Here is a 288,358-nt window from a genome sequence, read left to right as displayed (position 1 = left end):
TATTCTAGCAAATATTACTTACGAAGGTTTGAAATCTAATATCAATTTATCAATCATTTGATGCATATTCTCTACAATTTCTAAATTTTCAATAGGATCAGCCATAAATAGTATTCTCCATTCACGCAACCATATCTTTTCTAATCCATTTATAGCTACCTGTAAGTAAACAATCATTTCAGGATTTTCTTATTAAGAAGCATAATATAATTTAAATTCAAATCTATACCTTCATTGTTTTGTTTTGACTTTCCCGCATCTTCCAATACTGTTTAGTATTTGCATAAGTGGCTTTTAATTCAGAGCTGTAGTTACCCAATAAATTTGTAATCTCTTGACAGATATCATAAGATACCTGGGTTTCTGGTTTCGGTAAAGTTATGCATAAAGGTTCTATGTCAGATGGCCCTGTGGGCAATATTGTAATATGCATGGGATGCATCACAGTAGAGGTGTGTTTTCCCTTATACCTTAATGAACTTGGAGATTCATACTGGGCAGTCACTTGAATCATATACCATTCTGTGGACAGAGAATCAAAAAGATGTAACAAATTTTATATAGAAACAAATTGAAATAACAAAAAAAAAATATATATATATATATATATATTGTATACCTTTTGGTAGTTCCGAGAGCTTTGATTTTAAAGATTCATTATTGTCTGTAAATTTTGTTTCAAACTTTACATGTGTTGGATTCAATCCATATATTTGAGGCTTATCCCGTATAGGCTCGTAAAATTGACTCTTTTGATATCTGTGCAAAATGTGTTGTCGAAGTATCGCTGCATGAGATTCAACTAAATGATGAATGGCTGTGAGTTCATCTCCAATCTAGAAAAAAAGGATGCAAAGCTGATATTAATATTAACGCAAGATACTTCATCATTACATAGTTGTTTATATTTTTTTATTAATCACAATTAATTATATAATATATTTTAAAGGGATTATTTCAAATATATATTTCAAAACACAAAATTTATATCTACTTCTTTATATATATAAATACTAATTAAAGATATAATTACCGCTAAATTACAAAGTGCCTGCATTTTATTCAAACTGGCATATTCAATACTTCCTACATAGTTGCATGGTACATTTGCAAGCAATTTTTCTGTATTATTTTTTATCTCCTTCAACCTCTCCTCTTCACTTTTTTCTTGTGATTCCTTCGTTTCTCTTACTTTTGATTCATTACCGAAATCATCAGGATGACATTTGCGCAACATTTGCATAATTTTATCAATTTTCGAGTTCATGTCGTTCGACATTGCTCAGAAAAGACACGCTGTAGCAATAAATTAAAAATTATACGAAAGTTGCATGTTTTATTGACAACCTTTCCACAAACTTTTTTACTTAATTTTATCACATCATTATAATTCACCTTCAGTGATAGCAGTAATATTAGATTGCGTTCTATTACGCATGCAATTTTGTTAATTATTGTTACTTAAATATTATATCAAGACGAAGAACTTTAAATATACATATGATTCAGATTATTTGCTCCACTTTGCAAGTTTTCAAGTTAAATGACAGTTAACTAGTACCACACGCGCGCAGTGAAAGTTACTAGTGATATCTAGGGATATCATTTAACGTTTCACGTCAATTTGACGTTTGATGTTATTTGACGTTTAGACGTCGATTTGACGTTTGATGTTATTTGACGTTTAGACGTCAATTTGACGTTTATGACGTCATTTGACGTTTAAACGTCAGTTTGCTACTTGGGACAGTGTCAAGTGTCACACGAATATAAAAATAGAATAATTTTCGGAGCTTAAAAAATTCTCTATTCAATAGCCAATCACGTGACATTTGTGTCTACACGTGTTTTGCATCGCGCGCATGAGCGTACAACTTTGCGCCAAATATCAAACCAATAAATATTCTTTCTTTGGGTTTGTTTTTATTGCTGCATTGATGAACTAATGCACACTGCACACTGCAATAAATTGGAGTGGGACAAAATATACTTGTCTCATTCTAACTTGTTGCACCAGTGTGCACTAGTTCATTAGTGCAGGGACAGAAAACAAGCCTATTGTTTCAAACGGACAATCAATCATGGCGTACTTTTACATCGTGCAATATAGCTCACCGGCAAGACGAGACCAGACGAGACATTTCAAGATCGACAAGGGCTGATTAATTACAGAAGAGGAAGGAGAAGACAATTAATTACGACACGTGTGAGTAATATAATTGAAACAAGATAATTATACAATAATTAGTTGAATTAAATTTATTATATTTTCTTTTAATTTATAATAACTGGATACACAATCTTTATATTATCTTTATGACATTAAATTGAAGAATGTCATAAAATACAGAAATCGACTAAAAGACTTGTTTAATTTTATATTTTTAAACAATTAATTAATGATAGAGAAATCGTTTTTTTATCATAATATTTCAGTAAAGTGCACGAACATGCTGTTTTATACAGGGTGTCTGACATAAAGTGTCACCGAAAATATACAAGTAGATCTCGTTATTTGGAAATGATTTTTCCTCAGCAAAAAGTCGAGGAAAGCCATCATTTTTTGGATGTTCCCAATTTTTACCATCATGTATCTTTATAACTGAACCTTAAATTAAAATTTTATTAAAGTAAACTCTACTTGAATTAATTGGAGAATGTGGTTTTGTTAATATTTTATTTTCACAAGGCTTAGTTTGCGAAAAACCCTTTATTTTCAATCATTTATAACTCGAAAATTATTAATGCTTCTATATTTTTGCTGAGGAAAAATTGTTTCTAAATAACAAGATTTACTTGTATATTTTCAGTGTGACACCTTATGTCAGACATCCTGTATATATGTATATGCACATAAATTCCTCATAACATTAAAGCTTATGCTATATATACTATTACAATTATTAACAAGCAGCTATCATATACTGTATTACAGAAATACCTGAATATATTTTACTTAATTGTGTGTCACTAATTATATCATATTCAAAATCAGCGTTCTCCATTGACAAGAGATTTATAACACCTGGAGGTATGCCACACATTTTAAACACATTGCAAAATTGTGCCAGAAAATATAAATCTGGATTACATATCACAATGACAGAATTGCCAAAAGCCAAATTTAATGTTAATTCTTTAAGCAAAGAAAGCTCATCTTTTTCTTGAAGAATAGCAGTACCTTGTGGTTTATAAATTAATGTTACTTCAACATTATTATTTATAATGCTAAAATTCATTTGATTTTCACAAATATATGAAAAATATATCATATCTCTTATTGTATGTACAAATTGAGGTTTACTGAAAAAAGAAAAAAATCTCAAAAGATATGAAGAGAGAATAAACATATACAAATATATAAGAAAGAAGATATTATAGGATGATTCAACATACCTTTCACTTTCTAATGTGAATGCAAAATTACATAATATTTGCCTCCTGGATTGATTAGACATAGTACTCCAAATTTTGAATCCATCTCTAGCTGAAGTAGTGCATTCTACAATATCTTCACTATAAACATAAATTAAAAATGATAACAAATTCAATATATTCAATTTCTCATTAAACTATTTAAATTTTTAAAAATTAATGTAGAATAACTAGACGTATATATACATATATGCATATGTATGTATTTTGCATACCGAGTTGCATTTGCAAATAAAATATTATTGTGCATCCAATATTGTTTTCTAACAGGTGTTTGCCATTTGCCATCATAAAACAGATCATACTTTACACTTTGATGCGTTATTAGATTTCTTGGATTTGCACATGTATATTCTCTCACTTCATATAAATGCAAAGAATGATCTAATGATTTCTTGTTTAACTCTAAGTATGGAAGTATGAGACCAGGCTCAAAATCCATGCATGTGTTTATACATAAAACATTATGCTGTTGAAAAGAAACATATCCTTTTAATAGGCTATATATATGTACATATATATGAATGTATATGTTATATATAATTGCATATTATGTAATATAATTTTAATTATAATGTAATAACTTAATTTTAATGATGTACTACCTTCAAAGATTCTGCTAAATTTTTTGCAGCTATAATATCTTCTGACCATATGGATACTATATTCACAGTATCGCTTTTGCATATAGATATATCGTTAAGTGTAAGTAAGTCTTTCAATGATTGAAATGTTTTCAATTCAACAAAATCATATTTAAAATATTTCTTACAATACCACATAAAAGTTTGCATTATTGATTCTTGGATCAAAATTTTACTTACAACATTCATAACGCTTTTAAATTTCAAACAGTTTATTACTGCATACAAATCTGAATCTTCTAGAAGTATCATGTCAACGTTCATCACTACATAAAAATATTTAAGCGATTAATTATAGATTAAGATATGATTCTAAATTATATCTTATAAATATATGGTTTTCTTACTTATATTTTGTTTAAAACTATTATATATTTCTATTTGTGATTCTTTTCTAAAATATAAATAAAATATTAATATATATTGATAAAATATTGATATTTTAATGTCAATTTTAATATAATATTAATTAATTATTAATATAAAATATACAATACAATATAACATTTTTTACACTGAGAATAATTACATTATGGCAGTTTCCAAAAATAGCTGCATTTTATCGTCTTGAAACATATTGCAAATTGTAAGTATCATTGATATATTAATTATCATATTATCAGCTATTAGAGAACAAAAGAATTTTATATATAATATATGTTGTTATATATACAGTACATTTATTGTTCTACTTAAAACTAGTAAAATAAAATCATAAATTATATATATATATATATATATAATCATTAATAAATTTATGATGCACACACATAACATATGCAATATCAATATATTCTTAAAATTGCAAAAATAACGCTTACTATACCATATATATCATTAAGTTCAATAGTTGTAGCAGTAAAATTGAGGTAACCAATAATATTGGTAATAACATCTATATGTTCACAAACTGATATAAAACAATTTAAATTATCTTGCATTAGTGATGCTGTGTGAAAGAATCTACAAACATAAAAACAAGCATCTCATGTATATATATTGTAAATATATGACAACGATAAAAACAATTTATACATTATTTGTAATTTAAATTTAAGCATTTCTTTACCTATGTGAAAGCTTATCAGTCTCTTTAAATTGCAATGTTTTACATAAATTTGACATTTGTTCTTGTGCTTCCTAAAAATATACATATATATATATATATATATATATATATATATATATATATATAAAAGATGGTAATAAATGTTATACAAGAAATATATATATATATATATATATATATATATATATGTATAATGTGTGTGTGTGTGTGTATCAAGTTTTCGCTCTTTATTGTTCAGAATGTTAATTATTAAATTTCATTAATTTGATATATTTCTTTTAATTAATTAATATATACATATATTATTCATGCTCACCATTTTATTGTTGTGATAGTCTAGATTAGTATAATATTTGTCAATAGTTTTTACACACTCCTGCATGATTATTAGTCTGGTTTCAACAATATTTTATAAAACGAGATTCAAGATCGAATTACATATGTGTCTACGACTCAAATCGGTCATATTATATCTTTGCACAGCAATTATTAACACAAAGTAAACACAAATAAAAACTTCATGCTTGTGCAAAAAATACATATATTTTGACAAAACATCAACAAACTGATAATAATTATCCTTTACATAATCATGCTTATACATAAGGCATTTTAAAGCTAATAACAATTTCAGAATACTACTAAACTAAAACATCGAACAGAGATTGAAAAGAGGAATATATAACCGCAATTATATTATATAACCAATAATTTTAATTATAGGAATATTCATATATTTTTAATTATTCTATATATAAAATTTCTTAAAGAATTTAATAATCATAAACAAACACAGATATGTCATTTTGTTATCTCTATTTATAAATTTTAAATTATTTTCTTTTGTGTTTTTTAAATATTTATAAAATATTTTCTTTCTATTTAAGACACACAAATCTTATTAATTATCTTTTATTTATTTATTTAATTATAATTTTAAAGTAAAACTTCAAAGTAATGCACAATTAAATATATGATACGTTTTTAAAATTTGAATTTCTTTCTACATATGTTTAGAAATTTATTCATCATGATTATTAATTACACATGTTTTTATTTTGTTACATTGTCTTTTATTTATTAATTGTGTGAGCCACGTGAAAAAGAAGAACACATTTAAACATAAAAAAATTGTATGTATAATATATATTAAATCTAACTAATACACATTTTTAATCAACAATTATAACACAATCTTTTAAATTGAATTTTATTTAATAAAAATATTTGAGAAACTTAATAACAATAAGCGAAATCTTTTTTTAACATTATAATCTTAATTTTAATGAGTTATTTATACTTATATATAACAGTACAGAATTATACTAAACATACCATATCTATATCTTATGTCTTATTTTATTAAAATTAATTATGACAAATTAAGATATGCTGCACTACAGTAAACGCTGCAATTGCTTGAGATAGCGTTGAAATTAATAAATTAGGAGAATTATTAATATACTCTGTATTTTTAATTGACAAGAGATTTATAGTACCCGAAGGTATGCCACACATTTTAAACATGTTGCAATATGGTGCTAGAATACATAAATCTGGATTACATATTACAATGACAGAATTGCCAATAATTAAATTTTGCGTTAATTCTTGAAACAAAGTAATGCCATCTTTCTCCTTAAGAATAACAATTTTGGATCTGAAAACTCTCAATGTTTCAAATTTTTCAGTTTTATTATAAAATGACATTTTTCCATACACATATGACATATTTAGCCATTTAGATACTGCTTTGGACAATTCAAATTCACTGAAAAAAGAGAAAATTATAAAAAAATATCATAGAAAAATAAACAGATGCAAATATATATAAGATTCATGGATGATTCATCATACTCATTGCATTCTAATATGGTTGCAAACTTAGATAACATTTGCCTTTTAGAATTATCAGACATAGTACTTAAATTTTTGAATCCTCTTGTAGCTGATTTAACACACTCTATAATATCTTCCCTACAATAAATTAAATAATTATTAAATTTAATATATTATTCTAAACCATATATATATATATATATATATATATATATATATATGTATATATAATGAAAAATCAAATTACATAAAAAAGATCAGACAACAATAAGTATGTCTATTTCTACCTAGTTGCATTTGCAAATAAAATGTTCTCATGTATCCAATATGTATTTTGTTTAGGTTTCTGCCACATGTCATTATAAAACAAATTATATGTTAAACCTTCATGCGCAGTTGGATTAATTGGAGCCTTTGTACATTTGTCCATCTTTCTGTGTAAAAATAAAGACCCAAATGTGAATTGCGCACGAAATATATCTTCAAACGGAATCACGACGTTACGACAAACATCCATGTAAGTATTTATAAATGCAATATGTTGCTATAAGAAAAAAACATTTTAATACATTTCAACATAATTTATGTTATGTTGTATAACTTTAATAATGTACATTTAAAGATCTTGCTAAATTTTTTGCGGCTGTAATATTTTCTGACCATATAGATACAACATTTAGTTTACAAGTTTCATTAAATATATATTCATTATTAGGTGTAATTAATTCTTGCTTCAATTGAAATATTTTAATGGGAACGTTCAAATATCCAACATTTTTATTTAAATGCCACATAAAAGTGTCTTTTATTGATTTTTGGACCCAAATTTTTTTTAAACAAGATACAGCACTATTAAGTTTCAAATAGGTAATAACTGCATGTAAATCTGAATCTTCACAAACTATTATTTCAACCTGCAGATCTGTAAAAATATTAAAGTATTTATGTATGAAGTACATATAAAAATTATATTTTTTATAAATGTTTTCCTTACATGTATGTAGGACATTTTTATAGTCATAATACAACTTCAATTCTTGCCCTGTACTAAAATATAAAATAACTTATAAAATATTATTTATGATGATATCAATTTTAATATAATAATGATAAATTGATATAATACAATTGTAAGATTTTTATATTGAATAATTACATAAAACTTTCCAAAAATGTGCTGATAACATTATCTTGATACATATAGTAGATTGTAAGTAATATACACCTGATTAAATAAAGGTCTAAAGAGAACAAAATAATTTTGTTTATAATATGTTGTTATAATAATGGAGTGGAGTGTTATTAATACATTATAAATAAAATAAAACTAATGATAAAATAAATTGTGACTACTTGTGGGACGCATACAAAGTAATATATAACATCTATATATTTTTCAAAATGTAATTTGCAAGGATTTTATTATGCGTACTGTTATTTTCAGTTTCACTTTCAAGCATAAAAATCGCACCATAATAATAGAGATAATCAAGAATATTGAGAACTATATCTACATGTTCGCAAACTGACATAAAATAATTCAAATTCTTTTCCATTAGTGATGCTATATTTAGGAATCTAAATAAAAAATTGAATTGAACACATTATACATATATACTATCACTAAGTAAAAACAACTTCTACATTTTATCACATTATTTGTATCTTAAGTTTAAATGTAATTTATTTACCTATGTGCGAGATCGTCAATTTCCTCAAATGAATTTAAAGATAAAAAATAGTCCACAGATAAATAATGTATGTGTACTAATGATTCCTAAAAATTAATATATGAAATAGTGTTACATATATTGTACAAAAAACATCTATAGAGAGGTCTCTTTTGTTTTTAATGTTAATACTAAATTTCATAATACTTTATTAATAGTTCGTTTTATTATTATCTTTTTCACATTTATACTCACCAGTATCTTATCTTCATTTTCATATTGTATATTGGTATAATATTTCTTTATACTCATCACATGTTTATTCATTATTAATAATTTAGTTTTCAACAATAGTTTAGAAAATGAGATTATACAATTGCATATATACATACGTTTATGAGAAATTAATCGCGCGCGTTATCAGCTTTGCACAACAGTGATAATTTTAAATACAGAAAGCGACCTTATGTTTGACAATGAGCAATAAATATATAGATAATATTTTGATACAAAGCAGTAAAACAGAGATTATGCTAAATATTTAAAAGCTAATAATAGCATCATAAAAATATTATTCTAGTCAAATAAAAAATTCGCTAAAAAATTATAATGTGAAACAGTAATGCTTAGACGATCGATTTTTATTAGGGAATATGTATATACAATATACATATTTATTTATCATTATTTTATTAATTACATGTGTTTTTAATTTGTATAAACATATTTTATTTTCTAATTGTGCGATATACATGAAATAAAAAATTAAAATTGTACAATATTAATTAAAGCAACATGTTTATAATTCTAATATTTTTAATTGACAATTTTGTGACTAACACTATATATAACAATTAAAATCTTTTAAAACACTAAATTACGAGATACGTTAATACAATATAAGGCAAAGAAAAGTTATTTGATTTTTTTCTTACTGCTATAAATATACAGTACATATGTTTTATTTCATTACAATTATTTACGAGAAATTATAATATTTTGCGTTATTGTAAAATTTAACAGTGTTGTCACAAAATTTTCTGTACTCAAATCAATATTAGTATTTTCATGATTAATTGCATTTTCGATTGACAAGAGATTTACAACCCCTGGAGGTATGCCACACATTTTAAATATGTTGCAATATGGTACTAGATTATATAAATCAGGATTACATATTACGATGACAGAATTGCCAATAATTAAATTTTGTGTTAATTTTTTAAAGAAAATAAATTCAAAGTTCTCGTGAAGAATAACAACGCCTTTTGGTTTATAAATGGTTATTTCTTCAAATCTTTCAGTGTTAGAATTAATTGTCCTTTTTCCATAAATATATGACATATTGATCCATTTAGATACTATTTCGGATGATAAAAATTTCCTGAAAAAAGGAAAAATCGTAAAAGAGAAACAAGAGACAATGTACAGATGCAACATAGAACAAATAAAATATAGGATATAATTCAACATACCCATTGCATTCTAATATGGTTGCAAATTTAGATAACATTTGCGCTCTAGAATCATTAGACATAGTACTCAAATTTTTAAATCCTCTTTTAGCTGATTCAATACAGTCTATAATATCTTGACTACAATAAATTTAATAATTATAAATTCAATATAATTTTGTCAAACCTTATATTTAAAAATTCAATAAATCACAGAATAAGAAAGAATACGTCTATTTTTACCTAGTTGCAGTTGCATATAAAATGTCATTATGTATCCAATAAGTATTTTTTTTAGGTTTTTGCCACATGCCATCATAAAATAAATCGTATTTTAAACCTTTATGCGCAGTTGGATCAATTGAACTATTTGTACATTTGTCTATCAAAGTTAAATCAAAATACGTACTTATTGTTTGAAATATTTCTCTAAGAAAAAGCATGTTGCCAGGAAAATCTATGTACGCATTTATAAATACAAGATTTTGCTGTAAAAAAAACATTTTAATATATTGTATTTTAATACAATTTATAAATGTCATATAATTTTAATGATGTACATTTAAAGATCTTGCTAAATTTTTTGCAGCTGTAATATCTTCTGACCATATAGATACAACATTTAGTGTAATATTTTCATTAAATATATTTTCATTGTTAGATGTACTAGATGTAATTAATTCTTGCTTTGATTGAAATATTTGAATAGAAATATTTGGATTTAAATGTCCAATATTTTTCTTAAAATGACACATGAAAGTGTCTTTTATTGATTTTTGAAGCCAAATTTTTTTTAAACAAGATATAGCGTTACTAAGTTTGAAATAGGTAATAACTGCATGTAAATCTGAATCTTCATAAATTATTATTTCAATCTGCAGCTCTACAAAAATATTGAAGTATTCATTTATAAGATACATATATAATTACATTTTTTATAAATGTTTTTCTTACTTGTAAATAAGACTCTTTTATATTCAAAATACCACTCTAATCTCGTTTCCCCGTTTCTAAATTATAAAAATAACATTTATAATATCAATGTTAATATAATAATGATCAATTAATATAATATAATTTAATATTTTTTACTCTGAATAATTACATAATATTTTCCAAAAAATTCTGTATATCATATTCTTGATATATATAATAAAATATAATTAATACATTCCCAACTACTTCAAGTGTGCCTAGAGAACAAAAGATTTATTTATAATATTGTTTCTATAATACAAAAGAGTGCCATTACTATTTATGAAGTAAAATAAAATTATGATAGGGACGTATATAAAAATAATATGATATCAATATATGTTATTTTCAATAAAAAATGTAATTGCAAAGATTTTATGCGTACCGTCATCTTCACCATAAACTTGCATCTTAAAAGTCGAACCAAAATTATATAGGTAATCAAGAATAGTGAGAACTGAATCTACATTTTTGCTAACAGACATAAAATAATCTAAATTTTCTTCCATTATTGATGCTGTCGTTAGGAATCTGTAAACAAAAAATCGAATATTTGAACACAATAAATATTACTAAATGTAAGTAAAAGCAACTTTTACATTGTATCATTTTATTTAATCTTAAGTTTAAATATTTATTTACCTGTGTGCGAAAGTGTCAGTTTCTAGAAATGATAATTCTGAAGTTAAATTTTGTATTTGTTCCATTGATTTCTAAAAGTATACATATATGTAATAGTGTTGCACATTTTACAAAAAACATAGAGAATGGTCTCTTTTTGTTTCCGAAGTTAATATTAAATCTTATAATCCTTTATTAATAGTTCATTTTATTATTATTTTTTTTATATTTATACTCACCTTTATCTTATCTTCATTTTCATACTCTAGATTGGTATAATATTTCTGTATACTTCTCACACGTTTATTCATTATTATTAATTTGATTTTCAACAATAGTTTAGAATTTTAGAAAATGAGATTACAATTGCATATATACATATATACGTTTATGAGAAATTAATCGCGCGCGTTATCAGCTTACTTGCACAACAGTGATAATTTTAAATACAGAAAGCGACCTTATGTTTGACAATGAGCAATCAATATATAGATAATATTTTGATACAAAGCAGCAAATCAATGATTATGCTAAGTAAAGCTAATATGATCATAACATTTTAGTTAAATAAAAAATGCGCTCATAATGCGAAACTGTAATGCTTAAACGACCTTTTTTATTAGGGAAACACGTTTATTCTATTTATTTATACACATATATAAAATTTCTACAAATAAAATTATATAAAAAAGTAACACAGATATTAACTTTTACATTTTGTCAGATATTTATTACTGCGTTCTTACAATTTATAAAGTATTTTATTGTTTTGTTAATAGAAAATAATCTACATATTATTTATGATTTTTTATATTTTAATATGATTTAATTAGTACAATTTAAAACTTTTATATGCATAAGTGTTTCTCGATACTGGTTTAGACTTTCAAAAGTTGCATTGTGTTCTGAGACAGATATTAATCATAATTAGAAATTAAATATTTTTATTTTGTCAACTTATATTTGAGCTTTTGTTTTAGTTATGTGACGGATGTAAAGAGAAAAGTTAAAACAGATCAACATCAGTTTTATAATATTAATCTTATCTATATGTATATAATATACATAAATATATATATATATATATATATATATATATATATATACACATATATAATATATTGATACATATATAGATATTTATTATCATGATTATTAATTACACATGTTTTTAATATGTATAAACTTATTATATTTTATTCTCTAATTGTGCGATATACATGATTAAAAAATTAAAAATACCATATTAATTATTTAATTGTACAATAATATTAATTGTACAATATTAATTAAAAGCAACATATTCATAATCTGACATCTTTAACTGACAATTGTAATACATAATTTAAAAAAATAATGAATTAGAGAATATGTCATCAATGTAAGGCGGGGAAAAGTTTTTTATTTTTTCTTATTACTATAAATATATCTTCAAAAAAATTAATTTAAAAACTTATTAATAAAGATATCGTTTTCCGAATATTATAATCTTATAATATCACTGAGCTTATACTTGTGCATAAAGCCGCACAATTAAGTCGAACATTACAGTCTAACATTACACATTTATTTTATTACAATTATTTATGAGGAACTAAAATATATTGCATCATTGTTAATTTTAGCACTGCGTCTATTACATTCTTTATATCTTCTAAATTGTCGCATTTAATATTATTTGCATTTTTAATTGACAAGAGATTTATAACACCTGGAGGTATTCCACATATTTCAAACATATTGCAATATGGTGCTAGAATATTTAAATCAGGATTACATATTACAATGACAGAATTGCCAATAATTAAATTTTGTGTTAATTCTTGAAACAAACTAATTTCATCTTCTTCCTTAAGAATGACAGTGTTTTTTGGCTTATTAATACTTGCCACTTCAAATCTTTCAGTATTAGTATTATATATCATTTTTCCATAAATATATGACAAATTGATCCATTTAGATATTACTTTGGAAGATGAAAATTTTCTGGAAAAAAAAGAAAAATCGTAAAACAAAAGATAATATACAGATGCAATAGGAGAAATAAGATATAAAATAATTCGACATACCCATGGTATTCTAATATGATTGCAAACTTAGATAACATTTCTCTTCTAGAATCATTAGACATAGTACTCAAATTTTTAAATCCTCTTGTAGCTGATTTAATACAGTCTATAATATCTTGACTACAATAAATTAAATAATTATAAATTCAGTATAATTTCGTTACACCATATATTTAAAAATTCAATAAATCATAGAATAAAAAAGAATACGTTTATTTCTACCTAGTTGCATTTGCAAATAAAATGTCATTATGTATCCAATAAGTATTTTTTTTAGGTTTTTGCCACATGTCATCATAAAATAAATCGTATGTTAAACCTTTATGCGCAGTTGAATCAATTGAACTATTTGTACATTTGTCTATCAAAGTTAAATCAAAACACGTAATTGCTGGTTGAAATATATGTCTCATTGGAAAGACGACGTCTGGACAAATATCCATGTGCATATTTATAAATACAATATTTTGCTGTAAAGGAAAAGAACATTTTAATACATTTCAACACAATTTGTCAATATTATATTGTATAATTTTAATGATGTACATTTAAAGATCTTGCAAAATTTTTTGCAGCTGTAACATTTTCTGACCATATAGATACAATGTTTATTGTAATATTTTTCTCTAACATATTCTCAGATGTACTAGATATAAATAATTCTTGCTTTGATTTAAATGTTTGTATTGGAACGTTCAAATTTCCAACATTTTCTATTAAATGCCACATAAAATTGTGTATTATTGATTTTTCGACCCAAATTTTCTTTAAACAATGCACGGCTGTTTGAAGCTTCAAACAATTAATAACTGCATACAAGTCTGAATCTTCAAAAAGTACTATTTCAATCTGCAGATCTGCAAAAATAATGAAGTATTTTATTTAAAAGATACATAATTATATTTTTTACAAATATTTTCTTCTTACATGTAAATAAGCCATTTTTATATTCAAAATACCACTGTAATCTTGTTTCCCCGTTTCTAAAATATAAAAATAACGTTTATAATATCAATGTTAATATAATAATGATCAATATATATATAATACAATTTAATAGTTTTTTACACTCAATGATTACATAATATTTTCCAAAAATGCCTGTATATCATATTCTTGATATATATAGTAGATGGTAATTAATACATTTCCAATTATGTCAAGCATTTCTAAAAAACAAAAGAATTTCATTTATAATATGTTTTGCTATAATATAGAGGACTGCCATTACTATTTATTAAGTAAAATAAAATTATGATAGGCACGCATACAAATAATATATATAATATATATTATTTTTAATAATGTAATTGCAAAAATTTTATTATGCGTACGGCAAGTTTCACCATTAAAAAGCTGAAAATGTGCACCATTATAAAAGAGATAATTAAGAATACTGTGAACTGAATCTACATGTTTGCACACTGTCATAAAAAGGTTTAAGTTCTCTTCCATTACTGATGCTGTCTTTAGGAATCTATAAACAAAAAATCGAATATACAGGGTGTCTCAGACCTACCGTATTACATGTTAATGGGAGATTTCTGAGACGATTTGGAGAAGATTTTTCCTCAGCGAAAATGTCGAGAAAGGTCATCATTTTTTTAATGTTTCCAATTTTTAAAATCATGTATCTTTGTAACTAAGCCTTAAATTAAAATTCTATTAAAGTAAACTTTACCTGAAATTAACTAAAAATGTAGTTTTATTAATTTATTTTTACAAGGCTTAGTTTACAAAAAAGCTTTTATTTTCAATCGTTTATAACTCGAAAATTATTGACGCCTGGACATTTTCGCTGAGGAAAAATCGTCCCCAAATCGCCTCAGGAATCTTCCATTAACGTGTGATACAGTAGATCTGGGACACCCTATGTGTGTGTGTATGAACACATAAATATCACTATAAATAAGAACAACTTTTAAAAATCTTATCACTTTATTTGCATCTTAAATTTAAATATTTACCTATATGCAAAATTATCAGTTTCTATAAATGATAATTTTGAAGTTAAATTATGTATTTGTTCTGCTGATTCCTAAAAGTATATAATTCTAAAGTTAAATTATGCATTTGTTTTGCTAATTCCTAAAAGTATATATACGAAATAGTGGTATACATTTTAAAATAATGTTAATACTAAATTTCATAATTGGTTATTAATAGTTTATTATTATCTTTTTCATATTTATACTCACCACTATCTTATCTTTATTTTTATATTCGAGGTTGATATAATATTCCTCTATATTTATCACACGTTTATTCATTATTATTAATTAGGTTTTAACAATAGTTTATAAAATAAGATTGCAGAATTACATATGTTTATAAGAAACTAATCGCGCACGATTTGCCTGCTTTGCAAAACAGTAGAGATTATTATAAATACTGACGAAGGCAACCTTGCGCGTTTGTGCAAAAAATAGATATTTTGATATAAAACAGCAAATCAGTGATTTTGCCAAATATTTTAAATCTAATAATATTACGAATAGAGGATATTTATTTATTTTGTAAACTTATATATGTGTTTGATCTTTTGTTTTAATAGTGATGATAAAAATTAAAATATATAAGGAAGTTAAAATATATATAAATTATATATAATATTTAATTTTATATGTATAATCTTGACATATTAACAGATAATAATTATTTAATCTTTTATAATTAATTGCGTTATAAGATAATATACAAGGATTTGCGAAAAAATTTATTTGATTTTCTATACAAAAAATTTTATTGAAAAAAATTAATTTGCTAACAAAAGAAATCGAAAATTATAATCACTGATATGTAAACATGTTAATACAATTTGTTTATACAATATATATATATTTTTAACTCGGTAACTCTTGAATTATTGTAATTCATATATATGCTACGTTATCAATTTTACTTAACGCAAAGTACAATATGCTTGGTTGTAGTAAGTTGTTCATATATTGAGTTTGGCTTTGATTTTTCGAGAATTTTCTCATAGTTCATGTAGGCTATAATTTTACTTGAAATGAGATTTATAACACCCGATGGTATTGTTGCTGTTGAAAATATGTCACAATATTTTACTAAAGTGCATACATCTGGATTACATATCACAATGACAGCATTGCCAGTAATTAAACATTGTGTTAACTCGCGAAATAGAGTAACTGCATCTTTCTCTTCAAGAAAAATAACACCTTTTGGTATACGAATTTTTGTTACTTCAAATTTGTCATTCTGATGACAATTCACGTGATTCTTATAGTAATATGCCAATTTTATCCAATGAGATATTTCATTCGCTAATAAAGGTTCACTATAAGAGAAATAAAAGAAGGAAATATTTATAAAATTATCAAATATAATAGTATTAAATAAAAATTAAGATATATAAAAACTTCAATAATTTACACATACTTAGTTTGTAATATTGACGTAAGCTTGGATAATATACATATTTTAGAATCAATAGACTTTTCTGTCCAGATTCTAAATCCTTCTGTAGCTAACTCAACACATTTCTCAAAATCTCCTCTACAATATTATATATGTATATATATATTAATCGATTAAGTTATAAATGTTTAATGTAATGTTATTAAATTTTTTTAATTTTAAAAGTTATAAAATAATGTCAGAGAAATATGTGTATATCTGTACCTTGTTGCATTTGCCAGTAAAATACCATTGTGTTCCCAATACATATCATCGATAGGTTTTTGCCACATACCACCATAAAACAGATTATAAATTGTACCTGATTTTGGATTTAGTATCCACGTATTATTAGATTTTTCACTCATATATTCAACTTGAGATAAGAGTTTATATTTGCATAGTTTTGTGTAAGGTATCAAGATACCAGCACAAAAATTCATATGTGTATTTATGAATACAATATTTCCCTGAAAAGAATAAGAATTAGTTTTATAATTAATTTGGTAATAACTACAATATAATTTAAAATTTAAATAATATACCTGTAAAGACCCTGCTAAATTTCTTGCACCTACGATATCTTCTGTCCATATGGAAAGTATCTTCTTTTCAGAGAGATGCAAGTTTTGCGATGTAAGTAATTCTTGTTGTGATTGAAATATATCAATGGGAACGTTTAAACTATGTCCAAAATATTTTTTTACATGCCATTGAAAATCCTTATTTATTGATTTTTGGACCCAAATTCTATCTAACGAAGACACAATCTTTTTCATTTTTAAACAGTTCATAATTGCATACAAATCTGATCCTTCGAGAAGTATCATTTCAATATCCTGGTCTATAAATAAAATTTAAAAAAATTTTTTATATTAAAAAGTTTTTATAAAATTAAAAGTAATAATTTTGATATACCTTTTATTTTCTCACATGTAAACATTATTTTAGATTCTTGCATAATATCTGGCAGCGTCGAATTTTTGCTAAAATATAATAATATACATATATATATTCGATATTTTATATATACAAATATATATATATGTATATATAAAATATCAAAGAGAATATCTATTTTAATATGATAAAAGAAATTATTGATTTATATTAATTATAGTTGAGTATAATATATTTTGCATTAGATAATTACATGAGAGCATTTTCCAAAAATAATTGCACTGTTTTTTCTTTACTTATATTATGAATTGTATTCATTAACGATACGATCAAGTGATTTTTATCATGGAATTCACCTAGGGGACAAAAAATTTTATGTATAGTTTTTTATATATAGTGCCTTTGTTACTTATAAGTAAAAAAATTTGATAAAATAAAGTTGATAATAAAAATGTGAAAATTGTGATGCAATATATTTTTACAATTGTAATTTCAAGTGTATTATTATACGTACTCATTGTGTCACACATCAATTTCGCTTCAAAAAAGTTTAAATAATCAATAATAGTTTTAACTACATCTTCATGTTCATAAATCGCTGCAAAATGAAAAAAATTATCTTGCATTATTGATGCCGTTTGGATCAATCTGTAAATGCAAAAAAAATATAGATACACATGCATATTATAAACATGAAAAATGTTATCATATTATTTACATCTTAAATTTAAGCATTTACCTATTGATGAAGTTATTGGGTTCTGAAATTCTTAATTCCAAAGATAAATTGGATATTTTCTTTAATGCTTCCTAAAAAAATAGATACAGTATTTATCTTTATATTTTACAATGTTTTATATTTTACTATATAAATCAAATTTTTTTGTTATTATATTAGTGTTAAATCTCAATTAATAATAATTCCTTTAAGTGTCTTATTAAATATATATATATATATTATATGATTCATATATTTATACTCACCTTTTTGTTTATATTATATTTTAGATTATTATATTTGTTCATGATATTCACAGACATTAGTTTATTACTGCTATCCATGATTCTAACAACGCTTATTGAAACGAAAGTTAAAAATTATATGTCTACGAGAGATTGATCATCATCTTTGTAATGATACGAAACTTGTGAACATACGAAAACGACCTTGTGTTTGTGAAAAGGTACGTATATGTTATTTTGATAAAAAATAACGTTTAAATTATGAAAACGCGCGTTTTTAATTCCTCTGTACAAAAAAATTCTTAAAAACGATACAGGATACTTCTTCGCTATTGTATAATTATATTTTCGAACGCATTTTACATTTTTACAATTTATAAAATATTTCTTTTCCGAAACATAGAAATTTCTTTGCTATTTAAAATATGATTATTGGAAACTATATGATTTTCAAATCACATTGCGCTTAGATATTCTACATTTTTTCATTTATTATGACGACTTCTATTATTTAATCTGAATATTTTTATTTATTAAATAATGGTTCCACCCAGTTCTTTGGATGAAAAGACATAGTTTTTTATATTTTCAAAATATTTGTTATTTATTTATATATTTGCTAATAATTAAAAACTTTTGTATATTTATTTTTATTTAACATAACAGCATATAAAAATGATTATATATATATATATGTATATATATATATATATTTTTTTTTTTTTAACACTTACAATATTGTGAGATTATCACCAAATTATATATATTATATTTCAATTTATATTAGCCGAAAAAATTCGATGCACAGTTAATATCATGTTTATAAACTTTACATGTCTTCTTCTTTTATCTCTCTGAATAATCAATTTTGAAAGCTTCTAAATAGTATATAGATCTCGAAGTCATCGTTACAAAATACAATTATTATAAAAATCGATATTACTTACATTTTTATAATCTTACTTCATCACAGGAATGTAAATGTCAATATTGTGTTTTCCGAGATTTAATTCATTAAGGCTTCTGGCTCCTCGCCGATCATGTTGAAATTATGACGTCAGAGGCGAGAAAATACACACTAAAAATGTTTTACTGTCAAGGGAAAAGAATAATTCTCAAAAAATATTTTAAAAGTGCGCCAAAGCCATCTGAAATAGAGTTTCATCGAAATATCTTTTCATTTAAACATGACATCTAAGAATTTTCAGCGTGTGCTTTCTCTGACACAATCTAACAATTTAAACAAGGACCCAGGAGCTTCAGCATAGGCCGTAGGCTCATCATCGAATCTTCTTCATTTCGTACTTTGATCATTCAACAACGTTCGGCCCTGCGAAAGACTGATCGTTCGCGACGTGACGCAGATTCTCCCCCGCGTACGAGAGCAGAGGAGAGACCTCGACGTCGTCGCCGACGTCCTTCGCGCCTGCATCCAGCAGCCACTTCCTATGCAAACTGAGCAGATCGGTGCGAGCGGTGCTCGAGCAATCCTGACCGGCGGAATCGCAGTTCTTCAACGGGCTGAACTCCTCCTCACGAGTCCCCTGCCAGACCGCGAAGTTCCTCGCGTAGGGAAACACGTCGAACACGAATTTCTCTATCTTAATACCGTTCGGGACCTTCGGCGTGATCCTCTCCCCATCGTCGTTGACATAAGGAATCTTCTTCTTCGCCGCGTGGAGAATCAGGTCCTTTTCGTGAGAGTACGCGATGTCCTTCAGAAAGTCAACCGTGAAGTAGTGATTGCATATGTTGGCGGCGTTGTACACCAGTTGTCCGTTCTCGTGACGGAGTTCCGCGGTCCCCTTTGTTATCTCGCTGTACTCCACCACCTGATAATGATCCTCCACCTACATTGATCGAGAGAAGTTTTATATTTTCTTTTTTAGATTTCATTTCCGGATCCTGCATCAAGTACATAGGATTTTTAGGCTTTTTTTCATATGTTGTAGTTTATGTCCTGCTGAACAAAAGATGTAATAACTTTGAGCCCATTATATTTTTTGTTCAGCAGATCGTAAGCTACAACATAGATAAAATCCTAGATAAAATCAACTGATTTTCTCACATGTTGTAATTTATGACTTGTTGAACAAAAAATGTAATAGGTTCAAAACTAAATAATAGATGGTTACAGATTTACAGCCAGTCAAACACGAAAAAGGACTTTGCAAGTTGTTGCGTAAGCTACAACATATGAAAAGACCAGCCAGTTCCACCGAAAGTCCAAATTCTACGTATTTGGTACAGGTCCTTTTAGATTCTAGACATAAGTCATTTATATGTACAGGGTGTCCTATAGAAAATTGCTAAAACTAATGTGTCATTTTTAATGCATGCAGTTATTGAGAAAACAAAAATTATGTTGAAAAGAGGAAAGTCTACAGTTTTAAATATAAATAAAATGTTTGTATATATACTAGTTTATTTTATTAAAAAAAAAGTAATGAAAAAAGTGCTAATAATCACATATGTAAATTAATGATAAATATTTTCAAAGTGCACACCATTTGAATTTGTGAAAAATTCTGTTCTTTTACGAAAACGTTTTCTAACATGTCATTTTTAATGTTATTGACGATTATTTTAATAGCTGCTATTAAATCTGGCAATGGTGAAAATATTTATCATTAGTTTATGTAATTTTATGTGGTTATTAGCATTTTTTTCATTACTTTTTATCAATAAAATAAACAGATATACTAGCATTTGATTTATATCTATTAAAAACTGCAGATTTTCCTCTTTCCAACAGATTTTTTATTTTCTCAATAACTGCATTAAAAAATGATTAGTTTCAGCAATTTTCTGGGACTCCTTGATATAGTCTACTTAATCTATAACAAAAAAAGTGTGCATGCCTTGCAAACTACGCCAACAGCTTCGGAGGGTGAGGATTTTTCAATAACTTTAACTCCGCAATCCGTTTCGAAGAGCAAGCAGTATCCTATAAATATAGGATCCGCTACTTTCACCAAGATGTTGTCCACAGAGTGCGCGTGAATGCTCCGGATACCACGCTTAACCATGTCGTCCAGTATCCTGTGGTTCTTCAACGCGCGATACAATCCTCCGTTGCCGTCCGGTGCTTTGGAGACCCGATGCTTGGCGTCCAAAATGATCTTCCCATCCAGGGTGAAACACGGTAGCATACCTTGCTTGAAGGCTCGGACGTTTCTTTCTTTCAAACCAAAATATTCGTGCTGGCTCAGATACGCCACGGTAGCTTCATGAGTAGCGTCACTGGTAAGGATGTACCTGAAGAGAAAGAGAAAGAGGATAAAACTTAGACATTCAGCTTCTTTTTCTTACAATATACTATTATATATTATACTACATACTATACAATATACTATTATATATATATTATTAATATATTATTTTTTTGACTACGCACCAAGTTATCTCTCCACGTACTCCACAACGTTGCTCTGCCATGTTCTGCAAGCGAAGTATCCTCTCCGCTTGCAGCTGGAAGAGAGTCTTATGGGATGGCAGGTCAACGTCGAACATCCCCTTGGGATAGGTCACCCCTAGACGCGTGCCCTGGCCACCTGCCATCAGTAACACAGCGACACGACCCTCAGCAACCTCCGTCAGACCAAGGTCCTCGTACCTCCCCAGTTCCTCCTTGGTCGAGGTCCTGACAGAGGCAATTTTTCCCTCATCGATGGGCTGCACCTTGTCATCCAGCTTACCCTGAGCGACACACTGGGAGGATTCCACAGCTCTTTTGAAGTACGCAGTGGTCTCTTGCAGATCCAATTCCTGCACATCGTTCTCCAGCTGGTTCCTATCCTCATCGGTGAGCTCCTCCCAAAATCTCAGGAGATGTCCCTGCTCGTGCTCGTCCAGTTTCCTCTTTAGAGCCTCCATACTCGTCGTCCGGCCCCTTTTGACACTTGTCAGCTGTTTTTGACAGCTTGTCGAATAATACAGTATCCGCTTATCGCGCGTCGCGTTTACCGTTCTCTCCGCAATTTCGCAGTTGTCGAGGGACAGAAATCGCGTTGAGGAGACCAGGTAAGCGGAGCAACAGGTATGCGAGCATCGGCCCACCTGTCTGACAGGTAAAGCGGCAGCCGGGCGGCGTCGACGTTCACCTTCACTTTCACGAGTCCACGTAGCCGGATTCGATTTCTCTTATCGACCCCTCCCGTTCGGCCGGGGCCTCTCTACACCCGTAATTCTCCTTTTCTTCGTCGCCGATGCCGTCCATGGCTGTCGGGAGGAAAGTCATCTCTCTTTCTCTCTCCCTCTCTCTTCTTCGATGCAACGATGAACTGGCGGATAACCTGTTATTGTTTCTCTCGTCTTCCTCCCGATTGTCGAAGCTGAACAAAAGAGATGAATATATATTTGTATGCTCGTGATCCTGATAAGAGGCGCTTTTGTGAAATTATTGCCCGGATAAGCCGCTGTCATAAATTGCTTATACTTAATAAACACGTGTAAAATTTCCGGCCGCGCCGGCAAGCGCGAAAGGTGAAAGGTGAACGAGAGAGAGAGGGAATGATGAATGACCTTGATTATATGGGAGCAACTCTGGAATGCGCTTTTCTATATCGCGATTTTGTCATTTACATATTTGATAAAGATTTGTAAATAAAATATAATTATTGACATATATAAAAAGATTTATATATATATATATATATATATATATATATATATATATATATAGAATATTTTCTACATATATTTTTAATTATATAAAAAAATAAAAATGCCTAAATTTCGTATTTTGTTCTGAATAATATATTTAAATACGTTTGCTGATAATAAAAAACAACAGAATGGATGAGTGTATATTGAATGTATAAATAATTATAATGCAATTAATAATGATAAAAGAGTTTATTTTTTCTGTTTATCTTTCTCTCTTTTCTCTCTCTTTACACTCTTTCTATATTTAAAATAATTAAAGAATATTTTCAATTTTTAAGAGAAAAACTGAATGTCACTTTTTATGTAAAAATTAATTTATTTTATTATATAAAATAAGCAATAAAAGTTGAAATATAATTTTTTATACGTTATTTTTATATATTTTATTATTGTTATATTTTTAAATAATTTTTCAATATATATATATATATATCTTCATCATCATGTTCTTATATATGTTCGCAGTTATACATCGATTTTAATCTTTGGAAAAGGAAACTCTGATAAGCGAGTGATATACTGTCACCATGATACAATGTTGTAAGATAATACGAGTATTATTAATTGTTGTGCCAATAAAATCATAATATTTGCTCAAACATATAATTTGTATGCTTTTTTAAAACACACTTAAAGTATGGAAAGAATAATTAAAGATACATTTGTGCAGTATAATTATATAATTAATTGTCTTTTAATTATATATATATATATACATATATATTTTTTTTTTACTTTTTTAGTTTATTTGATTTTTACTTTTATGTAATGTATAAATCTTGCTGCATTTTACATTTTTTTACTTTTTTACATTTTCCCCTCTTTTTGTTAAAAATTAAAAGCAAATCGAATATTTTATTTTAAATTTTATGCAGTAAAATAATTACATTACTTCTTTATAAAAGTAAAACTCTTCTCTCGACCATACTGGCAAATATTATTTATTAAATCACAACGTTTCGACCCTTCTTTGAGTCCTTATCAAATAATTTGTGAAAATAAAAATAAAATTATAATTTTATTTTTATTTTCACAAATCACTTGATAAAGACTCAAAGAAGGGTCTAAACGTTGTGATTTAATAAATAATATATTCTCAAATATCTACGTTTTTATTTATTACTCTTTATATTTTAATAAATAAATTTTTCTGAATATATAAAAAGCGACTCTTACATTTTATCTCGGGACGGAGAAAAGTTTCGACACAGTTTTGACATTTAAATAAATTTCTCGGATACTCGCAGATACTCGTTTATTATTGCCGAACGCGAGAAAAAAATTGCGATTGAACTGCAGAGACCCGCGATACCTACCGCCAGTTTCGGCGCGTCCAGTGATTCCCGGCGGCGCCGCTAGATGGCGCGAGCGCTCGCCCGCGCTCCCACGATACTTCCGCGAGTCTGTGACGATGACGATCGTCGTCGCGGCGGCGAGGAAATAAGCGGCCTCCACGTGCGCGCGATGCCAGGACGAGACCTCTTCTACGACGACGACGTCCGGCTACGCGCATCGATGTTGTGATGTGTCAGCAGCGAAGTACTCGCTCTGCTCCGTAGATGTTTCTCGGTGAGTTGTCAGTTGTCATCCGCGCGCGCGCACTCTGCCCTCTTCCGTCAGCGGACAACGACATCGTCTTGGAGAATTCCTTCTCTTTTTTCCGCGAAAATCCATTTCGACGGATTTTTCGCTGATATCAGCGGATTTTGCGATCAGAACTTTGGTTTGACATTGTCGCCTACACGCGAACACGCCTTATTTTCGCGCACAGGAATTTATCTGCCCGTTTCTCTCGCGTCTTCTGCACTTTTTTGCCCTCTCTCTCATTTCTTTCTAATCGCGTTCTGTTGGAGAGTTCTCGTATACTTCCCGTATTTAAAATCACCCAACTATTCAGCGAGCATATCTCATTTTGACGTTTAATGACGTCATTTGACAGTTAATGACGTTATTTGACATTTAACGACGTTATTTATGTCAGTTTGCTACTTCGGTATATATTTTCTCAAACACAGAATTTGTTTTAGTAGCACTTTTTAGTGAAAAGTTGCACCTATTTAAAAAACCGTCGAACAGAATTTCTTCGATTTAAATATTTTTGAAAAAAAGTAAGAGAAAAATTCTTCTTGAAAAATTTTAACATCTCTACTTTATTATTATTTTTAGTCAGTTTGCTACTTCGGTATACATTTTCTCAAACACAGGATTTGTTTTAGTTGCACTTTTTAGTGAAAAGTTGCACTTTTTATCAAAAAGTTGCACCTATTTAAAAAACCGTCGAAGAGAATTATTCCTTCGATTTAAATATTTTTGAAAAAAATGTAAGAGAAAAATTCTTGAAAAATTTCAACATTTCTACTTTATTATTTTTTCCGTTGCTTCTTTAATTCTCCAACGAGAGAGCGTATAAATATATATATATATATATATTTGTCCGTTTCTCTTGCACCATCTGCCCTTTTTTTACTTCCCACATTTTCTCCCCAAAAATATATCTTCAATTTAATTTTAAATTGTCAAAAAGTGCAAAGAATTGACCGAATTAATTAAATCAATTTTTTTCTCCTTTTTTTTCGATTCTCTGAAATTTGACAGGAGGAATTTGACAGGAGGAATTTGACAGGAGAGAGGGAGAAAGAATGAAAGAGGGGGAGAGTGCAACTGAAACGGTTCGCGGAGATCTATTTTGAACGCGGAGAGTGCAGCTAAAAACGAACGACCGCAGGACTACACCCTGTATACATTTTATATATATATATATATATATATACATATACACATATATATATTATATATAATATATACATGTATATATTCGGCGGCCGATAAATGTTCGCGCGCGCAAAGAGAGATAGGTTATAAAAGGGAAGTGATTGACCGCCTGACACGATCTCGTCTGTCTCTCTCTCTCCCTCTTTCCCTCTCTCTCACTCTCCGTGTTTATCCGCGTTTAACCGCAAGTCGTTCCCCGCTTCCGATATCGCGATGAGGGATTCGTAGCGGAGGCTTAAAGATATTCTAATCTGCGAGAGGTAAATCTGTCAATCGGTGCCATCTCTCTTAAAACGCTGATAAGGATATGGCGATAAGGCGTGGGATTTAAACGTAGGCTTTAAAAGGATGGGTATACACGTTGCGTGCGTTTGCCTGTATGTGTGTGCGTGTCTATTTCATTTCCGTCAAGCTTCGTTGACACGATTACGCGAGGAGGCGGCTTTTTTTGTTCCCGCTAACCGGTTCGCGCCGGCTTCTGGAATCTCGAGATCTGCAGCACTTGATAATTCATTGACATTATTGTTGCATTCGATGCGTTAGAAACGTGTATATACTTGTCTATATATGTGCACGTACACACACACACACACAGGCACACACAACTTTATTGGCATCATCCTGATTTAAGGAAAATTGCGTTGCACGAGATGCATTTGTTTGTAATAATTTAACTGGCTGAACGAATTTTATCATGTTAACTTTTGTGCCTGAGATTTGACAGATCGTCAGCCAGGTTTGATAGGGTCTTGAGATTTTCATCGGAACGGATGTGAGCCTTTGCATTTTGTGAAACACAGGTGCCGGGTGCCTAGAACGCAGCTGGCAAAATGGGCAAGTTGTTGTCAAAGATCTTTGGCAACAAGGAGATGCGTATTCTCATGTTAGGACTGGACGCTGCAGGAAAAACTAGTATCCTTTTACGTAAACGCAATTGTATTCTTTAATGTGACATGCTATTTTTGCTTTGTTTCATCTCTTTTCTACCTTTGCGCTATTCAAAACTCTTATGTAATTTAAACCATTGTAAGCAAAATGGTTTGTCATGTATCGTGTATTATATAATAATGCATATGATGTCTTTTCTGTACAAATCTGTTTTCCTTAACAAAATTATATCAGCAATATTGTATAAACTTAAACTAGGACAGTCTGTGACAACTATACCAACTGTAGGATTCAATGTAGAAACAGTTACCTATAAGAATGTTAAATTTAATGTATGGGTAAGTCTGAAATTTTCCTGTTTAGTCATCTACAAAAATTAGGAAATTATTTATAAAGTTACTTTTAATCTCTTAATTAAAAATCACTAAAATTATCTATTCCTTTGTGTTTAGGATGTGGGTGGCCAAGATAAAATACGTCCGTTATGGCGTCATTATTACACTGGGACGCAAGGACTTATTTTTGTAGTAGATTGTGCAGATCGGGATAGAATCGACGAAGCCCGCCAGGAACTTCATCGAATCATAAACGATAGAGAAATGCGTGATGCGATTATCTTAATTTTCGCTAATAAACAAGATCTTCCTGATGGTGAGTGACATTGCAGAGCAATTATATAAACATATCTATTTATTTTTTGATAGTGATATGTATCCAAGCCCAGGTAGCAAGCATATGTCATTTTGACGTCAGTTTGCTACTTTTAAGATGTTTGATAAGACACTTATATGGTTTCTACATATAACTTTTGTCTTTGTACTTGTTTATCTAGCAATGAAACCGCATGAAATACAAGAAAAATTGGGATTAACTAGGATACGAGATAGAAATTGGTACGTTCAGCCATCTTGTGCCACAACAGGAGATGGGCTTTATGAAGGCCTTACGTGGTTAACCAGTAATCATAAATTATGAGCAAATATTTATTTTTCACAAATTAGCATATATATATATATATATATATATATATATATATATATATGTATATATATATATATATATATATATATATATATGGAGAATACACGTTTGCTTTGTATTTTTATTTTAATTTGTCATGTGGAGGCTTCTGTCAAGACAAACAACTGACAATGATAGGTTTGACGAGATCTTTTTCACGAGCAAAGTTATTGCAGGTGCAAAAGCGAAAGAGAAAAACAATATAAAGACAACTATTAATGGTGTGTTCCAATAATATCGATACTAGGTGAATAGTAATTTATTGAGGTACCAAGGGACGTGACCTTTTATTACTAGCTATTTATCCCAGTCCATGGAGATAATGATATACTGAATAGGGTTTGACATCGCTCTGTAACATATTCACACAAGTGTTTCGTATAAGTTGTACAAGTTACAAAAAAGTTACATGAAAAAAAGATCTAGTTATGATATTAAAGGGTTCACGGATTCACAAGGATTAGTATACTGTATAACTTACCTTTGTGCGGAGGATTTTATCTAATATCTATATAATTGTTATTCGAGGGGAAATTTGAGTTTTCTCGAAAAACTGAGAGCACCTCGAGTTTTTGACAGATTACAAGTAGATTTTTGACTTTGCAATATCTTGTTGTCAAAATGCTATCGTCTAATATGTATTATATAATATTCGTACACACATAGTCCGTGAATATAATACGTGAGTAAATTTGCAGCACCTAATGTCGAGACTTTTATATAGCGCAGCGAAATTTATTTCATTAGAGTGAACATCTGTCGCTTATTTATATCTTTTGTGCCGAAAAAATGCTCGTAATTCATTGATTTTTGGTGACATATGTCTTCCAACTTGATAAAAATGACATTTTAATTCTCACTTTTTTCCTTTACGTTTGTCTCGATAACGCTGGATATAGATGATTTTTTAAAAATGATATTTTATTTGAAAAATGCAAAGAAATGTGTCTAATGTATCACCGGCGTTCTTATTAATAACGCACAAGTATAATATATTGAAAAAAAATGTAGTGCAACATGGAGTTATCGGTTTACTGATATTGTGAGCTCAAAAACCAAAAACAAAGAAATAGGAAAAATAATAATGTTACAAAAAGAGCGTAACAACACATTGAATCTGCCAATATTTTTTACCGTTTAAGTGAGTATCAGATAATAAAGCATAATATAGTATTAGGTCGCAACAATCAGACCATTAAACGGCATTTTACGAATGAGATAAGTGTTTCTGTGACTGTTTCATTTCTCATAGTATAATCTGTAGCGTTAAGATTAGTAAGAAATAACATATTTCAGATTCATAAATGAATTCATACAAGTTTACAAGTGTTCAAAGTGTTTATATAATTAATTATTGAATCAAATTTGAGTTTTCGAGTAAATTATAGCGATTAATTATTATCGTCAAAAAATTTTGACATTTACATCTTGTTTACACATTCCACGGTACGTTAGCGACTTAGACTGTTTATAGAGAAACATTTTAGTTATACGAAATAATTGTATCTCTCTTTTTTTTTTTTGTTGACTGGAGACGTTTTTTCAAACGTAAGTTTGCATAAAACTTTCTCAGCATCCGTACCATTAATATTAAGTATCTCGTTTGAGAAGGAAGTTGGACGCGAAGTTGAGAGCTTCATTCTCTGTGTAAAAAATCATATAAATCAGGCGAAAGGACTGTTTTTTCCAGAATGTATTAGCTATATTAATTAACACTTTATGGCCATGTATTTGTACAATCGCATCCCTCATCTCTGCATTTTTTAACAATGTTTCAAATAGCAAATGTCATTACGTATTGTGTACTAACTATATAAAAAAAATATATATATCTATATTCTTTTAAATACAAGTATGATAAATTGTTACGTTTTACCATTTGGCTTTAACAGGAGCCACTTTCTCATTATTAAAGAAATGTAATGTTGCGATATTAATTGACGAAATTTTTTGTACATAAATATGTTTGATATATTCCAAGTTTATGTCGAATGGTTTTTTTCCACACGTTCGCATTAACATTCTAAAAAAAGAAAAAAAACGAGAAAAGATTTTTGAGAACTAAAATAAAAAATGTTGACAGAGAGCAAGGAAACAATACACAGATAAGATTTCATTTTTCAAAAAGAAAAAGTTTCAGAAGAAAAATAGAAAAGGAAGAAGAAATAAACGAACAATTTCACTTCCAAGTAACAATTATAGAGAATATTTTGCTTCATTAATGTCAGTCTAAAGACTGAAGATAGCAAGAATCTTGCAGCATTAGAGAAAAGTTTATGTAAGACTATTTTTCACATATAGAAATAATTACTATATATAATCTCTTGTTACATGACGAGTTTATATCCGGTAGTAACTTTATTTAAATTTATATCTCTTGATTTCTCGGAGATAAAAATAGCGAAAAGAACGATAAAAATAAGATTACAACACCGGATTCTATAAAAGTATACATATAGTCCTCAATCTCAGTTCAGCAAGTAGTTTTGTTACGATATTATACTCTTTATACATAGAAAAAAATTCATAAGCATTTAAATATAGGTGTGTGTGCGTATGTGTGTGTGTATGTGTGTATGTGTGTGTGGGGCTTGCTACAAAATTTTTAGACAATTTAATATTATCAGTGTTATATAGAGATCCTAAAATATATTGCCATTTTGGAGGAAGATGCGCTGAAGATTTTTAAAGAAACATACAGTAACATATTCTTTATATATATATATATATATATATATATATATATATATATATATATATATATATTCGTTTAGTTAAAATATATTCAGAGATTTGCCATTTATATTAAAATTAATAACATTTCATAAATACATATATCCTATCAGGGGCCACGAAAAAATTAGGCTTGTTAAAAAGGTAAAAAAAAAAAAACGCTTTGGAATATAAGAAATAATATTATACGACATGAAACGACGCTATATTACACATCAACCAGAGAATTCCTAATGCAACAATCGTATTGAATATTTCTAAAAAACAAAATACCTGTTTTTTAGAAAAAAAATAAGGACTCAGGAATAAGAAAAGTAATACAGTTCCGTTAATTTACAGTTATTTATATCTGTCGTTTAAATAAAGTTTATAGTTTGTTACATTGTGAATTACATATGCCTCTAAATATTATATTACAAAATATCGTTTATAAAACAAAATTCAATACTTTAGAAACTTTCATTAAATTATTCATAAATGTATAAAAATATAAAAAAGAACAAAAGAGTTTGTTGGTGCATCAGGAGCTTTTTGGTTTATGGTGTGTGTATATGAAATATATAATGTAATATAAATATAATAGCAATTTTTACGAAATCGAGGATCGACGAAGCTAGAAAGTATATATGTACTTGTATATTACTATCATTTGTATAATAAAATTTTTTTTAAATTGTGCATTTTCTGGTGTGTGTATATATATATATAATATATACACACACATACAATGCATTTAAACACACGTTCGTTACTTATGATAATAATAATTCGTAGATATATACAAAGAGAAGATAAAAATATTTTACTGTTTCTTTTTTATATATGCTTTATAGTATCCTCAAAGTTTACATAAAAAGAAAACGAATCGTAAAGTAAAATAAATTATAAAAATTATTCAGTGGAAAGTCATGGTTTTATTATTTCAACAGCCAGTATGATTATTTGTGAGTAGAATGAGACATCAGTCACATTATCTTCCGAATTTTACACTTTGGCTTTGACAATATTATTAATAAAAAAAATTAATATACGAAATGTATGGTATATACAAGATATGCAAAAAAAAGGAAATGTTATACATCATACTTTTAATTTATGTACTTTGGCTCTTTATAAAAATATAGGACAAAACTATGTAAAATCGAAAATTCTTAAAATAGATGAATAGAAGAAAACATCACTGATGCAATATTTTTACATAAGAAAAACTGAATTTTTTTTTCTCTAAAATTAATATAATCATGACACAGATACAGATCATAAGTAAAAACATTTTTAGTGTAAAATCAGTAGCAATATTGAGTTTCTTAGTTAATACTCTATGTTAATATTCTAATTATAAACTTATAGATCCACATGAGATTCATATAATCTTTGCGCGTTTTCACATTCGAGAGATTTAATGTATTAAAAATAAGCTTAAATTTCATTCAAACACGCGCGTTTTAATACAGATTCCCACATGGTTTAATTATATAGACTCTAAAATATCATGTATGTGTTAAAATATTTGTAATATATACATTAGAGCTAATAGTTAGTATATCGTAAAAGCCTTTCTTGTCGAACTGTGTGAGAGATTCACATATATACATAATATTCTGTTCATAAATATATTAAAATATGGCTCGCTCGATTCTTCATCGCGGACTCGAAGATCTCAAATTTGATGCAATAATTTCAAACACACGAATATCTCATCAGATCATTTTCTCTCAATAACATACTTAAAAAATTCGTTCTACTGTACAACTAACAACGCGCGATTTCTCTCCCATTTGATAAATATATCTCAAATACTTCCTATCTCGATATAACCCTGGACAGATCTGTAATAAATAGTTGGATGCTATCTACTGGATCGTTGCTCTTCCGCAAGCGCTATCAATCGTTGCCGAGTTTTTTTATTGTTTTGACATGTTGCCGAAATCAATCCGACTAAATGTTTCACTGAGTATTCCTAGAAAACAATTATTATACATCAGTATTTTTTATAATTTATTATTTATACTAATTTATATTATATTTAATATTATATAATAATATATTATAATCTAATTTATCTTATTTATTAATATTTTTAATATTATAATAAATTTATTATATATATATATATATATATATATTTATATAATATATATTATACATATAATTTATATTATATAATATATATTATATATATAATTTATCATATGTGGAGAAAAAAATTCACCTTAGCATCGCGCATTTATAATAATTACGAATTTTCAATACCTTGTGCTCCTTAATCCATTCTTCAAAGCTATTCTCAGGAAGGTAATACGCTTTAATATACAATTCGACATATTCCCTGTGCGGCATAGGTCTTAACGATGTCACATTTTCAAATTTGGACTTTAGCTGCGTGAAATCGAGCTGCATCAGAGCTCTGCCGCCATTCGAACACTTCTTAGCATTGGAGAACCTGGAATAGGACATTTCCCATCAATATGGATCTTTCATTTACAATATTATATTTGGTAACAAAAATTCTGCTACCCTTCCACTAAGGTGTGTGTAATCAAGTGAGCAACGTTTTCCCATACCGCATTGCATACATCTACATTTAAAGGAATGTACGTTCCAATAACGTTGAGTCTTTCATTCAAGGTGCATATTTCCTAGAAAAATAAATAAATATATATATATATATAAAATAAACAATTAAATTATAATATATATATAATACATTGTATATAATGTATATATATAAAATATATATGTACAATATGTAGTCGACTTGTTGCTCAACAGGTATACATACTTGGATGAGTGCATCGATATAATTGCTATGTTGAGACATGACGTCCGTCACTTCCCAGTTGACCTTGTTCATCAAGTTTAAGATGTTCGCGACGTCGAACGCCTGCGAAGCCACCGCCATGTAAACCGGTTTCCTCAGATCCGCGGTGGATGCTATCGTTTGCATGTAAAACTGATGTAAAAATCCTCTTTGGGGACTGTTGGCGATGAGATGCTCCAAGTAAGGTCTCAGGCCTTCGTACTGCTGTCCCAAGAAGATCAGAGACTCGACGGCAACGATACGTTCTGTTAATCCGTGAAGCTTCTCGGGCTGCGACAGATTCACGATGGACGAAAGCTGAGGTTGTCTCACTTTATCGCAATTCCCATTACCATTTTCCTCCATCGCGTCGTTCTCAGAGATGATCAGACTCTCTCTGATTCGTGTTAAGGATAACTTCAACTTTGGACTGTACAAGGAATCGCTGTTGATTTGCTGCAAACAAGAGAGATTCAGAGTATTTCAAACTACATTGTCCAGTCATACAATTGTATGAAAAATCATAATCAATGTAAACTTACAAGATCCGATGTGAAGAACAAGTGAACCGTGTAGAAGCACAATTCGAAGAACTGTATCATACTTTGGATGACGGTGACTGCGATTGATCGTAGAAGTCTTGACATTTGTAGGTACTTGCCGCAGACTCTCAGTATGCTTAACGTTGTATTTGTAACCATCGGTCCAGACTGTTTGAGTTTGCACTTCTTTTTGCTAACTCTAGCATGATCTGATTCATCAACATATTCATGCTTCAATTCATCCGGAATATCATCGTCGGACTCGTCCGAAAAATACGCAGGTAGATTAACCTAAGTGAGAAAAAAAAAGGTACATCAATACATTATTTTGAAAAGCATCCCAAGTAGCAAAGTGACGTCAAAATAACGTATACTTGCGCTATCTGGGGTATTAAGACATGTGTTACGTACAGGATGTCTCATAGGAAAATGCGGAAACTAATCAGCTGTCATTTCTTAATGCATACAGTATGCAGTTATTAAGAATTATTTTATTGAAAAAAGTAATGAAAAAAGTGCTAATAATTACATATGTAAACTAATGATAAATATTTTCAAAGTGCGCACTATTTGAATTTGTACAAAATTCTGTTCTTTTACGAAAACTCGTAAAAACTTTTTCTAACATATTATTTTTAATGTTATTGACGATCTTTTTAATAGCTATTAAATCTGGCACTGTTGAAAATATTTATCGTCAGTTTACATATGTGATTATTAGCACTTTTTTCATTACTTTTTTTCAATAAAATAAACTGGTATACAAACATTTTATTTATATCCATTAAAAACTGCAGACTTTCTTCTTTCCAACACAATTTTTGTTTTCTCAATAACTGTATGCATTAAAAAATGACAGCTGATTAGTTTCAGCAATTTCCTATGGGACACCCTATATATAATGACATCGTACATCATCGTTCACTAAAATATCTTCGTCCATGGTATCATCCAACCCTATTGTGAATGGCGACGAGCCGCCCTCCAGGTATTTCTGCAAGTCGATCCCCGTAGAAGTGTCGCTGTCGCTTAAATTCGAGCTGTCTAAACTGTTCCAGGTCTTGCAGTTGTTGAGCGAGGGCTTCAAGCTTCGAAACTCCAGCAACTGGGTGGCCACGAAGTTCGATTTCACAGGACACAATTCCCAGCCGTCGTTCTCCAAAAATATCCTCAACTCGTCCAAACGAGACGCATGATAATGAGAAAAGTAAGACAAGGATTGCTTTCTTATGGACTCCTGCAAGTTCTCCGATTTGAAGCAGAGTTCCTCCCCGATCTCCATCAATCTGCAATCGACAGGTATCTCAAAAATTATTTGTACTTACTGCGAATGATAAGAAATGGTCATTTATTCAGCTCTTACCTACCTGTTTACTATACTCAGTACTTGAACAAACTGTTCAAATTTGATGTCTGTTAAATCAGCATTTGTCAGGTAGACTGATATCTTCATTTCCACATCGTGCCACACTCTGGCCATACTGTTCTCCAATTTCTGCTTGACGTACTGTTTGCTGAAGGTTTCCTCTAAATTCTTAACGTCAGATTTACACTCCGGTTTATCCTCCTGCGCGTTGTGCCAATTTACAACTAGATAATACGAACTCAGTATCGTCCACAGCGATTTGCACAGCTCCGTGAGGCAAATTATATATTTCTCGCGAGGCACATCCTGACACAATTGTTTGTATTGTCTCTTCACGTCGCCTCCCGCGTGAGAGTGAATAACAGCGAACGCGGTGTTGTGAATGACGACACTGAAATGCATGTGCAACTGATCTATGGCAGCCTGGGTCTTTCCTAATAACGTGTACGCTTCTTGAATGGAGGAATACACGGCGACGTCGAATTTAGTGCACATCTCAAAAAGCGTACTGTCTGAGGCCCTTTCCGCTTGCTCCAAGATATCTTGCAGCTTTCCGCTCAACGCGTTGATACAGTGGAAGTGTTTGTACGTCTGAGCAGCGCTCTGGCATTCCAGAAGAAGCGATATAGCTCCGGGAAAATTACCTTCGTTCAGAAGTTCCTGTAGACGATCCCCCGTACGTTGCTAATAACATAATAAATAGAATTAGTAAGCAAAAAGATTCTCTTCTCATTTCATTTATAATGCAATGTTAAAATTTTATAATTTTATAGAGATCACATATATTTAAAAAATATAAATCAACTTACCAGGGTCTTTATAGTATTCAAACTATTTAACAGTTCTTCGACCACCTGTCGTCTCTGATAATTAGCTAATATACCTAAACTTGCTGTCGTAAATTGCTTTTTGGTCAATTGCAGATCTGCCCTTCCCATTCTACAGATTTCCAAGACATCTTGCAGCTGTTCCTGCAGCTGCAGAATCTTGTCGAATTCTGTATTACAAGAACTTTGTTTTTGTAAAATAAGCTGTAACACTTTCTTTGAGACAACTTGTTGTTGCTGCTTGAGCTTCTTGTGACGTCTCTCAATATCCTTGGAATGTAATATCGTTGGCAATTTTTCTAATTCGTAGCGAGACGGATCAAAAGTACCATCAGTGTTGAAGTAAATATCTTCGATGGACTCTAATATATCCTGATCTGGTACAGGCTCGCTTTCTGTCGACTGCTCGGCCTCGGAACGAAGATCCTCACATTTCTGCGAGTCAGGGGGGTTAAGCAAATCAGGATTCAAACCCATAAGCGGCACTTTAGTTGTGTTCTAAAAAAAAAAATTATGAATTATTATTTAAAGAAGTAATTTTTACATTGAATTTTATTTTCCTTAATCTTTTATCTTCTAATAATATTAAAAATGCATAATATGAAACTAAATGAATAATAGTTTCTTAAAATATACAAAACAATCAAGTAATATGTATATGTATGTACGTTGCATATATATTATGACATAAATTTCGAAATATGACGTAAATCATCACTCTATTCCTTTAAAATAAATAGGAAATCGCGCGAAGAGCGAGAAAAGCGACAAGTGACATTATTTGGCAGCGAAATGTCAAATTACAGTCGCATCAGCATAACCTGATCCAACTGCTGAATACATTTGACGAGGAAAGGAAGACTTGCCTGCTTATTGATGAGGCCGAGAAATTTAAACTTCAAATCCTCCATGATCTCGGATTGCATCGCGAAACGTCAAACGTCAAACGTCAAGCACAGACGCATCATCAGCTGTTCGCTCGCGCCGCTGCGCCTCCCAAATGTCAAAGTGACATTTCGCAGATGCATGCGGGAGCGTGGCAAAGTACGGGAAGATCATCGACCGGTCATCTCGATGATCTCGATCTCTCCTCGATTATTACTTCAAAATCGCGCGATTTGCTTTTTTCACCTCGAACACAAAAAAATCGTGGAAACTCGCTCCAGACGTGCGAAACGGCGCGGATTCTTTGTGGAAGATGTTATCGGCAATGATCCCTCTCGAAGTCGGCCGCGACAGGTTTTTGGTGAAGGGATAATAATTTCGGGTTTTCAAGGTTTCCGATAATGAATTCCCGAGCGAAACACGCCGCCACGTTCGGACATGCAGATGACACGAAAGACTGCGGCGCCTCTTTCGGCCGTTTCGCGCACTATTTCATCCTTTCATCAGTTTTGAAAGGAAGAAGCGTTGCTCCAAAAACCGACGTCTGAATCCCAAAATCTGGGTAAGAGCAACTTTATACAGCTTATACGCAACAAATAATTGAGTAAACAAATGGTAGAAAGAAAATGGCTAACGAAATCGCGTTTACGTATGAAAAAGAGATAGTGCTCTATCTTTATATGGTTAAGCGAAGAATATCGAATCAGGAAAATTTCATTTTTCAAGCGATATTTTATTTGAGACGACGAATGCATATATGAAACTTGTGGTATTTATAGTAATCGATTTTTTGCTGCACTCGAAATTATCTTTTTTTTTCGACCATATAGATGAATAAATGAAGAAGGAAAGAAATAGAAAGAGAAACGAAGGAGAGAAACATCTAGAAAGAGAAATGATAAGAAAGGAAAGGAAGGAAAAGGAGAGTAAGGTTATTAGGTAATAGAGATTATATTTATAATTAATATGTATTTAACATAACCACAACGAGACAATATAAATCAAGATTTTTATATTTCACAAAATCCTATTATATATATATATATAAATTCAAATTAAAAAAGAAATTACTTTCTAACAATTAAAAAATATGTTGCATCATACGTTTGAAAATTTATTTCATCACATTTAAATGCAAATTTATATATAAATTTTAATATATATATCCCAGCAAACACAATATATAAATGTTATATACTTAAGCATGTTACATGTAACGTATATGTTAGTTGTAATTTCCCACACTCATAGATGTAACATTTTTAATATTACATATATTACATTGTAGTTATATTGTCATTATCCCAAGATAGCACTGACTTATCAATACATCAATGTGCTATTTGGTATATAATTACAATATAACTACAATGTAATATATGTTATATTAAAATGCTACATCTATGAGTGGGAAATTACAACTAACATGGATGTTACATGTAACGTACACGTTATATTACCTGTTATATTCCGTTTTATTATAGCAATGTAACAATTATATATCGTATACAATTATATATATTAACAATTATACAATTATATATATTAAATGTGATATATCGGTGTTTGCTGGGATTTATTATAATTTATTATTATTTTATTATTATAATGCTATTATTTATATACATTTATATCACTCGTCTTATTTATTTGATAAACGAAAGTCTGACATTATATTACATATCTGCGTGAGATCATTGATTTTTTTGTACGTCAAGTTGAGTTTACGCATATATATAAACCACCAAATTATTTTTGACAGTTGTATATTACCTTAATGTATAATACAATAACTAATTATATATCCTCTCCTGTTAGAAGTTTGTTCTTTGTGTTAAAGTAATCGATATCGCCAGTGATGTATCATGATGTAAGTATACATACATGTATCATCTACAAGCGAACTATTAAATTCTATCGTGTTTCCGATAGAATCATCAAGACGAGAGATCATTAATTAAGAGTTTCGCGTTATTTGAAACCGTAACACATATCCTTGTATTATTTCAGGACATAATTACGGAATAATGGTATAATAATCCGGCTTTAAACAATTCAGGATGACTCGCCATGAAGTTACATATATATCATCATCCCCAAGCGCCGACATGTGTACGCTAATCGCCGGCATAAAAAGCGCACCTTGGGACAAAATGGGAAAGTTATCCGAAGAGACAGGAACGTAGCAACGAATTGCGGAGCATCGGATCAAGTAGCACATCAGAAATATACGCAATTTTCAGCAAACACAGTATATAAATGTTATATACTCAAGCATGTTACATGTAACGTATATGTTAGTTCTAATTTCCCACTCATAGATGTAACATTTTTAATATTACATATATTACATTGTAGTTATATATTGTCATCATATCCCAAGATAGCACTGACTTATCAATACATCAATGTGCTATTTGGTATATAATTACAATATAACTACAATGTAATATATGTTATATTAAAATGTTACATCTATGTGTGGGAAATTACAACTAACATGGATGTTACATATAACGTACACGTTATATTACCTGTTACATTCCGTTTTATTATAGCAATGTAACAATTATATATCGGTGTTTGCTGGGTTCCCTCGCGAGGCTAAGAGGTGGTGGAAATATCGGCGAGCCGACTGTGTATAAAAATTTCACGAACGAAAGGGAAGGAGAGAGGACGACGTACGGAGCCGCAGGAGAAAGAGGTAGAAATATATATGCTCGACTTACACTACTTAAGATAGCCTTCGCCATTGAGCGACGAAGGGGTTGAAATCGATGAGAGCGACTGAACGAGAGCGTGGGTGTTCCAGGGTGAAGTCGCGATCTCGCGCCCTCCGATTGGTCGCATCCGGCGTAACCTAGCGGCCGATTGGCTTCCCACATGGTCACCCTGGAGGAGGGTGACCCTCGCCCTCAGGTGAGATCCGCGGCTCGACACGCGTACACACGGCAGGTGCGTTCGCAGTGTGGCTGCGCACCCATGCACTGTCACACGCGCCAACGGGGGTAGAGAGGACTCCCCATATCTTCTCCTACGGGCGTAAGAAGAAAAAGGAAGTGGCGAGAACTTGAACGAGCGGAAGAAAGAGGGAAAAGAAGAGGAAAGAAGAGACTCTCTCGAGTGTGGAGAGAAAGGGCGAAGGGAGAGACCAAAGTGGTGGGAGCGACATTCATCCCCGCACGCGTATAGGGATATCACACGTATACACTAGCACTAGCTGGAGTCCTCTCTCGGGGCGAGGAACCTTGCGCGGGAGCTCCATCCTCCCCGAGGAGTCGCTCGAACACCTTGGTGGTGCACGCAAGTGACCAGCAGTGACACACACACACTCTCTCTCTCTCTCTCTCGTAGGGTGACAGGATATACGATACAATCACCCTCGCTTCGTTCGTCCAGGAGAGAGTTCTTCGGGGGAGAGAGAAATCCTGGTGAGAAAAAAAGGAAGTCAAGGACGCCGAGAGAAAGCGGAAGTCGCGTCAAGAGGAAACACCTGTCAGGAGCGCTCGCGAAGAAAGTGAGAGGATGGTACGGAGATTCTGCAACGGCGCGGTTGCACTTGGCATCGCCCTGACGGCCTGCGCCGCCTTTCCGCGCGCCGTCATGGCGATCGACCTCAGCCGCTTCTACGGCCACATCAACACGAAACGCTCGGGTAAGTGATTGTCAATGAGGGATGCTCTCGAAAATGGGGGGCGATCATCGTGCGGACGGAGAGATAGAAAGAGGGATTGGGAGAACAGCTGAGAACGCGAGGCGTGAAAACGTCTGCAAATAATTAATGTAATATATATAATAATTGTATTAAAAAATGTTATAAATAAAAACATGTAATATATAATATATAAAAATATGTATTTTTATGTATTATATTTTTTATACAATTATATATATATTATATATTATAATTTATTTATTATAACAAATATAAAAATTTTAATATAACAAATATAAAAAAAATATATAATATAGAAAAATATATAAAATAAATTAAAAAAAAAATATATATATATATATATATATATATATATATAATATACAATAAATATTTTGATAATATATGATCGCTTCTTTGGTGACATTATGCATACATTTTGTTATTAACATATAATGATAAAAATACGAAGAAAAAGTTGCAGAGAAAACATGCGTACAATATATCGATTATATTATGTAAAATAAATGTTGCAGAGGTGGACAGAAGCATCTGTACAAGATGTAAATTTCTTGACGGACTTCGAGAAAGCGTTTAATGAACCTTTAATTGTGAACAATATTTAATTGCAAAGTGTTTAAGTAAAAATAAATTGCACACGCAGCTTTTTCAAACTTATAACGATACTGTAAATCTTTTTTATCATGTAAATTTATAATGCAATTTTAATTTACATTTTGTATTTTCTACAGATATTTCTCTCTATCTCTGTCACATTTATTTTACATAATATAATCGATATGTTATATACATGTTTTGCATGCAAATTTTTCTCCATGTTTTTATTATTACGTTATAATAAAGTATAGAATTATAAAGAAAATAAACGAATATTACCAACATTTATTAATTATTTTCAGACGTTTTGCCTCAACATTCTCAGCTATTTTTTTCAAAATTTTAATATTTTTTTAATAATATTTATCTTTACTCTAAAATGCAAAATAGAGATTTCAAAGAAAAAATCTTGAACAAACTATCCGACTGTTTATGATATTCTTTTATATATTTTTTATAGAAAATGTATCAGTATCTGACAAAACGTTCCAGTTTTTTAGCGACGATGAATTTTAATTATCAATGATGCACATTAAAATAAATAATATAATAGTAGCGTAACTCATAGATGTAACTAACTCGTATCTGTCTGCGCAAATATGACATTTACTACTGCAACCGCAAAAGTGCTCTACCACGGGAAAATTAATTTGCATCTCACGTAATTATGAAATTTTCTAATTGAAGAAACAAAGACGGTTATTAAATGTGTAAATCAGATAAGTTGATCCAGCAAGAAAACTAATTAACGAGTCCGCTCTTAATTCCTTCGCTTCTCCTGTCGGGCTATAATTAGAATGTTTCACTTGTTAGATATACTTTGGCGGTATAATTTAATGACATATTTTTTTGGGCGCGAAAATTTTATAACAAAATTTAATTTACTTATCAATGCAACTGTAAATCAATGTTTGTATATAGTTATATAAAATTTATATAATTATTTAAATAATTCAAATAATTATTAAAACAATTGTGTAAATAATTTATATAATTATATAAAATTTATATAATTATTTAAATAATTCAAAGAATTATTCAAATAATTGTGTAAATAATTTATATAATATATAATAAATAATAATTATATATTTATTTCAGAAAATAATCATATAAAATTCTCTCTCTATCTCTTCCTCTCGCTTGAAATTAATTGAAGATCACGTCAGAGATTATGAAGAAAAAAAAAGAAACAATATAAAGGACTCCTACGTGACGTATGAAACGTATGTCATGTAGAAGCTTAAGCTTACGTACCTTGTTAGTGAATAAATATTTTACATCTCATGCCTACGCGCGGGCTGCTTAGGAGGGATGGAGGCTTCCAGGAAACAATACTCGGCCCCCTTTGCTTATCACGCTCCTTTTCTAACATCCATTAAAGTTAACGGGTGCGGAGGACGCGATATTATGACAGGGCTGTATTTCGCTGGAAACTCCACATAGCATATGGGAGTGTGCTCTCTGGCGGATATAGTTATAAGGTCGGTCAATAACGCGCGTACTTGGCGTACCGAGTCGTATATAAGTCGCGTTTATACGCCGCTGATGACATTTAGAAAAATGCGTTTTTTCTTTTTTTTTTTTTTTTACTTGACTTGTCATCCAGGGTCGCGAAGAGGATCAAACGCGTCAGCGATTCTCCGTTTTAATATAAAGTCGCTGTCTAGCTTCCCTTTAACCTGCGCATGTTTATCGTTTTATCGACGATTCATTTTGCGAAATGAAATGTGTCTTTCAAATCTTACCGAGAAATATATTTTTCATCGAGTCGAGTTTCTCTCTCTCTGTGTGGAAAATTTATATTTTAATTGAAATGAAAGAGAGAAAGAGAAAATAGGGCAAAAGAGAGTTTTTTTGGGCAAAAAAATTGATGATAAAAGCTAGACAATTTTTCAATATTTTATCTTTCTTTATCAATAAATTTGAGTAAATAAGGAAAAATATATAAATTATTTCTGATAAATAATTCCAGGCATACTTTTGTCGAACAAGAAGCTATTTATAATCTTTATCGAATGTGAAAAAGCAAGAAAAACAGATACAAAGTATCAATATATTTTTATTCAAATAAAGTCCAGGAAATGGGAGTTCTAAATTATGATTGTCGATAAAATGAAACATTTATTTAAAATTTCTTGCATTTGACGTCCATATATACATATTTTTTTACCGTAAAAAAATACATACGAGTACAATCTTTTTTTTATAAATACTCATATCCTTGTTTAAATATTCATATATATATATATATATATATATATATAAATGAGAAAGCAAAAAAATATAGATCATCTCTTCAAAATTTATAATATTATTTTGTATTTTATTAAAAATTTAAGAATATTTTAATTATTATTTTTAATATTTTTAAATTTGCAATTTAATATTTTTTATAAAATAAAACCTTTTTACAAAAATTATTCCTCTATAATATTTTTTTATAAATAGTTCATATGATATTCTCTGAAAAATAGATCCACACACAGACATACTTTTTTCGAATGAGAAGTCATTAATAATTCTTATTGAATGTAAAAGAGCAAAAAAACCCGGAAATAAAGTATCAATTTATTTATCTATTCAAATAAAATTCCAGGAAATAGGAATTCTAAATTATGTCACGAGGAGGGATGATCGTCCATAAAATGAAATACATTTATATTTAAAACGTCGTATATATATATTTCTTATCGTAACAAAAAATATATACGCGTGACAATCCTTTTTAAATATTCCCCAGCCGATCATTTCATTCGGAATACATTAAGGTCTTTTGGTCTCTCGGGAGCATAAATTCTGTTTTCTCTGGGGAATCAACGCTTCTCGTTGATCGCTCAAATATTTATTTGTAATATTGCTAAACGAACTTGTTATATTAAATGCGCCAAGGTCTCACACATTTGAAAAAATTTCTGTTAAATTTAACATGTCTCAAAAGACAGAATTCCACAGAAATTTTTGTGTTAATTTAACATAATATGCAGACACGAATACTCTGTGTGTTAATATTTTAACGCAAAATAAATGCAAAACTTCAAGTAATTTCAAATAAATTTCGTGTGAAATTAAACATAGTTTTAATGTAAAAATGTTAATTTTAGATTTTACATTCCCACTTATAATTATAAAATAAAAAATCAACATTTTCTTCTGTAAATTTTAGCAGATAAATCTTGTCTCTTATAAAACAGAACATTTATTTTGTAAAATTAAAAATAGATGCATATTTACTTTGCATAGTTACTTTTTCATCCTTTTTTAGCTGTTTTAATAATTAAAAATTTAATTAACACAATATGTTAAATTAACACATGAATGTGTTAAATATTTAACACAAATTTTAACAGGGTCCATTTTTAACAAGAAAACACAAATTTTCCAATCAACACAAATGCAGAAAAAATCACGAAATTTAACAATCACACGTCTTTTAATATCAATCAGGTCTTCAATTCCGCAAAAATCCTTGACGATTTAATTGCGGTAAATTTTGCGATTAATTTCGCCAACAAAGGTCTTCTCTCATTGATTAAACGTGGGCGTTTTGTGTAAACATTTGAGGAAGAGAAATATTCTCGCGGAGTAATTTAATAAAGTTGATGGAATATCTCGTTTCTCTTTTTTTTATACGCCGAAGAGAAAATCGAATTAGTCGAACATACGCGGTCAGAATTGACCGCAGGGGCTTTGCGAATATGACGTCACATCGTGCTCGTATTTGTAAATTGTGTATAATTGAAGTGCGTGAAACAAACGCGTAGGCGATTATGTGTATATATATATATATATACATATATATATATATATATATATATATCGCGGATGTGTGGCACAATATTACACAATCGATCGATCGAAACGACCGCTGGCGACGGGGTGACGCAAATTATGTTTATGCTTTCATTATTTTATTAGTGCCGCAAATCCGGAGAGAGATGGCGAAATATTTTCTTTTGTCCGACATACAATAATAGAGACAGCCGCTCGAAATAAAAATAAAGGATCAATTGAAAGAAATGTACGGCTGCCAAAGGTTAAATGGTACGATATTTTGCATCTTTGAATAGAATATATTTATAGAGAGAGAGAGAGAGAGAGAGAGAGAGAGAGAGAGAGAGAGAGAGAGAGAGAGAGAGAGAGAGAGAGAGAGAGAGAGATCTCACGTAAAACATTATACAGAATATTTCCTCCTGAGACTATTAGAGATGAAAGCTCTCTTTTCAGGACTTTCGCTGGATCTTTTATATATTACATCCGCATTTATGTTGACCTCCGCACGGAGAGATAGAAGAATTCTTCGGGGCAAAAACTTTGAGAGACACTTTATTTTTGAAATGCCGGAAGACACTCGACAGTTTACATTTTTCAAAAGTTTCCGTAAAATTCGAAACTCCACATTTTCTTCAACCATTTTCTCTTTTCGAATAAACAGAGAGAAATATGTCGGAATTAACCTTTCTGTTTTGCTACGAACTCTTTGTATTTCTTGTATTTTTGCTTTTTTTGTATTTAATTATGTTAGTAATAATTTAATTATTCGGTTTTTGTTTTTTAGTATTTTTCTATTATATATATTATATTAATTTTTTCCTTTATTTTGTTAATTTTTTATGTACGTAAAAATAGAACTAATTTTTCATTGTACATCTCACTGCAAACTCCTTGGGGATACAATAATATTTATTCTATATAATGTAAATCCTTTTTGTCAGTACGCAATTTTTTATATATTATTCAATAATATGAATATTAACCATACATTTTTGCTCTGTAATGTTTTATAAAAAAACAGCTGCTGGGCATCGAATATTCTTTCTTATACCATAATGTAACATTTCAGGAATATTTTCACCGAATATTCAATAACAAAATTTCGTTGTGTCTTATTTCCTAGAAAAGTTCCGACATATTTTTAAAAAATTGCTTCGCTCATTAACAGAAAAGGGTTAAATGATTCTTTTTTAAAATATCATTAAATATTGTGCACCGGTAATGGAGCACAACAGCTGTCGCGTGAGTCGAAAATGCGGTTGCGTGCGTTTCTTCAATTAATGCAAAAGCTTCTCGTGCTGGCGCATAATTCGCGTTTAATTCCGCTTTAGAGATCCCTGGCTTTATCGTCATAATTTAATCATCCCGCGAATCACCGAAATGAACACATGTCGCGCCCCTTTTGAACTTTCACTTCCGGAAGGTAATTAAACCACCGCGTGTGTATAATATATATATGCACTTTAAACTTCCTGTCAGTGCATAATGTTTCACCTTGCTATCAATCTATAAATACATAGTAATTTTATGGGCATCAAACATTTTGAGTAGCAAACTGACGTCATTAAACGTCAAATTGTCATTTTGACATTAGATGTCATTTAATGACATTTAATGACAGGAAAAAGAATCCCAAATAAAAAATTGACGCCATTAAACGTCAAAATGTGATTTTGACATCTAATGACGTCAGAATGATGATGCTTGCTATTTGGGACTTTAAGCTAGGGGATTTTCCGAATGCAAAGATTCTTTGTAATTTGTTTCGAGCAAAGAAAAGTTCTGTTTTTGATATTTAAAGGGTATTTGTTCACTTACAGAAGATTTAGGGTAATAATAAAATTTTATTAAATATATGTATAATTGCGAATAATCTCCGAGAAGCTTAGTTTTGCGAAAAATTCTGTTTTTAATCGAGAAAGATTATTATTATTTGAAACAAAAAATATAAATCAAGGTTGTAAGTTTTAATTGATCACATTGGCTAATAATAAAAGATTGTTTACTAAAAAATATAAACTAATAAATAAATTTACAAAGAAAAAGAAATAAATTCCAAATAAAAGATAGCTTTATGGGCATTTAACATTTTTTTTGTTATATATTTTCTAAATGTTTTTTGTAATTTTTATTTCGAGTCGAAAAAAGCTCCCTTTTTGATATTTGAAGGATATCCGTTCACTGACAGAAGATTTAGGATAACAATAAAATTTTATTAAATAATTGCGAATAATCTTTGAGAAGTTTAGCTTTGCGAAAAATCCTGTTTTTAATTGAGAGAAACTATTTGAAACAAAAAAAATATAAATCAATAAATTTTACAAAAGACAAAAAATAAATTCCAAAAAATAGCTTAATGGGCATTCAACATTTTTTTTGTTATATTTTAGGGGATTTTTTTGAATGCTCTTTTTTATTTCGAGCAAAGAAAAGCTCCCTTTTTGATATTTAAAGGATATCTGTTCACTGACAGAAGAGTTAAGGTAACAATAAAATTTTATTAAATGATCGTGAAAAATTTCCGAGAAGTTTAGCTTTGCGAAAAATCCTGTTTTTAATCTAGAGAAACTATTATATATATTTGAAACAAAAAAAATATAATTTAATAAATAAATTTAATAAATAAATTAATTAATAAATAAATTTACAAAGGAAAAATAATAAATTCCAAATAAAAGAGATAAATTTTTATCACACATTTTTGACATTTAAAGTTGCTGCTGACACCCCCAGCTATCTGTTCATTGATAAAAGAGCTAATTTCGTTTCGCATTTTCTCTCTCGGGAAAAATGCGCATATTTACACAGAAAAAACAGTATCTTTGAAAGAATGCAAATATGCCTTGATTCAAGTATATTTTATCCTTATAATAGCGCCAAATATAAATAATTTTGGATAAAGGATAATTTATCCTTAAAACAAAGTGCAAAATATTCTTGTTTGAAGCTGAAATTTACTTATAAATATTGCAAGGACAAGTGAGCATCGGATATAAGCGGTATTTTCAAGTATATATAATAATTCTTAGTTCAAATGTGACTAAGTTTGTTTTTATCATATGCGATTTTTAAAACAAGAATATATCTTAAGGATAAAATGTACTTTACACAAACTTATTTATTATTAAGACAAATGAAAATTTGTGATTACAAAGAGCATTCTATGCTTAAATCAATCAAATAGCGGTCAAGAATAAAAATATACTTGAATCAAGGATTCCTTTTTTTCTGTATACGTCACATTTTTCATCCTTTATTCAGGTCAACTCAGACATCTTTATACATCTTTTCAGATGCTTGCCACCCGTATGAACCGTTCAAGTGCCCGGGCGACGGTATCTGCATCTCGATACAATATCTGTGCGACGGGGCACCCGACTGTCAGGACGGATACGATGAGGACTCGAGATTGTGTACCGCAGGTGAGCGAGACAATTAATTTAATGGAAGCAGCGCGCAATTAAGAGGGTAATGAGAGATTCATAATCTAATTGAATTACACTTACAATTAGCGGAGTTGAATCTCTTCGATTTAACTCTGCGTTTTATTATTAGACACAGTCAATGAATTCATTTGTACTCACAATATGTGAGATCGATTTTTCTTTTCTTATTTTATATTTTTATGTATTTTTTGATATATTTTTATATATGTGTATTTTATATCCTTTTTTCAGTATTTTTATATTTTATATGTATTTTTGATATACAATATTATATATATATATATATATATATATTATATCCTTTTTTTATATTATATTTAATATGTATTTTTGATATATTTTTTATATTTGTATTTTATATCCTTTCTCTATATTTTTATATTTTATACATATTTTGGATAAATTTTGTATATATGTGTATTTTACATCCCTTTTATATTTTATATGTATTTTTAATATAAATTTCTCTCTCATTCACGTGTATCGAGTAATTAGTACGCAATTTAATCTGGATGTATTACATCATGTTGTAAACAACATTAACGTTTTGCAAAAACAATATCGGATGTACCCGATGACGTACTGTGCAACTGCACCGAAGATCATAACCAGAGTGAGGGAGAGGGAGGTATTCTCTGTTACGGTTGCGTCTGGTTTTATCTCTCTTTTATGGATTGTTCTAAAATATCGATTAATCGAGATATAGTTGCTTCCTTATCTCTCTCTCTTTTTTTTCAGAGAAATATGGGAAGAGAAAATTATATTAATTAAAAAATTGTATTTTATTATATAAATATTAAATTTATATTATACATTTTATTTTATTTTTTATTAATTATTTAATATTATACACATAATCATATTTATGTGAGAAAGGGAGAGAAAAACGACGCTGTGTAATGACTCTCTATGCACTATTTTATTTTATTTTACGACTCGCTTTTTCTCCTCCTGTTTTGCAGCCAAACGACCACCCGTAGAGGAAACTGCGAGTTTTCTGCAGTCTTTGCTGGCGAGCCATGGACCCAATTATTTGGAAAAGCTGTTCGGTACCAAAGCGCGGGATACGCTGAAACCTCTCGGTGGCGTGGAAAAAGTGGCCATTGCGCTGTCCGGTAAGTTTCTGTTAAATTAAATTAAGATGAAATGCGAAATAAGGATACTAGGAATTTTGCAATGCAAGGAGAGCCCGTGCGCAAAATGCAAATAAGATAATCAATGATCCCTTCAGTTTATTATAAAGAGGGTAGCAATAAAATCTTATATAATATACTTTATATAAGATATATAATATATTATAATATATTATATATATATATGTATATATATTTTATTATATTATATATATATATATATACTATATTATAACATATATATTATATATATATATATATATATATATATATATTATAGATATATAATATATTATAATATATATTATATTTTATTATAATATTATATATTTTCTATTATATATTATATTTATCCGGACATCAAGCAGTTTTCCCGGTATATTTTAGGTTTTTTACGAGTACAAAGATTCTTTATATTTTGTTTCCTGCGTAGAAAAACTCCGATACACATTTTGAACACTTAAAATTGCTTCGGGTATCCAAGTACTTTTACTGTTATATAAACCTGTCTTCCATTTTTTAAAGACGAATTAAAATATAAAGACACATATTAAGAGCATATTTATTTATTAAAATATACGTATATTAATAATTAAAATAAACTTTAAGAAGATATTAAAATTACTTAAAGAAGACATTGTTGATGCAATAAGAAACATTAAAGAAATTGTGCAATTTTTTACTAACTCAGGATTACACAAGAACATTCCCAGGTAGCAAATTAACGTCATGAAACGTCAAAATGACGTCAGTTTGCTACCTAGGTTCTCGTCCAGCAAAAGGTTTCTTCTTATCTCACCATTATATTTTACCTTTGAATTTTTGATCCGATCCTCTCGCGACTTTGGCATTTTTGTTTACATCCTGGTGTCTGGTTCCATTCAGAATCGCAGACGATCGAGGACTTCGGCGCGGCGTTGCACCTGATGCGCTCAGATCTGGAGCACCTGCGCTCGGTCTTCATGGCGGTGGAGAACGGCGACCTGGGTATGTTGAAGTCGATCGGTATCAAGGACTCCGAGCTGGGCGACGTCAAGTTCTTCCTCGAGAAGCTCGTTAAAACGGGCTTCCTGGATTGAACGGCACCCGTCAACGTCGCAGTCACCGACGACAGGTCGCCGTCGTCGTGTCGCATCAGCAGACCCTTTGTTTGACAAAGCCTAAGTCTCATTCTTCTTTTCGCGGACTCTCTCTTTCTAAGTTTCGCGGACTCTCCCTCTTTCTTTCGTCGCGACTTCTTTCTCGCGCCCGGGACACGTAGATCTTCGCTTTCCTCTTCTTTCCTCCTTTTCTCTCGCGAATCCTCTTCCGTTCTCGCTTTAACGCAATCATCGAGCACCGAGATGATCATGGAGATTTCTAGCCAGTCTGTTTAGGGAAAATGCAGTTATTATCGGGAGATGCGGCTAATGACTTAGTTAGCTTCCAAGGTAGCAAGCATGCGTCATTGAACGTCAAATGACGTCACTAGACGTCAAAGGACGTCGGTTTGACATTTAATGACGTCAGTTTGTTATTACTTGGGTTATAATCTCTCTCTAATAATTATATTAGATTATTATATTATATAATATAATAATTATATAAAATATAATATAATTATTATATTATTTATTATTATATTAATGTATATTATTAGATATTTTTTTTAATTTTAAATTGAAAACATCTAAAATTGCTAAATTGATATATGCAGTCCATTTTTATTATTTTATTTTGTAGCTTTTTTTTACATTATTAATTCTAAATAATATTACGCAATAAAATCGCGAATGTTTCGGCAAAAATCCTCTTCTAATGTTCCTTAGTTGCGTGTCAAAACGCAATCTCTCTTCATGTGAACAAATAATATGAGCTTTCAGTCGACCTATTTCTAAAATATTGAGCTTCCTCTCGTGTATCTTGCAACTACTACACTATAAACAGGACACTCTCACCCCGATGCGCATACGTGTGTCCCGATTTTATTCGACCTTTATCTTATTCAGTACTGCTACATACGTCGTCTTACAGAAGTGATGAACGACAATCGTTCGCGGTCGATGCAATCGTTCGACAGTTGTGCATTTCAATTATTTAAAGTAGCACACGAATCAACGGGTGTAAATTTTCTTTCAATTAACGGTTTCAAATATCGGTGCATTAGAGGAAGGAGTTTATATATTCGTCTAAACTTAATACTATTTATTATCCAATCTTCTGAAACTTAATAAGCCGTCACCAGGAGATTGCTACCTCCAAGTTTCAGGAAGAAGAAACTTTGTAAGCGGAAACTCGTGATCGGGAAAAGTAATCGCGCTCGAGCACGGCAAAGTGCTTTTTAATGAAAATTTCATTACTTCTCCGGGAATTGAATTTTTAACGGAATATAATCCTTATCAGTGTTGTGCTTAGATCATTTAAAAATTAACTAGATAAAAGATGAGATGAAAATATGTAAATTCATAGCTTAGATAAGACAAAGATGATTTTGTTTTAAATATATATATATATATATATATATATATATATATACAATATATAGATGAAAGATAAAATTATATGGCGATTCATCAATATAGATAATTTCCAGATGATATTATTTTTAAGACCGCTTATGTAAACACAGTTATAAAAAAAATGTAAATTATAAAAGGGATATAAAAATATATTTACATTTTTAGTTATAAGTTTTTATAAATACTATAAATATTTATAAAATTTATAATTAAAATATTTATTTAAGTATTTTTATGTGCTGTGACTCTAAACCAAATTATCTGAACATTATTCTAGATAATTTATTAAAGATAACACTTATTCATCCAAGATACAGATAATACATATTTTTATTATCTATATAAAGATAAGATGACGCCAAAATTTCATCTATATCATTTTATTTAGAGAGCACTAAACACTGATCCTTATAGAATGCAATTGTATGATAGCTTGCTCCAAAAATAACTTTGTTTTTCTGAAAGTTGCACAACTATCGAACTGATATGGCGGATTTAGAGGCGAGGGCGGGTGAGAAGTCGCATTTATATATTCTTACAATTGCTTCTGCGTGAAAAAAAAAAGAAAAACCGCAATAACATTCTTGTTATTTTCTCGTTATATCTTTCTAACGCAACCGAACGAACCAATGCTGTGAATTTTTTGTTACATTTATTTATAGAGTATATATATTTACGTTATATATATATATATATATATATATATATTTATAGAGTAGTAGCGTGTATTGAGAGACGATATATATATATATATATATATATATATATATATATATATATATATGTATATAGCTTTTATTCGAATTTAGACGATTTACTGCTGGAACAGTATACTGATTTGAAATTGATGTTCTCTCCTTCACGTGTATATTTTTTAAGCTTGCAGCTTTATGTATATTACCGCAAAAAATCGCTCCTATTCGCGAATATAAGTTTCGCGACACAACTCTCTGCAAACGTATTTGAGCATACATACATTTAAAAAGAAAAAAGAAATAAAAATGTAGCAATAGATATACACACATATATAAATGTCCGTACCGAGATACTCTTTGTATTTTTCGCTGCGCATTTGATGGGTGAAGTCTTCAATGCCTTGATCAATATATATGGCACAGATTCGAGTGTAAGACGAGAAATGGAGACGCGAGTGAAAATATATATCGTCTTTTGGGTGCTCTTGATTTTTCTCGGTGCGTATTAAAGGTATAACGCAAAGTATAACACCCAGGTAGCAAGCTGACGTCAAAATGACGTCAGCGACGTCAAAAACGACGTCAGCGACGTCAAAATGACGTCATTTTGACGTTTAATGACGTCAGCTTGCTACCTGGGACACATACACACGCACTTATACAATAAAGAAAAAAATACACACACACACACACACACGGTAATGTCGAATGTGTGTATGTGCGCGTTTCGAGAAAATATGGGTACAAAAGGATAAATAATATGGAGCATCGCGTCGCGTATTCTTTCAGGGTATGACGCGTATTTTACTCACTATATAGGAGAAAAGATTATATATATATATATATATATATATATATATATATATATATAATTATTATTATTGATATTTTCATTACGGCAACACGATACATATCAGTACACATACATATCAATGAAAATGATATTATATTAAAAAAAATATATTATATAATAAAAAGTATAAGGAGAAATGCGGATTCTCTCGAGGTAGCGCTTTTCTTTCACTTCGAAGAGAGAGTAAATTAACATCGTACTTATATACGAGTTATAAATTTATATATATATACACATGTAAAAATTGTAATATTCGTGACAATCGAGAAATGGCGGACGTATATGCGAGTCTGACGAGGCTTTTATCTTTGTACCTCGAGAGAAGAACCGTCGAGAGATGAAGTAATATGATGACATATCTACTTATCATTAAGCGTATCTTCTAATAGAAAATAATTGAGACATATCTTCTAATTAATAAGCGAATTTAAAGATATATATACATATATGTATATAATATACTGCATATATATATTATATATATACATATATATAGCGAATCATATATATATACATATCAACAGAGAAAATCACTTTTATCAGATGGTAGATAATATTTTGGTATATAAAGAAGAAAAAAGTGTAATATTCCCTCCAGATGTCAATTACGGTCCAAAGTAGGGCCTGGACCGAGGGCAAAATCCGAGGGAACTTGTGTGTGTTAGCGAACAACCCGAAAAGGGGATATCAGATCGAGGGGTCATGGCGCGACACTTCACTCTCTCTCTCTTTCTCTCTCTCTCTCTCTCTCTCTCTCTCCGCCTTTCCGCTTCGTGCCTTGACCCTTTGGCCCCAATTTCGAATCGTAAGTTATAAGGTCAAATCTATTTCTCCCTCCCGAGAAAGGCAGACCGGAATTCCGACACAGTGCAACCTCTGATATACATATATATATATACGTAAATGTACCATGTGTTTATCCATCGTCTTGGAATGATAAGAGATCGTATACCCTTTTGTTCTTTATATTGTATTTTTTTTTTGGTTTTTTATAAGAAGAATAGATATGAAAAGATTTGTAATATATTGAGCGAGAAAAATTAATCGAAATTTCTATGTTGTAGATGTGTTTCGGGGAAACGATTTTTTCATTTTTTTTCTTTAATTTTTATATTTATAGAAACATCAATCTTTATATTAAACAATAGCTTGTTTTCTGTCATTTAATTATTTTTGCCAATATAATTTAAAAAATGTATACTATATGATATACATCTCTTTTTCAAGAAATTGATCTTTTTTATCCAAATGATGTATTGTGCTATTATTATTATGTAAACCACAATTAGATTTTAATTTTTTAATGAAGAATAAATTATGTATTAAAGAGTGACGATTTTTAAATTAGCATTTAGTCGAGAAATTATTAATATTTATTGAAACTTCTTTCTATAAATATATCGCCTATTTAATTAATTATCTTAATTTAAAAACGCAACAATAAAATTATAATTATAATAATAATTTGATCGTTCCAAAAAAATTGTCGATCCGTCCACATCGTTTCGCTTAATAAATAATATGGTTGTTCATTATTTTATTGTGTATCCTTTTAGCATTACTATTCTAACAAGAGGCTCGCAATGCGAATGAAAATAACTAAATTATAAAATAAAATTTGCAGAAAGATTATAACATATGTTATATTTCCTGATGCCTCGTGCAAGAGTTAATCAGTTCTGCATAATAGAACGATTGTAATCTACCAAATGGAATATATCATAATAAAATACTTTCATGGATATTTATTTATTAATTGCGCCAAATTGAACAAAATCCTTCGTTATATATATTTAATCAAATTTCCAATTTAACAATGTTTTATGTATTTTAATATTTAATAATTGAAAATTAATAATAAGATCTGGAAATTGTAATATCAATATTGGAAAGGAAAATAATTACATTCTCTCCTACAAATTTGTGGAAGATCCGGAAGATGTCTGCTATTATATGCGTGCGCGTTATTAATTAAACTTGATTGAAAAATAATGTAGTATTTTTTGCAGGTATATGCGCGATTATATATATATATATATATATATATTATATATAAAATATGTATACACACGTGTTATTTAATTCGTTATTGTTTTATTACTTTTATGGCTCTTTTATAATTGGTGCGTGTGTTGCGTTATATATATATATATAATTATTATAATATACATATATATATATATATATATATATATATACACACACATTGTGCTCTCTTAAACGTTAAGTTAATCAATAAACTAAAATGATATTATATAAGGAACATGTGTAATCTTCAACCTTTTGTCATTTCAAATTGATGGAATAATATATACGGCGCATGTCTGCGAATATTTTATATACATATATATATATATATATATATATATATAAAATATGTGCAGATACATATATGTATAAAAACGACCACCTTAATTGTCGAGATTTAATCATGTGATAATGTACTAAAATGTGTCTCACGCACCCTGGTATTATATATATATACATACACTGAAAACAAATTTATTGAATTGGAATAAATATTTATTTCAATACTGCATAATAAATCATTTATTTGGAATTAATAAAAATAATAATAAATAAGAAAATATATCTCCCTTTCAAAACGGATAAATATTTATTTATTTCAAATGAATGATTTATTAGGCAGTATTGAAATACATATTTATTAATTTAATATTTTTTTTCAGTGTATATATGTTACTTTTCGCAAATTTTTAATTGTTCTACTGCCAAAGCGTTTTCTTATTATACGGCAAACTGCGACATTTTACTATACGTACACTGTAATCAATCCTCCTTCCTTTCTGCTTCTTCAAATTTTTGTGTATATCCACTCCTTTTCTATTCTACTGAATACAGCGTTCTTGGAAATAATTTTGTCGCGCGATAGCATAATCATTAATAAATAAAGCGAAACGTTTCCTCAGTTTTAATTGTTAGACTTCAAATTATATATACAAACCACGCCATATCATCGATTTTATATATAATAATACGTGAAAACGTTTTATTTTTATTAAAATAGAAGACTTATTTTTTTTATAATTGTTTTCTCACATATTATTGGAAAAATAGTTTAATAAAAATTCTCAGATATATATGATATTAGTTGAGAATTATTATTCTTTTATATGAATATTTTGTTAAATGTAACAGTTATAAATAATATCAATGATAATTACAAAACTGTTAAAAGTAATTATTTTATTTTATTCGATACACTTCACGAAACAATTAGAAAATTACAATTCTAAATTATATCTTCTAATATTATATATTTGCTTTATTTAATGTAATTTAATTTATTATAATATATATTATTCTAGTTTTCTAGTTCTAACATCGTTTTCAAAATAAAATCTACATAAAAATTCATTTTAGTAAACAAATTTTTAGGGTTTTTTTTTTATTTTGTACGGTGACGTCCACGAAACTGTATAATAAAAATGTTTTTTAATAAAATAATACGTTAATAAATATATATAATATTTCAATATAAATCTATCAAAATTTTAAGAGACTATCGTGACTTATTAAAAAATAATAAAAATTGCACATAATTAGAAAAGAATCTGCAAATGAAATATACAATATATCAGATTGACAGAAGATAGAATAAGATAATATACAACATCGAGATTTTTAATAATTAAATTATTATTTTGTTAATAAAATTCAGAATTATAATAAATAAAAGTAATATGGAAAAAATAAAATCGTAGAATTTTTAAAAAGAAATTATTAAATGATAGAAATATAAAATGTAAAATACCTATTTTATATTTTGGATTTGAAATACATCCAAATTTTCAAAACTACATTTTACATTTGTATTTAAATGATTTTTATTACCTGTTTTTTTTTTTTATTTCAAATACTCTTTAAAGAAGTCATTAAGTAAATGTCTGCAAATAATCAACATTTTTTATAATTCCATTTTTTATATTCCATCAACATTTTTTATAATTTTTAAAACAAATAAATTTATATATAATTTTTTATTTCTTATTTATATTAAAAAAAGATTTACATTTACAAAATTTTGATAAATTTTTTTTCCTACAAACTTAAAATTTCTCTCAAAAAATTCTCAGTACGTTTCAAAATTTTAAAACTGCGAAACGCGCGCGCCGCGCGTGACGTCACGCATTCGTCCTCGCACACGTGACGCTTGACAGCCGCGCAGGCGCGCGCTCGCACAACATATCTGTCCCTCTCTCTACGCCAACGCGTAGTGCGCCTCCTCGTCGTCGATTTTCGTCGCTTCGCGCGTTCGCGTCTCCCGAGCCGTGGAGAGGGTCCCGTATTTTCCCGAGCGCCTCCCGGAGGGACAACCCACTTCTCTCTCTCTCTCTCTCTCGCGAGAAAAAAAATTATACAAATCTATGCATTAGCGCGCGACCGGGCGACCCGGAACGGAGGAGCGTCAGGACGCGACGTCGACCCATATATTTTTCTACACCTCCGCGAGAAGGGCCATGTAACCCTAATGTCGTAAGTATGCCGAGAGAATCCGGCGCGGCAACAGGTTCCCCAGGGTAACCCCCTTCCACGAGGGGGAACGCGCTTGGCTCGGGATGCCGAGGCCGCCGTTCCCCGGAGCCTCGAGAAAACTCGCCCTGGTCGCGTCGCGGGGTTACCCGGACCTTTTATCGCGATGGAGATTTTGGAGGTTATCAGAGGATTTTTTTTATCCTTTTTTTTATTATTATTATTATTATTATTATGTATAAACAGTTTTTCTGGCTGCACCCATCGTGTACAACGCTTTTTCCTTGTCTCTCTCCTTTTTTTCCGCGATTTAGTTTTTCCCTTTTTTTGGAAAATTACATATATATATATATATATATATATATATATATATATATATATATATATCTTGGTCTTTATCTTTCTCTGGCATTTATGCATAAATCTCGTGGTAATGATGACGATTGAATGGTTAATTAAGCGAAATAAAATGAAATTTCACTTTCAGAGTGAAGTGTAACAAATGGAAGGTTTTAAGGTGAAAGATGAACCGATGGATGCATTAGCCATAGACAGTCAGGTTATGGTAAACCATTTGTATGAAAACGGCAGCAGGTATATGATGTACCGCTGGCGTTGTCCAGAGAGTCTAACGTAACGATTACTTTAAGGATGAGAACATTGTGAGCGTCGTGCTTAAGGAGGAACCAGGTGACAGATTTGATCCAGACTACATGGAGGATATTTGCTCCAGCACTTTCGACAAGGGCACTTTATTTTTGCCTATCGAAAACAATGAGGTGGACTTCTCCAACGAAATGGTGAGCGTAGCACATTCATAATTATTCAGTTGTACAGTCTACTTCTCTTATATCTGATCCCACATAGCAAGCGTACTATTATTTTCATGTCAAATTATGTCATTTTCACATCTAATTACATCAATTTGCTGTCATTTTGATGTTAAAAGCGTCATTACATGTCAAAGTGATATCATTTGACGTCTAATGACATTAGTTTGCTACTTGGAACATTATTTATATCCTCTATTTCTACCATATCTAACCCCAGATAGCAAGTGTACATCATTTTGATGTTAATAATGTCATTAGATGTCAGTTTGCTGTCATTGTCATGTCAAATGTCATTAGATGTCAAAGTAATATTATTTGATGTCTGTTTGCTACTTGGGATATTATATACATTGTCTACTTTTACCATATCTAACACCAGATAGCAAGCGTACATTATTTTGATGTTAATAACGTCATTAGACGTTAGTTTGCTGTCATTTTCATGTCAAATGTCATTAGATGTAAAAGTGATATCAATTGATATCTGTTTGTTACTTGAGATATTATATACATTGTCTATTTCTATCGTACCTCATCTCCAGATAGCAAGCATACATCATTTGATGTCAAATAACGTCATTTTGATATTAAACGTCATAAGATGTCAAAGTAACGTCATTTGACACCTAATGACGTCAGTTTGCTACTTGGCATATTATATACATTGTCTACTTCTATCGTATCTCATCCCCAGATAGCAAGCATACATCATTTTGATGTTAAACGTCATAAGACGTCAAAGTGACGTCATTTGACACCTAATGACGTCAGTTTGCTACTTGGGATATTTATATACATTGTTGTATCTTCTTTTAACAGTTTTTTATAAATTTTTGCAGGTAAAGTTAGAGCTGGAAGGGGAATCTACCAGCCATCAGAACTGGGCGGCTCAGATAGCGAGCGCGAATTTGTGCGACAAGGAGGATGGTGTAATGCAACGATGTTTGGCGAACGCGCAGAATTTTATACAGGCGCAGGACCCGGACAAGCAGCAACAGCAACAGCAGCAGCAGCAGCAGCAGCACGGGTTCTGTCAGAACGGTCAGCAGCCCAAGTTTTACAAAATACAATGCTCAATTTGCAAGAAATGGTTTCTGAACAATGACTCTATGGTGACGCATCTGAAGATGCACTGCAGCGGCAGCCAGTGCGAGGTCTGCCAGCAGAGCTTTTCCGACAACGGCAGCCTGCACGCCCACATGTTGACTCACGTCGGCATGAGCCCTTTAGAGTGTCACATCTGTCAGAAGAGATTCGCCTACAAGTTAAACCTGCGAAATCACGTGCAGCTTCACATGCTGGACAAATCGTACGACTGTGACGCGCTGCAGCAGGCCTTCATGAAGCGGGCGGGCCTGAACACCGAGCAGATGTTGGACGACCGATTCTACGAGTGCGACGTCTGTCACGTGACGTTCAAGGAGAAGCTGAATCTGAACCGGCACATGTCCACGCACAACACGACGGACAGGCCGCATAAGTGCGCGGTCTGCTTCGAGGCGTTCAAGGAGAAGGCGAAGCTGAACATGCATCTGCCGCTGCACGCGGTCAGCAACAAACATTTCAAGTGCACCCTCTGTCACAGATCCTTCGCCCAGAAGACGGCGCTGAGCAATCACATGCTCGCCCACAGCGGCGAGAAGCCGCACGCCTGCAACATCTGCGAGAAGACGTACAAGAGGAAGTCGGAGCTGATCAGGCACACGATGGTGCACACGGGCGAGAGACCGTACGAGTGCAAGGAGTGCCTGATGACCTTCCGGGAGAAGGCGAAGCTGAACTCGCACATGCTCGTGCACACGGGCGAAAAACCGCACGAGTGCCACATCTGTCACAAGGCCTGCGCGCGCAAATCCGACCTGAACTCGCACATGCTGCTGCACACGGGCGGCCAGTACGACTGCAAGGTCTGCGACAAGATCTTCACGAGGAAGTCTGATCTGAACAGGCACACCCTGATACACACCGGCGAGAAGCCGTTCGCCTGCAACATGTGCGACATGGCGTTCCGGGAGAAGACGAGACTGAACTCGCACATGCTCATACACACTGGGGACAAGCGGCACGCCTGCCACATCTGCCAGAAGACGTTCAAGGAGAAGTCTTCGTTGCGGAAACACATGTTAAGTCACACCGGGGACCGGCCGTACGAGTGCTACGTGTGTCACAAGGCCTTCACCCAGAAGACGACGTTGAACAGTCACATTATGGTACACGCGGGCGAGAGACCCTTCGAGTGCACCACCTGTCAGAAGATATTCAAGGACAAGGCGGCGCTGAAGAAGCACCTCGCGATGCACGTTAACGAGAAGACCCACGAATGTCTTATATGTATGAAGAAGTTCGCTCACAAAGCGGCGCTAAATAGTCACCTGTCCACGAGCCACATATCCTAACTACACGGATCTAGTCTATTACGGATCTTTCTGTTTCCTTTAACATTGAGCACCGTATGTTTGTAGTTGTATAGCGTATTTCCATGATTACACCCCTCGCCCCATCCCTGTTTTATATGCTGATAAAGTCGTATTTTTTCCTGTGTATGGAGAAGTAATAAATTAATTTTTAAATAATATTATCTCCCCCCTGGAGTCGCACACGCAGTTTTACCATTTTTCCTCTTTTACCTGAAGGATGAAATGAAGTCTTCTAGAGCGTCTTTTATATAAATCGCGCATTACATGTGTTAAATGTAATCCGAAAACTGATATTGTAAAAGTAAATATTCAAATTTAACAAAAAGCAGATTTTAATTATTTTTCTAGAAAAAGGAAAAAATAAGATATCGAACGTCCAGGTGGAAATACGATGGAAAAAAAATGTTTATACGAATCGTAAAAGAAAAATCATAACTCTTTTCAGATCCCGTTCAATCTGAAAAATATACAAAAATTGTGGCTATTAATAATAGAATAAAATGATTACCGGATTGAAAGTTTAGAGTATCTTAGAAACGAATAGAATATTTAATGTATTAAATGTGGAATAATAGTATAACGAATTATAAATTTTTTGTAAAATAAATTGTATTATACAATATATTATATATATTAAAGAATAATAATTATTGTTTTATTAAACTAAAAAAAAAAGATAGGGGCACGAAAAATATCAGAAATAAATAGGAATAAATTGCATATCATTTATTTGATCCATATTTTAAGAGAAAAGATATATATAATACATATCATTTGTTAAGATATCTTGCTTGGATCGCTCTTCAGTTTCTTTCTTGGTAGAGAATCGAGAACTAGAAGATGTCTGAAATCATCGTATACAATGAAATTTTTATCATTTATATGAAATAATGTTTTTTCTCTTGCACATATACATTTATTAAATTAAAAGTGACAAAGGAACAATTAAAATTATTGAACATGGAATTATCAGATAATTAGATAGTTGTTAATAATTAACAATTGTAAAAAAATTTGTAATATTTTTAATGTATATTTTTTTTTACAAAAATTTTTTTATTTAAATATGAATTCCGAATTGCTATAAATGAACAATTATTGTCGACGAGTAAAATATTTTTCCGAGCAAACATCTTGGTGGAAACAATTTAAAATTAGAAGTTTAAATATCAAGAATTTTTTTTGTTGAAAAGCTTGATTATTATATGTAGAGCAAAAGTTGCTCGAAGGAATCTTTTCTCAAATATTTTAATACATACCTATGTTGAATTCTGGTCTTCCTTGTCCTCTATCATTTCCTGTATATCCATTATTGTACATTTCCCGACTTCCTCTGCCATTATAATATCGGCCTCTGTTCATAGAGCCTCCACCCATTAAACCCGGAAACAGCGAATAATCTATAAATTACAATAATTATACAATTAAAAAATTAAAATTAAATTTAAAATTCGTTATATTGGACCATCCAACTTATGGGATTCACAATTCTGAACATAAGCGATATATAACACATAAATTTTATATTTGATGTTAGAAGAAAGAAATTGGATCGACAGTCCATCTAGTATCTTTAAAACAATGCGGAAAAAATTCACAAAGCCAATCCCCTCATATATATATATATAGTATTAACAGAGGGTTTCTCTCTGTTATAAGCAATATAATAAATAATATATAACAAGACTCACCAGATTGCGCGCTACATAGTTGAATCAGTAACATTAGTAATGCTGAAATTAGTAATATAATCTTCATGATTAAGCTGAAGTTCTTCCACCAGATAGGATTCCTGAGGCCTCAACAAAAACGACTGATCCCATGCGCATCTGACATCTTTTTATATATTTCTTAACGACACCTGTAATTACTTCTGCATCATAAAAATTATTTCGAATAATAGCTCGTTCTTTTTATATACAAGACTATTATCTATAAATCTTCGATCTTCTTTAATTGCAGATGTGAAATTTCAGATTTTCTTTTTATCTTATATATTAATAGAATTATATATATATATATATATATATATATATATATATATATATATAATTCAATTGATATCGCAAAAGATAATGCAAAATAATATATTAATATTACTTTTATTTTCCGTCCTAGAAAAGTTATCGCGGAATATTCCAAATCGACGTATATATACAGTCAATTATCGATCATATAACAAGTAATTAGCGTGTACAACGTAGACAATTATTCGCATAATTCTGCGAAGAGTTTCGTTTATTCTTCGCCACTCAAACAAAATATGCGTATTTTACAAATAGAGACAAAATAAGTAGATATAACGGAAAAATCCTATTCACATCATCGCGACGAATAAAAAGATGTATAATAAATATATAACGTTTTTACATAAAAGAAAAAAATAAGAGTATTTTATAATTATTAATAAGTAGCGCGAAACGTCAACTAAATTATATATTTTAAATTATTTAATTATATATTTTATATTTTGGAATTATGCCGTCTCATAATTAATATTAGTCATATCTGCATCTATTCCGTTTTCTGTATCTTCCAACTGAGATTAACCCTTTATATAAACAGAGGGCGGTTCGGTGGGATGTTGATCTGCCCAGTAATGATGATGACCTGTAATGACATAAATATGTATATATTCTTTGTTTTAATATTTTAATATAGATACATGCTTGAAAGAATAATTCTAAAACTTACTTCCGGAACTGCTACTCGAAGAGGCACTGCTGGAAGACCAGGAATTAGAATTATGTTGATCATGATTAAAATGATTTTCACCATACTCTGAAAACACAAAATTACATACATTGTATATTTATCAATTTATTCGATTTTTACATATAAATCGCTTGTGGACGGATTTTTTTTTAATCGCACATATTATTTAATTAAATAAGCAAGTTAATTATACATTATAAAATATTACAAACTTTTTCTTAAAGTATGACATGTTGATGACGTTTCCGATTATTTGGTAAAAGATAAGAAATATGTGAAATAAAAAGCAGGTCTCATATTGCTGTCACAGATAAGTGTGATAAGTTAATTACTGGTGATATGAATGAATGTATAATTAGCTTTCGTAGTTGAAGACCGGAAACGGAAATCTGGGCGGTGCCGGCGCTTACTATTAATTCAAACGTTACTACCTTGTTTGATTTATGCATCATTGTACGATAGAGATTGCATCAGTCACATGTGTGTATTTCCAATCTCTTTCACATATGCAACTGCGATTGCAACCTTGATGCATTTCCGACTGTGAGAAAGACACTCTGTTGTCTCTCTCTCTCTCTCACACTCATTTCACAAAAATGTGCACAACAATAAATGTTTTGTTAAACGGAGAAGTTAAATTAGCCGTGCAACACCCATCTAATCTGTTTGACGAAGATGCCAAGTTATGAGCGCGTCCTTGATGTATAATTATAGACTATTCGCAGGAAACGAACCTGGCACATCCGGAAAGTGTAAGGGTTTAACGTGGGCGAAGCTAGAAGCTTGAGCGTGAACTCCAAGAGATCCTGGCAGGTGACTTCCGGTGAATGCGGGATGATGAGCTACGTTGAACTGGCCTATTCCAGTTCCAGGATAATCGCCGAAGCCACCAGGATTCTGTCCCTGAGGTTTGGAATCTCCTCTTCTCTTGCTGCCATCCAGGAAAGGATTCCCTTGACCGATAGGTTTTGTACTTCCTTCACCGTGAGGAATCACATTTTGATCGTTTGCATTATTATTATTATTATAGTCAGGTTTGGGTCTGTTCCAGCTAGGATCGAGGAATGGATTCCCTCCTCCGATCGGTTTGGCTGTAGTTCCGCTGTTCCAAGGACTTGAAGTGTGACTTGGAGTACTACCTGAATAATGAGGAAAATGTATATTTAATATATTTTTGTATATTTTTGTATATTTTTTATTTTTATGTTTTATGTTAAAATTATTTTATAATTAATTTATATACACATTTTTTATATTTAAATTATTTATTTATATACTTTGAAGAACTATTTTCATATTATTTTAAAGCGTTTTATCTTATTTGCTTTATTAAATTAAAAAATAACAATCTTTAAACTGTGTATAGCGAAATCCAACTTTTCATATTGAAAATTAAAAACTAAATATTTTTATGAAATGGATTGTTCATCACAAAAGCAATTTTATATTTAATGAAATATAATTTATAAATAGATAAGATTTAAAACAAGTTAGAAGTAATATTATTAATATATATATATACCTCCAAACAAGAATGGATTTGAGGGATTCCAATGTACAGAACCTTCGGGAGTTACACCTTAAATCAAAATTAAAATTTATTTTTATTTAATTTCATTTAAAACCTATTATTATATTAAAAACTTGTGCATATAAACAGAGGACATACTAAAGATATATCTGATCGCCTAAACATATCTTCAGGTAACTTCAGGATACCTTCTAAAGATCTTTTAGATATGTGGGTAAACATTTAAGTAATATATATCTATATGACTGCACTCTAAAATAATTCTTGTATTGCATATATTACTAAAATATTTACCCACGTATATATCTGAAGGATTTTCAAAGGATATCTCGAAGATGTCCTCTGTCTTTAGTATGTAAATTGTTGTGTGGATACACAACAATTTTTAATAGCCATGAAATACTTAAAAATAATTTTTTCACCTTGATTACACGAGGGGTCACCACTTGGACATCCTGCATGAGTTCCAGGATAAACTCTAGTGGTATGAAAAAGTGAACCGGATCCATGTGCACTCCCGACATGTGAAACGTGGCCGTCGCCGCTTCCAATAGGATAAAGCGTTTTAATAACGCCGCTGGGATGACCGCTTAACGTTCCATTGCACGGTTTTCCGGTACAATTGCCCTTGCCGTTTTCTTCGTGCGGATCAGCGGCGTCTCCGAATATACCTGGTCGCGTCCCACTTCCGTCTTCCGGTTTCTTGCTAGGCCAAGTTCCACTTCCACTACCTGGATGCACGGTAGAAAAAACTCCAAAGCCAGGGTGTCTTCCAGGCCAGGTACTACTTCCGGGTTGTTTGTCGGGCCAAGTCTTACTTCCGGTTCCAGCATCAGAGTGTGTGAATGGAGGAACACTTCCGTAAGCAGGTCCGGTAGTTCCTTTTGAGGCGCCCTTGACTCCAGGATAACTCGAAGTTCCTTGATATATCGGCGTTGTTCCAATTACATGAATGCCGTGCGTATTGTGATGTCCATGTGCGCTTGAACTAGCGCTTGCGCTACTGCTCGTCGAATGAAAATCGTGTTTCAGCTCTGTTCCGCCGTGTGAACTACCGAGTGAAGGATCGGGAATGTTCGTGTAACCAAACGGCGATTTGGTTGTGCCAAATCTGGTAGTTGAGGCGGGAAGCCCTGCATGAGCACCTGCATAAGTACCTGTATGAGCGCCTGTGTGAGTTCCCAAACCGTGCCAGGTACTACTTCCGCTTGCAGGGTGACCGGTGTGCAACCAGGAGCTGGTAGTAGTGATTCCGCTTCCGTAACTCGGCTTGGTGACACTCGGATGATGATAAATGCCGCTTCCAGTCGGGAATTCCGGGAACTTTCCAGGACTCAATGTATTCCCTTGAATTCCGGGGACAATACTGGATGGACTATTTCCACCGTACAGTCTTAGATCATAAGCATTAGGATGTAATGGGTATGTTCCACTATATGGCGTTTGAAGGCTCGTTTTCTTCCCAAAATTATGTGTCCCTACGTGATGTGAAGCGCTCGATGTTGCACTTGATCCAGCGTGAGAAGTAGCACCTGTACACACAATATTGAATTTAGATCCTCTCAAAAATTCTAAACTGATGGAAATTTCAATTATAATATCATACAAAAACGGATTGCACGCACTTTGTGTTGCATGGTGACCGGGTGAACTGATTCCTCCGTAAGGTGCTACAGTGGTCCCGAAAGTGTTTGCTACAGTCGACGGTCTTTCGCGTTCAGGTGTGTTAAAATCAGAGAATGGCGTTTCAGTGCTCCCTGGTTTGTTGAAAAATGGATTATCTTTCTTGCCATAATTATGTACTCCTACGTGATGATGTGAAGTGCTGGACGTTGCGCTTGTTCCAGCACTATGAGCATTATGAGTACTAGAACCTGAGCACATACAATATTAAGTTTAAATTCTCCAAAATATTCTAAACGCGTAAGGTAATATAATAATTTAAAAAAAGGGATTACATCATTTAAAATTGTTTTATTCTTTTTATATGTAAAAACTAAATACTATATTATTATTAGTCATAACGAGGGATTATTCTCATAAACACGTACTACTTTGGGTTGCATGATGACCAAATGAACTAATTCCTCCGTAGGGTCCTACAGTGGTTCCAAAAGTGTGCGTTGCAATCGGCTTTTCGTATCTAGGTGTGTTATAACCAGAAGAACTTGGATCATAACTGTTAGAATCCAGTGCGTGATGCATTCCAATATATGGTGTTTGAGTGCTCGCTGGTTTATTGAGAAATGGATTGTCTTTCCCAAATTTATGTACTCCTACGTGATGATGTGCAGCGCTGGACGTTGCGCTTGTTCCAGTGTGAGCACTAGAACCTGAGCACACAAAATATTAAGAGTTTAGTTTCTTCACGATATATTCTAAACTAATAGAAATTTTAATATCTCTAATATAATTGTAGAAAAAAATTATTTAATTTTATTTAAAATTGTGTTTCTGTGAAAACAATGTTATATTATTATTAATAACGAAGTGTTATTCTCATAAACACGTACTTTGGGTTGCATGATGACCAGATGAACTAATTCCTCCGTAGGGTCCTACAGTGGTTCCAAAAGTGTGCGTTCCAATCGGCTTTTCGTATCTAGGTGTGTTATAACCAGAAGAATTTGGATCGTAACTGTTAGGATCCAGTGCTTGATGTATTCCAATATATGGTGTTTGAGTGCTCGCTGGTTTATTGAGAAATGGATTGTCTTTCCCAAATTTATGTACTCCTACGTGATGATGTGCAGCGCTGGACGTTGCGCTTGTTCCAGTGTGAGCACTAGAACCTGAGCACACAAAATATTAAGAGTTTAGTTTCTTCACAATATATTCTAAACTAATAGAAATTTTAATATCTCTAATATAATTGTAGAAAAAAATTATTTAATTTTATTTAAAATTGTGTTTCTGTGAAAACAATGTTATATTATTATTAATAACGAAGTGTTATTCTCATAAACACGTACTTTGGGTTGCATGATGACCAGATGAACTAATTCCTCCGTAGGGTCCTACAGTGGTTCCAAAAGTGTGCGTTGCAATCGGCTTTTCGTATCTAGGTGTGTTATAACCAGAAGAATTTGGATCGTAACTGTTAGGATCCAGTGCTTGATGTATTCCAATATATGGTGTTTGAGTGCTCGCTGGTTTATTGAGAAATGGATTGTCTTTCCCAAATTTATGTACTCCTACGTGATGATGTGCAGCGCTGGACGTTGCGCTTGTTCCAGTGTGAGCACTAGAACCTGAGCACACAAAATATTAAGAGTTTAGTTTCTTCACAATATATTCTAAACTAATAGAAATTTTAATATCTCTAATATAATTGTAGAAAAAAATTATTTAATTTTATTTAAAATTGTGTTTCTGTGAAAACAATGTTATATTATTATTAATAACAAAGTATTATTCTCATAAACACGTACTTTGGGTTGCATGATGACCAGATGAACTAATTCCTCCGTAGGGTCCTACAGTGGTTCCAAAAGTGTGCGTTGCAATCGGCTTTTCGTATCTAGGTGTGTTATAATTAGAAGAATTTGGATCGTAACTGTTAGGATCCAGTGCTTGATGTATTCCAAAATATGGTGTTTGAGTGCTCGTGGGTTTGTTGAAAAATGGATTGTCTTTTCCAAATTTATGTACTCCTACGTGATGATGTGCAGCGCTGGACGTTGCGCTTGTTCCAGAGTGAGCACTAGAACCTTAGCACAATATTAAGTTTAAATTCTCCAAAATACTCTAAACTAATAAAAATTCCAATATCTCTAAATATAATCACATAAAAAATTAATTATATATTTAAAATTATATTATTTTATTTTTTTTAATATAAAAATACTATATTATTATTAACAAGAACTAAGTGTTATGTTCATAAACACGCACTTTGCGTTGCATGGTGACCAGATGAACTGATTCCTCCATAGGGTCCTATAGTGGTTCCAAAAGTGTGTGTTAAAGTTGACGGTCTTTCGCGTTCAGGTGTGTTAAAATCAGAGAAATTTGGCGTTGCAGTGCTCGCTGGTTGATTGAAAAATGGATTATCTTTCTTCCCAAAGTTTTGTACTCCTATATGATGATGTGAAGCGCTGGACGTTGTGCTTGATCCAGCACTGTGAGCACTATGAGCATTAGAACCTGACCACACAAAATATTAAGAGTTTTAATTCTCCAAAATACTCTAAACTAATAAAAATTCTAATATCTCTAAATATAATCGTACAAAAAAACTGATTATATTTAAAACTGTATTTTAATTTTTTTAAATATAAAAATACTATATTATTGTTAATAATAACGAGGTGTTATTCTCATAAACGCGTACTTTGAGTTGCATGGTGACCAGATGAACTGATTCCTCCGTAGGGTCCTACAGTGGTTCCAAAAGTGTGTGTTACAGTCGAAGGCCTCGTACTTACGCGTCCAGGTGGGTTGTAATCAGAAAAACTTCTTGGATCATATCCTTGATCTATTCCACTGTATGGAGTGCTCGCTGGTTTGTTAAGAAATGGATTATCCTTCTTCCCAAAGTTATATGTTCCTGCGTGATGATGTGAAGCGCTGGATGTTGCGCTTGCTCCAGAGTGAGCACTAGAACCTGAACACACAAAATATTAAGTTTAAATTCTCCAAAATACTCTAAACTAGTGGAAATTCGAATATCTCTAAATATAATCGTACAAAAAATCGATTATATTTAAAATCGTATTTTAATTTTTTTTTAATATGAAAATGCTATATTATTATTAATAATAACGAGGTGTTAGATCCATAAACACGTACTTTGGGTTGCATGGTGACTAGATGAACCGATTCCTCCGTAAGATCCTGCAGCAGTGGTTCCAAAAGTGTGTGCTACAGTCAACGGCCTATCGCGTCCAGGTATGTTAGAATCAGGAAAATTTCTTGGATTATATGCTTGATCCAGTCCACTGTATGGAGTGCTTGCTGGTTTGTTAAGAAACGGATTATCTTTCCCAAAATTATATGTTCCTACGTGATGATGAGAAGCGCTGGACGTTGCGCTTGCTCCAGAGTGAGCACTAGAACCTGAGCAGATACAATATTAAGTTTAAATTTTCAAAAATGATCTAAACAAATAGAAATTCTAATATGTAATAATATAATAATACAAAAAAGGAATTATTTTAAAAGTGTTATATTCTTTTTCATATAAAAACAATTTACTATATTATTTTTTATTAATATATTATTAACTATATTAATACTACAATTATTATATTATTAACTTATTAATAATAACGAGATGTTATTATTCTCATAAACACACACTTTGTGTTGCATGATGATTATAATGCCAATTATGATTTTTATTCGGGCTTCCATAATTGATGTGGGGAGAAGCACTGGATACAGCACTTCCTGTTTGTGGTATGGAAGATACATCATCTGGATATTCATCATCTTTCGTTTTTTCAATATAGCCAGGTGTTGCAGCCAATTTGAAAAGATGTTGTTTACCTAGTTATATAACATTAACACGTTATAAAAATATATAAATTTCTATTATTATTATTATATTTGTGTGTATGTATATGAATTTTTTGTAATTTTATTTTAATTTTCCCAAATTTATACATTAGAATGATATGTATAATGAAAAATTTCGTGAAAATTAAAATATAAAATAAGATTACTGTATATAGAAACTCTATAAAATGTATACGTATGGCACAAGCGAGAATAAAAACATACGTCACTTTGATATTTAATGACGTCAGTTTGCTACTTGGGATTAAAATATATATCGTGTCGCACTTTTTCATAAAGAGATTATATTGCACCAACCTTGAATGCAAGTTGGATCAAATGGAGAACAACCGGATGTCTCGACAGGCTTGGCTCCAGAATTCCAGGATTTCCGCGAATGCTGGAGTCCTGAAGTGCTGTTGAGTTCAGTGTTCCATTCGGGTTTCGTGACTGTGAAGGTTCCGGCGGTAAATCCCGGGTGGGTCGTGCTCCACCCTTGTCCAGGTCTCGTTGTGCTCGCAGCAGGCGCATTAATATCGTATCCATTATTCCAAGGTTTCCGCGAAGCCGGATGCACGCCGATGCTCCAACTTGTCGTTCCAGGTCTCCGCGTCGTTACAAAATTTCTGGAGCCGTCCCAAGGCTTCGTCGTAGACTCAAACTCGGTCGGCGTCGTTCTCTCGTTCCAGTCTGGCAGAGAGTTGGACGACACTCCGTGCTCCGGGTGCACGTAGACAGTCGCACCTGCGAGTCCACCCGCGGTTGCGTCCAGGTGTTCGGGTTTTAACGCCGTGTAAGCTTTGGCAGCGAAGTTAGTCGGGGTTGTGTAGGCTGCGGTGGGCTGCGCCAGATCAGCGGGTTCGTCGTTCGCGTACACGTTTGTAGGTCCGATCTTGTGTGCACCGGATAGACCAGGTTCACGTTCGCGGTGACGTAAGCCGTAAGGCCTGTATTGGCCGTCGTCGCATTCGCGACCGTCGTTTTCGTCCCCTTCTTCCTCGGGCTCGTCGTGTTCCCAGTAATCATCATTTTCCCATTTGCATTTGGAACAAGAGGGCTTATTATAGCCGTGATTCGAGCCTTTTATGCCGTCACGGCTGGCGCCGGGCTCCGGAACGACGCCGTAGGACTTCGCGTCGCTATCGATGTCCTTGTCTTGGATGATGCGGCCTGATGGAGAGTAGCTGCGAATCCCTATGTGTCTGTCGTAGGCTCCCGAAGACTCCGCCGCTCCTTTCGATGCACCGACATTACTTGATGACGCTGATGCACCGGTTCCAGCGTAGGCGGCTGCTGAAGAACGAATGTTATTTTTAGCACAGTATCCCATTGGAAATTGATGAAACCAATCAGTTGTATTTTTTAATACATGCAGTTATTGAAAAACCAAAAAACGGGAGTTTATGAGCTTAAAAAAAACTAATAAATAAAGGAATCTATGCATATTTCATTATACAGGGTATCTCATAGGAAATAAAGAAAGAAATATAATAAATAAGAAATATAATAAAAGGAATTTAACAAATAAATACTTCATGTATATTTTATTATACAAGGTGTCCCATAGGAAATTGCTGAAACTAATCAGCTGTCATTTTTTAATGCATAAGTTATTGAGAAAACAAAAATTGTGTTGGAAAGAGAAAAATGCAGTTTTTAATGGATATATAAATTTGTATAGGTTTTATTTTATTGATAAAAAGTTAGCACCTTTTTCATTACTTTCTTTCAATAAAATAAACTGGTATACAAGCATTTTATTTATATCCATTAAAAACTGCAGACTTTCCTCCTTTCAACACAAATTTTGTTTTCTCAATAACTGCGTATGCATTAAAAAATGACAGCTAATTAGTTTCAGCAACTTCCTGTATAATAAAATACGCATGGATGTATATTTTTTTATTTATTAGTTTTGGAAGCTCACAAACACTCGTTTAAAATTAAAAAAAAAAACATTATTCTTTGCTCATCCATCTATCATAGAATCCTAGGGCTGATGTGTATGTACCTCCCCCATGAATAATGATAGACTTCGAATGCGTTGAGAAATTTGCATATTGATAGGCGAGAAAACATGTTTGGCATTCAAGATATTGACTGAAGATATTCCACGATAAATTCAATTTCGAAAGTTTCTGAACAAGCTGCAAATTTGCAGCAACAATTCTCGTGTCTAACAAAGTTTACGTGAATAAAAAAATGCTATTCTTGTTTTCCATGACATGTAACAATAATCTTATATATAAAATACAAATTGTGATGCTGTGGCGTGACAAGAATGGCCTTTAACATTATTTATAAAGATGATTTCACTAACGTGCACATATATAGAAATAAGGATTAAAATGTATATATACAATACATACCGAAGGCGCCGTTACCGGCTCCAAGTGCATGTGAACCTGAAATTAAAAACATAAGATTTGTCATAGAGATTACAATCCACAAATTACAAATTAAAATCCTTATATATTATATTAGATATTTATATAATTATTTTATTAAATTATTATATATCATTATTATATATAATAAAATATTATAAAAATAATAAAATTATAAATCATAATAAAATTATTATAATTATTATATGTATACATAAGATTATAATTATATTAACATTCACAATATTATCCTTAAATACAATCCTCCAAAAAATGTGCCTCCAGATACATTTGATTACACATAAATCATGTGTTTTAAATAATACCGATTTCTTTGAAACAATATTTGGCCAATTTAGAAACAAATAAACTAATATATCACTCGATCAAAGACAGACTCTTCAATTTTGAAACCCTATCTCCAATTCTATTTAATTACATTAAAAAAAAATATATATATAAATCCTTGACGTTAAATGAAAGACGTGTAAATAAGATCGATATTTCTCACATCACGCTTATGTAAAACACAATTGAATTTGAGCTCGTTTACCTGACTCAACGAAGAGTGAGCAAACGACGAGGGTCACCGTCAGGGACCTCAAACACCTCAAACAGCCGGTCCGCATTTCGGTCATCTCGACGGAGGCCGGTTCGTGGATGCTGCTTCACCGGTCGCCTCGGGTATACTGCAGCTTCGGTGGCCGACAGCATCCTGAGAAAAATCGAAAAGCCTCGTACACCTATATATAAGGATACCCCGGCTTGGCTGTGTGTGTGTGTGTGCTTGTGAAAGGGAATTGTTTAGGCGAATCCCGATCGCCGCGAGGCAGCATCCTCTCGCGCAACAAGATGGATATACATTGTCGGACAATGAGTAATTATATATTGTTACCAAGATGAGGCTTCTATAATGTCATAGAAGCGGCTATCGTTTGACGAGACGGTCCTGCGCGACTGCGTCATCCTTCTTTAGGAGTTTCCCCGAGAGGAGAGAAAGAGACTTCGATGCTCGTCACGTCGCATTTGCACATCCTGGACGGCTGTGCCACGAGAAAATGCAGATTCGATTCCGAGTTACGGCGGGATCGCGTGGCTGGAGTCATCGCGTGATTCTTATCCGGTTGCGGCAAAATATCAATAATGATGTTGAGATAATAAGAAGATAATAATTAACTAAATTGTGTGGCTGGCATTAGAGAAAAATGATTTTTCAGAGGAAAAGAATTTTGTATTGTGAGAATTATTTTGTAAAATTTATTTTGTAAAATATATTTTCATTTCTTAATAATAGATGCAGATCTTGCTTGGTTTAAACAAAATTTTATACCAATCTCCATATTTGTTCCATTATTGAATAATTTTGTATATACTCATTAAAATGCCTAGTAAAGAAAAAAAGACTATTTGTACTTTAATTATTTCTTTTTGCTTTGATGAAAAATACAAATATAAATAATGAGATTGAGATAATAATTAGCTTAAATTGTCTGTTAGCAAAAAAATTTGTTTTAAGAAAGAAGAATTTTGTAAAATATTTATATCTTAACAATGTAGATCTTGTTGAATTAAAAAAAATTGTATATCAAAAACTCATGATGTTTCTATTATTCTAATAATTTTGTACTTATTAATGTCTCGATAGTAGAAAAAGATGACTATTTTTATTTAATTATTTTCTTTTTGCTTGGAAAAAAAACACAAATAATAATGTTGAGATAATAATTTACTGAATTGTCTCTGTTGCCAATAAAAAAAAGATTTTGAAGAGAAAAAAATTTTTTAATGTAAAATCTCTATTTTGTAAAATCTTAATATCTTAATAACAATATGCAGAATTTGATTAAAAAAAATTATGTACCAAAATCTTGCGTTTTCATTATACATTTCTTCGATGGTAAAGAAAAATATGACTATTTGTAATTTGATTATTTTTTTGCTTGGATGAGAAACGCAAATATAAATAATAATGTTGAGATAATAATTAACAAAATTTTCTGTTAACAATAAAAAAAAAAATTTTTTTAAGAGAAAAAGTATTTGTAACGAGATCTCGATTTTATAAAATCTTGATATCTTAACAAAAATACAAATTTTGATTAAAGTTTTTATACTAATTTCTTCAATACAAATTTCTATATTAAAATCTCATGATGTTTCTATCATTAAACAACTTTGTATTTATTAATAAATGCTTCGACAGTAGAAAAAAGATAACTATTTATAATTTGATTATTATTTTGTTTTGCTCGGATGAAAAACGTAAAGCTAAATAAAAATGAAATAATGATAATAATGAGATAATAATTAACTAAATTGTCTTGGTTACTAATAAAAGAAAAAGATTTTTAAGAGAAAAATAATTTTAAGAAGACTTCTATTTTGTAAAATCTTAACAAAAATGCAGATATCGCTCAAAAGTTTTCATGATATTTTCATTACCATTAAACAACTGTGCATTCATTAATGAATGCTTCGATGATGAAGAAAACAATGACTATTTGTAATTTGATTATATATTTTCTTTTGCTCGAACGAGAAATACGCAATTTAATGAGGGACATTGTGTACAATTTTAATCTTTTTATTACTACTCGTGTATGTGCACTGAAATTATCAAATTAACCTGAAGAGCTGTCATTATATCCAATCGATTAATGATATCGTCTGTTTACGCACGTAATAAATTGCAATCACAATTCTCGTTGCCAATAATAGAAAGAAAAAATCGATAGACCGATTTCGATTGTCTTTCTTAACTTATTTAATTCTGTTTTCAAACGCAATTATTTTTCTTTTAATAAGAGTGATATTTGTTGAATCATTTATCTATTTAAAAAGATCCGATCAGAAAAATTTATATCATAGCCATATCTTATAAAAATTTATTTGATAAAAAAAAGTTTTCTTTTATCTTGATAAATTCTTTCACGAAAAATAATATTTTATATGTGTAAAAAAACGAGAAGAGAAAATATATGAAATTTGTTAGAAAAAAATTATTTACGCAAGTATTTTGCATTTAAAACAAAATATAATTATATTTAAAATAAATGTATTATTTTTGTATTTAAAATAACTATATATTTAAATAAAAAATATTATAGTATAATTTAAATATATATAATTACATTTAATAAAATAATCCTATTTAAAATAATAATTTTTATAATAACTTTTACCCTCGTATAAAAATCTTTTATAATTATTGGACACGATAAGCAAAAACTTTTACAAAAAGAAGTCGATAGAAATCTATATCCTAGAATGTATATATGATAATACATGTGGTCCCATATAAAATATCGCGGAACAACAAAAGAGCAGACTGGTTCTTTCGACAACAGATGAGAGAAGACTGGTTCTTTTTTTTCGACGAATCATTTACATCGAAATGTGCTCATTGGAATTTCTCTCGCATTGTGTACATTTATATTTATAAATGTAGCAGAACTATGCGATCGCGTTACATCATCCTTGCGTAATTTAAATATGTATATGTACTTATGTAAAAAAATAAGAAGAGTAAAATGCATGAAATTTGTTAGAGAAAAATTATTTACGCAAGTATGTCCCACCCCAAATAAGTTTTTTATTTTTGATTGTAGAAAAAAATGTTTCAAACAAAAGTTGTATGGTTTCGAAGAGGACATAAGGTGGTGCCATTAGTTTGACCTTGAATACTTGCTTGAGAGTCATGTAAAGGTTACCTTTAATTTCTTAAATGGAACCACCTATTTTCCATTACATATTCTTGTAACTGACTTCGAGAGCTTTCCAAAACACTATAATGAAACATTTTTATCTCAAGTACTTGTTGAGTTATAAGACAAGATCTCGCCTCAAAATGACCTTTACGTGACCTTCAAGCAACTATTCAAGGTCAAATTAATGGTACTATCTTATGTCCTCCTCGAAATCATACAATTTTTGTCTGAAACATTTTTTTCTACAATCAAAAATAAAAAACTTATTTGGGGTGGGACATTAAAATGGGACATCCTGTATATGTCATTCTTGAGCATTATAATACAATACAAGGCTAATATACCTGTCATTCATTATTGTGTCATAACAATACACCCGTGAATCGCGCCGTATTTTTAGAAATGTGTTTGCGTGTTGCGATATATCGCGCGGCCTCCTCCTAAATGACGATATCCTGGATGTAAAGTGCAAACAATCATAATCGCGAGCGCACGGGATATATAATGAGGAAAAAAAAAGGAAAAAAAAGGAAAATATGCGCGCGGCCGCGAAACTCCTTATCGATCGACAGAAACACACGCGAAAGATGTTATCACGCAAACATGAAGATTTCAATTTTCTTCATCATCGCGTGCCGCATCCGCGTTAAAAAAAATTAGATAATCATACGATCCGCGAAATTCGCGATACCGGATGCGAAAAAAATCTTAATACAATGTGAAATAATGTATATATTATATATGGAATAAATATTTAAAACGTAGTAATTTATCTGTCAAATGAAGATATGAGATTATTTTGATTCCATTGTAAAAGTTCTTCTTCGTGCATATCGTGTCCGATAATTATGTGACGTGTATGTTAAAAAATTTTAATAGGCATAAAATGTATATAATTATTATTTTAAACATATACAAAGTACGCATGAATAATATTTTATTTATTTATCACATAAAATATTATTTTCTGTAGAAGAATATATCTGAGACAAAGAAAACTTTTTTTAACAAAAATGCGTATAAAAAGTAAAAAAAGAAAAATATATTAGATATGAGAGATAAAGATAAATTTAGATTGTTCACATATAATATCCATCATATTTGCAAATATTTACTTTTTTACGTCACGCAGATTTTTATGTAAACATAAAAATATGTACATAGGTACTTATAAATAAGAGAAGAAGAAAGTAAAAATTTGTTACAAACACTTATTGTTATTTATATTATATATATTAAAGGTTGTTTAAAGTCTGCAACAAATGCTTATTTATATTAGTTGTTTTCTGTGAATATCTGTACGTTGTGGATGTTTGTGACATATTTAATAAATATATATTATTGTCTATAGTTGCTCTCAACTGTTTAATTTTTTTTACAATATTACACAACTCGGCACCCGTAAATTTTTTTTAAACTGTAAAATATTATAATAAATTAATATATATACATGTGAGTATTGCCATATAACTATTTGTGAAAACATTAGAAAATTCTTGTCAACTCTTCATTATAAAAACTTTAATAATGTTATATGAATTTACTCCTTACATTAATTATCGTTCTTCTTATAAAAAGAAAAATTAACTATGACATGAAAAGTCATCAAAACTTTATTAAAAAAATCATTGAATCTTCTTAGTGTTACACTCTATCATCTGCATCGAGGATATCTTCTATTACATATATTACATCCGACAAAATTTGTTAACATTTTGTACAAAATCTTGAGATTTTTTCAAATAAACTCCATTAGTGAGAGAACAGCCTTTAGAATGATCCGCGAGTAGTCGTGTGCAAGAAAATATGAATGGAAAAAATATATGTTTCGTTTTTTATATTTTGTAATAAAAATATTACAGAATTTTCAAAATGTATACATTTGAATGATTAATCATTTATTTTAAAAAAATATTTCAGTTTAAAAAAAATTCCTAAAAATACATGTTATTTTCAACTTCACACAGGTAGGTATAACCCCTTAAATAATTTAACGTATTATCTGTTTTTGAGCATTTCGTCAGATAAATCTCTTTACAAGATAAATCTCTGAACTTCTTATCCGCACTATTTTAGAAGGATCTTCTCTTTTTTGCAAGATGTTTACAATAATTTCGTCCAGACTAAAAAAGAACAGACACACACATTTCTGCACCATTCAAAATATTATAATTTTCGATTATTCAATAACATGTAGCGAACGACTGCGGCATCGTCTGGATAATGCTGTCCTAGCATGTTATTTGGCACATAATGAGTATCTTCAAATTTACAGAAATATTTTCCGATTTCTGGATTATTTATCCATTCTTTGCATACCGATGTTATAGCGCCTAAAATAAAAACGTAAAAATAAAAAATATAGTATCAAATGTATTATGCCATGTAACATAAACAATATGAACAAAAATATCACAGAATATACAGTATATAAAGTATAATAAAGTATTACATATAATACACATACATTGTGGAACGTAACACAGATCACTCTCGATTAACAAAACGTAGTGCGGTTGCGATTTCAAATTATCGATGTTGTTTTTTTGTATACATTTCTCTTCAATATCATTCAGAATATAATATGTTTTTTGCAAATAAAAGTGATTAATGTTGCATTCGTTGTGCCACCCAATAATGACTCCAGCAACATCTTTTCGTGTATTATCTTCCATTTTATGCTTATGTGTAACTATCAATCCAATCGCATATTTTAGATTAAGCGATCTTTTTTTCCGAAACGTTTCATCTGGAGTACATAGTAATTCCTGAAAAATTAGAATTCTTGACGCCTTTATATGTATTAAGTAATTTATATTAATGTAACAATTTAAATTAAAAATAATTATAATTAGATTTTTATACGTATAATTAATATGTATGCTACTTTGTTACATATTTTTAATTTCTACTATGTACAATGAGTGAATTCAATTGTCTTACAGCATAGTAACACCTTAATGATGATGATAGATGTGTGTATGCGTACTCATCAAAGAAATAGTTGCCACGACTCCACAAATAAAATATATCGTTAATGGTTTTAATCGATGTTGACGACATAAGCTGAAAAAAAATTGTTATTAAATTTTGCTTTTTTAATTTATTAGAATCATGCTTATTGATTTCAATGTTCTTAAAACATTTTACAGAGGAAGCATCGCTGATTATGTCTTTTATATCAAACATCGCTGCATTAAACGTCCGTCCAGTTATAACCATCATAAAATGAAAGTCTAAAACTACCAATATTTTATAAAAATAATTACTTACCATACGTGCATCTCTGTCTCTATCTTGAGGCAACACTTGTTGGCATTTTCTTATGTTAGAAATTTTTGCATTATTTGAATTATCTGTCCATTCAAACGTGAAACATTCAATATTTTCTGTACAATTTCTGTATAAACAATAAAGAAATAACATGTTTATGTACATCAGTGCGTAATGTAGATATTTAAAAATAATATTCATTCAATGATAAATTTTTTAGTCTTTTTTGAACTAATTTTTCCTTAGCAAAAGGGAAAACTTATTATTATTATTATTTGACTTGTTTAATGTATTATAGTAGATTCGATTATATATATATCATTTTTTGTCAATATACTAATCAAAAGTGTCCTCCTACTTTAGAAATCAATTTTCAATCTAATATTCTCATTAATACTTTCCAAAATCAGATCATTTTTTTTTTTAAATAATTTTCTTTTCATCTATGGTTTTGTTCAAAAGTCTCTCTTTTTAAATCTCCAAGTAAAATCCTGTTCATGAGACTTATTGAAAGTACAAAATAATCTTATTTTTAATTGTATAAAACAAATTTATGAAATTTTTTAAAATTTATAAAGAATTTAACTTTTATATTAAAAATAAGAGAAAATTTATAAAGCTAATAAACAAACCTTATTAAATCCTACAATTTTTGTCTCAATAATTGTATAAAATGATTTATTTTCAAGACGTTTGACTAATGCAAGACTATTGGGATACGCTGCATATAAAATCAAATCTTAACTTTGAACATGGATTCAGTTAATTAATTATTGATGCAGTTTTGTAAAAGAAGAAATTAATTTAAAATTTTATAAATAACATTGTACAATTCTCTTGTCGAGTTATCAATTTTAAATTATTTTGCACATAAATGTATGTATTGAAATCAACATATCAATGAAAAAAATAATCCACGGAACATATATAAGCTTAAATATATAGTATAAAATTGTTGTTTTATATAAAAATAATGTTTTATATTGCTTAAATATATAGTCTACAGTTCCTCCCGACTGTTTAATTTGTTGTAATATTACATATATTAATATATATATATATATATATATATATATATATATATATATAAATACATTAATATATATATACATGTGAGTTTTGCCGTATAACTATTTGTGCGTATAGTACGAATACTCGACAAAATAAATAAAAATAATTTCAAAGATAAAATTATATATACCTGGATTGCCAAACCAAATGTGTATTTCCAGTATACATATTGTCTCTATAGTGTTTTATTGTCACAACATGTAAACCTAATCTATTTGCAACGTAGATATATATTGCCAACCACAAAGTTTGTTTATAATATAACATGTCTTTTTTAGTCTGTCAAAGAATAATAAGTTTAAAAGTATAGTAAAAAGAATTACAAAGAGAATTAATATTATATTTATTATTAAAAAAAAAAATATATATATATATATATATATATATAATTCATAATAGATAATAAAAAACATACATAAAAAACTTAACATACCAGCAAATTATAAATAAAATTCATATTTATTTGATTCGGTTTCATCCATAATTTATAAGAATCAAAACTTATGATAATTTTGTCAAGTACATCCTTAATCGACATGGCGTCTTTTTCGCACCAAAAATTCTTATCAATACGATTATTTCTCCAAATTGTAAATTGTTCAGGTGGTATGGACAATATTGGATGCTGGAGATATTTATCTTTCAACAACTTTAATACTTCTTGCACGATATTGTCTATGAATTTATCTACATACAACATAGTAATACACTTATTGGGATGACAATATTGTAATATTACGACAATTAAATCCCCCAAACGCTGCATATGATTAGGTTTTTCTACAATTTTTTTCCAATGTAAAGAATAAATATCAGGATACAGATATTTAAATATTTTTATGCTGTAGTATTTTTCTGGTAAATTGCATTGGCTGAAAAATGTACATATTGTAAAATTATTACAGAATAATCAGGTAAACATAACAATGATTTTTTATATTTTAAAATACATTTAGTTACACACATACCGTGGATCTTGTTGATATATGTTTCTAGTAAGTTCATCATATACAATCAACATATTTAATGGATGCTCTTTTATAAGCAGATCGAGAAAGTTTGCTGTAATATCGTGTCCGTGTAGATTACGGTCAAAATACATCTGAGACATACGAGACACATCAAGCCAAAAGTTTTCCGCGGATTTCATACCCTTTTTTAAATCTTTAATATTAATGTCATTAAATTCAATGCCCATTTTGTCTTTACAAAATAGCTGTGCAGTAGGCCATCTAAAATTAAAAAAACAAAATATTTTTTAAAATTTTCAAAAATTATACTGAAGAAATTAAACTCATTATCCCATATTATATATCCAAATCAAATTGAAAAAACTGATAATGTTCAATGATTCTTATATGCCGGAAATTCTATAATGTTAATAGGGTTTGCAATAAACGTTTGCGCAAAATACTATTTTAAAGTACATACATATTTACGCATAATATATATTTTGATTTGTTTTATATGCAGTGTTTTATTGCGACAAACTGATATTTTATGTTTAATGGCGATGTTGTAATAAAATGTTAAATAATAAGAAAATTTGTCTTCTATTTTATTATTACAATATAGCGCGATAAAATATGTAATTTATATTACTCACATATGTATAAATTATATTTTATATTTATATATACATTACAAATGTTAGGTCACCGGTAATTTACATAATTGTTGCTTATATTAAAAAGAATTTTTTCAATAAGTTCTCTCTTCAAAAATATTAAAAAGTCCATTATTATTGAACTGTAATATTTATTTAATAATTAATATGTAATTACATTTTAAATTTACATTCTTAATAATTAATTCTTACATACTCAAATCTGCTCAAGCATACAGACTTTTTATTCTAATTGAGTTTTTCTTTATTTTTAAGAGGAAGTATCCCATTAGCGCTTTGAATCATTCTTCTATATTTTATACCCATTGAACAAGTGTTCCATTCGTCGATTATTATTATACACTTGTCACGTGTACTAAAACTAGTCGACGATCTATAAAAAAAATTTCTTCAAATTCTTTAAATTCCGTAAACTATTTTTAGCATACAAGTAACCAATTTAACAGTTATTAATGGAATACGAAAATGTAACAAAAGCATTCAAAAAGAACTCTCGCGCTACGGATTAGAGCGAGAGCAGAAAAAACTTTAGAACACAAGAGTAAGGATTTTCCTGTCGCGTCGCGCAAGCTTATTGTATAGCCAGAGAAAGCACAAAGCACTAGTGAGAAACTTTTTCGCATGTGCAATCCTTCGAGAATGGGTATATATACATATCTCTCTGGAACCATTATTGATATAGCTCGAGATTTTTTAAATACATGTGTTCATTCATTGATTACTGTACGATTCGTTACGTGTACGCTAAAAATAGCTTACAATATTTAAAGAATTCAAGAAATGTATTTTTTATTAATCGTAAGTTATTTTTATCGTACACGTGACAAATCGAAGAAATGAAAACACTTCATTTCGATGGGTACAGAAGTATAATTTGAAGCGCTACTAGGAAACTTTTGCATCTCATACAGCATACAAATTTGCAGCAATATTGCAACAACATTGCAATATGGTACTTTGCATAGCGATATTGCAGAAATATTATATATGCATGAATTTGCAATATAGTTTAAACAACGTTGCAGCAAGATTTCAGAAAAATTATAAAAATAAAATTCACGCAAAAAATTTCAAATTATTCTTATATACCAAAAAATTATTTCTTAAAAAATTGTTTTTATAAAAGTTACGATATTTCATTAATCTTTTAAAGCTAAACAAATTTTCTACTTTATAAATTTCAGCAATAATTTTTTTTAATTTGCAGAATTTTATTTAGAAAGTCTAATCAAGTTATGTTTTAAAATGACACAATATCTGCAAAAATTTTTCGAATTTAAAAAAACTAAAAATAAATAAATTTTAAAATATTTAAAATTTATTTTCAAATATTTTAAATGTCAGAATATTATTATAAATTCTTCAGAAGGCAATATGTTGCGTAAAATCATTTAAATATATTTTTCGCCAAATTTTTGCAAAGCTCCTTTTTATGTAATATGTCCATCAAGTAAAATAACAAAAACTTTTATACATAAAAAACTTACCTCTGAGCACACTTTTTCTTCCAGAAATTTTCATAATGGGATAACCACTGAAATTTCTTGCACGTGGAACTAAAATTCTCAACGTCCCTCAAGCTAATAGTTTCGTTTCCCAGAATTATTGAAATAATCTCGGAAGGCAAATCCTCTATCGAAACCATTATTTCTGCGACAAAATATATACATATAACAAACACACGTACAATATAAATACAACTTGCGGTTTTAACCTTAACGAATCGAATAATATTCTATGCACCAACTCCGCTTTGTAGAAAGCACGTGGTTTACTGCATCGTGGACAGCCATAGACTGGAAATGACCAAAATGCTTCGAGAGACAAGTTGGGGGGAACAAAGAAAAAAATCCTAGCAAATACAAAGTAACTACTGTAAACTATTCGTAATAGTTTCACTTTTATTGCAACCTTTATCTTTCACCTTTAAAGAAAGTGTCCTTTTGTCAGATCTCGCCAATGGAACAAGAACAGAAAAAAATATGAATTTTAGTATACAATTATTATGATTATGCACTTATCAAAAACACATAGAAATCAAGATAATTTTGAAAATAAATAAAAAAATCTCCGGGTTAAGTCCAAGAAAGATCATAGTGGAAACTGAAACTTGAGTGAAAGATAAAAGAAATATATATATTGTATTTTTTTCTTTGTCCCCTCCCCCCCCATTTCCCTTCCATGAAACATTTTGTCATTCCCAGTCTATGGCAGTTCACGACGCAGTAAGCCACGTGCTCTCTACAAAGCGGAGTTGGTGCATAGAATATCATTCGATTTGTTAAGATAAAAACTGCAAGTTATTTTTATATTATTATATAATGATTACGATACAGGATTTATCTAACGAAATTATATTAAGTATTCTGGAAAACGAAACCATTAATTTGAGCGACGTTAAGAATTTTAGTTCCACGTGCAAGGAATTTCAGTGGATATCTCGCTATGAAACTCTCTGGAAGAAAAAATTGGCTCACAATCAGAGGTAAGTTTCTTTATGTATAAACTTTTTTGTTATTTTACTTGATGGACTCATCATATAAAAAGAAAATTTGCGAAACTTGGCGAAAAATATATTTAAATAACTTTACGCAAAATATTACCTTTTTGAAAAATTTAAAATAATATTCTGACATTTAAAATATATCTAAATAAATTTATAAAATATTTTAAAATTTATGTATATCTAGCCTTTCCAAATTTGCAAAATTTTTGCAGATATTGTGTCGTTATAAAACATGACTTGATTAGACTTTCTGAATAAAATTGTGCAAATTAAAAAAATTGCAGCTAAAAGTTATAAAGAAGAAAATTTGTTCAGCTTTAAATAATTTATAAAAGATTTTAACTTTTATAATAAACAATTTTTGAAGAAATCATTTTTTGATATATAAGAATAATTTTAGGAATATATTTTTGTTATAATAAGAATAATTTTTTGTTTTATTATCAATATCTACTCGTGCAATTGTAAAAATAATAATATAACTGTTAATAAGGTAATTTTTCGTATAACAATATAATTCAGAAACAAATTTGGAAACCAGAAAAATAATTATTTTATACAAAAAAGTATACATTTTAATTATAACTTCATCAGTAGAGAAATTTCTAAAATTGCACCTAGGATTTCACACATGCGAAAGAGTTTTCTTGTTAGCGCTTCAAGTTATTCTTCTGTACTCATTGAAATAAAGTGTTCTCATTCCTTCGATTTGTCACGTGTGTACGATAAAAATAACTTACGATTAATAAAGAATACATTTCTTGAATTCTTTAAATATCGTAAGTTATTTTTAGCGTGACGAATCGTACAATAATCAATGAATAAACACACGTATTTTAAAAATTTTAACTATCAATTATGGTTTGAGAGAGAAAGAAAATCGCGCCGCGCGGGCTTACTTATATTTATACCCATATTCGAAGAATTGCGAGAAAGTTTCGTGTGTATGATATAAGCCCCCATTTTTGTAATTTTTAATGTTTTTATAGTTGTTCCAGATTGTTCTATGTTTGTTCTACATTGTTCCAGAGTTATCAAGAGACACGGTAGTGTCTCGCGACCAGTTAAGGGCGTAGCCGAGACACCGTGTATCTTAACGCGAGTCGGACATTTGAGTCTTTATAATATTTCGAATTCTCAATAACGGCTGAAGCAATCGAGTTTATACTAGACTTAATCGATAGATTGAGTTTGAATTATATAATAAAAGTGTCTTTATTTCTGCTCTACGTGATTTGTAAGCAGAGATATATAATTGCAAAGTCGAAATATGAAAAATTTCTTTTAAGAAACGTCCCCGTCATCATTATCATCATCGACCACGCAAACATAGTAGTATCGTGCTACACGTATTCACACGTATACAACACATGCGCACACATATATCACACGTACACAACACATGAATAGATGCATGTATTGGAAATGTCCATCTCGCACGTTTTACAACAGACGGCGATAGTTGCCCTCCGCTATATTGACAGCGTGCGGGGTTAGATATTTTCAATTTCAATTTTCAATTTCAATTTTTACATTCAATTTTAATGTTATTATTTGCAAATTTATTGTCATAATAATTTATGTGCAAGTTTACAGTCTGTGATACAAAATCAGATATTTTGCTATTATTTCAATAATATTTCAATTATATAAATGCCTATGTATGAGTATGCATATATTTTTAATAATTTTCTTAATTAGCTTCTATATTTTTTTCAGTTGTACATCAAGCAGGTAGCATTATCAGCTCACTTGTGAGCATGGGTTGGGCAATGGCTAGTTATCATCGCAGCATTCGATTAGCTTAACAAGATAAATCTAATATCAGTGCTATAGGAACTATTTTACAATTTTTCTGGCATTTTCTTATTGCAGGTACATATATATCCAATAATTAATATACAAAATTAAATATTATTCATCACACACTTTGTATCAAAATAATATATTTTTTTAAATTTATTTTAAATTTATTTAATCATTTTTATCATTGTGATTGTAGTGGCAAGGATCTTATTGCTCAGTGTCATTGCAAGCATCTGGCCTATATATACCATAATATATTGTGTAATACATTGGCTAAGTATGACAATATAGATTTTGATAGATTCCCATGGAATATTGGAATTTTGTCGGACTTACAGTCATCCACCACATATGCAGCCTACAATTAAAGAACGCATTTATTCCATATGATTTGCTTCCGTTATTGGAATATTTAAAATAAAAATTTTATTAATAAATTTCGATGAAATAATTTATAAGAGGTTGAAGAAACTATGAAACAAATTCAGTCTCATAAAAGGGTAGTTGGAACAATAGTGGTGAATGCAGAAGGTATTACATGAGATCATTGACATGATTTACTTGTAGTTGTAAACAAAAATTTATAAAATTATATTTGTTTTAGGTATTCCTATAAAGTCAACATTAGATAATACGACAACAGTTCAATACGCAGGTTTGATAAGTCAATTGTCAGATAAAGCTCGTTCTGTCGTACGTGACTTGAATCCAACAAATGATTTAACTTTCTTGCGCATACGTAGCAAAAAACATAAAATTATGATGGCACCAGATAAAGAATTCATATTAATAGTAGTACAAAATCCAGTTGATTGATATTTAAAAGAAACAAAAATATATTTCAAAGTTAAGATTTATTTTTTTGGTTGTTAATTTAATCTGTATGCTACATTGGATGTTAATATCTATTCAATTAAATAAAGAAAAATAAAAGAATAAAGCTTAAAAATTATACAAAATGCAGTATTTAATTACTAATTTAACAAATTATGAACTTTTAGAGTTTTTAAATAGTGCTTTCTTCTTTGGTAACAATATTATATTTTTAAGTTTGATAATTATGAAAATATGTATATATAGTAATTCATGGCATGTTTATTTTTGTATTTAATACAATTATAAATGTACATTTCTCATCAATAAAATATCACAGTATCTTTTTTATAATTTAATTTTAATATTGAGATTGTTTTTATTCAGTGGAAAAAAAAATGTGTAGTTGGTCCCTATTAATTATACATACATATAAGAGTGTCGCACAAATAATTCTATGCAGTCTTTTTAAGATAATATAAAAATACTTATAAATATAATCAATTAAAATACATATAATCAAAATTGTATGTATTAAAATTCAATAGCATATAAAAAAGATTTTTTAAAATTATATATCAATATAATAAAAATCCAACATTTTATATATATATATATATATATATATATATATATATATATATATATATTTATTTATTGTATATCATAAATATGTATTTATTTATTTATATTTATCTATCTTTTTTTTATATATATGGTAGAAATACAATGTATGAGTTATTTTATTTTGCAAAATTTTTTAAAGTTAAACTATTAATTACAATGAAATTATTTCATATAATACCGAGATTCTTTTCATAATAAAGATTAAGAGAGAGTTAGATTTTATCATAAGATTTATAAAAGTCATAAGATAAGGTTAATTGCATATTGTATAGTTTATCTCTCATTTTTTAAAGTAAATAAATATCAAAGTTACATTGCTTGAACTGGTGCGTTTGAAGTATGTTGTCTTTTTGAGAGATGCAAGACAATATAGTACAAAAGCATTGCTGTAATTCCCAAGAAAAAGGAAATGATACAAATAATAAAGATTATATTAAAGTACTAAGCCTCTTTAACTGCAGGAGGACAAGCATATTGCCATAATAAATTTGCTGCAATATTTTCAAAAAAGCAGATAACATAGAAAGATAGATGTTTTCAAAATGTTTTGCTATCTACAGCATTGAGATATATAAAAATGTGCACTATGCCAATAACGGAAGCAAATAATATGGAATAAATGCGTTCTTTAATTGTAGGCTGCATATATGGTGGATGACTGCAAGTCCGACAAAATTCCAATATTCCATGGGAATCTATCAAAATCCATATTGTCATACTTAGCCAATGTATTACACAATATATTATGGTATATACAGGCCAGATGCTTGCAATGACACTGAGCAATAAAATCCTTGCCACTACAATCACAATGATAAAAATGATTAAATAAATTTAAAATAAATTTTTAAAAATATATTATTTTGATACAAATTGTGTGATGAATAATATTTAATTCTGTATATTAATTATTGGATATATATGTACCTAAAATAAGAAAATGCCAGAAAAATTGAATTTGCTTATTTATTTAAAGATGCTTATCATATACAAAAATGAATGATATAATCTCTAAAAACTCACCTTTAAAAAAAGGTAAAAAAAGGCGCGCTGCTAAATAATATTCTAATGATATTAAAATTAAATTGTTACTTTTAAACTCATTGCAGCGCGCCCAGTTTTTTTAACTAAAATTTTTTTATTTCTTTTTATTTTATATTAATTTTAAATTTGCATAAGTTTTTAAATTTTAATTTTTTATAAAAATGTTTATTTATTAGCGCAATAATTGGACATTACTTTTTGTAGAGATATTAATTTTAGAACATAAATTTTTGTCAATTGATAAATTTTTTTACTTAAAAATACTTTTTTGTTTAACACTTTTTCACATGGCGCATGGACTTGGCATCTTGTTTATCTTTTTTTTTTAAAGATAAGTTTTTTTATGGTACAATTCTACATTTGCAAATTTAAATTTTTATTTATTCATTATACGACTCTATATATGTCTGCAACTTTAATTTTCCACTGGTACAAGTTTCTACTTTCACTTGGCGCAATTTTTTTTTTATTTCATTACTTTTGTTACGATTGTACATGGGTTTATAATCGATAATTTTTCATACAATTCTATTGTACATGGGTTTGCAATGGATAATTTTTGTTAATGGCGTGCCCTTAACTGGTCGCCTTTTTTTACCTTTTTTTAAAGGTGAGTTTTTAGAGATTTAAATGTAAACCCCAAAAAACAAAAGAACAAACGCAAAAAAACGGTTTTTTATAACGGCCCCTTATTTTTTGAAAAATCCAATTTTTGTTGTTGTTCTGGAATATGTTCTAGTTGTTCTAAACATTGTTTTAAAGTACAAATTCTCCGAAAGATGTATTTACAAAGATATAGCAAAAAATGTTTTTTTTTATAGTGGCCCCCCATTTTTTGGTATTTCATTAGTAACTGTTAGATTAAATACGCTAACAGAATACTTTCTCCTAAAAATAAAGAAACACTCAATTAGGAATGAATAATCTGTATGCTAGAGCAGATTTGAGAATGTAAGAATTAATTATTAAAAGGGCGAATTTCAAATGTATTTACTTAATTACTACTAAATAAATATTACAGCTCAATAATCGACTTTATAATATTTTTGGAGAAAACTCACTGACACTTTAATACAATATAAACAACAATTATGTAAATTACCGGTAACCTAACATTTGTAATGTATATATAAATATAAAATTTATATATATAATATAATCATATATAAATATTAATATTTATATATAATATAATAATTTATATACATATAAATATATATATATATATATATATATATATATATCTGTGTACATATTTTATCGCGCTATAATGCAGTAATAAAGTAGAAAACAAATTTTCTTATTATTTAACATTTTATTACAAATCGCCATTAAACAAAATATCAGTTTGTCTGAATAAAACACTGTATAAAACAAATCAAAAATATATAATATGCGTAAATAGATATGTATTTTAAAATAGTATTTTGCGCAAACATTTTGCGTTTTTTACATTTTAAGATTCACGGAATCTAAAAATCATTAATAATCATCAGTTTCTTCTATTTGATTTGAATATATAATATGGGATGATGAGTTTAATTTCCTTAATATAATTTTTGAAAATTTTAAAAAGTATTTTGTGTTTTCAATTTTAGATGGCCTACTGCACAGCTATTTTGTAAAGACAAAATAGGCATTGAATTTAATGACTTAAATATTAAAGATTTAAAAAGAGATTTGAAATGCGCGGAAAACTTCTGGCTTGATGTGTCTCGTATGTCTCAGATGTATTATTATCATAAACTACTCAAAAAAGATATTAAAAAATCTTTCGATTTGCTTGAAAAAAGCACCCTTTAAATTTGTTGATTTTATATGATGAACTTATTAGAAACATATATCAACAAAATTTACGGTATGTGTGTGACTAAATTTATTTTAAAATATCATCAAAAATTATTGGTATGTTTAATTAATTAATCTGCACTAAATTTACAATATGTACATTTTTCAGCCAATGCAATTTAACAGAAAGATACTACAGCATAAAAATATTTCAATGTTTGTATCTAAACATATTTTTTTTTTATATTCGAACAAAACTGAAGCAAAATCCATTGATACGCAATGTTTGGAGAGTTTAATTGACATAATAATACAATATTGTCATCCCAAAAAGAGTATTACTATGTTGTATATAGATCAATTCATAGACAATATTGTGCAAGAAGTATTAAAGTTGTTGAAAGATGAATATCTCCAGCATCCAATATTGTCCATACCACCTGAACAATTTACAATTTGGAGAAAAAATCGTATTAATAAAAATTTCTGGTGCGAAAATAACGCAATGTCGATTAAAAATGTACTGGACAAAATTATCATAAGTTTTGACTCTTATAAATCATAGATGGAACCGAATCAAATAAATACGGATCCTATTTATATGTCGCTGGTATGTTAAGTTTTTTATGTATGTTTTTTATTATTTATCATAAATAATAATTTTTTAATTTATCCTAAATATATTATTAATTCTCTATTATAATTATTTTTATTATATTTTTACACTTATTATTCTTTGACAGACTAAAGAAGACACATTATATTATAAACAAACGTTGTGGTTGGCAATATATATCTGCGTTGCAAATAGATTATACATAGTGATATAGCATTTTTCTAAACAATTTATCATTGAATGAATATTATTTTTAAACATCTACATTACGCACTGATGTACATGAACATGTTATTTCTTTATTATTTATACAGAAATTGTACAGAAAATACAGAATGTTTCACGTTTGAATGGACAGATAATACAGATAATGCAAAGATTTCTAACATAAGAAAATGCCAACGAGTGTCGCCTCAAGCTAGAGACAGAAATGCACGTTTGGTAAGTAGTTATTTATATAAAATATTGGTAGTGTTAGACTTTCATTCTATGGTGGTTATAACTGCATGACGTTTAATGCAGCGACGTTTGATATAAAAAACATAATAAACGATGTTTCCTTTAAAATTTTTTTAAGTACATTGAAATCAATAAGCTTAATTCTAATAAATTAAAAAAGCATGTAATATATAACATTAGTTTTAGATTATAAAGTTTCGAAAATATATCTAAATATATTTTTTCTTACACGCATTTAAAATTTGAATTTAATCATTACATATGATATCATATGTGATTTTGATTCAAAATTTAATAACAATTTTTTTAAGCTTATGTCGTCAAGATCGTTTGCAACCATTAAGGATATACTTAATTTGTGGGCGTGTGGCCCCTTTTCCTTTAACTTATTTAGGAATAATTTAGCATCAATAATTGATTATACTGAGGTAAGACATATGAATTCACTTATTGCACATTATAAATTAAAGATATGTAACAAAGTAACATATATTATAATTATACGTGTAAAAATCTAATTATAATTATTTTTAATTCAAATTATTACATTAATATAAATTACATAATATATATAAAAGCGTCAACTATATATATACTAATTTTTCAAGAAATATGTACTCCAGATGAAACGTTTCGGAAAAAAAGATCGCCTAATCTAAAATATGCGATTGGATTGATAGTTACACATAAGCATAAATTGGAAGATAATACACGAAAAAATATTGCTGGGGTCATTATTGGGTGGCACAACGAATGCCACATTGAATGCTTTGTACATAAAGAAACATATTGTATTCTGCATGATATTGAAAAGGAATGTATACCGAAAAATAACATTGATAATTGGAAATGGCAACCGCACTACGTTTTGTTAATCGAAAATGATTTGTGTTACGTTCCACAATGTATGTGTATTATATGTAATACTTCATTATACTTTATATACTGTATATTTTGTGATATTTTTGTTTATATTGTTTATGTTACATGGCATAATACATTTGATACTATATTTTTTATTTTTACGTTTTTATTTTAGGTGCTATAACATCGGTATGCAAAGAATGGATAAATAATTCAAAAATTGGAAAATATTTCTGTAAATTTGAAGATAATCATTATGTGCCAAATAACATGCTAGGACAGCATTATCCAGACGATGCCGCTGTCGTTCGCAGAATATTATTCAGTAGAAAGAGAAAATTATAAAATTAATACAATGGGAAAAGGCTTTTACACGAGCAAATATGGATGACAAAGTAAAATTACTGTATTTAAATATAAAATTTACAAAAAATTCGTGCAAGACGTTTCGTCACTTACTTGTGACTTCTCAATCGCAAAATTAAATACAATTACATATAATAACGGTCTATAAATTTCATCTTAAAGCTATAGTTGTCTTGTTAGCATTATAAAATATACTAATATGTTCATGTTCTTCGTATTAATTTAAATGCTCAGAAATAATTAATGTTCGATCTATGTTAACAATAGCGTACAATTAAACTTTTATACGGAATTTATTAGATATAATTAATATTAGTTAAATTGCAAACACTTACATATTTTTATTATTTGCCTCGATCTCCATTATAATGTGTTATTCTTTATCGACTTCTAGGCTGATTGTATATGCAGTATGTCTCTCATGAGTTTTATATATATTATTTAGAAATAGGTGAAATTTATTTATATTTCGTTTATTTTGTCTAAAATCGGGAAATATGTCTTGTCCAATAAAGCAATATTATCTATAAGATTCAAACTATTTTTTTGTTGTTTAATGTGTATTGTTTCTGATATTAACCTTTTGTAGTAATTGCTTTCACAATCTAAAATTCTAACGTCATTCCAATCCATATTATAATTCATGTCAATGATATGTCTAGAACGATGCTCAACGTCTATACGTATATACGAGCTTGATTATCACATTGTTTAGAAAATTATATTTTGAGCAGTGCAAAAAATGTGTAAAAAAAGACTTAGCAATAGAAGCTAAATTTCAATAACTGAATCAAACTTAGCTACAAGAGCTATCGCCTTAGTATCATGACTAAGTCCTGGCTATTATAGTTACAAAATATTTACTGTGATATGAAAACTTATTAGTTGAAATTGAAAGTGTATATTAACATAAATAGCTATATACATACATTACGGTGTATGCTTGATAGCTAAAACATTTAGCATGCTAAGGCTAAGTTTTTTTTATACGCGCGAACCTTTAACTGTCCATTAGCTTTTATTCGGATAGTGAAAATGGTTGTGATTGTGATTCTAATAAAATTATATTTATAGCAATATGATATTTTTATTTTAGTTAATAAACATATATTTCTATACTATGTACAGGATGATTCACTTTAATTGTTTTAGGCAAATATTTTAAAAAATATGGCAGATATAAATAAATATTTTAGACAAAAATTTAATGGCTTCTTGGGTAATTATGATTTTGGAGCTAGTATAATATGACTTCTGCAGCAAAATTGATAGTTAAAACAGCAAAAATTGCTTAGGATTTTTAGCAAAAATTATACAATTATAACTAAAAATCATAGCAGTCATAATGAAGATTAGTTAGTTCTAACCTTTTTTGTTATTTTACTTGATGGAATCATCACATAAAAAGGAACTTTGCAAAAACTTGGCAAAAATATATGTACGCGATTTTTGTAATGCTATGTTTTATTATATTGTCTTTGATTATATATATATATATATATATATAATATATATATATATATATTATATTATATATATATATATAAATATTTATTACAATTCTGATAATTTTCTCCTAAATAATAAATAAATTGCAGTTTTGCATTTTTAAATTCTTTACTCTAAGAAGCTCTTTACAAAATAGTAAAAATTAAGAATTAAAAAGGAGAATGTACTTACATAATAAACTAAATAAAACGCAAATATGTTTTATTAATGTTTCTTAATAATTCTTTATTAATTCCTCAATTTCACGTACATGCTACTTTGAGGAATATAGCTTTAGATGTTTATATATATATTACAATTGAGCATATAAAACAATAATGCTTTGTCGTTGAAGAATCTCAATGCATAGTTATATATAAAATCCGTCGTTTTTTATGGACTGGTCAAAAAAATTATCGCAACACGCAATTAATATCAAAATTTCGTGGAAATTCAAATAAGCGTATCTCCGCGAAAAATTATCGTATTTGAAAAAAATTATTTTTTGTTTCAAAAGGTGAAGTTTTTACTTTATATATAAAAAACTTTCGTTCGATTTTGATTTTATTCTCCCTTCCTCTTTTCACCCCTTTAAAAAGTAAGGTGTTTTTTTTTTTTGAAAAAATTGCAAAATTTGACGAACTCTACGGAGTGAAATAAATTTTTTTTGCAAATCTTATCCAAATTTTCGTAAAATATAAACTTTTTCCTACAAATTAAAAGAAAAAGCAAAGTTTGTACGATTTTTGTTGGCAGAGTTACGGCATATCAAAGTTATCTATGCATTTTTGTGAAATTATCACCAGCATTAGCGATACTCGACGCGCATCAACGATGATTTCGCGACAACTTGCTAATGAAGATTTCCCTCACAGAATCAGTGATCAATATCAAAATCAATAATATCATTATATCAAATCAATGCATAACAAAGCCGTAATTACTAATAATGTTAAGCCATAATAACACTAATCATTATTACTAATAATGGTAAACCGCGCGTGTAGCGATGTGCGTGAGCACACTATGCAAGGCACTATGCTTATGGCAAGACGCTATTCTTTTGCGCGCGCCTTTGACATGCCTTTTTCTATCGTTAATTATAAAAATTATTATGCATTATAGAAAAAAATGGCTCAGGACTTTTTGACTCAGTTTTCCATGAGGAATATCGCTATGTACTCCGTGGGCGCGAATTACCGGACACCCTGTATATATATATATATATATATATATATATATATATGTATGTAATATGTATATATAATAATAAATATATATTTTTAAATGCATATCTCTATATATCACTGGTGATGTAACTTCACTCCAATTAGTACAATCGGAATATACATAAAATTTCTATTTAAAGTATGATAAGTAAGAATAAGAAAACCAAATCTCTAAAACATTTATCGTAATACAGCATAATCTTTTTGTAAAAATATCAGAGGTATTAATATATATGTATGTTTGTACGACATAAGCGAAATGTCGTAAATATTACAGAATCAATATACCATTTCTGTTTGTAATATATTTATGCAATTTTTGTAATATTTAAAAAGAAATGACTGAATACTGAACTGAATATTTAAAAAGAAATAAATGACTCAACTGAAAGAAATGCCAATAAATTTCTATTATGTATTTACATAATTTGTATTCTTGCATTTCTATATCACATATTTATAATTTTAATTTACCAAATTTCTACTATGCACAATTTCAATTATTTTTATAATGAAAATACGGCGAATCAAAATTATGTGCATACTTATACTTTCTTGCAATTGATTTTTTCTAATAAGATGATTAACATTAAATTTTATAAAATTAATTAAATTATTATTAATTGAATAATTTGTAACAAATTGATCTGTAAAATGGTTATTAAGTTATCCTTACAATAATGACATTTATTTTTATACGATGGGCGTTATTTAAATTATTCTTAAATTGAGAATAGAACATATCTATTTTATAGTTGTGAAGAAAATAATTCCTACATACAAATAATATATAAAAAAAAACGACGGATTATATATATAACTATGCATTGAGATTTTTCGACGAAAAAACATTATTTTTTTATATACTCAATTGTAATATCAATTGTATAAACATTTAAAGCTCTATTCCTCAAAGTTGCATGTTCGTTAAATTGAGAAATTACTAATAAATATTAATAAAACATATTTGCACTTCATTTTAGTTTATTTTGTAAGTACATTCTCATTTTAATTTTCAATTTTTGCTATTTTGTAAAAAGCTTCTTAGAGTAGAAAATTAAAAATGCAAAACTGCAATTTATTTATTATTTAGAAGTTTTCACAACTATTTTTGTGGACTCTACCCTGGGATTTTGGCCTACCTTTTGTGTTAGTAAAGAAAAAAATTTATTTTATTTGTACAATTTTCAGGTCTCGTTCTATTGTTTGCATTACACTATAGACTATGAATTATCTACGACATAAAATAATAGCAATTTTTGCCTGCTGCGTATGCTAAGTTATTTCTATTACAACTTCATTGATTTTTTTTCTCAATATTATTTTAAAATTGTTTCTATATTCTGCAAAAAAATTTAAATATATTTCTATCAAAACCGACGCTTTATTATTTCTAAGGAAGAGATAAACAGCTTATCTTATATATAATTTATTATGTTATTTATATAAAAACTAGTGTTGAGATGCATATTCATTACAAGATTACATCATAGTTATTTTTTATACTGTTCTCTTCAATTTACTCTAACTTCTAGTTTTAAAATTTAACAATTATGACAACAGAATTCTAATTCTCAATTGTCGTTTATCTTTTGAATTCTACTTTGTCAAATAACTTGTAATTGAAAAAAAATGCAGTAATGTAGCCATCACCAAATATCAAAGTACTTATTGACTGATGAAAGCATTAGAAAATTCTTGTCAACTCTTTATTAAAAAAACCATAATAATATTATATGAGTTTAATCCTTACATAAATTGTCGTTATTCTTATAAAAAAAAAAATTAATTGTGACATATAAAGTCATCAAAACTTATTAAAAAAATCATTGAATCATCTTACAATTAGTGACACTCTATCACTTGCATCGAAGATATTTATCACATATATTACGATATTAATCGATCGAATGAATAATACATAAATATGTGTGTGTGTGTGTGTGTGTGTGTGTGTGTGTGTGTGTGTGTGTGTGTGTGTGTGTGTGTGCATGATTATAAACAATTTTAATATTACTAATACACATTTTTTTGTTAGCTTAAATAATTTGACGTATAATCAATTTTTGATCCGAACTTTTTGTCAGATAATAAATCTCCCTACATGAATTTCTTATGCGCGCTATTTTAGAAGAATTTTCTCTCTTTTGCAAGATATTTACGATGATTTGTTATTGTTTTCCGTAAAATTTATATACATTATATCTTTTGAATTTCAATCCGAACTAAAAAAGAGCAGACACACATTTCTGCACCACTCAAAATATTATAATTTTCGATTACGCAATAATATGTCGCGAACGACTGCGGCATCGTCTGGATAATCCTGTTCTAGCATGTTATTTGGCACATAATGTGTATCTTCAAATTTACAGAAATATTTTCCAGTTTCTGAATTATTTATCCATTCTTTGCATACCGATGTTATAGCACCTAAAATAAAAACGTAAAAATAAAAAATATAGTATCAAATGTATTATGCCATGTAACATAAACAATATGAACAAAAATATCACAGAATATACAGTATATAAAGTATAATGAAGTATTACATATAATACACATACATTGTGGAACGTAACACAGATCATTCTCGATTAACAAAACGTAGTGCGGTTGCGATTTCCAATTATCAATGTTATTTTTCGGTATACATTCCCTTTCAATATCATTCAGAATACAATATGTTTCCTTATGTACAAAGCGTTCAATGTGGCATTCGTTGTGCCACCCAATAATGACTCCAGCAACATCTTTTTGTGTATTATCTTCCATTTTATGCTTGTGTGTAACTATCAATCCAATCGCATATTTTAGATTAGGCGATCTTTTTTTCCGAAACGTTTCATCTGTAGTACATATTTCCTGAAAAATTAGTATAGTTGACGCTTTTATATATATTATGTAATTTATATTAACGTAATAATTTAAATTAAAAATAATTATAATTATAATTAGATTTTTACACGTATATAATTATTATATATGTTACTTTGTTACATATCTTTAATTTTTAATATGTACAATAAGTGAATTCAATTGTCTTACCTCATTATATAAATCTATTGATGTTACTCCATAATTGATATTGTCAAAGGAAAAGCGGCCATATTTCCACAAATCATATATATCACGAATGGTTCTTTCAACCGATATTGACGGCTTTAAAAAAAAATTGTTATTAAATTTTGAATCAAAGTCACTTATTATATATGTAATGATTAAATTCAAATTATAAATGTGTGTAAAAAAAAATACATTTAAATATATTTTCGAAACTATATAATCTAAAACTAATGTTATATATTATATGCTCTTTTTAATTTATTAGAATTAAGCTTATTGATTTCAATGTTCTTAAAATATTTTACAGAGAAAACATTGCTGATTATGTCTTTTATATCAAACATCGCTGCATTAAACGTCCGTCCAGTTATAAACATCAGAAAGCAAAAGTGTAAAACTACCAATATTTTATATAAATAATTACTTACGATACGTGTTTCTCTGTATTCATCTTGAGGCGACACTCTTTGGCATTTTCTTATGTTAGAAATCTTTGCATTATCTGAATTATCTGTCCATTCAAACGTGAAACATTCTGTATTTTCTGTACAATTTCTGTATAAACAATAAAGAAATAACATGTTCATGTACATCAGTGCGTAATGTAGATGTTTAAAAATAATATTCATTCAATGATAAATTGTTTAGAAAAATGCTATATCACTATGTATAATTAAATATTATATTAATATTATATTTTATTTAATATTTTTTGGAATAGTTTATTTGTATAATTTAAGATGCATAACAAAAATAATTATGACTTTTAAAGATATTTATGAGTTTTAACTTTATTTAATTTAATTTAAAATTTTATAAATAAGATTGTCCAATTCTCTTGTCGACTTCTTAATTTTAAATCATTCTGCACGTAAAAATATGTATTAAATAAAACATATCAATGAAAAAAATAATCCACGAAATATATCGGATGTCTGGTAATACGCGTTTCACACGTTAATGGGAGATTTCTGAGGCAATATGGAGATGATTTTTTCTCGGCGAAAATGTCGAAAAAACTCATAATTTTTTTAATATTTCCAATTTTTGAGATTATGTATCTTTGTAACTAAGCCTTACATTAAAATTCTATTAAAGTCAACTTTATCTAAAATTAACTAAAAAATGTAGTTTTGTTGACAATTTATTTTTACAAAACTTAGTTTACAAAAAAGATCGTATTTTCAATCGTTTATAACTCGAAACTTATTGGTGCCTAAACATTTCACTGAAAAACAATCGTCTCCAAATCACCTCAAAAATCTTCCATTAATGTGTGAAACATGAATCACCGGAGACCCTGTATATAAACTTACATTAGTATATAGTATAAAATTGTTGTTTTAGAAAAAAGCTATATTTTACTATGTATAATTAAATATTATATTAATATTATATTTTGTTATCTATTTTTTAGAATAGTTTAATTGCATAACTTAAGGTACATAACAAAAATAATTATAACTTTTAAAGATATTTATAAGTTTTAACTTTATGCAAAAACGAAGATTTTTCAATAATATTATATTTTAAACATTGACTTATATTATAATGCAACAAATATAATATTTGAGAGAGAAACCATGAACAAACATATTTTTAATTGTGTCACAAACAACCACAATATATTAATATTTAGAAAATATCGTTAATATTATTAAATTTAAACTTGTATATTATAAATAAAAAATAATATACAGTGAATTATATATAGGCCTTTTGATGAGTGTAAAATAGCTATTAATATAAACAACTTTAATTATTTAAAAAAATTACAATCTTTAAATAGAGAACGTTTCAACATTCACTGTTGTCTCTTCAGCCGCTATCATATGAAAATTAGATTACAAACAGAAAGAAATAAATAGTCAAAAATTTTTTTCGAAATGACGCTAAGGTTTGTTACAAACACTTATTTTTATGCTATGTGAATATCTGTACGTTGTGATTGTTTGTGACATATTTAATAAATATATATATAATTGTCTGCAGTACTACTCAACTGTTTAATTTGTTGCAATATTACACAAGTCAGCACCCCTAAATTATTTTTAAGCTGTAAAATATAATAATTAATTAATATGTATAATAATAAAGTACTATATACACATGTGAGTATTGCTGTATAACTATTTGTGCGTATAGTACGAATACTCGACAAAATAAATAAAAATAATTTCAAAGATAAAATTATATATACCTGGATTGCCAAAGCAAATGTGTATGTCTAGTATAATTATCGTCTATATCGTGTTTTGTTGTTATAACATGTAAACCCAATTTATTTGCAACGCAGATATATATTGCCAACCACAACGTTTGTTTATAATATAATGTGTCTTCTTTAGTCTGTCAAAGAATAATAAGCGTGAAAATATAGTAAAAAGAATTACAATAGAGAATTAATATTATATTTATGATACATTAAAAAATTATATATATATATATATATATATATATATATATATATATATAATTCATGATAGATAAAAAAAACATACATGTAAAACTTCAAATACCGAGAACTTATAAATAGGTAACCTATTTATTTGGTTCGGTTCCATCCATGATTTATAAGAGTCAAAACTTATGATAATTTTGTCGAGTACATCCTTAATCGACATGGCGTCTTTTTCGCACCAAAAATTCTTATTAATATGATTATTTCTCCAAATGGATAATTGTTCAGGTGGCATGGACAATATTGGATGCTGGAGATATTCATCTTTCAACAACTTTAATACTTCTTGCACGATATTGTCTATGAATTTATCTATATACAACATAGTAATACCCGTATTGGGATGACAATATTGTAATATTAGAACAATTAAATCTTCCAAACGCTCCATATGATTGTATTTTTCTACAATTTTTTTTTTATGTAAAAAATGAATATCTTCATACAGATATCGAAATATTCTTATGCTGTAGTATGTTTCTGTTAAATTGCATTGGCTGAAAAATGTACATATTGTAAAATTAGTACAGGATAATTAATTAAACATATCTATAATTTTTGATGATGTTATAAAATAAATTTAGTCACACACATACCGTGGATTTTGTTGATATATGTTTCTAGTAAGTTCATCACTTAAAATCAACAAATTTAGAGGGTGCTTTTCTGCATGCATATAGAAAGATTTTTTAATATCTTCTTCGAGTAATCTATGATAATAATTCAAGTGAGACATACGAGGCAGATCAAGCCAAAAGTTTTCCGCACATTTCATACTCTCTTTAAAATCTTCAATATTTAAGTCATTAAATTCAATGCCCATTGTGTCTTTACAAAATATCTGTGCAGTAGGCCATCTAAAATTTAAAACACAAAATACTTTTCAAAAATTTCAAAATTTATACTAATAAAGTTAAACTCATCATTTCATATTATTTATTCAAATCAAATAGAAGAAACTGATGATGCACAATGATTCTTAGATTTCGGGAATTCTAAAATGTAAAAAACACAAAACGTTTGCGCAAAATATTATTTTAAATTACATATATATTTACGCATACTATACATTTTTGATTTGTTTTATACAATGTTTTATTCCGACAAACTGATATTTTATGTTTAATGGCGATGTTGTAATAAAATGTTAAATAATAAGAAAATTGATTTTCTATTTTATTACTGCATCATAGCGCAATGAAATATGTACACAGATATATATATATATATATATATATATATATATATATATACATATATATATATTTGTGTAATATATATCAATTATTATATTATATTTATATATGATTATATTATATATATAAATTTTATATTTATATATACATTACAAATGTTAGGTAACCGGTAATTTACATAATTGTTGTTTATATTGTATTAAAGTGTCAGTGAGTTCTCTCCAAAAATATTATAAAGTCGATTATTGAGCTGTAATATTTGTTTAGTAGTAATTAAGTAAATACATTTGATATTCGCCCTTTTAATAATTAATTCTTACATTCTCAAATCTGCTCTAGCATACAGATTATTCATTCCGAATTGAGTGTTTCTTTATTTTTAGGAGAAAGTATCCCATTAGCGTTTTAAATCATTCTTCTATATTTTATACCCATTGAACAAGTGTTCCATTCGTCGATTATTATTATATACTTTTCACGTGTACTAAAACTAGTCGACGATCTATAAAAAAAATTTCTTTAAATTCTTTAAATTCCGTGAACTATTTTTAGCATACAATTAACCAATCTAACAGTTATTAATAAAATACCTAAATGTAACAAAAGCATTTAAAAAGAACTCTCGCGCTCCGGATTAGAGCGAAAGCAGAAAAAACTTTAGCACACACAAGAGTAAGGATTTTCCTGTCGCGTCGCGCGGGTTTATTGTATAGCCAGAGAAAGCACAAAGCACTAGCGAGAAACTTTTTCGCATGTGCAATCCTTCGAGTATGGGTATATATACATATCTCTCTGGAACCATTATTGATAGCTCGAGATTTTTTAAATACATGTGTTTATTCATTGATTACTGTACAATTCGTTACGTGTACGCTAAAAATAGCTTACGATATTTGAAGAATTCAAGAAATGTATTTTTTATTAATCGTAAGTTATTTTTATCGTACACGTGACAAATCGAAGAAATGAGAACACTTCATTTCGATGGGTACAGATGTATAATTTGAAGCGCTACTAGAAAACTTTCGCATCCCATACAGCATACAAATTTGCAGCAATATTGCAACAACATTGCAATATTGTACTTTGCATAGCGATATTGCAGAAATATTATACATGCATGAATTTGCAATATAGTTTAAACAACGTTGCAGCAAGATTTCAGAAAGATTATAAAAATAAAATTCACGCAAAAAATTTCAAATTATTCTTATATACCAAAAAATTATTTCTTAAAAAATTGTTTTTATAAAAGTTACGATATTTCATAAATTTTTTAAAGCTAAACAAATTTTCTACTTTATAAATTTCAGCAATAATTTTTTTTAATTTGCAGAATTTTATTTAGAAAGTTTAATCAAGTTATGTTTTAAAACGACACAATATCTGCAAAAATTTTTCGAATTTAAAAAGGCTAAATATAAATAAATTTTAAAATATCTTATATATATATATAAATTCATTTAGATATATTTTAAATGTCAGAATATTATAATAAATTTTTCAAAAAGGCAATATGTTGCGTAAAGTTATTTAAATATATTTTTCGCCAAGTTTTGCAAAGTTCTTTTTTATATGATGTGTCCATCAAGTAAAATAACAAACAAGTTCATACATAAAGAAACTTACTTCTGAGCATATTTTTTCTTCCAGAGAGTTTTATAATGGGACATCCACTCAAATCTCTTGCACGTGGAACTAAAATTCTCAACGTCCCTCAAGCTAATAGTTTCGTTTTCCAGAATACTTAATATAATTTCGTTAGATAAATCCTCTATCGTGATCATTATATAATAATATAAAAATAACTTGCAGCTTTTATCTTAACGAATCGAATGATATTCTATGCATCAACTCCGCTTTGTAGAAAGCACGTGGTTTACTGCATCGTGGACAGCTATAGACTGGAAATGATCAAAATGCTTTGAGAGACGGGTTGGGGGGAACAAAGAAAAAAATCCTAGCAAATACAAAGTAACTACTGTAAACTATTCGTAATAGTTTCACTTTTATTGCAATCTTTATCTTTCACCTTTAAAGAAAGTGTCCTTTTGTCAGATCTCGCCAATGGAACAAGAACAGTAAAAATATGATTTTTAGTATACAATTATTATGAATGGTAGTAATTTAATCAACCAACTCTGGCTATTTAATAATCTTTATCTAATATTCACGACGTTTCGGCCATGGGTTTCGGCCCTTATCAAGTGCTACAAATTATAATAATGACAATTATTAGAAAATTAAAAAATTAATTAAAAAGTAACTGAGTAACAATAAATATTTGCACACATTAATATGTATCTTACCTAAAACACAACTTTCTATATAGAAACTTAATTTCTGATCTTAAAATGTGACATGATATAATGTAAAACAATTAACTATATTATTGTGTTGGTTTCAAGCTCTTTATATACTCATTACTTCGATCAAACTAAACGACCTTTATTAGTTTATCGTAAACAATATTTAGATTATCCGTGTCTTTTTGTAAATTGATTGTGTTGTCAAATTTTTTGATAAAAAACATCTCCGCGATTTCTCTTTTTCGTACATATTTCTCATGATGTAAAATTTCAGGAGCGGACCAATCAAAATCATGACCATTATCGAATTTATGATTACTAATGACTGAATAATTACTATTGTGTACCTTAATGTTATTAAAATGTTCTTTTATGCGTGTGCCTAATTGTCGTTTAGTCTGACCGACGTATGATGAGGAACAATTTGCGCAGTTAATTTTGTATACAACTCCTGTTTTTTCTTTTAAAGGCAAAGGATCTTTGACACGTTTGATTAGTGTATTCAATTTTTTCGGTATACAATAAACACATTGCATGCCCGTAGATTGCAATAATCTCGAAACGTCTTCACTTAGTTCTTTGACGTACGGTAATTTTATGATGCTGTCAAATTTTTCACTGACTAAATTATCATTGTCAACATTGCGATCGTCGTTTTTTCGTGTCTCAAGTAATTTTAGCCTATTTTTTACAAACTTATTAACCTGTAACCAACGGGAACTTACCACGATGTTACGGGTTACCGAAAATCCACAAAATCGATTGTCCATTGCGAATTATAGTGTCTTCATTATGTAGTCCGTTGTATAATCTTTCTAACTACATCCATAAAATACTTGTTAATTCGATTAAGAAACCGGGATCTTTTGTTAAGGATGGTTGGTCCTTTGTCGAGAGTATTAGGAATAAGGTAAAAAAAAAATTCTTGTCAACTCTTTATTAAAAAAACCCTAATAATATTATATGAGTTTAATCCTTACATAAATTGTCGTTATTCTTATAAAAAGAAAAATTAATTGTGACATGAAAAGTCATCAAAACTTATTAAAAAAATCATTGAGTCATCTTACAATTAGTGACACTCTATCACTTGCATCGAGGATATTTATCACATATATTACGATATTAATCGATCGAATGAATAATATATAAATATGTGTGTGTGTGTTTGTGTGCATAATTATATAAAATTTTAATATTACTAATACACATTTTTTCGTTAGCGTAAATAATTTAACGTATTATAATTTTTAATTCGAACTTTTTGTCGGGTAATAAATCTCTCTACATGAACTTCTTATGCGCGCTATTTTAGAAGGATTTTCTCTCTCTTGCGAGATATTTACGATGATTTGTTATTGTTTTCCGAAAAATCTATATACAATGTATCTTATAAATTTCAATTCAAACCAAAAAAGAGCAGACACACAAACTTCTGCACCATTCACAATATTATAATTTGAAATTATTCAATAATATGTCGCGCACGACTGCGGCATCGTCTGGATAATCCTGTTCTAGCATGTTATTTGGCACATAATGTGTATCTTCAAATTTACAGAAATATTTCCCAGTTTCTGAATTATTTATCCATTCTTTGCATATCGATGTTATACCACCTAAAATAAAAACGTAAAAATAAAAAATATAGTATCAAATGTATTATGCCATGTAACATAAACAATATGAACAAAAATATCACAGAATATACAGTATATAAAGTATAATGAAGTATTACATATAATACACATACATTGTGGAACGTAACACAGATCATTCTCGATTAACAAAACGTAGTGCGGTTGCGATTTCCAATTATCAATGTTATTTTTCGGTATACATTCCCTTTCAATATCATTAAGAATACAATATGTTTTCTTATGTACAAAGCGTTCAATGTGGCATTCGTTGTGCCACCCAATAATGACTCCAGCAACATCTTTTCGTGTATTATCTTCCATTTTATGCTTGTGTGTAACTATCAATCCAATCGCATATTTTAGATTAGACGATCTTTTTTTCTGAAACGTTTCATCTGGAGTACATATTTCCTGAAAAATTAGTATAGTTGACGCTTTTATATATATTATGTAATTTATATTAACGTAATAATTTAAATTAAAAATAATTATAATTAGATTTTTACACGTATATAATTATTATATATGTTACTTTGTTACATATCTTTAATTTTTAATATGTACAATAAGTGAATTCAATTGTCTTACCTCATTATATAAATCTATTGATGTTACTCCATAATTGATATTGTCAAAGGAAAAGCGGCCATATTTCCACAAATCATATATATCACGAATGGTTCTTCCAACCGATATTGACGGCTTTAAAAAAAAATTGTTATTAAATTTTGAATCAAAGTCACTTATGATATAATGATTAAATTCAAATGATAAATGTGTGTAAAAAAAAATACATTTAAATATATTTCGAAACTATATAATCTAAAACTAATGTTATATATTATATGCTCTTTTTAATTTATTAGAATTAAGCTTATTGATTTCAATGTTCTTAAAATATTTTACAGAGAAAACATTGCTAATTATGTCTTTTATATCAAACATCGCTGCATTAAACGTCCGTCCAGTTATAAACATGTTATATCCCCCAAAGATATAGATATAACTATTAAAAGGTAACTAGTATTAAGAAATGGGTACTCGTATTACATCCGCAATTACGACAGACACTGACCGCGTTAAAAAACGCATACGATGCGAGGTATACGCGAAATCAGAATTACGACAGATAATGACCGCGTTAAAAACGCATAGAATGCGAGATACACGCGGAACAGAAATTGGTCAACGTGCAAGCAAAGCAGAAGGACTTTGAATCTGCTTCGCTTGCACCTAGATTCTCGACCGGGGAAACCTGTTGCCAGGCACCCCTTCCGATTGGGAAAACTCCAAAAAACAACGATATAAAAAGAGAGTAGAGACGCGACAACTCGCTCAGTCGCAGACACAAACAATCGCTCTAACCACGATCTCGCTAACCGCGCTCGCACTTACAATTAGCATCGACTCGCAGTTGTGCGCGATACGCGGAGTGACAGAAAGTCAGTGCCGCACACCCGGTAAAGCTTCAGTGTATTATTAGTGAAATAAATAAAGGCCAAGTGGTTGAAGTTGAATAAAGAATTTTAATAAGAAAAGTGCAGTGCATTTTCTACAAACACCCGACAAGTCCTGACGCCCCGGATTCCCATCCCAATTTGGCGCGACCCCCTGGTGTCTCTCTCGAGGCACACAACAAACATCAGAAAGCGAAAGTGTAAAACTACCAATATTTTATATAAATAATTACTTACGATACGTATTTCTCTGTATTCATCTTGAGGCGGCACTTGTTGGCATTTTCTTATGTTAGAAATCTTTGCATTATCTGAATTATCTGTCCATTCAAACGTGAAACATTCTGTATTTTCTGTACAATTTCTGTATAAATAATAAAGAAATAACATGTTCATGTACATCAGTGCGTAATGTAGATGTTTAAAAATAAAATTCATTCAATGATAAATTTTTTAGAAAAATGCTATATCACTATGTATAATTAAATATTATATTAATATTATATTTTATTTACTATTTTTTGGAATAGTTTATTTGTATAATTTAAGATGCATAACAAAAATAATTATGACTTTTAAAGATATTTATGAGTTTTAACTTTATTTAATTTAATTTAAAATTTTATAAATAAAATTGTCCAATTCTCTTGTCGACTTCTTAATTTTAAATCATTCTGCACGTAAAAGTATGTATTGAATAAAACATATCAATGAAAAAAATAATCCACGAAATATATCGGATGTCTGGTGACTCGCGTTTCACACGTTAATGGGAGATTTCTGAGGCAATATGGAGACGATTTTTTCTCGGCGAAAATGTCGAAAAAACTCATAATTTTTTTAATATTTCCTATTTTTGAGATTATGTATCTTTGTAACTAAGCCTTACATTAAAATTCTATTAAAGTCAACTTTATCTAAAATTAACTAAAAAATGTAGTTTTGTTGACAATTTATTTTTACAAAACTTAGTTTACAAAAAAGATCGTATTTTCAATCGTTTATAACTCGAAACTTATTGGTGCTTAAACATTTCACTGAAAAAAATTCGTCTCCAAATCACCTCAAAAATCTTCCATTAATGTGTGAAACATGAATCACCGGAGACCCTGTATATAAACTTACATTAGTATATAGTATAAAATTGTTGTTTTAGAAAAAAGCTATATTTTACTATGTATAATTAAATATTATATTAATATTATATTATGTTATCTATTTTTTAGAATAGTTTAATTGCATAACTTAAGGTACATAACAAAAATAATTATAATTTTTAAAGATATTTATAAGTTTTAACTTTATGCAAAAACGAAGATTTTTCAATAATATTATATTTTAAACATTGACTTATATTATAATGCAACAAATATAATATTTGAGAGAGAAACCATGGACAAACATATTTTTAATTGTGTCACAAACAACCACAATATATTAATATTTAGAAAATATCGTTAATATATTATTAAATTTTAACTTGTATATTATAAATAAAAAATAATATACAGTGAATTATATATAGGCCTTTTGATGAGTGTGAAATAGCTGTTAATATAAACAACTTTAATTATTTAAGAAAATTACAATCTTTAAATAGAGAACGTTTCAACATTCACTGTTGTCTCTTCAGCCGCTATCATATGAAAATTAGATTACAAACAGAAAGAAATAAATAGTCAAAAATTTTTTTTGAAATGACGCTAAGGTTTGTCACAAACACTTATTTTTATGCTATGTGAATATCTGTACGTTGTGATTGTTTGTGACATATTTAATAAATATATATATAATTGTCTGCAGTTCTACTCAACTGTTTAATTTGTTGCAATATTACACAAGTCAGCACCCTTAAATTATTTTTAAACTGTAAAATATAATAATTAATTAATATGTATAATGATAAAGTACTATATACACATGTGAGTATTGCTGTATAACTATTTGTGCGTATAGTACGAATACTCGACAAAATAAATAAAAATAATTTCAAAGATAAAATTATATATACCTGGATTGCCAAAGCAAATGTGTATGTTGATTATAATTATCGTCTATACCGTGTTTTGTTGTTATAACATGTAAACCCAATCTATTTGCAACGCAGATATATATTGCCAACCACAACGTTTGTTTATAATATAATGTGTCTTCTTTAGTCTGTCAAAGAATAATAAGTGTGAAAATATAATAAAAAAAATTACAATAGAAAATTAATATTATATTTATGATAGATTAAAAAATTATATATATATATATATATATATATATATATATATAATTCATGATAGATAAAAAAAAACATACATGTAAAACTTCAAATACCGAGAACTTATAAATAGGTAACCTATTTATTTGGTTCGGTTCCATCCATGATTTATAAGAATCAAAACTTATGATAATTTTGTCGAGTACATATTTTATTGATTTTGCATCTTTTTCGCACCAAAAATTCTTATTAATATGATTATTTCTCCAAATGGATAATTGTTCAAATGGCATGGACAATATTGGATGCTGGAGATATTCATCTTTCAACAACTTTAATACTTCTTGCACGATATTGTCTATGAATTGATCTATATACAACATAGTAATACCCTTATTGGGATGACAATATTGTAATATTAGAACAATTAAATCCTCCAAACGCTGCATATGATTGTATTTTTCTAAAATTTTTTTTTTATGTAATAAATGAATATCTTCATACAGATATCGAAATATTCTTATGCTGTAGTATGTTTCTGTTAAATTGCATTGGCTGAAAAATGTACATATTGTAAAATTAGTACAGGATAATTAATTAAACATACCAATGATTTTTGATGATGTTTTAAAATAAATTTAGTCACACACATACCGTGGATTTTGTTGATATATGTTTCTAGTAAGTTCATCACTTAAAATCAACAAATTTAGAGGATGCTTTTCTGCATGCATATAGAAAGATTTTTTAATATCTTCTTTGACTAATCTATGATCATAATACAACTGAGACATACGAGGCAGATCAAGCCAAAAGTTTTCCGCACATTTCATACTCTCTTTAAAATCTTCAATATTTAAGTCATTAAATTCAATGCCCATTGTGTCTTTACAAAATATCTGCGCAGTAGGCCATCTAAAATTTAAAACACAAAATACTTTTCAAAAATTTCAAAATTTATACTAATAAAGTTAAACTCATCATTTCATATTATATATTCAAATCAAATAGAAGAAACTAATGATGCACAATGATTCTTAGATTTCGGGAATTCTAAAATGTAAAAAACACAAAACGTTTGCGCAAAATATTATTTTAAATTACATATATATTTACGCATACTATACATTTTTGATTTGTTTTATACAGTGTTTTATTCCGACAAACTGATATTTTATGTTTAATGACGATGTTGTAATGAAATGTTAAATAATAAGAAAACTGATTTTCTATTTTATTACTGCATCATAGCGCAATGAAATATGTACACAGATATATATATATATATATATATATATATATATATATCTGTGTAATATATATCAATTATTATATTATATTTATATATGATTATATTATATATATAAATTTTATATTTATATATACATTACAAATGTTAGGTAACCGGTAATTTTCATAATTGTTGTTTATATTGTATTAAAGTGTCAGTGAGTTCTCTCCAAAAATATTATAAAATCGATTATTGAGCTGTAATATTTATTTAGTAGTAATTAAGTAAATACATTTGAAATTCGCCCTTTTAATAATTAATTCTTACATTCTCAAATCTGCTCTAGCATACAGATTATTCATTCCGAATTGAGTGTTTCTTTATTTTTAGGAGAAAGTATCCCATTAGCGTTTTGAATCATTCTTCTATATTTTATACCCATTGAACAAGTGTTCCATTCGTCGATTATTATTATATACTTGTCACGTGTACTAAAACTAGTCGACGATCTATAAAAAAAATTTCTTCAAATTCTTTAAATACCGTAAACTATTTTTAGCATACAAGTAACCAATTTAACAGTTATTAATGGAATACGAAAATGTAACAAAAGCATTCAAAAAGAACTCTCGCGCTACGGATTAGAGCGAGAGCAGAAAAAACTTTAGAACACAAGAGTAAGGATTTTCCTGTCGCGTCGCGCAAGCTTATTGTATAGCCAGAGAAAGCACAAAGCACTAGTGAGAAACTTTTTCGCATGTGCAATCCTTCGAGAATGGGTATATATACATATCTCTCTGGAACCATTATTGATATAGCTCGAGATTTTTTAAATACATGTGTTCATTCATTGATTACTGTACGATTCGTTACGTGTACGCTAAAAATAGCTTACAATATTTAAAGAATTCAAGAAATGTATTTTTTATTAATCGTAAGTTATTTTTATCGTACACGTGACAAATCGAAAAAATGAGAACACTTCATTTCGATGGGTACAGATGTATAATTTGAAGCGCTACTAGAAAACTTTCGCATCCCATACAGCATACAAATTTGCAGCAATATTGCAACAACATTGCAATATTGTACTTTGCATAGCAATATTGCAGAAATATTATACATGCATGAATTTGCAATATAGTTTAAACAACGTTGCAGCAAGATTTCAGAAAGATTATAAAAATAAAATTCACGCAAAAAATTTCAAATTATTCTTATATACCAAAAAATTATTTCTTAAAAAATTGTTTTTATAAAAGTTACGATATTTCATAAATCTTTTAAAGCAAAACAAATTTTCTACTTTATAAATTTTAGCAATAATTTTTTTTAATTTGCAGAATTTTATTTAAAAAGTTTAATCAAGTTATGTTTTAAAACGACACAATATCTGCAAAAATTTTTCGAATTTAAAAAGGCTAAAAATAAATAAATTTTAAAATAATTTATATAAATTTATTTTCAAATATTTTAAATGTCAGAATATTATTATAAATTTTTTAAAAAGGCAATATTTTGCGTAAAGTTATTTAAATATATTTTTCGTCAAGTTTTGCAAAGTTCCTTTTTATATGATGTGTCCATCAAGTAAAATAACAATAAAATGTATACATAAAGAAACTTACCTCTGAGCATATTTTTTTTTCCAGAGAGTTTTATAATGGGACATCCACTCAAATCTCTTGCACGTGGAACTAAAATTCTCAACGTCCCTCAAGCTAATAGTTTCGTTTTCCAGAATACTTAATATAATTTCGTTAGATAAATCCTCTATCGTGATCATTATATAATAATATAAAAATAACTTGCAGCTTTTATCTTAACGAATCGAATGATATTCTATGCACTAACTCCGCTTTGTAGAGAGCACGTGGCTTACTGCGTCGTGAACTGCCATAGACTGAAAATGATCAAAATGCTTCGAGAGACGGGTTGGGGGGAACAAAGAAAAAAATCCTAGCAAATACAAAGTAACTACTGTAAACTATTCGTAATAGTTTCACTTTCGGGAATCCGATTCAGCGATTTTCGGATCTATATTTTTCTCTTGCATTCATTTATTTATTTTCCGTAGGGGGGTTAAAGGGGGTATTGAAATTAAATCTCAAATATGAGATTATTTCATATTTAAAATCTTGGCCGTGTCCAAGTAAAATTTGGTGCCTTGTGCACCGGTATTTAATTCTAACGGAAAATTATTTAGTTTCGTTAGGATAACGCATTGTCATCCGCGATTTGGCTCTTGTTGCCCGTCTTATACGTTAAATTTTTATTTATACTTAGCTTTTTTAAATTCGCAAAATTTTTGCAGATATTGTGTCGTTTTAAAACATGACTTGATTAGACTTTCTAAATAAAATTGTGCAAATTAACAAAATTGCAGCTAAAAGTTACAAAGAAGAAAGTTTGTTTAACATTAAAAGATTTATGAAAGATTTTAACTTTTATAATAAACAATTTTTGAAGAAATCATTTTTTGATATATAAGAATAATTTTAGGAATATATTTTTGTTATAATAAGAATAATTTTTTGTTTTATTATCAATATCTACTCGTGCAATTGTAAAAATAATAATATAACTGTTAATAAGGTAATTTTTCGTATAACAATATAATTCAGAAACAAATTTGGAAACCAGAAAAATAATTATTTTATACAAAAAAGTATACATTTTAATTATAACTTCATCAGTAGAGAAATTTCTAAAATTGCACCTAGGATTTCACACATGCGAAAGAGTTTCCTTGTTAGCGCTTCAAGTTATTCTTCTGTACTTATCGAAATAAAGTGTTCTCATTCCTTCGATTTGTCACGTGTGTACGATAAAAATAACTTACGATTAATAAAGAATACATTTCTTGAATTCTTTAAATATCGTAAGTTATTTTTAGCGTGACGAATCGTACAATAATCAATGAATAAACACACGTATTTTAAAAATTTTAACTATCAATTATGGTTTGAGAGAGAAAGAAAATTGCGCCGCGCGGGTTTACTTATATTTATACCCATATTCGAAGAATTGCGAGAAAGTTTCGTGTGTATGAAATAAGCCCCCATTTTTGTAATTTTTAATGTTTTTATAGTTGTTCCAGATTGTTCTATGTTTGTTCTACATTGTTCCAGAGTTATAAATATAAAATTCAAAAAAACAAGACAACAAAAGCAAAAGAACAGTTTTTTATAGCGGTTCCGATTTTTTGAAAAATCCAATTTTTGTTGTAGTTCTGTAATATGTTCTAGTTGTTCTAAACATTGTTTTAAAGTACGAATTCTTCAAAAGATGTATTTACAATAATATAGCAAAAAAGGTTTTTTTTATAGTGGCTCCCCATTTTTTGGTATTCCATTAGTAACTGTTAGATTAGTTACGCTAACACGATACTTTCAACTAAAAATAAAGAAACACTCAATTAGGAATGAAAAATCAGTATGCTAGAGCAGATTTGAGAATGTAAGAATTAATTATTAAGAGGGCGAATTTCAAATGTAATTACTTAATTACTACTAAATAAATATTACAGCTCAATAATCGACTTTATAATATTTTTAGAGAGAACTCACTGACACTTTAATACAATATTAACAACATTTATGTAAATTACCGGTATGCTAACATTTGTAATGTATTTATAAATATAAAATATATATATATAATATAATCATATATAAATATAATATAATAATTGATATATATTACACAGATATATATATATATATATATATATATTTGTGTACATATTTTATCGCGCTATGATGCAGTAATAAAATAAAAAACAAATTTTCTTATTATTTAACATTTTATTACAACATCGCCATTAAACATAAAATATCAGTTTGTCGGAATAAAACAATGTACAAAACAAATCAATAATATAAAGTATGCGTAAATACGTATGTATTTTAAAATAGTATTTTGCGCAAACATCTTGCGTTTTTTACATTTTAAAATTCACGGAATCTAAGAATCATTAATAATCATCAGTTTCTTCTATTTGATTTGAATATATAATATGGGATGATGAGTTTAATTTTCTTAGTATAATTTTTGAAAATTTAAAAAAGTATTTTGTGTTTTCATTTTTAGATGGCCTACTGCACAGCTATTTTGTAAAGATAAAATGAACATTGAATTTAATGACTTAAATATTAAAGAGTTAAAAAAGGGTATGAAATGCGCGAAAAACTTTTGGCTTGATGTGTCTCGTATGTCTCAGATGTATTATTTTCGTAGACTATCCGGAAAAGATATTAAAGAATCTTTCTATATGCATGCAGAAAAGCACCCTCTAAATTTGTTGATTTTATATAATGAACTTACTAGAAACATATATCAACAAGATTCACGGTATGTGTGTAACTACATGTATTTTAAAATATAAAAAATCATTGTTATGTTTAATTAATTATTCTGTAATAATTTTACAATATGTACATTTTTCAGCCAATGCAATTTAACAAAAAGATATTACTGCATAAACATATTTCGATATCTCAACCTGTATCGTGATATTTATTCTTTACATTGGAAAAGAATTGTAGAAAAACCTAATCATATGCAGCGTTTGGAGGATATTATTGTACTAATATTACAATATTGTCATCCCAATAAGGGTATTACTATGTTGTATATAGATAAATTCATAGACAATATTGTGCAAGAAGTATTAAAGTTGTTTAAAGATAAATATCTCCAGCATCCAATATTGTCTATATCACCTGAACAATTATCCATTTGGAGAAATAATCGTATTAATGAAAATTTCTGGTGCGAAAATAACGCAATGTCGATTAAAAATGTACTGGACAAAATTATCATAAGTTTTGACTCTTATAAATCATGGATGGAACCTAATCAAATAAATACGAATCCCTTTTATATATCGCTGGTATGTTAAGTTTTTTATGTATGTTTTTTATTATTTATCATGAATTATAATTTTTTAATTTATCATAAATATAATATTAATTCTCTATTATAATTATTTTCATTATACTTTTACACTTATTATTCTTCGACAGACTAAAAAAGACACATTATATTATAAACAAACGTTGTGGTTGGCAATATATATCTGCGTTGGAAATAGATTAGGTTTACATGTTCTAACAACAGAACACGATATAGACGATAAATATACTCTTAATACACATTTGGTCTGGCAATCCAGGTAAATATATAACTGTAAACAATATATATATATATATATATATATATATATATAAATATATATATTTATTTATTAAATATGTCACAAACAACCACAACGTACAGATATTTACAGCATAGGAAACAACTAATAAATAAACGTTTATTATTACAGACTTTAAACAACCAATATATATATAAATATATATATATATATATATATATATATATGTATATATATATATATATATATAACAGTAAGTGTTTGTAACACACCTTAGCGTCATTTTGAACAACATAATTTTCGACCATTTATTTATTTCTGATTGTAATCTAATTTTCATATGATAGCGGCTGAAGGGACAACAGTGAATGTTGAAACGTTCCGTATTTAAAGAGTGTAATTTTCTTAAATAATTAAAATTATTTATATTTAACAGCTATTACACACTCATCAAAAAGCTTACATATAATTCGCTGTATTATTTTTTATTTATAATATACGAGTTTAAATTTAATAATATTAACGATGTTTTCTAAATATCATTATATTATGATTGTTTGTGATACAATTAAAAATATGTTTCTCCATGATTCCCCTCTCAAATATTTTATTTGTTGCATTATAATATAAGTCGATGTTTAAAAAATATTATGAAAAAATCTACAGTACAGAAAATACAGAATGTTTCACGTTTGAATGGACAGATAATACAGATAATGCAAAGATTTCTAACATAAGAAAATGCCAACGAGTGTCGTCTCAAGTTAGAGACAGAAATGCACGTATGGTAAGTAGTTATTTATATAAAATATTGGTAGTGTTAGACTTTCATTTTATAGTGGTTATAACTGGATGGACGTTTAATGCAGCGACGTTCGATATAAAAGACATAATCAACGATGTTTTCTTTGTAAATTAATTATTAATTCATAATTCTAATAAATTAAAAAAGCATATAATACATAACATTAGTTTTAGATTATAAAGTTTCGAAAATATATTTAAATGTATTTTTTCTTACACACATTTATAATTCGAATTTAATCATTATATATGATATCATAAGTGATTTTGATTCAAAAGACAATTTTTTTAAGCTTATGTCGTCAAGATCGATTGCACCCATTGAGGATATAAGTTATTTGTGGATACATGGCCGCTTTTCCTATTACTTCTCCAGTTATAAATTAGCTTTAGAAATTTATCATGATGAGGTAAGACAATTGAATTTACTCATTGCACATATTATAAATTAAAGATATGTAACAAAGTAACATATATAATAATTATACGTGTAAAAATCTAATTATAATTATTTTTAATTCAAATTATTACATTAATATAAATTACATAATATATATAAAAGCGTCAACTATACTAATTTTTCAGACAATATGTACACCAGATAAAACGTTTCGGAAAAAAAGATCGCCTAATCTAAAATATGCGATTGGATTGATAGTTACACACAAGCATAAAATGGAAGATAATACACGAAAAGATGTTGCTGGGGTCATTATTGGGTGGCACAACGAATGCCACATTGAACGCTTTAAGTATGATAGTACATATTGTAGTATTTCGAATGATGTTACAGAAAAATGTATACCGAAAAATAACATCGATAATTGGAAATCACAACCGCACTACGTTTTGTTAATCGAAAATGATCTGTGTTACGTTCCACAATGTATGTGTATTATATGTAATACTTCATTATACGTTATATACTGTATATTCTGTGATATTTTTGTTTATATTGTTTATGTTACATGGCATAATACATTTGATAGTATATTTTTTATTTTTACGTTTTTATTTTAGGTGCTATAACATCGGTATGCAAAGAATGGATAAATAATTCAGAAACTGGAAAATATTTCTGTAAATTTAAAGATAATCATTATGTGCCAAATAACATGCTAGGACAGCATTATCCAGACGATGCTGCAGTCGTTCGCAGAATATTTTTCAGTAGAAAGAGAAAATTATAAAATTAATACAATAAAAAAAGGCTTTTACACGAGCAAATATGGGTGACAAAATAAAATTACTGTATTTAAATATAAAATTTATAAAAAATTTGTGCAAGACGTTTCGTCACTTACTTGTGACTTCTCAATCGCAAAATTAATTACAATTACATATAATAACGGTCTATAAATTTCATCTTAAAGCTATAATTGTCTTGTTAGCATTATAAAATATACTAATATGTCCATGTTCTTTGTATTAATTTAAATGCTCAGAAATAATTAATGTTCGATCTATGTTAACAATAGCGTACAATTAAACTTTTATACGGAATTTATTAGATATAATTAATATTAGTTAAATTGCAAACACTTACATATTTTTATTATTTGCCTCGATTTCCATTATAATGTGTTATTCTTTATCGACTTCTAGGCTGATTGTATATGCAGTATGTCTCTCATGAGTTTTATATATATTATTTAGAAAAAGGTGAAATTTATTTATATTTTGTTTATTTTGTCTAAAATCGGGAAATATGTCTTGTCCAATAAAGCAATATCATCTATAAGATTCAAACTGTTTTTTTGTTGTTTAATGTGTATTGTGTTTGATTTTAACTTTTTGTAGTAATTACTTTCACAATCTAAAATTCTAACGTCATTCCAATCCATATTATGATTCATGTCAATAATATGTCTAGAAACGACGCTCAACGTCTATACGTATATACGAGCTTATATATCACATTGTTTATAAAATTATAAAATTTTGAGTAGTGCAAAAGTGTGTAAAAAAAGACTTAGCAATAGAAGCTAAATTTCAATAGCAGAATCAAACTTAGCTACAAGAGCTATCGTCTTATGATCATGACTAAGTCCTGGCTATTATAGTTAAAAAATATTTATTGTGATATGAAAACTTATTAGTTGAAATTAAAAGTGCATGTTAACAAAAATAGCTATATACATACATTACGGTGTATGCTTAATAGCTAAAACATTTAGCATGCTAAGGCTAAGTTTTTTTTATACGCGCGAACCTTTGATTGGCTATTAGTCATTACTCGGATACGGATAGTGAAAATGGTTGTGATTGTGATTCTAATAAAATTATATTTATAGCAATATGATATTTTTATTTTAGTTAATAAACATAAATTTCTACACTATGTACAGGATGATTCACTTTAATTGTTCCAGGCAAATATTTTAAAAGGTATGGAAGATATGAATAAATGTTTCAGACAAAAATTTAATGGCTTCGAAGAGACATGGTATGTTCCTTTCGAAGCCATAAAATTATTGTCTGAAACATTTTTTAATATCTTCCATATTTTTTAAAATATTTGCTTGGTGTAATTATGATTCTGGAGTTAGTATAATATGTCTTCTGCAGCAAAATTGATAGTTAAAACAGCAATAATTGCTTAGCATTGATAGCAAAGATTATACAATTATAACTAAAAATTATAACAGTCACAATGGAGATTGGTTAGTTCTAACTTTTTTGTTATTTTACTTGATTAAGTCATCACATAAACAGGAACTGTTCAAAAAATCTGACGAAAAATATTTTCGCGATTTTCGTAATACTATGTTTTATTTTATTGTGTTTGATTATATATATATATATATATATATATATATATATATAAATATTTATTAATAGTCTGATAATTTTCTCGTAAATAATAAATAAATTGCAGTTTTGCATTTTTGAGTTCTCTACTTTAAAAAGCTCTTTACTATTATTATTATTTAGGAGTTTTCACAATTATTTTTGTGCAACTGGCGCGCGAAACGTCGCTGTTTCCGCACATGATGGAATTTTAGAAAAGGCTTTCTTTCCACGTACCGGTCACACAAAATATCGTAGCCAACATGTGCGAGTCATAAATTGGCCGATCGTGCGGATTGTCACACTCGGCTTCGTTTTGTGCGCCAAACTTCCACAATCTCGGCCGATTTACGATCCCTCGCACTTGTTAGCTAATGTACTATTGTGCAACCAATGCGCGGAAAGTCGCCCTTTCCGCACATAATGGGATTTTAAAAAGGGCTCCCTTTCCACGCACCGGTCACACAAAATATTGTGACCAACATGTGCGAGTCGCAAATCCGTTTTCCCACACTTGTTAGCCAATATACTATTCTTGGACATTACCCTGGGATTTTGGCTTACCTTTTTGTTAATGGGAAAAACAATTTATTTTCTTTTGTACAATTTTCAGGTCTTGTTTTATTGTTTGCATTACACTATAGACTATGAATTATGTACAACATAAAATAATAGCAATTTTTGCCTGCTGCGTATGCTGAGTTATTCCTATTACAACTTTCTTAATTTTTTTTCTCAATATTATTTTAAAATTGTTTCTATATTCTGCAAAAAATCTAATTATCATATTTTTATCAAAACCGACGCTTTTTTATTTCTAAGAAAGAGCTAAACGGCTTATGTTGTATATAATTTATTATTTATATATAAATGAGTGTTGAGATGCATATTTATTATAAGATTTTATTATTACATCACAGTTTTTTTCACACTGTACTCTTCAATTTACTTTAACTCTTGCTTTAAAATTAAACAATTATGACAACAGAATTCTAATTCTCAATTGTTTATTTTTTGAATTCTACTTTATCAAATAACTTGTAATTGAAAAAGAATGCAGTAAAATAGCCATCACCAAATATTAAAGTATTCTTTGACTGATGAAAGCATTAGAAATATCTTGTCAACTCTTTATTGAAAAAACTCTAATAATATTAAATAAATTTACTCCTTACATAAATTATCGTAATTCTTATAAAAAGAAAAATTAATTGTGACATGAAAAGTCATCAAAACTTATTAAAAAAATCATTGAGTCATCTTACAATTAGTGTCACTCTATCATTTGCATCGAAGATATCTATCACATATATTACGATATTAATCGATCGAATGAGAAATATATAAATATGTGTGTGTGTGTTTGTGTGCATGATTATATAAAATTTTAATATTACTAATACACATTTTTTCGTTAGCTTAAATAATTTAACGTATTATCAATTTTTGATTCGAACTTTTTGCCAGATAATAAATCTCTCTACATGAACTTTTTATGCGCGCTATTTTAGAAGGATTTTCTCTCTCTTGCGAGATATTTACGAGGATTTGTTATTGTTTTCCGAAAAATCTATATACAATGTATCTTATAAATTTCAATCCGAACCAAAAAAGAGCAGACACACAAACTTCTGCACCATTCACAATATTATAATTTGCAATTATTCAATAATATGTCGCGCACGACTGCGGCATCGTCTGGATAATCCTGTTCTAGCATGTTATTTGGCACATAATGTGTATCTTCAAATTTAGAGAAATATTTTCCAGTTTCTGAATTATTTATCCATTCTTTGCATACCGATGTTATAGCACCTAAAATAAAAAAGTAAAAATAAAAAAGAAAGTAACAAATGTATTATGCCATGTAACATATAAACAATATAAACAAAAATATCACAGAATATACAAATATAAAGTATAATGAAATATTACAAATAATACACATACATTGTGGAACGTAACACACATTATTCTCGATTAACAAAACGTAATGCGGTTGCGATTTCCAATTATCGATGTTATTTTTCTGTATACATTTTTCTCTAACATCATTCGAAAAAATTTCATATGTACTCTCATACTTAAAGCATTCAATGTGGCATTCGTTGTGCCACCCAATAATGACCCCAGCAACATCTTTTTGTGTATTATCTTCTATTTTATGCTTATGTGTAACTATCAATCCAATCGCATATTTTAAATTAAGCGATCTTTTTTTCCGAAACGTTTCATCTGAAGTACATATTTCCTGAAAAATTAGTATATTTGACGCTTTTATATATATATTATGTAATTTATATTAATGTAATAATTTGAATTAAAAATAATTATAATTAGATTTTTACACGTATAATTATTATATATGTTACTTTGTTACACATCTTTAATTTATAATATGTGCAATGAGTAAATTCAATTGCCTTACCTTATCATAATAAACTTCTGGTGCTAATTTATAACTGTCATAGTAATAGGAAAAGCGGCCACATATCCACAAATATCTTATATCCTCAATGGGTGCAATCGATCTTGACGACACAAACTTAAAAAATTGTTTTTTGAATCAAAATTACTTATGATATCATATATATAATGATTAAATTTAAATTATAAATGTGTGTAAAAAAATATATATTTAGATATATTTTCGAAACTTTATAATCTAAAACTAATGTTATGTATTATATGCTTTTTTAATTTATTAGAATTAAGGTTATTGATTTCAATGTTTTTAAAATATTTGACAGAAATAACATCGCTGAATATGTCTTTTATATTAAACGTCGCTGCATTAAACGTCCGTCCAGTTATAACCACCATAAAATGAAAGTCTAAAACTACCAATATTTTATATAAATAACTACTTACTAAACGTGCATTTCTGTCTCTAGTTCGAGGCGACACTCGTTGGCATTTTTTTATTTTAGAAATCTTTGCATTATCTGGATTATCTGTCCATTCAAACGTGAAACATTCTGTATTTTCTATATAATTTCTGTATAAACAATGGAGAAATAACATGTTCATGTACATCAGTGTAATGTAGATGTTTAAAAATAATATTCATTCAATGATAAATTTTTTAGTCTTTTTTGAACTAATTCTTCCTTATAGCAAAAAAAAAATTATTATTATTATTTTACATGTTTAATGTATTATAGTACAACATATAAGATTATATGTATATCATTTGTTGACAATATATTTATCGAAAGTGTCCTCCTACTTTAGAAATTAATTTTTTTTCAATTTAATGTTTCCTTTAATACTTCTAAAATTAGATCATTCTTTTTCAAAGTAATTTCTTTTTCATCTATGGTTATGTCTAAAAATTTCTCTTTTTTCAAGTAAAATCCTGTTTATAATAATTGTTGAAAGTACAAAATAATCTTATTTCCAATTGCATAAGTTAAATTTATGAAATTTTTAAAACTTATAAAAAATTTAACTATTATATTAAAAATAAAATAAAATTTATAAAGCTAATAAATAATCTTTATTAAATTCTATAATTTTTGTCTCGATATTTGTATAAAATAATTTATTTTCGAGACATTTGACTGGTGCAAGACTATATTGGAACATGCTGCATATAAAATCAAATCTTAGCTTTAACATGAATTAAAGTAATTAATTACTGATGCAGTTTTGTAAAAGAAAAAATTAATTAAAATTTTATAAATAAGATTGTCCAATTTCCTGTCGACTTTTCAATTATAATTCATTTTGCACATAAAAGTATGTATTGAAATAAACATATCAATGAAAAAATAATCCACGAAACATATATAAACTTAAATATATAGGATACAATTGTTGTTTTAGAAAAACGCTATATTACTATGTATAATTAAATATTATCTTTATATTCTATTTTGTTATCTATTCTTTGGAGTAGTTTAATTGTATAATTTAAGATACATAACAAAAATAATTATATCTTTTACAGATATTTATAAGTTTTAACTTTATGCAAAAACGAAGATTTTTTTGTAATACTTTTTAAACATCGACTTATATTATAATGCAACAAATAAAATATTTGAGAGGGGAACCATGGAGAAACATATTTTTAATTGTGTCACAAACAATCACAATATAATAATATTTAAAAAATATCGTTAATATTGTTAAATTTAAACTCGTATATTATAAATAAAAAATAATACAGCGAATTATATATACGCTTTTTGAGGAGTGTGAAATAGTTGTTAAATATAAATAACTTTAATTATTTAAAAAAATTACAATCTTTAAATACGGAACGTTTCAACATTCACTGTTGTCTCTTCAGCCGCTATCGTATAAAAATTATATTACAATCAGAAATAAATAAATGGTCGAAAATTATGTTGTTCGAAATGACGCTAAGGTTCGTTACAAAAACTTATTGATATACATATATATATATATATATATATATATATGTATATTGTATATGTGTATATATATATATATTGTATACAGTTCCTCTCGACTGTTTAATTTGTTGGAATATTACATATACTAATATATATATATAAAGTACTATATACACATATATTGCGCGTATAGTACAAATACTCGACAAAATAAATAAAAATAATTTTAAAGATAAAATTGTATATTTACCCGGATTGCCAAACCAAATGTGTATTTAGAGTACAATTATCGTCTATATCGTGTTTTGTTGTTAGAACATGTAAACCCAATCTATTTGCAACGCAGATATATATTGCCAACCACAACGTTTGCTTATAATATAATGTGTCTTCTTTAGTCTGTCGAAGAATAATAAGTGTGAAAATATAATAAAAATAATTATATAATAGAGAATTAATATTATATTTATGATAAATTGAAAAATTATTATATAATTCATGATAGATAATAAAAAAATACATAAAAAACTTAACATACCGACATATAAATAGCATTCGTATTTATTTGATTCGGTTTCCATCCATGATTTATAAGAATCAAAACTTATGATAATTGTGTCGAGTACATATTTTATTGATTTTGCGTCTTTTTCGCACCAAAAATTCTTATTAATACGATTATTTCTCCAAATGGCTAATTGTTCAGGTGGTATGGACAATATTGGATGCTGGAGATATTTATTTTTTAACAACTTTAATACTTCTTGCACAATATTGTCTATGAATTTATTAATATACAACATAGTAATACCCTTATTGGGATGACAATATTGTATAATTACGACAATTAAGGCCTCCAAACATTGCTTATCATTGGATTTTGCTTTAATTTTTTTCCAAAGTAAAGAAAAACATATGTTTCGGATACAAACATCGAAATATTTTTATGCTGTAGTATCTTTCTGTTAAATTGCATTGGCTGAAAAATGTACATATTGTAAAATTAGTACAGGATAATTAATTAAACATACCAATAATTTTTGATGATATTTTAAAATAAATTTAGTCACACACATACCGTGGATCTTGTTGATATATGTTTCTAATAAGTTCATCATGTAAAATCAACGAATTTAAAGGGTGCTTTTTTACATGCAGATCGAGAAATTTTACTGTAATATCATCTTTTGTGTGTAGCTTACGATAATAATACTTCTGAGACAATTGAGGCAGATCAAGCCAAAAGTTTTCCGCGCATTTTATACCTTTTTTTAAATTTTCAAAATTTAAGTCATTAAATTCAATGTCCATTTTGTTTTTACAAAATAGCTGTGCAGTAGGCCATCTGAAATTTAAAATACAAAATACTTTAAAACATTTTCAAAATTTATACTAAGGAAATTAAACTCATCATCCCATATTATATATTTAAATCAAATAGAAAAAACTGATGATGCTTAATGATTTTTAAATTCCGTGATTTTTAAAATGTGAAACACGCAAAATGTTTGCGCAAAATATTATTTTAAAATACATACCTATTTACGCATACTATATATTTTTGATTTGTTTTATACAGTGTTTTATTCCGACAAATTGATATTTTGTTTAATGGCGATTTGTAATAAAATGTTAAATAATAAGAAAATTTGTTTTCTACTTTATTACTGCATCATAGCGCGATAAAATATGTACACAGATATATATATATATATATAAATTATTATATTATATATAAATATTAATATTTATATATGATTATATTATATATATAAATTTTATATTTATATATACATTACAAATGTTAGGTTACCGGTAATTTACATAATTGTTGTTTATATTGTATTAAAGTGTCAGTGAGTTCTCTCCAAAAATATTATAAAGTCGATTATTGAGCTGTAATATTTATTTAGTAGTAATTAAGTAAATACATTTGAAATTCGCCCTTTTAATAATTAATTCTTACATTCTCAAATCTGCTCTAGCATACAGATTATTCATTTCTAATTGAGTGTTTCTTTATTTTTAGGAGAAAGTGTTCTGTTAGCGTAACTAATCTAACAGTTACTAATGGAATACCAAAAAATGAGGGGCCACTATAAAAAAAAATTTTTTGCTATATCTTTGTAAATACATCTTTCGGAGAATTCGTACTTTAAAACAATGTTTAAAACAACTAGAACATATTCCAGAATAACAACAAAAATTGGATTTTTCAAAAAATGGGGGGCCGCTATAAAAAACCGTTCTTTTGCGTTTGTTCTTTTGTTTTTGGGTTTTACATTTATAACTCTGGAACAATGTAGAACAAACATAGAACAATCTGGAACAACTATACAAACATTAAAAATTAACTCAGAAATAAATATTTTTATCGGCTCTCATCGGCTTTCGTTTCCTTGGCTCTATTGCCCGGCTTAGAAGACAGCATACTTACATTCTTTATATTGAGAGCCGATAAAAATATTTATTTCTGAGTTTATTCACGCCTTGGGTTAATCACGGCGGTATTTACTAACATCTACTAAAGAGGCAAATGAAAAATATGGGATCGAGAGGGTCTGAATAGCTTAGTTGGTAAGAGCAGTCGCCCGGAAAGTGAAAGACGCGGGTTCGATTCCCGCTTCAGCGACTTTTCAGACCTATATTTTTCTCGCTTATTTCTCCATATGTAAGTTTCGAAATTAATTTATATGTGGAACTTTGGGATCTCACATTGAGATACAGTTCCGTTTAATTAATTTTTCGTTTCCTTGGCTCTATTGCCCGGCTTAGAAGACAGCATACTTATATTCATTAAAAATTAAAAAATAAAGAGCTAATTTTATACACACGAAACTTTCTCGCAATTCTTCGAATATGAGTATATATATAAGTCCGCGCGGCGCGATTTTTTTTCTCTCTCGAACCATTATTAATAGCTCGAGATTTTTAAAATACGTGTGTTTATTCATTGATTATTGTATGATTCGTCACGCTAAAAATAGCTTACGATATTTAAAGAATTCAAGAAATGTATTTTTTTTATTAATCGTAAATTATTTTTATCGTACACACGTGACCAATTAAAGGAATGAGAACACTTCATTTCGATGGGTACAGAAGAATAACTCGAAGCGCTAACAGAGAAACTCTTTCGCATGTGTAAAATCCTAGGTGCAATCTTAAAAATTTCTCTACTGATGAATTTATAATTAAAATGTATACTTTTTGTATAAAATAATTATTTTTCTAGGTTTCGAATTTGTTTCTGAATTATATTGTTATACGAAAAATTACCTTATTAACAGTTATATTATTATTTTTACAATTGCACGAGTATATATCGATAATAAAACAAAAAATTATTCTTATTATAACAAAAATCTATTTTTACAATTATTCTTATATACCAAAAAATTATTTCTTCAAACATTATTTTTTATAAAAAGTAAAATCTTTCATAAATCTTTTAATGCTAAACAAACTTTCTTCTTTATAACTTTCAGCTGCAATTTTTTTAATTTGCACAATTTTATTCAAAAAGTCTAATCAAGTCATGTTTTAAAACGACACAATATCTGCAAAAATTTTGCAAATTTGAAAAGGCTCGGTATAAATAATTTGTAAAATATCTTAAATTCATTTAGATATATTTTAATAGTCATAATATTACTTTAAATTCTTCAAAAAGGCAATATTTTGCGTAAAGTTATTTAAATATATTTTTCGCCAAGTTTTGCAAAGTTCCTTTTTATATGATGTGTCCATCAAGTAAAATAACAATAAAATGTATACATAAAGAAACTTACCTTTGAGCATATTTTTTTTTCCAGAGAGTTTTATAATGGGATATCCACTGAAATTTCTTGCACGTGGAACTAAAATTCTCAACGTCGCTCAAACTAATGGTTTCGTTTTCCAGAATACTTAATATAATTTCGTTAGATAAATTTCGTATCGTAATCATTATATAATAATATAAAAATAACTTGCAGTTTTTATCTTAACAAATCGAATGATATTCTATGCACCAACTTCGCTTTGTAGAGAGCACGTGATTTACTGCGTCGTGAACTGCCATAGACTGGGAATGACAAAATGTTTCGTGGAAGGGAAATGGGGGGGGGGGGGGGGGACAAAAAAAAATACAATATATATATTTCTTTTATTTTTCACTCGAGTTTCAGTTTCCACTATGATCTTTCTTGGACTTGATCCGGAGGTTTTTATTTATTCTCAAAATTATCTTCTTTTCAATGTGTTTTTGATAAGTGCATAACCATAATAATTGTATACTAAAAATCATATTTTTTTTTGTTCTTGTTCCATTGGCGAGATCTGACAAAAGGACACATATTCTAAAGATAAAAGATAAAGGTTGCAATAAAAGTGAAACTATGACGAATAGTATACAATAGTTACTTTGTATTGGCTAAAATTCTTTTCTTTGTTTCCCCATCTCCTCCCTCGAAGCATTTTGATCATTTCCAGTCTATGGCTGTTCACGATGCAGTAAACCACGTGCTTTCTACAAAGCGGAGTTGGTGCATAGAATATCATTCGATTCGTTAAGATAAAAGCTGCAAGTTATTTTTATATTATTATATAATGATTACGATACAGGATTTATCTAACGAAATTATATTAAGTATTCTGGAAAACGAAACTATTAGCTTGAGGGACGTTGAGAATTTTAGTTCCACGTGCAAGAGATTTGAGTGGATGTCCCATTATGAAACTCTCTGGAAGAAAAAATATGCTCAGAGGTAAATTTCTTTATGTATGAACTTTTTTGTTATTTTACTTGATGGACACATCATATAAAAAAGAACTTTGCAAAACTTGGCACAAAAAATATTTAAATAACTTTACGCAAAATATTGCCTTTTTGAAAAATTTAAAATAATATTCTGACATTTAAAATATATCTAAATGAATTTATATATAAGATATTTTAAAATTTATTTATACTTAAATTTTCCAAATTTGCAAAATTTTTGCAGATATTGTGTCGTTTTAAAACATGACTTGATTAGACTTTCTGAATAAAATTGTGCAAATTAACAAAATTGCAGCTAAAAGTTATAAAGAAGAAAGTTTATTTAGCATTAAAAGATTTATGAAAGATTTTAATTTTTATAAAAAATAATGTTTGAAGAAATAATTTTTTGGTATATAAGAATAATTGTAAGAATAGATTTTTGTTATAATAAGAATAAATTTTTGCTTTATTATCGATATATACTCGTGCAATTGTAAAAATAATAATATAACTGTTAATAAGGTAATTTTTTGTATAACAATATAATTCAGAAACAAATTCGAAATCTAGAAAAATAATTATTTTATACAAAAAGTATACATTTTAATTATAAATTCATCAGTAGAGAAATTTCTAAGATGGCACCTAAGATTTCACACATGCGAAAAAGTTTTCCGGTTAGCGCTTTTAATTATTCTTCTGTACCCATCGAAATGAAGTGTTCTCATTCCTTCGATTTGTCACGTGTGTACGATAAAAATAACTTACGATTAATAAAAAAATACATTTCTTGAATTCTTTAAATATTGTAAGTTATTTTTAGCGTGACGAATCGTACAATAATCAATGAATAAACACACGTATTTTAAAAGTCTCGAGCTATCAATAATGGTTCGACAGAGAAAAAAAATCGCGCCGCGCCGGCTTACATATATATATATATACTCATATTCGAAAAATTGCGAGAAAGTTTCGTGTGTATGAAATTAGCCCTTTATTTTTTTATTTTTAATGTTTGTATAGTTGTTCCAGATTGTTCTATGTTTGTTCTACATTGTTCCAGAGTTATAAATGTAAAACCCAAAAAACAACAGAACAAACGCAAAAGAACGGTTTTTTATAGCGGCCCCCCATTTTTTGAAAAATCCAATTTTTGTTGTCCTGGAATATGTTCTAGTTGTTCTAAACATTGTTATAAAGTACGAATTCTCTGAGGGATGTATTTACAAAAATATAGCAAAAAATGTTTCTTTTTATAGTGTCCCCACATTTTTTGGTATTCCATTAATAACTGCTAGATTAGTTACGCTACCAGAATTTACTTTCTCCTAAAAATAAAGAAACACTCAATTAGGAATAAATAATCTGTATGCTAAAGCAGATTTGAGAATGTAAGAATTAATTATTAAGAGGGCGAATTTCAAATGTAATTACTTAATTACTTCGAAATATATATTACAGCTCATTAATCGACTTTATAATAGTTCTGGAGAGAACTCACTGACACTTTAATACAATATTAACAACAATTAGTATGTAAATTACCGATAAGCTAACATTTGTAATGTATATATAAATATAAAATTTATATATATAATATAATCATATATAAATATTAATATTTATATATAATATAATAATATATATATATATATATATATATATATATATATATCTGTGTACATATTTCATCGCGCTATGATGCAGTAATAAAATAAAAAACAAATTCTCTTATTATTTAACATTTTATTACAACATCGCCGTTAATCATAAAATATCAGTTTGTCGGAATAAAACAATGTATAAAACAAATCAAAAATATATAGTATGCGTAAATATGTATGTATTTGAAAATAATATTTTGCGTTTTTTACATTTTAAAATTCACGGAATCTAAAAATCATTAATAATCATTAGTTTTTTCAATTTGATTTGAATATATAATATGAGATGATGAATTAATTTTCTTAGTATGATTTTTGAAAATTTTATTAAGTGTTTTGTGTTTTAAATTTTAGATGGCCTACTGCACAGCTATTTTGTAAAGACAAAATGGGCATTGAATTTAATGACTTAAATATTAAACATTTTAAAGAGGGAATGAAATGTACGGATGACTTGTGGCTTTATGTGTCTCGTATGTCTCAGATGTATTATTACCGTAATATACATGAAAACGATATTATAGTAAAATCTCTCGATCTGCATGTAAAAGAGCACTCTTTAAAATTGTTGATTTTATATGATGAACTTACTAGAAACATATATCAACAAAATCACCGGTATGTGCGTGACTAAATGTATTTGAAAATATAAAAAATTATTATTATGTGTAATTGATTATTCTGTAATAATTTTACATATTGTACATTTTTTCAGCCAATGTAATTTAACAGAAAGATACTACAGCATAAAAATATTTAAATGTCTGTATCAATACATATTTTATTCTTTACATTTGAAACCAATTGTAGCAATACCCAATCATGAGCAACGTTTGGAGGATTTAATTGTCGCAATATTACAATATTGTCATCCCAATAAGGGTATTACTATGTTGTATATAGATAAATTCATAGACAATATTGTGCAAGAAGTATTAAAGTTGTTAAAAGATGAATATCTCCAGCATCCAATATTGTCCATGCCACCTGAACAATTATCCATTTGGAGAAATAATCATATTAATAAGAATTTTTGGTGCGAAAAAGATGCAAAATCAATAAAATATGTACTCGACAAAATTATCATAAGTTTTGATTCTTATAAATCATGGATGGAACCGAATCATATTTATATGTCGCAGGTATGTTAAGTTTTTTATGTATGTTTTTTATTATCTATCATGAATTATATAATAATTTTTCAATTTATCATAAATATAATATTAATTCTGTATTATAATTATTTTTATTATATTTTTACACTTATTATTCTTCGACAGACTAAAGAAGACACATTATATTATAAACAAACGTTGTGGTTGGCAATATATATCTGCGTTGCAAACAGATTGGGTTTACATGTTGAAACAACAAAAAACGATATAGACGATATAGACGGTGATTTTATTTCAAATACACTTTTGGTTTGGCAATCCAGGTAAATATATAACTGTAGACAATATATATATATATATATATATATTTATTTATTTATTTATTAAATATGTCACAAACAACCACAACGTACAGATATTTTCAGCATAGGAAACAACCAATATAAATAAACGTTTTTATTACAGACTTTAAACAACCAATATATATATATATATATATATATATATATATATATATATATAACAATAAGTGTTTGTAACAAACCTTAGCGTCATTTCGAACAACATAATTTTCGACCATTTATTTATTTCTGATTGTAATCTAATTTTCATATGATAGCGGCTGAAGAGACAACAGTAAATGTTGAAACGTTCCGTATTTGAAGATTGTAATTTTCTTAAATAATTAAAGTTATTTATATTTAACAGCTATTACACACTCATCAAAAAGCGTATATATAACTCGCTGTATTATTTTTTATTCATAATATACGAGTTAAACTCGTATATTTAATAATATTAACGATATTTTTTAAATATTATTATATTGTGATTGTTTGTGACACAATTAAAAATATGTTTCTCCATGGTTCCCCTCTCAAATATTTTATTTGTTGCATTATAATATAAGTCAATGTTTAAAAAGTATTACAAAAAAATCTTCGTTTTTGCATAAAATTAAAACTTATAAATATCTTTAAAAAATATAATTATTTTTGTTACGTATCTTAAATTTCACAATTAAACTACTCCAAAGAATAGATAACAAAATAGAATAGAAATATAATATTTAATTATACATAGTAATATAGCGTTTTTCTAAAACAACAATTGTATCCTATATATTTAAGCTTATATATGTTTCGTGGATAATTTTTTTCATTGATATGTTTATTTCAATACATACTTTTATGTGCAAAATGAATTATATAATTGGAAAGTCGAAAAAAATTGAACAATCTTATTTATAAAATTTTAATTAATTTCTTCTTTTACGAAACTGCATCAGTAATTAATTACTTTAATTCATGTTAAAACTAAGATTTGATTTGATATGCAGCGTGTTCCAATATAGTCTTGCACTAATCAAATGTCTCGAAAATAAATTATTTTATATAAATATCGAGACAAAAGTTATAGAATTTAATAAGGTTTATTTATTAACTTTATAAATTTTCTCTTATTTTTAATATAAAAGTTATATTTTTTATAAGTTTTAAAAATTTCATAAATTTAACTTATGCAATTGGAAATAAGATTATTTTGTACGTTTAACAATTATTATGAACAGAATTTTACTTGAAAAAAGAGAAACTATTGGACATAACCATGGCTGAAAAAGAAATTATTTTGAAAAAGAATGATCTAATTTTGGAAGTATTAAAGGAAACATTAGATTGAAAAAAATTGATTTCTAAAGTAGAAGGACACTTTCGATAAATGTCTTGTTAACAAATGATATACATATAATTTAATATATTGTACTATAATACATTGAATAAGTAAAATAATAATAATAATAAGTTTTCTCTTTTGCTATAAGAAAGAATTAGTTCAAAAAAGACTAAAAAATTTATCATTGAATAAATATTATTTTTAAACATCTACATTACACTGATGTACATGAACATGTTATTTCTTTATTGTTTATACAGAAATTGTACAGAAAATACAGAATGTTTCACGTTTGAATGGACAGATAATACAGATAATGCAAAGATTTCTAACATAAGAAAATGCCAACGAGTGTCGTCTCAAGTTAGAGACAGAAATGCACGTATGGTAAGTAGTTATTTATATAAAATATTGGTAGTGTTAGACTTTCATTTTATAGTGGTTATAACTGCGACGTTTAATATAAAAGACATAATCAACGATGTTTCCTCTGTAAAATACTATAAAAACATTGAAATCAATAGCTTAATTCTAATAAATTAAAAAAGCATATAATACATAACATTAGTTTTAGATTATAAAGTTTTGAAAATATATCTAAATATTTTTTTTCTTACACACATTTATAATTTGAATTTAATCATTATACCATATATGATATCATAAGTGATTTTGATTAAAAAAACAATTTTTTTAAGTCTATGTCGTCAAGATCGATTTCAACCATTGAGAATATAATGTATTTGTGGATATTTGGCCCCTTTTCCTTTTACTATTTTAAGTATGAGTTAGGATCTGAACATATGATTGATTATAATGAGGTAAGACAATTAAATTCACACATTGCACATTATAAATTAAAGATATGTAACAAAGTAACATATATTATAATTATACGTATAAAAATGTAATTATAATTATTTTTAATTCAAATTATTATAATAATATAAATTACATAATATATATAAAAGCGTCAACTATACTAATTTTTCAGACAATATGTACACCAGATGAAACGTTTCGGAAAAAAAGATCGCCTAATCTAAAATATGCGATTGGATTGATAGTTACACATAAGCATAAATTGGAAGATAATACACAAAAAGATGTTGCTGGAGTCATTATTGGGTGGCACAACGAATGCCACATTGAACGCTTTGTACATAAGGAAACATATTGTATTCTGAATGATATTGAAAAGGAATGTATACCGAAAAATAACATTGATAATTGGAAATCGCAACCGCACTACGTTTTGTTAATCGAGAATGATCTGTGTTACGTTCCACAATGTATGTGTTATATGTAATACTTCATTATACTTTATATACTGTATATTTTGTGATATTTTTGTTTATATTGTTTATGTTACATCCCATACAGCACAGATTATTGCAATTATATTGCAGCAACGTTGCAATGTTGCAAGTTGCAATGCAACATTATAAAGACATTGCAGAGATATAGGTGCACAAAATTCCAGCACACTTGTAGCAACATGACATTAATATTTCGGAAATATTGCATGTAATCCAAATTCTATAATTTATATATTGTAATATATATACATATACCCAGCAAACACCAAGTTACAGCTATATAATTGTTAGTTGTAATTTTCCACTCAAAAATATAATACGTGTATTATAACAATTATATTGTTGAGTGGAAAATTACAACTAACAATTATATAACTGTAACTTGGTATTTGCTGAATATAATATTGTAATAAAATAATTTTTTGCAATATTGTACAATAAAAGATGTTAACGATAATCAATAATTTTATTAATAACATTAATATTAATTTATTGCAATATTGTTGTAATATTTTGTTGCTATCTTCCAAAAAGCGGACATTTTAACATTGCTGCAATTCAACAGCAATGATGTAGCAACATTTTGCAGTAAATTTGCAATATTGCAATATTGCGGTGAAAGATTGTTGTAATGTTTTTGCAATCTATCGGTGCTGTATGGGATGGCATAATACATTTGATACTATATTTTTTATTTTTACGTTTTTTTTTTAGGCGCTATAACATCGGTATGCAAAGAATGGATAAATAATTCAGAAACTGGAAAATATTTCTGTAAATTTGAAGATAATCATTATGTTCCAAATAACATGCTAGGACAGCATTATCCAGACGATGCTGCAGTCATTCGCAGAATATTATTCAGTAGAAAGAGAAAATTATAAAATTAATACAATAAAAAAAGGCTTTTACACGAGCAAATATGGATGACAAAGTAAAATTACTGTATTTAAATATAAAATTTACAAAAAATTCGTGCAAGACGTTTCATCACTTACTTGTGACTTCTCAATCGCAAAATTAAATACAATTACATATAATAACGGTCTATAAATTTCATCTTAAAGCTATAATTGTCTTGTTAGCATTATAAAATATACTAATATGTCCATGTTTTTCGTATTAATTTCGGTGCTCAGAAATAATTATTGTTCGATCTATGTTAACAATAGCGTACAATTAAACTTTTATACGGAATTTATTAGATATAATTAATATTAGTTAAATTGCAAACACTTACATATTTTTATTATTTGCCTCGATTTCCATTATAATGTGTTATTCTTTATCGACTTCTAGGCTGATTGTATATGCAGTATGTCTCTCATGAGTTTTATATATATTATTTAGAAAAAGGTGAAATTTATTTATATTTTGTTTATTTTGTCTAAAATCGGGAAATATGTCTTGTCCAATAAAGCAATATCATCTATAAGATTCAAACTGTTTTTTTTGTTGTTTAATGTGTATTGTGTTTGATATTAACTTTTTGTAGTAATTGCTTTCACAATCTAAAATTCTAACGTCATTCCAATCCATATTATGATTCATTTCAATAATATGTCTAGAAACGACGCTCAACGTCTATACGTATATACGAGCTTATATATCACATTGTTTATAAAATTATAAAATTTTGAGTAGTGCAAAAGTGTGTAAAAAAAGACTTAGCAATAGAAGCTAAATTTCAATAGCAGAATCAAACTTAGCTACAAGAGCTATCGTCTTATGATCATGACTAAGTCTTGGCTATTATAGTTAAAAAATATTTATTGTGATATGAAAACTTATTAGTTGAAATTAAAAGTGCATGTTAACAAAAATAGCTATATACATACATTACGGTGTATGCTTAATAGCTAAAACATTTAGCATGCTAAGGCTAAGTTTTTTTTATACGCGCGAACGTTTGATTGGCTATTAGTCATTACTCGGATACGGATAGTGAAAATGGTTGTGATTGTGATTCTAATAAAATTATATTTATAGCAATATGATATTTTTATTTTAGTTAATAAACATAAATTTCTACACTATGTACAGGATGATTCACTTTAATTGTTCTAGGCAAATATTTTAAAAGGTATGGAAGATATGAATAAATGTTTCAGACAAAAATTTAATGGCTTCGAAGAGACATGGTATGTTCCTTTCGAAGCCATAAAATTATTGTCTGAAACATTTTTTAATATCTTCCATATTTTTTAAAATATTTGCTTGGTGTAATTATGATTCTGGAGTTAGTATAATATGACTTCTGCAGCAAAATTGATAGTTAAAACAGCAATAATTGCTTAGCATTGATAGCAAAGATTATACAATTATAACTAAAAATTATAACAGTCACAATGGAGATTGGTTAGTTCTAACTTTTTTGTTATTTTACTTGATTAAGTCATCACATAAACAGGAACTGTTCAAAAAATTTGACGAAAAATATTTTCGCGATTTTCGTAATACTATGTTTTATTTTATTGTGTTTGATTATATATATATATATATATATATATATATAAATATTTATTAATAGTCTGATAATTTTCTCTATAATAAAAAAATAAACACTTTTATATTTTTATTATTTGCCTCGATCTCCATTATAATGTGTTATTCTTTATCGACTTTTAGGCTGATTGTATACGCAGTATGTCTCTCATGAGCTTTATATATATTATTTAGAAAAAGGTGAAATTTATTTATATTTCGTTTATTTTGTCTAAAATCGGGAAATATGTCTTGTCCAATAAAGCAATATCATTTATAAGATTCAAACTGTTTTTTTGTTGTTTAATGTGTATTGTTTCTGATATTAATCTTTTGTAATAATTGCTTTCACAATCTAAAATTCTAACGTCATTTTAATCCATATTATAATTCATGTTAATAATATCTCTAAAAACTCACCTTTAAAAAAAGGTAAAAAAAGGCGACCAGTTAAGGGCACGCCATTAACAAAAATTATCCATTGCAAACCCATGTAGAATCCTATCCTATTGCAAACCCATGTAGAATCCTATGAAAAATTAATCATTGCAAACCCATGTAGAATCCTAGGCAAAATTAACCATTGCAAACCCATGTAGAATCCTATGAAAAATTAACCATTGCAAACTCATGTAGAATCTTATGAAAAATTAACCATTGCAAACCCATGTAGAATTGTATTAAAAATTATCCATTGCAAACTTATGTAGAATCCTACATTGCAAACCCATGTACAATAGAATTGTATGAAAAATTATCGATTATAAACCCATGTACAATCGTAACAAAAGTAATGAAATAAAAAAAAAAATTGCGCCAAGTGAAAGTAGAAACTTGTACCAGTGGAAAATTAAAGTTGCAGACATATATAGAGTCGTATAATGAATCAGTAAAAATTTAAATTTGCAAATGTAGAATCGTACCATAAAAAAACTTATCTTTTAAAAAAGAAAAGATAAACAAGATGCCAAGTCCATGCGCCATGTAAAAAAGAAATAAAAAAATTTTAGTTAAAAAAACTGGGAGCGCTGCTAAATAATATTCTAACAATATTAAAATTAAATTGTTACTTTTAAACTCATTACAGTTAAAATATGTTTTGTGTTTAAATTAATTAATGTTACTTTAAGGTGCATTGTAATTTGGAAACTTAGCAGCGCGCCCAGTTTTTTTAACTAAAATTTTTTTATTTCTTTTTCACATGGCGCATGGACTTGGCATCTTGTTTATCTTTTTTTTTAAAAGATAAGTTTTTTTATGGTACGATTCTACATTTGCAAATTTAAATTTTTACTGATTCATTATACGACTCTATATATGTCTGCAACTTTAATTTTCCACTGGTACAAGTTTCTACTTTCACTTGGCGCAATTTTTTTTTTATTTCATTACTTTTGTTACGATTGTACATGGGTTTATAATCGATAATTTTTCATACAATTCTATTGTACATGGGTTTGCAATGTAGGATTCTACATAAGTTTGCAATGGATAATTTTTAATACAATTCTACATGGGTTTGCAATGGTTAATTTTTCATAGGATTCTACATGAGTTTGCAATGGTTAATTTTTCATAGGATTCTACATAGGTTTGCAATGGGTACGATTCTACATGGGTTTGCAATGGTTAATTTTGCCTAGGATTCTACATGGGTTTGCAATGATTAATTTTTCATAGGATTCTACATGGGTTTGCAATAGGATAGGATTCTACATGGGTTTGCAATGGATAATTTTTGTTAATGGCGTGCCCTTAACTGGTCGCCTTTTTTTACCTTTTTTTAAAGGTTTTATATATACATTACAAATGTTAGGTTACCAATAATTTACATAATTGTTGTTTATATTGTATTAAAGAGAATTCTCTCAGTGAGTTCTCTCCAAAAATATTATAAAGTCGATTATTGAGCTGTAATATTTATTTAGTAGTAATTAAGTAATTACATTTGAAAATCGCCCTCTTAATAATTAATTCTTACATTCTCAAATCTGCTCTGGCATACAGATTATTCATTCCTAATTGAGTGTTTCTTTATTTTTAGGAGAAAGTATTCTGTTAGCGTATTTAATCTAACAGTTATTAATGAAATACCAAAAAATGGGGGGCCACTATAAAAAAAAACATTTTTTGCTATATCTTTGTAAATACATCTTTCGGAGAATTTGTACTTTAAAACAATGTTTAGAACAACTAGAACATATTCCAGAACAACAACAAAAATTGGATTTTTCAAAAAATGAGGGGCCGTTAAAAAAAACCGTTTTTTTGCGTTTGTTCTTTTGTTTTTTGGGGTTTACATTTATAACTCTGGAACAATGTAGAACAAACATAGAACAATCTGGAACAACTATAAAAACATTAAAAATTAAAAATTAAGAGGCTAATTTCATACACACGAAACTTTCTTGCAATTCTTCAAATATGGGTAGTATATATATAAGTAAGCCCGCGCGGCGCGATTTTCTTTCTCTCTCGAACCATTATTGATAGTTTGAAATTTTTAAAATACGTGTGTTTATTCATTGATTATTGTACGATTCGTCGCGCTAAAATTAAATTACGATATTTAAAGAATTCAAGAAATGTATTTTTTTTATTAATTGTAAGTTATTTTTATCGTACACACGTGACAAATGGAAGAAATGAAAACACTTTATTTCGATGGGTACAGAAGAATAATTTAAAGCGCTAACAGGGAAACTTTTTTGCATGTGTGAAATTCTAGATGCGAGCTTAGAAATTTCTCTACTGATGGAGTTATAATTAAAATGTATACTTTTTTGTATAAAATAATTATTTTTTAAGTTTTCGAGTTTGTTTCTGAATTATATTGTTATACTCTATTAAAATTATTACCTTATTAAATTTATATCTTATTAACAGTTATATTATTATTCTTATCATTGCACGAGTAGATATCGATAATATAACAAAAAATTATTCTTATTATAACAAAAATTTATTCTTACAATTATTCTTATACACCAAAAAATTATTTCTTCAAAAATAGTTTTTTATAAAAGTGAAAATCTTTCATAAATCGAAACAATAATAAGAATATTAAGTCGGCTTTTTTATTTTTAAATTACGATCTACACTTCATTCCTCTCAGTCAATAGAGCCACACGCGATGTTATTGCGACAATTAAGAAAGAAAGAAAATTTGGAAACTAAGGAATTTGTATTCTATGGTTGGGATCTCAGAAATTCCTCTTTGTTCCTTCTCCTAACTTCTCCTGTAAGAATTTCTTTACAGGGGAAGTTAGGAGAAGGAACAAAGAGGAATTTCTGAGATCCCAACCATAGGATACAAATTCCTTAGTTTCCAAATTTTCTTTCTTTCTTAATTGTCGCAATAACATCGCGTGTGGCTCTATTGGCTGAGAGGAATGAAGTGTAGATCGTCTTTCATAAATCTTTTAATGCTAAACAAACTTTTTTCTTTATAACTTTCAGCTGCAATTTTTTTAATTTGCACAATTTTATTCAGAAAGTCTAATCAAGTCATGTTTTAAAACAACACAATACCTGCAAAAATTTTGCAAATTTAAAAAGGCTAGGTATAAATAAATTTTAAAATATCTTATAAATTCATTTAGATATATTTTAAATGTCAGAATATTATTATTTAATTCTTCAAAAAGGCAGTATTTTGCGTAAAGTTATTTAAATATATTTTTCGCCAGGTTTTTGCAAAGTTCCTTTTTATATAATGTGTCCATCAAGTAAAATAACAAAAAAGTTCATACATAAAGAAACTTACCTCTGAGCATATTTTTTCTTCCAGAGAGTTTCATAGTGAGATATCCACTGAAATTTCATGCACGTGGAACTAAAATTCTTAACGTCGCTCAAACTAATGGTTTCGTTTTCCAGAATACTTAATATAATTTTGTTAGACAAATCCTGTATCGTGATCATTATATAATAATATAAAAATAACTTGCAGTTTTTATCTTAACGAATCGAATGATATTCTATGCACCAACTCCGCTTTGTAGAAAGCACGTGGTTTACTGCATCGTGGACAGCCATAGACTGGAAATGACCAAAATGCTTCGAGAGACGAGTTGGGGGAACAAAGAAAAGAATCCTAGCCAATACAAAGTAACTACTGTATACTATTCGTCATAGTTTCACTTTTATTGCAACCTTTATCTTTTACCTTTAGAATATGTGTCCCTTTGTCAGATCTCGCCAATGGAACAAGAACAGAAAAAATATGATTTTTAGTATACAATTATTATGGTTATGCACTTATCAAAAACACATAGAAAAGAAGATAATTTTGAGAATAAATAAAAAACCTCCGGGTCAAGTCCAAGAAAGATCATAGTGGAAACTGAAACTCGAGTGAAAAATAAAAGAAATATATATATTATATTTTTATTTTATCCCCTCCCCTTCCCTATTTCTCTTCCCCGAAACATTTTGTCATTCCCAGTTTACGGCAGTTCACGACGCAGTAAGCCACGTGCTTTCTACAAAGCGAGATTGGTACATAGAATATCATTTGATTTGTTAAAATTAAAATTGCAAGTTATTTTTATATTATTATATAATGATCACGATACAGGATTTATCTAACGAAATTATATATTATGTATTCTAGAAAACGAAACCATTAGTTTGAGCGACGTTAAGAATTTTAGTTCCACGTGCAAGAAATTTCAGTGGATATCCCATTATAAAACTCTCTGGAAGAAAAAATATGCTTAGAGGTAAGTTTCTTTATGTATAAACTTTTTTGTTATTTTACTTGATGGACTCATCACATATAAAGAAACTTTGCAAGAACTTGGCGAAAAATATATTTAAATAACTTTACGCAAAATATTGCCTTTTTGAATAATTTAAAATAATATTCCGACATTTAAAATATATCTAAATGAATTTAAGATATTTTGAAACATATTTATACCGAGCCTTTTTAAATTCGCAAAATTTTTGCAGATATTGTGTCGACTTATGGCCTTTAAGGCCGTTCTATAACGAAGTATTGTAGGTAATAGAAAGAAATTGACACAATTGATTATTTTCGAAATAATCGAAGTCGACTGTGGTTTGTCAATTTCTTACGACTACGGCCTACGACACTACGTTGTATTATGGAACGGCCATTATATATGTGTACTATCAATTACATATTTCATAGCGCTATGATGCAGTAATAAAATAGAATACAAATTTTCTTATTATTTAACACTTCATTACAAGATCGCTATTAAACATAAAATTTCAGTTTGTCGGAATAAAACACTGTATAAAACAAATCAAAATATATAGCATACGTAAATATGTATGTATGTTAAAATTGTATTTTGCGCAAACGTTTACCGTTTTTTGCAGACTCTATTAACATTTTAGAATTTCCGGAATCTAATTGTAAGAATCATTGAGCATCATCAGTTTCTTCAATTTAATTTGAATATATAATATGGGATGATGAGTTAATTTTCTTAGTATGATTTTTGAAAATTTTTTAAAGTGTTTTGTGTTTTCAATTTTAGATGGCCTACTGCACAGCTATTTTTTAAAGACAAAATAGGCTTTGAATTTGATGACATAAATATTAAAAATTTAAAAAACGGATTGAAATGCACGGAATATTTTTGGCTTGATGTGTCTCGTATGTCTCAGATGTATTATTACTGTAATCTACACAGAAAATATACTACAAAATTATTCAATCTGCATGGAAAAAAGCATGCAAAAGAACCTTTAAATTTGTTGATTTTATATGATGAACTTACTAGAAATATATATCAACACAAGATTTACGGTATGTGTGTGACTTAATGTATTTTAAAAAATCATTGTTATGTTTAATTGATTATTCTGTAATAATTTTACAATATGTACATTTTTCAGCCAACGCAATTTAACAGAAAGATACTATAGCATAAATATATTTCGATATCTGTATCAAGATATTCATTCTTTACATAAAAAAAAATTGTAGCAAAACCCAATCATACGCAGCATTTGGAGTATTTAATTGTCGTAATATTACAATATTGTCATCCCAATAAGGGTATTACTATGTTGTATATAGATAAATTTATAGACAATATCGTGCAAGAAATATTAAAGTTGTTGAAACATGAATATCTCCAGCATCCAATATTGTCCATGCAATCTGAACATTTATCCATTTGGAGAAATAATCGTGTTAATAAGAATTTTTGGTGCAAAAAAGACGCAAAATCAATAAAATATGTACTCGACAAAATTATTATAAGTTTTGACTCTTAAAAATCATGGATGGAACCGAATCAAATAAATACAAATCTTATTCAGTCGCCGGTATGTTAAGTTTTTTATGTATGTTTTTTATTATTTATCATAAATTATAATTTTTTAATGTATCATATTAATTCTCTATTATAATTATTTTTATTATAAATTCACACTTATTATTCTTCGACAGACTAAAGAAAACACATTATATTATGAACAAATGTAGTGGTTGGCAATATGTATCTGCGTTGCAAACAGATTGGGTTTACATGTTTTTACAACAACATAACACTATATGGACAATAATTATACTCTGCTTACACATTTGGTTTGGCAATCCAGGTAAATATATAATTTTATCTTTGAAATTATTTTTATTTATTTTGTCAAGTATTCGTATAATACGCACAAATAGTTATACGGCAATACTCACATGTGTATATAATACTTTATATATATATATATATTAGTATATGTAATATTACAACAAATTAAACAGTCGAGAAGAACTGTAGACAATATATATATATATATATATATATATATATATATATATATTAGTATATGTAATATTACAACAAATTAAACAGTCGAGAAGTACTGTAGACAATATATATATATATATATATATATATATATATATATACATATATATATATATATATATATTTATTTATTTATTTATTAATATATGTCACAAACAACCACAATGTACAGATATTTACATTATAAGAAACAACCAATATAAATACGCGTTTATTGTTACAGACTTCAAACAAATAATATATATATATATATATATATATATATATATATATATATATATATATAACAATAAGTGTTTGTAACAAACCTCAGCGTCATTTCGAACAACATAAGTTTTGACCATTTATTTATTTCTTAACTTAATTATGCAAATATAATATTTTCTAAAAAAAATTATCCGACATATTTTAGATAGTTATATTATTAATGACCTTTTTCTGATTTTATTCCGACTTTTGCGACAGTTATTTCTTTCATATTAAGTAATTAGATATTGATGTTTAATGCAGAAATAAAATGCATTCTGCATATTTAATGTAGAAAATGGTTCTATTATTTAGAAAATAAATTCGTACGAATTTTATTGCATAAATTATATTATATTTAGATTTTCAGTTTTGAGAACGCCTTTTTTATCGATTCTTTTTTCCAGCTGGAAATGATAAGGAGAGCGGGTTATCCCGCAGAAGCTCATGTTGTAACGACGGAGGATGGTTATCTTTTGACGTTACATCGTATCCCAGGTAGCAACGATTCTTTACCAATATTACTGCAACACGGTTTTTTATGCAGCTCCGCTGACTGGGTCTTTCTTGGCAAAGGCAAAACACTCGGTATACAATATTTATTAGATTTTCAAATCATATCTTTAAAATAAACTGACAAGAGTGGACTATAGTATGCCATTGTCTCAATAAAAATTGATTTTATTTGATTTATTTGAAATTTAATTTTCCACTGAAAATTAATTTTATTTGATTTATTTTGAAAATTAATTTTTATGTGACATCGATTTATTCTGCGCGGAACAAAAATTTGTTTTGATGTTTTATCAAAATTAATTAAATTGTAATTAATTAAATTTTAATTTAAAATTTATTTTATTTTAATAAATTATTTTAATAAATACTAATAAAAGTTAGTTTTCATTAAAATCGATGCACTAATCATTCGGGTTATTAGTGAAAATTTAAATTGTATTTTAAATTTGAGATTTCTCTTAATTTCGTAATTGTCATATCTTCGATGTTCTGTTCGAAAAATGATTAAGAAAATATTCTCGAATTTAAATAGCAAACATACCGGAAAAAAACTTTTCCGCAATTTTTTATTTTAATTGTAACGCAAATTTTATATAATGCATCGTTTATTTGTTAAATATTAAAATTAATTATATATGTATAATATACTTATATATATATATATATATTTTATATATATAATTATATTATTTTTATTTAATATATTATTTAATTTAGAATGAGTGCATTAATAAGTCAGATTGCAATCTAAATTTATTATTTTTATTTTAATAAAAAATTATTACCAATAAATGAATAAATATATATATATACAATATGTATGAGAGGATATATGTATAGATGACGTATAGATCAGGGTAGCTTTGCAATGACTACCATTATTTTTGAAATATTTATGATAAGTTGACAAAAAAATCATGAACAGAAATATATTTTTATAAACTTTACTTTAGAATAATCAAAAATTTACACGTATAATTTGTAACAACACATTTGATGATTTTTAATAAATGTAAAACCGTTAATATATTTTTCTGCTTGCATGTTTTACTTTATAGTTCATGTGAGCTAATAAGACTTGTTATAATTTATATTGTATTTTCTGAGTTATATTCTCAAACTTTTTTGACAAACTTTCTTGATACAAATAAATTATATCTCGTCTGCTTTTAACTATTTAACTGTTCAGACAGTTCTGATAAAGTATGTAAAAATCGATTATGATTAACATTACTTAATTTGTGAACAAGTGAACGAGCTTTATCGAAAATAAATTTGGAATTCGGTATGTAAACTCGTTCCTCTCTGAATACCTTTTCCTCAAGTTTCAGTTTATTGATCTCCTCCTCAATTTTCTTATACATATCATTTTCATCGGCATCAGTATTGAAAGTCACTGCAATATTTAAAATGTAAATTATATGTAAAAAATAAAAAAATATTAAATTGGAACAAATCAACGCTATATGTAATTATTAGCAAATCAATAATTATATATGCAATTAATACGCATATGCTATATGAATTTATAACAAATTACAAAATTAAAAAAGAAAAAACTAACAAAAAATATTCGAAATTTGGTTCTCCAGGTTAATAAGTCTATCAATTCGATCTTGATGAGAGAAAACCGCTTTATTTATGACAGCGCTAAGCAAATTTAATAGTAAATCCACAAATTGTGTTTCTTCCTCGGCTAACAACTTGTCCAAATAATTAAGCATCCAATCCAGAATACCGATACATAAGTAAGCTCGTATACTTTGAGATACGGGATAATTGCTTTTCGCATAAATGCTGCCCTTCTCCGTTGGTTTTCTATTATCTAGTATCGTGAGAATATAAATGAAAAATTTGTTATTTGTGTCATTTCCGCGTTTACATGCCATTTCCTCATAGAATACGCCAGCTAATACTGTTGCCAAATGTTTCAATCGAGTCTCTTCTTCGTCGCATGTAACTGCTTTAGCGATTTCATAACTAACATTCAATTTCATCTGAGAAAACGTCATTTCAATTAATTACAAGTATTGTTATAATGTTGAAAGTATTATTTATGGAATATATATCTTTCATATTAATTTCTGTTTCTCTTTTTACCATTGTTTCTTCTGTTTTATTTTTTAAATTAGCGATGCTGTTTTTATTCTTGCACAAGGCGTTATAGTAAGAAGCCATATTAACTGAACAGTATTTTATTCGAAGAGTTTGTAACAGTCCGTTGCTTTTCTTCAACCACGTCTGCATTAAATCAAACTCAGTTTGCTCTCCATATTTGCTCTCCATAATGGTTTCATAAACGTCGATATGTACATTTAAACACTGCAGATGATACAAAATATTTAATATTTTATAAATTTAGAAATAATTTAGACATAGTTATATAATTTTATTTTATAATTTATATTTTACAATTCATATTTTATAATTCATATTTTATAATTTATATTTTATATTTTATAATTTATATTTTATAATTTATATTTTATAATTTGTAATTTATATTTTATAATTTATATTTTATAATTCATATTTTATAAGTTACGTTTGATAATTTGTAAATAAATTCTATATCTATATATGTTTAATATAAATTTACCTGAATTTGTTGGAAATTCGCGATAAGGGAACGCGCTTTCGACCAGTCTGATTCGACAAGAGCACATATCATCGCGTCTACAACCAAAGATATTCCATATTCTTCATCACCGTTTAGAAATGCTAATTGAGACGCTACCTCCAAATAATGTATGTCTTTCCGGCGAGCAAGAATTTTTGCCGCCTTTTTGTACTGTTTCAACTCTACATAACTATAATATATGCAATATTAAATTTACAATAATAATTTTTTAATTACATAGGCTATGTAAAACAATATTATTATGTTGCCGCACAAATTGCATAAGTAATTGTTAATTACGAAATACATTATATATTATATGTATAGAGATATTTATATATGTAATATATATTATACATTAATGTATGAAAGAAATTTTATATATTATATATACATTTTATATTATATAGAATATACATTTATAGATATTTATTGTAGATTTATATGCATAATATATATATATATATATATATATATATAATTGTTAGATAAAATTATATAAACTTATATATAATATATATAACAAACGTAAAATTATTTAGTATTATACAATATATAATTTTATTTACTAAATAATATATAAAAATTTATAATAATTATCAATAATTATATAAAATTAATTATTTTACCAATGAGCAGCTTGCTCCATTTGATCATTCAAAAGACACCATTCCGACCATAATTCTAATATGTTTTCTAAAACCGGATCAGTGATGTCCAATTTGTATCTCGCAAGCACGTAAGCCTCTTTAAACATATTAGCATTTAAAAATGCTTGTATGGCTTCGTGAATTTTGTCTAGACAAAGAAAATATGACACTGCTTTCCTCACATTGCCTTGACTTATTAATTGCTGCGCGTACGCTTCGCATATTTCTCTCCATGTTCTGTAAAATTGTATCAATATTTATAACTTGGAAAAAATATTTTTTCTTAACTGCTTATAAAAAAAATATTGTACATACTTTACAGAAATGCTAGACGCGAGCGATACTAGAAAATCATTTAATTCTTGATTTTTAACCGCGCAAGCGAGATTATTTTCCAAATTGCTATACCACATATTCATCTCAGTAATGGCATTTGAACTATCTTGAATTAATTCTGTAAACAAATAATTAGTAATTAGTAAGTAATAATTAGTAATTAATTAGTAAATATATATTATAAATAAAAAATTCTATATGTATATAACATATATGTATAACTCAATGTTTACGTTCATGATCAACAAGTTTTGAAAGATGCTTTTTTGAGAATAGAGATATGTTGGTAATATTATCATCTTCTTTATATTGTTTTTGTTCCAATTTAATATCGTTTTTGATAAAAGTTAAAATTTTAATTCCATCATTTATTAATTTATCATATTCATTAAAATATGAATTTTTCTTTTTTTCCTTCAGCAATACTGTTTGAAAATCTGTAATCGAAAATCTCGATGTAATTGTACATTGTAAATTATAAGTTAAGAAATTATACTACGCAATTATGCTCATATTATATATGTCAGATTGACTATTCAATGATTTGAATTGACTGAATTACTCTGCTGTTTATCCGTTTGATTTTGTGACAAATTGTTTAGTTTTAAATTCTTCTTCACGATTTTAATATCGGAGAGATGCTTCGGCGATTGCGCCGGTAAAGTATAATTCCACAAGTGTAACATAAAGTCCGACGAGCCGGTCATTATAATTTGTGGTTTCAGGAGACTCCACATGCAATATAACACCGGTCCATTGTGACCCATATATGTGCCCATCAGTTCCTGTTTTTCAACATTCCAAACCTAAAAAGAATATTTGAAAACATTTATATAATTATGTATGTACATACCTGTGTACATTTATTATTTTATATTAGAAATAATTTTTAGAATTTAATATGTGATATTTGGAATACGTATATCATTTAACATATAAAAATTCTAAATTTTAAGAAATTTAATAAAATTAAACTTATTTAAATTTAATAAATGACGTATAATGAGACACAAATTAATCATACAATAGTAATGTGAGTGTGTTAAAATTATCATATAATTTGTACGCTATATATTTTACCTGTGCAACATGATCGTCACTACCGAAAACTAAGTATTTGCTGAAGTATGGACTCCAAGCTAGACACACCACTTTATTGTTGTGTCCATTTAATGTCGTTATCATCTTGTGTTTGCACTCACAATCCGTTGTAAGCATTCTTTCCAGATCCTTTATCAATTCTGACATATCAAAAATTACTATAGTGCAATCGGAGGCAACTGCCAAGTAATTGGCAGCTGGCGACTTCCATTTATCTGTCACTGTACTTTCGGGATGCCAAGCCAAACAATTCACCATATATCTTAAGATATCTATCGCATATTGTTTCCTCAGCTTCTGATCATAAAACATGATCGATCTGAAAAAACAAATATCCATGTATTTGATGCAATTATTTCATCATTTTTTATAATAAATCTATGATTTATACCCATTTTCTAAACCAATCGCTAAGCACAAATTGGATTTCCAAGCAAATACCGTGCATCCTTCCTTGATTATGGACATGGATTCTGAAATATAAATTGTGATAACAAAACAGAGAGTGTTATAAAATAGCGAGCTTTAACATCTTACGATCATGTGGCGGGAATTTCTTGAACGCAACTAATTCTCCTTCCGTACATGAGAATAAAAAATAATTCTCTTTAAGATTAGCCCATTCAAGCTTATAAATAGCATTTCTATGATGCTGCTTGTATAATGTAAATAATGGTGTATTATTTATGTCAAAAATGCCAATGTGACCATCTCCAGTACCAAAAGCTACTTTGGATAATTTATCTCCAGGAAACAACGATACCTGATACAGTAGTCACTTGCATGATATTATTCGACAATTTTCATATTTCAAATTACTTTAAAAAAATAATAATTTTTACCGCTGTTATTTTTTCTTTTAGCATCTGCCATTGCAATATATCATTGAAAGATTTTTCGTTTTCATATTCAGGCACATTCCACCGATGCAACATCGCGTCTCCAACGTGAAATGTAATAACCGAATCATTGTCATCCCAATCAGCTTCTTTGCAGTACATAAAGCCTTCTTGCGTAGGAATCTTATATTTCAGGGTCGCCATATTATCGTCGTTTCGTTTGCAACATATAATGCAGCCATCTTGCGCCGAAGTCCAAACCGTGAGTCTGAAATGTAATTAACACGGTGGGCTTCAAAATTTTACATTACATATCACGTTGAGACACAATTTTTACTCACTTGGACTTTGCTCTCTTATTGTCGGATATTGCATCATTTTCGAGTACAGCGGTTATAGAACACAATTGTTTGCTGTGCAATTTATGGAAGAACTGATAAGTATGTTTGGTTTTGTACGTAGATAGATCCCAGGACAGAATTTCATTCCAAACAGAGGAAGTTAAAAGCACTTCAGGCTCTACCCAACACATTGCAATCTAAATCGCACTATCGTGTTTGCGTCTATAAGGCTTCTGCTTGTGTGGCCATTTTGATATATTTATCACAGTCTCGCGTTTACCATCTCTACCAGCTCTCCAAATAAACACAGATCTAGAAAAAGAATGTTTGGCTATTAATTGCACCCTCATTTCAATATTTGAAAAGAAAATGATACGAAGATAGAGGTAATAATGTATTTTAGATGTTATCTGCTTATTTTTTGATATAATATTTACACCCAAATAGCCACAGTAATTATTATGACATCAAAATGATGTCATAATAATTACTGTGGCTATCTGGGCATATATTTCCCATATGTAATTAATTCAATACATGAGATATAGAGGATGAAAATATTATTAAAAAAATTTATTTTACCGTTCTTTTGCGCCAGAAGCTAAAAGTAAATCTCTCTTATTGTTTCCATTTAAGACATTCATATCTGAAGGGCACCATGATAAACTGACTATTTCTGTCTTGTGACCCTTCAATTCATATAATATTGTTTCTTTTTAAACAATATAAACTAATCCTGTTTTGGTACCTATCGCTACAAGATTCGAGTCGTGAGGACACGAAGCCAAACATGTAGGAATTAACTGGCCTAGACATATTATCTTCGACGTCTGATATGATACGTGGTAATACATTAGACAGCTCTCTGAATCTATTGCATATGCAAGATTGGTATCTTTGATTGACCAATCAACTCCTATAATTGATTTACCCTATATGAAAAAAAATAGTTACATTAATAATTAAGAAATTATTTTATTTTTTTAAATAAAAAAATTATTTTTAATGGTAAATAAGATACTGTATGTACAAAACTTCAAATTTATTTTGTAACGTTTTGCTCACATCCTTAAAGGAGATCGTGGACACCAATTCTAATGTATCCACATTCCAAATTTTGACTCGATTGAACTCGATTGAAACATTTGGCAACAGTATTAGCTGACGTATTCTATGAGAAAATGGCATGTGAACGCGGAAATGACACAAATAACAAATTTTTCATTTATATTCTCACGATACTAGATAATAGAAAACCAACGGAGAAAGGCAGCATTTATGCGAAAAGCAATTATCCCGTATCTCAAAGTATACGAGCTTACTTATGTATCGGTATTCTGGATTTTGACGTTATCCTCATCACCACCAGAAATTAGTAATTCTGGACTGTCGTGCCTAGGACAGAATGCTAATGATGTCACTCTATCCTTAAAAGCATCGTTAATTCGTGAATAGTGTAAATCACTTTGATGTTCTTTATCTCTAGCAAGAACGATGGAATTCCTGGTGCCCCATGCCAAAGTTCCTCGTTTTGAGCATGCGAGGATATTGCTCAAATACCAATTTGGCGAGGGTGGCAATACGATCTTATTCATCCTTTTTGTTTTTTCTTTAGATAAGAAAGATAGAATAAATTTCACAAAATATTATGACAACATTTTATAAAAAGAGATTACAATTTCTATAATATATTACAATATTTCATGTAAATTTATGTAAATTTATATAAATTATATATATATAAATTTAATATATATAATAAATGTAATATAAATATTATAATATAAATAAAATAATACAAATAATATTAAAATAAAATAATGTAAATAATATTAATAAAAAAATAAAATAATATAAATTTACATATAAATTTTTAATGTAAATTTGATAAATATAAATTATATATAATTATATATAATTTTCTATAAAAATGTTATATAAATTTATATATACATATTTTATATAAATTTTGAAGCAATATAGAACAATTCTTAAATAAGTATTATAACGAAATTTTGTATAAATAGTTTATACATTTTGTTTTATAAACAAAAGAAAGAATAATCTTTACAAAAGAGAATGTCAGTTTACAAAGCAAGAATCATCTTTTGTATCATAATGTAAGAAAAATATTTATAATGCTATACGATAATATAATAAAATAATGACACACACGTTAACAAAATTTTAAATAATTTAAAAAAAAATTATCTCGACGTTTAAATGTCGATATAAAACTGATTAATCGGTGAGTCATAGATGCATTTTAAATCGTATAATAACTTTGTAATCCGATGACAGAGAGGATAAGAAAAATCAGCATAAATTCCAAAAATTACCTTATAATATTTAATAAATCAACGGCGAGTGTCGGCTTTCACTGTTCACTGTCGTCCATTTCACATACGTCTGAAACAACTTTATAGGCGTTAAATTCGAGATACGTGTCGATATCCTTGAGAAACCTTGTGTTTATTATTTTGACGTGTGTGTATATATATATATTATTTATATCTACATTGTGTATCGAAGAAGAGTACGAGATAAAATCTAAAGAGGATAGCGATATAAACTCAACAAATATGTGCGTGACATGCCTTTACACAAAAATATACGTAAAACGCAACATTAGGGATAGACAATTTCTTATTATTATAATTTTTATTAGATCTTAATTATTTATTTTAAAGAAAACGTATTTTTGACTAATTATAAATTATTATGATATTTAACATTTTAACTCTTAACATTTGTATAAATGTTAATATCATATATAAATTAATTATAATTAGTCACTGTTTTTTTTGACAATTTGGTTTTTCCATTATATATTACATTATCTTGCATTCAAATTTTAAAATAAAAAGAAGTTCTGTGATTATCGAAGATAAAAGACAGAAAATTAAATGCAAAACAAGAGATTTACAAAATGTGTGCGTGTAACATGTATTGATTAATCGTGTTAAATTAATTTAAATTTTTCAAGTTGACAATATAATATTTTTAAAATTTATATAGATTTATTTATCAATAATTTTCCAATAATAAACAGCGAGTACAATACAAATAATATTTATTTATTAATTATTATTTCTATTATTAACGTAACATTATTTCGTAGATGTAACATTATTTAAATTCTCGTTTCTCATAATCTTGATAACTCTTTCGTACACGAGTTTTGGAGTATTTTTGGCCCATATAAAATCGACGTGATTGAATTTGTGCCATGGTACTTCATATAAGTTGATTTCGTTGGGTAATGTGCGATATAGTTTTTTCATATTCTAGAAAAAAATGATCTTGTGAATTATCAGAAAATTTTTATATTTCTACACAGACACACACAGTAGAAAAATTTGTGTTTTGTGGTTAAAAACGGTCCCCGTTAAAATGTTTGTGTTAATTATTTAATACATTCATGTGCGAATTTAACATATTGTTTTACCATATTAAAGTTTTGCATTTAATTTGTGCTAAAATATTAACACAGTATTTGTGTCTCCATTTAACATAGCCATATCATGTTAAATTAACACAAAAATTTCTGTGAACATGTGATATCTGTTAAATTTAACACAAATTTTACAACTGTGTACAAACAAGAAAATCTTATTTTTCTTAAATTAATTAATTAATAAATAGTTATATGTATAGCGTATCGTAATTCGCTATATATAACTATTATTTATATAGTTAGTAATTTTGTCTTATTTTTGTTTAACATTTATCTATTTATCACATTTATTAATTCTAATTTGAATTAATTATCAATGCTTACTCCATCACAATCGATGATGACAATTGTGGTTCTGAAACGTCTACTCGAGAATTGTAATCTAAAATGTTCGATTTTTACTTTCTAAATTCTGATGATAGCACGATGTATCTTGATCTTATCTGCAAAACACGAAAAATATTAATTATAAAATTGTTCAGTTTCCAGCAGATAATTATGTAGTACAGAAAATCTTGTCAACGTAGCAAGGCTAAAAATATAATGTGTACTAAAATAATATCACTGTTAACCAAAAATTGAAAAAAAACCTGTTATTCATTGTAAGCTTGATCGATACTGGGACATTTGTCGTTAGCGATATTAATAATACTATTAAATTTATCATATATATCATTTGTTATATTGTGTAATCTATTTATGAAAAATTTGAAATTGTAAAGTCCAGATTGCAGATTTGTCATTTCTTGCGCTCGTTTTTCCTTATCTTGATAAGTATTTGATGCAACTATTAAAACTTTTATTTCTGCGTTTTTTATTTAAGATTTATAACATCTCGAGAAAAAATTCTATAAGTTGGAATATTCTTCTTCGGTTGAGTACGCAAATTTTGGCAAAATTAATGGGATTTGACCAAATTTGAGAGAGACTAATAATAATATTAATAATATTATTACTAATATTATTATAGATTTTTCTCGTGTTAATTTAAAAGAAAGATATAAGAAATGTTGAACACTATTTTTTTTAATACAAATCTCTCTCAAATCCGATCAAATCCAATTCATTCTGCTCGACACGTGTTACGTAACGCAAATTTTTGCACAATTTCCTTACAGAATTCAGTATAAATATAACATAAATTTATTTCATTACAATAAATTGTAATATAATAAGCTTCAGATAAAATTTTGGCAAAGGAAAAATCGTCTTAGAATTGAATCAGGAATACGACATTTTAAGGGCAATCGGTTGTTTTGAATCACCCTTATATTTTACTTTGACATAATTTTACATAACACAATATTGAATAACACAATATATAAAATATTTCGTAAAAATATTCATTTTTCGATAATTTTGCAACATACTTTTGTACATTTTTATTTATTGATGGAAATAATGGGAAAAATCAGTTGGCGTAAAAAGAATCTACAAAAATTACCTTTTTAAAAAAAGGTAAGAAAAGGTGCTAAGTCTGCGTAAAAGCCGTTGTGTTTGTAAAACAATGGTTATTATAACTCTCAGAAACTATTAAAAAAATCTATTTCAAAAATAGTACCATTTCAATCTATAAAAATATTTTAATCTACAATATAGTTATTTTAATACATATACCTTACTTACCTTACAAAAGTAATGATATCTATACCTTACAAAAATAATGATATCAATAAAATTGTGCTAAGTAAAAATAAAAGTTTATAAAAATAAATCAAAAAACTGTATCAAATAAATTACAAAATATCAAATCCAAACAAAAAATAATAATGAAAGGTTGTGCTATTTGAAGATAAAAACATAATAATATTTTAATAAAAAGTTAGACATTATGTGTTTAATTTTTTACATAATAAAATGTTAGACATCATGTGTTTCATTTTTTAGATAAATATACTAAGTAAAAATAAAAATTTTAAAATATTTTAATTTTATTTTTTAATTAACCAAAAAGGTTATATAAAATAATTTTTTAATTTCCAACATCCTACAAAAAATAATATTAAAAATTTACAATAATTAAAAAAAATAAAAAATAAAAAATAAAAATTTTAAAAATTAAAAAAAAATATATAGAAACTAAAAATTAAACACAGAAAAAAATAAAAAATTTTTTAAATTAAAAAATTAAAAAACTTAGCATTGCTAAACTTTAATTAAGGGACATTCAAGCAAAGAATACATTAATTTTAACATACTGTTTGTTTAATATGTTTGTGCATATATGCACAAAGTTTGCTGCATCGTGGATGTATATATATCTTTATATATAGATTTTTTTCCCGGGACGTTAAATTGAGAAATTAATAAAGAATTATTACTAAATTAAACAAAAATATATATAACAAACACACGTACAATATATGTAAATATAACTTGCGGTTTTAATATTAACAAATCGAATAATATTCTAAGCACCAACTACGCTCTATAGAAGTTAGGGCACGAAGTTTGCCGCATCGTGGACAGTCACTTTTTTTTCTTTGTTCCCTCCTAGGGATGTTCCGATACCATAAAAGTATCGATACCTACTCAAATGAGTAGTACTCAAATCGTCTGAGCGATACTACTCATATGAGTACTCCAAAAGTATCGATACTTACTCATATCGATATTTTTTTCATTTTTTTATGCAAATAAATTAATGCTGAATGTATATGATATTTTACTTGAGTGTTTATTTTATATAGTTTAATAAAACACGTTAAATACTTTTATTTCTTTATTAATAATAATTGTTAAACAAAAAAGTCATCTTTTGAAAGATTTCCCAAAAAGAGCAATTGCTCTAAATATTTAGGAGACAACTTATTTCTGTTTTGAGTCATAGTTGCACCAGCTTTTGAAAATAAGCATTCACTAGGCACAGATGTTGCAACGACGATAAGATATTGTTGAGCATATTTGTACAAACGAGGAAAAATGACTTTTATGTCTTCCCATTCTGCAAATGGGTTGTTCTTCAAAGATATTACAGGGTTTGATAAATAAAGAGATATTTCATCACTTTGGTGCGTTTTCTGTTTCTTTTTGTGACCATGCACTATCGATTCGATACAAGTACTTTTCTATCGATACCGAATATTCCCTATTCCCATCAGTCTATAGGTGTCCATGACGCAGTAAGCCACGTGCTTTCTAAAAAGCGGAGTTAGTGCATAGAATATCATTCAATTTGTTAAGATTAAAACTGCAAGTTATTTTTATATTAATGATATAATGATCACGATACTGAATTTGCCTAACGAAATTATATTAAGTATTCTAGAAAACGAAATCATTAGTTTGATCGACGTTAAGAATTTTAGTTCCACGTGCATGAGATTTACGTGGATATCCCATTATGAAACTCTCTGGAAGAACAAATATGTTCAGAGGTAAGTTTCATTAGGTATGAACTTTTTTGTTATTTTACTTGATGGACTTATCACATAAAAAGAAACTTAGCAAAAACTTGGCAAAAAATATATTTAAATAACTTTATGCAAAATACTGCCTTTTTGAAAAATTAAATAATAATATTCTGACATTTAAAATATATCTAAATGAATTTATAAGATATTTTAAAATTTATTTATATTTAGCCTTTTCAAATTTGCAAAATTTTTGCAGATATTGTATCGTTTTAAAACATGACTTGATTAGACTTTCTGAATAAAATTGTGCAAATAAAAAAAATTGCAACTCTGAAAGTTGTAAAAAAGAAAGTTTGTTCAGCTTTAAAAGATTTATGAAAGATTTTAACTTTTATAAGAAACAATTTCTAAAGAAATAATTTTTTGGTATATAAGAATAATTTTAAGAATAGATTTTTGTTATTAGAATAATTTTTTGTTATATTATCGATATCTACTCGTGCAATTGTAAGAATAATAATATAACTGTTAATAAGGTAATTTTTCGTATAACAATATAATTCAGAAACAAACTCGAAAACTTAAAAAATAATTATTTTATACAAAAGAGTATACATTTTAATTATAACTCCATCAGTAGAGAAATTTCTAAGATCGCACCTAGGATTTCACACATGCGAAAAAATTCCTCTGTTAATTAATAATAATTTATATGATACAGATATATATATATATACAGGATGTTCGGGAACTCCGGTGCCAACCGTTGAGGGGTTGTAGGGTAGGTGAAAATATGCAACTTTCATTAATAAACATGTGGTCTCCGACGACGCCTGTCGACGCCAGTAACTTTATTATTTTTCCTTCACAAAAAATGCAATCACAAAAGATGCTCAAAATGGCGACCTCCTAATTCAATGCAGGCATTACACCGCCGCACCATACTTTGCCGAACTCGTTCGAAAATGTCTGGTGTATGCTGGACGACCTCACAAGCATTGAAGATCCTCGCAGTCAGATCGTGCATCGTTGACAGGCGTCGTCGGAGACTACATGTTTATTAATAAAAGTTGAATATTTTCACCTACCCTACAACCCCTCAACGGTTGGCACCGGAGTTCCCGAACACCCTGTATATATAATATAACTTATATATATATATATATATATATATATATATATATATATATATATATAAAAACGTAGATATTTGAGAATCGCCAGACAGAATTTAAAAAAGGTAAGAATTTTCTCTCGACCGTACTGGCAAATATTATTTATTCAATCACAACGTTTCGACCCTTCTTTGAGTCCTTATCAAGTGATCTAGATATACATAGACAGAGATTAATACAATAAAAAACAAAATTACTTTATTAACAATATTACAAAATGATAAAAAGAAGCAAAACATACTTGTAAAAATAAAAATAAAATTAGAATTTTAAGATGTCAAGAAAGAACATAGTGTCGGTTTGACAACACGTCAAGACTCTTAGACGAGTTATTGGAGACTGAACGACCTTTATTATTTCGTCGTAGATATTACTTAGATTGTCGGTATTCTTTTATAAATTAATAGCGTTATTATTTTTCTTAATAAAAAACATTTCAGCGATTTCTCTTTTTCTTACGTGTTTTTCATTATGCAAAATAACAGGCGAAGTCCAGTCAAAATCGTGATCGATATTAATTTTATATTTGCTGATAACTGATAAATTACTCGAATGCATTTTGATGTTGCTGAAATGTTCCTTTACATGTGTACAAAGATGTCTCTTTGTTTGTCCGATGTATGACACGGTGCAACCTTTACAATTAATTTTGTAAACTACTTCAGTTTTTTTATCTGTAGGCAGTCTATTTTAATCTTGTAGATCACGCGATTCTTTTATCTAATGACCAGTTTCACGACGAGAATATTAACATCGTGAAACAGATTTTATTTAATAACTGCTTTCCTAAACATGTAATCGATCGTTGGGTTAATAAAAGGATTAATTTTTTAAAACACAGAAACACGAATGAATCGAGTAATGAGCGAAATATTGTTGATAAGTCTTCTTTTATTTCACTACCTTATGTTAATAGCTTAGACGATATCAATCGAATTTTTAAAAATATCGGATTTAATGTTGTTCATAATGTTCCTAAAAAAACCAAATCATTTAATTACATTCGGCAAGGATAGACTGCTTACAGATAAAAAAAACTGAAGTAGTTTACAAAATTAATTGTAAGGATTGCAATGTGTCATACATCGAACAAACAAAGAGACATCTTTGTACACGTGTAAAGGAACATTTCAGCAACATCAAAATGCATTCGAGTAATTTATCAGTTATCAGCAAACATAAAATTGAATTCGATCACGATTTTGACTGGACTTCGCCTGTTATTTTGCATAGTGAAAAACACGTAAGAAAAAGAGAAATCGCTGAAATGTTTTTTATTAAGAAAAATAATAACGCTATTAATTTACAAAAGAATACCGACAATCTAACAATAAGTAATATCTACGACAAAATAATAAAGGTCGTTTAGTCTCCAATAACTCACTAAGAGTCTTGACGTGTTGTCAAACCGACACTATGTTCGTTTTTGACATCTTAAAATTATAATTTTATTTTTATTTTTACAAGTATGTTTTGCTTCTTTTTATCATTTTGTAATATTGTTAATAAAGTAATTTTGTTTTTTATTGTATTAATCTCTGGCTATATATATCTAGATCACTTGATAAGAACTCAAAGAAGAGTCGAAACGTTGTGATTGAATAAATAATATTTGCCAGTACGGTCGAGAAAAGATTTTTACCTTTTATATATATATATATATATATATATATATATATATACACGCATATATATATATATGTATATATATACCAGCCTATTTTTCTCGCCTATTTCTTTACAAGGGAAGTTAAGAGAGGAACAAGGGAAATTTTTGAGATCCCAACCATAGGATACAAATTCCTTAGTTTCCAAATTTTCTTTCTTAATTGTCGCAATAACATCGCGTGTGGCTCTATTGGCCAAAATGAAGGAAATGTATATTGTATTTTAAAAGTGTTTTAAATTTTAGATATCCCAGTGTACAGCTGTTTTGTAAAGACAAAATCGGCATTGAATTTAATGACTTAAATTTTGAAGATTTTAAAGAGGGTATGAAATGTGTGGAAAACTTGTGGCTTTATGTGCCTCGTATGTCTCAGATGTATTATTACCGTAATCTACACATGAAAGACAATATTACTATACAATCTCTCGATTTGCGTATAGAAAAGCATCCTTTAAATTTATTAATTTTGCATGATGAACTTATTAAAAATATATATCAACAAGATCCACGGTATGTGACTAAATGTATTTTAAAATATCATCAAAAATCATTGGTATATTTAATTGATTATTCTGTATTTATTTTATAATATATACATTTTTCAGCCAATGCAATTTAACAGAAAGCTACTACAGCAAAATGATATTTCAATGTCTGTATCAAGACATTTTTTATTCTATACATTGGAAAAAAATTACAGAAAAACCCAATCATATGCAGCGTTTGGAGTATTTAATTGTCGCATTATTACAATATTGTCATCCCAATAATGATATTACTATGTTGTACATAGATAAATTCATAGACAATATCGTGCAAGAAGTATTGAAGTTGTTGAAAGATAAATATCTCCAGCATCCAATATTGTCCATACCACCTAAACAATTTTCGATTTGGAGAAATAATCGTATTAATAAGAATTTTTGGTGCGTAAAAAACGCAACGTCGATTAAGGATGTACTCGACATAATTATTATAAGTTTTGATTCTTATAAATCATGGATGAAACCGAATCAAATAAGTATGAGTCCTATTCGTAAGTCGCCGGTATGTTAAGTTTTTTATGTATGTTTTTTATTATCTATCATGAATTATATATATATATATATATATATATATAGTTTTTTAATCTATCATAAATATATAATATTAATTCTCTATTATAATTATTTTTATTATACTTTTACATTTATTATTCTTTGACATAATAGACTAAAGAGGACGCCTTATATTATAAACAAACTTTATGGTTCGCTATATATATCTGCGTTGCAAATAGATTGGGTTTACATGTTGTAACAACAAAACACTATATAGAGAATAATTATACTCTAGATACACATTTGGATTGGCAATCCGGGTAAATATATAATTTTATCTATGAAATTATTTTTATTTATTTTGTTGAGTATTTGTACTATACGCACAAATAGTTATACGGTAATACTCACATGTATATATATTAATTTATTATTATATGTATTAATTTTTATTATTTGTAGTTTAAAAAAATTTGCGGGTGCCGACTTGTATAATATTGCAACAAATTAACCAGTTAAGAAGAACCATAGACAATTATATATTTTTCAAATGTGTTACAAACAACCACAATATACAGATATTCACAGCATAGGAAGCAACCAATATAAATAAGCATTTCTTACAGACTTTAAGCAATCAATGTATACATAAACAACATAATTTTTGACCGTTTATTTATTTCTGTTTATAATCTAATTTTCATATGATAGCGACTAAAAAGACAACAGTAAATGTTGAAATGTTCCGTATTTAAAGATTGTAATTTTCTGAAATAATTAAAGTTGTTTATATCTAACATCTATTTCACATTCATCAAAAGGCTTATACATAATTTACTCTGTTGTTTTTATTTAAAATACGAGCGCTAAAATTTAATAATATTAACGATATTTTTTAAATATCATTATTTTGTGGTTGTTTGTGACACAAATAAAAAAATGTTTGTTCATAATTTCCCTCTCAAATATTTTATGTATTGCATTATAATATAAGTCGATGTTAAAAAAATAATATTACATATATTAAAAAAAAATTTTAGAATTTTAATTTAAGGCTTAGTTACAAAGATACATAATCTCAAAAATTGGGAACATTAAAAAAATTATGACCTTTTTTGACATTTTCGCTGAGGAAAAATCATCTCCAAATTGCCTGAAAAATCTCCCATTAACGTACGAAACGCGAGTCATCAGACACCCGGTATATTTGATGGATTATTTTTTTCATTGATATGTTTATTTCAATAGATACTTTTATGTGCAGAATGATTTAAAATTGAGAAGTCGACAAGCGAATTGGACAATCTTATTTATACAATTTTAAATTAAATTAAATAAAGTTAAAACTTATAAATATCTTTAAAAGTTATAATTATTTTTGTTATGCATCTTAAATTATACAATCAAACTATTTCAAAAAATAGATAAAAAAATATAATATCAATATAATATTTAATTATACAAAGTAATATAGCTTTTTTCTAAAAAATTTATCATTGAATGAATATTATTTTTAAACATCTATATTAAGCACTGATGTATATGTACATGTTATTTCTTTATTGTTTATATAGAAAGTGTATAGAAAATAGAGAATGTTTCACGTTTGAATGGACAGATAATACAGATAATGCAAAGATTTCTAATATAAGAAAATGCCAAGTGCCGCCTCGCTTTATTTCTTTATTTTCTAGCAGAAATCTACATTTGGTAAGTAATTAATATTTATATAAAATATTGGTAGTTGTGGACTTTCACTTTCTAAAGTTTATAACTCCAAAACAGGGCGGACGTTTAATTCAGCGATGTTTGATATAAAAGACATAATCAGCGATGCTTCCTCTGTAAAATATTTTAAGAACATTGAAATCAATAAGCTTAATTCTAATAAATTAAAAAAAGCATATAATATATAACATTAATTTTAGATTATAAAGTTTCAAAAATATATTTAAATGTATTTTTTTACACACATTTATAATTTGAATTTAATCATTACATATGATATCATAAGTGATTTTGATTCAAAATTTAATAACAATTTTTTTAAAGCATAGATCGTTTGAAAATATCATTTTGGATATATATGATTTGTGGAGACGTGGCCGCTTTTCTTTTTACTATTCAGGTTATAAATTAGCATCAATAATTTATTATGATGAGGTAAGAGAATTGAATTCATTTATTGTACATATTATAAATTAAAGATATGTAACAAAATAACATATAATAATTATATGTGCAAAAATCTAATTATAATTATTTATAATTCAAATTATTACATTAATATAAATTACATAATATATATAAAAGCGCCAATTATACTAATTTTTCAGAAAATATGTACTCCAGATAAAACATTTTGGAAAAAAAGATCGCCTAATCTAAAATATGCGATTGGATTGATAGTTACACATAAGCATAAAATGGAAGATAATACACGAAAAGATGTTGCTGGGGTCATTATTGGGTGGCACAACGAATGCCACATTGAACGCTTTATACATAAGGAAACATATTGTATTCTAAATGATGTTAAAGAGCAATGTATACAGAAAAATAACATCGATAATTGGAAATCGCAACCGCATTACGTTTTGTTAATCGAGAATGATCTGTGTTACGTTCCACAATGTATGTGTATTATATGTAATACTTCATTATACTTTATATACTGTATATTCTGTGATATTTTTGTTTATATTGTTTATGTTACATGGCATAATACATTTGATACTAAATTTTTTATTTTTACGTTTTTATATTTTAGATGCTATAACATCGGTATGCAAAGAATGGATAAATAATCCAGAAGTTGGAAAATATTTCTGTAAGTTTGAAGATACTCATTATGTGCCAAATAACATGCTAGGACAGCATTATCCAGACGATGCCGCAGTCGTTCGCGACATATTATTGAATAATCGAAAATTATAATATTGTGAATGGTGCAGAAGTGTGTGTGTCTGCTCTTTTTTAGTCCGGATTGAAATTCAATGTGGAAGTAGTTTGCGGTAATACAGAAAAAAGAATTAATTTTTTGTGTTAAAACGGATGTAATATAGGCTATATGAGGACCGCGCTTCGCGGTTTAATATAGCCTATATTAAATCCGTTTTAACACAAGAAATTAATCCTTTTTTCTGTATTACCGCGAACTACTTCCACATTTGTTGTCCGACTTTCACGAAATTTATACCAAAATAAATGTTTAAGTTTTTTTGTGGATGACTTTACTATGTTATCTATTTCTTTTTCTCAGATATTTTATTTTACACCGCGTTTTGCATATATTTAAATATTTATTATATATTTTTATTTTTATTTTCTTGTTTATTTTAATTTCCACACAATTTCATATTTTTGAAATATAAAACATTATTTTAGTTAATATATACTTTAAATATTATTTTATTTAATAATAAAAAAAATATTTAAAGTATATATTAACTAAAACAGAGCTGTCCACATTTTGCTCTTTTCGGCCGATTTCCGAGATTCACCGCCCAGCGACCCCCACTCGCGCTCGAGGCCTTAGCAACGCGTTGACCGATAGCCGTAACTAAGACGCACGGCGCGGCGCTCCGTCTCAGGGACGATGCATCTGTAACGCGATGCCGTTCCGTACCCTTTCTTTAACTTTAAATTTAACTAAATATTTTCAATATTTTAAAATCGCGATTTTTTAATTATTATTTTTATTATTAATTATTTATTATATTTTATTTATATATGTTTATTTTTAGATTATATTTATATTTATAATAATTGTGGCAATAGATTTCCACGTCACCCATGAGGTACTATTGTTAACGCGTTTTTTTATAGTGACTATAAAAAAAACGCGTTAACAATAGTACCTCATGGGTGACGTGGAAATCTATTGCCACAATTATTATAAATATAAATATAATCTAAAAATAAACATATATAAATAAAATATAATAAATAATTAATAATAAAAATAATAATTAAAAAATCGCGATTTTAAAATATTGAAAATATTTAGTTAAATTTAAAGTTAAAGAAAGGGTACGGAACGGCATCGCGTTACAGATGCATCGTCCCTGAGACGGAGCGCCGCGCCGTGCGTCTTAGTTACGGCTATCGGTCAACGCGTTGCTAAGGCCTCGAGCGCGAGTGGGGGTCGCTGGGCGGTGAATCTCGGAAATCAGCCGAAAAGAGCAAAATGTGGACAGCTCTGAACTAAAATAATGTTTTATATTTCAAAAATATGAAATTGTGTAGAAATTAAAATAAACAAGAAAATAAAAATAAAAATATATAATAAATATTACGTAAGAATTTTATTTAATAATAAATAAATAAATAATAATTGTACGGTGTCACTACCGATCACCGGTGTCGAAAAGAACGCTTCAGTGCACACTTCCTGAACTAGTGCAACGAGTTCAGCCAAAAAGAACAGACCTACGATCAGCTGAGACGATGAAAATACTATGAAATATATATACGTAAGAATTATGAAATTGTATTTTAGTTAATATATACTTTAAATATTATTTTATTTAATAATAAATAAATAAATAATAATTGTACGGTGTCACTACCGAGCACCGGTGTCGAAAAGAACGCTTCAGTGCACACTTCCTGAACTAGTGCAACGAGTTCAGCCAAAAAGAACAGACCTACGATCAGCTGAGACGATGAAAACACGTGGTGATCACGTGGTGTGAAACGATCAGCTGAGACGATGAAAACACGTGATGATCGCGTGGTGCGAAACGATCAGCTGAGACGATGAAAACACGTGGTTGACGTGAAATGACGAGTGTGTAGTGCAGTGCGCGGCGATAATGAGATAATTGTGAGTGCGGTCGTGGATGAGGAGAGTATGAGGCAGAGATCACCGACGTGAGGTGCGGCCTCGGTCTTGAACCACTTGGTGCGCGGTGTGAGTTCGTGCACGTATTCAGCCAACCATCGCTGCCAAAAGTGGTATCTCATCAGCTGCAGGTGACGCTAGCGTGACAGCGTGGATGCTGATTGACCTGTCAAGGATGGCTCAGGCACAGCGAGTAGCGGCGCTCCGATGAGGAAGTGACTTGGTGTGAGTGCCGAGGTGTCGTCTGGATCGTCTGACAGAGCCTGCAATGGACGAGAATTAAGACACGCCTCGATTTGCGTGAGGAGTGTGCTAAGTGCTCCTCAAAAGTAAGTGTGGTCTCGCCGATTACTCGACGGAGGTGAAATTTGGTGGATTTTACGGCAGCCTCCCAAAGATCACCGAAGTGAGAGGCCGCTGGCGGATTAAAATGCCAGCGGATTCCTTGAGTGTTGGCGGCGCGGGCGATATGATGGCTCTCGGAGGTCGACGCTTTGAAGAGCTCTCGCAGCGTGCGATCTGCGCCAATGAATGTTGTGCCGCAGTCGCTGTAGATGTCTGTGCAAAGGCCTCTGCGAGAGACGAAGCGGCGTAAGGCGGCTATGAAGGTCTCGGAGGTGTAATCCGAGACGACTTCGAGATGGATAGCCTTCGACCAGAAGCAGATGAAGACAGCGATGTGTCCCTTCTGCGCGCGATGTCCGCGCCCCTTGCTGGTCCGCATGAAGATGGGTTCCGCGTAGTCCAGGCCAGTACTCAGAAATGGTCGAGTTGGCGTCACTCGGTCACGAGGAAGGTTGCCCATTGGAGGTTGTGGGGTGGCAGCTCGCCAGCGAGTGCAAGTGACGCACCGATGCAACTGCTGCTTAACGACAGTCCTTCCGCGTGGCACCCAGAATCGAAGGCGAAGTAGGCCGAGTGTCATCTGGACGCCGCCGTGCAGAGTCCGACAATGGCAAGACTCAATTAACAGTCGAGTCATCCAGGAGTCCGGCGGAACGATCACCGGGTGTTTCTCGTCGTAGGGCAGCAGAGCGTGTTTGAGACGTCCTTCCGACGCGCAGTACGCCTTGGTCGTCGAGGAATGGATTCTAGAAGCCTTGTTGTATTTTTGTGAGCAAATTGGAAAAAGTGTAAAAATATACTGGATCCCTAGTCATAAGGGTATTGCCGGTAATGAATACGTTGACGCGTTGACGAAGGAGTCTTTGAACCTTGATAATCCGTTCCAGGTGAGTAAATGCCATTACACTAATCTTTATTCCAAATTTAAAAAAGAAGCGAAGGAAGAAGTCATTAGCATCCTATTAACTCAAAGTAGACATAAGGGTGCCAGATATTTTAATCTGGTCGAATCAGTGCTTTCTCCTCCGTGATATAGCCTGACGGATCGAGAGCTGCCAAGACGGTTGGTGCTCATGATTTCTCGAATTAGATCTCACCACGTCTCGCTCCGGGGACACCTTTGGGAAAAAAATATTGTTGAATCTCCTGAATGTTCTTGTGGTCATCCATTCCAGGGCCTTAACCATGTTTTCTTTAACTGTCCTGAATTTTGTGTATTTTCCAACAGACTCATCACCGCTGTTTGTCTGAGTGATTCTACTGTTGTCTTGGACGTACCACACCTTGCCTTCTCCAAGCAGAACATAATCTACGAAGAACTATCCAATTTTACAAAACGCACTGGAGTCAAGATATAGCTTCTCATCTAAAGGAAACTATGAGTATTGAAGATACAAAAAATACAAAAGCCTGAAGTCTGATTCGTCAAAATTGTCTAAAAATGGTGTATGAGCTTTTATAGCTCCAGCCAAATAAAAAGAAGAAGAAGAAGAAGATATTCAGAGAGACTTACACAGGTTGACATGGATAGACAGATATATTTCAGACAATTATGACTAACAATTGTACGTGGAATAAATATAAATTTACAATATAATTATATGAGGAAAGTTAACATTTAGGCTAGAGATACGGATGACTATAATGAACAGAGACGAAGATTTCGGTACGACTGGATCGATCACCAGAATCGACTAATCGAATTTTCATTAACTATGACAATGATTAACAACTTCTAACAATCTCGCGACAGTATAATAACAATTGAATATACAGGAATGTTCGGTAAACGGTTCGGTCGTTCAAACTCAATATCTCGGGTACGCGGTATACACAGAGGTCACATAAACACGAGTCGAGACACGGCGCGATACAAAAAAAAACAATTAACAATAAGGCGACGGCAATTTTGTGACTCTCTCGCCGAGTCGAAAATCGTAATAATTATCACACTCGCGAAGAACGGCTGCACGCAAATTCCGTAAATTCAATGACCGAATAATTAACAAAGAAGATATCACGCACGATGACCGTGACATAGAACAGTACTCGGAATATACCGACGAACAAGAATGGAAGACTCTCGCTCTCGGAACGATTGACTGTCGGCAGTTGTTTTATATATATATATATATATATATATATATATATATATAAAATACATTGATTATGTAAAATGTATGATAATCTTTTCTTTTAAAGGATTTTGGGATCCAGAATTTTCTGAGACATCGTCAACCATGCAAAATGAATAAATATAATATCTATATCATCGGATGAAAAGCCTTCATCAAAAGTATCATGCTTTTTCCCGTGACACATTATCGAACCTTTCTTCTATTGGAATTTTTTAGTATGAATATATATTTTTATTAATATATATTTTTAGTATGAATATATATACATATATATATATATATGAATGATTAGAAACATATATTAAATATATATACTTTCTGATGTACGCGGTCTCTAATACTTATGCCGATGCCTCGAGCATTTCTTTTTTCTTTGCTGTAATTTGCTTTCAGACAAAGACAGACTCTTGTAAGATCGTAATCGCGCACCGCAGAAATCGGCTATTTTCCCCATAGCATCACTTGCGGACATGGATGCTTTTGAAAGGTTCGACGAAAACGGATATTCCAACGCCGTAAGTAAAAAAAAAAGAGTAAATTGTACTTTTTCGTATTACAGATTTTCGTATTTTTATATATTCTTATATTATTACTGTGATCGATAGGTAAATTATTTCCGTTATATCGGCGGCTTTAATTTGAGAGAAACTGTTAACCTGTGTCTGAAGGAAGGTCTGAAGGATGCCATTGCGACGGTCTTTTACATGGTGGAGCCGCGAAGGACACTGGCCGTTATACAATACCCGTCTTATTGTGGCGATTTATGGTACGAGAATTAAGATATTTATTTACGTATAATTGTTAATGTTACTTTGTATGTTTTTAACGTAAAACGATAATTAATGCATAATTTATTAATAATTTATAATTAATTAATGATGATTTGTGTTTTGATTTCCTAGATGGTGTGTGCCAAAACAAGCATTTTGAGAAACCAACGCGCTCTGAATTTCAAGCGCAAATGCGGGAGGCTTTGAGGATGTCTAAGGAGAGACACTGAAGTAGATCACGCAAGAATACTGTTGCGCGCGGCGCAAGGAATCAACGAAACCGACGGAATCTGTGGAACGACGAGCGATCGAACGATGAGCAACCGATTGGAGAAAGTACGGATGAAGAAGTTTTAAACAATTAAACAGGTATGTAGTAACTTATTTGATTTTCTTTCTTAGGTTTTTAGTTCTTAGTTAGGTTTTAGGTTCTTAGGTTTTGCTTGATAGCATCAACGATCTTAAACGATCTTTTTATTTCAATCTTAAAGGAGACTTCAATATGTGTCTGTCTTTATTTATTTATTTAGAAACAAAGATAAAGATAGACACATATTTATGTCTCGCAAAAATTTTAATGCATTAGCTTTACTTGTTTTTAATTTTCTTATAATTTGGTCATAATGTAACAACTTTTATGTACATCATCTTCAAATAACACGAGGACTGGAACGAGAACGCGGGATACCACACAAAGAAGCGGGAATATTTTCGAATTGGTTCTAAAAGTACTGGAAACGTTTAATTTTTTATTTAAAATAATTTTTTTTAATTTATTATTTTTATTTTTAATTAATTTTAAAAATTTTTTATTTGAATTTAATTAAAAAAATTTTTTTAACCCTTACGATGTAATCTGGTCAACTTTGTTCATGCAATTTCTAAATTATAAGTTTTCTACTTCACAATATTTGTAATAAAAATTAATATATTTAAACAAATTATAAAAATTTATTTAAACAAATTATTTTTCAAATTTATTATTCTAATCTTTATTTAGGAAGATCAAAGAAGTTATGAATTTTTTTAAAATTTTTTAAAACACTTTCATTAATTAATAAATGCATCAGAAATAATTGACTTACCTGTACAGTCTGTAGATGCCAAAAATAACAATACGGATTAAGGGTTAAATTTTATTTTTTTATTTTGATTTTATTTTGATGGAACGCTTCCGAAAGCACTTTTAGTACCAAGTCGAATGCAAATAGAAAAAATAAGAAGATCAGATAGAAGAAAAAGAAGAAGAAGCAATTATATACGAGAACGTAAAATTACTACGCGACCAGTGGATTCAATGACATACATATATATGTATATATATATATATATATTTGTAACATATATATGTCGTTGAGTGAGTCACATCTCTCTCGAAAAGAGCAGAGGACAAATGGTACTTTTCAGTGTCTTTTATTCATCTGACATGGATCGCCACGTTTCGCAATAATCGGCACTTTTCAGCGCCAAAATTTTAAAAACTATCTCCTTTACATCCCAATAAATATTATCACACATATCAATCGGTACTTTTTAATGCCAGACACTTTAGTTCTCGATATTAATATTATAATCATAACACTCTTCATAGTGTTCTACGATTATAATATTAATATTGTCCGTGTGAAATTATATATTAATGCTTAATTTTCTTTTTTTTTGTTTAGGCGGTTTCTGGAGATGCGCTCATCGGAAAATCCCGCAATCCGGTTCTCGGACATCAATTATTTCACACATTTTCAGACTAAAGTTTTATAAAATGTCTTAATTAATTAAATAACAATTATCAGTAATAAATTTACAATTATAATTAATATAATTATTAATATTTGTTTGTTATATATAGGTATATATATGTATTATATGTTTTGTTAATAGTTAAAATTTTGTAAGATTATATTAGATAAAGCGCGCAATAATATGTAAAAAATTATTATAAAAATTATTAGTAAAAAGCAATATATTTAATTTTTCATCAATTTTTATCCGAAAAAGTAACTGGAAAACCCTTTAAATCCATTTAAATGCCCCATTTTATCAATAGTTAAAAACTGTAGATCATGCTCGGTATCTGCTGTCAATCTGCTATCACATTGTGCGCGGTCAGATCTTGCTCGATTTCTGCCGCAAATCTGACATCAAGTCATGTTAGCAGATGCTGCTCGGTTTCTGTCGTCGATCTGCTGCGATCTCAGAGTCTGTCAGCAGGCTTTGTTAGCAAATCATAAGCCTAATGCGGACAAAACGGATGACAAGTTGCTAGCAACTTTTGTGGAAATTTGTTGCTGATCTGATGGCAATTTCCAATACACTTTGCTTTCTGTGTGTAGAGAGATTTATTATCTGACAAAAGATTCGGATCAAAAATAGATAATACGTTAAATTATTTAAAGCTAACAAAAAAAAAGTGTATTAGTAATATTAATATTGTTTATACTTATGCATACACACACACACGCGCACGCACACACACACACACACACACATTTATGTATTATTCATTCGATCAATATCATCGTGGACAGCCATCTTTTTTTCTTTGTTGCCTCCATCAGTCTATAGGTGTCCACGACGCAGTAAGCCACGTGCTTTCTACAAAGCGGAGTTGGTACATATGTAGAATATCATTCAATTTGTTAAGATCAAAACTGCAAGTTATTTTTACTTTAATGGTATAATGACCACGATACAGGATTTATCTAACGAAATTATATTAAGTATTCTCGAAAACGAAACCATTAGTTTGAGCGACGTTGAGAATTTTAGTTTCACGTGCAAGGGATTTGAGTGGATATCACATTATGAAACTCTCTGGAAGAAAAAATATGCTCAGAAGTAAGTTTCTTTATGTATGAACTTTTTTGTTATTTTACTTGATGGACTCATCTCATAAAAAGGAACTTAGCAAAAACTTGGCGAAAAATATATTTAAATAACTTTACACAAAATACTGCCTCTTTGAAGAATTAAATAATAATATTCTGACATTTAAAATATATCTAACTGAACTTATAAGATATTTTAAAATTTATTTATACTTAGCCTTTTTAAATTCGCAAAAATTTTGCAGATATTGTGTCGTTTTAAAACATGACTTAATTTAACTTTTAGAATAAAATTGTGCAAAATTAAAAAAATTGCAAGTGAAAGTTATAAAAAAAAAAAGTTTGTTCAGCTTTAATAGATTTATGAAAGATTTTAACTTTATGAAACAATTTCTGAAGAAATAATTTTTTGCTATATAAGAATAGATTTTTGTTATAAGAATAATTTTTTGTTATATTATCGATATCTACACGTGCAATTGTAAGAATTATAATATAACTGTTAATAAGGTAATTTTTCGTATAACAATATAATTCAGAAACATACTCGAAAACTTGAAAAATAATTATTTTATACAAAAGAGTATACATTTTAATTATAACTCCATCAGTAAAGAAATTTCTAAGATTGCACCTAAAATTTTACACATGCGAAAAAGTTTCTCTGTTAATTAATAATAATTTATATGACATAGATATATATATATAATATAACTAATATATATACACACACACACACACACACACACACACGCACGCACGCACACACGCACACACGCACGCACGCACACACACGCGCGCGCGCACACACACATATATATATATACATTTAAATATATATCTGTGCACATATTTCATCGCGCTATGATGCTGTAATAAAATAGAAAACAAATTTTCTTATTATTTAATATTTTATTACAACATCGCCATTAAACATAAAATATCAGTTTGTCGCAATAAAAGACTGTAAAACAAATCAAAAATATATAGTATGCGTAAATATGTATGTATTTTAAAATAGTATTTTGCGCAAACGTTTTGCGTTTTTTACATTTTAGAATTTCCGGAATTTAAGAATCATTGAGCATTATCAGTTTCTTCTATTTGATATGAATATATAATATGGGATGATGAGTTTAATTTCCATAGTATAAATTTTGAAAATTTTTAAAAGTATTCTAAAAGTGTTTTAAATTTTAGATGGCCTACTGCAAAGCAATTTTGTAAAGACACAATGGGCATTGAATTTAATGACTTAAATATTGAAGATTTTAGAGAGGGTATGAAATGTGCGGAAAACTTGTGGCTTTATGTGCCTCGTATGTCTCAGATGTATTATTACTGTAATAAAACGTTCTACTATAATCTAATACATAAAGACGATCTGCATACAGAAAAGCACCCTTTAAATTTGTTGATTTTACGTGATGAACTTATAAAAAATATATATCATCAAGATCCACGGTATGTGACTTAATGTATTTGAAAATATCATTAAAAATCATTGGTATATTTAATTGATTATTCTGTATTTATTTTATAATATGTACATTTTTCAGCCAATGCAATTTAACAGAAAGATATTATAGCAAAATGATATTTCACAGTCTGTATCAAAACATTTTTAATCCTTTACTTATGAAAAGAATTATAGAAAGACCCAATCGTATGCAGCGTTTGGAAAATTTAATTGTAGTATCATTACAATATTGTCATCCCAATAAGGGTATTACTTTGTTGTATATAGATAAATTCATAGACAATATCATGCAAGACGTATTAAACTTGTTGAAAGATAAATATTTTCGGCATCCAATATTGTCCATATCATCTGAACAATTATCAATTTGGAGAACTAATCGTATTAATAAGAATTTTTGGTGCGTAGAAGACGCAACGTCGATTAAGGATGTACTCGACATAATTATTATAAGTTTTGATTCTTATAAATCATGGATGAAACCGAATCAAATAAGTATGAATCCTATTTTCAATATGTCGGTATGTTAAGTTTTTTATGTATGTTTTTTATTATTTATCATGAACTATAGTTTTTTAATTTATCTTAAATATAATAATAATTTTTCATTATAATTATTTTTATTATACTTTTACACTTATTATTCTTCGACAGACAAAAGAAGACACATTACATTATAGACAAGCGTTGTGGTGTGCAATATATATCTGCGTTGCTAACAGATTGGGTTTACATGTTCTAACAACAAAACACGGTATAGAAAATAATTATGCTCTACACTCTAATACACATTTGGTTTGGCAATCCGGGTAAATATATAATTTTATCTTTGAAATTATTTTTATTTATTTTGTCGAGTATTCGTACTTACTATACGCACAAGTAGTTATACGGCAATACTCACATGTATATATATTAATTTATTATTATTTGTATTAATTATTATATTTTATAGTTTAAAAAAATTTACGGGTGCCGACTTGTGTAATATTGCAACAAATTAACCAGTTAAAAAGAACTATAATTAATTATATATTTTTTAAATGTGTTACAAACAACCACAATATACAGATATTCACATCAAAGGAAGCAACAAATATAAATAAGCATTTCTTACAGACTTTAAACAATCAATGTATACATAATTAACATTAAATGTTTGTAACAAACTTTAGCGTCATTTCGAACAACATAATTTTTGACCATTTACTTATTTCTGTTTATATTCTAATTTTCATATGAGCGGCTAAAGAGACAACAGTAAATGTTGAAATGTACCGTATTTAAAGATTGTAATTTTCTGAAATAATCAAAGTTGTTTATATCTAACATCTATTTCACACTCATCAAAAGGCTTATACATAATTCACTCTGTTGTTTCTATTTAAAATACGAGCGCTAAAATTTAATAACATAAACGATATTTTTTAAATATCATTATTTTGTGGTTGTTTGTGACACAAATAAAAGAATGTTTGTCCATGATTTCCCTCTCAAATAATTTATTTATTGCATTATAATATAAGTCAATGTTAAAAAAATAATATTACATATATTAAAAAAAAATCTTCGTTTTTGCATAAAGTTAAAACTTATAAATATCATTAAAAGTTATAATTATTTTTATGTATCTTAAATTATGCAATGAAATTATTCCAAAAATATTAATATAAAATTTAATAATACATAGTAATATAGTTTTTTTCTAAAACCACAATTTTATATTATATATGTCAGCTTATATATTTCGTGGATTATTTTTTTCATTGATATGTTTATTTCAATACATATTTTTATGTGCAGAATGATTTAAAATTGAGAAGTCGACAATAGAATTGTACGATCTTATAAAATTTTTAATTAATTTCTTTTTTTACAAAACTACATCAATAATTAATTACCTTAATCCATGTTTCAAGCTAAGATTTGATTTCATATGCTGCGTGTATCAATAGTCTTGCACTAGTTAAACGTTTCGAAAATAAATTATTTTATACAACTATTCAGACAAAAATTATAGAATTTTATAAGGTTTATTGATTAGCTTTATAAATTTTCTCTTATTTTTAATATAAAATTTAAATATGTTATAGATTTTAAAATAATACATAAATTTAATTTTTACAATTGAAGATAACATTATTTTGTACTTTCAACAAAACTAATATTATGAACAGAATAAATAACTTTTTTATTGAATCAAAATAACATGACATTTCGATCTGTGGTTTAGGTTATTTTCAAATGCAGTAATAATTGAGATAACATAACAAGTACAGCGATAAGAAAAAACTTATAACATGTTACAAATATAAAAATATATAAAATTAAACGTTGTGTCTAAAAAGACGTCTCGTATTTACTTTAATAGAATTTTAATTTAAGGCTTAGTTACAAAGATACATAATCTCAAAAATTTGGAACATTAATAACATTATGACCTTTCTCGACATTTTCGCTGAGAAAAAATCGTCTCCAAATTGCCTGAAAAAATCTCCCATTAACGTACGAAAGGCGAGTCATCAGACACCCAGTATATTTGGTGGATTATTTATTTCATTGATATGTTTATTTCAATAGATACTTTTATGTGCAGAATGATTTAAAATTGAGAAGTCGACAAGCGAATTGGACAATCTTATTTATACAATTTTAAATTAAATTAAATAAAGTTAAAACTTATAAATATCTCTAAAAGTTATAATTATTTTTGTTATGCGCATCTTAAATTATACAATTAAACTATTCCACAAATAATAGATAATAAAATATAATATTAATATAATATTTAATTATACAAAGAATATAGCTTTTTTCTAAAAAATTTATCATTGAATGAATATTATTTTTAAACATCTATATTAAGCACTGATGTATATGTACATGTTATTTCTTTATTGTTTATATAGAAAGTATATAGAAAATAGAGAATGTTTCACGTTTGAATGGACAGATAATACAGATAATGCAAAGATTTCTCACATAAAAAAATGCCAAGTGCCGCCTCGCTTTATTTCTTTATTTTCTGACAGAAATCTACATTTGGTAAGTAATTAATATTTATATAAAATATTGGTAGTTGTGGACTTTCACTTTCTAAAGTTTATAACTCCAAAACAGGGCGGACGTTTAATTCAGCGATGTTTGATATAAAAGACATAATCAGCGATGCTTCCTCTGTAAAATATTTTAAGAACATTGAAATCAATAAGCTTAATTCTAATAAATTAAAAGGAGCATATAATATATAACATTAATTTTAGATTATAAAGTTTCGAAAATATATCTAAATGTATTTTTTCTTACACACATTTATAATTTGAATTTAATCATTACATATGATATCATAAGTGATTTTGATTCAAAATTTAATAACAATTTTTTTTAAAGCTTGGGCTGCCAAGATCGGTTGCAGACAATACCATTCGGGATATATATTTTTTGTGGGTACGTGGCTGCTTTCCCTTTGACGATCTTTCTTATAGAGCAAAATCAATAATTTATTATGATGAGGTAAGAGAATTGAATTCACTTATTGTAAATATTATAAATTAAAGATATGTAATAAAATAACATATAATAATTATATGTGCAAAAATCTAATTATAATTATTTATAATTCAAATTATTACAATAATATAAATTACATAATATATATAAAAGCGTCAATTATACTAATTTTTCAGAAAATATGTACTCCAGATAAAACATTTCGGAAAAAAAGATCGCCTAATCTAAAATATCCGATTGGATTGATAGTTACACATAAGCATAAAATGGAAGATAATACACAAAAAGATGTTGCTGGGGTCATTATTGGGTGGCACAACGAATGCCACATTGAACGCTTTAAGTATATTAGTACATATTGTAGTAGTTCGTATGATGTTACAGAAAAATGTATACAGAAAAATAACATCGATAATTGGAAATCGCAACCGCACTACGTTTTGTTAATCGAGAAGGATTTGTGTTACGTTCCACAATGTATGTGTATTATACGTAATACTTCATTATATTTTATATATTGTATATTCTGTGATATTTTTGTTTATATTGTTTATGTTACATGGCATAATATATTTGATACTATATTTTTTATTTTTACGTTTTGATTTTAGATGCTATAACATCGGTATGCAAAAAATGGATAAATAATAATCCAGAAGTTGGAAAATATTTCTGTAAATTTGAAGATACTCATTATGTGCCAAATAACATGCTAGGACAGCATTATCCAGACGATGCCGCAGTCGTTCGCGACATATTATTGAATAATCTAAAATTATAATATTGTGAATGGTGCAGAAGTGTGTGTGTCTGCTTTTTTTTAGTGCGGATTGAAATTCAAAATAAAATGATAATTTAATACTAACAAGAGCAGATAAGGGTAATATAACTGTGGCTTTAGATAGAGATAAATACATCGAAAAGATTGAAGACATGTTAAGCAATGATGAAACTTATTTAGTTTTAAATAAGTATCCGATTAAAAAATTAATCTGGAACTTTCATGATTTACTTACTAGATGGAAAAATGACAATTACATTTTAGTACAGACATATCGTTCATTGTCATTTAGTGAGGGCCTTCTTATTATCAAATCCAGAATTTCACAAAGAAAATTTAGAGTTAGTAATCAAAATATTACTCGTAAATAACTATCTTCTGAAATTGATTTTTGAGATGATATTCATAAAAAGGCAAAATAATAGTTTTAATTAAAAACAGATATTGATGGCTTGCCAGTAATCTATGTCAATATAATACATAGACTACCTAAGATATAAAAGTTAAAAACATAAACAACTAATTATTTTCTTTGTTGTGTGGTCGTCTCTCTGGAGATAAAAATCATTCGTTATTGTAACGTCGAACAATCAATATTTAAAAGCCTTTACGTCACAATATAATATCTTACTCGATTTAATTGTAAGTCTATTTTTATTAATTTACTTATCTTTTAATGTTAATTTTTCGTATACAATGATTTTATAAACATATTAACAATTGCTGTTATCGAGATTCGCAACCGACCTCTTAACCGAACAATTAGCGAGAGATCTGTTTCGCGACAATTACATAGAATAACGATTCGAGAAATAGAATATATAAAAATGCTCATGTTTAAAAATGCGTTGAATTTCGTTTTTTTTTTTTTTTTAATAGCTTGACGTACAGGTAGTTTTATGCGAATTACTGTGTTTCTATATAGTATTATTATATTGACAGTTATGAATAATTGATTGTTAATTTCTATTAATCTTTAATTTTAAATTATGCGCTGAAGAAAGTTGAAAAGAGCAACCGAAACGTAAGAATTTTTTTCTGTCTAATATTTTATGTTATAAATCTTTTTCCACAAATAAATCTAAATGAAAGAACTTAATTAGGTCTTAGTGCCTTTTATATGTATATAAAAAAATTCAAAAAATATATTGTATATAGATTTCTCGGTAAATAATAACAATTCATCGTAAATATCTTGCAAAAGAGAGAAAATCCTTCTAAAATAGCGTGCATAAGAAGTTCATGTAGAGAGATTTATTTGGCAAAAAGTTCGGATCAAAAATTGATAATACGTTAGATTATTTAAGCTAACAAAAAAAATGTATATTAATAATATTAAAATTGTTTATAATCATGCGCGCACACACACACACACACACACACATATTTATGTATTATTTATTCGATCGATTAATATCGGGTGTAATATATATGATATATAGATATCCTCGATGGAAGTGAGAGTGATCTAATTGTAAGATGACTCATTGATTCCTTTAATAGGTTTTGATGACTTTTCATGTCACAATTAAATTTTCTTTTTATAAGAATAACGACAATTTATGTATAGAGTAAATTCATATAACATTATATTAAATGTTTTTTAATAAAGAAGTAAATTCATATAATATTATTAGGGTTTTTTTTAATAAAGAATTGTCAAGAATTTGAATTTTCTAATGTTTTCAACAGTCAATAATTAGTACTTTGGTATTTGGTGATTGAGAAGGCTACTTTACTGCATTCTTTTTCAATTATAAGTTATATTTGATAAAGTAGAATTCAAAAGATAAACGACAATTGAGAATTAGAAATCTGTTGTCATAATTGTTCAATTTTAAAACAAGAAGTTAGAGTAAATTAAAGAGAACAGTGTGAAAAAAACTACGATGTAATGAAATCTTGTAATTAATGTAATGTAATAAAATCTTGTAATAAATATGCATCTCACACTAGTTTCTATATAAATAACATAATAAATTATATACAAGATAAGCCGTTTATCTCTTCCTTGGAAATAAAAAAGCGTCGGTTTTGATAGTAATATATTTAGATTTTTTTGCAGAATGTAAAAACAATTTTAAAAAATATTGAGAAAAAAATCAATAAAGTTGTAATAGAAATAACTTAGCATACGCAGCAAACAAAAATTGCTATTATTATATGTCGTAGATAATTCATAGTCTATAGTGTACCGCACTCTGCCTCTTTGACTCCGGATCGTACTGAAAGACCCATGACTCATCCCCAGTGATAACGTTGTTCAGGAAATTGGGATTATCTGCACAGAGTTGCTTGAGTTCTTCACAAACTTCCACTCGGTGTTGCTTTTGCGCATCGGTCAACACTCTGGGCACAAGTTTTGCGCAAATCTTCCGCATGGCCAAGTCTTCCGATACAATCTCGTGAACAATCGTTTTCGGCAAGTTCAATAATTCCGACATTAAGCGAACATTCATTCGACGGTCTGAATTCAATAATTGGCGCACACGAGTCACATTGTCGTCCGTTCGCGATGTTGACGGGCGTCCTGCGCGGGCCTCGTCGGCGACCTCCTTCCGACCTTCTCTAAACATCTTGTGCCATCTGTTTGACTGCGATTTGGAAAGGCAATCGTCCCCGAAAACTTTCTTGAGCATTTCAAAAGTTTCCAGCGGCGTCTTGTCCAGCTTCACGCAAAACTTTATCGCATAGCGTTGCTCTATCGTACAAACAATAGAACAAGACCTGAAAATTGTACAAAAGAAAATAAATTTTTTTCCTCAATAACAAAAAACGTAGGCCAAAATCTCAGGATAGAATCCAAGAAAAATAGTTGTAAAAACTCCAAAATAATATATAAATTGCAGTTTTGTATTTTTAAATTCTCTACTCTAAGAAACTTTACAAAATAATATATATTGAAAATAAAAATGAAAATGTACATACAAAATAAATTAAAATGAAACGCAAATATGTTTTATTAATATCTATTAACAATTCTTTATTAATTCCTCAATTTAACGTACATGCAACTTTGAGGAATACAGCTTTTGAGTTTTTATATATATATATATTACAATTGAGTATATAAAAAAATAATGCTTTGTCGTTGAAGAATCTCAATGCATGATTATGTATATAAAATTCGTCGTTTTTTATATTATATAATTTGTATGTAGGAAGTATTTTCTTTACAACTATAAAATAGATATGTTCGATTCTCAATTTAAGAATAATTTAAATAACGCCCATCGTATGAAAATAAATGTCATACTGTAAGGATAACTTAATAGCCCTTTTGTAGGCCAATTTTGCTGCAAATCATTTAATTATAATAATTATTTATTTTATAAAATTTAATGTTAAACATCTTATCAAAAAAAATCAATCGCAATGAAAGTGTGTTTTCTTCCAGCATTTTCAAAACAGTTATCCTTGCACATCCAAAATTTTGTACAAATATCATATATTACAATTTAGTGCATGTGTACGTTAAATTGAGGAATTAATAAAGAATTATTATTAAATTAAACAAAAATATATATAACACACGTACAATATGAATACAGCTTGCGGTTTTAATCTTAACGAATCGAATAATATTCTATGCACCAACTTCGCTCTATAGAAATTATGCACGAAGTTTACTGCATCCGTGGACAGCCACCTTTTTTTCTTTGTTCCCTCCATCAGTCTATAGGTGTCCACGACGCGGTAAGCCACGTGCTTTCTACAAAGCGGAGTTGGTGCATATGTAGAATATCATTCAATTCGTTAAGATTAAAACTGCAAATTATTTTTACTTTAACGGTAATGATCACGATACAGAATTTATCAAACGAAATTATATTAAGTATTCTGGAAAACGAAACCATTAGTTTGAGCGATGTTGAGAATTTTAGTTCCACGTGCAAGGGATTTGCATGGATATCCCATTATGAAACTCTCTGGAAGAAAAAATATGCTCAGAGGTAAGTTTCTTTATGTATGAACTTTTTTGTTATTTTACTTGATGGACTCATCACATAAAAAGGAACTTAGCAAAAACCTGGCGAAAAATATATTTAAATAACTTTACGCAAAATACTGCCTTTTTGAAGAATTAAATAATAATATTCTGACATTTAAAATATATCTAACTGAATTTATATATAAGATATTTTAAAATTTATTTATACTTAGCCTTTTTAAATTCGCAAAATTTTTGCAGATATTGTGTCGTTTTAAAACATGACTTGATTAAACTTTCTGAATAAAATTGTGCAAATAAAAAAAATTGCAACTAAAAATTATAAAAAAGAAAGTTTCTCCAGTTTTAAAAGATTTATGAATGATATTAACTTTTATAAGAAACAATTTCTGAAAAAACAATTTTTTGGTATATAAGAATAATTTTAAGAATAGATTTTTGTTATAAGAATAATTTTTTATTATATTATCGATATCTACACGTGCAATTGTAAGAATAATAATATAATTGTTAATAAGGTTTTTTTTTGTATAACAATATGATTCAAAAACAAACTCAAAAACTTGAAAAATAATTATTTTATACAAAAGAGTATACATTTTAATTATAACTCCATCAGTAGAGAAGTTTCTAAGATTGCACCTAGAATTTCAGACATGCGAAAAAGTTTCTCTGTTAATTAATAATAATTTATATGACAGATATATATATATATATATATATATATATAAAATAACTTATATATATATATATATATATATATATATACATATATATATATATATCTGTGCACATATTTTATCGTGCTATGATGCAGTAATAAAATAGAAAACAAATTTTTTTATTATTTTACATTTCATTACAACATCGTCATTAAACATAAAATATCAGTTTGTCGCAATAAAAAACTGTAAAACAAATCAAAAATATATAGTATGCGTAAATATGTATGTATTTTAAAATAGTATTTTGCGCAAACGTTTTGCGTTTTTCACATTTTAGAATTTCCGGAATCTAAGAATCATTGAGCATCATCAGTTTCTTCTATTTGATTCGAATATATAATATGGGATGATGAGTTTAATTTCCATAGTATAAATTTTGAAAATTTTTAAAAGTATTTTAAAAGTGTTTGTAATTTTAGATATCCCACTGTACAGCTGTTTTGTAAAGACAAAATGGGCATTGAATTTAATGACTTAAATATTGAAGATTTTAGAGAGGGTATGAAATGTGCGGAAAACTTGTGGCTTTATGTGCCTCGAATGTCTCAGATGTATTATTACCATAATCTACAATACGACTATATTGATATACAATCTCTTGATCTGCATGCAGAAAAGCACCCTTTAAATATGTTGATTTTACATGATGAACTTATTAGAAATATATATCAACAAGATCCACGGTATGTGACTAAATGTATTTTAAAATATCATTAAAAATCATAAGTATATTTAATTGATTATTCTGTATTTATTTTATAATATGTACATTTTTCAGCCAATGCAATTTAACAGAAAGATACTACAGCAAAATGATATTTTACTGTCTGTATCACAACATTTTTAATTCTTTACTTTGGAAAACAATTATAAAAAAACCCATTCATATGCAGCGTTTGGAAGATTTAATTGTAGTATTATTACAATATTGTCATCCCAATAAGGGTATTACTATGTTGTATATAGATAAATTCATAGACAATATCGTGCAAGACGTATTAAAGTTCTTGAAAGATAAATATCCTCGGCATCCATTATTGTCCATATCATCTGAACAATTATCGATTTGGAGAACTAATTGTATTAATAAGAATTTTTGGTGCGTAAAAGACGCAAAAATAATAAAATATGCACTCGACATAATTATCTTAAGTTTTGATTCTTATAAACCATGGATAAAATTAAATCAAATAAGTATGAATCCTATTTTCACAATGTCGGTATGTTAAGTTTTTTATGTATGTTTTTTATTATCTATTATGAATTATATATATATATATATATATATATTTTTTTTTTTTTTTAATTTATCTTAAATATAATAATAATTCTCTATTATAATTTTTTTTTTTATACTTTCACACTTATTATTCTTCGACAGACTAAAGGAGACACATTATATTATAAACAAACGTTGTGGTTGGCAATATATATCTGCGTTGCAAACAGATTGGGTTTACATGTTGTAACAACAGAACACGATATAGACGATAATTGTACTCAAAAAACACATTTGGATTGGCAATCCGGGTAAATATATAATTTTATTATTAAAATTATTTTTATTTATTTTGTCGAGTATTCGTACTATACGCACAATTAGTTATACGGCAATACTCACATGTATATATATTAATTTATTATTATATGTATTAATTATTATTATTTGTAGTTTAAAAAAATTTGCGGGTGCCGACTTGTGTAATATTGCAACAATCTAACCAGTTAAGAAGAACCATAAACAATCATTTATTTTTCAAATGTGTTACAAACAACTACAATATACAGATATTCACAGCATAAGAAACAACCAATATAAATAAACATTTTTTACAGATTTTAAACAATCAATGTATACATAAACAACATAATTTTTGACCATTTATTTATTTCTGTTTATAATCTAATTTTCATATAATAGTGACTGAAGAGACAACAGTAAATGTTGAAATGTTCCGTATTTAAAGATTGTAATTTTCTGAAATAATTAAAGTTGTTTATATTTAATATCTATTTCACATTCATCAAAAGGCTTATACATAATTCACTTTGTTGTTTCTATTTAAAATACGAGCGCTAAAATTTAATAACATAAACGATATTTTTTAAATATCATTATTTTGTGGTTGTTTGTGACACAAATAAAAGAATGTTTGTCCATGATTTCCCTCTCAAATAATTTATTTATTGCATTATAATATAAGTCGATGTTAAAAAAATAATATTACATATATTAAAAAAAAATCTTCGTTTTTGCATCAAGTTAAATCTTATATATATCATTACAAGTTATAATTATTTTTATGTATCTTAAGTTATGCAATTAAATTATTCCAAAAATATTAATATAATATTTAATTATACAAAGTAATATAGCTTTTTTCTAAAAAATTTATCATTGAATGAATATTATTTTTAAACATTTATATTACGCACTGATGTACATGTACATGTTATTTCTTTATTGTTTATACAGTGAGTGTACAGAAAATAGAGAATGTTTCACGTTTAAATGGACAGATAATTCGGATAATGCAAAGATTTCTAACATAAGAAAATGCCAACGAGTGTCGTCTCAAGTTAGAGACAGAAATGCACGTATGGTAAGTAGTTATTTATATAAAATATTGGTAGTGTTAGACTTTCATTTTATAGTGGTTATAACTGCGACGTTTAATATAAAAGACATAATCAACGATGTTTCCTCTGTAAAATACTTTAAAAACATTGAAATCAATAGCTTAATTCTAATAAATTAAAAAAGCATATAATACATAACATTAGTTTTAGATTATAAAGTTTTGAAAATATATCTAAATATTTTTTTTCTTACACACATTTATAATTTGAATTTAATCATTATACCATATATGATATCATAAGTGATTTTGATTAAAAAAACAATTTTTTTAAGTCTATGTCGTCAAGATCGATTTCAACCATTGAGAATATAATGTATTTGTGGATATTTGGCCCCTTTTCCTTTACTATTTTAAGTATGAGTTAGGATCTGAACATATGATTGATTATAATGAGGTAAGACAATTAAATTCACACATTGCACATTATAAATTAAAGATATGTAACAAAGTAACATATATTATAATTATACGTGTAAAAATGTAATTATAATTATTTTTAATTCAAATTATTATAATAATATAAATTACATAATATATATAAAAGCGTCAACTATACTAATTTTTCAGACAATATGTACACCAGATGAAACGTTTCGGAAAAAAAGATCGCCTAATCTAAAATATGCGATTGGATTGATAGTTACACATAATCATAAAATGGAAGATAATACACGAAAAGATGTTGCTGGGGTCATTATTGGGTGGCACAACAAATGCCAAATTGAACGTTTTAGGTATAAGGAAACATGTTGTATTCTGGAAGATGTTGAAGAGCAATGTATACAGAAAAATATCATCGATAATTGGACATTGCTACCGCATTACGTTTTGTTAAGCGAGAATGATCTGTGTTACGTTCCACAATGTATGTGTATTATATGTAATACTTCATTATACTTTATATACTGTATATTCTGTGATATTTTTGTTTATATTGTTTATGTTACATGGCATAATACATTTGATACTATATTTTTTATTTATACGTTTTTATATTTTAGATGTTATAACATCGGTATGCAAAGAATGGATAAATAATCCAGAAGTTGGAAAATATTTCTGTAAATTTGAAGATACTCATTATGTGCCAAATAACATGCTAGGACAGCATTATCCAGACGATGCCGCAGTCGTTCGCGACATATTATTGAATAATCTAAAATTATAATTATAACGTTGTTGTATTTCAAATAATTATTTATAATAAATTATTGCCAGTCTGGTCGACTTTAAACATTGAGGAGTGGTTTTTTATTAATTATTACTGGCAACCTTAAGGATTATTATTTAAAATTATAATATTGTGAATGGTGCAGAAGTGTGTGTGTCTGCTCTTTTTTAGTGCGGATTGAAATTCAAAATAAAATGATAATTTAATACTAACAAGAGCAGATAAGGGTAATATAACTGTGGCTTTAGATAGAGATAAATACATCGAAAAGATTGAAGACATGTTAAGCAATGATGAAACTTATTTAGTTTTAAATAAGTATCCGATTAAAAAATTAATCTGGAACTTTCATGATTTACTTACTAGATGGAAAAATGACAATTACATTTTAGTACAGACATATCGTTCATTGTCATTTAGTGAGGGCCTTCTTATTATCAAATCCAGAATTTCACAAAGAAAATTTAGAGTTAGTAATCAAAATATTACTCGTAAATAACTATCTTCTGAAATTGATTTTTGAGATGATATTCATAAAAAGGCAAAATAATAGTTTTAATTAAAAACAGATATTGATGGCTTGCCAGTAATCTATGCCAATATAATACATAGACTACCTAAGATATAAAAGTTAAAAACATAAACAACTAATTATTTTCTTTGTTGTGTGGTCGTCTCTCTGGAGATAAAAATCATTCGTTATTGTAACGTCGAACAATCAATATTTAAAAGCCTTTACGTCACAATATAATATCTTACTCGATTTAATTGTAAGTCTATTTTTATTAATTTACTTATCTTTTAATGTTAATTTTTCGTATACAATGATTTTATAAACATATTAACAATTGTTGTTATCGAGATTCGCAACCGACCTCTTAACCGAACAATTAGCGAGAGATCTGTTTCGCGACAATTACATAGAATAACGATTCGAGAAATAGAATATATAAAAATGCTCATGTTTAAAAATGCGTTGATTTCGTTTTTTTTTTTTTTTTTAATAACTTGACGTAGTTTTATGCGAATTACTGTGTTTCTGTATAGTATTATTATATTGACAGTTACGAATAATTGATTGTTAATTTCTATTAATCTTTAATTTTAAATTATGCGCTGAAGAAAGTTGAAAAGAGCAACCAAAACGTAAGAATTTTTTTCTGTCTAATATTTTATGTTATAAATCTTTTTCCACAAATAAATCTTAATGAAAGAACTTAATTAGCTCTTATTGCCTTTTATATGTATATAAAAAAATTCAAAAAATATATTGTATATAGATTTCTCGGTAAATAATAACAAATCATCGTAAATATCTTGCAAAAGAGAGAAAATCCTTCTAAAATAGCGTGCATAAGAAGTTCATGTAGAGAGATTTATTTGGCAAAAAGTTCGGATCAAAAATTGATAATACGTTAGATTATTTAAGCTAACAAAAAAAATGTATATTAATAATATTAAAATTGTTTATAATCATGCGCGCACACACACACACACACACACACACATATTTATGTATTATTTATTCGATCGATTAATATCGGGTGTAATATATATGATATATAGATATCCTCGATGAAAGTGAGAGTGAAACTAATTGTAAGATGACTCATTGATTCCCTTAATAGGTTTTGATGACTTTTCATGTCACAATTAAATTTTCTTTTTATAAGAATAACGACAATTTATGTATAGAGTAAATTCATATAACATTATATTAAATGTTTTTTAATAAAGAAGTAAATTCATATAATATTATTAGGGTTTTTTTAATAAAGAATTGTCAAGAATTTGAATTTTCTAATGTTTTCAACAGTCAATAATTAGTACTTTGGTATTTGGTGATTGAGAAGGCTACTTTACTGCATTCTTTTTCAATTATAAGTTATATTTGATAAAGTAGAATTCAAAAGATAAACGACAATTGAGAATTAGAAATCTGTTGTCATAATTGTTCAATTTTAAAACAAGAAGTTAGAGTAAATTAAAGAGAACAGTGTGAAAAAAACTACGATGTAATCAAATCTTGTAATTAATGTAATGTAATAAAATCTTGTAATAAATATGCATCTCACACTAGTTTCTATATAAATAACATAATAAATTATATACAAGATAAGCCGTTTATCTCTTCCTTGGAAATAAAAAAGCGTCGGTTTTGATAGTAATATATTTAGATTTTTTTGCAAAATGTAAAAACAATTTTAAAAATATATTGAGAAAAAAATCAATAAAGTTGTAATAGAAATAACTTAGCATACGCAGCAAACAAAAATTGCTATTATTATATGTCGTAGATAATTCATAGTCTATAGTGTAAGACAAACAATAGAACAAGACCTGAAAATTGTACAAAAGAAAATAAATTTTTTTCCTCAATAACAAAAAACGTAGGCCAAAATCTCAGGATAGAATCCAAGAAAAATAGTTGTAAAAACTCCAAAATAATATATAAATTGCAGTTTTGTATTTTTAAATTCTCTACTCTAAGAAACTTTACAAAATAATATATATTGAAAATAAAAATGAAAATGTACATACAAAATAAATTAAAATGAAACGCAAATATGTTTTATTAATATCTATTAACAATTCTTTATTAATTCCTCAATTTAACGTACACGCAACTTTGAGGAATAGAGCTTTAGATGTTTATATATATATATTACAATTGAGTATATAAAAAAATAATGCTTTGTCGTTGAAGAATCTCAATGCATGATTATGTATATAAAATTCGTCGTTTTTTATATTATATAATTTGTATGTAGAAAGTATTTTCTTTACAACTATAAAATAGATATGTTCGATTCTCAATTTAAGAATAATTTAAATAACGCTCATTGTATGAAAATAAATGTCATTACTGTAAGGATAACTTAATAGCCCTTTTGTAGGACAATTTTTTGCAAATTATTTAATTATAATAATCATTTATTTTATAAAATTTAATGTTAAACATCTTATCAAAAAAAATCAATCGCAAGAAAGTGTCTTTTGTTCCAGCATTTTCAAAACAGTTATCCTTGCACATCCAAAATTTTGTACAAATATCATATATTCACAATTTAGTGCATGTACGTTAAATTGAGGAATTAATAAAGAATTATTATTAAATTAAACAAAAATATATATAACACACGTACAATATGAATACAGCTTGCGGTTTTAATCTTAACGAATCGAATAATATTCTATGCACCAACTTCGCTCTATAGAAATTATGCACGAAGTTTACTGCATCCGTGGACAGCCACCTTTTTTTCTTTGTTCCCTCCATCAGTCTATAGGTGTCCACGACGCGGTAAGCCACGTGCTTTCTACAAAGCGGAGTTGGTGCATATGTAGAATATCATTCAATTCGTTAAGATTAAAACTGCAAGTTATTTTTACTTTAACGGTATAATGATCACGATACAGAATTTATCGAACGAAATTATATTAAGTATTCTCGAAACCGAAACCATTAGTTTGAGCGATGTTGAAAATTTTAGTTCCACGTGCAAGGGATTTGCATGGATATCCCATTATGAAACTCTCTGGAAGAAAAAATATGCTCAGAGGTAAGTTTCTTTATGTATGAACTTTTTTGTTATTTTACTTGATGGACTCATCACATAAAAAGGAACTTAGCAAAAACCTAGCAAAAAATATATTTAAATAACTTTACGCAAAATACTGCCTTTTTGAAGAATTAAATAATAATATTCTGACATTTAAATTATATCTAACTGAATTTAAGATATTTTAAAATTTATTTATACTTAGCCTTTTTAAATTCGCAAAATTTTTGCAGATATTGTGTCGTTTTAAAACATGACTTGATTTATCTTTTAGAATAAAATTGTACAAAATTAAAAAAATTGCAAGTAAAAGTTATAAAAAAAAAAGTTTGTTCAGCTTTAATGGATTTATGAAAGATTTTAACTTTATGAAACAATTTCTGAAGAAATAATTTTTTGCTATATAAGAATAATTTTAAAAATAGATTTTTGTTATAAGAATAATTTTTTGTTATATTATCGATATCTACACGTGCAATTGTAAGAATTATAATATAACTGTTAATAAGGTAATTTTTCGTATAACAATATAATTCAGAAACAAACTCGAAAACTTGAAAAATAATTATTTTATACAAAAGAGTATACATTTTAATTATAACTCCATCAGTAGAGAAGTTTCTAAGATCGCACCTAGGATTTCAGACATGCGAAAAAGTTTCTCTGTTAATTAATAATAATTTATATGACAAATATATATATATATACATATATATATATATATATACATACATATATATATATATATATCTGTGCACATATTTCATCGTGCTATGATGCAGTAATAAAATAGAAAACAAATTTTTTTATTATTTTACATTTCATTACAACATCGTCATTAAACATAAAATATCAGTTTGTCGCAATAAAAAACTGTAAAACAAATCAAAAATATTGTATATAGTATGCGTAAATATGTATGTATTTTAAAATAGTATTTTGCGCAAACGTTTTGCGTTTTTCACATTTTACAATTTCCGGAATCTAAGAATCATTGAGCATCATCAGTTTCTTTTATGTAATTCGATTATATAATATGGGATGATAAGTTTAATTTTTTTAGTATAAAATTTGAAAATTTTTTAAAGTATTTTAAAAGTGTTTGTAATTTTAGATATCCCACTGTACAGCTGTTGTGTAAAGACAAAATGGGCATTCAATTTAATGATTTAAATATTGAAGATTTTAGAGAGGGTATGAAATGTGCGGAAAACTTGTGGCTTTATGTGCCTCGTATGTCTCAGATGTATTATTATCGTAATTTACCATACGACTATATTGATATACCATTACTCGATCTGCATGCAGAAAAACACCCTTTAAATTTGCTGATTTTACATGATGAACTTATTAGAATTTTATATCATCAAGATCCACGGTATGTGACTAAATGTATTTTAAAATATCATTAAAAATCATTGGTATATTTAATTGATTATTCTGTATTTATTTTATAAATATGTACATTTTTCAGCCAATGCAATTTAACAGAAAGATACTACAGCAAAATGATATTTCACTGTTTGTATCACAACATTTTTAATTTTTTCCAATGGAAGAAAAATACAGAAAGACTTAATTATACGCTGAGTTTGAAGAAATTAATTGTCTTAATATTACAATATTGTCATCCTAATAAGAATATTACTATGTTGTATATAGATAAATTCATAGACAATATCGTGCAAGACGTATTAAAATTGTTGAAAGATAAATATTGTCGGCATCCAATATTGTCCATATCATCTGAACAATTATCGATTTGGAGAACAAATCGTATTAATAAGAATTTTTGGTGCGTAAAAGACGCAACGTCGATTAATGATGTACTCGACATAATTATTATAAGTTTTGATTCTTATAAACCATGGATGAAACCGAATCAAATAAGTATGAATCCTATTTTCAAAATGTCGGTATGTTAAGTTTTTTATGTATGTATTTTATTATCTATCATGAATTATATATATATATATATATATATATATGTAAAAATAATTATAATAGAGAATTATTATTATATTTAAGATAAATTAAAATATATATATATATATTTTAATTTATCTTAAATATAATAATAATTCTCTATTATAATTATTTTTATTATACTTTCACACTTATTATTCTTCGACAGACTAAAGAAGACACATTACATTATAAACAAACGTTGTGGTTGGCAATATATATCTGCGTTGCAAATAGATTGGGTTTACATATTGTAACAACAAGACACGATAGAGACGATAATTATCCTCGAAATACGCATTTGGATTGGCAATCCGGGTAAATATATAATTTTATCTTTGAAATTATTTTTATTTATTTTGTCGAGTATTTGTACTATACGCACAAATAGTTATACGGCAATACTCACATGTGTATATATTAATTTATTATTATATGTATTAATTATTATATTTTGTAATTTAAAAAAATTTACGGGTGCCGACTTGTGTAATATTGCAACAAATTAACCAGTTAAGAAGAATCATAAACAATTATATATTTTGCAAATGTGTTACAAACAACCACAATATACATATCGATATTCACAGCATAGGAAGCAACCAATATAAATAAGCATTTCTTACAGACTTTAAACAATCAATATATACATTAATAACATAAAATGTTTGTAACAAACTTTAGCGTTATTTCGAACAACATAATTTTTGACCATTTATTTATTTCTGTTTATATTCTAATTTTTATCTGATAGCGGCTGAAGAGACAACAGTAAATGTTGAAATGTACCGTATTTAAAGATTGTAATTTTTTGAAATATAATTAAAGTTGTTTATATCTAACATCTATTTCACACTCTTCAAAAGGCTTATACATAATTCACTCTGTTGTTTCTATTTAAAATACGAACGCTAAAATTTAATAACATAAACGATATTTTTTAAATATCATTATTTTGTGGTTGTTTGTGACACAAATAAAAGAATGTTTGTCCATGATTTCCCTCTCAAATAATTTATTTATTGCATTATAATATAAGTCGATGTTAAAAAAATAATATTACATATATTAAAAAAAAATCTTCGTTTTTGCATCAAGTTAAATCTTATATATCATTACAAGTTATAATTATTTTTATGTATCTTAAGTTATGCAATTAAATTATTCCAAAAATATTAATATAATATTTAATTATACAAAGTAATATAGCTTTTTTGTAAAAAATTTATCATTGAATGAATATTATTTTTTAACATTTATATTACGCACTGATGTACATGTACATGTTATTTCTTTATTGTTTATACAGTGAGTGTACAGAAAATAGAGAATGTTTCACGTTTGAATGGACAGATAATACAGATAATGCAAAGATTTCTAACATAAGAAAATGCCAACGAGTGCCGCCTCAAGATGAATATAGAGTAATTATTTATATAAAATATTGGTAGTTTTACACTTTCGCTTTCTGATGTTTATAACTGGACGGACGTTTAATGCAGCGATGTTTGATATAAAAGACATAATCAGCAATGTTTTCTCTGTAAAATATTTTAAGAACATTGAAATCAATAAGCTTAATTCTAATAAATTAAAAAGAGCATATAATATATATAATAACATTAGTTTTAGATTATATAGTTTCAAAAATATATTTAAATGTATTTTTTTTACACACATTTATAATTTGAATTTAATCATTACATATATCATAAGTGATTTTGATTCAAAATTTAATAACAATCTTTTTTAAAGCCGTCAATATTGGTTGAAAGTACCATTTGGGATATATATGTTTTGTGGACATCTGTCCGCTATTCCTTTGACGATCTTTCTTATAAAGCAGCATCAATAATTTATTATGATGAGGTAAGAGAATTGAATTCACTTATTGTACATATTATAAATTAAAGATATGTAATAAAATAACATATAATAATTATATGTGCAAAAATCTAATTATAATTATTTATAATTCAAATTATTACAATAATATAAATTACATAATATATATAAAAGCGTTAATTATACTAATTTTTCAGAAAATATGTACTCCAGGTAAAACATTTCGGAAAAAAAGATCGCCTAATTTAAAATATGCGATTGGATTGATAGTTACACATAAGCATAAAATGAAAGATAATACACGAAAAGATGTTGCTGGGGTCATTATTGGGTGGCACAACGAATGCCACTTTGAACGTTTTAGGTATAAGAGTACATGTTATAATTTTTCATTTGAAAATATGCTTTGGATACCGAAAAATAAGATTGTTAATTGGAAAACGCAACCGCACTACGTTTTGTTAATCGAGAATGATCTGTGTTACGTTCCACAATGTATGTGTATTATATGTAATACTTCATTATACTTTATATACTGTATATTCTGTGATATTTTTGTTTATATTGTTTATGTTACATGGCATAATACATTTGATACTATATTTTTTATTTTTACGTTTTTATATTTTAGATGCTATAACATCGGTATGCAAAGAATGGATAAATAATCCAGAAGTTGGAAAATATTTCTGTAAATTTGAAGATACTCATTATGTGCCAAATAACATGCTAGGACAGCATTTTCCAGACGATGCCGCAGTCGTTCGCGACATATTATTGAATAATCTAAAATTATAATATTGTGAATGGTGCAGAAGTGTGTGTGTCTGCCCTTTTTTAGTCCGGATTGAAATTCAAAAGATATATTGCATATAGATGCTATTATTCGGAAAATAACAAATCATAGTAAATATCTTGCAAAAGAGAGAAAATCTTGTTAACATAACTCGCATAAGAAATTCATGTAGAGAGATATTTATTATCTGGCAAAAGGTTCGAATCAAAAATAGATATAATACGTTAAATTATTTAAGCTAAAAAAAAAAAGATGTATTAGTAATATTAATATTGTTTATAATCATGCATACACGCACGCGCGCGTGCACACACACACACACGCACACGCCCACGCGCACGCACACACACACACACAATTATGTATTATTCATTCGATCAATATCATCGTGGACCAGCCATCTTTTTTTCTTTGTTCCCTCCATCAGTCTATAGGTGTCCACGACGCAGTAAGCCACGTGCTTTCTACAAAGCGGAGTTGGTGCATAGAATATCATTCGATTCGTTAAGATAAAAGCTGCAAGTTATTTTTATATTATTATATAATGATCACGATACAGGATTTATCTAACGAAATTATATTAAGTATTCTGGAAAACGAAAGTATTAGCTTGAGGGACGTTGAGAATTTTAGTTTCACGTGCAAGGGATTTGAGTGGATATCCCATTGTGAACCTCTCTGGAAGAAAAAATATGCTAAGAGGTAAGTTTCTTTATGTATGAATTTTTTTGTTATTTTACTTGATGGACTCATCACATAAAAAGGAACTTAGCAAAAACTTGGCGAAAAATATATTTAAATAACTTTACGCAAAATACTGTCTTTTTGAAGAATTAAATAATAATATTCTGACATTTAAAATATATCTAACTGAATTTATAAAATATTTTAAAATTTATTTATACTTAGACTTTTTAAATTCGCAAAATTTTTGCAGATATTGTGTCGTTTTAAAACATGATTTGATTAGACTTTCTGAATAAAATTGTGTAAATTAACATAATTGCAATTAAAAGTTATAAAAAAGAAAGTTTGTTCAGTTTTAAAAGATTTATGAAAGATTTTAACTTTTATAAGAAACAATATCTGAATAAATAATTTTTTGGTATATAAGAATAATTTTAAAAATAGATTTTTGTTATTAGAATAATTTTTTGTTATATTATCGATATCTACACGTGCAATTGTAAGAATTATAATATAACTGTTAATAAGGTAATTTTTCGTATAACAATATAATTCAGAAACAAACTCGAAAATTTGAAAAATAATTATTTTATACAAAAGAGTATACATTTTAATTATAACTCCATCAGTAGAGAAGTTTCTAAGATCGCACCTAGGATTTCACACATGCGAAAAAGTTTCTCTGTTAATTAATAATAATTTATATGACACAGATATATATATATATATATATATATATATATAATATAATATAACTTATATATATACACACACACACACACACACACACATATATATATATATATATATATATATATATATATCTGTGCATATATTTCATCGCGCTATGATGCAGTAATAAAATAGAAAACAAATTTTCTTATTATTTAACATTTTATTACAACATCGCCATCAAACATAAAATATCAGTTTGTCGCAATAAAAGACTGTAAAACAAATGAAAAATATATAGTATGCGTAAATATGTATGTATTTTAAAATAGTACTTCGCGCAAACGTTTTGCGTTTTTTACATTTTAGAATTTCCGGAATCTAAGAATCATTGAGCATCATCAGTTTCTTCTATTTGATTCGAATATATAATGTGGGATGATTAGTTTAATTTTCTTAGTATAATTTTTGAAAATTTAAAAAAGTATTTTGTGTTTTCAATTTTAGATGGCCTACTGCACAGCTATTTTGTAAAGACAAAATAGGCATTGAATTTAATGACTTAGCATCATCAGTTTCTTCTATTTGATTCGAATATATAATATGGGATGATGAGTTTAATTTTTTTAGTATAAATTTTGAAAATTTTTAAAAGTATTTTAAAAGTGTTTTAAATTTTAGATGGCCTACTGTACAGCTGTTGTGTAAAGACAAAATGGGCATTGAATTTAATGACTTGAATGTTGAAGATTTTAGAGAGGGTCTGAAATGTGCGGAAAACTTGTGGCTTTTTGTGCCTCGTATGTCTCAGATGTTGTATTACCGTAATCTACAGTGCGACTACATTAATATACAATCTTTTGATCTGCATGCAAAAAAGCACCCTTTAAATTTGTTGATTTTACATGCTGAACTTATTAGAAATATATATCAACAAGATCCATGGTATGTGACTAAATGTATTTTAAAATACCATTAAAATCATTGGTATATTTAATTGATTATTTTGTATTTATTTTATAATATGTACATTTTTCAGCCAATGCAATTTAACAGAAAGATATTACAGCAAAATGATATTTCACTTTCTGTATCAAAACATTTTTGATTCTTTACTTTGGAAAACAATTATGGAAAGACCTATTCATATGCAGCGTTTGGAGGATTTAATTGTCGTATTATTACAATATTGTCATCCCAATGAGGGTATTACTATGTTGTATATAGATAAATTCATAGACAATATTGTGCAAGACGTATTAAAGTTCTTGAAAGATAATTATCGTCCGCATCCAATATTGTCCATATTATCTGAACAATTATCGTTTGGGAGAAATAATCGTATTAATGAGAATTTTTGGTGCGTAAAATACGCAAAAATAATAAAATATGTACTCGACAAAATTATTTTAAGTTTTGATTCTTATGAACCATGGATGAAACCGAATCAAATAAGTATGAATCCTATTTTCAAAATGTCGGTATGTTAAGTTTTTTATGTATGTTTTTTAATTTATCTTAAATATAATAATAATTCTCTATTATAATTATTTTTATTATATTTTCACACTTATTATTCTTCGACAGACTAAAGAAGACACATTATATTATAGACAAGCGTTGTGGTATGCAATATATATCTGCGTTGCAAACAGATTGGGTTTACATGTTGTGACAAAAAAACACGGTATAGACAATAATTATGCTCTAAATACACATTTGGTTTGGCAATCCGGGTAAATATATAATTTTATCTTTGAAATTATTTTTATTTATTTTGTCGAGTATTCGTACTATACGCACAAATAGTTATACGGCAATACTCACATGTATATATATTAATTTATTATTATATGTATTAATTTTTATTATTTGTAGTTTAAAAAAATTTGCGGGTGCCGACTTGTATAATATTGCAACAAATTAACCAGTTAAGAAGAACCATAAACAATTATATATTTTGCAAATGTGTTACAAACAACCACAATATACAGATATTCACATCATAGGAAGCAGCCAATATAAATAAGCATTTCTTACAGACTTTAGCTTTATAAATTTTCTCTTATTTTTAATATAAAATTTAAATGTGTTTAAATTAAATTTAAAAAAATTCATAAATTTAATTTGTACAATTGAAAATAAGATTTTGTACTTTCAACAAAACTAATATTATGAACAGGACAAATAATTTTTTTATTGAATCAAAATAACATGACATTTTGACCTGTGGTTTAGATTCTTTTCAAATGCAGTAATAATTCAGATGACATAACAAGTACAATGCGATGAGCAAAAACTTATAACATGTTACAAATATAAAAATATAAAAATATATAAAATTAAACGTTGTGTCTAAAAAAACGTCTCGTATTTACTTTAATAGAATTTTAATTTAAGGCTTAGTTACAAAGATACATAATCTCAAAAATTTGGAACATTAAAAACATTATGACCTTTCTCGACATTTTCGCTGAAGAAAAATCGTCTCCAAATTGTCTGAGAAATCTCCCATTAACGTGCGAAACGCGAGTCATCAGACACCCGGTATATTTGGTGGATAATTTTTTTCATTTATATGTTCATTTCAATAGATACTTTTATGTGCAGAATGATTTAAAATTGAGAAGTCGACAAGAGAATTGGACAATCTTATTTATACAATTTTAAATTAAATTAAATGAAGTTAAAACTTATAAATATCTTTAAAAGTTATAATTATTTTTGTTATGCATCTTAAATTATACAATTAAACTATTCCACAAATAATAGATAATAAAATATAATATTAATATAATATTTAATTATACAAAGTAATATAGCTTCTTTCTAAAAAATTTATCATTGAATGAATATTATTTTTAAACATCTATATTACGCACTGATGTACATGTACATGTTATTTCTTTATTGTTTATAGAAAGTGTACAGAAAATAGAGAATGTTTCACGTTTAAATGGACAGATAATAAAGATAATCCAAAGATTTCTGACATAAGTAAATGCCGAGGAGTAAGTAGGTAGTAATTAATATTTATATAAAATATTGGTAGTTTTCGACTTTCACTTTCTAAAGTTTATAACTCCAAAACAGGATGGACGTTTACTTCAACGATGTTTGATATAAAAGACATAATCAGCGATGCTTCCTCTGTAAAATATTTTAAGAACATTGAAATCAATAAGCTTAATTCTAATAAATCAAGAAGAACATATAATATATAACATTAGTTTTAGATTATAAAGTTTTGAAAATATATCTAAATGTATTTCTTCTTACACACATTTATAATTTGAATATAATCATTACATATGATATCATAAGTGATTTTGATTCAAAATTTAATAACAATTTTTCTTAAAGCTTTGGTCGTCAAAATCGGTTGAAGTTGACAGTAGCATTCGGGATATATATGTTTTGTGGAAACGTGTCTGCTTTCCCTTTGACGATCTCTGTTATAGAGCAGCATCAATAAATTTGTATAATGAGGTAAGACAATTGAAATCACTCATTTTACATATTATAAATTAAAGATATGTAACAAAGTAACATATATAATAATTATACGTGTAAAAATCTAATTATAATTATTTTTAATTCAAATTATTATATTAATATAAATTACATATATATAAAAGCGTCAACTATACTAATTTTTCAGAAAATATGTACTCCACATGATACGTTTCGGGAAAAAAGATCGCCTAATTTAAAATATGCGATTGGATTGATAGTTACACATAAGCATAAAATGAAAGATAATACACGAAAAGATGTTGCTGGGGTCATTATTGGGTGGCACAACGAATGCCACTTTGAACGTTTTACGTATAAGAGTACATGTTATAATTTTTCGAATTCATTTGAAAATATGCTTTGGATACCGAAAAATAAGATTGTTAATTGGAAAACGCAACCGCACTACGTTTTGTTAATCGAGAATGATCTGTGTTACGTTCCACAATGTATGTGTATTATATGTAATACTTCATTATACTTTATATACTGTATATTTTGTAATATTTTTGTTTATATTGTTTATGTTACATGGCATAATACATTTGATACTATATTTATTATTTTTACATTTTTATATTTTAGATGTTATAACATCGGTATGCAAAAAATGGATAAATAATCTAGAAGTTGGAAAATATTTCTGTAAATTTGAAGATACTCATTATGTGCCAAATAACATGCTAGGACAGCATTATCCAGACGATGCCGCAGTCGTTCGCGACATATTATTGAATAATCTAAAATTATAATATTGTGAATGGTGTAGAAGTATGTGTGTCTGCTCTTTTATAGTCCGGATTGAATTTCAAAAGAAAATGATAACTTAATACTAAGAAGAGCAGATAAAGGTAAGATAACTGTGGCTTTAGATTGAGATAAATACATCGGAAGGATTGAAGACATGTTAAGCAATGATGAAACTTGATTAGTTTTAAATAAGGATCCGATTAGAAAATTAATCTGGAACCTTCATGATTTACTTACTAGATGGAAAAATGACAATTACATTTTAGTACAGATATATCGTTCATTGTCATTTAGTGAGGGAACATTAGCGAGAGCTTACGGTTTACTTAAAATCTACAAAGAAAATTGTCTGTTCAGACTAATTGTATTTTTTATAAATACTCCTTTATATCAGTTGGCACTTCACTTACACCAAATTATGAACAATTGTTTCTTTGTCTGTAATAGCCACATAGAAAATAGTTTCAAAATGGTTAACAAAATTTCAGATATTTACATCCATAATGACTACAAATTATTATCTCTTGATGTTATTTCACTTTTTACTAACATACTTATCAATTTAGCTCTCGAGAGTGTTTCCAATAGATGGCAATATATTGAAAATAAGTGCAATCTCTTTAAGTCTAAATTTTTAATTGGAGTAAGCCTCGTATTAAATTCTACGTATTTTACATTTAACAATGTTTTTTATCGACAATTAAAAACAGATATTGATAACTTGCCAATAATTTAAGACGATATAATACATAGACTACCTAAGATATGAAAGTTGAAAAACATAAACAATTAACTATTTTCTTCGTTGTGTGGTCGTCTCTCTAAGAGATAAAAATCATTCGTTATTGAGAAAAAGGTTTCGTTTATATTAACAAAATCGTTCTGATAGAGCGCTTTTTTGTTAAATAAAGCAGAATTTTTCGTTATCGTAACAGGATTTGAAACTGTATAACTATACCGTTTGGTAGACTTTACTATAAGGATCTGATTGAGTATTTCCTGTTAGATCTATAAAACTTCTGGTTATAATAACGTTACTTAGGGTTACAATAACATTAATCGCAGCGCTCTGCATCAGTGATGCGTATGTGAGCGCATATGTACATGGTCGTAGCTTGTGTGCGGCATCTTCTGTGCATACGCGGATGGCATGTAGACCTGAGCGGACCGGTAAAATTATTAGATGCGTATTAAGATTAATGCGTGAGTTCGACGCACGTGCTTTATTCTTTGTTTCGTGTCGTGCGCTCTTATTCTCTATATAAGGAATAATTTTGTGTTGTAGCTACTTAAGAATAATTATCGTTAAAAATAATTGTGTGTGTTTATCCTGTTAAGATAAATGGCGGATGAAAAAATTATATATGAAATATATATGTATATTTTCAATATATATAAAATTATTTTATTATTTATAAAAAACACCAATAATCAAATTAAAAAATAATTTTTAACTAAAAAGTTGTGTTAATCTAACTAAATAAATTTAGTAATATAATCAAATTCTTTCTTTTTAAATCAATCAGAATTTTTTGATAATCTAACTAAATGAATTTAGCTATCTATCAGAATTTCTTGATAACTTTACTAAATAACTTTGGTTTTTTTTACCAGAATTTCTAGTTGATTTAACTAAAGAAAATTGACCATATTTGCTTGGTTGTTTCTACAAGAATTCTGATTCGTCTGTTTCTGAACAGAAGTAATGATTGGATCTACCAGAATTCCGTATAATATAACAAATCTTTTTTCTCAATGTATGGATAATGATTGTAGAATTTGGAAAATATAATGAATAAATCCTTCAAACTAACCATATTTTACTATAACTTTGAGAAACAATTTAAAAGATTATAATATTTTAAAAGATTTGACCATTTTCATATGCGAGGCAAAATTGACAGATAATCAAAAAGTATCGAACATATTGTGAGTAACCTTTTTTATTTAGCATTGAAGCAAAATTTGTATTCAAAACCAGAATATCTAATTAACAATAAACATTTAAATCATTTTTCAGAACATTGGAAAAAGACCTAATAAAAAAGCAATCTGACTTACAGTAAGTACTAAATAAACTTCGTGAATGTGGGCAACCGGGTCACGTTTAATAATTATTTATTTATATTTTAATAATTTTTCAGAGAAACTTCCAAGAAAATCGTGAAGGAACCATGTCCACGGATTATTGTCACCAAGGTGTCACATGTAAGTAATAAATAAGTAATAAATATAACAAAAACTTTGCATGTCCAAGTCGGGAATTAATTTTAATTTAATCTTATTTTTATTTTTATTTTGAGAAAAATATATCATTAGCAGAAATATCAGCAGAAATATCAAATACAGAAAATTGTAATTTGTAAGTATTCGAATTTATTTAATAATTTTCATATAATATTTTATTCAAAGCATTTAAATTTATTTTAATAATTTTTCAGACAACTGTTATAAACTAAAGACGTATCAGAAATTAGAAATGGTTGCAATGCAGAAATTGAATTAATACCATCATTGTCTCACATTTCATCATGGACAATGAGTGAAATGGGAAGTGATCCATTTATTTAAATATAACTTTATTGTAGATTAAATATATGGAAAATTAATAATTAAAAATATATATTAAATATATATTCAAACGTATTAAATATACAGAATCCCTTATTTATATTTATTTCTTATTATATTAAATTTTCTATTTTTCTCTTCTCTTCTCTTCTCTTCTTTTTCGAATCTTACTCTCTTTTTCATTTTTGCTCTCGCCAGCTAAAACAATTTGTAGATTATATTCTGAGATCATTTACAAACTAGGCATGCGTATTGCAATTTTTTTACTGTTAATGTATGTGGAACAATAAAATATAATAATTCACAAACAAATTATAAAAAAATCATTAACTTTAGAATTCAACGCTATAAATAAAATTATCAAGGAAATTAATGATAAGATTTATTTAGATGATTTCAGCTTTTGGTAGACTATAAATGTTATCGTTTAAAATTTAAATCGTCAAGCATATTCTTTTTTTTTTACTTATATAATATATTTATTATTTTATCACTGTTTTTTAGCAAATACAGTTTTTGTATAATATATACAAGTTTCCTCTAAATCTTTTATAATTTAACGTTTGCTATTAATGCTGAAAAATAAACGAATAATCACGAATATTTGAAAGAAATCTGTCTCAAGTTGCACGATAATAAGGTGATAAAGTGCACATAAAAATTACTATGCACTTTTTTTAAAGGAGAGAAAGCGGAAAAAGGAGAAAAATGCCGTTATTAAAGTATCGAAATAATAGTTTAATAACACAGCGTGAGATCGAATTCAAATTCGATTATAAATTTCTAATTTCGCATACAAATATTAAACTTGATTACATTGATAACTTGTACGAGAGATATTCATGCATATGATTATCTTATCTGTATTATATTTACAACAGTGCAACTATAATGTAAGAAATAAATTAAGCAGCAGATAAGAAATTGTTATCAAGATAATTATTAAGTTAAATATTTGCATGTTTCAGTAAATTTAATAAATATATTTTTTCGCGCCACACATTATTCTTTCGCATTTACATTCTTTATCGTTCCACCAAAACTTATTCATTAAAAGCAATAAATTAAATAAAGCACACAAAAATTCATAAAAAAGCGAATTGATATCTCAAATTTTTTACTGAACTGAATAAGCAAGCAATAATTTTCTTTACCCGTATTTTTCGAAACTTTTCCTTTCACGTCGCTAAAATTGTGTTGATACTCAAAATAGCATTTTCATAAGCCAATAGATTATTTGTCATTCCTCAATTATGGTCCAAAAGAGAATATGTTGCAGATAATAGTCGGATTTTTATCGATGGAACGACGTTGCTGGACGTGTGATGTTTTATTTCTTATCATCTTGTCGCGGACGTAAATTGCTGCTTGTCCTTGATAGTCCGTGATAGACAAATTTATCTATTCCTTTATGGTCCTGATCAATTGGATAATGGAGACTTGGAAATTTGCTTCGTATACACATTGGATGAATTTTCTGTGTAACATAGAATCCTGAAGATGATGATTCTAGATGTCATTTATCTCAGCACGAAGCCATCTGATGAGTGAGAGCCACATTAGTTCTTGACAAAATTATTCGCTGGAAGAAAATAAAATTATGTCCACTTCTTCAAAAAAATGTGCGAACAACGTAAATTTTTAAGATTTTCTAGATTCTTACGTTATTTAATTTAAATAAGATGAGCTGCATATTTATTATGAAATTTTGTTGCTTCATCTTGATTGTAAATGTTGACAAAATATATTAAATTCTCTTATTTTTTATGCAATTTAATAACTGCATTTGACGAGTAACGTTTCTTCTTTTTTGCAGGAGTCGTGCTTGGATTTTATATCTTCAGCCACTTGTCCTATTTGATTTTCTTCGTAAACGCCATGTTGCTTGAGCTAGCCATTTTGTACTCGTATGATTTAAGTAGCAAACATCACCATGACAGCAACAGATGTTCTCCGGCATCAATTCTTCTTCTTCTTATTTTTTCGTTGACAAGGAACAGATGAATAGTTAAGAACTAGAAATACTTGACAAAGAATCACAATATAACAAAAGATTAATTTCAGAGATGATATTCATAAAAAGGCAAAATAACAGTCTTAATTTAAAAACAGATATTGATGGCTTGCCAGTAATTTATGACGATATAATACATAGACTACCTAAGATCATGATATAAAAGACAAGGGTATGCTTATGCACATAGTAACGCCAGCTAACCAATGAGAATTGCAGCCTGACTACGTCATCATTAGGCGTCAAATTCGAAGCGCTTATTCTTATGTTTGCCGAGTACACGTAGAGAAAACTGAAAAATAATCACTGCCACTGGTGATAATCAGTAAAATAAAATATATAATACATAATTAAGTAAACAATAAACAATGTAATTACGGAATAAACGAAAGGCTCACAAGAGTAATGAATAAAAAGTGTCACATCAGTTTATAACAACCACGCGCTTGTATGCCTGCAGCAGTCATATTTTATCGGCCGAAGTGATCCGAACGTAGCCGAGGCTGTACGAATGTGACGTTGGCAGGCTGCTGCGCAAGAATGTCTTAAATTCGTCCACCGAATGAGCATACCCTTGTCTTTATATCATGCCTAAAATGTGAAAGTTAAAAAACAAAAAACTAACTATTTTCTCCGTTGTGTGGTCGTCTCTCTGAAAGATAAAAATCATTCGTTATTGTAACCTCGAGCAATCAACATCTGAAAGCCTTCACGTCACAATATAATATCTTACTCGATTATGTATTATTCATTCGATCGATTAATATCGGGTGTAATATATATGATAGATATCCTTGATGCAAGTGAGAGTGACACTAATTGTAACATGACTCATTGATTCCTTTAATAAGTTTTGATGACTTTTCATGTCACAATTAAATTTTCTTTTTATAAGAATAACGACAATTTATGTATAGAGTAAATTCATATAACATTATTAGAGTTTTTTTAATAAAGGAGTAAATTCATATAATATTATTAAGGTTTTTTTAATAAAGAATTGTCAAGAATTTTCTAATGTTTTCAACAGTCAATAATTAGTACTTTGGTATTTGTTGATTGAGAAGGCTTTACTTTACTGCATTCTTTTTCAATTATAAGTTATATTTGATAAAGTAGAATTCAAAAGATAAACGACAATTGAGAATTAGAATTCTGTTGTCATAATTGTTCAATTTTAAAACAAGAAAATAGAGTAAATTCAAGAGAACAATGTGAAAAAAACTACGATGTAATAAAATCTTGTAGTAAATATGCATCTCACACTAGTTTTTATATAAATAACATAATAAATTATATACAAGATAAGCCGCTTATCTCTTCCTTGGAAATAAAAAACGTCAGTTTAATAGAAATATATTTAGATTTTTTTACAGAATATAAAAACAATTTTAAAATAATATTAAAAAAAAAAATCAATAAAGTTGTAATAGAATTAACTTAGCATACGCAGCAAAAGTTGCTATTATTTTATGTCGTAGATAATTCATAGTCTATAGTGTAAGACAAACAATAGAACAAGACCTGAAAATTGTACAAAAGAAAATACATTTTTTTCCCCACTAACAAAAAACGTAGGCCAAAATCTCAGGATAGAGTCCAAGAAAAATAGTTGTGAAAACTCCAAAATAATAAATAAATTGCAGTTCTTTATCAATTCCTCAATTTAACGTACACGCAACTTTGAGGAATAGAGCTTTACATATTTATATATATATATATATATATATATATATATATATATATATATATATTACAATTGAGTATATAAAAAAATAATGCTTTGTCGTTGAAGAATCTCAATGCATGATTATGTATATAAAATTCGTTGTTTTTTATATTATATAATTTGTATGTAGGAAGTATTTTCTTTACAACTATAAAATAGATATGTTCGATTCTCAATTTAAGAATAATTTAAATAACGCCCATTGTATAAAAATAAATGTCATTACTGTAAGGATAACTTAATAGCCCTTTTGTAGATCAATTTGTTGCAAATCATTTAATTATAATAATCATTTATGTTATAAAATTTATTGTTAAATATCTTATTAAAAAAAATTAATCGCAAGAAAGTGTGTTTTCTTCCAGCATCCTCAAAACAGTTATCTTTGCACATCCAAAATTTTGTACAAATATCATATATTCACAATTTAGTGCATGTACGTTAAATTGAGGAATTAATAAAGAATTATTACTAAATTAAACAAAAATATATATAACAAACACACGTACAATATGAATACAGCTTGCGGTTTTAATCTTAACGAATCGAATAATATTCTATGCACCAACTTCGCTCTATAGAAATTATGCACGAGGTTTACTGCATCGTGGACAGTCACCTTTTTTTCTTTGTTCTCTCCATCAGTCTATAGGTGTCCACGACGCGGTAAGCCACGTGCTTTCTACAAAGCGGAGTTGGTGCATATGTAGAATATCATTCAATTCGTTAAGATTAAAACTGCAAGTTATTTTTACTTTAACGGTATAATGATCACGATACAGAATTTATCGAACGAAATTATATTAAGTATTCTCGAAAACGAAACCATTAGTTTGAGCGATGTTGAGAATTTTAGTTCCACGTGCAAGGGATTTGCATGGATATCCCATTATGAAACTCTCTGGAAGAAAAAATATGCTCAGAGGTAAGTTTCTTTATGTATAAACTTTTTTGTTATTTTACTTGATGGACTCATCACATAAAAAGGAATTTAGCAAAAACCTGGCGAAAAATATATTTAAATAACTTTACGCAAAATACTGCCTTTTTGAAGAATTAAATAATAATATTCTGACATTTAAAATATATCTAATTGAATTTATAAGATATTTTAAAATTTATTTATACTTAGCCGTTTTAAATTCGCAAAATTTTTGCAGATATTGTGTCGTTTTAAAACATGACTTGATTAAACTTTCTGAATAAAATTGTGCAAATAAAAAAAATTGCAACTAAAAATTATAAAAAAGAAAGTTTGTTCAGTTTTAAAAGATTTATGAAAGATATTAACTTTTATAAGAAACAATTTCTGAAAAAACAATTTTTTGGTATATAAGAATAATTTTAAGAATAGATTTTTGTTATAAGAATAATTTTTTGTTATATTATCGATATCTACTCGTGCAATTGTAAGAATAATAATATAACTGTTAATAAGGTAATTTTTCGTATAACGATATAATTCAAAAACAAACTCGAAAACTTGAAAAATAATTATTTTATACAAAAGTGTATACATTTTAATTATAACTTCATCAGTAGAGAAGTTTCTAAGATTGCACCTAGAATTTCAGACATGCGAAAAAGTTTCTCTGTTAATTAATAATAATTTATATGACAGATATATATATATATATATATATATATATATACATATATATATATATCTGTGCACATATTTCATCGTGCTATGATGCAGTAATAAAATAGAAAACAAATTTTTTTATTATTTTACATTTCATTACAACATCGTCATTAAACATAAAATATCAGTTTGTCGCAATAAAAAACTGTAAAACAAATCAAAAATATATAGTATGCGTAAATATGTATGTATTTTAAAATAGTATTTTGCGCAAACGTTTTGCGTTTTTCACATTTTAGAATTTCCGGAATCTAAGAATCATTGAGCATCATTAGTTTCTTCTATTTGATTCGAATATATAATATGGGATGATAAGTTTAATTTTTTTAGTATAAATTTTTAAAATTTTTAAAATTTTTTAAAGTATTTTAAAAGTGTTTGTAATTTTAGATATCCCACTGTACAGCTGTTGTGTAAAGACAAAATGGGCATTGAATTTAATGACTTAAATATTGAAGATTTTAGAGAGGGTATGAAATGTGCGGAAAACTTGTGGCTTTTTGTGCCTCGTATGTCTCAGATGTATTATTACCGTAATCTACATTACGACTATATTAATATACAATCTCTCGATCTGCATGCAGAAAAGCACCCTTTAAATTTGTTGATTATACATGATGAACTTATTAGAAATATATATCGACAAGATCCACGGTATGTGACTAAATGTATTTTAAAATATCATTAAAAATCATAGGTATATTAATTGATTATTCTGTATTTATTTTATAATATGTACATTTTTCAGCCAATGCAATTTAACAGAAAGATACTACAGCAAAATGATATTTTACTGTCTGTATCAAAACATTTTTTATTCTTTACATTGGAAAAAAATTAAAATAAAATCCAATCATATGCAGCGTTTGGAAGATTTAATTGTAGTATTATTACAATATTGTCATCCCAATAAAGGTATTACTATGTTCTATATAGATAAATTCATAGACAATATCGTGCAAAACGTATTAAAGTTGTTGAAAGATAAATATCCTCGGCATCCAATATTGTCCATATCATCTGAACAATTATCGATTTGGAGAAATAATCGTATTATAAAGAATATCTGGTGCGTAAAAGACGCAACGTCGATTAAGGATGTACTCGACATAATTATTATAAGTTTTGATTCTTATAAACCATGGATGAAACCGAATCAATCATGTATGAATCCTATTTTCAAAATGTCGGTATGTTAAATTTTTTATGTATGTATTTTATTATCTATCATGAATTATATATATATATATATATATATATATATTTTTTTTTTTTTAATTTATCTTAAATATAATAATAATTCTCTATTATAATAATTTTTATTATACTTTCACACTTATTATTCTTCGACAGACTAAAGAAGATACATTATATTATAAACAAACATTGTGGTTGGCAATATATATCTGCGTTGCAAATAGATTGGGTTTACATGTTGTGACAAAAAAACACAGTATAAACAATAATTATGCTCTAAATACACATTTGGTTTGGCAATCCGGGTAAATATATAATTTTATCTTTGAAATTATTTTTTTTTATTTTGTCGAGTATTCGTACTATACGCACAAATAGTTATACGGCAATACTCACATGTATATATATTAATTTATTATTATATGTATTAAATATTATTATTTGTAGTTTAAAAAAATTTGCGGGTGGTGACTTGTGTAATATTGCAACAAATTAACCAGTTAAGAAGAATCATAAACAATTATATATTTTGCAAATGTGTTACAAACAACCACAATATACAGATATTCACAGCATAGGAATCAACCAATATAAATAAGCATTTCTTACAGACTTTAAACAATCAATATATACATTAATAACATAAAATGTTTGTAACAAACTTTAGCGTTATTTCGAACAACATATTTTTTGACCATTTATTTATTTCTGTTTATATTCTAATTTTCATATGATAGCGGCTGAAGAGACAACAGTAAATGTTGAAATGTACCGTATTTAAAGATTGTAATTTTTTGAAATAATTAAAGTTGTTTATATCTAACATCTATTTCACACTCATCAAAAGGCTTATACATAATTCACTCTGTTGTTTCTATTTAAAATACGAGCGCTAAAATTTAATAACATAAACGATATTTTTTAAATATCATTATTTTGTGGTTGTTTGTGACACAAATAAAAGAATGTTTGTCCATGATTTCCCTCTCAAATATTTTATTTATTGCATTATAATATAAGTCGATGTTAAAAAAATAATATTACATATATTAAAAAAAAAATCTTCGTTTTTGCATCAAGTTAAATTTTATAAATATCATTACAAGTTATAATTATTTTTATGTATCTTAAGTTATGCAATTAAATTATTTCAAAAATATTAATATAATATTTAATTATACAAAGTACTATATAGCTTTTTTCTAAAAAATTTATCATTGAATGAATATTATTTTTTAACAATTATATTACGCACTGATGTACATGTACATGTTATTTCTTTATTGTTTATACAGAGAGTGTACAGAAAATAGAGAATGTTTCACGTTTGAATGGACAGATAATACAGATAATGCAAAGATTTCTAACATAAGAAAATGCCAACAAGTACCGCCTCTATCTTTATTTTTTTACACAAATCCACATTTGGTAAGTAATTAATATTTATATAAAATATTGGTAGTTTTGGACTTTCACTTTCTAAAGTTTATAACTCCTAACAGGACGGACGTTTAATTCAGCGATGTTTGATATAAAAGACATAATCAGCGATGCTTCCTCTGTAAAATATTTTAAGAACATTGAAATCAATAAGCTTAATTCTAATAAATTAAAAAGAGCATATAATATATAACATTAGTTTTAGATTATAAAGTTTCGAAAATATATTTAAATGTATTTTTTTTACACACATTTATAATTTGAATTTAATCATTACATATATCATAAGTGATTTTGATTCAAAATTTAATAACAATCTTTTTTAAAGTCGTCAATATCGGTTGAAAGAACCATTTGGGATATACATGTTTTGTGGACATCTGGCCCCTTTTCCTTTTACGATTTCAATTATAAATTAGTATCATTAATTTATTATAATGAGGTAAGACAATTGAATTCACTTATTGTACAAATTATAAATTAAAGATATGTAACAAAATAACATATAATAATTATACGTGCAAAAATCTAATTATAATTATTTTTAATTTAAATTATAACATTAGTATAAATTACATAATATATATAAAAGCGTCAACTATACTAATTTTTTAGGAAATATGTACTCCAGAAGATGAAACATTTCGGAAAAAAAGATCGCCTAATCTAAAATATGCGATTGGATTGATAGTTACACATAATCATAAAATGGAAGATAATACAAGAAAAGATGTTGCTGGGGTCATTATTGGGTGGCACAACAAATGCCACATTGAACGCTTTAAGTATGATAGTTCATATTGTAGTAGTTCGAATGATGTTACAGGAAAATGTATACAGAAAAATAACATCGATAATTGGACATTGCTACCGCATTACGTTTTGTTAAGCGAGAATGATCTGTGTTACGTTCCACAATGTATGTGTATTATATGTAATACTTCATTATACTTTATATACTGTATATTCTGTGATATTTTTGTTTATATTGTTTATGTTACATGGCATAATACATTTGATACTATATTTTTTATTTTTACGTTTTTATATTTTAGATGCTATAACATCGGTATGCAAAGAATGGATAAATAATCCAGAAGTTGGAAAATATTTCTGTAAATTTGAAGATACACATTATGTGCCAAATAACATGCTAGGACAGCATTATCCAGACGATGCCGCAGTCGTTCGCGACATATTATTGAATAATCGAAAATTATAATATTGTGAATGATGCAGAAGTGTGTGTGTCTGCTCTTTTATTAGTCCGGATTGAAATTCAAAAGATATATTGCATATAGATGCTATTTTTCGGAAAACAATAACAAATCATAGTAAATATCTTGCACAAGAGAGAAAATCCTGCTAACATAACTCGCATAAGAAATTCATGTAGAGAGAGATTTATTATCTGAGAAAAGGTTCGGATCAAAAATAGAGAATACGTTAAATTATTTTACTTAAAAAAATATGTATTAGTAATATTAAAATTGTTTATAATCATGCACGCACGCACGCACGCACACACACACACACACACACACACACGCGCGCACGCACACGCACACGCACACACACACACACACACACACACACACACACTCGCACACACGCACACACACACACACACGCACGCACGCACGCACGCACGCACGCACGCACGCACGCACGCACGCACGCACGCACGCATACACACACACACACACACACACACACACGCACGCACACACACGAACAAACGCACACGCCACGCACACGCACACACACGCATGCACGCACGCACGCACACACACGCACACGCACACACACACACACACACACACACACACACTCATGTTACAATTAATTTTTCTTTTTATAAGAATAACGAGAATTTATGTAAGGAGTAAATTCATATAACAGTATTAGGGTTTTAGTTTTTATATAAATAACATAATAAATTGTATACAAGATAAGCCATTTATCTCTTCCTTATAAATAAAAAAGCGTCGGTTTTGATAGAAATATATTTAGAATTTTTTGCAGAATATAGAAACAATTTTAAAATAATATTGAGAAAAAAATTTAATAAAGTTGTAATAGAAATAACTTAGCATACGCAGCAGGCAAAAATTGCTATTATTTTATGTCGTAGATAATTCATACTCTATAGTGTAATGCAAACACATTTTTTCCCCCACAATCAAGAAACGTAGGCCAAAATCTCAGGATAGAGTCCAAGAAAATTAGTTGTGAAAACTTCTAAATAATAAATAAATTGCAGTTTTGCATTTTTAAATTCTCTACTCTAAGAAACTTTACAAAATAATATATATTGAAAATTAAAATGAGAATGTACATACAAAATAAATTAAAATGAAACGCAAATATGTTTTATTAATATCTATTAACAATTCTTTATTAATTCCTCAATTTAACGTACACGCAACTTTGAGGAATAGAGCTTTTGATGTTTATATATATATATATATATATTACAATTGAGTATATAAAAAAATAATGCTTTGTCGTTGAAGAATCTCAATGCATGATTATGTATATAAAATTCGTCGTTTTTTATATTATATAATTTGTATGTAGGAAGTATTTTCTTTACAACTATAAAATAGATATGTTCGATTCTCAATTTAAGAATAATTTAAATAACGCCCATCGTATAAAAATAAATGTCATAACTGTAAAAATAACTTAATAGCCCTTTTGTAGCCCAATTTGCTGCAAATCATTTAATTATAATAATTATTTATTTTAAAAATTTATTGTTAAACATCTTATTAAAAAAAATCAATCGCATGAAAGTGTGTTTTCTTCCAGCATTTTCAAAACAGTTATCCTTGCACATCCAAAATTTTGTACAAATATCATATATTTACAATTTAGTGCATGTGTACGTTAAATTGAGGAATTAATAAAGAATTATTATTAAATTAAACAAAAATATATATAACAAACACACGTACAATATGAATACAGCTTGCGGTTTCTATGCACCAACTTCGCTCTATAGAAATTATGCACGAGGTTTACTGCATCGTGGACAGCCACCTTTTTTTCTTTGTTCCCTCCATCAGTCTATAGGTGTCCACGACGCGGTAAGCCACGTGCTTTCTACAAAGCGGAGTTGGTGCATATGTAGAATATCATTCAATTTGTTAAGATTAAAACTGCAAGTTATTTTTACTTTAACGGTATAATGATCACGATACAGAATTTATCGAACGAAATTATATTAAGTATTCTCGAAAACGAAACCATTAGTTTGAGCGACGTTAAGAATTTTAGTTCCACGTGCAAGAAATTTCAGTGGATATCTCGCTATGAAACTCTCTGGAAGAAAAAATATGCTCAGAGGTAAGTTTCTTTATGTATGAACTTTTTTGTTATTTTACTTGATGGACACATTATATAAAAAGGAATTTAGCAAAAACCTGGCGAAAAATATATTTAAATAACTTTACGCAAAATACTGCCTTTTTGAAGAATTAAATAATAATATTCTGACATTTAAAATATATCTAACTGAATTTATATATATATATAAGATATTTTAAAATTTATTTATACTTAACTTTTTTAAATTCGCAAAATTTTTGCAGATATTGTGTCGTTTTAAGACATGACTTGATTAGACTTTCTGAATAAAATTGTGCAAATTAAAAAAATTGCAACCGAAAGTTATAAAAAAGAAAGTTTGTTCAGCTTTAAAAGATTTATGAAAGATTTTAACTTTTATAAGAAACAATTTCTGAATAAATAATTTTTTGGTATATAAGAATAATTTTAAGAATAGATTTTTGTTATAAGAATAATTTTTTGTTATATTATCGATATCTACACGTGCAATTGTAAGAATTATAATATAACTGTTAATAAGGTAATTTTTCGTATAACAATATAATTCAGAAACAAACTCGAAAACTTGAAAAATAATTATTTTATACAAAAGAGTATACATTTTAATTATAACTCCATCAGTAGAGAAATTTCTAAGATCGCACCTAGGGTTTTACACATGCGAAAAAGCTTCTCTGTTAATTAATAATAATTTATATGACACAGATACACACACACACACACACACACACACACACACACACACACACACATATATATATATATATATATATATATATCTGTACACATATTATATCGCTCTATGATGCTGTAATAAAATAGAAAACAAATTTTCTTATTATTTAACATTTCATTACAACATCGTTATTAAACATAAAATATCAGTTTGTCGCAATAAAAAACTGTAAAACAAATCAAAAATATATAGTATGCGTAAATATGTATGTATTTTAAAATAGTATTTTACGCAAACGTTTTGCGTTCTTTACATTTTAGAATTTCCGGAATCTAAGAATCATTGAGCATCATCAGTTTCTTCTATTTGATTCGAATATATAATATAAGATAATGAGTTTAATTTTTTTTAGTATTTTTGAAAATTTTTAAAAGTATTTTAAAAGTGTTTGTAATTTTAGATATCCCACTGTACAGCTGTTGTGTAAAGACAAAATGGGCATTCAATTTAATGATTTAAATATTGAAGATTTTAGAGAGGGTATGAAATGTGCGGAAAACTTGTGGCTTTATGTGCCTCGTATGTCTCAGATGTATTATTATCGTAATCTAAGATTACGACTATATTAATATACAATCTCTCGATCTGCATGCAGAAAAGCACCCTTTAAATTTGTTGATTATACATGATGAACTTATTAGAATTTTATATCATCAAGATCCACGGTATGTGACTAAATGTATTTTAAAATATCATTAAAAATCATTGGTATATTTAATTGATTATTCTGTATTTATTTTATAAATATGTACATTTTTCAGCCAATGCAATTTAACAGAAAGATACTACAGCAAAATGATATTTCACTGTTTGTATCACAACATTTTTGATTTTTTACAATGGAATAAAATTACAGAAAGACTTAATCATACGCTGAGTTTGAAGAAATTAATTGTCTTAATATTACAATATTGTCATCCCAATAAGAATATTACTATGTTGTATATAGATAAATTCATAGACAATATCGTGCAAGACGTATTAAACTTGTTGAAGGATAAATATCGTCGGCATCCAATATTGTCCATATCATCTGAACAATTATCGATTTGGAGAACTAATCGTATTAATAAGAATTTTTGGTGCGTAAAAGACGCAACGTCGATTAAGGATGTATTCGACATAATTATTATAAGTTTTGATTCTTATAAACCATGGATGAAACCGAATCAAATAAGTATGAATCCTATTTTCAAAATGTCGGTATGTTAAGTTTTTTATGTATGTATTTTATTATCTATCATGAATTATATATATATATATATATATATATATATGTAAAAATAATTATAATAGAGAATTATTATTATATTTAAGATAAATTAAAATATATATATATATATATATTTTAATTTATCTTAAATATAATAATAATTCTCTATTATAATTATTTTTATTATACTTTCACACTTATTATTCTTCGACAGACTAAAGGAGACACATTATATTATAAACAAACGTTGTGGTTGGCAATATATATCTGCGTTGCAAACAGTTTGGGTTTACATGTTGTGACAAAAAAACACGGTATAGACAATAATTATGCTCTAAATATACATTTGGTTTGGCAATCCGGGTAAATATATAATTTTATCTTTGAAATTATTTATTTTGTCGAGTATTTGTACTATACGCACAAATAGTTATACGGCAATACTCACATGTGTATATATTAATTTATTATTATATGTATTAATTATTATATTTTGTAATTTAAAAAAATTTACGGGTGCCAACTTGTGTAATATTGCAACAAATTAACCAGTTAAGAAGAACCATAAACAATTATATATTTTGCAAATGTGTTACAAACAACCACAATATATAGATATTCACATCATAGGAAGCAACCAATATAAATAAGCATTTCTTACAGACTTTAAACAATCAATGTATACATAAATAACATTTAATGTTTGTAACAAACTTTAGCGTCATTTCGAACAACATAATTTTTGACCATTTATTTATTTCTGTTAATAATCTAATTTTCATATGATAGCGACTGAAGAGACAACAATAAATGTTGAAATGTTCTGTATTTAAAGATTGTAATTTTCTGAAATAATTAAGGTTGTTTCTATTTAACATCTATTTCACACTCATCAAAGGGCTTATACATAATTCACTCTGTTGTTTTTATTTAAAATACGAGCGCTAAAATTTAATAACATTAACGATATTTGTTAAATATCATTATTTTTTGGTTGTTTGTGACACAAATAAAAGAATGTTTGTCCATAATTTTTGTCTCAAATATTTTATGTATTGCATTATAATATAAGTTGATGTTAAAAAAATAATATTACATATATTAAAAAAAAAATCTTCGTTTTTGCATAAAGTTAAAACTTATAATTATCATTAAAAGTTATAATTATTTTTATGTATCTTAAATTATGCAATTAAACTATTCCAAAAATATTAATATAATGTTTAATAATACATAAGAAAATAGCTTTTCTCTAAAACCACAATTTTATACTTTATATGTAAGCTTATATATTTTATGGATTATTTTTTTTATTGATATGTTTATTTCAATACATATTTTTATGCGCAAAATAATTTAAAATTGAGAAGTCGACAATAGAATTATACAATCTTATAAAATTTTTAATTAATTTCTTTTTTTACAAAACTGCATCAGTAATTTATTATCTTAATCCATGTTTAAAGCTAAGATTTGATTTTATATGCAGCATGTATCAATAGTCTTGCACTGGTTAAACGTTTCGAAAATAAATTATTTTATACAACTATTCACACTAAAGTTATAGGATTTAATAAGGTTTATTAATTAGCTTTATAAATTTTCTCTACTTTTTAATATAAAATTTAAATGTGTTATAGATTTTTAAAAAATTCATAAATTTAATTTGTACAATTGAAAATAAGATTATTTTGTACTTTCAACAAAATTTATATTATGAACAGGACAAATAATTTTTTTATTGATTCAAAATAACATGACAATTCGACCTGTGGTTTATGTTATTTACAAATGAAGTAATAATTGAGATGATCATAACAAGTACAGCGATGAGAAAAAATTTATAACATGTCACAAATATAAAAATATAAAAATATAAAAATATATAAAATTAAACGTTGTGTCTAAAAAGACGTCCCGTATTTACTTTAATAGAATTTTAATTTAAGGCTTAGTTACAAAGATACATAATCTCAAAAATTTGGAATATTAAAAACATTATGACCTTTCTCGACATTTTCGCTGAGGAAAAATCGTCTCCAAATTGCCAGAGAAATCTCCCATTAACGTACGAAACGCAAGTCATCAGACACCCGGTATATTTGGTGGATTATTTTTTTCATTGATATGTTTATTTTAATAGATACTTTTATGTGCAGAATGATTTAAAATTGAGAAGTCGACAAGAGATTTGGACAATCTTATTTATACAATTTTAAATTAAATTAAATGAAGTTAAAACTTATAAATATCTTTAAAAGTTATAATTATTTTTGTTATGCATCTTAAATTATACATTTAAACTATTCCAAAAAATAAATAATAAAATATAATATTAATATAATATTTAATTATACAAAGTAATATATAGCTTTTTTCTAAAAAATTTATCATTGAATGAATATTGTTTTTAAACATCTATATTACGCACTGATGTACATGTACATGTTATTTCTTTATTGTTTATACAGAGAGTGTACAGAAAATAGAGAATGTTTCACGTTTGAATGGACAGATAATACAGATAATGCAAAGATTTCTCACATAAAAAAATGCCAAGTGCCGCCTCGCTTTATTTCTTTATTTTCTGACAGAAATCTACATTTGGTAAGTAATTAATATTTATATAAAATATTGGTAGTTGTGGACTTTCACTTTGTAAAGTTTATAACTCCAAAACAGGGCGGACGTTTAATTCAGCGATGTTTGATATAAAAGACATAATCAGCGATGCTTCCTCTGTAAAATATTTTAAGAACATTGAAATCAATAAGCTTAATTCTAATAAATTAAAAGGAGCATATAATATATAACATTAATTTTAGATTATAAAGTTTCGAAAATATATCTAAATGTATTTTTTCTTACACACATTTATAATTTGAATTTAATCATTACATATGATATCATAAGTGATTTTGATTCAAAATTTAATAACAATTTTTTTTAAAGCTTGGGCTGCCAAGATCGGTTGAAGACAGTATCATTCGGGATATAAATGTTTTGTGGGAACGTGCCTGCTTTCCCTTTGACGATTTTTGTCATACAACAGCATCAATAAATTATTATGATGAGGTAAGACAATTGAATTCACTCATTGTACATATTATAAATTAAAGATATGTAACAAAGTAACATTCATAATAATTATACGTGTAAAAATCTAATTATAATTATTTATAATTCAAATTATTACATTAATATAAATTACATAATATATATAAAAGCGTCAACTATACTAATTTTTCAGAAAATATGTACTCCAGATGAAATGTTTCGGAAAAAAAGATCGCCTAATCTAAAATATGCGATTGGATTGATAGTTATACATAAGCATAAAATGAAAGATATTACACGAAAGTGTATTGAGAATGTTGCTGGGGTCATTATTGGGTGGCACAACGAATGCCACATTGAACGCTTTAAGGATGATAGTACATATTGTAGTATTTCGAATGATGTTACAGAAAAATGTATACAGAAAAATAACATCGATAATTGGAAATCGCAACCGCACTACGTTTTGTTAATCGAGAATGATCTGTGTTACGTTCCACAATGTATGTGTATTATATGTAATACTTCATTATACTTTATATACTGTATATTCTGTGATATTTTTGTTTATATTATTTATGTTACATAATACATTTGATACTATATTTTTTATTTTTACGTTTTTATATTTTAGGTGCTATAACATCAGTATGCAAAGAATGGATAAATAATCCAGAAGTTGGAAAATATTTCTGTAAATTTGAAGATACTCATTATGTGCCAAATAACATGCTAGGACAGCATTATCCAGACGATGCCGCAGTCGTTCGCGACATATTATTGAATAATCGAAAATTATAATATTGTGAATGATGCAGAAGTGTGTGTGTCTGCTCTTTTATTAGTCCGGATTGAAATTCAAAAGATATATTGCATATAGATGCTATTTTTCGGAAAACAATAACAAATCATAGTAAATATCTTGCACAAGAGAGAAAATCCTGCTAACATAGCTCGCATAAGAAGTTCAGGTAGAGAGATTTATTATCTGAGAAAAGGTTCGGATCAAAAATAGAGAATACGTTAAATTATTTTACTTAAAAAAATATGTATTAGTAATATTAAAATTGTTTATAATCATGCACGCACGCACGCACACACACACACACACACACACACACACACACACACACACTCATGTTACAATTAATTTTTCTTTTTATAAGAATAACGAGAATTTATGTAAGGAGTAAATTCATATAACAGTATTAGGGTTTTAGTTTTTATATAAATAACATAATAAATTATATACAAGATAAGCCATTTATCTCTTCCTTTTAAATAAAAAAAAGCGTCGGTTTTGATAGAAATATATTTAGAATTTTTTGCAGAATATAGAAACAATTTTAAAATAATATTGAGAAAAAAATTTAATAAAGTTGTAATAGAAAGAACTTAACATACGCAGCAGGCAAAAATTGCTATTATTTTATGTCGTAGATAATTCATACTCTATAGTGTATTGCAAACACATTTTTTCCCCACAATCAAGAAACGTAGGTCAAAATCCCAGGATAGAGTCCAAGAAAATTAGTTGTGAAAACTTCTAAATAATAAATAAATTGCAGTTTTGCATTTTTAAATTATCTACTCTAAGAAACTCTACAAAATAGTAAATATTGAAAATTAAAATGAGAATGTACTTACAAAATAAATTAAAATGAAACAAAAATATGTTTTATTAATATTGATATTTAATACTATTGAAGCGAATAGTAAGACGAAACGCAGATTCGAGTCTCACACTGATATCCCTATCATTCAAATGCCGACACTGAAAAATAAGGTTAAATAATAAATAATTAAATAATTATTTAATAATCATAAATAACAGATGGCAATCATTTATGAATTGCTTTATTCAAATTCTTATTCCAAACATGCATTGTATTTATTATGTGTATTAATCTTAAAATTCTCCAAATTCTTTTTTTATTAATTTTTTACTTATTTATTTCAATTAATCAAAATTTTCAATTAATCAAATATTTCTATTATTATTCTATTAATTGTTATAATTGATGAATACTTTTACTTAATTTTTCAATTAATTATTTTAATTTATCAATATTCAAAATTGATTACTCTAATTAATAATTTTTCAATTAATTATTATACCAATTAATTTTTTAACTAATTTAATTAATTAAAATTTAAAAAGTCAAAATATAAAAATATTTCAATAAGAAAGATTTCTGAATGTTATTAAATCTTCTTTAAAAGAAATCTATTCACTAATATGATGTGACAAAGCGTTAAATTTTAACATTCTTAAAGAATATTTTTCTCTTTTATTAATGTCATTCATTTTTTAGACTGGGAAATTTTCGTTACATATAATTTTTAAACTTGTTATTTTACACGCAGACTACAAATTTTGACAATTTTCCATTATAGAATCCATTATGTAACGCAAAAATATGCGTCAAGAATATTTACCGTTGAATTTATTTTATGAAGGCCATTATTTATCAACACTAATTTGTTGATATTCGTTAAACAAAGAATCTCTTCTAGGTGCTCCTCAATTTCACCTTTAAGCATTAAATATGTTATGAAAAGTCAGTCATATATGCAAGATGGACTGAAGACAAAATTTCTTTTTGGATTGATTTTCATAATTTCTTGCATATATTTGATCGCAAATTGGAAACGTTCCTCGTTTAGTGTAATATCTAATGAATAAAAAGACGTTAGTTTGCTACCTGGGTTTGAGCGTTTAAATAATTATAAAGATTTCTTTACATAATATATATTCAGCTTAATTATATTTATACAAAAGTGTTATTATACAATATTGTATTCAAATCAGGTATTTCACAATACAGGTTTAGTTTGCGATAAATAATTTTTCTATTTTATAATATATAAATAATTTGGAAATTTAATTTGAATTATAAAATAATGAATAATATTTTTTAATTTAAATATTCTTATAGTAACAATGCTGTAATCATCTTATATTTCAAATATTATTTTGATAACGTGTAATCTGCATCAATAATTTATTTTAGGAAGTTCAATAAGAGATGTGATATATAATTATGAAGAGAGAGAATATTTTAATAGCCACATCAAGTGCACCGGTAGCATAAATATTATTAAGTACATGAGTCAAATTTAAAACACTTATTTCCATCCAAACTTTAAATAAATATCTATATAAATGTATCGTATAAATTCGACGTGAAAAGAGACAAATTAATCAAATTTTCGACATAGGCAAAACTTAATCAAAAGTGATACGTGAACTTGATTGTTCGGAAAATAATGAACAAAATTAATTTGTTGTCAGTTGCTAAAATTAATCTAATTTTTTATCATTTATCATTAGATAAGCGTTAAATTTGTAAATTAATATTATGTACTGATTAATTTTTATACATTGTTGCCGAAATTTTTCTTTTTTTTAAATTCATTATTATATAATAAAATAATTTCAATTCTAACATTAATAGTAATATGTATATATATTTATAATTTTATTTTTAATATGTCAAAAAATTTTTTTATATTTCTAAATTACAAATATGTAAACGCAATATAATTTATTAAAATAATAATCCAAAAATAATAATGTCCAAAAATAATAATCAATCATTATTTTCCGAACAATGTAATATAAACAAAAAATAAACTCACATTGCGTCGAGTCGATTATCTAAACCTCTCTGCTTTAATATATATCCCCTTTAATATTTCGCTGCTGTTCTGCTATATATAATCTTATATAGTTTGGCGTGTAAATTTATTATATACACTATTTTTTGAGAAAGGAAAATGATAAAAATGTTTTTTTCAATGCTTGCAATGTTTTAATCATATTTTACACAAATGCATATATACACATTTACACTTATCTATATACCTGTGTCATTTTCGTTAAAATGATGCTTATGTTGCGTTACAATAAATGTTAGTAAAGCTTTTATTTTTGAAATACATGTACTCTCGGTTCAAACGTGTCATATTCTAAATAAAAGAATTTATATTATTATATGTGCATTATTATTATTAAAAATTTCTCTTTACATTATTATTAAAGATTTCTTTTTCGACAAAGGAAAATGATATATGTTTTTTCGTAATATTTATACAATATTTCGCTTATGACAAATTCACATATCAATACTTCTGTCATTTTCGTAAAAAGATTATGCTGTATTACAGTAAATTTTATTAATGTTTTTTTTAACTCGATCTCGATTCGGATTATCATCATAAGTAGGAAATGTATATGAATTTCTTGATTAGAGTAAAAAGTAAATCCATATCGACTGGTACTATATGTGTCAGAGTGTGATAAAAATACATATGCATACATTTTAATGTATGTATATGTACACATACATATACACACACACAAACAAGCGTACTCACACACAATATATTATTCCAATATTTTTGGAGTAAATTGTACCAAGCGTGTAAGCATAGAAATGATGTATGGAATCTTTTCTTTCACAATCACACAAGGCTTTAATACTGTGCTGAATTTAATGAATTTTGTAACATACTCGCATACAAATGTCAACAAAGTTAACAAATCGCAACGATTTCTATTTACGGATAATTGATAGCACAAGCCTTCTATAAAATATGTGTGGCGTGTAGTGATCCAAGAAGGGCAATCTGTTTGAAAATTGATCATGAATCACGAGGTATTTAAGACTGAGATAAATAATGAACACAATTATATTAATTATGATTTCAAATTAGACATATAAACTGTGTGATAAAGGGAAAATAAAATGATAAAAAGATGTAAATAATATTTTGTAGCAATCTAATATTCGATAGATAATAGTATCTACAATACCTATGACAAATGTGTAGACAAACAAAAAGTCAACTTCAATACGAAATGTGTTTGAGAATCCGCTTGAAATCAGTTCTAAGGGATAAAACATTTCGTTATGTTTACCAAGTTGGCAAATTTGAATGAAAAATAGTTTAGGTTTTCCGGCTAGAGTTGGACATTTATCGGCAGTAAAGTGATTATAGAAAGGTTCTACTTTACAAGAATTATAATAAGTGTTGCGCGAACAGAGATATTCGCATGTGCCATAGTATAACATGACTGTCATCAAACAATCATTTTCAGAATGATCCTCGTTCGCAACTGCAAAAACAATAATTTATTATTATTTTATAAGACATATATATTTATAAGATATAATAAAATATGTCTTTTATTTTAGAGTTTAATAATTTTATTTTAATATTTCTTAGAAGATATAAGAATTTTTTAAAAAACAAATAATGTAAATAAAGATGGAAATCAAGTACGACTCACCTGCTTCTAATATTTTTATTATGTCCTCATCATTACAATTATAACTCCGTACATCAAATTCGAGCTGTCTTAGTGTATTACGAAGCTTTATGTAATCCAGATTTTTTGTCAAACCGTAATAATTAAAATAACGTGTAACAACGCTATCTTCAATAACAAAGATTAAAGCTATACCACGTTTAGAATGACTCATATTATAATATGCCGAGTAATTTATGGTTGGCAATAATTGTAATGTTGCGGCATTAGAAGTCATATCATTCCTGAAAAAATAATTGTAATGTATATTGTTCGAAATATTTTAGACTGGATTTTTTTGGATTAATTAAAAATAATATAATTTATGTAGAATTATATTTTAAATTCCCATGCCCACATGTAATAATACCTAAATTTTTGTAATATATTTTATATTTTATCGATAAATATATAAAATTATTAAGAATATTACATCAATTTAAAATTTTGTATATCATTTATATAATTGTCGCATATATTCTTAAATTCATATTATTTCAAAAGATTTCCTAATCTCAAAGTTTATGATATAATTAACTTTTTTTCGATCTCAAATATAAATTTTTTACAAACATATTGCCTTTATGAAATACTCAAATATATATTGATATATGATTACTTGCTTGTTTAATTTTAAAATGTTTAAAATGAAAATTTTTAGTAAAATTCATATTTCAACATGGATTTTTATAAGTTTTTATAAAATTATGTATATAATTTATACTGTGAAAATATTTTGAAGTACTAAATAATATAACTAAAATCATGTTTTAAGATATCTGTAAGCATATAAAACTAATATAGATGAGCTAAATAGAATGCATTCTAATTTGTTCAATGCAACTGAATTACAACTTTAAAAATATTCGATATTTTAATGATAATTATTTTATGTCAATATTGGCTATATTATATCTTATCATTGTATTATATTAATCTCTACTTTAACCATATATAAATTTTCCATTGTTACAATTTCGATACTAATTTTATTGTATCGCGTTAAATAATTATATTTCGCGTCATATCAAAAACATCTAACATGTTTAATAACATGTTTAAAAATATTGTAAAATTTTAGAAAAAAATCTGTAAATATATACACAGAAACATATTTACTGGCAATGTACGCTAGTAACAGTAATATATATAGTTTATACTAATAAAAAATAAAATAATATATTGCGGTTGACACAAATTTCCATCTTGATACCTGCTGGGTCCTGGTAATGCGCTGACACCTTCGATATTGTTTTCTTGGTCATTATTGGTGTCGTTTTCGCACTTCCTGAAATTCATAGCGTCGCCTCTCGTGTTCGAATTTGATCGGGGAAGATAGCTTCGTCGCCTTTTTGTAGTCGTTGTTCAGGTGTCAAACAGATTCGGAGTTTTGGAGATAATTTGACGCAAGTAGGAGCACTCTTCCTTTTGTCTTGACTTTACTGGCACCAGATAGGAACTGAATTCACTCAGCAATCAAACATAGAAGAACACGTCTGTAGAAGAAAAACATGTAATAATTAATATATATGTATATATATGTATATGAACTCTGTGTGACTCAGGTTGTTGTTACTTTAAATATTTATATATCCAAAAACAAGATGAAAATAAGGCTTTGATACTTATATAAATATAATAAATTTATATAAGAGATGAACTAATAATATAAGTCATATGATCTTGGCTTACAAAACATATCAGTGGCAGTATAAATAATAAATACACGGTTTATGATAAATATATAAATAGATCATATAGACAAGTAAAGATGGTCTAAAAGAAGATAATAATAACGTTCAAATTAAATGAGGAATTTTTCTTTACATGTACATAATATATCCTTTAAAAGAATAAAAAGCTAGAAATAGAAGCTGAAAATTTTCCTTCCCTTAATTATTGTTACATAAATATGATTTCTATTAATAAAGTATCAAATTCAAGTGGAAAAAAATCACATTCTTGTTAAACGTTTCTGCATTTATTGTAAAAGAGTTTAATATTAATATAAAAATGACTAATTACAAAATGTTATTCACTCATTTCTAGAAATTCAAATTGTAGATACCAATAATAATTTTTTTTTCATAATATATTATTTAAACAAATAAAATATATTAAATTTTTTTTATAAAAATAATGAAAATATAGTGAAAAAATTCTTAAAATATAAAAAAATGTAAATAAAACAATTGATAACGCGAATGTAATTAAACAAATCATTGACTATATATACTTATATACCCAGATAGCCACAGTAATTATTATGACATCAAAATGATGCATTTTGACATCAAAATATACATATAAATATATATATATATATATATATAAAGTTACTAATAAATAAAAATTTATTTTAGGCTCGTGTAATGCAACGCAAATACTAAACAAAATACATACCTATATATATATATATATAATGACCAAAGATGAGCAAATCAAGGATGTCTGTAATTCTATAAAGTTGTAAAATAAAAAATAAAAAATAAAATAAAAAATAATACTCAAATAATTCATTCCTCTCTGATCCTCCTTCGATCTCTTGCGTTTAATATTTAAATTTCTCGCATTCGAATAATCGATAAAATAATAATTTGTCGGAACACCATGTGCATGTGCATCTCATTGTCAGCGTAGATCGTGAGACAAATCCTTCAATCCTTCGCGCATGCGTCACTAATGTCATCGGTCATCTGTCACGTGACCGATTCCGCAGGATCGTGCTTAGGTGCTTTCGGACCCCGCAGAACTTTTCATTTATTTATTCATCAATATTATTATTTATAATTATAAATTTTTTATAAAAATTTATTTATTAATTATAAATATTTATAAGTATAAATTAATAAGTGTAAATTATAAATATTTATAAATATATAAATTAAAAGTGTTTATAAATAATTAATAAATAAAAAATAATTAAATAATAATAATAATTAATAATAATAATAATAAATAATAGTAAACAACAACAACAATAATAATAAAATAATTTATAAATTAATTTATTAATAATTTATAAATAATTTATTAATTTATAAAAATAAAATTTATTAATTTATAATTAATTTATAAATTAATAATTTATTAATTTATAATTAATTTATAAATTAATAATTTATAAATTACCCACTGGTGACGCCCGAGCGAGTGCGCATGCGCGTTCAGATAATTTGCGTACGCGAGTGCCGAAACGTGGAGAGTTAGCTGTGCTGTTTCTCGCCTCTTGTCCGAATATATTCTCAGCTTGGCGATACCTCAGCTTGGTGAGTAAACTCGTTCGACCACATCCTCCGGTAATTCCACACTCCCTTCCGTATATTCTGCAAGGAACGCATCAGTTATATGCGCGACGATAAGGTAACGTACATCGCGCCTTTTGGAGGAGATGCTGTTCGATTTTCCCCAGCGAATAATCGAATAGCGACGGGAACTCGAGCCTTCCTCTTGCGTGGCAGACGATTTCATAATCGTTCACGCTCTCCTTATTTAAGACGCCAAACTTTACGAGACACGTTGTGTCGCAAAGTACCAGTACTTGGCTTTAGTTAGGTGTGCATAACCTCAGGGTCTCTAATAATTTTGTATTTATTTATTAATTTACTAAGCTTTGATAAAACTCGATAATGTGAAAATTATTTTTATTAATGAGTTTTATTTATTTATATATTTATTTACTTATATATATATATATATATATATATTTACATATCCCAGGTAACAAGTTGACGTAAGAATGATGTCATCGATGTCAAAAAGACGTCATTTTGACGTTTATGACGTCAGTTTGTTACCTGGGATATTATATATTTACATATATATTTATATATATATATATATATATTAATATATTATTTTTTTTATATATTTATTTATTAATCTCTTTATATTTCTTTCTCAGTTGTCTGTTTGACGTTCCACAAACCATGGCAGACTCGGATGATGAATACGATAGGAAGAGGCGTGATAAGTTCAGGGGTGAAAGAACGGAGTCGTATTCACGAGAACGCAGAGATGATCGCAGACGTGACGATTGGGTTGATAGGTACATCAAATTTCTATAATACACCTTCCATCTTACGCATCTTACGATCAATAAGATTCCTGTTTCCTCCTTTCCTTTTGTCATCGATACATTTATTTCCCTTAGTTTACTGAATAATATTTCCATTAATACACCTTCGATCTTATGCATGATCAATAAGATTCCTGTTTCCTCCTTTCCTTTTGTCATCGATACATTTATTTCCCTCAGTTTACTGAATAATATTTCCATTAATACACCTTTCATCTTACGTATGATCACTAAGATTCCTGTTTCCTTCTTTCGTCATTGCTACTGATTTATTTTCCTCAGTTTACTAAATATTTCCATTAATACATCTTCCATCTTACGCATGATTAATAAGATTCCTGTTTTGCTCCTTTCCTTTTGTCATCGCTACATTTATTTTCCTCAGTTTACTAAATATTTCCATTAATACATCTTCCATCTTACACATGATCAATAAGATTCCTGTTTTGCTCCTTTCCTTTTGTCATCGCTACATTTATTTTCCTCAGTTTACTGAATATTTCCATTAATACACCTTCCATCTTACGCATGATCACTAAGATTCCTGTTTCCTTCTTTCGTCATCGCTACATTTATTTTCCTCAGTTTACTAAATATTTCCATTAATACATCTTCCATCTTACGCATGATCAATAAGATTCCTGTTTGCTCCTTTCCTTTTGTCATCGCTACATTTATTTCCCTCAGTTTACTGAATAATATTTCCATTAATACATTTTCCATGATTAATAAGATTCCTGTTTCCTCCTTTTCTTTTGTCATCGATACTCAATTTACTGTATAATACAATATAAAATAATACAATAATAATGCAATATAATAAAATATTTCCATTATCTCCCTTTTGTACCAGAGAGTGGTCGAGTCGACCTAGACAACGTCCGGACTACAGGGAATATCGAGGTGGAGGAGGTGGAGGACGCGATCGTTACAGTCCAGCTAGGTCTCAGGACATGCAACCACCCTTGAAGAGGATGCGATTCGAATGGGACGACAGACCAAGATACGGTCACGATTATTATGGTGGTGGCAGCGGCAGTGGAGGTGGGGGCGGCGGCGTCGGGGCCGCGGGTGGAACGTCCTGGAGTCCGGATCACTATCCTCCTCCGCACCATGGCAACCATCACTATGGAAATCACAGCAACAGCGGCAGGTTCGTTTGTTATTTTTCAAGCGTGTCTCTCCTCTTTCGAGCTGTGCTGGATCACGATAAATAGTGAATGATGAGGAGGGCGGGATTTATGAGGATTCCGCCGAAGCGGAGTCGCCTGACTCCAAAATTATTAGCCAAATTGAGGTAGCGTTTATATTCTTAGGAGATAAGCTCGTTGAAACAAAAATATGCAGTTATTTTTTTCCTTAATAAGTCGCAATTGTTTCATTTAAATGGAGAGGAAATATAAATGTTACTTAATCATAAAAAATGTATTAAACACAAAATGTTATTTTAATTAATTAATTCAATTTATTAATTGTGTAATGATACTGTTTACGAGATATCTTGTATTTTATTGTTTATTAATTACTAACACTTAAAAGAAATACATTTAAACGAAATATTTAATAGTTACTATTATTTAATTATTTAATATTATAAGTTACTATTATTTAATTATTTAAGAAATATTTAATAGTTACTATTATTTAATTATTAGAATTTTTTTAGCAAATTGCATCTATAATATTGTTTTTTCTTCAGTCGAGAAGTAACTAGAAATTTTAGTATTGTTTATTAATTATACTAACACTTAAAAATTATTTAACAGTTACTATTATTTAATTATTTAAATTATCGGAATTTTTTTTAGCAAATTGCATCTATTTTTTTTCAGTCGAGAAGTAGCTAGAAATTTCAGTATTGTTTATTAATTATACTCTAACACTTAAAAATTATTTAACAGTTACTGTTATTTAATTATTTAAATTATCGGAATTTTTTTAGCAAATTGCATCTATATGTTTTTTTCAGTCGAGAAATAGCTAGAAATTTCAGTATTCTTTATTAATTACTAACACTTAAAAAAATATTTAAAAGTTACTATTATTTAATTACTTAAAATATTGGAATTTTCTAGCAAATTGCATCTATAATGTTTTTTTTTTTTCAGTCGGGAAGTAGCTGGAAATTTCAGTAACTCGAATGTTGAAACTCAGCCACCTATGATGTCGTTCAAAGCGTTCCTCGGTACTCAGGAAGATACTATTACTGACGAGGAGGCTATTAAACGCTACAACGAGTACAAATTGGAATTCAGGAGACAGCAACTCAATGAATTCTTTGTCGCCCATAAGGACGAGGAATGGTATATATTAATTTTTCATTTCTTCCTTTTCACACTCGCGGGGTTGCATCGTCTTTTATAGAGGATTGAACAATTTGATCGCGACATTATTTCTTTCATGGAGGATGAAACGGAATTGATTAATTTTTTCTACAGTGGCTGAAAATATTCTTACCGAATTTATCAAGCTAAATAGTCATTAGCTGACAACGTCATTGATAATTTTGTGCAAAAATTTAAAAAAAAAATATGATTACATTTTTCAAATAACGCAGAATTTTGTCCACGCATGTACATATATATATACAGGGTGTCCCAAAAGTCTCGCGACAATCAAATATCTCAAAAACAAAGGATTTTTTTTTTTTTTTTTTTTTTTGGAGAAAAATATTAAACAGCCCAAGTAGCAAGCTGATATTATTAAACGTCAAAATGACGTCATTAAACGGCAAAATGACGTCATTTTGATGTCGAATGACATTATTTTGACGTTTAATGACGTCAGCTTGCTACCTGAAGCTACAACTTTGAAAAAGCCTTTGTTCTCGAGATACTTGGCTGGACTTTCGGGACGCTTTGTACATATCGCATGCCTGACGGTGGTAGATAATTTAAAGATATAATCTTGGATGAAATTCCAGACACTGATAATTTGTATACTGTGTAGCTAATGTCAATATGACCAGCTCTGTCTATCCCTACAGCATACTCGCCGCCATCGCCTTATACCTTGGGTCATCTCGCTCGATTATTTTCTCGTACGATATTTATACATGAATATTCGCGTCTCGCGCATCGCTGAAGACACGAGGTGTGCCTGATTGCTTAGGCTTAGCTAAATAAATTGCGAGCTGGGCGCGCAAAGCCCAAAGAAACACGCTCGCACTTAGGCCGCGTTCTAAACCCGTTCTACTATTATTTGTCACGCTCACGTGACGCTATATACGTCTTTATCTATAAAAGACGAGTCTCTGAATCGACGAGAAAAACCGAGTAGAAATGTGAGCTGCAGGTGAGGCCTCATTCTGTAATCGAACAAGTGCATGGTATGATTTACCGACCATGCTTCGGATATCATTTATTATGTATGGATTTCGGTGAATAATCGTGAAAACGATAGGATACACTTGCGATAGGATGTTGTATATTTATGTATACTAATTGAAACTCTCGTACAACTTTCGTTTTTTTCCATTTTTCTCATTTTTCAAAAGGGCGACAATTAACGAGTTTCAATACTAATGTTTTCTTATTTTCTTTTTTTTTTGTCTCTACTTTCCTCTATGCATTCTATTGAGAATAATGCATTTTTTTTTAAACAAAAGTTGTACTGCAGGTAGAATGTTTATAATTGATACAAGATTTATTTTTGCAAACCTTTTTATTACTTACAAATATATGCGTACACAATATGAGAAAATGTATATCTCTTTCTCTCTTATGTGGAACATAAAGAGAAAAAAACTATCTTATATATCTCATATCTGTATATACAGGGTGTCCCATAAGAAATTGCTGGAATTAATCAGCTGTTATTTTTTAATATATGCAATTGAAAAAAAAAAATTATGTTAAGAAGAGGAAAGACTGCAGTTTTAAATATATATAAATAAAATGTTTGTATATCAGTTTATTTTATAGGAAGAAAGTAATGAAAGTGCTAATAATCACATATGTAAGCTAATGATAAATATTTTCAAAGTGCACACCATTTGAATTTATACAAAATTCTGTTCTCTTACAAAACCTTTTTCTCGCATAAACTTTTTAATAGCTACTATTAAATCCGACATTGTTGAAAATATTTATCATTAGTTTATGTGATTATTAGCACTTTTTCATCACTTGTTATCAATAAAATATACTAGTATACAAACATCTTATTTATATCCATTAAAAATTTTTGTTTTCTCAATAACTGCACGCATTGAAAAGTGACAGCTGATTAGTTCAGCAATTTCTTACGGGACACCCTGTATGATGCGTATATTTGGAGCAAGGAAGAGGCGCTGATTTTCGTTCGCGTTGCATCTTTTAAATTACAGAACTAGCTGCATCACTGAATTTATACGTACGTGTGTTCCTATTCAAGACTCGTATAAGCTATAGATGTAATTACATTATGAATTTACTTTATGAGCATTCGACTTATTGTGCCTTTTTTTATTGATTGCCAGGTTCAAAATAAAATATCACCCCGAGGAATCGGTGAAAAGAAAGGAAGAGCAAGTGTCAGCACTTAAGGTAGGTGATGTTAAAATCCAAAATATACAGAACATCATAACTTTCTGATTTTGAAATACTCACCTGACTGCGATTCTGTTATCTCTTATCGCAGAAACGCGTGGACGTTTTTCTGGAGTTGCTGAACTCCGAAGAGATAGAAAAAGTGTCCGTCGACGCTGATCAAGCGGATGCACTGCTGCATCTCTTAGATGCGGTGGTTATTAAACTTGAAGGAGGAACGGAAGAGGATTTGCAGGTTTTGAACATCAAACCACCTAAACCTATAATAGCTAAAGATGTGTTAAAGGAAAAGGAAGACAGTAAGAGTAAAGCTGCTGTGGAGAAAAAACCGGAGACTAGGTATTTATAACATCAGATATTAAGATATATATATATAAAAAAATCCAATCGATAATATATTCTATAATTATATCTGCTTTATTTTTCAGCGATGAAAGCAAGGTGGATGAGCATAGTGAGAAAAGTTCCAAAAACGATCAGAATGTGGTAACAGAAACCGAAAGTTCGGAGAAAGATGGAAATGCGTTATCTGATTCTGATAAAATTAAGCAATCTGATGAAGGTAAAGATGCGGAAGAGGAAACTGCTGATGATGAGAAGCCTTGTATGTATATTTTGACACTTGACGCTCATTTCATATTTAAGAGGTTGCAACATTATTAATCTATTGTTACAGCTGAAAAATCGGAGAAATCAAGGAAACGAAAACGTACCGAGAGCAATAGCAGCAGTAGTAGTAGCAGTAGCAGCAGTTCTTCTGGTAGTGACAGTAATAAACCAGATACTCCAAAAACAGAGACTCGTAAGTACTGCTAAATAGAATATTTCTTTGTATAAAATTATCATTATGTAACCGCATATTTATTTTACTTAAATCATATGTACAATTCTCAGCTGCTAATGAAAAAATGGAGACCAATAACGAGGAAGGCGATGAAGGAGACGTTAAGAAAGAGAATCGAGAAACTAAAGTGAAAGTAGAAGTTACGAATAATAAAAAATCTACAATTGAGCCGGAAGCGGTGATTGATTTGGCCAGTGAAGATAAGGACAAGGAACCTAGAGCTCTGCATAAAACGAGCAGCATTTTTCTTCGCAATTTGGCGCCTACGATCACCAAAGCAGAAGTTGAAGCGGTCAGTTGAAACGTTAGCTTGATTAACTTCATAAATACTTTACTGCGAATAATTCATACTTTTTTCACTACAAACTCTTCTTTTTATATTAACAATATAGTTTCTAGCAAATTTATAATAGATTTAAAAGAATATATTTTTTTTAGATTTATATTTTCTAATATTTTATATATATATTTTCTTTTATTAATATATTAATATATAATTTTATTTTATTAATATATGAATATATGAATATATTTTATTAATATATTAATATATTTTATTTATTAATATATTATATGTATTTTTTATTTATTGAATAGATGTGCAAGCGATTCCCTGGATTTCTACGCGTGGCTATAGCGGATCCGCAACCAGAGAGACGATGGTTTCGCCGTGGCTGGGTTTCATTCGAGAGGCAAGTGAACATCAAAGAAATCTGCTGGAGTTTGAACAACATTAGAGTAAGTTTATTCATTTGCGTTGTTATATTAAAAGTAGGAATTAAGAGTACACTCTTATCTCTTTTTTTTTGTACAGTTACGCGATTGTGAGCTTGGTGCTATAGTGAACAGGGATCTGTCCCGACGTATTCGATCTGTGAATGGTTTAACATCCCATAAACAGATAGTACGACACGACATTAAACTAAGTGCCAAAATTGTTCACAATTTGGATAATAGGGTGGGACTATGGAAAGAAGAGAAAAAGGACGAAGGTACATTGAAGGAGGAAGAGAAAGAAAATAAAACTACTCAGAGTAATAATGAAGTCGAGCAAGCTGTAAGTAAAATTTGTGTATTATGTTTCAACGAAAGTGCTTGAAACTTAGTTTAAACAAATTTTGATTCAAGGCTTTCGGATTGTCATCTAAAAATCCGGTGTTGAAAAATATAACGGACTACTTGATAGAAGAAGCTTCAGCTGAAGAAGAGGAGTTGCTAGGTATGTCGGGTGAGCAAGAGGAAGGTCAGCTGGGTGGTGATGGAGATAGTTCCATTGAAAGAGATCCGGTTCTAATCAAGGTAACGAGAAAATTAATTAGTACAGGGTGTCCCATAGGAAATTGCTGAAGCTAATTAGCTGTTATTTTTTATGCATGCAGTTATTGAGAAAACAAAAATTGTGGTGGAAAGAGGAAAGTCTGCAGTTTTTAATGCATATAAATAAAATGTTTGTATACTAGTTTATTTGATTGATAAAAAATAATGAAAAAGGTGCTAATAATCATATAAAATCACATAAATTAATGATAAATATTTTCAACAGTGCTGGATTTAATAGCAGTTATTAAAAGGATCGTCAATAACATTTAAAAATAACATGTTAGAAAAAGTTCTTACGAGTTTTCGTAAAAGAACAAAATTTTGTACAAATTCAAATGGTGCGCACTTTGAAAATATTTATCATTAGCTTGCATATGTGATTATTAGCACTTTTTTCAACAAAACAAAGTGGTATACAAACTGGTATTTAAATCCATTAAAAGCTGCAGACTTTTCTCTTTCCAACACAATTTTTGTTTCCTCAATAACTGCATGCATAAAAAAATAACAGCTGATTAGCTTCAGCAATTTCCTAAAATGACCGATTACGGAAAGTAACTTGTTTGAATTACACTTTATACATGTCTCTCTGTTCTTAACGCAGGTGTTGGACAGATTAGTGCTGTACTTACGAATCGTGCATTCCGTCGATTATTACAATCACTGCGAATATCCAAACGAGGACGAAATGCCGAACAGATGCGGGATAATGCACGTGAGAGGTTCGCCGCCTACCGCCAAGGTTTCTAGCGGTGAATTAACCGAGTATTGTCGTAATTTCGAGAGCAAGATGTCGGTTTTCCTGCAGCCGGTCGCCACTTTGTCCACGGAAGATTTCGACAAGCTGGGCGCGAAGAATGCCGAGGCGTATCCTTTAACGCGAACAAATGCGTGCGAACAATCTAAAATTATTAGCGATTAATTCGTCATGCGAAATATATTTCTTTAACACCCGAACAGTGAAGTTGAAAAGTTCGTCCAAGCCAACACCCAGGAACTGTCGAAGGACAAATGGTTGTGTCCCCTCAGTGGAAAGAAATTCAAAGGACCTGATTTTATCCGCAAGCATATCTTCAACAAACATTCCGAGAAAGTCGCTGAAGTGAAAGCGGAGGCTGAATACTTCAACAATTATTTGAGGGACCCGAAGAGGCCTCAGCTGCCCGAACATCCTGGAAACAAGGCTCCGCTGAGAGATGGACCGCGCGAAAATTTCTCGCCATACGGTTGCAGCTCGTAAGTGTACAAAAATCATCGATAAAAATTAATAAATTATTTATTTAATTATTTATTTATTTATAATTAATGGGCAGACACGTCTGTACAATTATATAAAAATGTTATTCTACATAAATGCATTAAATGTATACATTTTCTGAGAATTATAATTTTTAAATCTGAAAGGAAGTGGATATTTAATGCGAACATCCGTGTTTCCAGATTCGGAAGCTACGGTGGCGGATATGGTGGTGGCAGGGGCAATTATGGTTCCGGTTACGGTGGCGGATTTGGCGGTGGATTCGGGAGTTCGCGTTCCAATCGCGGCGGATTCAACCGAGGACGGTAAGATTTCATTCTCTCTTCACGTTTCTCGACGAGCAGCGTCAGGGAAAAATTTGATAAATAAATATCAGTTCTATAGATAGATACAAATTGACACAGAGTTAGTTCGCATGTCAGCTTTCTCTATAAGGATATTTCTTCTTAAGGATCCTCGCCGCGGTCGTGTCAGATTGTGACGTCAGAGGCGAGAGAGCGCACGCTGAAAATTCTTAGATGTCATTTTTAAATGAAAAGATATTTCGATGGAACATTATTCCAGATCGAGATATCTTTTTATTCGAAATGGCATCTAAGAATTTTTAGCGTCTTTTCTTGTCTCTGACGTCACAATTCCAATATGATCGGCGAGGAGCCTTGAGAGGTGTTTGTTTCATCACAAGTATATTCCCGGGGTCCGGTTCGGGTTAATAGAGTGAACGTAGTCCTGCAATGTTTTACAGGGTCGCTCCAGAATCTGCGTCAAGACCTGTTATTAATTATAATGACTTGGACCAGTTAGACATGGACACGTTTTAAGCTTTATCGCGATCTACGCGAATGTCAAAATTTGCCACAGAACAAAACAATCATGAGAAAGTTTTATACAAATTGTCTCTGTACCAACATATACATATATGTATATGATGTGACGCTCTTATTGATAAAAGAGTAATATCCATTGCGTTACAAAATCAGCACAATCTTTTACTCAAGCTCTTCACAATTCAAATTTTTCAGATCATGATTTAAATTTGATATATTTTTTTTTTAATCATAGTATATGATTTAAAATATGATAGTATAAGAATTTTTATGACATCTATAATGAGTTTGAAGATCCGCTGATATTGTAAATTTATGAGTAACAAATAAACCTATTTGTATTTTATTCTAATATATTTGTTATTTTATTTTATCCTATTTCCGCTTGAATCCTATGTCCGATTGGTCCTGCGAAATTGATATATTAATCCAAATCTCATATGTGGCACGAAAAATATATAATATCTTGATAATCTTAATACAATAACATTTTTACAAGTTTGTTGAGAGTTACTGAAACACTTAATTAAGTATACATAAAAGTTTGTATTTTTAATTTAATGTAGATATGTGGAAGATACATATAAAAATAAAAAAACATGCCAAGTAACATTAAAATAAATCTATATAATAATTTAAAACTAATATAAATATTTAAAAATTTAAATATATTGATATATTAATGTTCCTTTATAATTCTTCTAATAAATATTTAATATTGCAGTGGCGGTGGTAGCGACTTCCGACCAGTAATACATTATCGGGACCTCGACGCACCTCGAGAACCGGATGAATTCCTGTAAGATGGTCAAATGATGTCTGGAAGTGTCTGGTCGAATATGAAGATATATATGGACGCTTAAAATCATTTTAATATTTCTTTTATAAACACTTACACAGAAATATGCATTATTTGCGTATATATTTATTACACAATTGCTAGAATTAATTTTTAATTAAAAAAAACGATTAAAGTTTAAGTAAATCGTTAATCGTAAAGTGTTTAGCAAAATGTGTATGAATATTTTAAGAAAAGAAATATTGAAACAAATTGTTTTTTTGCAAAAAAACAGACGCAAATGACAAGAAAGAAATCAAATTCGATTTAGAAATAACTATAATATAGAAACTTATATGTATACTTTATATATCACCTTGACTTTTTAATTAAAAGAGTACAGATTATTTTCCTTAAGTAGTAAAATATGCATTGATAAGATAGATAAAATCACTTATTCCACATAATCTTTCTTTCTTTTTTTTATTTTACGAGCAAAAGTATGAAAATGATTCATATAATCATAATATTTACGATATGTGTGAACGAAATGTAGAATTATATATATATAATAGTGACGTAATAAAAAGGGGTCCTGAAAATTATTTGTACTATTTTTAAGAGAGTAAAGAGGAAAAAGTGTAAGAAGAAGAGGATAGGACATTTTCTATATATATATATCGTTATATTTTTGCCTATATAACACACTATATACACATTACATTTATCTCTGTATAAAATACTGCATTTGATGATTTTCTTTGATTGGCAATGTCTTGTTCCTCCGCGAATGCGAATACTAAGTGAACCGATCCTTACAGTGTCTCTCATCCGTGCCGTCTCCGCAATCGTCATTTCCGTTACATTTCATTCCCTTCGTAATACATCTGCCGTTTCTGTACAACATAATTATATATGTAGACGCAACGCAATATTATCGATACACCTAATTGTGATTAAAAATTTCACAAGTTCTTTTCTATTCTTCTTTGTGAAAGAATTTAAATAATTAAATTTTTTAAATAAAAAATTGAATATATTATTGTACTATTATTATAATTATATATTAAATTAAATTATATATAATTATAATAATATAGTTTTTAATACATAATACAATTTTTTTTCATGGAACAAAAATAAATTATATACGTTTATTATAAAATATTATATATTAAATTAATAAAATCTAAAAATAATTAATATATTATTTAATTTATTTCAATGTGCTAAGAATAGAAAAGACTACGAAAGATTTAAATGACACGATTCGGAATAAGATTCAATTTAGCGAAAATGCATCCGCATCGTGTGCATCCTTTTTTTCTCAATTATTTCTTATTACAGAGAGATGTTAATGGCTTACTGGCATGTAAATTCGTGTTTATTGCATCGACCTTGGCACCCGTGAGGTTCGTCCGATCCATCCTTACAGTCCGATAGTCCGTCGCAAAAGCGAGTTTTTAATATGCAATCTCCATTATTGCAAGTAAATTGGTTGTCCAAGGGGCAAGCTAAAATGAAAATCATTGATAAATTTTAAGCCGATTTTTTTAATAATAAATAATGCGCCTCTTAATATATTTGGTAACTTGAGACATCAAGTTTTCGTTCGTATGATTTTCTTTTATATATGTATATATTTATATGTGTATATAATATATGATATATATTTAATACATATATATATTATATGATTATTATACATATATAATTATATATATACATTACATTATATATATATATATATATATATATATATATATATTTTAAAAATATATTTTAATATATATATTACATATTTCAAAAATATATTTTAATAATTATATTTAAATAAATGATATTATTTAAATATATTTATATTAATTTTTTATTTATATATTTAAATTATATTTTCAAACTCTTATTTTTTCATAGAATCTCTCAATTGCTTTGATCAAAAATCGATTGTTAAATTTGTACATATATTGGAGTATTTATTTACAGAATATAACACAGATCTCATCAGTCACTTTTTATCCATGAATTATTTTGCATCCGGGATATATTCGAATGCCAAATTAATTCATACATGTCTTATATATAAGCGAACGAATCATGCAATATTCTTGTAATAAATGATCGGCAATGCGACAGGATGTGCAGGCATGCAGATTTGCACTTTCGTGCAAGAAACAATATCTACTTTTTTCATGTTATTTTCTCAAATATACAAACACAAATGTACTCACACCAATCGAGATTACGACCTACGGAAAGAAATGAAAAGATATAAGAAAGGAAGTTTTATGTAGGTCAAGCAATACAAAAAAGCAAAACTACAAATATATAATAATTTATTCCCAATTCTGCTTCGAATTTTGCACAGTGTTCCACATATATCTTTTTTCTCGTATGTATCTTGTAAAAAAGTTTACATCAAATATCGTGGAAAATATATGTATTTTAATATATATAATACCTATATATTAAATATATATATTTATATATATTTAAATTATAATATAAATTATTATATATATTTATATTATTTTTAATATATATTTATATATATATTTAATATATATTTATAAATTAATTAATATAATATTAACATACATAGGTATATTTAATATATATTTTACCGTGAAAAATGCTCACAGAAAAAAATTGTCAAGAGAAAAAGATTAATGGTCATTTTTTTGCTATTACTTTTTATCGCACACACAACAGAATCTCTAAAAAAATTAATTAACACGACCAAAGAAATGTTCGACAGATGTAGGCCACTGTGTAAAATAATTCGGCAGATTTTTTTTTAATTACAATTTATCCTTCTGTCAAAAAACCGGATATCCGTATTTGAAAATTGATAAAAAAAGGTGAAAAATTATGCATTGACAGAAGGAAGAAGGGAAGCACATATATAAGCCCAGGTAGCAAAAGTACGTCATTTTGACGTCGATGGCGCCATTAGACGTCAAAATGACGTTTAATGACGTCAGTTTGCTACTTGGAGGATACATTCCACGAAAAATCTCGATACCCCTATTTGTACAAAACGTAGCATTTTTTGCGTTTCGTCAAACATTTCAACACCATGTCGTTATCGCGCAGAAAGAAAAAAAGAATAAAAAAAAAACGCTCACCTAACGTGCAATTAATCTCGTCGGTTGCGTCCCAGCAATCTATCTTTCCGTCGCATCTCCTCTCCAACGGAAGGCAGGAGGTCTCGTTACCGCATTGAAAATGCGTCTCCAGATTGCAGTCTGAAAAAGAACGTCTGCATTAAATACGTTTTTTCATTAATTAATTCAAATGAGCAATTACGCGTGAATTGTTCGGAGATATCTGCACTTACATATAGTCTTTTCATAAATGCTATTTATTAATATTTATTTACTGCAAAATAATTTATTATACAAAAAATTTATAAAATTTATTACAAAATAATTTTAATTTATTACTAAAAAATTATATATATTTGTTAATCATATATTATAAAAAATAGATATATAAAAAAAGCAAATAAATATATATATTTATATAATAAATATATATAATAAATAAATATATTAAAAGGATAATTATATATAATCGCAATAATTTGTAATTTATTACAAAAAAAAAAAAAATGCGGAATTTATCTCACGCGAAATCTCTCGTGGGGAATAAAAATTTCAATGACAATAGAAATTAATAACAGAAACTCGATAATAGACGATCGATTTTATCTTTTTTGTTGAACTTGTTTTTATTCTGGTATAGTCTGCTGTGCAAAGAAACAATTTGCTTTTATGAAAGTATAAATTTTTGCATGCTTATTTTACACATCTGTAAACGAATCGAAGCCACGTTAAGATAATTTTCGGGAAGAAATAATTCTGTTATAATTCATTATATTTAATTTATATTTTTTCTTTGTGCAATTTTTTTTAAATTTGATCATTAAATTTCACAACTCGCACCATTTTTCAAGTTTCCTCATTCTGATCGGAATCGGATCGTTATGCTTTCATATATGCGACCGCAAAGCGAGATGAAAAAAACTAGTAAACCGAAGCCTCGCAAATAATGGCAAAGTAGAAAAGCCGATAACAGAAAGTTATAGGTCACACTGAACTGGGGCAATGCGGCATGTTTTAACGAGAGACAAAATCGCACGCGGATAACAGCTTATGATGACGCTTCACGATATTTTCAGATCGAGGTGAGCAAATAAGTCTCACCTGATTATAATTATTTTATATATGTGTGTATATATGTATAAGGGAGAAACATTTACTATATATATTACCTGGTATATAATTACTCATATAATTATTTATATTGATCACACATATTGATGATAATTAGATTATTATCAAGAGGATGCCAAACTTTGATTGTTTCCATTGAAGAAAAATCCCAAGGAGAACAGAAAATCAAAATAATATCATTTTGACGTCATTGATCAAATTTGGTCAAGATGACGTCAAATTGACATTATTTTGATTTTCTGTTCTACTTGGGATCTGATATTTTCCAGATAGCAAGTGACGTCAAAATGACGTCACTTGCTACCTGGTTTGTTTCAAGATTTTTCGTTTTTTTTTGCAAAAAAAGTAAAATAAATTTAAAAAAATTTTTAAAATAAGTAATTAAAAAAAATTAAAACTAGTTTATAATACAATATTGTAAAATTTAGTCAAGTTTATTTGAAATCTCGAGAAGAGATAAATGTGATTCAGATCCTTTATTTATGCTTACCGCAATTGTATTCATCCGAATGATCGTAACAATTCATGTGGCCGTCGCAACGCTTCTTTAAGGGAATGCACAATGTGTTGGAACAAGTCCATTCGTCTTCCAGACAATAGTGTTCGATCTCCACACATCTTTAACATAAAAACAGATGACATAATGAAAATAACGAATCGATTATAAAATTTTTTAAATGCATATATATGTATGAAAATAATCGACAATTATAATATGTAGGTAATTATGCAATATATTTTTCAAGATATTTTTTTTCATAATTCTAATACTTCATTTTCTCTAGTTCACAGAGTTAAAACTAAAAAATCCGCTTTTAGAAATCCATTAACATGAAAACTCTCGTAAACTCGAAAATTCTTAAAACTTTACATACATGTAGGAAGAATAAACAGATGAATTTAGAAATTTTTGCAGCTAAAAAACGATTTTAAAGGATAAAACCTTTTATATATAAAGCGGCTTTTCGAGATGTAAGCATTCGAGATATGAAAAAATATTTTACACAAAAGTTTCATGGTAAAAATACTTCTAAAATTTAATCACGATAATAAAGTTTTGAAAAAAATTATTATATTAAAGATTTAGAAAGACATTTTTTAACATTATTCTTTCAAAATATTTATATAATTAAATAAAAGTTCTTATCATGAAATTTTTGTGTAAAACATTTTTTTATATATCTCAAATATATCGTTAAACGTATTAAATGTCAAAATGACGTCAGTTTGCTACTTGGGTTGTCTCGATATATTTTTTTAGAAGTATTTGAGATATATCAAAAAATGTTTTACACAAAAGTTTCATGATTAAAACTTTTATTTAATTACATAAATAAATTTTAAAAAATCTTTTTTTTTAAATCTTAAAAAAAGATAATTTTTTTCAGTAGCAAACTGACGTCATTAAACGTCAAAATGGTAAAATATCCTTCTACGTATGAGGGATAGTTTTAGAAACAAAATCCCGGACTCTGTCGAAGATACCCAGAAAACAAACTGACGTCATTAAACGTCAAAATGACGTCAAGAAACGTCATTAAAATGTCAAAATGACGTCAAAACGTCATTAAACGTCAAAATGATGTCAAGAAACGTCAAAACGATGTCATTTTGACGTTTAATGACAGATTAATCCGATAAGGGTAAGCATCTCGACGAACCTAAAAGCGTCTACGTCGAGGCGATGGCACTTCTGCTTATTAATGACGCAGAAACCGGCACATCCGGTGAGATCCTCGCGATCCCGGGGGCTTTTGCACATCGGCACCTCCTCGTTGACGAGGGCGACGCACACCTCGTTCTCGAGGCAATCGTCGCAATATCTCGTTGCATTAGCGCTCGCATTCGTAGTGGCGGAAACGGAAGTGGACGACGTCGTCGATGACGAAACGTTCTCCGGAAATGACGCGTCGCTGTTCAAAAAGGCGGCCATGCTGAACGCGTCGATGCTCGTCGTCATCATCCTGGACGTCGATTCGATCAGATCGGGCTCGTCATTCGGTTCGCCGGATGTTGCGTTCTGCTCCGTCAACTTGCCCGACGATTTCAGGTACTGCTGAATGATCTGAAGTTTTTCCGGCTCTGCAAAAGAGGAGGAGACGTGTCAGAGAACAGGTGCTGGATATCAGTCATCGCGATCGAAAAAAGAACTTGTTATTTTCCTGTAAAAACGGAAGTTGGAATTTAAATATATATATCACGCTTTTATGAGACTTGACAGATAGTCCAGTAAAATTAGACTTGAAGAGAGCAAAACTTCATAAAAATTAGGAGCAAGCTGAACTTTTGTGGAGACCTTTATTTCGACGTTCTAATGAATTCCTGAAAAGTACCCTTAATTTTTTTATAGGGGGTAAAAGCGGGTAAATTTTAGTTTTTTGCCATTATCTCGAAAACTATAAATTTTTCGAGAAAAATAGTTATTATCAAAGTTATAGCTCATAAAATTCTCTACAAAAAAGGTTATACTTTTTTTCGTGGAATTAACCGTTTTGAAGATATAGAGCGAATTAAGTCTGAAAGAAAATGTCCATATTACTATTTGTAAGAAGTGTAGAACAATTATATTAAAAATATTCCAACTTTACCGCACGTTTTACTCAAAATCGATTAGTTGTACAAAAAAAGTATAAAAACCTTTTTTGTAGAGAATTTTATGAGCTACAATTTTGATAATAACTATTTTTCTCGAAAAATTGATAGTTTTCGAGATAATGGCAAACAACTAAAATATCTCTCTTTTATACTCCCCATAAAAAACGACCTGGCTGAAATTAATGGTACTTTTCAGGATTTCATTAGAAGATTAAAATAAAGACCTCCACAAAAATTCAGCTTGCTCCTAATTTTTATGAAGTCAAAAATCTAATTTTACTGAACTATAAGATTCGTCTGTCTTTAATCATCTCGACTGTTCAGAATAAATGAGAAATTGTTAAAGTATATACAATGAGAAGAGAATTTGAAAACTATTTTTAATTAGTTAAGAAAATTTTCCCCACGATTTTTTAAGTATTTATGTAAATATTTTTTACATATTTATGTAATATTATTTTATCCAGCAAAATTAGCACAAACTTTCTCACCACAAAAAATAATTTAAGCAGTACAGAAGCAATCTCATGTTCTCCAATATATTTTTTTTCGTTTTCTTATTTGTTAACTTTGTCTATTATATTGAAAACCAGAAAAAAATCAATCATATAATTATGCAAAAAAAGTAAATAAAAAAAGTTAAGTTTTATTATTTCAAACTCTACATGAATATATTTTTTAATTTTTTCTCTTTTTAAATTTTGAAGAATAAAAAAAGTCTCAGAAATCAGAAACAATCAATTATTATGTGGAAAGGGGCAGGTAAACAAGATCCTGATGTTTTACCTCAAATTTGACGCGAATAGATTTTTGTAAATTTTTGGTTTCTTTCGCTTTAACGTTCCTAATTTCGTGTATTCGAAGGCTGAAGAGAAGGACTGAAAGACGAATGAATTTCTCGCGAATCCGCAGGATTCCTCAGCATTTGCACGGTCATTGGCTTTTGTCGCCTTTCATCGCCTCAACTCGATCGGCCAAGGAAACGTTGTATTGACCCCGCGGTTAAATTCATCTCATTCAGTTGGACAAGCAATTGCTATATACACTTCGTCGAATTAAACCTCGGCCTGGGATGCGGATATTTTTAATTGTCCGAAATGATAAGGCGACGATGCATAGTAAATAAAGCACCGTTTATTTGCGACTACATCCGTACAGAGTGGATCATAAAAGTAAAATTGACGTATATATATATTTTATAGTCATTTATAGTCATTTATTATAGTCATTAATTTATAGTCATTTATAGTCATTATATAGTCATCAATATTCATTTATAGTCATTTATAGTCATTAATTTATAGTCATTATATAGTTGTTATTTACAGTCATTAACTTATAGTCATTATATAGCCATTATTTAGTCATTTAAACACAATTTACCTAGGTAAATTGTGTTTAAATTACTATAAATAAACAATTATATGTATATGACTATAAATTAATGACTATAAATAAAGACTATATAACGAATATAAATTAATAACTATAAATGACGACTTTATAATGACTATAAATTAATGATTATAATAAATGACTATGAATGACTAAAATTTGTCTATTACTCTTTCCAGCCTTATATGTCCGACAATTATGCCTCTTTTCTCTTCAGATAATTCCTTTTTTTACCATTTTAATATCACGTGGAAAAAAAAACAGAAAACTATTTTTCCAAAATATGCATTTAAAGATGTTTGTTTGAATTGATTTTTGCTTGAATTTTGATTTTGTCAGCATCAGCTGATTATGACAGATCAATTTCGCTGACAAAATTTGTAGCAAAATTTTTTAAGCAAAAAATGTCACCGAGAGAAATTCAAACATATATATATATATATATATATATATATATATTAATTAAAAGTTTTCTTGATTTTTCCTTACAATTACAAAAATTTTGGAATATTAGTGCTCTGCAAACAAAATTGAGAATGTAAAAAAAATTATTAATAAATTCCTTGTAAAAATCGCATCATTTATAAATAAATTAATATCTTTTGTGTCTCTCTATTTTAAAGTCAAACAACTTTTGCGAAAATGTTTTGTTACAAAAAGTGTAGAGATAAAGATGTTTAGGGTTTAAAACATTAAATTGCCCACTTTGTACATATATAGAGTATATTCTAGCACGCAATCCCTGATAGAGACAAGATGAAAAATTGATATAAAAGTTGTAAATTTGATCAAGAGTAACTTCACTATTTTATACTTTATTCGTTATTAAATAATATTTATTTTTCCTTTTACTATTTTTGAATAAATTAATAAAGAAGAAAATGATAAAAAAGAAGAAGCTCTTGTTGCGAGAAGATATATTTGTAAGTCTTCTCATATTTTTATTTTAAATAATTCTTTGTTTAAAAATAATCCCTATTTAATAAATAAATTTAATAAGAAGAGAATGTCGCATCATAAAAATATCATATAAAAATATATTATATAATCGTCTAATCATAAGATCTTAATTCAATCACAAGAATATAATTGATAGCTCAGAAAATAAAAGAAATAATAAATACATTTTTTTTATATTCGATCGTACAAAATACTATTTAAAAAATTTGCAAAATATAACACAGAGAAAAAAATAAAAATAATAAATTAAAAAGGCTCTGCTGTACAAATACAAAATTTTTAAATTCCTCTTTAATTATTTTGTGGTTCAAATAAATTAATACATTAATTATATAATAAAATAATTAAATAAAAAAATACTTAAAATATTTAAATAATAATTAAAATAATTAAAAATAATAATTAAAAGTAATAATTAAAAATAATAATAAAAAAATTAAAAATGATAATGAAAAAATTGAGAAAGAATTTTGTTGCGTCTGACGTAAATAAATAAGGGTTTACTCACCGAAGACGATGTACAACGCTACTCCAGCGACTCCTAGCAGGATCAGCAGGATAATCAGCAGGGGCACGAGCGGATTGGTGCATATGGATGCCCTCAGGGGACGAGCCAGGTGTAGCGTCCAGCCACGGCGATGATGCTTGTCGAGACGCGCCGGATGCGGTGGCGGCTCGTTTCTGACACTTCGACGTAGATTAACGCGATTCTGCGAGGTCGGGGTGTGCGTCCGCGCCGGCAGGGAATAGGCCCTCTGAAAAGAACGAAAGCGTAAATGTGAAATAAACGGCCGGCGCTAAAACGCGAACGCGAATTTACGAGCGGAGCGTAAATCTTAGAAATGATCTCGTGAAAAAAGGGCAGGAAGGAAATAAAGGAAAAATAAAAAATAAGAGGGAAATAAGGAATAAAAGTGCTCCTTATTTGGAAGCACAGGGGAAATTGATTCGAAAAGTAGAAACAATGGAATGAAAGAAAATTAGTTAGTCTATATAAATTAAATTTTATATATTATATATTATTTATTTAAAAAATTAAATTTTAAATTTAATATATTTTTTATTTAATATATTTTATCCTTCTCTGAAGAATTTTTCTTAATATTAATAAATATTCTTTTTATAGTGGAAAATATCAACCAAGTTTTATTTTTTTTTAAATTTGTCTGACATTTCAGAAAAAAAATAAAAACTTTTTTACTAAATTTTACCTCCTTCTTTAGAAAAGTGTAATTCTTCAGGGAGGGATATAAAAAATCCCTCTTAATTTTCGACAAAGAATCATTTCCTAAAATTTGTTGCACTTATTTAGATGCACTTTGTATATACATACAAAATTTAATCTTTTATCTAGATATATATTTAAAACAAAATCTCATCTAAAATAAATGTATATATTTTTCTCATATTTATAAAGCTAATTTTAAAATCATCTAAGCACAACACTGTTGACTGACAAGTGACCAGATCTTGATTTTGAGAAATGCAGTTCTGCATATAACACTTTCGTAATTTTTGCTGTCTGCCTCTCTCGACGGTGTCGAGGCTCGCCGACGACCAAGTTTACGCCAGGCTATAGATAGACGTTTTCCACTTCCGTTCCGTTTTGTTTCTTTACGTCGGTGCCGCGCCAGACGGCGGCTGTTTCTTCCTCTTCTTCTTCTACTTCTTCTCTCGCGGAGGCTGTCAGCCCCGATGAGGGTTGCTTTCGAAATCGCCAAACCGCGCATATCCGTCATATATTTCTCTCACCATGTGGATTCCTGTATTTATTTGTTTATCCACTTCACACACACTACACACAATCACCTGTTCATATATTTTATAATAAAATATTATATATTATATAATATATAATATAATATAATATATTACATATTATATAATATATATATATATATATATATATATATATGATATTATTATATAATATATTATATACTATATTTTATTGTAATATAATATAATATATATATTTATAATTCCCTTCTTGGGATTTTTTCAAAATATACAACGCACATTATTCCCTGGATTTTTATTAATCCGACCAGATACGGCGTGACGAGATCTTTTATTTAATTATGGTCCTTATTATTTTTTTTATTAAAATATTTTTATACAAATATTTTAATAATATAAATTGTGTTTAAAATATTTTTATGAAAAATAGTTTGCCTAAAAAATCTTTCACATTTGTTAATAAATTAAATAATATCAAAATAATTTTGTGTCAATAATACAAAAATAACGTCTTCATATTCAGATAAATAATAAATATATGATACACAGAAAAAATGTATGTAGGCATGATAATTAAATTTCATGTGTAATATAGAAATAGCTAAAATTTGCTATAGTAGCTAATTTTTTAAATATAAAATACATAGAAAATGCGCTAAATACATGATAAAATATTTTTATAATTTAATTTTACAATAATTTTTATATATATTGTAGAAATTTTAACTTGAAATCTTATTTATAATAATAGTTCAACTCTTCTATTCGGCCACGATTTCTCGCGGTTTCGTTAGAGCATTAGGACGGAAGTTCTCGAGAAAACTATCTAGGAAGCATAACACAAACTACAAGACGCTTAAAATAATGTCACACCTGCAAATCTAATCTTAGAGAGCGGCTTTCAAGTAATCCTGGTATCATATTTATTTTTTAGTTAAAAGGAAAGAGCTGGTTTGATCTTCTTTAAATGTTGAAACACGTTTAAAGTTCTGAGAAATATATATTTACTAAAATCAGGGTTGGGTAAGTTAATAATTTTTTTTAAACTAAATTAAAGTTAGTTGTTTATAAAATTAATTTAGTTAAAATAAGTTGCACGAACAAAAAATTGACTCAGTTAAAGTTAGGTTTAAATTAATTGAAGTTAAATCAAAAGTTAATTTTCAAAAACATCATTTATATATATATATATATATATATATATAATTAATTAGAATTTTGTTTGTTAATGTTTTTAAAAGTTATAATAACAAATAATAAAGAAATTTTAATTTTTATATAGAAATATATTTTTTGGTAATTACAATTAATGACAAATTAATATAAAAATTAATAATACTTTAATTTAAAAATAATACATTTAGAACTTATAAAAAACAATAATAGTATTCAGATATAAAAAAAATTTAATTTAGGAAAAAAGTTTATAAAAGTTTGATGAAAAATATAACTAGTTCAAAAATTAATACATTTTAAATTAACTAAGCTAAGTTATTAACTTTTTAACTTTTAACTAATTAATTAGTTAGTTATTACCCAATTCTGACTAAAATACAAAAAATAAAGTACAATATTTTTTACAAACAAATAATAAAATAATTTGAGATGCAAGATACGAAATAAATAAAATATGCAAATATTACGCACAGAATGAAATATCAGTGCAATTTCTAGGTAGCTCAATATATTAATATTTACACTGAAAACGATTACGTGAAAAAAATCATTATCAATAATCTGATAACACAAAACTCTATTGTATATCTAAACATGATTATTGCACATAAATGTGAAGAGAAAAATAACAGCCGAAAAACAAGGAGATCAAAGAGATTAATTACCACGGAATTCGCCGATAAAGCGGGCTTTACCTTCATTTAGGGCTGTTCAACTCTCTCAATCGCCGTTGATTAAAAACAATCACATTTAATGGCACGCGATGGAGAAAGAGAGGGTTTAACGATGCCCCGATACACTCCACGGAATGTCAAAGATGCCAATCGACCCGCTTCTGTCACGAAGCTTTAAAAGCCGAACGGGAAGGAGAAATCACTTACTCCATCTCTCTCTTTCCCTCTTTCTTCTCGCTCGCTCATGCGTACACACTTGGCACGCGCGGCGCGCACGTGTCCGCCGATGACGTAACTAGTCGTCACTGCCACGCGCTTATCGCGCTTTCATGCGCATACACATGTCTTCTTAACGTTGCTAATTCGTTACCGCATAATGGATAGACTCGTAAAAAAAACAATCAAACTTTAAAACTTCGAAGGGTGCAATAATGATCCAATTTATCTTTTTAGAAACTTCAGATTTCTAAATAATAATTTATTACTATCATTAATAATTATTAATATAGTTATTAATCATTAATATATATATGTATATATATATACATACAATAATTATTAATAATATTAATATATTTATAATTATTAATGCAAGTATTAATAATTATTAATAATTATTAATATAACTATTAATAACTATTAATATAACTGTTAATAACTATTAAAATAATTATTGATATAACTATTAATAACTATTAATATAACTGTTAATAACTATTAATGTAACTGTTAATAACTATTAATGTAACTGTTAATAACTATTAATATAATTATTAATACAACTATTAATAACTATTAATGTAATTATTAACATAACTATTAATATAACTATAATTAATTATTAATATAACTATTAATAATTATTAATATAACTATTAATTATTAATATAACTATTAATAATTATTGCTATTTACTAATAATTATTAAACGAAAATTTGTACAATCAAAACAGATGCAATCGATATGTTGAACGAGACTTTTATTAAAAATACCTTATGTCAAGAAAATCACTTTAAGAAGTTTTTTTCACACATTTACACACAGTAATGTTAAAATATTAATAAATCAATTTTTCTTTTCCTTAGTTTTCAAGAAAATATATTAAATTTGTATATTTCTCAAAGAAACATTTTTCAACTGTTTTTTCAATTAATAAAATTTATTTTATTTCCAACTTCGTTTAAAAAATCATTAACTTACCAACCCTGATCTATGAAAATTAAAATACAAAAAATGGTACAAAATCACTCATGACTAACTATTTTTCTAAAATGTGTGTTTTAAAATATTACACGTTTAGCAGGATCTTATTCCGGGCAGCGCGAACGCAGTTCCGACTACCAAAAATTATACGCCCGAGATACCCACTTTAGGGGTATTCGCAGGGGTCAGCCAGATCCTAAGTGCAATGGAAAAAGCCTCTCCCTAGAGGAACCACCTTCTTGATCATGGTAGCCTCTGTGCCAGGTAAGTATGCTTTACGAACCACCGAACTCTTTCATAGTGTCTATTCGGTGAATTTTAAATGGGAGAAACAAATGTCAGAATACGCCGCGTAGCGGAAATTTGGTGGAACTAGAAGTCTTCCGGCAGCGAGTCGTTTAATCGAAACTAGCCGGGTGATTCTCCGGCCTCGTCTAACAATATAATTCTAAGTAAGTGTATTTTCACGTCGTTATTTTGCGTCTTATTTCGTATAAAGAAAATTGACGTTATAGGCATTTGTGTTTAATTTTTTTAATAAATTTATTAAAATTCAAAAGATTGCTTCTTATATATTTTTTTTTTCTCACGAGCTAAATAATAATTTAATCGGTGTTAAATATAATAAAACGCTTTTTTTTATTCTACATTATTTTTCATTGTGTTTAAATTTTTTAAATATATTTATTAAGATTTGTAAAAATTTGTGTATTCTTATCTTTAGAGAACATTTTTCTTTTACTATGATATCTTAATTTGTATAAAATAAAAATGCACAAAAAGCATTGTATATTAATTTAACTCTTCCATCAATACATACTTTTTTACCTATGTTTCCATTAATATAAAAAAAAAATGTGTTGAATTCGAATAAATATTTATTTCAATGCTACCTAATAAATCATTTATTTGAAAGTAATAATATTGATTTTTTATGTGAAAAATATTTATTTGATATAAAAAAATGTGTTTTAAATGAATGATTTATTCAGCACTATATTGAAATAAATATTTATTAATTTAATAATTTTTTTCAGTTTGAATACCTAACTGTATTAATTGCATAATATTAATCGGACGTTATAGATAAAGAAGCGCTTTTCTTCAATCCTACATTTTACGTCGATAAATTTCAAAAATAAATTTAACAAAATTTTTCACATTTTTATCTTCTCGCGAGCTAAAAAATATTTTTTTCTGCTAAGATATTTTAATTCGTGTGAAATAATAGATACAAAAGTGGATAAAAATAATATATTGCATCAGTAAATTTAACTCATCTGTCAATGCATAATATTTCACCTTTTTCTCTCTCTTGTAATATTTTAAGTTTTTCCGAACACAAAGATCCTTCGTATTTTTTTAAGAGGCGGAGAAAAATTTCGACACATTTTTAAATATTTAAAATTGCTTTGGAGATATAGTCCAGTAAAATTAGATTTGAAAAGAGCAAAACTACAAAATAAATTTTTGTGGAGACCTTTATTTCGATATTCTAATGAAATCTGAAAAATATCCTTAATTTCAGCCAGAGCGTTTTTTTATGGGGGATAAAAGGAGGTAAATTTTAGTTTTTTGCCATTATCTCAAAAACTATTAATTTTTCGAGAAAAAAAGTTATTATCAAAATTGTAGCTCATAAAATTTTCCACAAAAAAGGTCATTATACTTTTTTTCATACAACTAATCGTTTTTGAGTAAAACGTGTGGTAAAGTTGCAATATCTGCAGTTCGTTATATGTCTATAGTAGATTTTCTCTTTCAGATTTAATTCGCTCTATATCTTCGACACGGTTAATTCCACGAAAAAAAGTATAATGACTTCTTTTGTAGGGACTTTTATGGGCTACAATTTTGATAATAACTAATTTTCTCGAAAAATTGATAGTTTTCGAGATAATGGCAAAAAACTCAAATTTACCCCCATAAAAAAGCCTTGGATAAAATGAATTATAGAAGACATTTTCGACAATTTACCTGGAAAGGATTCTGATCCTTGACGTCGGTGTAGAATATCGGCGAGTCCTTGCCGTACCAGCGATCCTGCGAGTAGATGGAATTAATCCTCATGTCGGTCGGTCGCAACATTTTCTCCTGGCCCAGCATCCTGTCGTTCCCCAGGAACTTGGCCGCGTTCTCCGTCGTGAGGTTCAATTCGTTCTCGAAGAACACAGTCGGTGCCCCGATATCGCCGAGACTCGTCCTTTTCACGATCGGGTAGATCTTGATGTTCTGCGGCCTCAAGAGCGAATCCCGGAACAGAAGGTTCGACGTAAGATCCGGATCCTTCAGGATCTCATCCTTGCTGCCGGCCAGCTCGTCCAGCTTCTCGACGCCCACCAATTTGCTCCTGCAGTGCTTGCAGTCCTTCTTCCTGCGTCTGCGATTCGTGCGCCGATCAGGATGCGAGGACGAATCGTCCTTATTCGAGTCCGACAAGGACATTCCCTTTTCCAGGACATCCTTCTCGGGAAGATCCTGGGGACCTGGAGGATCGGCAAGATTTTTTGTGACCTTTTCAAGGTCATCGTCCTTCGTCCTGGAGGACGAGGTCCCGCTGTCGTGATTTGTGCTGATCTCAGCCGGGGAGGACAAGGTCTGCAGGACCAAGGACTCGTCGGGAATCGCTATCGGCGGTGATGATCCTGCGCGATTGATCCAGGCCTGTTTGGCGAAATCGGCCGATTTCTGGGGATCCTGGGTCCCGTTCGGCAAGGATATCCGCTCGGAGAGCTCGGGGGCGACCTTCTCGCCGGAGATGTCCTCGTACACGTGACCCTCCGGATGCGGCGTGCTCCTGGCGACGAGAGGATCGTCGCCTCGATCGATCCTGTCATGGGGCTCCCGATCGCGATAGCGAAACTCGAGGGTGGATTGTTCTTCTGCGGCGCGCGAATGTTCCTCCTCGTAACCTTGGTTCTCCATCTGAAACTGGAGATACAAAATTAGTATTGAGAGCTTTTTTAATTCGCAGCATCACTGCTGGGAGTCTTAATTGATCCCGCTGTCAATGAACCCGAAGCAACTTAATCCTAGAGTTGGCGCGCTGTCAGATGGAACATTAGAGGTCACGTGGGTGACATCTGTCATCCATTTTTTAAAAGGCGAATATTAAAATATGAAGATATATGAGCGCATCATTTATTTAAATGTATTAATAATTGAACTTAAATTTAAAAAATTTTGACGCATAAAAAAAATTATGGAACATTAGAGGTCACGTAGATGACAACTGTCATCCACTTTTTAAAAGACGAATATTAAAATATGAAGATATATGAGCGCATTATTTATTATTTAAATGCATTAATAATTAAACTAAAATTTAAAAAATTTTGACGCATAAAAAAAATAAAAAATTATAGAACATTAGAGGTCACGTGGGTGACATCCACTTTTTAGAAGACGAATATTAAAATATGAAAAACGTATTATTTATTTAAATGTTTTAATAATTAAACTTGAATTTTTTAAAAAGATTTCGATGCATAAAAAAATAAAAAAATTGTTCACGTAGATGACTAATATATGTCACTTCAGGGTTAAATGTGTCGGAATTTTTCTTCCCCCAAAACAAAATTAAAAGTATTAATAAATAAAATACAAAGGAAAATATAAATAGAAAAAAAATTTCGATGTCTAACAAATATGTTATAAAAAAATTGTGCAAAGTGTCAAAAATACACAATTGATATTAAGATACAATTGAGGTCAAGGTAAACGATTTATTAAATTTACTAATTTTATTATCTATTTATTAATTTTGTTGCGAGTTATTTTTAAAATTAAATAATACATAATAATGCTGTGATAATATATGTATAGGTAATACGTGATAAATATTGATTTCATGTGAAAAATATTTATTTGTTTCAAATAAATAATTTATTAGGCAGTATTATATATATGAAATACATATTTACTTTAATATATAATTTTTATTTGATGCACGAACTGTCAGAAACAGCTGTTTTTGACGTATGACGCTGAAAAAAATTTATTGAATTGGAATAAATATTTATTTCAATACTGCCTAATAAATCATTTATTTGAAACTAATAAAAAAAATAATATATGTATAAGAAAATTCTTTTCAAAACAGATAAATATTTATTTCAAATAAATGATTTATTATATAGGCAATATTGAAATAAATATTTATTAATTTAATAATTTTTTTCAGTGTATTATCAATATAAAAATGGAATATTCGATAAGAAAAGAAAGCGTTAGACAGATTGAAGTTACATCGATACAATATTTTCGTTACGGCAAGTCACGTGTACATCAACTAAATTGCTCTCCGCATCTTATACAAAAAATAAGATATACATGTTTAACGATATAATTTGCGTTGAGATTAATGTCTTTTCTTAGAATACGCATACGCATAAAAAACTTACGAGCGCCGAACTAGAATTGTTTCGTGCAAAAATATATCCGCACGTGTATTTCTCGGACAATTTTAAGCTATTACACGCGTAAGAGGGAAGACACGAGGCGAAAATAAAAGGGAGCAAAACTGTATATATATAGGGGAAGAAGATGAATCGAGCATTTTTCTCTCTCTCTCTCTCTCTCTCTCTCTCTCTCTAACCTTGGGGAAAGAAGCGTCCGCACGATTGTCGCAATTATCGCGACTTGACTCTCCGATTGATCCCTGTCCGGACTCGTGACGTCATTGGGCCAACGCGCCCGTGGGATTCGTTTATTTTCTTAATTCGTCCGCATGGATGCTCTCTTACAGCGATACGCTTAGATTTTCGCAATCTTACACGTGCCAGCGCGATGCCCTTCTCCCTCTTTTCTTTCATCAAAGAAAATATACATATATGTCCCAGACAGCACAGAATTATATATTTATAAAATATTTATAGAATATTTATAATAATATTAATATATATTAATTTATTAACTAGACTAAACCTTTCAACTAAATATTATTTTGTTAATTGATCATATAAAAATATTTAAATTAAGTATAATTATATTAACAAAATAATATTAATTTAATATTATATTATATTATGTTATAATATTATATTAATATATGTATATATATATATTATAGTATATATATTAATATATATTAACATATGTTAATTAATATATGTTAATATATGTTATATAGTTGATAGATTTAGTCAAGTTAACAAATTTTTTTTTCAGTGTATATAAATCGATTTTCGTCAATATTAATTATCGTTTGCTAGAGACGTGGAACTCATCATATTTCGCTGCAGTTTCAATTAATCTCACGTGTCTGTTTCTCCGTTAAATTTCCATTTTCGATCGCCATCATTTGCTCGAAGAATGCGTTCGCGCGCGAGGTCGGCACACAAAGGGACCATTCACTAATAAATACAATTAGCGGGTCGGGTATGTATCGAGATTATTTCTGATCGTTGCGTCAGAGCGCGATGCCGCCGCAGATTCCCATTAGATTAATAATCCCGCTCTTGCGCATTAGAAATCAATCCCCGATTAATATTCCGCCGCGCTGATTCACAGCCGCATTTCGAGACGCATATTCGCGGAAATCGCGACTTTTTATATCGTATGTTTGTACATACGTATGCGATTCCGTTCGTCGAAGTCGTCTCTTTGTCATCTGTCGCTCGCGACGAAAATTTTAACGAGCTAAGAAAATGTATGTGTCTGATTCACGCGACATATACATTATTCACGAAATTTATTGCGCGTGAAAAACGAACGGGATATCCCTGACCGCAGCGACTTTCCTCCGACGAATGGAATGTTGAATGGAATTAATGGAGGAACCTCGTTTGCGAAAGAATATCGAGATTTTTGCATAAATAGGTACACGCAACTATTTTTATTGACATTGAGCCGTATAATTGTCTCGAGTTATTTGATGCACGAATGAACTGTCAAAAACAGCTGTTTTTGACAGTTCATTTATGTATCAAATAGAAATGATTAAAATAAATATGTATTTCAATACTGCCTAATGAATCATTTATTTTGAAACAAATAAACATTTTTCACATGAAATCAATATTATTAGTTTCAAACAAATGATTTTAATCATTTTAATACTGTCCGATAAATCATTTATTTGAAACTAATAATATTGATTTGATGTGAAAAATTTGTATTTGTTTCAAAATAAATGATTCATTAGGCAGTATTGAAATACATATGTACTTTAATCATTTTTATTTGATACACGAATGAACTCAAAAACAGCTGTTTTTGACGTATGTACGCTGAAAAAATTTTATTGAATTTGAATAAATATTTATTTCAATACTGCCTGATAAATTATTTATTTGAAACTAATAATATTGATTTGAGGTAAACAAATATTTATTTGATATAAGAAAATCCTCTTTTAAATAAATATTTGTTTCAAATAAATGATTCGTTAGACAGTATTGAAATAAATATTTATTAATTTAATAATTTTTTTTCAGTGAATTATATCTGTATAGTGTTTCGAAATTTTCTGAATTTCTAAGAATTTTATTGATTGAAAATGCAACTTATGGCCTAATATAATTTTTAAATACATATATTTGTTTTTAAAACTCTTATTTTCTTTGCTAAAAAAAACCAAATTTATAATAATATTTATAGTTTTTTGACATTTTAAAATATTAAAAATTCTATTAAAAAGTCAATGCAAAAATCATATTAAAATTAACGATAATTATATTTTTTGTATTCTATTTAAAATATCTCCACTTGCCATTTAATTTAAAGTATATTTCGTATCTGTATATACATATAACAAATTATCTACGTGTTTTACGTAGCTTCAAATTAACGTGAGATAAATGCCGTAGATTGTAGTACATATAAATTTCACCCATCGGGTAGACCAAGCATATGTGGACTAATTTTATAGTCTCTGAGCAAGCTCGATTACATATCGCATATTTCGAGCAGTCACATCAAAGTACATTCCTCAGTGCGTCAACATGACACAATGGTTATTTATAACATTTCTCAACTTATTGAAAAATATTACCTACTTGTTAGACGTGCGTTCCCTTCCCTTCACATTTTTCTATCAATTATCTAATATAATCCAATATTAAAAGTGCGAATCAGAAACTATCAATTTTTTATCACTGAAAAAAAATTTATTAACTTGAAACTTTTTGACTAAATTACTGTATATATGTATATATGTATATATGTATATATGTATATATGTATATATGTATATATGTATATAATATATGTACATAAATATAAATATATGTATATATGTATATGTATATAAATATAAATATATGTATATATGTATATGTATATAAATATAAATATATGTATATAATATACGTATATAAATATAAATATATGTATATATGTATATAATATACGTATATAAATATAAATATATGTATATAAAAATAAATAAAAAATATTATATGTGTATATACATACATACAGAATAAATATACATTTATATTCCTATAATACGAGCTCTTTCTACCGCAATCTTAGAAAGATAGGATACACTGAACATGCGACACGTTTGTCTTATTGCATTTATAGAATTGCTGCTAGCCACACGATGCGATCCTTTCGCAATTTTACTCAAGTGTACACAAGGAAAAGACCGAAGGACGAGAGGCTCCACCTTTTCCACCTGCGTTTCCTGCGATAGACATTCAATGAGCTATCATTAAAGTCATTACAGCGCGATTACAGCTTGCCGGGTATATTTTTCGTTTCCCCCCTCCCTCCCTCCTCGCCTGCGCAACTCAAATTTGTTTTCTCAAGAAGACGTATACGCACATTGTAAAAATCATATTATTATAATCACTGGTAGTCCTCGTGTTAAAGTTATATTTAACTACAATTGCGACAAAGATCTACGTATTTTTTAATTTTTCCAATTTAATATAGCTGTCTTCCCCTCTTAATCATTTCCAAAGATTTATTTTATAGATTACTTTGTCACAAAAATTATTAAATACATTTTGATAGAAATAATCAAAGCTATAATTTAAAAAAAAAAATATTTTTTTAAAAATAATATAAAAAAATAATATAATTTAAAAAAATAATATAATTAAAAAAAAATTGTTTTAAATATAATTAAAAAAATGATTTTTTAAATTTAATTATATTTAAATTTTTCGAGGAAAATTAAATTGAAATTGAAATTGTCATAGAATCTATAAATAAAACAACACCTTTCCAGTATCCTATATCGATGTTGAAAGAAATTAATGTATTCCACTTTCACTGTCTCGCAACGTATATTTATGACGTGATAATATTACTTAAGTCACATTGTGCGTCAACAAACGAATAATTACGGAATAATCAAGAATAATCGCGGTTTTAAGAGCGATTCGCTTGCAAGAGATGCATTCGAATAAACGCTGTGCGAATTTACACATTCCATTGTCACTCACGATGCACGCGAAGAACGAACCGGAAGCAGGGTCACTCTTTCTTTTTTCTTTTTTTCACCTGAATTGCGGAAAGTTACCAGAGTAGCTAATAAAAAATTCTACTGGCGAGAATCAATTCGATTCATATATTAATATTATATTATTAATAATAAAAAATGTGTACCTTATAATTTACAAACAATTATTATCAGTAACATTAGCCTTTAAATTTTATTTTCTATTATAATTTTCATTAATATAATTATTTAAATATTAATTTTATAAAACTAAAAATATTATCCTAAATTATTAATTTATTAAAAAAATTTATTTTATATTCAAACTAAAAAAATAATTAATTCACACCTATATATTTTCTATTTTATAATATTATTATATTTAAATAATAATAAATCCTAAAGCATGAATTATATATTATAATATTATATAATATAATATTATATTGTATAATATTATAATATTAAATATAGAAAAAATAAAATGTCTTTTTGACAGGCGTCGATGGGTCGCTCGCCTACTAATAGTTAATTACTTCTCATATAAGCTTGTAAGGATGCCGTCTCTTTTTACGTCAAGTGGTGTCCAATTTATCGCGCGGAACGAGTTAAACGAGCGGCGAAGAAATGCCTCCGTCAAAGACGAAGAAGCCCGTTTTTCCACAGTCGACCGTTCTTTTTTCTCGGATCAGCGATCACAGATGAGATCGTTCGTGGTGTCAGTTTCCATTTCAGTAGATGATTGGACCGACGATCTCGCGAAGGAAGTCAAGAGTTAACTCTATCGATACTGGGAGGAATAATATTAACTTGTTTTACATACTCAGTTTTTATATAGAGACTTTTAAATACTTGAATAAAATTGCAGATCGATTTGTAGTAAATTTAAAAGCGTGAAAGTATCATAAAAATTATTTCAAATAATTTATTCAAAAATTCTTTTCTTACATATATCATCAATCATTAAAATTCTGTGTGTATATAAGTGCAAACAATTTTAGACGATTCTTTGTCGAAAATTAAGAAAGGTTTCTTATATAAATTTACATTTTTTACAGATATACTTTTCTAAAAAGTAAAAATTAAATTTTTATTTTTTAAGAAAATATTTTTTTATTTTTTATTAAAGTTTTATTTTTTAATTTGTCTGAAATTGGAGAAAAGAAATAAAAATTAAATATCAAGAAACGATATAAGAAACCTCTCTTAATTTTCGACAAAGAGTTATCTCCTAAAATTTTTCGCACTTATTTAGATACACCCTGTATATATATAAATTTTAATTAAATAATTTTCACAAATTTTAATTTAAGTAACTGAACTAATTTAATATATTTCAATAAATTTTATAGAGTAAATTAATAATTAAAATTATTAGTTAAAAAAATTTCACATGAATGTTTAATCTTATATGAGAGTCAAAGAAACTTATTATTTCTCTTCTTTCTTTTTTTGCGTGCAATTCCTGAGAGATAAATTTCCGCAATAAATGAGAATTTTTTTGCATCGATCTCTATGCAATTTTGTTCAAATTTGTCACATTTTTTCTCCCTGTTTCCAGTCCAACGGAGTAATTGGATCGGTCAGCGATCAATTAAAAAGTACTCATTGCAGCGAGTACACGTGGCTCATAACGTCAGCGGTTCGAAAGTTTCGCTTAGAAGCGACTTAAACTGCGTTGCGGGTCGTTTTGCGAGCGTGAGACTTGCATGGAGACGAGTACCCTTGAAATTGTATGACCATATATAATTGTGCGTGCACGTAACATGGGCGTCGAATGTGCAAGGTAATCCAATGACAAGAACGAGTTATTTATTTTATTCGTACTTCGCGTAGAAACAAATCTGGGATCTAATCAGATTTTCCAATTATAAATTTCAATCTTGGAAAATTCATATACAAATTCGTATATCTATTTGAATGAAATTTTTTAGTTGCAATTTATGCCGTATTTGGAAAAATAAAATCTTGAATAAAAAATTTATTAAATTATAATAATTTTTTATAAATTTAATTAATACAAAAATAAAGCTGTGAAACAATTTTTTTTTCTTTAAATATCATATTTTTTTTAAATATTTGCGTCATTTTTGCGCATCGTCGATATGAAAGAGAATTGCGATTAATAATAATTAAAATTAATTAATAATAAAAATTAAATTAAGTAAAATAATTATTTATCGCTTAAAATTAATTAATGATTAAAATAAAATTAAGTAAAATAATTAATTATTGCTTTCCCTTAGCTTATTGAAAACAAAGTATATTTGTAATTCGTTCTAAAATGTACACTGAAAAAAATTATTAAATTAATAAATCTTATTTCAATACTGCCTAATGAATCATTCATTAAACCAAATAAATATTTTTCACATCAAATCAATATTATTTGTATAAAATGAATGATTTATTTGACAGTATTGAAATAAATATTTATTCGAATTCAATAAATTTGTCTGTCACTCCGTACATACGTCAAAAACAGCTGTTTTTGACAGTTCATTCGTGCATCAAATAAAAATTATTAAAGTAATACATATGTATTTTAATACTGCCTAATGAATCATTTATTTGAAACAAATAAATATTTTTCACATCAAATCAATATTATTAGTATAAAATGAATGATTTATTTGGCAGTATATTGAAAGAAATACTTATTCAAATTCAATAAATTTTTTTCACTGTACATACGTCAAAAACAGCTGTTTTTGACAGTTCATTCGTGTTCATAATTTTTTTTCAGTATGTAAGAAATACGAATACTTTTTCTTCAAAATAAGCTAGTTACGAGCGACAGTTTTAGTGAATTTTTGTGAAAAATTCTGCGGACGCCCATGTGTCTTTAAACCTTATTTGGTCGCACGTGTCTCACCATATGTTGTCGTGCGTTTTCACCCCGGCGTTACGCACCGATCATTAGAAGTTGCATCGAGGGCCGAGAAGATAATTAATCGTAAGCGCCTCAGTCGTGTATATATACACGACCCTTCGATACACGTAATCTTACCCGTCTAATGAATTTATTTACCGAGATATCTCGTCGATACACTAATAAAATCAGTCTCGGACAATATAAGTTATTTGCAATATAAAAGAGGGGTGAATATATATTGCACCGTGCAATATAAATCAAGATCCTACAGGAAAGAAATTGTGTTTTCTTGTTAAAAGCGGTCTCGTTAAAAATTTGGTGTTAAATATTTAACACATTCATGTGTTAATTTAACACATCACAATGTGCTTCTATTTTCAATTTTACACAATAAATGTGTTTCGTTTTATCAGTGACAAGATTGATCTGTTAAAATTTACAGAATAAAATATTGATTTTTGTTTTATCACATAATAATTATATATTATTTGCATAATGATAAGTCAAAGAAATACTCGTATCATAATAAAAAAATGAAATAATTAATATAAAAATTAAACAACTTAACGTGGAACTTTAATCCACGACATTTCGAAAATTAGACTTTCGTGACGTAATAATTTATTTGTAAATAATGATTTGCTTTTTAAAATCTTTCTATACAATAATGATGCCTTACTTAAAAAAAATTTTTCTAAAAAAAACGACCCTATTCGTCACGCTTTACGTAAGCTCGCAAACTATATCTTTATTATATAGTCTAGTCTAGAGAGCACAAGTAACGTAGGAGAGGGAAAAAAAAAAAAAAAAAAAAAAAATTAAAAACTGCTATTGTAAACACGTGCCCCGCGGACAAACTCAACTTAACTCGAACGAGAGAGAGTGAGTCACCCTCCTCCTCCTCGCGGAATTATTGTGCGACGCGCGCATTATTGCGAGATTCTTCGGAAATGATATAACGATATACGGCGCGCGTTCCGCTATATCGAAAAAACACACAATGGTGCATTATGCGAGATGCATTCCGGTCCGCCCTGGTATAAGGGCCTTCTTCGCGAGTCCGCGTTCTCCGTAATCCTTTATACGCTCTCTATAATCGAACCCGCTTTTTATTGTTCAAAAAGATTTAAGGCTACTTCGGTCCTCGCGCCGCGGCCATGTTAAATCGTGACGTCAGAGAAAATATACACTGAAAATTTTTCCGCGCCATTTTCTAATAAAAAGATATTTTGAAACACAACTTTCTAATAAGTAGCAAACTGACGTCATTAAATATCAAAATGACGTATGCTTGCTGCTGGATTTAGTATATATTTTTAAAATATTCCAAAAGCTAACCTTTTCCATTGATTTCCATAAAAATATCTTTTTATCTAAAAATGGCACGCAAAAATTTTCAGCGTGCATTTTCTCTTTCCCCATACAGCACAAAATATTTTTAAAATCTTTTAAAAATGTTTCATGAAAGATAAAATAATTCTCGAAAATATTTTTCAAATGTTTCTATGTCCACTCTTTCATGTTTAAAAAATATTTTTGAATATAGATTTAAACTGATATTTCAAAAATATATATCAAATATTTAAGAAAAGATTATCTGAAAGATAAAAAAAAACATTTTTAAAAAAATATTTTTAAGTTTTTTAAAATATTCTAAAAAATGTTATCACAAAAATTTTTTAAATCATTTTAAAATATTCTTGAAACCATTTTAAAATGTTTTATACAATATTTTATAGAAATATTGAGAAATATTTTTTGAAAACATTCATAATATTTTGTGCTGTATATGTCTGACGTCACAATTTAATATGGCCGCTGTGAGAACCAATAAATGATTATACGGAGATGACGGTGAAAAATTCAGAGTGCATTCGCGACATTTTTTACATTTCTTTTTAACTCACAGAGATGATAATAAAAGAGCATTGATTATGAAATATCGATACTCCAAAAGAAATAAAAGTAGTTATGACAGGACGATCGCTTAATTTCGTTCGGGGATGTAGCTCAGTGGTAGAGCGTTCGCTTTGCATGTGAAAGGCCCCGGGTTCGATCCCCGGCATCTCCAACTTTTTTTGTCCTTTCAAAAGAAATATAGATATATTTTTATGTCTCATTAATTTGCTAAAAATATGATATATTTTTATAGGATATTTTCAAAATAAAATAAATATTTTTTTTTTTTGAATTCAATAAATTTGTCTGTCATTGTACATATACGTCAAAAACAGCTGTTTTTGACAGTTTCTTCGTGCATCAAATAAAAATTATTAAAGTAATAAATATATATTTCAATATTGCCTAATAAATCATTTATTTGAAATAAATATAATATATAAATCTACAATTGTAGAATAATTCAAATATACACAAAATGTATACTTTAAAAAATATACTTTTTACTATTTTCTTTAAAATCCTATAAAAATGTATTCTATAAAGATATATCTATACTTAGTGGCAAAATACTGGCACATAAGTATATCTATACTTAGTTTGAGATAACTCTTATAAAATAGAAAAAAATATACATGTGTATATAGTATAATATACTTAAAACATCTCAATCTAATACATTCATTATGTGCCTATTTATTTAAATAAGATAGAATAGATAGATCTATACAAAAGAAAGAAAAGAAAAAGAGACGAACCGTATTTCAAAAATTAAATTTAAAATATTTTTTAAAAGAAATTAGAATTCTTTAATACAATTAATTATCGCAAATCTTATTAAATGTCTGTCTCATTATTTTTAATACCACTGAAAAAAATTTATTGAAATCGAATAAACATTTATTTCAATACTATTTATATTAATTTATTTGAAACTAATAATATTGATTTGATGTAAAAAAAATATTTATTTGATATAAGAAAATCCTTTTCAAAATATTATAAGTATTGAAATAAATATTTATTAATTTAATAATTTTTTTTAGTATTGAATATAATATCTCACGATTGTTCTGTTAAAAGTTTAGATTGAACATTCTAAATCGATGTCTTGTCGACATTATTTTAGCGATTAGTTTATATATTCAGTCTCTCTCTTTAGTTCTTGAACTTGTGATTTCAAGCAAAAGTTTATTTTTCTTTTTATAAGAGGAAGCGCAAAATTTATAAACGGATTCGTTTAACTTAAAAATTACAAGATGTCTACTTCTTGGAAAAAGCGAGAAAACTAGAGATTGTTAGGAGATTTTTTATGTTAAAAAATAATATATATATAAATAATAAATACATTGGAAAGAAATTATTTCTTATTTGTATTAGTCAAAAATTAATTTTACAATTAATAAATCTATTTATTAATATTCAATAAATGAAAGAAAAATTAAATCCTTGGTAATCTTTTTTCAAGCAAATGAATAAATTAGAAAAAAATTTTTTAAAGTTACATCAGCACTGAAAAAAAATGACTAAATTAATACATATTTATAGTTCAATACTGTCAAATAAATCATTTATTAAACAAATAAATATTTATTTGTGTTATTTTAAAAAGGATTTTCTTGTATCAAATAAATATTTTTCATATCAAATAAATATTATTAGTTTCAAATAAATGATTTATTTGGCAGCTTAGTATTGAAATAAATATTTATTTAAATTCAATAAATTTTTCTTTCACTGTACATACGTCAAAAACAGCTGTTTTGACAGTTTCTTCGTGCATCAAATAAAAATTATTAAAGTAATAAATATATATTTCAATATTGCCTAATAAATCATTTATTTGAAATAAATAAATATTTTTCACATCAAATCAATATTATTGGTATAAAATGAATGATTTATTTGGCAGTATTGGAAGAAATACTTATTCGAATTCAATAAATTTTTTCACTGCACATACAAACGTCAAAAACAGCTGTTTTTGACAGTTCATTCGTGTTCATAATTTGTTTTCAGTGTACAAATGTTCTTACTTTAAACGAAAATACCTGGAAAACGGGGAATAATCGTAAGTAATTTTTTTGCCAAAATGGACACCCCGAAGACTCGAAGCTCCCAACCTAAAAGATTCGCATTTTACTCCCATCTCGTCCGGTTCCGCGAAATATAATAAATATATATTTCAATATTGCCTAATAAATCATTTATTTGAAATAAATAAATATTTTTCACATCAAATCAATATATTATTGGTATAAAATAAATGATTTATTTGACAGTATTGGAAGAAATACTTATTCGAATTCAATAAATTTTTTCACTGCACATACAAACGTCAAAAACAGCTGTTTTTGACAGTTTATTCGTGTTCATAATTTGTTTTCAGTGTACAAATGTTCTTACTTTAAACGAAAATTTCTGGAAAACGGGGAATAATCGTAAGTAATTTTTTTCCCAAGATGGACACCCCGAAGACTCGAAGCTCCTAACCTAAAAGATTCGCATTTTACTCCCATCTCGTCCGGTTCCGCGAAATATAATAAATATATATTTCAATATTGCCTAATAAATCATTTATTTGAAATAAATAAATATTTTTCACATCAAATCAATATATTATTGGTATAAAATGAATGATTTATTTGGCAGTATTGGAAGAAATACTTATTCGAATTCAATAAATTTTTTCACTGCACATACAAACGTCAAAAACAGCTGTTTTTGACAGTTCATTTGTGTTCATAATTTGTTTTCAGTGTACAAATGTTCTTACTTTAAACGAAAATTCCTGAAAAACGGGGAATAATCGTCAGTAATTTTTTTCCCAAAATGGACACCCCGAAGACTCGAAGCTCCTAACCTAAAAGATTCGCATTTTACTCCCATCTCGTCCGGTTCCGCGATTCCTTTCGGGGACGCGCCGCGCGGACATAAATTTTCTGATTTATTTGTCTTGGGAGGTATAGACAGCCAGAAATATATATATATAGACGCATATTCGAGCGCGACCGGCCATTATAGGGAACCGTATGAATTACGGCTGTGTGCGGATGCCGGTGATGTGCAGTCATCGGCCCCGATAGCCCTTCGGCTTGGACCCTATACTTAGCGGATAATCGACGCGATATACTGCGCTTATTAGCGGGTATAATAAGCCGGCCACATGCCGAGGCCCCGGAGGGCCCTTCGGGATTCGTTCCGTTAAGTAGCCCGCCCTTTCCTGCCCGTTTCCTGCCTCCTCCCTCCCACACACACGCGCGGAAGTTCCATCTTTCTCTCGGCGAGGGTCCGAGAAAGACAGAGAGATCTTCTCGGTAAGAGTACGCACGTGTGCAATAATGGTAATTGGCTAATGACGTTACATTGACATCGTGAATGCGGAATGAGTTTCGACTTGTGTGCGGATTCCCTTCGAAATTATCATTTCGGGGATCTCTCCGGAAGATTGCACGAAATTTTTTTTTTTTTTTAGTGTGTGGGATGTTCACTTCGAGAATTTACGTGCGGTCTACTGGGAGAAAAAATTACAGATTTTTCGGGAAAAATCAATCCCGAATTTTAATAGAGCAATAAATTCGTCGAAGACGATGATTTGAGATGAAGAAATCATTCACTGTAAAAAAATTTGTTCACTTGATTAAACCTTTCAACTAAATCACTATTTTGTTAATTGAACATATATTTAGTATTTAAGTCAAATATACGTTTTGTTAAATTTAATATGTTCACATTTAATTGAAATATTTGTATATGTTCAATCAACAAAATAATATTTAGTTGAAAGATTTAGTCAAGTTAACAAATTTTTTTTTTTACAATGTTAATATTGAAATATAAACTCAAGAATTATTATTATCAGACTTATTATTATTATTATTATTATATATTTAATATTATTATTCATATTTTTCAAATATAGACATATATAAAAATAATATCGACAAGATATCAATTTATATCCGAATAATAATCGCGAGAAATTTTATTTAAGACAAACAAAAATAAACTGAAATAAAATAAACAAAATAAACAAAATAAACAAAATACATAAAATAAATAAAATAAATATTTAAAATAAAATAAATAATGAAAAAATAAAATAAAAATGAATTAAAAAAAAAAATAAATAAATAAATAAACGAAATGCGAATAACGAAATCAATCTTGGAACTAGTCTATAAAGATATCAGTGAATTGGTGGATAGAAATTTATCTGCACTTACTTTGAAATATAACATAAAAAGAATTCGAGACACATAAATATAGCTGCCAATCTAATTAAGCTATTTATATTTCAATTTCCGCGTAACATAAGAGGGAGAGATAGCCATAACTGAACAGTAGCCTCTGTAGAGGCTCGACACATATGAAATATATATACGGGAAAAGATTAACGTCGCATTTTGTACGAGGAACTTTGATACGTGCTAAAGCGGAGAACCGATACGTCAAACCGATAAACATAAACAGACTTGCAACTGGGGGATTAAGCGGAGATTTAAACGGAAACAGATGCCCCTACAATGTCTATGTATTCTAAGTGCATCCGGTTAACGGCTCGATATCACCTCTTATCGGTTGCACGTTGCAGAACGCAACCTTAGCGCATCGAGCGATATTAATTTTAACTGCATCGTAATAAGAGGATGAAATCAACAACTCCTATTTAATTTTTTTTTTAATTTTTAGAGTATATGTTTATATAAGAAGCCCTAATTTTCGACAAAGAATCATCTCCTAAAATTTTTCGCACTTATTTAGATACATCATGTATATATTTTTTAAATTAATTATTTGATTATTTTAAATATTTTGATAAATTTCATTATTATATCTTTTCTCCTTCCAAAAATATTTCCCACGAAAGTTATTTGATTTTAAGGTAGACACAAGGCAGCGATATCTATTTGTTTAAAGATATCAATTTTTAGAAATTAATTAATCATCACATTTGTAAAAAAGATATTTATTAAGATTAAAAAAAATAAAAACAAATTTTACGTTCCTCTTTAGAAAAATGCAACTCCTCAGGGAAGGATATAAGAGTATATGTTTATATAAGAAATCCCCCTTAATTTTCGACAAGGAATCATCTCTTAAAACTTTTCGCATTTATATGATATACCTTGTATATTATATTTTTTTATGTATTTAAAATGTTTATACATATATATTTATTTATTTTATTTTATTATATATTTATCTTTTATTTATTCAAAACTATTCTCATACTTTGTAACATTTCTCTTGTTGAATGTCTTTTTATTCCGATGTATTATTTCTCGATCGCTCGTACACTGAAAAAAATTTGTTAAATTAACAAATATTTAGTTCAATACTGGCAAATGAATCATTTATTTGAAACACAAATAAATATTTATTCGTTTTGAAAAAAATTTTATTATCAAATAAATTTTTTATATCCAATAAATATTATTAGTTTCAAATAAATGATTTATTGGACAATATATATTGAAATAAATACTTATAAGAATTAACTAAATTTTTTTCAGTGTACATAATCCAAGTAGCAAACTGATGTCATTTTGACGTTTGATGACGTCAATTTGTTGCTTGGGAAGGTATCGCGTTCTTATAAAATCAATATATATAATTAACATAACATGCTTCAATTTTATTCGGGGTTCAAGGGTCTTGTGAAATTGGAGCATTCCTTCTTCAGGCAAAAACCCTTTTCCTGAACTCGAACGTATTATTGTTATTATTATTATTTTTTTTTCATTATCTGGTCGCGACGCGGAATTCTTATGCAAATAGGGAGGGCAAACCTCCAAAGTAACCGCGGTGAAAGACACAACACACAAAGGGAACAAACGTTACCGACCAGCTGACTAGCTGCAGGAGAAAAGACCAGGCCTAGTCGTCACGCTCGGACGACGTTGCACCCGGGGGTTTTATTTACACCTGGCGTATGCCTGCACTTTGCACCACCGACGCGTATAGTCCGTCGAGAAATAGACGTTCATTTCTGACACGAAATTCTCACTCGAATTTTTTCATTGAATATATATATATATATATTTTTGAAGAGAGAGATTTTTGCAGATAGAAATGGGATATACAAAGTGAAAACTGTAAATCGCTACATTCTATAGCGTCGAATGACGTCATTTTGACAATTAATGATGTCAGTTATGAGCAAAAATGCTCATATAAATATATGTCAAAAAATGATTTTTTTAATTGACTCTTTCGTTCTGTCAAAAAGTTTGACAGTTGCTGTTTATGCGGATAATCTTTTGAGAAAAATCATTGATTGATCCAATTTGCTTGGGAATGAATTATTTGAGATATAAAAATTTATTTTTATTATATTTATTAATTTTGCATTATTGTTGGAAATAAAATAATACACTTTTTGTAATTATTTTAAATTTCAACTTATGCATGACTTTAACGTAAAAATGGTATATTTTTAGACATATGTTTATATGAACTTTTTTCTCATTTTCAATACTGTCAGTTAAATTATTTGTTTGAAACTATAATAATATTGATTTAATGTGAAAAATATTTATTTGTTTCAAATAAATAATTTATTAGGCAGTATTGGAATACATATATTTACTTTAATAATTTTTATTTGATGCACGAATGAACTGTCAAAAACAGCTGTTTTTGACATATGTACGCTGAAAAAAATTTTATTAAATTAAAATAAATATTTATTTCAATACCGCCTGATAAATCATTTATTTGAAACTAATAATATTGATTTGATATGAAAAATATTTATTTGTTTCAAATAAATGATTTATTATATAATATAAATATAGACATATTTTTCATTTATAAAAAATACTGATTATTTCAATATTTCGTAATCATGGAATCTCTGTTCAATTAAATATATGTAACACTAATTATTTCAATTAAATGGATATATTTTTTAATAGTATATCGGGAGGTTCAATTAAATTGATATTTGTTTATCCGTCCGTTTGGATCACTCTTTTAAACAATTCTTTCTCTCGTATATTTCGGATATATCGCAGATATTTCTTATCGGAATTTAATTACTATCAAACTTCGTCCCGCTTTATAGATTGCAGCGTTATAACAACTATAACGAACGAATTTCCAAGCGTTAACGTTAATCAAATTTGATTTACAATGATTGCACGCGTTAACGTCGCGGCGCAATATAACGCGAATTTAAACGCGAATTCGATGTATAATTTCGACAATTAGCGAGTTCGGCGAGCCGAGGCCGGCGAGGCTCGAAATAATCGATTCCGACCGTGCAACCACCAAGGATATACCCTTTTTAATTCGATGATTCGGCCGACCAAAGTCTATATAGCAAGAGTCGCTGAGCGGATATATATTGCGGGCAATTTAACAGACGCGGTATAAATAGGCGCGTCGGCCGAATCCAGGAAAAGTTTGCCGTATGGCCGAAGCAGCGCGGAAGTGCAAAACACAGGGCACTGTAGTATTTTCTACGTTATTTTAATCCAATATATTTAAAATATTAAAATTATTCAAATATTGAATTTTTTTAGATTTTTTATTTGAATTTTCAATATTTAGAATATTTATTTAATATAAGAAAATCTTTTTCAAAACAAATATTTATTTATTTCAAATAAATGATTCATTTGGAAGTATTCAAATGAATATTTATTAATTTAGTCATTTTTTTCAGTGCAATATATGCAATATATGAAATTCAAGAATAAAAAAAAATATTCCTTATGAAATTTATTAAATATTATATAAAATATTTTACAATCAATATACATATTATATTTAATTTATATATATATATATATATTAAATATATATATATTTAAAATTAAATAACATTAAATATAATAAAATTTAAAATACAAATAAATAAAATTAAATATATATACATATATATATATATATATATATTTTTTTTTTTAATTAGTTAAAATAAAAAATAATAAATAAAACAATGCAGAAATTTTCCCTCGCTTTATTATTCACTGAACGTCTTTGCAATCACAAATAATTATCAAGTAAGCAAAGATTTGTAGGAATTTTTAAAACATATACAATAATTAATCGAGTATATCAGTCACGCAAATTTTGCGTTAAATATTCGAAATTGTCATATTATTTTATTAGCGATACAATATTATTTGATAAAAATTAATTTGGGTTTTATTTGGTAAATATAAAAAGATCGTTTTTCCCTACTTCAATATAAAATAACCTGATAATTAAGACTCATATATATGTCTGTGAAAATTCATTAGAAAGTAATAAAATAACGATGCCTTTCGCTATTTAAATTACAAATTGAGGAAGCTTAATTTAAAAAAAAAATTTAATAATAAATGTTTCCATCAAAAAGAGAAATTGATAAATACAGATAAAATAAAATTCTAAACTAAATTCTATAAGAAATATTTTTTTTATTCTTGAATTTCATATATTGCATATATTGCACTGAAAAAAATGATAATTAAAAATGATAAATTAATAAATATTTATTTGAATACTCCGAAATGAATCATTTATTTGAAATAAATAAATATTCTATTTGTTTTGAAAAAGATTTTCTTATATCAAATAAATATTTTTCATATCAAATCAATATTATTAATTTCAAATAAATGATTTATCACGCGGTATTGCAATAAATATTTATTCTAATTCAATAAAATTTTTTTCAACGTACATATGTCAAAAACAGCTGTTTTTGACAGTTCACTCGTGCATTAAATAAAAATTATTAAAGTAAATATGTATTCTCCAATAGTGACTAATGAATCATTTATTTTGAAACAAATACAAATTTTTCACACGAAATCAATATTATTAGTTTCAATAAATTTTTATTCAGTGTACAATTATAAAATCACAAAGTATGATTATGTCTAAATGGTCATGATTTACATCGGAAATGACATCGCGAAGTAGGACGTAAACTATGCCTTACAAAAGAGAAGCTTTTCCTATAGAAGCAGAGAGAAGGAGATATAACATGAAAAATATATGATGTGCTTTAGCTATGGATATCGATTATGCTACTCAAGATCATACATCGTTGCCTTAAAGTTAAAACTTTCAATTGCATCAACGGGGAGACTATACACAGTACGTTTTACTCTATCTAAGAGAGCATGATGTATTGCAAAAGTCACTGAAACATCCCCTCTGCAGTTACAAATAATTAGACATAATTCTACGAAATTGTACTATTAAATCTTTGTCTTAAATCTCAAAGAAAGTTGCGGCTATAGACATTATAATATTATAGTTATATGAACTCGTATTATCGTATAGTTTGAAATATTAACTCGTGAATAACATCACTTAAATATTCAAGAAATATTTTTAAAATCTCTCGAATTTTTTATCTTTTAAGAAATATTTTTAGAGGTTTGGGTACGCTCCTCCAAAAAGCGCCTTCAATCCCCAAGGGGGAGAATAAAGTATCTATCTATCTATCTATCTATCTATCTATCTTAAAAGATAAAATAATTCTCGAAAATATTTTTTAAATATTTCTATGTCCGCTTTTTCACGTTTAAAAAATATTTTCAAAAAATATTTTTGAATATATAGATTTAAACTAATATTCCAAAAATATGTATCAAATATTTAAGAAAATATTATCTGAGCGATAAAGAAGAACATTTTTAAAATATTTTTTATAAAGTTTTTTAAAATATTCTAAAAAATGTTATCACAAAAAATTTTCAAATTATTTTAAAATATTCCTAAATATTTAGAAATATTTTTTAAAAACATTCATAAAATTTTGTGCTGTAGGAAGGAGGATGTTTTACTTTTCTTAAGCTTCAGTTTTTTAAATAAATTAATTTATGATTGCAATTTTATTGTCTTTGAAAAATAAAAAAAAATAAATAGTAATTTGTGAAAAATAATTAAAAATGACAAGATAATGTCAAACATATTGATATATTAATTGCATAATTGGAATATCTCGTGATAATTATAATTTTAAACAATTATATGTAATTTTTTATTTCATTTTTACCTATAATAAAATTGATAGAAATCGCGTAAATAGATATTCCAATTATCTATATTAAATCAAATGTTAAATAACATCAATATCAAAGATATCTTTATCTTTTCCTTTCAACGCATTTTCTTAATATAGTGTCGAAATCGATTTTGAATCTATTTATACAGATTTTAATATATTAAAATTAATATTAAAATTAATATATTTAATATATTAAATTATTTAATATATTTTAATATATATTTTAATATATATTAAAATATATTTAATATATTTAATATATTTTTCTATCTCAGGTATTTAAAATTAGAATTGTCACGAGAGAGAAATAAAAAATTTAAATTCCCAATATATTATATATTCCCTGATCGTATAAATCGTGCTTATTACAGTTATGAATAACCTGATGGATCGTATAAAACGTAGCTATTATAGTTATGAATAATAGTTATTAAAGTTTTCGTCTTTTATAATTAATTATATTATGGTTCAAGGTTCTTTAGAATGAATCCTTGACTGCGTAATCGTAAAATATGATTCGATGCAAGTTTATGTATACGTATATATATATAATTTCCTTTCAAGTCCGTACAGTATATGATTTACATGGAAGACTATATGTTGCTAATAACATGTATGCAACGGAAACAGTTTTGCAACGGTACTCTGTGTATGAAAACATTTGTCTATAACTTTTTTTTATTTCAGGCAATGAGAACAAAATTGTAAGTTAAGTTTTAGTTGAATATTACGTAAGTTTCTCCGTAGAGCTTTTCATTATACTAGTTCATGCATGTGTTTATGTAATAAAATGCATATCAAAAAATGCAAGTAAAAAATGAACATTTAATGATAAAAAATAATATATAAAATAAATAAATTAATAAACAAAATAAAATAAAATAAATAAAATAATATATAAAAATATATTAAAATAATATATAAAAAATAATATAAATTAATAATAAAAAATAATATAAAATAAATACATAAAAGTAAATAAAAAATATATTCGTATTGTGCTATATAAAATTCCATAATACATATACTGTAATAAATAATCGTTATATGTATATTTATTCATATACCGATAAATTATTTTTAAACGTGTCTCATCAAAGAGAAATTAATTTATTGATTATATAATTTATTTATTTATTTATTATAATTAATTATTTTATTAATTGCAATTAATTAATTTATTAATTACAATTTAATTAATCGTCTCAGAAATAAAAATATTTCATATTCAAATCGACTATCATTAAAAACTCCAAAACCCACAAGAGTCTCTTTCTTATAATTTATCACGATGTGACGATTGATTTAAGATTGCTGCTAAACAGTGCAACTTTGTTTGAGCCCCCTCTCGAATTTTTTTGCGTTATTCCAGAACGATAAAAAGAATTCAACACTTATGGATCAATGTGCAAAATCTGATCAGTGTCAATAATTGATAAATAAGAAAAATTATATCAAGGTTTTTACATGAGGCATCATATGAAAAAATACTACGTAGAAAGATACTTTTCTTTTAATAGGGATATAAAAAATTTGCAAGTATAAATTCCTAATCTCAGAGTATATACCTTTAAAAAAGTAGTTGACAAACGCATAGCACGTATATGCGTTGTATAAAGTAGGCTTTATACACATTATAGGGTCAACGCTTTAGTTTTGCGTAATGCGGACATCCGATCGGTTGCATTACCGCAGTGAAAATCTGCCTTTATAAATTTGCATTACGCTCTGCACGATCTCAATACATCAAACATTTCAGTAATTTTATATTTAATAAAGAAAAAATTAATTCGATATTTAATAAAGAAAAAAATTAATTTGATATTTACAATAAAGAAAAAAATTAATTTGATATTTAATAAAGAAAAAATTAATTTGATATTTAATAAAGAAAAAAATTAATTTGATATTTATAATAAAGAAAAAAATTAATTTGATATTTATAATACAAAAAAAAATTAATTTGATATCTAATAAAGAAAAAAATAAATTTTTATTTATGTGATTTATGCAGATTTGTCTACATATTAATATGAAATAATCTATTAAATATAATATTAAATAATATATAAATATATTTTATTTAATAATATATTTAATATAATATATTTGCTATTCGTATTCTTGGTTCTACATAAATTTCATTTCTCAATAGATGTTAATTTTCTAGTATTATATTTTGAGATCTTGTTTCTGATTTATTAAAACAATAGAACCTCAATCATCATATAACTTAGAGAAAAATGTTCGTATCGAACAATTATTCTCTTGGAGTAAAAAAAAAAATTTATTTAGTATGCTCTATAAAAAAGAAAATACTAATAAAACAATTGCAATAATAATTTAACATAGTTTTCGTTATATTTTATTTTCTATTTTTCTCAATCTTTTTGAATGTATAATTTACATATCATTTTTGACATGATTATTTCAGTAAAATTGCCTTTTTTGCATTTCTCTCATATATTATCTAATAGTAAAGTCTATTTCCCTAAAGCAAAACAAGCGCTTCAAAATAAACTGTAATTGAATATTAAGTATTTAAAAAAATTGTTAACTTGACTAAACCTTTCAACTAAATTTGTATTTTATTAATTGAATATATATTAGTATATTTAACAATAAGTCAAATATACAGGTTCTATTAGATTTAATATGTTATATTTAATTTCAATATTTTTATATGTTTCATCAACAAAATAATATTTAATTAAAAAATTTAGTCACGTTAACCAATTTTTTCAGTAAAAAAATATATTTTTCTTATCATTTCTTATCATTTCTTAATTTTTGTGGAAATCTTTATTTCGATGTTCTAATGAAATCCTGAAAAGTACCCTTAATTTCATCCAGGGCGTTTTTTATGAGGGGTAAATTTTAGGTTTTTGCCATTATCTCGAAAATTATCAATTTTTCGAGAAAAATAGTTATTATTAAAATTGTAGTTCATAAAATTCCCTACAAAAAAAGTCATTATACTTTTTTTCGTGGAATTAACCGTTTTGAAGATATAGAGCGAATTAGGTATGAAAGAAAATGTCCACATTATACTATATTTGTAAGAAGTGCAGAAAAATTATATTAAAAATATTGCAACTTTGCCGCATATTTTACTCAAAAATGATTAGTTGTACAAGAAAAAGTATAATAACCTTTTTTGTAGAGAATTTTATGAGCTACAATTTTAATAATAACTATTTTTCTCGAAAAATTAATAGTTTTCGAGATAGAGGCAAAAAACTAAAATTTACCACCCATAAAAAGAAACGCCCTGGATGAAATTAAGAGTACTTTTCAGAATTAGAACATTAAAATAAAGATCTTCACAAAAATTCAGCTTACTCCTAATTTTTATAAAATTTTGGATTATAAGATTTGGAACTGGAGTATAATATTTTTGCGCATATAACATAAACATCTAAACTATATGTATTCATATATTGTTTATTTTCGTTTTTCTATATATATATATATATATATATATATATATTTATGTATATATATATGTATTTTTTTAAATAAATAAAAAGTTTGCGCGGATAATGGAAGTTCTGTGTTTTATTGCAGCGGAATTGCATTCATATCGGCGGTAAAAAAAAAGGACATATCGCGCGAGAAAAATTCATACATTTCTTTCGGCGAACAAAGAGAACCGAAAGGCTTTTTTAAAATCGATGGGCCGCTTGTTACCGAATGGACGAAAAAACTCATGCCATTCTAAACGTGATGGTAACGTACTCGCAACGCGAGACCGCAATCGAGGCTATCGCCCGGAAGCACGGTGAGATTAATGTTACGATGAGAAAAACCGGCGCACTCTCCTTCTCTCTCTGTCTCTCTCTCTCTCTCTCTCTCTCCGAACGCGAATTGCGACAATGCAATGGGCCGTGGAGAGACCGTACATACTTGCATTTTCCGACTGGAAAACTTTCTTCACCCGGAAGCGATTTCACGCTCCTTACGTGATGTAAATGGACAAAATACTTTTTCTCTCCCTCTTCTTTCAATATTAAACAAACTGAACTTCTTCCTGCGGTAGATTAAAGAAAGTGGATCGAAATTCACGCATTAATTTGGAAGGTATCTGGATCTCGAACATCGAATAATTAAATAATAATCCTGCCCCCGGAATATACATTTATATATAAATTTATATATTTCTATATTTAATATTATTTAATATATATATTTATATATATTATAATATAAATTTATATATATATATTATATATAAATTAATAATTATATGTATATATATATATATATATATATATATATAATTTATTTATATTCTATAGATTTATATATATTTATATATATCATAATATAAAATTATATATGTATATATATATTTATTTATTTTTCTTTTCATCTTTAACTTTTTTAGATGTTCTATTTGTTACATTAATCTTTTTTCTAAACGATTAATCCACAGGAATATTGCATTTATTCAATTTCACCGAAACAAAGAGTTGACGTTTGACGTGCATAGTTTTTCTTTTCTGTTTTTTTTTCTATTTAAAAACGCGCGTAATCGATTAACCGTCAGAATTGCCGCGTGAATAAAAATATTCTTTCAAAAGTGTATTTTGGCAGATTCACTCATCGTTTTTGGTTTTGTACTTTTTATATTCTGTCCATTCAAATCGACTATACAAAATCTAAAATTGCTATGACAGATTCTGATACATTTTCCTCTTTCTATTGAAAGATATTGCAAACATTTTCAGGTAAAGTAATCAATTTCCAGTGAACAGTTAAATAATAAAAAAAAATACAAATTATTACGTGTGATTTTTTAAAAATTTAATTTGTCGAAATTTCTGAATAATTTTTCAATTGAGCTACAATATATTATTATTATTAATTCTAAATCTATTTAAAAAAACACTGTGTTATCAATTCAGATCTCGTTGCGTGCTTTGCAGTCATGAATGGAAAAACGTTTTTGCGTGTGAGAATAAAAGAAAGTAAAATTATAGAGAAAGAGAAAGTTTTCAAAAGCGCACACCGCGTGTGCGACAAAATTTCGCGCGCTTTCTCACGCGCGATAATTTAAATTTTTCGCGCCACGATTTAAATTTTTTCATAGAATTTGTGCACAAAAAAGTGGCAAATTTTTCGATTTTAATTGACGCGCCGGATTGACTTTTCTGATATTTGCCGAAGCAAAAAATGTGATAATCTCAATCTTTACAATCAATAAAAAAATTATTTCTATAAACTTAAATTATGTGCAATATAATTGAGAGATTGTAATTGGTGATAGAATAAAATATTTTAGGTTTTCTTCTTTATACATCTTTTTCTAAGATACTATATAGCTAAAATAGCTTAAAAAATATATAATAAAATAATTATGTATATATATATATATAAATAGCTTAAAATTCTCGATAATCAGTTGTAAAAATTAATTATGATAAAGTGGAGCTAGTGGTTTCAAAATTCTAAGACCGATTCTTGGAGCATCAGAAATGTGTAAAATAGCCGCAAAATAAACATATCCACTATCGGATTTTCTTTATCATTCCGCTCATTCTTTTCAGCTAAACCAGATACTATATTTTCCAACTAAAACATATATAACAGCTTACCTTCGACTCCTCACGAAAATATCATGTTCGCCGTTGCAAATCCTCCGTGAAGTTCGCTGCCGGCGCTTCTTCGTCCTCGGCAGGAAAGAGAGACAGCGAGAAACCGGCTAGAATTCTTCCGAGCGAGCGCAATCGTCACATTTTGACGTAACGAAACACGGGTTTAATTGGCGACGAAACGACGCGATTCTTCGACCAGCGGGAGCGAAAAATCGGACGTTCACTTCTCTCGGCGCGACCGGCCGGCGTCGCGCGTTGCGTACGAATGGTGGCGCGGCGCGTCCTCGCGACGCGTCATCCCTCGCCCCCCCGACGTCACGCATACGCGAGCCGTGCCGGCCAATCGGGCGCGCGGCCGCGCGCGTCATCGACCAATCGCGCGCCGCCGTCACTCGCGCGCCGACGCGATTCACCAGGGCAACAGCGTGTAAACGAAAATCCTTCGCTACCGTATCGATACCGACGTGTGCGGCTATCGATATATGTATCCCAGCTAGCACAGAATATTTATAAAATGTTTATAGAATATTTGTAATAATTATTTTAATATTTTTAAATATTCATCATAAATATTTCATAAATGTTTTTGGAGTCTTAGATTCAATAGATCATAAATATTTATCATAAATATCAGAAAATATTTACGATAAATATTATATATTTATTTATTAAATTATTATATTACAGATTTTTTTAAATTTATATTTTAAAAATGCTTTGCGTATTCTATTTTTTAACTGTGCAATGGAGGTCATTTGGGTTTTTACAAGTTTCTGAAAGTTTATCTCGATTAAAATAAAAATATTTTGTGCCAGCGATACTGAAATATCGATCGTTGATATATCGATCATACGTAATAAATATATTTGTATATAATAATTATTATATTATATTATTTATATATTATTATAGCAATAGCAAACTAACGTCATTAAACGACAAAATGACATTATTTTGACATTAAATGATGGCATATATTTTATAATTAACATTTTTTAAATATTTATAAAAATATTTCGATATCTATCATGAATAATATATAAGTTTATCAATTATTAAATGACAATTAACTATAAAAGAATTTGATATATTAAAAAGGGATTTAATATAAGATTAAAAAGAGATAAAAGCGTAATAAAAGCGCATAAAAATTAAATACTGAAATACTTTGTTGTATTTCACAAACAGAATAAATATTTTTTTAGATTATAATAATTATAATTATACAGGGTGTCCGGTAACTAACGGATCAATGATTAAGGGCGGATTCTCTGGCCAATTTGGAGACAATTTTTCAAAAATTTAGCAAAAATGTTGAGAAGTCAATAATTTTCGAGTTATAAGCAATTGAAAAAATGGGTTTTTTGAAAACTAAACGTTTTGAAGTTAAAAGTCTAACATAATTACATTCTTCAGTTAATTTCAGGTAGAGTTTATTATAATAAAATTTTAATTTGAGGCTTAGTTATAAAGATACATAATGACAAATATTGGAAAATTGTAAAAAATGATGATCTTTTTAGACATTTTCGCTGAGGAAAAATCGTTCCCAAATTGACCAAAGAATCCATTTGTAATCGTTGGTCCGTTAGTTACCGGACACCATGTATATATAAAAAGATTCTTTAACTTTTTAGCAACGATTAACTTCTTCGGAAGCACATTTTATCTCGAGAAAATCTCTATTATTATATTTCCACACTGAAAGATGACTAAACTAAATTAATAAATATTTATTTCAATACTGCTTAATAAATAATATTAATATTATTATATAGGCAGTATTGAAATAAATATTTATTCAAATTCAATAAAATTTTTTTCAGCGTACATATGTCAAAAATAGCTGTTTTTGCCAGTTCATTCGTGCATCAAATAAAAATTATTAAAGTAAATATACGTATTTCAATATTGCCTAACAAATCATTTATTTGAAACAAATAAATATTTTTCACATCAAATATCAATATTATTATAGTTTCAAATAAATGATTTAATTGACAGTATTGAAATAAATACTTACTCGAATTCAATAAATCTTTTTTAGTGCAATGTTTTTTATTAATTAATTATTAGAAAAAGATATTTCCTATCTTATAATTAGCAACATATTATGTAAATTTATATAATAACAATTTATGATATTTTTTTAGTCTTCATAATTCTCGTAATTGAAATAAAAAATAAATGCAATTAAAAGACACACATAAATGCAACACTATAGATTGAGTTGCTAGCTGAGAGTTAGCAAGGTGAGCTTTCACAAAGTTGGACGAACTTCATCGTGAAAGCTCACCTAGTTATTATAGTTGACACGTATGTATGTACAACGCGCTAAAAAATTAATACATTACAAAGCTTTTTAAAAGCGTCGATTCAGCCTCGTAATCGACGCGTTAAGTAGAACATAGCATTCATAGCACGAGAGCATAAATTATAAAGTTCTACGATAATATTTCCATAGAATCCAACAAAGATTTCGTTCTATATTCGATGCGTTGTTATTGAAAGATAAAAAAATACTGCTTGTAAAAATGTTAGATTTTCGAAGAAATATATGATATTCACTGGAAAAAATTTGTTAACTTGACTAAACTTTTTAACTATAGTTAATTATTATTTTGTATAGTGAATTATTATTTTGTTAATTGAACATAAAAAATATTTAAATTAAATATATAACATTAAATCTAATAAAACGTATATTTGACTTATTAAATATTAATATATGTTCAATTAATAAAATAATATAATTTAGTTGAAAGATTTAGTCAAGTTAACAAATTTTTTCAGTATATTGAATTAAAAATTCTAATACAAAAATTAAATTAAAAATTCTTAACTTAAAAACTCATTCAGAGTGTTTTAATTATTCGTCTCGTATATCTTTGTCAAATCAAGAGAGTTAAAAATGTTTATTTGTTCTTGTTGTTATTAAAAGATAAAAAGATATTGTTTGTAAAAAGCTATATTTTTCGAAGAAATATAAAATGTACAGACACTGGAAAAAATTTTTTAACCTGACATCTGATTATTATTTTGTTAATTGAACATATGAAAATATTTACATTAAATGTAACATATTAAATCTAACAAAACGTATATTTTACTTAAATACTAATATATGTTCAATTTTTAAAATAGTAATTTAGTTGAAAGGTTTAGAGAAGTTAATAAAATTTTTTAGTGTGTATTAAATTAAAAATTCTAATACAAAAATTAAATTGAAAATTCTAATACAAAAATTAAATTAAAAATTCTTCAAAAATTATTCAGAGTATTATTTGTCTCGTTTCTTTGTCAGATTAAGAGAGTTAGAAAAATGTTTACTTGGTCTTTTCATTGTCTTGCATATTTACTGATTTTTTTTATTAATAATCAATTAAAAATTAATAAATTTTCCCTTTTAGTCGTACTCTATATATAAATGCGCTCTTTTGCATTTGAATTAAAATGCATAAATGTATGCATAATAAATATAATGCATACAAAGTGTATTGATATAAAGTAGAAGGAGAACAAAAGAACAAAAAATGTAATTAAAAAAATAACACGTACGTACTTGAAACAGCTGATCGAGAGAAAGTGGAGAGATAAAAGTGAAAGAAAGATAAAATAAGTATATATGTTTTAGCTACGCTTTCTTGCGTCTTCTACGCACAGAATGAAATATTCAGACCTCGAGAAAAAAGAAAAGAAAAAACCTGTACAGCACAAATTATTATGAAAATGTTTTCAAAAAAGATTTCTAAATATTTCTATAAAATATTGCATAAAACATTTTAAAATGGTTTAAAGAATATTTTTAAATAATTAAAAAATTTTTTGTGATAACATTTTTTAGAATATTTTTAAAAACTTTAAAAAATATTTATAAAAATGTTCTTCTTTATCACTCAGATAATATTTTCTTAAATATTTGATACATATTGTTGAAATATTAGTTTAAATCTATATTCAAAAACATTTCTGAAAATATTTTTTGAACATGAAAAGCGGACATAGAAACATTTTAAAAATATTTTCGAGAATTATTTAATCTTTTAAGAAATATTTTTAAAAGATTTAAAAAATATTTTGTGCTGTATGGGAAAGTGTTCCATTTTCATTTCACTCGCCTAAAAATTTCTCACTAGCCGCATATATATGTAAATGTATTTTCATAATTTTTTAACAATGTAGAAAATATGCTATTTATAAGCGCAAAAGTGAGCAAATGCATTATGCGTAATTATTAATTATTACGTATAATATAATTAATGATCACCAATTGATCCCACGATTTGCGCGTGATCGCGATAACGATTTCGCTCGTTTTCAGTTACATTTTCCTGTACTTTCAACGAATTAAACATACATATATGTATGTGTATGCATACATTTATCTAAGCTCTAAGAGATGGAGGGGAAAAGAGAAGGAAATGTAAACAAAGAGAATGAACTTTTGAACGAAGACGCGTCACGATGTGTTACGAAAGTCAACTTTTTTGCGCATGCGCAGCTAACAAAACAGTAACGTATCATATAAATAGTATTTTTAGGCACGAAAATCTCGTGATCGACGAATAACACCAGAGAGATATATAATCCTTTAGGCAAATTAACACAATAATTGTCAATTGTGATATCTATAATTATATAATTAATATCTATATATTTATTTATTTTGTAATTCATATCTCTATATATATTTATTTATTATATTATCAATTAATATCTATAAATAAAATCTTTAATGATAATCAATATTTAATATACAGCTATTTTATCGCAATAGCAATTTATTGCAATAAATTGTTACATTATATAATTAACAGCTATATATATATATAATCAATTTAATATTTATATTTTTTCCATATCGCCTTTATAAATAAAATGCGAGAAATAATTCGACTCACATTTCGACTACTCTTCTTCTCCGATCCCGGCGGTATTCAGGAGTTCTCGCTGGCACCATTTTTTCCTGCAGGAGACACTTGCACTCACGATTTTCCCGCGTAAACTCGCGCGCGCGAACTGTCAGCTCGAACCGGAGCTGTGACGTCACGCGTCACGTGACCGCGCATTTTTGGGACAGCGAAAATTCGCGGCCAACGAGACATATATATCGATATCGCGCGCGATCGCGATCGCGATGCCGGGACAGCCGATCGATTTGTATGATAGACAGTGATCGATTTGTATGATAATTAACAACGCGAAGACGCTATTAATAACCTACTAATTCACTAATTAGTATAATTACACTGGTAGCTTTCACGGACCGGCGACGTGCGTGCGAACTTGATCGTGAACAATATAAAAGTGCACCAGATGGCAGCAGATGCTAGATAATCCAGATTGTGTTCAAAAATATATTCAGCGAGAACAAAGCGCTCGATTGACCAATCAGGAGGAGGAGATTCTCGGTTTCCGATTGGTCGGTCAAATTCTGCACTTTGACAGACAGATTTTCGAACGCAATTCCGAAGTTTCTTTCGATGACGTTTCTTTTAGTA

The 288,358-nt window shown here is 28.0% G+C and overlaps 27 protein-coding genes, 4 long non-coding RNA genes, 2 other non-coding genes and 1 pseudogene across 60 annotated transcripts in view; 20 read left to right on the top strand and 14 right to left on the bottom strand.

Annotated features, from left to right (window-relative positions):
- The window catches only part of Sse (extra spindle pole bodies like 1, separase), a 3,091-nt gene extending 1,553 nt beyond the window's left edge, over positions 1 to 1,538 (bottom strand). Inside the window, exons 1-5 of the mRNA XM_029320572.2 lie at positions 1,396 to 1,538; positions 1,034 to 1,296; positions 620 to 836; positions 230 to 522; positions 23 to 159 (exon numbers count right to left, since the gene is read on the bottom strand). Of these exons, the coding sequence (XP_029176405.1) occupies positions 23 to 159; positions 230 to 522; positions 620 to 836; positions 1,034 to 1,279 (893 nt within the window). The 5' untranslated portion in view covers positions 1,280 to 1,296; positions 1,396 to 1,538. The remainder of the gene's footprint in view (positions 1 to 22; positions 160 to 229; positions 523 to 619; positions 837 to 1,033; positions 1,297 to 1,395) is intronic.
- A 411-nt stretch (positions 1,539 to 1,949) lies between these two features.
- On the top strand, positions 1,950 to 8,582 carry LOC146721988 (uncharacterized). Its single transcript, XR_014925406.1, has 3 exons — positions 1,950 to 2,206; positions 7,330 to 7,504; positions 8,432 to 8,582. It is a non-coding gene; the product is annotated as an uncharacterized LOC146721988 (long non-coding RNA).
- Positions 2,294 to 5,661, bottom strand: LOC114944596 (uncharacterized). The gene is made up of 9 exons (XM_029320584.2): positions 5,465 to 5,661; positions 5,149 to 5,219; positions 4,906 to 5,042; positions 4,609 to 4,702; positions 4,427 to 4,473; positions 4,041 to 4,345; positions 3,651 to 3,904; positions 3,397 to 3,516; positions 2,294 to 3,303 (listed from the first exon to the last, which is right to left on the bottom strand). Exons 1-9 carry the CDS (start codon positions 5,528 to 5,530, stop codon positions 2,904 to 2,906), a joined length of 1,494 nt encoding a protein of 497 aa, XP_029176417.2. The 5' UTR covers positions 5,531 to 5,661; the 3' UTR covers positions 2,294 to 2,903.
- Positions 6,444 to 9,093, bottom strand: LOC114944571 (uncharacterized). Its single transcript, XM_029320538.2, has 9 exons — positions 8,913 to 9,093; positions 8,679 to 8,764; positions 8,420 to 8,565; positions 8,144 to 8,228; positions 7,982 to 8,034; positions 7,602 to 7,909; positions 7,275 to 7,531; positions 7,006 to 7,125; positions 6,444 to 6,919 (listed from the first exon to the last, which is right to left on the bottom strand). Exons 1-9 carry the CDS (start codon positions 9,045 to 9,047, stop codon positions 6,517 to 6,519), a joined length of 1,593 nt encoding a protein of 530 aa, XP_029176371.1. The 5' UTR covers positions 9,048 to 9,093; the 3' UTR covers positions 6,444 to 6,516.
- A 378-nt stretch (positions 9,094 to 9,471) lies between these two features.
- On the bottom strand, positions 9,472 to 12,223 carry LOC146721987 (uncharacterized). Its single transcript, XM_085485744.1, has 9 exons — positions 11,947 to 12,223; positions 11,729 to 11,799; positions 11,472 to 11,617; positions 11,217 to 11,304; positions 11,066 to 11,121; positions 10,672 to 10,994; positions 10,355 to 10,599; positions 10,133 to 10,252; positions 9,472 to 10,041 (listed from the first exon to the last, which is right to left on the bottom strand). The coding sequence occupies exons 1-9, from the start codon at positions 12,016 to 12,018 to the stop codon at positions 9,633 to 9,635; spliced, it is 1,530 nt and encodes a 509-aa protein (XP_085341870.1). The 5' UTR covers positions 12,019 to 12,223; the 3' UTR covers positions 9,472 to 9,632.
- Positions 12,224 to 13,033: 810 nt separating this feature from the next.
- On the bottom strand, positions 13,034 to 19,241 carry LOC114944591 (uncharacterized). The gene is made up of 18 exons (XM_085485724.1): positions 19,084 to 19,241; positions 18,839 to 18,909; positions 18,614 to 18,747; positions 18,353 to 18,455; positions 18,118 to 18,185; positions 17,745 to 18,043; positions 17,425 to 17,669; positions 17,182 to 17,298; positions 16,679 to 17,080; positions 15,975 to 16,050; positions 15,744 to 15,814; positions 15,111 to 15,253; positions 14,858 to 14,945; positions 14,704 to 14,759; positions 14,323 to 14,633; positions 13,999 to 14,246; positions 13,777 to 13,896; positions 13,034 to 13,693 (listed from the first exon to the last, which is right to left on the bottom strand). The coding sequence occupies exons 1-18, from the start codon at positions 19,159 to 19,161 to the stop codon at positions 13,288 to 13,290; spliced, it is 3,036 nt and encodes a 1,011-aa protein (XP_085341850.1). The 5' UTR covers positions 19,162 to 19,241; the 3' UTR covers positions 13,034 to 13,287.
- A 74-nt stretch (positions 19,242 to 19,315) lies between these two features.
- Positions 19,316 to 25,525, bottom strand: mmy (UDP-N-acetylglucosamine pyrophosphorylase mmy). 2 transcript variants are annotated; one of them, XM_085485763.1, is made up of 4 exons: positions 25,047 to 25,525; positions 22,460 to 23,396; positions 21,924 to 22,320; positions 19,316 to 20,912 (listed from the first exon to the last, which is right to left on the bottom strand). In XM_085485763.1, the coding sequence occupies exons 2-4, from the start codon at positions 22,936 to 22,938 to the stop codon at positions 20,373 to 20,375; spliced, it is 1,416 nt and encodes a 471-aa protein (XP_085341889.1). In that variant the 5' UTR covers positions 22,939 to 23,396; positions 25,047 to 25,525; the 3' UTR covers positions 19,316 to 20,372. The 2 variants fall into 2 exon arrangements, with proteins under 2 accessions (XP_085341889.1, XP_085341890.1); XM_085485764.1 differs by lacking the exon at positions 25,047 to 25,525 and adding an exon at positions 23,501 to 23,540.
- Positions 25,114 to 31,416, top strand: Arf51F (ADP-ribosylation factor 6). 3 transcript variants are annotated; one of them, XM_029320542.2, is made up of 5 exons: positions 25,114 to 25,299; positions 27,303 to 27,414; positions 27,625 to 27,728; positions 27,843 to 28,041; positions 28,223 to 31,416. In XM_029320542.2, the coding sequence occupies exons 2-5, from the start codon at positions 27,333 to 27,335 to the stop codon at positions 28,363 to 28,365; spliced, it is 528 nt and encodes a 175-aa protein (XP_029176375.1). In that variant the 5' UTR covers positions 25,114 to 25,299; positions 27,303 to 27,332; the 3' UTR covers positions 28,366 to 31,416. The 3 variants fall into 3 exon arrangements, with proteins under 3 accessions (XP_029176375.1, XP_029176374.1, XP_029176376.1); XM_029320541.2 differs by lacking the exon at positions 25,114 to 25,299 and adding an exon at positions 26,395 to 26,762; XM_029320543.2 differs by lacking the exon at positions 25,114 to 25,299 and adding an exon at positions 26,395 to 26,835.
- Vps50 (vacuolar protein sorting 50) lies at positions 28,577 to 38,447 on the bottom strand. Of its 2 annotated transcripts, none has more exons than XM_029320602.2 (9): positions 37,545 to 38,447; positions 36,661 to 37,176; positions 35,853 to 36,535; positions 35,399 to 35,771; positions 34,486 to 34,776; positions 33,926 to 34,399; positions 33,661 to 33,782; positions 33,397 to 33,586; positions 28,577 to 33,103 (listed from the first exon to the last, which is right to left on the bottom strand). In XM_029320602.2, the coding sequence occupies exons 1-9, from the start codon at positions 37,602 to 37,604 to the stop codon at positions 32,993 to 32,995; spliced, it is 2,820 nt and encodes a 939-aa protein (XP_029176435.2). In that variant the 5' UTR covers positions 37,605 to 38,447; the 3' UTR covers positions 28,577 to 32,992. The 2 variants fall into 2 exon arrangements, with proteins under 2 accessions (XP_029176435.2, XP_029176436.2); XM_029320603.2 differs by lacking the exon at positions 37,545 to 38,447 and adding an exon at positions 37,347 to 37,406.
- Positions 37,734 to 57,171, top strand: LOC114944611 (IDLSRF-like peptide). The gene is made up of 8 exons (XM_029320604.2): positions 37,734 to 38,125; positions 38,394 to 38,502; positions 39,574 to 39,814; positions 40,122 to 40,267; positions 40,376 to 41,218; positions 48,904 to 49,032; positions 50,019 to 50,171; positions 51,075 to 57,171. Exons 5-8 carry the CDS (start codon positions 41,089 to 41,091, stop codon positions 51,266 to 51,268), a joined length of 606 nt encoding a protein of 201 aa, XP_029176437.1. The 5' UTR covers positions 37,734 to 38,125; positions 38,394 to 38,502; positions 39,574 to 39,814; positions 40,122 to 40,267; positions 40,376 to 41,088; the 3' UTR covers positions 51,269 to 57,171.
- Positions 57,172 to 58,458: 1,287 nt separating this feature from the next.
- On the top strand, positions 58,459 to 62,626 carry LOC114944575 (uncharacterized). 4 transcript variants are annotated; one of them, XM_029320547.2, is made up of 4 exons: positions 58,459 to 58,732; positions 59,217 to 59,294; positions 59,380 to 59,529; positions 60,402 to 62,626. In XM_029320547.2, the coding sequence occupies exons 2-4, from the start codon at positions 59,232 to 59,234 to the stop codon at positions 61,956 to 61,958; spliced, it is 1,770 nt and encodes a 589-aa protein (XP_029176380.2). In that variant the 5' UTR covers positions 58,459 to 58,732; positions 59,217 to 59,231; the 3' UTR covers positions 61,959 to 62,626. The 4 variants fall into 4 exon arrangements, with proteins under 4 accessions (XP_029176380.2, XP_029176382.2, XP_029176381.2 ...); XM_029320548.2 differs by lacking the exon at positions 58,459 to 58,732 and adding an exon at positions 58,739 to 58,910; XM_029320549.2 differs by lacking the exon at positions 59,217 to 59,294.
- Positions 62,627 to 62,684: 58 nt separating this feature from the next.
- LOC114944577 (uncharacterized) lies at positions 62,685 to 63,921 on the bottom strand. Its single transcript, XR_003822217.2, has 3 exons — positions 63,671 to 63,921; positions 63,239 to 63,379; positions 62,685 to 62,823 (listed from the first exon to the last, which is right to left on the bottom strand). It is a non-coding gene; the product is annotated as an uncharacterized LOC114944577 (long non-coding RNA).
- A 143-nt stretch (positions 63,922 to 64,064) lies between these two features.
- On the bottom strand, positions 64,065 to 75,063 carry LOC114944574 (uncharacterized). Of its 2 annotated transcripts, none has more exons than XM_029320544.2 (18): positions 75,007 to 75,063; positions 74,665 to 74,826; positions 74,094 to 74,129; positions 72,043 to 73,017; positions 71,527 to 71,715; positions 71,017 to 71,283; positions 70,559 to 70,831; positions 70,120 to 70,371; positions 69,657 to 69,935; positions 69,198 to 69,476; positions 68,739 to 69,017; positions 68,277 to 68,558; positions 67,851 to 68,099; positions 66,648 to 67,757; positions 66,217 to 66,273; positions 65,429 to 65,833; positions 64,674 to 64,760; positions 64,065 to 64,589 (listed from the first exon to the last, which is right to left on the bottom strand). In XM_029320544.2, exons 2-18 carry the CDS (start codon positions 74,747 to 74,749, stop codon positions 64,525 to 64,527), a joined length of 5,169 nt encoding a protein of 1,722 aa, XP_029176377.2. In that variant the 5' UTR covers positions 74,750 to 74,826; positions 75,007 to 75,063; the 3' UTR covers positions 64,065 to 64,524. The 2 variants fall into 2 exon arrangements, with proteins under 2 accessions (XP_029176377.2, XP_029176378.2); XM_029320545.2 differs by having other exon boundaries at positions 72,043 to 73,014.
- Positions 75,064 to 87,335: 12,272 nt separating this feature from the next.
- LOC146721986 (dynein light chain roadblock-type 2-like) lies at positions 87,336 to 89,185 on the top strand. Of its 2 annotated transcripts, XM_085485748.1 has the most exons (4): positions 87,336 to 87,787; positions 88,015 to 88,170; positions 88,298 to 88,632; positions 88,706 to 89,185. In XM_085485748.1, exons 3-4 carry the CDS (start codon positions 88,575 to 88,577, stop codon positions 88,915 to 88,917), a joined length of 270 nt encoding a protein of 89 aa, XP_085341874.1. In that variant the 5' UTR covers positions 87,336 to 87,787; positions 88,015 to 88,170; positions 88,298 to 88,574; the 3' UTR covers positions 88,918 to 89,185. The 2 variants fall into 2 exon arrangements, with proteins under 2 accessions (XP_085341874.1, XP_085341873.1); XM_085485747.1 differs by having other exon boundaries at positions 87,336 to 88,170.
- Positions 89,186 to 93,769: 4,584 nt separating this feature from the next.
- On the top strand, positions 93,770 to 95,070 carry LOC146721985 (uncharacterized). Its single transcript, XR_014925425.1, has 3 exons — positions 93,770 to 93,876; positions 94,057 to 94,353; positions 94,488 to 95,070. It is a non-coding gene; the product is annotated as an uncharacterized LOC146721985 (long non-coding RNA).
- Positions 95,071 to 99,497: 4,427 nt separating this feature from the next.
- LOC114944592 (uncharacterized) lies at positions 99,498 to 103,313 on the bottom strand. The gene is made up of 6 exons (XM_085485723.1): positions 102,963 to 103,313; positions 102,662 to 102,810; positions 100,890 to 101,016; positions 100,444 to 100,557; positions 99,963 to 100,260; positions 99,498 to 99,828 (listed from the first exon to the last, which is right to left on the bottom strand). Exons 1-6 carry the CDS (start codon positions 103,311 to 103,313, stop codon positions 99,662 to 99,664), a joined length of 1,206 nt encoding a protein of 401 aa, XP_085341849.1. The 3' UTR covers positions 99,498 to 99,661.
- Positions 103,314 to 109,415: 6,102 nt separating this feature from the next.
- On the top strand, positions 109,416 to 121,223 carry LOC114944609 (uncharacterized). 4 transcript variants are annotated; one of them, XM_029320601.2, is made up of 5 exons: positions 109,416 to 109,724; positions 118,962 to 119,032; positions 119,220 to 119,336; positions 119,512 to 119,812; positions 119,947 to 121,223. In XM_029320601.2, the coding sequence occupies exons 3-5, from the start codon at positions 119,223 to 119,225 to the stop codon at positions 120,114 to 120,116; spliced, it is 585 nt and encodes a 194-aa protein (XP_029176434.2). In that variant the 5' UTR covers positions 109,416 to 109,724; positions 118,962 to 119,032; positions 119,220 to 119,222; the 3' UTR covers positions 120,117 to 121,223. The 4 variants fall into 4 exon arrangements, with proteins under 4 accessions (XP_029176434.2, XP_085341875.1, XP_085341877.1 ...); XM_085485749.1 differs by having other exon boundaries at positions 118,941 to 119,032; XM_085485751.1 differs by lacking the exon at positions 118,962 to 119,032 and having other exon boundaries at positions 109,416 to 109,527.
- A 12,126-nt stretch (positions 121,224 to 133,349) lies between these two features.
- LOC146721984 (uncharacterized) lies at positions 133,350 to 137,701 on the top strand. Its single transcript, XM_085485754.1, has 6 exons — positions 133,350 to 133,630; positions 133,769 to 133,926; positions 135,538 to 135,664; positions 135,976 to 136,098; positions 136,272 to 136,569; positions 137,311 to 137,701. The coding sequence occupies exons 1-6, from the start codon at positions 133,379 to 133,381 to the stop codon at positions 137,478 to 137,480; spliced, it is 1,128 nt and encodes a 375-aa protein (XP_085341880.1). The 5' UTR covers positions 133,350 to 133,378; the 3' UTR covers positions 137,481 to 137,701.
- A 5,832-nt stretch (positions 137,702 to 143,533) lies between these two features.
- LOC114944570 (uncharacterized) lies at positions 143,534 to 145,292 on the top strand. The gene is made up of 4 exons (XR_003822216.1): positions 143,534 to 143,580; positions 143,696 to 143,804; positions 144,594 to 144,865; positions 144,955 to 145,292. It is a non-coding gene; the product is annotated as an uncharacterized LOC114944570 (long non-coding RNA).
- A 2,148-nt stretch (positions 145,293 to 147,440) lies between these two features.
- On the bottom strand, positions 147,441 to 154,918 carry LOC114944599 (gem-associated protein 5-like). Its single transcript, XM_085485765.1, is given in 17 exon segments — positions 147,441 to 148,026; positions 148,195 to 148,627; positions 148,731 to 148,952; positions 149,230 to 149,440; positions 149,880 to 150,137; positions 150,216 to 150,354; positions 150,470 to 150,673; positions 150,799 to 151,042; positions 151,317 to 151,656; positions 151,729 to 151,810; positions 151,875 to 152,100; positions 152,180 to 152,444; positions 152,518 to 152,829; positions 153,100 to 153,449; positions 153,583 to 153,648; positions 153,867 to 154,126; positions 154,857 to 154,918. Coding segments are annotated over 16 exon segments (3,825 nt in total). The 5' UTR covers positions 154,113 to 154,126; positions 154,857 to 154,918; the 3' UTR covers positions 147,441 to 147,799.
- Positions 154,919 to 170,040: 15,122 nt separating this feature from the next.
- On the top strand, positions 170,041 to 173,155 carry LOC114944606 (uncharacterized; annotated as a pseudogene). Its single transcript, XR_014925405.1, has 5 exons — positions 170,041 to 170,071; positions 170,958 to 171,058; positions 171,149 to 171,309; positions 171,446 to 171,682; positions 172,981 to 173,155. The product of XR_014925405.1 is annotated as an uncharacterized LOC114944606 (transcript).
- A 726-nt stretch (positions 173,156 to 173,881) lies between these two features.
- LOC114932293 (F-box only protein 21-like) lies at positions 173,882 to 181,904 on the top strand. 2 transcript variants are annotated; one of them, XM_085485753.1, is made up of 8 exons: positions 173,882 to 174,148; positions 175,339 to 175,602; positions 175,698 to 176,139; positions 176,273 to 176,427; positions 178,528 to 178,663; positions 179,009 to 179,131; positions 179,305 to 179,605; positions 179,740 to 181,904. In XM_085485753.1, the coding sequence occupies exons 1-8, from the start codon at positions 173,991 to 173,993 to the stop codon at positions 179,907 to 179,909; spliced, it is 1,749 nt and encodes a 582-aa protein (XP_085341879.1). In that variant the 5' UTR covers positions 173,882 to 173,990; the 3' UTR covers positions 179,910 to 181,904. The 2 variants fall into 2 exon arrangements, with proteins under 2 accessions (XP_085341879.1, XP_085341878.1); XM_085485752.1 differs by having other exon boundaries at positions 175,324 to 175,602.
- Positions 181,905 to 183,444: 1,540 nt separating this feature from the next.
- LOC114944593 (F-box only protein 21-like) lies at positions 183,445 to 186,120 on the top strand. Its single transcript, XM_085485722.1, has 4 exons — positions 183,445 to 183,862; positions 185,006 to 185,269; positions 185,365 to 185,806; positions 185,968 to 186,120. Exons 1-4 carry the CDS (start codon positions 183,498 to 183,500, stop codon positions 186,118 to 186,120), a joined length of 1,224 nt encoding a protein of 407 aa, XP_085341848.1. The 5' UTR covers positions 183,445 to 183,497.
- Positions 185,925 to 190,518, top strand: LOC114945755 (F-box only protein 21-like). Its single transcript, XM_085485735.1, has 5 exons — positions 185,925 to 186,116; positions 187,063 to 187,189; positions 187,501 to 187,622; positions 187,796 to 188,093; positions 188,230 to 190,518. The coding sequence occupies exons 3-5, from the start codon at positions 187,605 to 187,607 to the stop codon at positions 188,394 to 188,396; spliced, it is 483 nt and encodes a 160-aa protein (XP_085341861.1). The 5' UTR covers positions 185,925 to 186,116; positions 187,063 to 187,189; positions 187,501 to 187,604; the 3' UTR covers positions 188,397 to 190,518.
- Positions 190,519 to 191,490: 972 nt separating this feature from the next.
- LOC114945473 (F-box only protein 21-like) lies at positions 191,491 to 196,908 on the top strand. Its single transcript, XM_029321726.2, has 8 exons — positions 191,491 to 191,962; positions 193,077 to 193,340; positions 193,437 to 193,878; positions 194,097 to 194,245; positions 195,237 to 195,351; positions 195,683 to 195,796; positions 195,970 to 196,267; positions 196,404 to 196,908. The coding sequence occupies exons 1-8, from the start codon at positions 191,805 to 191,807 to the stop codon at positions 196,568 to 196,570; spliced, it is 1,707 nt and encodes a 568-aa protein (XP_029177559.2). The 5' UTR covers positions 191,491 to 191,804; the 3' UTR covers positions 196,571 to 196,908.
- An 84-nt stretch (positions 196,909 to 196,992) lies between these two features.
- Positions 196,993 to 208,739, top strand: LOC114945472 (F-box only protein 21-like). Of its 10 annotated transcripts, none has more exons than XM_085485786.1 (12): positions 196,993 to 197,270; positions 198,609 to 198,872; positions 198,967 to 199,408; positions 199,515 to 199,663; positions 200,848 to 200,938; positions 201,291 to 201,416; positions 201,589 to 201,892; positions 202,029 to 202,294; positions 204,214 to 204,255; positions 204,338 to 204,401; positions 206,030 to 206,386; positions 206,581 to 208,739. In XM_085485786.1, the coding sequence occupies exons 1-8, from the start codon at positions 197,113 to 197,115 to the stop codon at positions 202,193 to 202,195; spliced, it is 1,701 nt and encodes a 566-aa protein (XP_085341912.1). In that variant the 5' UTR covers positions 196,993 to 197,112; the 3' UTR covers positions 202,196 to 202,294; positions 204,214 to 204,255; positions 204,338 to 204,401; positions 206,030 to 206,386; positions 206,581 to 208,739. The 10 variants fall into 10 exon arrangements, with proteins under 10 accessions (XP_085341912.1, XP_085341911.1, XP_085341913.1 ...); XM_085485785.1 differs by having other exon boundaries at positions 206,044 to 206,386; positions 206,581 to 208,738; XM_085485787.1 differs by having other exon boundaries at positions 206,255 to 206,386; positions 206,581 to 208,737.
- A 349-nt stretch (positions 208,740 to 209,088) lies between these two features.
- LOC114945466 (F-box only protein 21-like) lies at positions 209,089 to 222,357 on the top strand. The gene is made up of 8 exons (XM_085485779.1): positions 209,089 to 209,432; positions 210,543 to 210,806; positions 210,901 to 211,342; positions 211,506 to 211,654; positions 212,645 to 212,777; positions 213,118 to 213,231; positions 221,343 to 221,652; positions 221,784 to 222,357. Exons 1-8 carry the CDS (start codon positions 209,275 to 209,277, stop codon positions 221,948 to 221,950), a joined length of 1,737 nt encoding a protein of 578 aa, XP_085341905.1. The 5' UTR covers positions 209,089 to 209,274; the 3' UTR covers positions 221,951 to 222,357.
- LOC146721983 (F-box only protein 21-like) lies at positions 213,409 to 215,156 on the top strand. The gene is made up of 2 exons (XM_085485791.1): positions 213,409 to 213,708; positions 213,845 to 215,156. Exons 1-2 carry the CDS (start codon positions 213,498 to 213,500, stop codon positions 214,009 to 214,011), a joined length of 378 nt encoding a protein of 125 aa, XP_085341917.1. The 5' UTR covers positions 213,409 to 213,497; the 3' UTR covers positions 214,012 to 215,156.
- On the top strand, positions 215,369 to 217,448 carry LOC146721982 (uncharacterized). Its single transcript, XM_085485711.1, has 2 exons — positions 215,369 to 216,140; positions 217,280 to 217,448. The coding sequence occupies exons 1-2, from the start codon at positions 215,983 to 215,985 to the stop codon at positions 217,446 to 217,448; spliced, it is 327 nt and encodes a 108-aa protein (XP_085341837.1). The 5' UTR covers positions 215,369 to 215,982.
- A 2,590-nt stretch (positions 222,358 to 224,947) lies between the features above and the next one.
- Positions 224,948 to 229,111, bottom strand: LOC114945447 (caspase drICE-like). 2 transcript variants are annotated; one of them, XM_029321673.2, is made up of 5 exons: positions 228,867 to 229,111; positions 227,677 to 227,959; positions 226,446 to 226,708; positions 225,969 to 226,271; positions 224,948 to 225,781 (listed from the first exon to the last, which is right to left on the bottom strand). In XM_029321673.2, the coding sequence occupies exons 2-5, from the start codon at positions 227,760 to 227,762 to the stop codon at positions 225,540 to 225,542; spliced, it is 894 nt and encodes a 297-aa protein (XP_029177506.1). In that variant the 5' UTR covers positions 227,763 to 227,959; positions 228,867 to 229,111; the 3' UTR covers positions 224,948 to 225,539. The 2 variants fall into 2 exon arrangements, with proteins under 2 accessions (XP_029177506.1, XP_029177507.1); XM_029321674.2 differs by having other exon boundaries at positions 228,971 to 229,111.
- Positions 229,112 to 229,637: 526 nt separating this feature from the next.
- Positions 229,638 to 240,856, top strand: Ars2 (arsenic resistance protein 2). 2 transcript variants are annotated; one of them, XM_029321652.2, is made up of 16 exons: positions 229,638 to 229,732; positions 230,368 to 230,511; positions 231,395 to 231,694; positions 232,650 to 232,844; positions 235,001 to 235,067; positions 235,162 to 235,409; positions 235,499 to 235,674; positions 235,747 to 235,872; positions 235,965 to 236,206; positions 236,512 to 236,652; positions 236,729 to 236,971; positions 237,043 to 237,213; positions 237,839 to 238,101; positions 238,195 to 238,470; positions 238,675 to 238,797; positions 240,044 to 240,856. In XM_029321652.2, exons 2-16 carry the CDS (start codon positions 230,393 to 230,395, stop codon positions 240,120 to 240,122), a joined length of 2,769 nt encoding a protein of 922 aa, XP_029177485.2. In that variant the 5' UTR covers positions 229,638 to 229,732; positions 230,368 to 230,392; the 3' UTR covers positions 240,123 to 240,856. The 2 variants fall into 2 exon arrangements, with proteins under 2 accessions (XP_029177485.2, XP_029177486.2); XM_029321653.2 differs by lacking the exon at positions 240,044 to 240,856 and adding an exon at positions 239,238 to 239,671.
- On the bottom strand, positions 240,761 to 288,101 carry LOC114945430 (uncharacterized). 3 transcript variants are annotated; one of them, XM_029321655.2, is made up of 9 exons: positions 287,759 to 288,101; positions 256,057 to 257,010; positions 249,794 to 250,040; positions 245,997 to 246,417; positions 244,826 to 244,953; positions 243,226 to 243,345; positions 242,329 to 242,346; positions 241,464 to 241,611; positions 240,761 to 240,993 (listed from the first exon to the last, which is right to left on the bottom strand). In XM_029321655.2, the coding sequence occupies exons 2-9, from the start codon at positions 257,002 to 257,004 to the stop codon at positions 240,897 to 240,899; spliced, it is 2,127 nt and encodes a 708-aa protein (XP_029177488.1). In that variant the 5' UTR covers positions 257,005 to 257,010; positions 287,759 to 288,101; the 3' UTR covers positions 240,761 to 240,896. The 3 variants fall into 3 exon arrangements, with proteins under 3 accessions (XP_029177488.1, XP_029177487.1, XP_029177489.1); XM_029321654.2 differs by lacking the exon at positions 287,759 to 288,101 and adding an exon at positions 282,858 to 283,112; XM_029321656.2 differs by lacking the exons at positions 242,329 to 242,346; positions 287,759 to 288,101 and adding an exon at positions 282,858 to 283,112.
- On the bottom strand, positions 254,187 to 254,351 carry LOC114945475 (U1 spliceosomal RNA). Its single transcript, XR_003822412.1, has one exon. It is a non-coding gene; the product is annotated as a U1 spliceosomal RNA (small nuclear RNA).
- Positions 267,346 to 267,417, top strand: TRNAA-UGC (transfer RNA alanine (anticodon UGC)). Its single transcript has one exon. It is a non-coding gene; the product is annotated as a tRNA-Ala (tRNA).
- Positions 288,102 to 288,358: the final 257 nt, after the last annotated feature.

This window comes from Nylanderia fulva, unplaced genomic scaffold, assembly GCF_048542155.1.
Source record: "Nylanderia fulva isolate GAGA-0341 unplaced genomic scaffold, ASM4854215v1 Scaffold39, whole genome shotgun sequence".
NCBI lineage: Eukaryota > Metazoa > Arthropoda > Insecta > Hymenoptera > Formicidae > Nylanderia > Nylanderia fulva.
This window is presented reverse-complemented; position numbering and strand designations above follow the sequence as displayed.

Excerpts from the sequence above, each read along its gene's own strand:
- LOC114944596 (XM_029320584.2), bottom strand. The coding sequence starts at position 5,530 with ATGCAGGAGTGTGTAAAAACTATTGACAAATATTATACTAATCTAGAC. Across the intron at positions 4,474-4,608 it reads TTTTTGGAAACTGCCATAAT|AAAAGAATCACAAATAGAAA; the intron begins GTAATTATTCTC and ends TTTATATTTTAG. Across the intron at positions 4,346-4,426 it reads TAGTTTTAAACAAAATATAA|TGATGAACGTTGACATGATA; the intron begins GTAAGAAAACCA and ends ATTTTTATGTAG.
- LOC114944571 (XM_029320538.2), bottom strand. The coding sequence starts at position 9,047 with ATGTATATATGCAATTGTATAATCTCATTTTCTAAACTATTGTTGAAA. Across the intron at positions 8,566-8,678 it reads ATTGACGATCTCGCACATAG|ATTCCTAAATATAGCATCAC; the intron begins GTAAATAAATTA and ends TTTTTTATTTAG. Across the intron at positions 8,035-8,143 it reads ACATTTTTGGAAAGTTTTAT|TACAGGGCAAGAATTGAAGT; the intron begins GTAATTATTCAA and ends TTTATATTTTAG.
- LOC146721987 (XM_085485744.1), bottom strand. The coding sequence starts at position 12,018 with ATGAATAAACGTGTGAGAAGTATACAGAAATATTATACCAATCTAGAG. Across the intron at positions 10,600-10,671 it reads ATTTAGCAAGATCTTTAAAT|CAAAATCTTGTATTTATAAA; the intron begins GTACATCATTAA and ends TTTTTTTTACAG. Across the intron at positions 10,253-10,354 it reads TTATATGCAACTGCAACTAG|TCAAGATATTATAGACTGTA; the intron begins GTAAAAATAGAC and ends AATTTATTGTAG.
- LOC114944591 (XM_085485724.1), bottom strand. The coding sequence starts at position 19,161 with ATGGATAGCAGTAATAAACTAATGTCTGTGAATATCATGAACAAATAT. Across the intron at positions 15,815-15,974 it reads AAAATAAAGATAAGATAGTG|GAATCAGCAGAACAAATACA; the intron begins GTGAGTATAAAT and ends ATATACTTTTAG. Across the intron at positions 14,946-15,110 it reads TTTTAATGGTGAAACTTGCC|AAATGCTTGACATAATTGGA; the intron begins GTACGCATAATA and ends TTTGTTTTTTAG.
- mmy (XM_085485763.1), bottom strand. The coding sequence starts at position 22,938 with ATGGAGGCTCTAAAGAGGAAACTGGACGAGCACGAGCAGGGACATCTC. Across the intron at positions 22,321-22,459 it reads GTACGTGGAGAGATAACTTG|GTACATCCTTACCAGTGACG; the intron begins GTGCGTAGTCAA and ends CTTTCTCTTCAG. Across the intron at positions 20,913-21,923 it reads CTGTTGGCGTAGTTTGCAAG|GTGGAGGATCATTATCAGGT; the intron begins GCATGCACACTT and ends CGATCAATGTAG.
- Arf51F (XM_029320542.2), top strand. The coding sequence starts at position 27,333 with ATGGGCAAGTTGTTGTCAAAGATCTTTGGCAACAAGGAGATGCGTATT. Across the intron at positions 27,415-27,624 it reads GGACGCTGCAGGAAAAACTA|CAATATTGTATAAACTTAAA; the intron begins GTATCCTTTTAC and ends AAATTATATCAG. Across the intron at positions 27,729-27,842 it reads ATGTTAAATTTAATGTATGG|GATGTGGGTGGCCAAGATAA; the intron begins GTAAGTCTGAAA and ends CTTTGTGTTTAG.
- Vps50 (XM_029320602.2), bottom strand. The coding sequence starts at position 37,604 with ATGCAATCCGAGATCATGGAGGATTTGAAGTTTAAATTTCTCGGCCTC. Across the intron at positions 35,772-35,852 it reads GTACTGAGTATAGTAAACAG|ATTGATGGAGATCGGGGAGG; the intron begins GTAGGTAAGAGC and ends TGTCGATTGCAG. Across the intron at positions 33,783-33,925 it reads ATATCGATGCACTCATCCAA|GAAATATGCACCTTGAATGA; the intron begins GTATGTATACCT and ends TTATTTTTCTAG.
- LOC114944611 (XM_029320604.2), top strand. The coding sequence starts at position 41,089 with ATGGTACGGAGATTCTGCAACGGCGCGGTTGCACTTGGCATCGCCCTG. Across the intron at positions 41,219-48,903 it reads CATCAACACGAAACGCTCGG|ATGCTTGCCACCCGTATGAA; the intron begins GTAAGTGATTGT and ends ACATCTTTTCAG. Across the intron at positions 49,033-50,018 it reads CTCGAGATTGTGTACCGCAG|CCAAACGACCACCCGTAGAG; the intron begins GTGAGCGAGACA and ends CCTGTTTTGCAG.
- LOC114944575 (XM_029320547.2), top strand. The coding sequence starts at position 59,232 with ATGGAAGGTTTTAAGGTGAAAGATGAACCGATGGATGCATTAGCCATA. Across the intron at positions 59,295-59,379 it reads CCATAGACAGTCAGGTTATG|GATGAGAACATTGTGAGCGT; the intron begins GTAAACCATTTG and ends GATTACTTTAAG. Across the intron at positions 59,530-60,401 it reads TGGACTTCTCCAACGAAATG|GTAAAGTTAGAGCTGGAAGG; the intron begins GTGAGCGTAGCA and ends AAATTTTTGCAG.
- LOC114944574 (XM_029320544.2), bottom strand. The coding sequence starts at position 74,749 with ATGACCGAAATGCGGACCGGCTGTTTGAGGTGTTTGAGGTCCCTGACG. Across the intron at positions 68,100-68,276 it reads TCATCATGCAACCCAAAGTA|GTTCTAGTACTCATAATGCT; the intron begins GTACGTGTTTAT and ends GTATGTGCTCAG. Across the intron at positions 66,274-66,647 it reads TGACCCCTCGTGTAATCAAG|GTGTAACTCCCGAAGGTTCT; the intron begins GTGAAAAAATTA and ends TTTTGATTTAAG.
- LOC146721986 (XM_085485748.1), top strand. The coding sequence starts at position 88,575 with ATGAAACAAATTCAGTCTCATAAAAGGGTAGTTGGAACAATAGTGGTG. Across the intron at positions 88,633-88,705 it reads AATAGTGGTGAATGCAGAAG|GTATTCCTATAAAGTCAACA; the intron begins GTATTACATGAG and ends TATTTGTTTTAG.
- LOC114944592 (XM_085485723.1), bottom strand. The coding sequence starts at position 103,313 with ATGGAGCGTTTGGAAGATTTAATTGTTCTAATATTACAATATTGTCAT. Across the intron at positions 101,017-102,661 it reads CATTTGCTTTGGCAATCCAG|AAATTGTACAGAAAATACAG; the intron begins GTATATATAATT and ends TTGTTTATACAG. Across the intron at positions 99,829-99,962 it reads TCTGTGTTACGTTCCACAAT|GTGCTATAACATCGGTATGC; the intron begins GTATGTGTATTA and ends TTTTTATTTTAG.
- LOC114944609 (XM_085485751.1), top strand. The coding sequence starts at position 119,223 with ATGTCGTCAAGATCGATTGCACCCATTGAGGATATAAGTTATTTGTGG. Across the intron at positions 119,337-119,511 it reads TAGAAATTTATCATGATGAG|ACAATATGTACACCAGATAA; the intron begins GTAAGACAATTG and ends CTAATTTTTCAG. Across the intron at positions 119,813-119,946 it reads TCTGTGTTACGTTCCACAAT|GTGCTATAACATCGGTATGC; the intron begins GTATGTGTATTA and ends TTTTTATTTTAG.
- LOC146721984 (XM_085485754.1), top strand. The coding sequence starts at position 133,379 with ATGTTGTATATAGATAAATTCATAGACAATATTGTGCAAGAAGTATTA. Across the intron at positions 133,631-133,768 it reads ATCATATTTATATGTCGCAG|ACTAAAGAAGACACATTATA; the intron begins GTATGTTAAGTT and ends ATTCTTCGACAG. Across the intron at positions 133,927-135,537 it reads CTTTTGGTTTGGCAATCCAG|AAATTGTACAGAAAATACAG; the intron begins GTAAATATATAA and ends TTGTTTATACAG.
- LOC114932293 (XM_085485752.1), top strand. The coding sequence starts at position 173,991 with ATGACCACGATACAGGATTTATCTAACGAAATTATATTAAGTATTCTC. Across the intron at positions 176,140-176,272 it reads ATCCTATTTTCAATATGTCG|ACAAAAGAAGACACATTACA; the intron begins GTATGTTAAGTT and ends ATTCTTCGACAG. Across the intron at positions 176,428-178,527 it reads CATTTGGTTTGGCAATCCGG|AAAGTATATAGAAAATAGAG; the intron begins GTAAATATATAA and ends TTGTTTATATAG.
- LOC114944593 (XM_085485722.1), top strand. The coding sequence starts at position 183,498 with ATGCACCAACTTCGCTCTATAGAAATTATGCACGAAGTTTACTGCATC. Across the intron at positions 183,863-185,005 it reads AAGAAAAAATATGCTCAGAG|ATATCCCACTGTACAGCTGT; the intron begins GTAAGTTTCTTT and ends TTGTAATTTTAG. Across the intron at positions 185,807-185,967 it reads ATCCTATTTTCACAATGTCG|ACTAAAGGAGACACATTATA; the intron begins GTATGTTAAGTT and ends ATTCTTCGACAG.
- LOC114945755 (XM_085485735.1), top strand. Across the intron at positions 188,094-188,229 it reads TCTGTGTTACGTTCCACAAT|ATGTTATAACATCGGTATGC; the intron begins GTATGTGTATTA and ends TTTATATTTTAG.
- LOC114945473 (XM_029321726.2), top strand. The coding sequence starts at position 191,805 with ATGATCACGATACAGAATTTATCGAACGAAATTATATTAAGTATTCTC. Across the intron at positions 193,879-194,096 it reads ATCCTATTTTCAAAATGTCG|ACTAAAGAAGACACATTACA; the intron begins GTATGTTAAGTT and ends ATTCTTCGACAG. Across the intron at positions 195,797-195,969 it reads CAATAATTTATTATGATGAG|AAAATATGTACTCCAGGTAA; the intron begins GTAAGAGAATTG and ends CTAATTTTTCAG.
- LOC114945472 (XM_085485786.1), top strand. The coding sequence starts at position 197,113 with ATGATCACGATACAGGATTTATCTAACGAAATTATATTAAGTATTCTG. Across the intron at positions 199,409-199,514 it reads ATCCTATTTTCAAAATGTCG|ACTAAAGAAGACACATTATA; the intron begins GTATGTTAAGTT and ends ATTCTTCGACAG. Across the intron at positions 201,893-202,028 it reads TCTGTGTTACGTTCCACAAT|ATGTTATAACATCGGTATGC; the intron begins GTATGTGTATTA and ends TTTATATTTTAG.
- LOC114945466 (XM_085485779.1), top strand. The coding sequence starts at position 209,275 with ATGATCACGATACAGAATTTATCGAACGAAATTATATTAAGTATTCTC. Across the intron at positions 212,778-213,117 it reads TTTACACAAATCCACATTTG|TCGTCAATATCGGTTGAAAG; the intron begins GTAAGTAATTAA and ends TCTTTTTTAAAG. Across the intron at positions 221,653-221,783 it reads TCTGTGTTACGTTCCACAAT|GTGCTATAACATCAGTATGC; the intron begins GTATGTGTATTA and ends TTTATATTTTAG.
- LOC146721983 (XM_085485791.1), top strand. The coding sequence starts at position 213,498 with ATGGAAGATAATACAAGAAAAGATGTTGCTGGGGTCATTATTGGGTGG. Across the intron at positions 213,709-213,844 it reads TCTGTGTTACGTTCCACAAT|ATGCTATAACATCGGTATGC; the intron begins GTATGTGTATTA and ends TTTATATTTTAG.
- LOC146721982 (XM_085485711.1), top strand. The coding sequence starts at position 215,983 with ATGATCACGATACAGAATTTATCGAACGAAATTATATTAAGTATTCTC. Across the intron at positions 216,141-217,279 it reads AAGAAAAAATATGCTCAGAG|ATATCCCACTGTACAGCTGT; the intron begins GTAAGTTTCTTT and ends TTGTAATTTTAG.
- LOC114945447 (XM_029321673.2), bottom strand. The coding sequence starts at position 227,762 with ATGAATTTCAGGAAGTGCGAAAACGACACCAATAATGACCAAGAAAAC. Across the intron at positions 226,272-226,445 it reads AATAAAAATATTAGAAGCAG|TTGCGAACGAGGATCATTCT; the intron begins GTGAGTCGTACT and ends TTGTTTTTGCAG. Across the intron at positions 225,782-225,968 it reads TGTCTACACATTTGTCATAG|ATTGCCCTTCTTGGATCACT; the intron begins GTATTGTAGATA and ends ATTTTCAAACAG.
- Ars2 (XM_029321652.2), top strand. The coding sequence starts at position 230,393 with ATGGCAGACTCGGATGATGAATACGATAGGAAGAGGCGTGATAAGTTC. Across the intron at positions 231,695-232,649 it reads AATCACAGCAACAGCGGCAG|TCGGGAAGTAGCTGGAAATT; the intron begins GTTCGTTTGTTA and ends TTTTTTTTTCAG. Across the intron at positions 236,972-237,042 it reads ATAATGAAGTCGAGCAAGCT|GCTTTCGGATTGTCATCTAA; the intron begins GTAAGTAAAATT and ends TTTTGATTCAAG.
- LOC114945430 (XM_029321655.2), bottom strand. The coding sequence starts at position 257,004 with ATGGAGAACCAAGGTTACGAGGAGGAACATTCGCGCGCCGCAGAAGAA. Across the intron at positions 244,954-245,996 it reads CTCGACGTAGACGCTTTTAG|ATGTGTGGAGATCGAACACT; the intron begins GTTCGTCGAGAT and ends TTTATGTTAAAG. Across the intron at positions 243,346-244,825 it reads TTCGGATGAATACAATTGCG|ACTGCAATCTGGAGACGCAT; the intron begins GTAAGCATAAAT and ends GTTCTTTTTCAG.